The sequence below is a fragment of the Raphanus sativus genome, chromosome 4, assembly GCF_000801105.2.
Source record: "Raphanus sativus cultivar WK10039 chromosome 4, ASM80110v3, whole genome shotgun sequence".
NCBI lineage: Eukaryota > Viridiplantae > Streptophyta > Magnoliopsida > Brassicales > Brassicaceae > Raphanus > Raphanus sativus.
This window is the reverse complement of record NC_079514.1, coordinates 41,931,130-42,204,088: the sequence shown is the minus strand read 5'-3', so window position 1 is coordinate 42,204,088 and position 272,959 is coordinate 41,931,130. Positions and strand designations below refer to the sequence as shown.

The following is a 272,959-nucleotide window of genomic DNA, read 5'->3' as shown; positions in this document are numbered from 1 at the left end:
GAGAAAGAGATACAAAGTGCAAAATAAGAGAAAAAGAAACGTATCATACTATACTGTAATTTAAAATAGAGTATAATATGATAAATTGAGAGAGAGAGAAACCCTAAATCTAAACTCAAATCATATAGTATAGGTAAAGACAAATAAACAAACACAAATTCATATACTAAACCCAAATATAAAATTCTAAATCCAAATCATATACCCTAAACCTAAACCCTGAACTATAAACCCTAAATCCAAACTATGAACCCTAAACCCAAACCATATACCCTAAACCCAAACCATATACCCTAAACCCAAACCCTAATCTTAAACCCTAAACCCTAAACCCAAACTTTTATCCATTACGTGACTATACTATACATATTATGGTATGGAATACTCGACACACCCACAAAATTTGTATATATGAAATTCTTTAAAGTTTCTTTAGAGATAGAGATGATGAGTGGCAACAGTGTTAGAGAACAAAACAGTGTAACTGATTAAGTAGTGAATAAGAAGAATTATGAGGCAGAGAAGGAGATGTAAATTACAAAAGAAGAGAAAAGAAAATTTATCATACTATACTGTAATTTAAAATAGTATAGAATATATGACGTATGATATGGGGATATAGATTATGAAGAAAATTAGAGCAGTTTAACCAATTGGGAGGGTCAAAGTTAATATGATAGTTTGAATATGGAATACTCGACACAACCACATAAACTTTTATTTTTAATATGTACACAGTGTCTAACCAATTGAGAGGGTCAAAGTTAACATAACAACTTGAGAATGTCACCATAAATGTATGTGTTATGACACGAAGGAAAGCTTCTGTGAGAGTTGCGTGCACGGGGAGGAGGAGGAGTGGAGATGATGTAAGAGGAAGAGGAAAAAGAGGAGGAGGAGTGGAGATGATGTTATAGTACATTGTGTTGTACTATTCTATATTTATCAAATGGAATAGTACAACACAACATTTACTGTTCATCTTCTCCATTAGTTCTTACGCATCCTCTGTTTTTAATCCACATATATCAAAGTATTAAAAATGTAAACCCAAACAAATATATGAAGAAACGTGATCAAACATAGTTATTGGATCAGATGATTACACATCATGCGAAGTATCACTTTCCAAGAATTTCATAAAGCTTATAAATGATCATCAGACAAAAGAAAGAGAATAAAGATCATTCTGGAAAAAAATAGTTTCAGAAGAACAAGATGAAGTGATGAACGATGGAAGTGAGAGTGAAATTGAAATAGTAGAATGAAGGGTATTTTTTGTCTTTATACATATTATACAAACAATATCATAACCAAGAAGTTGTTATGGTTATAAACTTTTTTTTTTTGTTGCTATGTGTATGCAATGCAATTTCCCATTCTTTAATATATATAGATTTCAATAATATCCTTTTTTCCTTTCTGTTGTATTTTTGTTTTGTTTTTCAAAGGAGTTGACAAAAAATGAAGGGACTGGAAGTGGGGACCCAAAGGAGTGCCACGTGGCCACCATGCCCGATAGATATGCATGTGGATCTTTATGAGCAAGTAGTAGATTAGATCCTCTTTTGTACGAACCACTTTACTATCTCTTATTACTTGAGAGTATCTATCTGATCTCGATCTCAACCATCGCCGATACATTAAAGTTACAGTCTGTATATATATTATAGATATCATCATCGGGTTTGTATGTATAGAGAGGAGAGAGGGGCACATGGGGATGGGACTTTGAAAGATGGAGATTTTCATGTGAGCACATGTGCTCTCTTCACTCATTTTCCTTCTCTTTGGGCTTTCTGTGGGTCCCTTGTTCTTATGCACATGTCGTAGATCGGCTCATGCTCCTTCTTATCTACACGCGCGTGATGTCTCTTTTCTTAATATTTCTCGTCCGTACTGCCCTGCGTTGTTACTACAACTTACTAGTATGATTTTAATACTCAACTTAACCCGCTTGTATTAACAGCAGATATCCAATACAATACTAAAGTTATTGCTTAGTCATTACTAAATAATAATTTCCAGCCTCTCAATAAAAAAAAGTACCACATCTCACATGAAACAAATAAAATCCAATTTAGATGTGAGCATGATCTACTTAAGTGAGTGACATATCCACTACAGTCTGACCAGTCGACATGGCGCGTGGTAAAACCAAATCTCTTTTGCAAGATCCAAATCTATGTAACCCACCCAAGTAAGAAAAAATAAACCTACAATCCGAAACACGAGGATAATAAAATACTATAAAAACATACATCTGGACCCAGCTCTTTGATGACAATATTAACCATTTCTCCTTACTAAAATACTACATTTTTAAAAAATAAAAATCGAGTTTCAGTTTACAGTCTTTTTAGACAAACCAAACCGAAATTTGTATCTAACCAAAACATTGTACCGAATAAGCCAAAACAATGTAACAAGGGGCGTAAGAAATTAAGCCAAACGGCCCAAACCACTATAGTTTTGTTGAATCAACTATAAGTTGGAATATTATTATGAGTGATAGTTAAAAAAAATTGTCGATTTTGAAAAAAATTGATGAATTAAAATACACATATTTTCCTTCTAAACTTAACTCGTTTATTTATTACTTAAAACAATAAATTCATGATAACCAAAGTATAGTGTGGAATTGAACCGGCCAAAAAAATTTACATCCACTAAATCCATAAACACACATATATATACACACATGCGCTTTCCTTACTTATTCATTATTCTCTCAAACATATACACAATCATCTCTCTCTCTCTCTCTCTCTCTCTCTCTCTCTCTCTCTCAAAATGGAGAAAACTCTAGCAACTCCCGACAACGCTAGATCTCTTTCACCGTCATCTTCAGCCACCGTGAATTCACGAGCAGGTGGTTTCGAACGAAGAACCAAACGGAGATTGTCAAAGACTAAGGCAAGCGTGTGTGTCTCCAGCCAAGAAGAAGATGATGAAGAAGAGGTAAAAGAAAAGATTGAGGCGTTGCAAAGGATTATTCCCGGAGGAACGGCGCTTGGTGTGGACGCGCTCTTCGAAGAGACAGCTGGTTACATAATGTCTCTACAATGTCAGATCAAAACCATTAAAGTCCTCACTTCATTTCTCCAACGCTTAGATAAACAAGATATGAAGTTCGGAGGTTGAAGATGTTGATGATGACACCAAAGATTGTTCTTCTCTTTCTTTTGATTAAGAAAAAGTATGTTTTTATTTAGTTTTATTTTTAACTCTTTTTTAATATGGCTTTTAGCTTTGATAAAAGGGGAAAGAGATCTCAGCATTTTTCTCTTCGAAATCTTTTTCTTTAGCAAGCATCAAAGTTCTTATTTATCTAAGCCTGTTCGTAGACTCGTAGTCATGCCTCATGAGAAGTGTTGATTGCGATATACTACTATGTAGTATATAACTATATATTAACGAAAATTACTATTAATGTAGCCTGTAGGGATTATAATAGTAATATAACTTAACACTTAGCGAGTTAGCGGGATGACGTAAAAATTACTTGAGACTTAGTTGGATGACGTCAAAAATTACTTGAGATTTAGTTGTATGCCATATAGAAATTAAATTAAATCACGAGGTAGCACACTAGCACTTGCATTTGAGATTTGGCATTAATGATATTGAGCAAGTTAACGTTACGTGGCCCATTGTTTAAAAATCTGTGTGAGCTCACTTCACATGCTATACAACAAAGATTTCAAGGTTGGTTGAATCAATATATATTAAAGCTTACGATACACACATTGGATTTGAGATCCATGGTCTAGTTGTGCAAGATTTGAGCTCATGTTTATAGTCATTGTACACATACATTGTTCTATAGTCCTGTAAGGCTATAACTTTTTGTAAGATAATAATATGCCTAAAAACAAGTTTTATTCCACACATATAGCCGGAAGCTATTACTTTTCTTACCAACTTAATTATCCAAATTACAATAAAAAAGTACTTGGATTTTCGACTTATATATGAGCAGGTCAAAATTAAGTGTTTAGTAATCAAGAATTTGAAAAGAAACTACTCATCTAGCTAGCATTAAATGAAGTTATAAATACTAGTGTAACCATAGTTAAAACTCTTAAAGACACTTGAATCATGGATATTTAAAGTAAGTTGTAATCAAGTTGTAATAAATCATAAACGACAAAATAATTTGTAAATCATTAGTGTTAGTCCTTCGCTAGAAAAGCTCATTGATGCAGTATCTGTTTATTACTACTATACACATCCTACATGGCTTACAAGGCTACAAGAGTGAGACCCGATACAATTTGCCTTAGCTATATTCTTATTTCGGCTTTATTTTTCTGGGCATGGGCCTATAAACCCGCAAAGGCTTCTATAGTCTCAATTGTTACTTTTCTATCCAGTAACGTGGTACATTTTAAATGTTGCATACATACATACATGCTAAGGCATAGTTATTTCTCTGTTGTGTGACTCCTTGGAAGAGATTTTGATTGGCAATCCGAGGGACGGAAATGGGAGAGGATCCATGGTGATTATCTCATCTAGATGGACCGATGACCAAGCGTAACATGTCACAACGAAAATGCAAGAGAACAAGAATACTGGCTTTGGCTAGTTGGTGACCTACAAAGCTTGGTCTTGTATTCAAAAACTAATTGGATCTTGAAATATTTCAGGATTGTATTGAGTTCCATAGTTGTCCAACGTATCTGCAAACCATTAGATATGTTATTAGTATTTCTTTAAAGGATCTAGAGAGATGCATGAGGTACATGTCTCGCATTCCAGCCTTTAGGAATTTTGAATCCTCCCGTACAAACACTCAAAGACTATAGTAAACGTGAGAGCTTTTGCTGAGCGGTGTAAGCTAATCTCTTTTTTGCCTAGAGCCATTCGGTTTCAAGATGAAGAATATTCGTTTAGTTATTCAAATGATGCAATTAACTCAAGATGGAGGAGTTTAATTAGCTGCAGAAGAGTAGCAGCCGAAAGAACTGATGATGATGATGGTTGAAATTGACATTGACAACAACTATTATCCAACGTTATGATGGTTGTAAATCATCATCAAAGGCATTGTTCTATATATGATTGGTTAGCGAACCCAATTTAATGACATATATTATTATATACAACTTTCGCATATAGGTAGGCGCACACATATAGTATTTGTTTGTGACTTTGTGTGGGCATATGCTATGTGTATATTTGGTAGTTAAGACTTTGATTCTTTGAATGGTCGAGGCTTTTAATTTAGTGCATTTGGTTGGTCGGATCACTTTGAACGCCTAAAATGAAACTTGTTCTAACCATTAGTAGAAAGCAACTAACGCTTCCTATCAAATTTAATTCGCCATTTATCATTTTGATGGATCACACCGCTTTAACCACATCAAAAGAATGGAAAGCAGCCCAATCTACCCTCCCTACCCCATCAGTTAAACCGCCATTCCAACCAAGCAGAGGTGATTTTGAATTTACCTGTAGATCCGATGCGGCTTGGAAGAAAGAGATCAGCTCCGGCGGTCTGGCGTGGAGTTTCTACAACTCATCTGGAGTGAGAATCAACTCACATAGTGAATATGTGGCGTTTGTGATTTCGTCCCTAGTGGCAGAGGGACTAGCAATACGTGTGGCGATAGAGCATGTAATTGCTCTGTAGCTGAAGACGGTGGTCTTCGAGTCGTACTCTCTTCAATTGGTGTCAGCGATTGTGGATGGATCAAGTTACTCTGAGATTCATGGAATCCTCTCTGATATTCGTCTCCTATCTATCTCGTTTGTTTCTGTATCTTTTCGATTTAGCTCCAGAGGAAACCTTAAGTTTGAGGACTCGTTGGCTAAACAAACTCTATAAGACTCTGTTTTATTCCCGGTTTAACCAAACCAAATGAATAAAATTTCTAGTGTTAAAAAAAAAAAAACATATCTATTTTTTTGCCAGAAATTTACAATATATTATACATTACTAGTGTGTGGAAGCCTGAGGTAGGAGAAGAAGATAGGTAGTATATATAAACATATTTTCATATATACATTACATGTGCCATGTGTGTAAAGGCTAAAAGCCTGATAGTATTGAATTGATATACTAAGTAACATACTTTCAACCGTTACATCTCGACTCTTGTTATATTCTCAAAAACCAGTATAATAAGTTGGTTTTGGAAAATGGAAATGAGGGTTTCGTTTCTTTTCAAAGTTGCAAATAAAATGTCATACCGTAACAACTAACAAGGGATATTTGAATATTCACGTGGTGTATAGTGTCTACATGGTTAAAGGACACTAATCAGGAGGAACTTGTACTAGCAAAATTTGATCGTAATCCATGTGCTTTAATCAAAATATGCCGGATCCGACAAATGTTTGGGGTCATTAATTAGGACATTTTCTTGGGGATTTAGCTCGTAAATTCAATGCAGTCCTGAAAAGAAGAGCATTTGATTTAACCAATTAAGTGTTGAAATAAATATATGCGTTATATTGGACAGCTAGTGTTTTTTTATAAAAAAATAATATATATATGCGTTATAGATATTGAATTTTAATATGTATTATACTAGTTCATTCGTAAGAAAAGATAATTTTTATATCAAATGGCATTAGTGGGAAAACAGTTTATCGTTTAGAAAACTTAGTGTTAGAAAATTAAAATAAAATATCAGTTTTAACAAATTATTCACATTGCAACAGTATAAAAAAATTCAGAAGCAAGAGGAGCAAATCCAGAGAAGAAATACAGTAAGAGAAGTGAATTATTTTGTGATGCATCAACTAGTTATAATACTCATCAGACCCACCTTAACCTACCATACTATTACTACTTTTATTTATCTATTTCTTTTTATTTTTTCATATGTTTTCTAATCTCTAATCAAAGATTCATCTCCTCTTATTTCTTCTTTGTGGGTCCTCTTCCCCCTCTGCATCTCCACATGCTAGCCTAGCTGTATCTACTGTTTACCACTCTTATTGTTACCCAAACTTAAATGCCACTTGAATGCAAACTATATATTTAGGTGAAAACCAGTAATATGCTAATTAAAACTTGAAAAACCACTATCTATTTTAGCAACGATTACTATCTAATCTTGGTTTTACTGTCCAACATAAAAAATCAAGAACAGAAATAAATGTAGTTTGACTTCTCTTTTAACGTCAAGTGACTACTAATTTAAGTATCTCCTTAGCTAATCTTAGAGAAGCACAAACACAAAAGGGTCTACTTTAAGTCTACCTAGATTCTTGATTTGAGGCTTGCCTTACATTTTAAGCACTCACAAGAGTGGAAACTTACTTGGATTAATCAGCTTCACGTGATATAAGAGCTACCTTGCATTTTTACAAAAATGTCCTGTAAACATTAGTAACGTACTGATCGAGCTAATGAAAAGAAACGTAAATAGAAATACGGATAGCGAGATAAGTCATTCATATGGGAGACAGCTTCTCATACGCGTCCATACCTTTGCATGAAATATTAGTATATTAAATCTTCATAATTTGTTTTGTGCAGAATTTTAGCGTTATTGTAATCACCGTATTAAATGGGAGTGTAAATGCACCAGTAACATATCAACTAACCACACACTCCTCCACCTGTTTGTATTTACTTCCAAACTTCGAAAATACCCTTTGCTTCCTTCTATTTATAAACCCTAGTTTCCAGTTCCATTCTACCACCAAGGACCATACAACACAACACCATTTGCAAACAACTTCTGCTTTCTCTCACTGAGTTTTTGAAATGAGAGGGATGAAGAGTCTAACTATTTGGGCTCTCTTTGCTGCTTTACTCTCACAGCAGCTGTTTGCTTCCGTTACTTCCATAAGGTTCGAAGATGAGAAGACATACTACTCTCCTCCCTCTGGTAAGAAGAAAAAACATACACCTCGTCCCAAATTCCCAATCTTGCTATGTTACAAGAATCTTGATTTTAGCATCTTTATTTGACTCTTTCTTTTTGCTTGACGTGACATACAGGACACGGCGGTTACACTCCCACTCCTAACTGTGGAAGTCCACCTTACGACCCAACTCCTTCAACTCCATCTCACACTCCAACTCCTTCGACTCCATCTCACACTCCAACCCCACACACACCAACTCACCACACGCCTCCTTGTAACTGTGGGACTCCACCTCACGACCCTTCCACACCTTCTCACCCTTCTACACCATCACATCCTTCGACGCCTTCACACCCTTCAACGCCTCCTTCGGGTGGATATTACTCTCCACCAAGTACTCCAGTCGTTGTGACTCCACCAACACCCATTGTTGTAGGAAGCCCACCAACTCCTATTATTGACCCTGGCACTCCTGGAACTCCTTTCGTTCCTGCTCCTTTTCCACCAATCACTGGAACATGCGAGTAAGTAACAAATATTCCTCTTTCTAACACATTACACTACGCTATATAGTGGTTTCACACCTTTATTATTTTGTGCAGTTACTGGAGAAACCACCCTACACTCATATGGGGTCTTCTTGGCTGGTGGGGAACCGTTGGTGGAGCGTTTGGTACAGTCAGTACTTCCAGTAGCATTCCAGGCTTTGATCCTCACATGAACCTTCTTCAGGCACTTTCCAATACCCGCACCGATGCTATTGGATCTCTCTACCGTGAAGGCACAGCGTCTTGGTTAAACTCCATGGTCAGCAACAAGTTCCCTTTCACAACCTCTCAAGTCAGAGACCACTTTGTGGCAGGACTTTCCTCAACCAAGGCAGCAACAAAGCAGGCTCATACCTTCAAGCTTGCTAATGAAGGTCGTCTAAAGCCTAGAAACTAGAAACAAGAGAGTTTCTCATTTATCACAGTCGTTTGTTGGTTTGCATTAAAACAATCTTGATTAATTATCCTATGCAGTGTGTGTGCTCATTAGAGTTTTAGAGTGTCCTATAGCTTCTAGTAATATTTATGATGGATACTCCTTTTATATTTGTTGTTTTAAAATTTTCTTGATCTTAATAATAGTAGTACTATTTATTAGTTCCCCTGTTTCTCAACTACAGTTCAAGAGCTAATAAGAAATGCAAATAAAACTAAACAAGAACCTAGAAATAGGACCATGAAAATTTATATCAAAAGAGACTTGACGGAAACAGATTCAACATACTTCATACTTATCATACATAGACCAAGGTAAAATGTCTCAGATTGACATGCCTACAGAGCAACACAATGTCATAACTGCTCCATTAAAATTTTCGTGAGCATTTTTTATAGTCAGGCCTAAGTAATGTGTCTCACAACTTGATGAATTTCCAGAAAAAGACAAGTCCATGAGAGAGAGATAAAGACCAAACATTGAGATATACTAGCATTAAAGAAGGGGAAGTACAGTACATGAGAGGAGTGGTGTGTTGTGGTGTTACTGTAATAAACGCGTGGAGTAAATATTGCAAGATATGGTCTCCCTGCATTCAAATTTCAAACCCCAAGTTCTACCAACCAATGGATAAATATCTTTTGTAACGACCCTATAGAGCTACTAATGTCAGAATTGCTTTAACTATGTTTGAGTTAATGTTCATGGTTATGAGGAGACATCATGTTTAGGAATACCATTATACCTCTATCCCAAGGCTCTTCTTTTTCTTGCTCTATAATCTTTATGAATGGTGCTAACTCATTGATAATCTCAATATAACCCATATCATGAAAACAGAGAATAATGCTCTGTAACCATCTGAAAATGATAGTACTAAATAAAGTGGTAAGTGTAATAATAACCTGCAAAACGGAATTATGCATTGAAAAAATAGACATTGGTATCACTATCACAGTAAGAGTGATCTTTCCACATTGACTATTGCTCGTAAGTGCATACTTGCATCCACAAGTTCAACGTTATTATATCAGATTTGATGCATTAGTTTATTTCACCAGAAGCAGTGAATTCAAAACTTATGTGGAATACTATATAAAGATTTTGGTACATGACCTGATAGCTACTCTGCTCATATGCAATTACAACTCAAAAATAGATTTGTTATAGTTTCTTGCTCTGTATTTATGTATCTTCCAGAATTTTTCCCTTTGGTGGTAAATGGGATGCTTTGAATGATAGATTCTTAAGCTTGAATTGATCAGCAGCATGTTGAATTGCTGAAGAGTGCTCACTAAGTCATTTCGTATCGCCTTGATAGAAAAATACCATACTTTAAACCTAATTAATCACATCCTGCTGCATTGAGAGAGCCAACATTATTATGGGGAACAATCTCAGCTGATTAAGACAGACGCCAAAACAACATGTAAGCAACAAACGACATAGGCTTTTGCCCATTTGACTTCTGGTAAGACATGTAGCTCCTTTGATCGCTCTGTTTCAGTAAGAGTTAGGTCTTGGTTTACTATATAAATCATGTTGAGTTTTAGGCATTGAATGTAATAACTCTTGCAGCATCAGTTTCTCATGTCAAACTTCTTTACCTTCATCGCTAAACTTTAGCTTTCAGGTACAACTTTTGATATTTATCCTCACTAACTATGAGACTTTTCTGAGTCTCATTTGCACAAACAGAGTCTCATATACTACATAATACTCATCCAAGGTACTACCATTGTGGCAGCCAGAAGCTTCTACCACCAGCTATAACTGCTCGCCGTCAAAACACCTTACACACCCTCTTGTCTCTTCCTGACATGTCGCTTCCTGATTCAATAAAGTAACTTAACAAAACACTCAAATCCACAAACCGTTTTGCGTTTCAGTGGCCTTGTCTAGATATTAGTAATCATGAGGTACTAAAGTGCATTACATATACATAATCAAGATATATTTAAGTAACTAGGTCCTTCTCAAATCTTCACCAGTCTTTATTTATAAGTTGTAAGCCGTAAGGGTAACATGAATAAATATACATATGCATAAGATCCATCTCAGAAGAGCGGAGAGAAACTTATGTAAATTAGACATAATTAAACAAGTTGGAGAGGTGGTTGGTTTTGGTCGGAGGAGTTCTGATTTGGTTCAAGGAGGTTAACCGGAATATAATCCCGGTTATACTGCTCCGACTGATGATAAGATGACTCGTAAACCGTCCCTTGATGTATCACACTCGGTTCCTGCTGTTGTACCGCTCTTTCACTAATCTGCAGATATATATATATATATATAAAACTTGCTCATCAAGAGATGACATACTGGTATTAAAAAAAAAATCAAGAAGTGTATATATATAATATATACATGCAAGACCTTGGATCGGAGATACATGTTATCGTATCGTTTTGAAGCTCGATTTCCTTCATGAAAAAAGTGAAAGAGAAGATTGTTATATAAAGTAGGGTTAGGTTACGTGTTGAGGAAGGTATGTTTTACCATTTTTTGCATGTACTCTATCTCTGCAACTAACATCTCGTGCTGGGGGGAAGAACAAAACGTAACGGGCAAGAATCAGACCAAGTCTTGAAGGTAATGATAAACCGAAGCATATATAAGAAATTTAAAGAAACTATTAACCTTCTTGGAGCGGGCACGGCTGATGCCTTTCTCAAGCCTACCTTCGAGGTTCTTGAGTTCCTTGAGGTTCAAGGAACCAAGAGATTCACCAAGAATGTGTCTATTCAGATTCTGAATGTCCCGTATCTGTCTCCTAAGCTTAGACGACTCTTGCTGATAGTACTGTTCGATCCATTATTTAAACAAGGGATCAAGAAAAGTCAGAACAGTAAAGAAGATGTAGCTAGGCTAGGTGATAATTAAGTAATGCAGCTTACCTGAGTATTAGCTTCTGTGACTGACGGAGGATTAACGGCGTCGGAGCAAGCTTTCTTGTACCTTTCGATCGTTCCTCTCACACTATTTTTCGTGCCATTTCACAAACATCCACAGAGTAAAATATTTAGACTTTAACCATCAGCCTAATCATAATTCTACAACCGGTGAAAATAAAATTTATATGATAAATTTAGCAATACAACATGTGTATATGAATGTAGTTAATATGAGGTGATTGTTGTTTTTACCAAGAAAGTGAAATTCATAATTCCTTATAAAATTGGAGGAAAAAACTAGATATCTTTGTATATTTACTTTTTCATTTTCACCATTTTTTCACTCTGTGATGATGAACAGCTCAGAAATGTCAACACAATAAAGCATGAGGAAGTTTGAAAATAAGGAAGAGAGTTTTACATACAATTTATAGCTACACGTTTTAAAATAGAAACCTAGTAATTACAATTTCCTGCATATATATACCTAATGGGGTCCTCTTTTGATAGTCAGATTAGTTGGGTATTAGATTAGAAGTACTTAAAAAAAAATAGAAGTACTTTTACAAGACTGTCAAGTCACGCACACATTTACTTAGGGCTGGGCAAAAAATCCGAACCCGAAAAACCGAACCGAACCCGATCCGAAAAAGTTCTGAACCGAAATTGATTAAATATCCGAACGGGTTCAAAATTTCGGTATTTAAAGAACCAAAACCGAACCCGATCCGAACCGAAATATTTAGGGTACCCGAAATAAATTTATATACTTAAATATATACATTATTTTTATATATAATGTATATTAAAAATATTAAAAATATATAAGATACCTTTAAGTTTTCCAAAATACTCGGAAAATATATGCAAATAGTCAAAAGTAAATGTTTAAAATAGCTAAAGTATACTGAAAACACCAAAATAGTTAAATATCTATTGATTATTTATCCAAATATTCAAAGAAAACTAATTTATATGTTAAATTAAGGTATTTTGACATATATGTTATGAAAATTTATATGTAATATATTATCTTTTTTATAGATTTTGAAAATTTAAAGTATATAATGAATTTTGAAAATTTAAAACATTTTAAATGGGTTATCCGAACCCGAACCGAACCCACAAAGATCCGAACCGAACCCGAACCGAAATTTAGAAATATCCGAATAGGGCTGAAATCTTTGACCCCGAAAATCCAAAACCCGAATGGACTGAACCGAAACCCGAATGGGTACCCGAACGCCCAACCCTACATTTACTAAATATGGATTCTCTAGAGGTTGTTGAAAAATGAAAATATTCTTTAGTTGTTGTGAAATTCACATTGTAACTGCAAAATTTCTTGTTAAATCTTAGGTCCATAATATGAGACTTAACTTTAAGAGTATTAGATAATAGTCATACCTCAACTTATAGTATTAATTGACCAAATCACCAAAACATAGCACCATAATAGATTTATAACAGAATAAATCCCCAACTCATCTATTAGAAATATCATCAACTTAAAAATTACAAATATCTACATTATTAGTTGTAAAAGTTATACTCATATCCTCAAGTTATATATATTGTTAATAAACCGAAAATTAGCACCATTCCCTTGTTAACATTGTAACATATTTCTAAAACAAACAAAATGTTGAAAAGAAGATGAGCTGTTAATAGCTGGAAATTTTGAGAGAAAAAAAAACTTTGAGAGAAATGGAAATGACAAGTCCCCAACTTGGAGTGGGTAAAGATAATATTCACAAGTCAAATTTTCTGTTTAATTATTTTTTGTTTCTTGATCGATGATTAATTAGTGACGCAGCAACAAGCTTTGTCCCCGAAATATTTCTTGATTTACCAGATCAAAATGAAGAAAATTGTAGAGAAGTGTCAGAAGACATACACCCTAGGCTCCCCCTAGTGTATCGATTTTTAAGGAATCTACTTAGCTTTATAGTCTCCATATATAACATATAGTATAATATCTCAAGAACCCTACGTTTTCATACTATGATGGAAACCTAATGATCAATCTGCAGAAATAAACTTGATGGGTCATGAGTCATCGATATTATCGAAATCTGTTGTAGAAACTGACATTCTTAGGTAGATATCTAGTAAAAAAAAACAGACTGGTACAAGGTATGGGGATGCTAACTAAATATCAAAGACACTGGTACAAGGTATGGGGATGCTAACTAAATATCAAAGAACATTAGATCCTCACAGCTTTTCACAGATCCTCAAAACTAGGGTTCCTAATACAAACCCTAATTTCAGTTCACACATATAAATCAAGATTGAGTCTCAGAAGCTCAAGAACAAAAAAAGAACAAGAGAGAGAAACCAAAAAGATTGATGAGAATCCACACAAAAATTTCAAGGATCTGAAGAAGTTAGTAGATGTATCTTACCTGCTGTTAGCGTACTCGTAGAGACGACCGCGAGTGGAGAAGACAACAAGAGCTACCTCAGCGTCACACAAGACAGAGAGCTCATAAGCTTTCTTGAGCAAACCATTGCGTCTTTTGCAGAAAGTGACTTGACGATTAGTAGTGTTCTCTATCCTCTTAATCTCTATCTTCCCTCTCCCTATCTTCTTGATGCTCTCTGCTACTTCATTACTCGCACCACCCTCCATTAAATCAACCCTATAGTTTTCATAATAAACAAAGCATAATCAAACACTACTCACAAGAGATCATAGAGAGAGATCAAATCATATTGCACTAGTATAGCTACTATCCAAGTTCTAAAAAATTTAATGGATAAATCAAGAACCTTTGATTACCAAAAATGGCTTTTAAAGAATTAAATGAAAAAAACTAATTTAATTTGGCCAATCCAAGATTCAGGGTTGAATGAGGAAAAGAGGAAGAACCTTTAATTACAAAAACTTGGATCTTTAGGTTAATTTAGTGTGCATCGTTCTAATAGTTATACATGTGATCATAAAAAAGAAGAGAAGTAGAAAGTGACAAGAGAATATGAAATCTAAGAGAATTAATTCTCAGTTAAGTGGTATTGAATTAATAAGAATAGTGTCTTTAGCCAAGAAAAAAATAATTCTCTTAGATTTCATTTGATATTTTGTACTATTTAATTCAAATCAGTTAATTTGAAAACTGATGTGAATTAAAGAGTATAAAATATCAAATCAAGAAAAGAAGAAAAAAGAAGAAGATTAGTTGGGTTTGGATAGTGTACAAAAAAAAAATAGTTGGGTTTGGATTGGGTGAGAGAATGCATTGAAGGAGGACCGTCCGTTTTTTTCTTTCAAGTTTAGGGAAAAAAGAAAGGTATGGGCTCTGTTTCTCATCAGAATCAACTTTTGGAAATTCTCCTTTTTCGGTAATTTTTTTTTCTTTTTATTGCTTTATGATTACCTGTAATTACATAACTATTTATTCTTATTTTCTGAATTGTTTGTATATTTCAATTGAAACAAAACTAACCCTTTGATAAAAGAAAAATTCAAAAAACAAAACTAACCCAACTGATATGATAAGAATTTGCGTGTTTATTTTTGTGGTATATGATAACATGAAGTGTTACAACTTATATTTATCTATCTAGTGAGTCAATAAATGATATTTTTTGTTTAATTGTTCTTATATGCGACCACATAATTAAGGAAGATGAAACTAATCAAGTACACGAGAGCACTAGAGCCCAAAGAGGATTACTTATCATATGTATAGTCATTATCCATAATTTCATAGATTTGCATAAATAATATTAGTTGCAAAATGCAACTAACTCTTTTGAGTTTTGCCCACACCTCATCATTTTCCTTGGTACTTACTTTCTATTCAGTTTTTCTTCACGAGCAACAACATCTACAAACAGGCATTCATGGCAAATTAAGTTTTAAATTGTGCAGTTGAAAAAAAAAGTTTTAAATTGTGCAAAAGCATTTCAAGAAGGAGATTGAGCGTTGGTAGGGTTGTCTTTGATACACTTTCATTGTAAACTTTCTTAATATGCTATGAAATTCTCGTTCCTTGAGAGTTTGCGTCAAACAACAAAATTTCATATTATGTGATTATTTACTAGCTCGTTTATTTATCAAATATAAAAGTACTTTTGTGAAGAAAATATATATTTATGTAAGAAAGATAGATGATATAAATGTTACTTTGACTAGCTCGGTGACAAACAAAAATACTGTCAAACAAAACGATAATTAGTGAACTTTAAATAATGTAATGAAAAACAAGTCTATGTCCATCTATGCATGGGAAGAAAGAGAGATTATATAAGACTCCAGACTAGACAAGATAATTACCCAAATTTCACAAAGTCGCAGACGAAATGATGATTATCGAATTGTGTAATTCGTCCAATATCAGTAATTAATGCTCTTGATGACTAATTCATGTCCACCAAGAAAAGAATCTCGTTTAGAAAATACTTGGATATGATAAATGTAATTTAAAGTGTGATATACTAAACCCAAGACTTTAGATTTCCCTGTTACCCAAAATTACTCAAATTATGATTTTTTTTTCTTGGAGCATGAAGAAGTAGGTTCATGAAACGTAACACAGGTTCATGAAACCTATCAATGGACTAGAGATTCTTTACCTGACTTCTTACATTTACTCACACAAAGATTCTTGCTTGAACAAATCGAACTTTTGTGCGTATATTAGTATATATCCAACGTCATAGTGCTAAAGACGTTTGTTCAAAGAGATAAACAAGAAGAAAAGATCTTTAAAGAAGAGATTTCGTAAAAAGCTCAAAAATGAGTGTCATTATTGTGATTGCAAAACGTTTTGATGCTCTAATTGGGTAGGTTTTTATTCAAACCTTTCTCTCATAAGATATCAAAAACGAGATTGAATTTACAAGTTTTTTTTAATTCTTCATGTTCTTGGTGCATGCAGGCCTGGAGTAATGCTTCTCTATCCTTTGTAAGTAAAATAAAAAATTTTGAACGTTTAATTATGGTTTGTATCTATATAATTAATTAACTTAATGAATGTGTAGGTATGCATCGTTACGAGCAATAGAGAGTCCAACAATGTTAGATGATCAACAATGGCTTACATATTGGATCATTTACTCCTTAATTACAATATTCGAGCTATCCGTTTGGAGAATCCTTGCCTGGTAATAATAATGATATACGAATTCATACATTATATAAAAATTAGATTATTAATCTTTTTTTTTGGCATTTTGCAGGCTACCATTTTGGCCATACTTAAAGCTTTTGTTCTGTATGTGGTTGGTGTTACCAATGTTCAGTGGTGCAGCTTACATCTACTCCAATTTTGTGAGAAAATACGTTAAGATTGGAATGAATGTTGGAGGAGGAATGAATTATACGGATGAACAGAGAAGAGTTTTACAGATGATGAGTCTTGATGCTAGAAAATCGGTTCAAGATTATGTTGACCGGTTTGGATGGGATTCTGTTGAGAAAGCAATCAAAGCGGTATTTAGTACCTGGTTCTCTATTTTTATTCATTTTATATAATCCAATACAAATACAAATTTTCGATTTTAACTTTATTACTTCTGTACGTTTTATCTTAGGCTGAAAGAGAAACAAAGAAGCACTGAGATTGAAGACTGTGAATCAAGAAAAAATTGCACTTTGCTTTCTTGTTTTTCAGCGTGTTGGTATATTTGTGTATAGATTGTGTAGAGAAAATACTTCAATGGAAAAAAAATATTTGTGTCCTTTCAATATGAGAAAAGATACTATGAAATTGTTTAGTTAGTTTATATAGTTTCGAATAAAATTAATAAATTTTGAGCAAAACAAAAACAAAATACCGAACTGAATGATGCTAAAAAAATATAGGTATTTAGCCGATTTAAAAATTAAAACTAAGAAGGAAAATTCTATAAATATCAATATAAATCCAAATTGGAAGGCTATAGACGTATTATGGTGGAAAGTGATAGTAAAAAAACTATTGATATCTTAACAGACAAGACACTGTATTTCTCGGGCTATAATTGGATCAGAGACATCAAATGGTGGAGTAGAAGATTTGAAGATGTTAAGTTTTCTTGGGTCTCAAGGGATACAAACAAAGCTGCAGATAAACTTGCAAAAGTTAATCTTCCTAGTAGTGGTTTTATTTTTCATAATTATGTACCACAGACGATTACAAATCTTCTTCATGAAGATTATGTTAACTCTTCTATATGATTAATAAGAATGAAGTTATAAAAAAAAAAAAATCAATATAAATCCAAAATTATTTTCTGGAAAATTAAACCAATCTAAACCCAATCCAAATATCCAAAACTAGGCCCAAAATATAACAGCCTTATACGGCCCACGACGATGATACATGTATATATGACCGTATAATTTTTTTTTCTTTCGTTTCCATATATAATTTTTAAAAAATATTTTTGGTCATACGTCATCTCTTGGTCTTAAATATTTTTACTGGTAAATTAGTTAATAATTATTTTTTTTTCCAAAAACCCCTTCTCTCGTAGTAGATTCAAAGCTCCATAAAACTCTTTTGACCACCAATCTAGGGTTCCTCGCTCGCTACCTTCTCTCAAACCTCTTCCGCTGTCGCCAAGTCTGAGCCTTTCTCAGGTAAATCTACCTTATTTGTTAGTTCCGACAGAAAAAAAAAACACATCTTTACATGTTGTCCTGTTTTGCTCTGTATCTTTATCTCGGTTGTAATAGATCTTCCATTGAGTTTGTCTTGTAAGTGAAACAAACCTCTTCGTGTTGGGATGTTAAAAAAAAAACACGATGCTGAACATGAAAGCTCGCAGCTTTATTTTCTTCTTATCTGGATTTTGTGTGAAATGAGTTCGAATCTCGTTACATGTCTAAAACTCTGTAATAAAGATTTGAACTTTATTTAGGTAGAGAGTATGATTGCAATCTTCAAAGTTCTCAAAGTATCTCCCTTTGTTAGGTAGAAATTAAATTGAATTTTGAGTAGCTGATTGTGATTGTGATTATTGTTCAGCATGCAAAGCTGCTTGTGCATGACAAGATATAATCTTTACTTATTCTCCATTTTTTTTTTTCTTCTTCAATCAGTTCAGGCTTCACTGGTTGATAACTAAGACGCCAAGGTCGAGTAAGAGATAAAGGTTGTTCTGATAACATGGAGACTAAGAATGAGAACTCTGATGTTTCCCGGGCCGAGGAGATGAAGAATCAGGCCAACGAAGCTTTTAAAGGTTTTAGTACTTTTGCTATAGAACTCAATACTATAGAAGCAGCCTCTCTGAACATTGCTAGTTGCTTACAGGTCACAAGTTCTCTCATGCGATTGATCTGTACACAAAAGCTATAGAACTCAACGGCAACAACGCTGTGTACTGGGCAAACCGGGCGTTTGCTCACACAAAGCTGGAGGAATATGGCAGTGCCATACAGGATGCATCAAAGGCCATTGAAATTGATCCAAAATACTCCAAGGTACCATCATTTTGTGACGATATTCTCTGCTTGATTCTTATGATCACTTAACGCTGATTATATAACTGAATCACAGGGCTATTACAGACGTGGTGCTGCTTATCTCGCCATGGGGAAGTTTAAGGATGCCTTGAAGGACTTCCAACAGGTTATTGTTTATAGAACAAGCTTCGTTCTATTTAAGCTTATTGTTTAGTTCTTGTCCTGCTTAATCTGGGTGAGTTGATGTTTTGGTGTGATCAAGTGATAAGAGAATGCTGACATGGATCTGCTATTTAGGTGAAAAGGATTTGTCCTAATGACCCTGACGCGGCAAGAAAGCTAAGAGAATGTGAGAAAGCAGTGATGAAATTGAAATTTGAAGAAGCAATCTCTGCACCTGTTTCTGAAAGGCGCTCCGTTGCTGAGTCCATTGACTACCACACAATAGGTATTCTCTCCATCTTGATTTTTTTTTTCTGTTTGACTTATTATAGCTTTGCATTTTGCTCTGTCTCCCGTCCTTGGATGACATGCCTTTTGATTTTCAGTAGTTTGACAAATGGTTGAGTGTATAGCTTTAGACTAGTAATCAATCTTCTCCCTATTGTCAACATAATAGGGAACAAACCCAGATCATCATCATCTTTCTTGCCCACCAAAACGGCTTTAGCAGCAGTTGTTGCAGCAGTGATGGTGGTGGCTTTCCGAGGATTTGCCACAACTGAGATACTCATGGTGTTGGTTTCGGTGGTATTAGGAACATATTGGTGGGGTAGCTTCAGTGGTAGTGGTAGTAGTGTCTTTTTCCCTGGTTTAAAAAATCCTCATCCTTAGGATCAATGTGAATCTTGCTTCATTCATGCATATCAAAGCCTGGATGTGTTTCCTTTCTTGGATTGAAATAGTTGAATTTATTTTGATCAAGAGGATTGGAGTATATAAATAGATTTAAGTTGGCTTGCCTCTCTTTTGCTAGATTTCATTTGATTATAGATTTTTTATCACTCTACTGATGTTCTTCTTTTCAATTTCATTTGTAGAGGTTGAGCCACAGTACTCTGGTGCTAGAATTGAAGGAGAGGAAGTTACCTTGGAGTTTGTGAAGCAGATGATGGAGGACTTCAAGAACCAGAAAACATTGCATAAACGGTAGGGTATTTTTTTGGCGTGGAGTTTAAACTTAATTAAGACACTGTTCATATGTTCATAGTCTTCCTGCATAATCTCTGTAGGTATGCTTACCAGATTGTCTTAAAGACGAGGCAAATCTTGCAAGCACTGCCTTCTCTGGTTGATATCAGTGTACCTAACGGCAAGCATTTCACAGTCTGCGGTGATGTTCATGGCCAGGTACACTTTGGATTCACCCACCCTCACATAATTTATTTCTCTCATATGATCTGAGAGCTTTGACAATCTTCAGTTCTCTTGATAATACATATTTGAAATTGCAATAAATAGCTGCACATAGTAACTGATTTCATTGTGGTTCTGTCATGTTTCATGGTCTCTGTCGAGTGCTGTATTGGTTGTGCCTTTGACACTTTATTTTGTTTTTGTAGTTTTATGATCTCTTGAATATATTTGAGCTTAATGGCCTCCCTTCGGAGGAGAATCCCTACCTGTTCAATGGTGACTTCGTGGATAGAGGATCCTTTTCAGTTGAGATCATCCTCACCCTGTTTGCTTTCAAATGCATGGCTCCTTCATGTAAGTTCTTTTGACTGCGCTCAGTTTTTGTTAATATTAGTTCTTCAATGTTCAAGTTTATAACTACTTTTGTTTAATTTGCAGCCATATATCTTGCGAGAGGGAATCATGAGAGCAAGAGCATGAACAAGATATATGGTTTCGAGGGTGAGGTTCGGTCCAAGTTGAGTGAGAAATTCGTGGATCTCTTTGCCGAGGTGTTCTGTTATCTACCGTTGGCTCATGTTATAAACGAGAAGATATTTGTTGTCCATGGAGGCCTCTTCAGTGTTGATGGCGTGAAACTCTCAGACATTAGAGCAATTGACCGATTCTGCGAGCCTCCTGAAGAAGGTTTGTTTCACCATTACAAATAAAAATCTTTGGTAAGGTCTTATCTAATCTTGTTGAATGTATATTCAGGATTGATGTGTGAGCTGTTGTGGAGTGATCCTCAACCACTCCCTGGAAGAGGTCCAAGCAAGCGAGGAGTTGGTTTGTCGTTTGGTGGTGATGTAACGAAGAGGTTTTTGGAAGACAACAATCTAGGTCAGCGTGTTTTCCTGTTGTATATGGTGTTTGCTAATTGATTCTTGTATTGACTAATGTTTTTTTTTAAATGTGGAAGATTTGGTGGTCCGTTCACATGAAGTAAAGGATGAAGGATACGAGGTTGATCATGATGGTAAGCTCATCACTGTCTTCTCTGCGCCAAACTACTGTGACCAGGTAAACTCACAAGCTCTCCTTTTCAGTTTTTGAAACAACATCAGATTCTTACTTTAACATGAATCTATATTGTATTCGTTGCAGATGGGTAACAAGGGAGCATACATTCGCTTTGAAGCTCCAGATATGAAGCCAAACATTGTTACATTCTCAGCAGTGGTGAGTTTGGTTATTAGCTTTTGCATTACTGTTCTTTTGTTTTAGACTCATTAGAAAAGTATTCTGATATTTTTATGATTTCACAGCCTCACCCGGATGTGAAGCCAATGGCATATGCGAACAATTTTATGAGGATGTTCAACTAACTAAACAGAAAGCTTCTTCAACGGATATGCTAAGCCTAAAGACTCAAAAGACCAAAAGTGTTTCAGAAAACATAACTATATAAGGGTTTTATTTTTTGCTTTTCTATTATCTTTTGCAGTTTTTTTTTTTCATGTTGGTCCAAAACAGAGGAGCACATGATAACTAATAGGTACAGTATCCAGATTTGATCGGTTTTCTTCTTTTTTGGTAAAGATGTTCCCTCTTTCTCTAAAGCTTTATCCAGTGACTTTTGTCCCTTTTGTCTTGTGTTGTAAGATGGGGTTAATGGATCATTCTTATTTTTAGATGGCATGCTTGTGATTATTATATAAACAAAAGAGGGACCAAATGACTCTGTACAAACATTTTTTCTTGAATCAAGAATGCAAAATCAAAGAGGGTGGTTCCATCAAGATTCTGGTTGAAGTAGAATTTGATTCACATTTTAAGACAAAAACATCAAATAAAGACAGGATTTCAAAACAGTGTAAACGTGAGTAATTTAACATACAGTCAAAAGATAAAGCTATTAACACTATTGTTTTGACCTTCCCCACAAAAGCTGTTGGAGATTAAATATATCTCTGTGAGAAGATACCTGCAGATTCTCATACGATTCCTCCATGAATTTTGCAGGGAATTTGACAAAAAACATGAGATTTGTTTATCAATCAAACTGCTACTGAATGACAGAGTTACAAGCCCTCTTTTACAGATAGATAAACATACACCATTTGATGGTATGAGGAATCGGCATCCAGTGTAACTATGGTTTATATAATAGTTCAAGAAAATGTAAAGAATCAAAAGGAGATAGAATGGGAAATGGTGTCAAATCGAAAAGCACTGATGAGATGATGACTGAGAGGTCCAGGAAAGTATTATTTAGATAAAGAAAAACAATGTCTCACAAAAAAAAAGTGTTACAAAAAAAAGATAAAAAAAACAATAACAAAAATAATTAGATTTTTAATTTTAGTTTCTTGAAGCTTAACAAGTTTGACAAGCTTAAGGGAAGAATAAATGTGAAAGAAGTGTTTAGATTAACATGATGATGTTGGTAATGGTAGGTGAGGCAAATAATATAGATATAGGAGTTTATATATTATTCATTATCTTATCAGTAAACTTTATAATCTAATTTGTGAATAGTCATTTTTATTTTCATTAACTAACCAATCAAAAAATGACACAAACATAAAGGTCTATATCAAGGTAATACAAGCCTGGTATCATTGGATATTGGAAACCACCGTGTTAGCCCACAGTTTCAGATGATTTTCAGATCATTATAATAATTTATTTTCATATATTTTCACAATATAAAAAAAATTTTACAACTTTTTCTAAATTTAATAAATCTGTCTAATTTTAAAAATCTACAAACTCTATATAAATTTAACTTCCATTAATATACCCTTAAAATTGAGTGAACAGTCAAGAAACTATTGCTGGTGACTGCAATTTTTTTTATGATGTGCTGTCATTTTTAATCCTCTCATCAGATTCAAACTTTTAAGTTTTGTAAGTTCAAAAATTTTAAAATCATTTGACAAAAAGTCTGATTAGATCAGTATTCTTAGGCATAGTTTTATATTTCATATGTGATTTATATCATGTCTACTTTGGGATGATGACTAGAAATTCATATCAACAAGATTTCATTATAGGATGAACTTGTATATGGGTATTTCACCCACTTTTGGATCACATTCATTTTGGTTTTGTGTTGATAGACGTGTGCTAGTGCTGTAGACTTATACTGTCAATTTTGTATACATTTTAATTGAAATTTGGACAGTATTGTCATTTTGAAAAAAATAGTCTAATAGGACATGAAATATATGAGATTAGTCTAATAAGATATAGTTATCATTTTTTTTTGTCTAAAAAAACAATTTTCCCAATTTTATTTAAGATGTGAATAAATAACTTGTGCTCGCAAGCGTTTGATTTAAAGTACTTAATAGTTGGTTTGATTGGTGCAAGTACTTGATTTCAAAAGATAAAATAAAAGACGAAACTGAGTATCAAGTATATAAATGCATAGCACTACTGATGAACAATTTCAGCTTTTGTGTATATGTGTCATTCGTTTAAAAAAAAAAAACTAGTTTGCATTTTTATTTCAGTAGAAATGTGGACAAACAAAATGGACGAGTTGTATGCAAAGATCTAAAATAAAATAAGATTGTTGTGTGTGGTTCCGTTTTGTATAAGTTATAGACATTTATTTATCATAAAATATCATATATAACAAAACATCATCATTAATTATGTTGACTTGGGCCTGGGCCTGGGCCAATAGAGCGAAATTACATATTTAAGGGAGGAGTAGCCAAAGGAAGAAGAACAATAGCCGAAACCTAATTGCCGACGACCATGATGCCGAACCTGAGATCTTTGGTTGCGAAGGTAAATCTCGAGAATCGATCAGATTGCGATGTATAATTTTGTGTGTTTGTTTTGTGCGTGATCTATATTCTGATTTCGACCGAATTAATGTTCACAGGCTTACCGCGTTCGTCAAGGACGTGCTTTCTGTTCCTCCTCCGCATCCTCCTCAGCTCCTAATCCTATCGGCGACAAAGGTTACCCCTCTCTCCCTGATTGAAAATATTATCAAATTCTCGAGCCGTCTATTTGTATTGTGATATATGCCTCTGATTTTTCTTTCAGGAAAAGGATTGAACTTTACGCCATTCTTGGATGTTACTAGTACTATTGCCGTCTGGTCTACTGTTGGATATGTGCTTCAATTTGGTTGGGGTAATAAAAGTTGGATTTTTTTTGGTATTTTCCTGCTGAAAAAAACAGCATGTTACATTCGTGTTTTTTTTTTATATCTCAGAAATGTCGAAGATCTTAAAGATCAAGCGAAATTCGGACATTGACACGGAAAAATATGAAATTGAGATGGAACGTTTTCGTGAGCAACTGGTATGAATCTATCCTCTGCTGTTTGATTATTTTTTTGGTTTTTTCAAGTTCAAAGCCTAACACATCTGTTTGTGTTTTTTTTTGCCTGTTTCATGCATTCAGCTCCGTCGCATCAGTGAATGAAATGTATTTATTTGCAATATCTTACTTGTTTGTCTGGTGTTTGTAATTTCCGACTTTGTTAACACTAAAATAAATGATTGCTTTTTGAATTCGCATGGCGAGTTGTTTCTAAGCTTAGTCTGTTTATGAGATACTTTTTTTTTTAATCTTATATCGCAATTCAGAACACAATGTTGATTTGATTCCAGTTGTAGCGAGAAAAGTAAAGCGAGAGTATAAACAAAAAGGCCACAATATTGGCGTCGCTTTTACACACGACGTCTCCGTTTTAACAGTCAGAGTAGACACATGTTAGACCGAACCAAACCTAATCAAATCGAATTTCACAGTAAACCAAACCCAAAAACAAAGGGGCAGGAGACGAGTCATGCGGAAAACTTTCTGTTTCAAACAAAAGGAGTCACTTTGGGTGGTTGTGGCGAACTCTGGGGATTGAGCAGTTTCAAATGTTGGTTAAGAGTTTGTCTAGCAGTGGTTTAAATGTTAGTTCCAGCCGTAATTTAAATTTGACGAGTTGGAAACGAGAAAGAGAGGAATTGTTGCTTACCCCTTTATGTCTCATGATTACCACTCATGTCTCATGAGACAAAACTCAGTTGTGGAAAAGAAGCATCAACGTATTCTCAATGTGGCTAGAGCTGTTATGTTTCAAATCAAAGGTATCTTTGTCATATTGGGGTGAACATGTTTTGACGTCTGTGCTTTTCATAAACAGAACATCATATTCGTTGTTGTTTAACAAAACGCTCAATGAGATTATGTTGTGGATCAACATCTCCAAAGCAAATATATAAATTTGAAGCAAAGCCAAGAGCTTTTGTGTGGGGTAACCCTGCGGACACAAAGAACGCAGCATGTATAATTTAATTGTCATAGGGTTCGTGAGAAGTTGGATAGAGATTTGTTGAAATCGATTTAAATTTATACAAAGAATCAGTTAACATCGTCTGAAGTTCCATATGAGTCTCATTAAAAAATTTGCCTCATCTCGACGGAAACTATTAGATAAATTATATTGATTAAAAGTTTGGTCATCAATGATTTTAAATGTTGGTAACAACCAACTATTTAATATCTTGAAAATACTCTATAACATGATCGCTACACATGTAAATTATATATTTAGTATTGTGACATGTGTTAATATATTTCATAATTAAAAATATATATAATAAAATAATAACAAAAACAAATTATGTTAAAAAGTTATTGTTAATATTATTAATGGTTCTTCAAAGTTGATTGTGGCATATGTTAATTTATCTCATAATTGAAAATATATATAACAAAATAATAACAAAAACAAATTCTGTTAAAAAAAATAATTGTTAATATTGTTAACAGTAATTTTTCTATTTTGAGATCTTAAAAAAAAAAGATAATTGCAAAATATTATTTGATAGTAATATTCCTTCTAATATGTTAAAAAAATTATTAATACTATTAATAGTAAATTTTCAATTTAAAAATTCTGAAAAAGATAATTTCAAAAGATTATTTGAAAGTAATTTTCCTTCTAATATTGTTTACATGTGTTTAAATATATATAATGATTATAAATATATATACTTAGATGACAAAAATGAAATTTGATTTTTTTTAAAAAAAATATTTAATAGTAATTTTGTTTAGAATTTTCCCTTTTCAAATTCATAAACAAAAAAAATTTGAAAATAATTTATTTAATATATTTTTTTTATCAATGATCTGAATGAAAACATAACTAGAAAAACTTATATTGAGCTTGGTTCTTTAAAGTTGCAAATTAACATGATTGTTACACATGACAGTTATATATTTAAATTGTGATATGTGTTAAACTTTCGCATAATTATATATAAATGTACTACGACAATGTTAAATCATTTTAGTTAAAAATTAAATAAAAATTATATTTAATAGTGATTTTCTATTTCTAAAATCTTTAACAAAGTATAGTTCGATACTAATTTTCCTTTTAATAATTTTCATGTGTTAGAACATCTAATGATTAAAATATACATACTAAGAAAATAAATAAAAAAATCGAAAAAACAATAGTTTCAAAATTATTTAATAGTGAAAATAAACTTTATAAATGATTTAATAGTGGCTGACAAAAAGATTTAATAGTGATATTTTTACAAAATCCTAAAGAAAGAATATTTGTAAAGTAAATTATTTAATATTAAGTTTCCTTTTATACAACCCTAAATCAAATAAATTGTGAAAGATTAATTGATGGTAATTTTTCTCTAAATTTTTTGACATGTGTTAAAATATATAACGATTAATGATTAATTTTTCTCTAATTTACTAATTAATAGTTATTGATGTATTGTTCGGTCCTCTTCTCTAGATTCTCTTGAACCTTCTGATGGAGCTCCTTGACATAAGCAGCTTTAGGTTCCCGAGTAAGACTGATAACTTTAGCTGGAGGTAAGGGTTTAAAATCTAAAGGGGTTTTCGGATTGAATCCATAAGCAGCTTCAAAAGGTGACATCTTGGTAGTTGAGTGTTGAGCTCGGTTGTATGCAAACTCTATGAAGTCCATCCAGTTCTTCATGTTCTTTGAAATGGTGGTTCTAAGCAGCGTAGAGGAGTGTCCTATTGACAACTTCAGTATGTCCATCAATTTGGGGATGAAAAGTAGTAGAGAAGAGAAGCTTTGTCCCTAGCTTCTTCCAAAAGTGGCTGAGGAACTTGGTGTTTCGGGTCAGTTTCAATGGTCCTTGGTACCCCATGTAAGCGCACAACCTCTTTAAAGAACAAGTGAGCTGTTTTGGACGCATCATTCACCTTGGTACATGGTATGAGGTGTGTCATCTTGGAGAACATGTCCACCACAACAAAGATTGAATCTTTGGTAAGCCTAGTACAATGTCCACCCAAAGATAGATATCAAAGGCTCACAAAACTTGTGAATAAACAAATCTTAAGTTAGAGGATAGATATCAAGATGATGATGGGTCGAAGAGCACCACAAAGGCTGCAGATGATTTGTCAAAAAAAAAAAAAAAAAAAAAAAAAACTTATATACTACTTAAAACTATGTAATTATTAAAATAGAAATACTAGTCAAAATTTATAAGAGAAAACATACAATTGTTACTAAAATAAGTCACCGATATACATGGGAAAAAAAAAACCAAAAACTAAAGTGAAATATTTTTTTTTTATTTTTTTTTATGTGTTCTTAAAATCAAAACATCAAATAAAACTCATATAACGCACGGATCAAAATCTAGTAAATTAATAATTGATAAATCAGTAAATACGAAAAATAATTATTTTTAAAAGAATATGAACTAGTCAGTGTAAAATATGACATAACTTGATAAGACGACAATATATCGAAAAATATTAAATAGATATATGGTCTAACTAAAATCATATATTAAAGTTTTATATAAACATAAAAAAAAAAAAAAAAAACATTTTGTTGTTGTATATCTTTATTCAGAATAAATCTAATAAGCATATGGATATTGTTTCAGTTACTCAGTGACACTCTCCGACTAAACCGGAGGGTCTTAAAAACATTTCCAATAAAGTCAAAACCCTAACTACGCATTCTTGGAAAGAATCAAAGACAGAGAGAGAAGATGACGGAGAAGCCAGATGATGAAGGGAAGAAGGCGAACGCAGAAGGAGGAACACAGGGAGAGGGAGGATCGAAGATGACGGAGGTGAAGAAGCCAGATGATGAAGGGAAGAAGACGAACGCAGCACAGGGAGAGGGAGGATCGAAGATGACGGAGGTGAAGAAGCCAGATGATGAAGGGAACGCAGAAGGAGGACCGAAGATGACGGAGGCGAAGAAGCCAGATGATGAAGGGAACGCAGAAGGAGGAACACAGGAAGAGGGAGAGAGCATTCAAAAAGCCGTACGATTGATCTTCACAGCTAGGTTCGATCAGATTTTCCGATACATTGGACACAAACTTCCAGCCACTCAAACTTACCTTCAAGGCACATCCAACCTCTTAGATCGCTCCGTAACCAAGACCACTACCACTTTTGCCGGACGGAGAGTGGTGCCTCCCAGGGTTGTCACAGGAAACAAAGGCGCTTCTATGAGATTAGGGGCTTATGCAGGTTCTGTTGCTGCGTGGTTTGTATGTCGTCATGCAAAGGACATTGTTGTACATTTCTTTGGAAGCCATAAGAAGAAGAAGGAAAAACAGTTGCTAGAAAAACAAAGGGCAGAGTATGAGATGGAGAAGTCTGCGCGCAGAGCAGAGAAAGAAGAAACCATGTCAGCTTTGGTCAATGATGTTACAGTACTTCAACGTGAGGTGAAAGAGCTGAATGAGTGGAAAGTGGGTGTTGTAAGAGCTTTTTCATCATCTCATCGTTCGTTGATCAACAGAAACACTCTCACTACTGGTCAAATCGCAAATGAGGAGATTAGGAAAGCCAGGAATTACTTTGCTCAGAGGCGTTTCTAATAAATACTAGGTATGTGTGTGTTGTGTTGACATCTTGCTTCAAACAAGTTGAATCTTTTGGTATTATAATATGCCTCCTTATGTGTGCAGTTTACATTTTATCAAGACAAACTACTGACACTTGGCTGCTGATAAGAGATGAGGGAGGAAAGGTGTTTTTTTAGTAACAGTATGTTTGCAACTCTAGCATGTGTAGACATCTGTCTTTTCAAAACTTTGAATCTTTTCGGTTTATTATAATGTTTGATGTGCAGACATCTGCCTTGAAAATCTTGAACCTTTTTAGTTATTATAAGTTCTTCTATCTGTCTTGCCCTCCACTTGTTTGGTTTGGATTGGATTGGTCATTTTGACACTTACCATAAGAACTAACTTTTATGGTTTTGAACTGGGACAAATCAACGGAGACCTTATAATAATCTCTAAGTGTTCCCCAATACCAAACAAGAGTGAAAAGATAGGTTATCAGTGATTTGATTACTTAAAATATGTATTCTGTGTAGATTGAGGAGAGCTTGCCAAATTATTCGAATGCTAGGACTGGTTGTTAACAATAAATATTTCGTGGATGTGGGGAACTCTAGCAAGCTACATTATATCAGCTATATTTTTTTTTTTATACTTAAGATATGGTACTCTTTCACTATAAACTATACGTATAAATAATGGTTCTTTTATATTTGACGCGCAACTATTGCTAGTTAGTAGGAAGGGAGACTTTAAGAAGTAACTACTCAGGAGAAGTGTGTGAAAATGAGTTAAATACACAGAGAAATAAATGGTCCTTCGATAGAAATAAGTCATGTGCTTGAAAATATGTAATGTCAAGCCATACTTAAATATATAAAAACCTTAGCAAAAGCTTAGTAAATGATGTATGTGGACTGTGGTTGTTCTGTGCTAAAGAGTGTATGTCAATGGTATATATTGTGTGATCTTTTGTTGCATTTGTTATGTTATTGTCGTTGTTTTGTGTTTTTCATTAGTATGTTTATTTTGATAAAACCCCATTAGCCAGCGAAAAAGTTAGTGACACTGGTCGTATGTTAGAAACCCGAGCTAATAATAAAACTATGGAAATCTAAATTATTAAAACTAAAGTACACCCTGATTTTTCCATAATAATTACCATTAGTTGTCACTGACTTAAACTATTCGATGCCAAAATGTATAACAAGATGCCGATTTTTGGAGGAGCAGTTATGAATGTCTTTTTTCAAAAAAATGTTTTCACTACTACTGTGTATTTATCTTCTCTTTTTTAACCATAACTAGTGTGTATTTATCTATTATAAAAATTCATACTAGGTTCATTTCATCTATGAAATCTATTATGGTTATTTACATTAATCTTTTAAATAAATTAAATTTTAAAATCTTAGTAATTATAATGATATTGATAATAAAACAATTTCACTGTAAATTCAAATTTACTTTTAGTTATAACAAAAAATATGTTAAGAAAAAAATCAAAACCTTACTAAAAGTTTTAAATATATACTTTAAATTAATGCACTGATTAATTTTGTAATTAGTAATATAATATTATTATAAATTAATGTTAAATACATTTTTATTATAAAAAATATGTTGAGAAAAATATGAAAATATTACTAAAAAATCAATTTTTCAATAAATAATGCAGTAGTAAAGTATTAAAAAAAAATCAAAAGTCATATTATTTTCCAAGCTCTAAACAGTTGTGTATTTATCCAAATTCTCTTGAACAAATATACAATTTTGAAAATATGTTTCAACTCCAATGGTAATATTCAAAACCAGTTTGTTCTTCTCAATTCCTTGCATGGTCTCAACACGTGGAAAACACCTCAGGTACTGCAACTCCCAATCTGCAGGTAGAACATATGTTATGCAAACATTTAACATAACATTTATTTATTCGACTTTTCGTTAAGACGGTACGTGAGCATGTAGGCTAGTGCAAGAATTTGAAGGGAAATGTGAGTTACCTGGTTTTGTATGAGACTTGCTACGGACCTGCTTGAGGTTAAAGACTCAGAGCCTTGCAGGAAACGTATTTGGCCAACATCTGAAACATACAAAGATTATTTTTATGTATCAGTTAATTGCTAATATAACGGATTGGTGGGTTTAGACTTGAAAAGGGACTAAATAGAAAAGTCTACCGGGGACGGGGAAGAATCCGTGGATGTTCCAACCAGGGTGGTACACTGTCAGTAATGAATTCACCACTCTTCTTCACGCAACATGAATCCCAGAAGTGGAGGAGACAACCAAATTTTTAACTGCAAAGTCCCACCAAGGCGGAAAATAATCATCCAAGGTAGCGGCAGAGCAGCAGATTCAGCATAAATGAGAGATGACGACGTGGACACTCTAATTGGAGAGAAAACTCTCCCATTGTATTTTTTTTTTTTTTTTAACTCTAAAATTGTATTTATAAATAAATAGAAACACTCAGGATTGTCCCCACAAACCTAAACAGTCTTCAAACCAAAAGGAAGCGTCAAAACAAAACAGAGTAAAAGAAAACACCCAAAGAAATAAGAAAGAAACAGAGCCTAAAACTCTGTAACTACCACTGAAGATATATCAGAAGGAAGATCATAAGATTGCTCACACATCATGCAAACAGTTTCGTTCCTGATCAAACAACCCACGCAGCCACAAAGGATCACCTTCCTTGAGCCACATATGATTGAAACCGATGTTCCATAGTAACACTCCTTGCTATTTTAAAAGCTGGTATGTTGTTAACTCTCCCATTGTATTATAGGTTGGGATTTTTGCTCTAATAAAAAAATTGAGATTACTGCAGTCAAATAAAATGCTTCACCGTTCCAAATTGAGAAATTTTTTTTTCTAGAGCAAGACGTTTTGTTAACAAATAACAAGTCGATAAAATATAAGGAAGAATCAGAATTTGGGTTAGTAAGAGTTTGAAGTTGATCCATTTAAAACAAGAAAAAGAAGGTCGTTATGTTTAGAAAAAAAAAAAAAACCGTCATCATCTCAATTATGTTGACTTGGGCCTGGGCCAGAGCCCATAGAACGATATTAGATGTTTACGGGAAGAGTAGCGACAGGAACATTATGAACAATAGCCGAAACCTAATTGCCGACGACCATGATGCCGAACCTGAGATCTTTGGTTGCGAAGGTAAATCTCGAGAATCGATCAGATTGCGATGTATAATTTTGTGTGTTTGTTTTGTGCGTGATCTATATTCTGATTTCGACCGAATTAATGTTCACAGGCTTACCGCGTTCGTCAAGGACGTGCTTTCTGTTCCTCCTCCGCATCCTCCTCAGCTCCTAATCCTATCGGCGACAAAGGTTACCCCTCTCTCCCTGATTGAAAATATTATCAAATTCTCGAGCCGTCTATTTGTATTGTGATATATGCCTCTGATTTTTCTTTCAGGAAAAGGATTGAACTTTACGCCATTCTTGGATGTTACTAGTACTATTGCCGTCTGGTCTACTGTTGGATATGTGCTTCAATTTGGTTGGGGTAATAAAAGTTGGATTTTTTTTGGTATTTTCCTGCTGAAAAAAACAGCATGTTACATTCGTGTTTTTTTTTTATATCTCAGAAATGTCGAAGATCTTAAAGATCAAGCGAAATTCGGACATTGACACGGAAAAATATGAAATTGAGATGGAACGTTTTCGTGAGCAACTGGTATGAATCTATCCTCTGCTGTTTGATTATTTTTTTGGTTTTTTCAAGTTCAAAGCCTAACACATCTGTTTGTGTTTTTTTTTGCCTGTTTCATGCATTCAGCTCCGTAAGCTCCGCGGATTATCCGAGGAATGACTTGGGAGATGAAATGTATTATTAGTTGCAATGCTGTGAGCTGAATTATCCATGGTTTTGTTGTTGTATTTATAGTTGGTGCTTTACTTGTTTGTCTGGCGTTTGTAATTTCCGACTTTGTTAACACACTAAAATAAATGATTGCTTTTCGAATTCGCATAGCGAGTTGTTTCGAAGCTTAGTCTGTTTATACTGTAATAGTATATCGGATTATGAGATACTTTTTTGTTTTTTTTTTTATCGTAAATCGCAATTCAGAACACAATGTTGATTTGATTCCAATTGTAGCGAGAAAAGTAAAGCGAGAGTATGTTGATCAAAAAAAAAAAAAAAAATTGATCAAAAAAAAAAAAAAAAGTAAAAAGTAAAGCGAGAGTATAAACAAAAAGGCCACAATATTGGCATCGCTTTTACACACGACGTCGCCGTTTTAACAGTCAGAGTAGACACATGTTAGACCGAACCAAACCTAATCAAATCGAATTTCACAGTAAACCAAACCCAAAAACAAAGGGGCAGGAGACAGAGTCATGCGGAAAACTTTCTGTTTCAAACAAAAGGAGTCACTTTGGGTGGTTGTGGCGAACTCTGGGGAGTCAAAAAAAAATTGCATGCTCATGTTCTAATATATTTCAAAAGATGTACGGATCATAAAATGCTCCAATTAATAATCAAATAAAATAAAAACCTTACATAATTTTCATTTTATTTAGTTACAGTTTTTGCATATTAGATATAAAATTAATAGCTCATGCTAACAATAAAAATAAATAAATTCACTGTTTATAAGTAAAACTAAGTCTGGAAATAGTCTTATATCTAAAAAGAAAATTATTTTACAATGGAAATTGTTTCAAATATAGAGATTTAATTTATTTCAAAATAAAATAAAATACCTTACATAATTTTCATTTTATTTAGTTACAGATTTTTCATATTAGATATAAAATTAATAACTCGTGCTAACAGTAAAAATAATTAAATTCACTGTTCATAAGTAAAACTAAATGTGAAAATAATTACGTGCCTTTTAAATCAGAACTCCAATATTTTAAAAATCAGACTTGGACAATGAACCGGACAACTTTCCGAGTCATTCGGTTATAAGGTCGACTTCGGGTGAACCATAAATTAATTAATTAATTTTATATAATATATTATATATTGAAAATATATGATACATTTTATGTTTTTTAATATCTGAAAATACAAAAGTTTAGCTATTTTATTTTCATTTCACATACAAAATATCAATAAAATATTTAAAATATTTAATTTTATTTTGTAACAATAAATTTCAAAAATTCTAGACTTGAAATCCATAAGTATTTAAATGTCTAATGTGAGTAATAAAACATAAATTTCTTATTTAGAAAAAAAATATTATTTTAATAAATTAATTAAAAATCTATAAAAAATCGATTGGATCAACCGCAATAGGTATATAGGTTTTTGATGATTTTCACGGGTTTTATCGGAATTTTAAATAAGGGTTTTTTTTCTTCTGAAATCCAAACCGAACTACAAATTGGATCACCGGATTTACCGGTTCGACCGCAAATACAAATTAGGTTTCAAAACACTGTAGATGTCCATTAGTAAAGAAACTTCAAAGTATTTATGTAAGTACTCCAAATAATTTTATAATTCCTCACATTATTTATATATCAATTAAACTAATTATATTTTGTATTTTTTGAACTAGATGTTATGGTTAACCAGTGTCGTCAAAATATTTTTAACCGGTTTTGATGGTTTAATTCAAATCTGATTATGACCTCAATTTAGATTTGGTTAACTAAGAGTCAAGATTGGTCCGATATGGCTAATTAGCTTTGCTTCATTTTTCAAAATATTGTTTAAATTAATATTTTTATATTATTTTCGAATCTAATTTCGTGAAAGAATAAATTCCGCGTTTTCAGAGCGCGAGTCAAATTCTAGTTGTTATTAATCTTGTGCATCACGAAAGAACGAAGCATGTATAAATTAATTGTCGCACGGTTCGTGAGATGTTTTTTTTTTTGATAAAATTGGTTCGTGAGATGTTGGATAGAGATTTGTTGAAATCAATTTAAACTTGTACAAAGAATCAGTTAACATCGTCTGAAGTAGGCCTGGGTATTTTACCCGGATCCAAAGATCCGACCCGAAAAACTCCGTCCGGGTAAGAACCGATCGGATGAAATTACCCTATCGGGTCTTGTTGCAGAGGACGCGTGGATCTTGGATCCGAACCGATCCGAACCCGAAATCCGATGGGTATCCAAATTAATTATGTAAGTTAAATACAATGTATTGAAGGGGAGTCGAAGACGAGACTAGGAGACAACGAATTGTTGTTATATCTCGCATAGTTAAATATAAAAACACAAATTTTGAAATTACCCTATTGGATCCTAAACTTCTAGACATGAAAGATCCGAACCCGATCCGCACCCGATCCGATGACCCAGCATTCGGCCTTGGTCTGAAGTTCAATAAGAAATATAAATAAAAAAAAATTATATGTAACAAACGTCATCATTAATTATGTTGACTTGGGCCTGGGCCAGAGCCCATAGAACGAAATTAGATATTTAAGGGAAGAGTAGCGAAAGGAACATCGTGAAGAATAGAAGAAACCTAATTGCCGACGACCATGATGCTGAACCTGAGATCTTTGATTGCGAAGGTAAATCTCGAGAATCAATCAGATTGCGATGTATAATTTTGTGTGTGCGTGATCTATCTTCTCTGATTTTGACCGAATTAATAATGTTAACAGGCTTACCGCGTTCGTCAAGGACGTGCTTTCTGTTCCTCCTCCGCATCCTCCTCAGCTCCCAATTCTATCGGTGACGAAGGTCACCCCACTTTCCCTCTTTCTCCCAGTGAATGAATTGAATTAGGTGTTGCATTGACCTAAGTTCTTTTGCTATTATGATTGTAGGAGGAAATTCTATTGTCAGGTATCTCGTAAGTCGAGGTGTGATAATGCTAGCGGGATTCGGCGCAGGTAAGGAGCGAGAGAGAGAGAGAGAGAGATTTTGTACTCTTTACCTACGTCTCGAATTAGATTACTTATCCTGTTTCTTTTTTGGTATCAAAGGTAGTTACAAGTCGGAAGAGAGAGTCGCCAAATATGAGGAGACGATAAAAGCGGTAAACAACCAAAAACTCTACGCATATATAGTGAGTGTTTTAAATCCTCTCATGCATGCCAATCATCTTTTGTGTTTTCAGATTGACAATGAGGCTTGGGATATCTTGGCGCAGCAGCAAGCGCTGTTGACCAAGGACTTTTCAAAAAAATCCTAGTTATCTTATGGTCATCGTTCGTGGAGGTGCACCAAAAACAAAGCCAAGCTTCTATTTTAGGTTCCATAGTTTGTCTCTCTTTATGTGTCACTTTATGTCTGGTGGTTCATGTTAACAGAGTTTGCTTATGCGCATGGATTTCTTCTCTCTCTAGTGATATTTTGGGTCTCTATATATACTTCCGTCTCCCTCATTGTAATTCTCTGTCTGGTTCATGTAAAAGAGTCTTGTTTATGCGCATCAGGATTGATTTTTTACCCTGTCAGGTGGATTAAAACAACAATAAGACAAAATATTTGTTCGTCTGGTTCCGAATCAGGACCAATCCCTAGCAAAAAACCAACTTTTATGTTGGCAAATATGGTTTTGGCTTCCTGATGTCGAGGCCATGTATAGCCCAATTACTACTTTAAAAAAATCCCCCCTCATTCGTTATTTCCCAATTGCATCTCACACGAAGAACCAACCTTAGGCAATCAAATCAGTCGCAAGTTTTTCTCTACTCTTTGCCAGATTCCCAAAATGTTCGAATTTAAAATGTATAGTTCTCTTCACTTTTTTTTTTTAACTAAAATAACTATTTACATTTATATATCTATAAACAAGGGTAAAATGATCTTTTGCCTTGAATGAAAAAATTATTTATAATTTTTTTTGTTTAACGAAGGTAAACACGAATTATGGTACAATAAATACGGTAAAAGTAGAAATAAATGGGATGCCACGAAGATGCATGCATAGAAAACCTGATCGGAAGAACTCACCTCTCAACAGAGTTCAAGCGAGTCACTAAGAGAAGTTCACATAATCAGTTGTTGTGTTGTCATCAGGAATTAGATTATCCTGTAAGACTATCACTTAAGTTCAATAATTTCCACTGAATGAGTTCTTACTAGAATAAGTTCCAGGCAACACATGAAACTTACCTGCTCGCAAAGGATTGGTCTTCATGCCATTCTTGGGTACTGTTAGTAGTATTGTCGTCTGGTTTGTTACTCGATATGCCGTTCAAGTTGGTGTGGGTAATAAAAGTTGAATTTATTTTGGCATTTTCCTAGTGAAAAGACAACATGTTACATTCGTGTTTCGGCTGCTTACATATCTCAGAAATGTCGAGGATATTAAAAATCAAGCAAAATTCGGATATGAAATCGAGAGAGAACGTTTTTGTGAGGAATTGGTATGAATATATCCGCAGCTCTTAGCCTTTTTTTTCCCTTTAGTTTTGTTTTTTTCAAGTTCAAAACCTAACGCCTATCTGTGTTTTGTTTCCTATTTCATGCATTCAGCGCCGTAGCCACCGTTGATTCTCCGAGGAATGACTTGCGCGATGAAATGTATTTATTTTCAATGCCGTGAACTGAAATATCTATGGTTGTGTTGTTGTATTTATATATAGTAATGTCCAGGGTAAAGATAGTTCCTTCCACTGCATAGATAACACATACAAGTATTTACACAAATATATATGCCACACTATTACCAGGTACAGTACAGATTACTTAACGTTTGAAAGTTCTTTTTTTTTTTGAACAACCGATATTAATATTAAAAGGAAAAGAGAAGCAAAGAGTTTAAGCCCATGAGCTCTACAAGATGAAAGACGAAGATGAAGAGATAGAACTACAGCGGGCCTTAAGGGTCTGTTTCGAAAGTAAATCAGCCTCCCTGTTCTGTGAACGGGGGATGAACTGAACGGAGATAGAAGAAAACAGGAGAGACAGAGACTCGATTTCTTGGAGAACACCGTAGATCTCTTTGATCTGTTTCTTTGTGACGATAGCTCGAGTGAGCGTTTGGCAATCCGTGAAGAATCTGATGGTGGTGATCTCTTCTTCTAAGGCTCTCTCCATACCGCGCCGGAGGGCTAGCGCCTCAGCCATAAGAGGGGATGACACCGCTTCCATGGTCTGCATGTCGGGGATAGGGCCAATTGAAGGATCTGTGGTGATCAAACTCGCTAGTCCTGCCCTTAGAGCTTTCCCATCCCACGCTGCGTCGACAAAGCACGAGGCGGTTCGATGAGTGTCGTCGCGATTTGGGATTCGGATTCTGGTAGCTGGGATTTGTCTTGGCTCTTTGATCTTATACACTTGTGCTTGGTCCCATTCTAGAGCTGAAGAAACACTTTTTGTTGCTGTATCTCTAGGGCTGGAGGTTCTGTCTTCGAAGATTAGCCGATTTCGAGCATTCCATAGCTGCCAGCAGACCCATGGGGTGATTGGGACTCGCACTCCTGTAGGGGGGAGACAGATAGTGTTCCTGTTATGGATTAAGAGATCCTTGAAATCACCAAGATCAGCTAGGTGAGCTGAGTGATTGATGGGGAGAAGACTCCAAACTTCCTTCGCGTATGGGCATTGCCAGAAGACATGTATCGTTGTCTCCACTGCCTTGCATCTTGGGCACAACGCTGCCGCGTTCATTCCTCTTCTTTGTAGTTCCGATCCAACGGGTAAGGCACCTTGAATTATAGACCAAAGGAACAACTTGAGTTTTGGGGATGATTTAAGAGCCCAAATGTCTTTGATCCAGCTGAAATTTTGATCAGGGGTCCCCGTGGCTACTTGAACTTGGTGGGGAGACAACTGGGAGACCACCTTTGAGTTGTAGCCAGATCTTGTGGAGTACTCTCCTGACTTGAGTGGTAGCCAGATATGGATATCCGCTGCTCCTTTTCTACTAGGTTGTAGGCTCTGGATCTGTCGAGAGAAGTCAGGTAGGATACTATCAATCCTCCTTGTATTCCATTTTAGATCGTCAGTTAGGAGGTCCGATACTCTTAGATCCAAGTTTGCTTCGTGAATCGGACCAAACGGCTTTACTTGTGAGTCAAGGGAGATCCAAGGATCTTTCCATACTCTTGTACTCTGACCATTGCCGATTGCTTTTCCCAGATTATCCTTCAGGAGGTCTCTTCCATGGAGGATGCTTCTCCAACCGTGGGAGCATACGGAGGGGACTTGGGCGTCGAGGAAGCTCTTCTTGTGGCAATACTTGCCTTTCAGAACTCGGGCTAGAAGGCAGCTCGGTGAGGTAAGAATTCTCCATGCCACTTTAGCTAGAAGCGCTTGATTAAATAATTGGATGTCTCTCAAACCCAGCCCTCCTGAGGATTTGGGTTTTGTGAGTTTTGGCCACGCCACCCAACACATTTTCTTTTTTCCTGTCGAATTGTCCCACCAAAAGCGAGTGAGTGTTGATTGTATTCTATTGCAGAGACTCACTGGAAGTAAAAAACAGGACATCGAGTAGGTGGGGATTGCTGTGAGCACAGCCTTGAGCATAGTGAGTTTCCCAGCTCGTGAGAGGAAGCGTGTTGACCAGTTGGAAACTCTCTGACGGATCCTGTCTACAATAGAGGTAAACAAGTCCTTCTTCCTTCTCCCAAAGTGTTCTGGGAGGCCTAGATATTTGCCTACCCCCCCCCCCTCCTCCTTTTGAATTCCTAGGATCTCCTTTGCTGAGTCTTTTGTTTCTTGTGGCGTCTTAACTGAAAACGTTATCGAGGATTTAGCAATATTGACTTTCTGCCCACTGGCTTCCTCATACTCTTGTAGGATCCCTTGGAGAGCGCGACAGCATTCTGGTGATGAGTTGCAGAACATTATGGTGTCATCTGCGAATAGAAGATGATTGACTCTAGGACTGCCACGAGCTACTCGGAGGCCTCTCAGTGAGCCATCTAGCTCCGCTTTTCTGCACAAACCCGACAGCACTTCCCCGCAGAGGATGAATAGGTAAGGAGAAATAGGATCCCCCTGTCTGATTCCCCTAGATGGCTTTACGGAACCGTAGACTGAGTCATTAATTAGGAAAGAATAGGAAACAGAAGTAATGCACTGCATCACCCAATTAATCCACTTGTGATGAAAACCCATTTGTGTCATGACTTGTGAAACAAAGTCCCATTCCACTCTGTCATATGCTTTTGACATATCCATTTTTACCGCCATAGAGCACTGTTTCTTTGCTTGCGATGTCTTTAGGAATTGCAGGACTTCATGAGTTATTAAAACATTATCTGTTATTGCTCTTCCAGGGATGAAGGCCGATTGATTTTCGGAGATAATCGAGTTGAGCACAGGCTTCAGACGGAGGGAGAGGAGCTTAGAGATCACCTTATAGTAAACGTTACACAGCGCTATCGGTCTGTACTCTTCCACTCTTTTTGCACCATGTGTCTTGGGGATTAGCCTAATGTGTGTTTCGTTTAACGTAGGTGACATGATTCCGGTTGCAAAGAAGTGTTGGATTTCAGAGACAACTGAGGCTCCTATGACGTCCCAGTTCGACTGGAAGAAGCTGGCAGAAAACCCATCAGGTCCAGGAGCCTTATCAGCGTGGATGTCAAAGAGTGCATCTTTGATCTCTGATGGCGTTGGATCCTTAGTGAGTTTTTCGTTCCAATCCGAAGAGATGCAAGGTTTAATAGCTTTGTCGAGAATTGAGCTAATAGAACCTCTGTGACTGGCAGTGAAGAGTGCCTCATAGTAGGAGCATACAAGTTTCGAGATCTGCAGTTCTTCATAAAAGGGTACACCATCTTTGTTTTCCAACACTGTGAGCCTGTTTTTCGCTTTCCTTGCTTTTGTCACTGCATGGAAGTAGCCAGAGTTTGAATCCCCTAGGGTCAACCATAGTTGCCTGCTACGCTGTTTCCAATAGGCTTCCTCAGCTAGGTAGGCTTGAAGTAGATTCTTGTTTAGATCTTGAATTTTGTCTTCATTAGGATCGTCACAAGACATTTGAGATTCTAGTTCTTCTCGAAGATCCTCTATCTTTTTCTTACTATTCTCATAGAACATCTTGCTCCACTTGCAGATAGCTCGGCGACACAAAGCCAGTCTTGCTTCCACTCCAAGGTAAGAGCAATTTTGCCAGATTTCAGATACTAACGATTTGACTTCCTGATTGTCCTTGAGGCGCCTATCATATCTGAACAAGTTATGTCCTTTCCGTTTTGTGGTATCCAGATAGGAGATGATAGGACGATGGTCTGAGCCCTCATAGTTGAGATACTGACAACGGCAGGATGGGAAGAGTTCGGTCCAATCCGGGTTGCTCAGGGAGCGGTCCAGACGGCATCTGACTAAGTGGCTTCCCCGTTTGCCTCTCCATGAGAAAGCGTTACCGGAGTGCTTGAGGTCAAATTAATTATTCTCCGAGAGAAAGGATCTGAACGCTCCAAAGGTACCTTCTGCTCTAATAGGGCCTCCTTTTTTCTCGCTGTTGTCTATTAGTTCATTAAAGTCCCCTGTAAGGAACCATGGACCTGTAGGCTCGGGGTGAAGGTTAGATAGCGTTTGCCAGACAGCATTTCTCTTTGTGTGATCCGGTTCACCGTAGACAAATGTAGAGAAGAACACTTTCCCTTTAGAAGAGATCCTAGTATCAATGTAGTTTTGGGAAGAAGAGAGGACCTCTACTTCCACATCTTTCTTCCAGCTTAGGACTAGACCTCCTCCTCCAGGGGAGTGTGGGGGAACGAAGTAGTTATTTTCTTCTTGAAGCCAAGTGAGCTCTTTTCTAATGTTTTCCTCCGTATTTTTTGACTCCAACAGGAAGATGATATCTGGAGCTTTCTTTCTGCGGAGCTCTTTGAGGCGCTGGACTGTTTGGGGGTTCCCCAACCCACAACAGTTCCAGCTGAGTAAGACTAAGGAGCCGGGGGAGGACGTGACCGAAAATCCTGCTTCTTTTTGGATCCCACAGCAGGGTTTCTTGTCGGTACCGTAGGTGTCTTTCTCGAAGGTCCTCTAACTTCTGATGTTTGCTTAGTGGTAGTCTGTTTGGGGGATGACGCCTGACCTGTATGCCTCTGCTTCTTCATTGCAGGGATTAGACAAATTGCAGGGTTGATTCCTGATAAGGTTGCTACTCCATCCGTACTTCCTCCAGCAGTCTCTGAGGCTGATCCCACAGACTGTTTTGTGGATAAACCGTGATGGTTCTTGCTTGCATTGCACGGAGAGCGTTGGAGCTGGGATAGCTTCCTCTTCTTTGAGCTAGCTCCTCTGAGGATGTTAGGGGTTTGTCTTGGAGACCTCGCTCTTGGTAGTTTCGGTTCTTTTGATTTTACCTTACTCTGGAAGCTTTGTAAAGTCTCCTCATCGTCTGCTATCACCACTAACTCTTGGGTATTCTCATTTGCAGTTCTTTGAGTTTCGACGGGGACTATAAGGGATCTTAGTCTTGCTGGTCCTGTCTCTTTTGAAAGAGCAGTATGACTGGTGGATGGCTCTATGACCGTGTAGTGGAATTCAGAAGCGCGGGGAGGCGGTGGGGGAGTGATTTCCACATCTGACGGTTGCATGGCTGCATCAAAGTCTATTCCTGGAGGGCTGACTGATTTGATTCCAAGTTCCCAGGGTGATAAAGGACGTCTCTGCTCCTCTGTTGCCGCCAGGATGGAGTTGGCTGTTTTATCCATCAAACCCTCAGCATCTCCAGTGAGAACTCGCAGGCGTCTGGCAGCTGCTTCCACTGGATCAGCGCATCTAAGATACTGCTGTGTAACTTCCTGCAGCTCCTGCATTATTTGGTCTTTTTAGGGTCGGATCGGGGACTGTATCTGAGCTGAACTCCCGCTTTGGAAGCTAGCAGTTCCTTCGTTACTCATGAAACCTGCAGCAGCTACTTCTGTCTGTCCTCGCTTGTCCGAAGCCATTACTCTTAAGCGACGAGCTGTCGCTTCCGTGGGGTCTGAGCAACTTAGGTACATGTTAGTTGCTCTGTGTAGCTCTTGGATGAGATGGTCCTCTCCCTCTGTAACTACCGTTAGTTGTCGGCCTTGGGTTTTCATGGTTTGCTGTGCAGGGGGCAGAGAGGTGCCTACGTTTGCGTCCTCATTGTGAGAGATAGAGCGAGTTAAAGATGGTTTTTCTCTCCATTCACTCATGCCTCTTTGGGGGAATGGGTGATTTCTTTGAAGTCTTCCTTCTCTAATAGGGGCCCTTTCTGTAGTGTAAGGAGGGGAGTTGTAGGCTTGGGTCTCTGGGACCGCTGATTGGGGATTACATCTCCAGTTTGAAGAATCAGCTCGGGGTCGTTGCTCTCTTTTTACTGCTGGAGGGGCTCTAGGTTGCAAAGCCCCAACTCTGGGTCCAAAACTGTTTCCATGGCGGTCAACCCTTTCTTGGAAAGGTTCCTGCTGAGTCGATGCTTTTCCTGCTATGGGTTTGCCTTCCTGTTGGTAAGTGGTGTCTCTGTAGAGTAGATCACTGGTTGTTTGTCTGCTGCTTCTGTAGGAGGCGTTATGCTCTAGCTTTGGAGTCTTCTCCTGAGTCTGTAGTTGGTGTCCATTTGACTCTATGTCTTGATGTTTTTCTCTCAGATAAGCAGGACAGTCTTCTCGTAGGTGAGACAGGGAGCCGCACTTTGAGCAGTGGTTTTCCAACTTCTCGTACTCCAGGGAGATGATGCTCTCCTCTCCTGAATCGTACTCTACTATAGCTTCCTTGACTAGGGGTTTGAGACCATCGAGAAGCACCTTCACTCTGGCCGTAGACTTAGTAAGCTCATGGCCAAGGAGAGTACCCAGATCTTTCCCTATGTTGCAGACCATTTCATCAATCCAGAAGTGGAGAGGGAGCCCTTTGATGCGGATCCAGAAGGGGATTTGTGACGGGAATGACGCCGAGATTATCGGTTCCCAGCGCTGGATTATAACCATCCAGTAAGCGAAGTGGTAGGGTCTGTTGTCAAGGACACGTTTTAGGTCCTCCTCCTTCTCAAATCTGAACTGAAAGCATCCATTGCCCAGATCTGAGCCTGTAATCCTTCCTTGTAGGTGCCATTTGCGGGGTAGAGACGGTAGAAGAGCCCAAATTCTTTGCTCCTGAGGATTAGTAACCCTTCCTATGAGAGTAAGAGCGTTTTCTTTGATAAGGGCAGAGTTATCAACATAGGGAGCCTTGATGCGTCTGATGTGGTTTCCTTTGTCTTCAGCCATCAGACCCTTGCCTTTTTCCGATGAGGAGAAACGTCTAAGCATGGTTCCGACTGTTTGATGGGTATTGAGGGAGGGGAAATCGACTTGAATAGTGGAACTGTGCTCAGATTGGTGAGGGGAGGTATGAGAAATGTTGCTAGATGCGGAGGAATCAGTAAGATCAGGCGTAGCAAGCTGAAGAGATGAGGCAAAGAGTTCTTGGAGGGTGCTACTTCTAGAAAAGAAATAAGGTTTCCAAGATGGTGACAAGAAGAAACCAAAGGAAACTTTCTAATTCCGGTAGTTTGTTGAGTAGTCGCTATCACTTCTTTGTCCGTTGGAGAACTTGCTTCCTTGCATCGGGGAGAGTGCCTGGGAGAGTCCTGTCGATCCCACTCCAAAAGATGTATTTAACGTTTGAAAGTTCTTTAATCAGGTTTACATACGTTGCCCAAAAAAAAATCAGGTTTACATGCAAACACTTTTTAACTAAAAATCCCTCTAAGTATTATACATCAAAAGGAATGCCAAAAAAACAAAAACAAAAAATTCTATGGGGCTGAAGGTTGTTCTTTCGTATATTTTGAGAGTTAAGCTATATGATTACAAGTACGTATGATTTTGTCTGGGTTGTTATTCAAACTAGGGATGATTAAACAAAGTATCTAAAGAGAGAAAACAAATTGAAATACTAAATAGAAAATACTTAAAATTGAGTGAACAGTCAAGAAACTGCTGCGGTCGGGTGATTGCAATTTTTATATGGTGTGTTGTCATCAAATAATCCTCTCACACTGAATTCAAACTTCTAAATTTTATAAGTTTCAAAATTAAAATCACTTGAGAATCATTGATTAGATCAATGCTCTTAAGCCTAGTTTATATTTGATATGTGATTTATATCATATCTATTTTGGGATGATGACTTGTAAATGGGTCATTCCAACCACCTTTGGATCGACTTCATTTTGGTTTGTGTTAAGAGGACGTGTGCTCGTAATGTAGACAACTAGACATATGGTGTCAATATTGTATAAATTTTCGTATAGAGACCATTAATAACTAACACATGGTTAGAGGCAGAGGGAGAGAGAGTACATGAATAACCTGAGAGATTCAAGGAGCATATGTCCCTCAAAATAGGTTCAAACAAAAGTGTTTGAATGAATAAAGAAGAAACATATGTGTAATGCCCTTACAAAACCATCAAGTACTCTTTTTACTTGGTGACTTCTCTTTTCTTTTCACATTGATCAAGACTCTGCTGGACAAATGGCTACTGAAGAGATGAGGAAAGGGAGAAATTATGCGTTTTTAATAGTAAGTTTGCAGCTATGTGAACAGAAATCCTGACTGTTGCATATCCACAAAGTCCATATTCAAATCATACCGCTATTAAACTCACGGCGTCGATTTTTAACAATACATATAAACCGAATCGAACCGTAACTCTAATCGAACCACAAAATTAATCAATTCAAAATCAAATCGTATGTTACAGTAAACCAAACCGGAAACCAAATGGCCAGTAGCTTACTCATTTGCGCTTTAAAGATTAGGGGAAAGTCTCTGTTTCAGACGAAAGGAATCAATTTTTGTAATGGACGCATTGGGTGGTTGCGGCGGCGCTAACGGTTTCTGGGGATGGAACGGCTTCAATCAACGGAGGAAGAAGAAGAACAACTCTTCCGGCGATAGACGCAATCAAAGGAACTCTGGATCTTCCGATTCCGTCGACGTGAGCAGAGACTCCAGTGGCTATCGTTTTCCGTTAAAGCAAGCTGTGACGGCCGGTGCGCTCACTTTCACCGGTGACACGATTGCTCAGTTGTCTGGGAGGTGGAAGAAGAGAGCCGCCGCTCTTAAACAATCGTCTTCTGATAAACCAGACGAGGTTTGTTCTTGTTCTCTACTTTGATTTTAATGAGTGAAGATGAATGAATCTCTTACTGAACTAAAACTGGTTGTTTTTGAGGATGTTTGGTTAGTGAGCAGTGACAGTATCTTGTAACAAAAGCACTGTTCTTTTTTTTTTTTGCTAAACCAGTTTCTTCCATTGTTTTGTCTAAAAGATGTCATGAAGGAAACTGAATCATCAGAGAACCAAACTTTATGTTGGTGAAGATGTTTGGTTAGTGAGTAGTTACATTATCTTGTAATAAAGTTTTGTTCTTTTCGTTAAAACGAGTTTCTTACATTTTTGAAACTGGTTTTATCTGAAGATGTTATGATTTAATCTTGTCTCTACTTTGATTTTAATGATAACTCAAGTGAATAAGTGATGCCGAATCTTTGAAGAACCAATGTTTGGTTAGTGAGTCTAGTGACAGTATTGTCTGAAGATATTATGATTGAATCTTGTCTCTACGTGGTACCTAGAGTTAAGCAATCTGTACATAACCGAACTGTATGTTGTTGAGGATGTTATGATTAGTGAGTAGTTAGTGACACTATCTTGTAATAAAGTGTTCGTGTTTGGAGAAGATATTTGCTCTTTTTACTTACATTGTTGAAACTTGCCACTTGTCTAAAGATTTTGTATGATTGTATCTGTCACCTTAGGAGGAACTGTGGAACATTTTCTCAGAACATGACTGGGTTCGTGCACTGAGGATGAGTAGTTATGGGTTTCTCTTGTACGGTCCTGGTTCTTATGCATGGTATCAGTACCTTGACCGTTCTTTGCCAAAACCAACCGCGACCAATATTGTGCTTAAGGTAACCACTGTCTCTAGCCTTGTGTTTAAACTCTTTACTTAAAACATGTTTTGTGCTCGAATTTACCGATCTCTCTGTTAGGTTGTGCTTAACCAAGTGATCCTCGGTCCATCTGTGATCGCTGTTATATTCGCTTGGAACAACTTGTGGCTGGGAAAGATCTCTGAGCTTGGAAACAAGTATCAGAAAGATGCTCTTCCAACGCTCCTTTATGGTAATATATACCAGTTTAAAACAGAGTTACACTTTCACCATTTGTGCATATGTTTATAGTTGTTGGCATTCTTTTGCAGGGTTGCGCTTCTGGGTTCCTGTTAGCATACTTAACTTTTGGTATGTCTCTTTCTCTTCTCTCATTTTTCATCTTGGCATTCTACGTTAGAGATCTGATGAAAGTTGAAATATTTACAGGGTAGTGCCGCTTCAAGCTCGTGTAGCTTTCATGTCAATGGGTTCTGTGTTTTGGAACTTCTACTTGTCTTCAACTTTGAGCAATTAGATAGATACCACAAATATTCATCTTCAGCCTCACGGACTGATGATAATATCAGAGTTTCCAATGCTTAAGTAAGCCAATCTTGCTGCTCCTTCTCTACTGTTCAAACGTCATCGTTTCAATAGAAATCTGACAGTCTTACATATGATTTGCTTTGAACTTAGATGGCAGGTGAAGCAGGAACTCTTCAAGAAGCCCTTTAAAACATCTATCAAGTTTCTCTTACGTGTTTCTATGGTTTTCTAGAGAAATACAGTAAAATATATTGGGAATCAATTATCTCTTTTGTAGTAATTATTGCTTATTTTGAAGAAAAAATATCTAAATAATACTGTTATTGAAGGATAATTAAGCATTTGTTAGATTTATGTATTTTTAATAGATCAGATATCCCTATATACTAAAGCACAAGTCGCATGTCCACTAAAATATTGACATATGGAATTGTTTTACAAAAACAAATGAAAAAAGTCGACTGGTTTCTTTTTCCATCTCCTATTTTCCTGCAATTCTAACTACCCAATTTCTTTTTTAATGTTAACATCCCACGTTTTATAATCAAACTGTTTTTTTCTCTCAGCGTCTCAATAAAGAACTTCTCGAACAGTTTGTTTCTATCTTTTCTTCGAGCAAATTTCTTTTTTTGAGTAAAGAACTGTTTTTACCTCTTAAACGATCATTATTGTAAAGAACTTCTCAAACTTTTTATTGCTCTTCCTTTTAGTATATAGGGATTCTCACATTCAGTTTCCTTAAACTCAACTATATTTATCAGCAACGAAGGTAACAAAGTCCTTTTCTATTTCTTTTATCTACAAGTTGATTTCGTAAAATGGAGAAAATGAAACACTTCAAATTTAGTATTTACATTTGTTGCAAACAAGAAATCAGGAATCCACTCATTAGTTTGCATAAATAATTTTAAATAACGACAGAAAAGCAGTATTAGTTTTTCAAGTTTTTTTTTGTTGATGAAATGAGAATATTATTAATAAACAAAAAAAATCAATTATTTCCCCTGTTCATCTAAGAAATACTTTAAAATTAGTATTGGCATTCGCTGCAAAATATATTTTCTCTTCAAAGCTCGATTCCATGTTTGCTACTTTAATAACAGTTAAGGAAAACAAAAGAAATGAAAAAATAGGAAAAAAATGTAGCCGATTAAAAAATATACAGACATTTTTAGGAATTTAGAGATGAACGTGTTTGTAAAAAATGGAAAAGAAAATTCTCAAATGTGATTATTGTAGAACTTAAGCATTATCTACAAATATTGCAATACATATTAATATCTAACAATCAATTTTGCTACAAATCATACTATTTTAACATAATAATTTTTTTCCCGTACGTAGTACGGGGTAGTATACTAGTACATCACAAAAGACTTGAAATTCATCTTTATTTTCTTATTATAGCATGCAATATACCTAAACTTGTAACAATAAAGTAACTCTCAATGAACTAATACAACAATGGCGAACGGAGATGTTCATGTGGAAATATATGTAAGTTGTAATTAATTATACCTCTTTGACCAATAGTATTTTAGATAAATAAAATTATTTATAAAATCAATGCAGTTTGCAATTAATTTTCAACTGAAAGTTAGTATAATTTACATTGGAATTGTAAAGTGACACTCTTTGTGTAACAAGAAAATAAGCTCAAAGTGACACTTATTATGAAACAGAGGGAGTATATGACTTGTGCTTGCAAGGGTTTGATTGAAACTTGAAAGTACTTAATACTTGATTCGATTGTTGCAAGTACTTGATTTAAAAAAAAAAAAGACAGGAACTGAGTATCAAGTATAAATGCTTAGCCCTACTGACAACCAATTTCATATGAAAGCTTTTGTGTATATGTCATTCGGGTTTTTATTTCAGTAGAAATGTGGAAAAAAATGGACGAGTTTCATGCAAAGATGTAAATAAAATAAGATAAATGGAAATATAAAAAAAAAGTCAAAATTGTTGTGTATAAGAAGTTGTAGAAATTGATTTATGATAAAATATCAAATGCAACAAACATCATCATAATTATGTTAAATTAGGCCAGAGCCCATAGAGCGAAATTTACATATTTAAAGGGCTGAATAAAGACAGGAAGAAGAACAATAGCCGAAACCTAATTGCCCTTGTCCCCCACGCGACCATGACGCCGAACCTGAGATCTTTGGTTGCGAAGGTAAATCTCGAGAATCAATCAAACTGCGATGTTTAATTTTGTTTGTGCGCGATCTATCTTCTGATTTTGACCAAAATTATGTTCACAAGGCTTACCGTGTTCGTCAAGGACGTACTTTCTCTTCCTCCTCCTCCGCAGCTCCTAATCCTATCCGCGACAAAGGTTACTTCATCCCATCCTTGGATACCCTTTCTTATATTACCGGCTGGGTTTGTACTGGATATGTGGCTCACTTTTGTTGGGGTAATGAAAAGTTGAATTTTATTTTTGGTATTTTCCTAGCGAAGATGTTTACATTCGTCTTTTTTGCTATCTCAGATCTTTTAAGGATCTTCAAAATCTATCAGGATACGGAACAGCGTACGCAACAATATAAAATCGAGGCTGAACGTTTTCTTGACGAATTGGTATGAATCTATCCTCTGCTATTTTACTCTTTTTTTTTTCAAGTTCAAACGTAACGCCTATCTGTGTTTTTTTTCCCCTGTTTCATGCATTCAGAGTCGTAGCCGCCGTTGATTCTCCGGGGAATGAAATGTATCTATTTGCAATACGAGTGAACTGAATTATCTATGGTTGTGTTGTTGGATTTTTAGTTGTTGCCCTACTTGTTTGTTTGGCGTTAATAATTTCCGACTTTGTTATAACTAAAATAAATAAACGATTGCGAGTTAAGTCTTTAGAATTGATCGGATTATAAGATACTCTTATCGTATTTCAGAACAAAATAGCGACAACAATTAAAGCGAAAGTCCTACAAAATTGCTCAAGATTAAAACAGATTAAGACAATATTGGCCCATCAAGCACTGTTTGCAGACCGAACCAAACCAAATCAAAGTTAAATCAACAACACCACTCCAGCTAGTACGAGACGTGCCAAGGAAAATGCAAAAATCCAAACGTAGACTTCCGAGTATTTTGGCATGAACCCTAATCAGCATCAACAAAAGCTTGAATTTGCAATTCATACTTGGAAGAGTAAAACAGACTTTGACCAACAGTACATTCATATAGTGAAGAATCATGAGGACAGCTTTCAAATGACTCTCACGAGGTGCAGAGAAAAACTGACTGAGCTCTTTGACTGCAAAATTGATATCGGGAGTCACGAGGGAATTTTGGAGATACTTGAGACGTCCGATGAGGCGACAAGCTTCTGCATCGATCAACAAACTCACCACCAGTTTCACTAGATAACTTTACAGCTGGATCCATAGAAGGTTTGCATCCACGAAGACATGTCTCATCAAGAAGATCCAGAGCATATTTTCGTTGACAGACATGAATACATTCAGCAGATCTTGCATTTTCCAGACCAAGAAAAGTACTTCATGAACCAAGATCACGCAACTTGCAGAAAAATTCCAACTGAGTCTTGAGAAGATCTACTTCAAAATCATTGTTGCTTACAATGATGATGTCATCGACGTAGATAATCACACATAGAAACACAAAATCCGAAAGCTTAAGGAAGTCTGAATGCGTCTGAATAAAACCTAGACCAGTGAGCGTAGTAGAGAACTTCAAAAAAAACAGCTGTCTAGACGCATGTTTAAGGCCATATAGTGATTTGTGAAGTTTACACACAACATTCGGAGGCATAACGTCCCCATATTGGTAGCATAACATGGAGGAAACTTCATGTAGATCTTTTCATCTAGGTCACCATTTGGAAAAGCATTAAATATGTCCAACTGATAAAGAGAGAAGCAATGAATAGCAGCAAGAGCAAGTACAAGCTTAACAATAGTGAGTTTTCACAACCGGAGAAAATGTGTCATGGTAATCAATTCCTTCATGTTGTGTATAATCATTTGCCACCAAGCGAGCTTAATACCTCTCGATAGAACCATCAACATTAAACTTGACTACGAAAACCCACTTACATCCAATTGGTGTTTTATCAAGAGGAGAAGTATATATAGACCAAGTACCAGTTCCTTCAGGCCCAGCTCCAAGTTTTTATGGACCCTGTTTAAACTGTAAAAATGGACCCTTATTTAACGTGTACTTTTCATATTTTACTACAATAATATTAATAATCTGAACAATTTTGGACATTTAATTATGAAGTAAATATGTAACAAAAAGATTGGACCCTGTGATGCGGCACTTTCAGCACATGCCAAGAGCCGGCACTGAGTCCCTTCAAGGGTAGTATTTTATCATCCGTCAAATCATCCCAAACCACCAGTTTCTTTGCTTCAGCGTAAGTTATGGGTTCTTTATCTTTGTCAATCTTCTCTATTAAAAGATGAGTACTATTTTTATCTACCTTAAAAAAGTCATAATAGGACCTTTTAATCTTCTCTGTTAAAAGATGAGTACTATTTTTAGTTATGTAATATGACATAATAGTCAATAACAATATTAATAATAAATCAATTTTAACTCTAAATTTTAATTTTATTTTTAGTTATAAAAAAATCTGTTGAGAAAATATAACAAAATCCTACTAAACTTTTTAAAAAATTTATATTAAATAATACAGTAATTAATTTCGTAATTAATAGTACAATATTAATTATATTAATTAATTTTTATTATAGACAAAAAATTCTATGCTAATTTTTTTTATAAATTTGTAATCATAGTCTGTAGTATATTAAAATAGAAGTATTATATAAATAAAATATGAAAATATTATATTAAATTAGTGAATTAACCTATTTAATTAAAAAATATTTTCATTTAAATAAATTATCATTTGCCATTAAACGGATTAAAATTTGATTACTATGTAATACTTTTATACCAAAATAAAGTTATTAAGATATGTTGAAATTTTTTTTTCTACAGCTACAATTTTCTTCAAAAATCATATGTTGAAGAATATTCTTAATTTTATTATTTCAAATTGTATATTAATTGTACCAAACTCAAAAATGTAATAACATTTATTAGAAAGGTAAAATACATAGAATAAGTCACTAATATATTAATAAAATAAAAATAAACTTAAACAATAAGATTTAATAGTTATAAAGTACATAACACTAAAATGTAAATCATATATTATAAATTTTACGATAATATCAAAGTTTATAAAATGAAAAAAATATCTGCACAAAAGTGCGGGTTAAACTCTAGTAGCTACTTAAAAGGAAAAGTAAAGCGGAGAAACTTTACCTTAAGCAAGAAATGATGAAATTTCTTTGGTCTAAGTCTTGACTTGTGCTTACAAGTAGGGTCGGGCACATTATCCGGTACCCGAACCCGTATTCAAATCCAATCCGGAAAACTCGAACCGAAATCCGAACCGAGATGGCAAGATACGAGAACGGATATTGAATTAGGAGAAATTGGATAACCAATCCTGAAAGGGTAAATATCCTAATCCGAATGTATATCCGAAGATAACCGAACATATGTATCATTAACTCTATATTTATAGTTTACTTCTTTAATTTTATTCAAAATATTTATATTGATTATACACATGGTTCAAAATTAAATAATATACATATAGTTACAAGAAAAACAAAAATTTTACTCATTTAAAATGCTTAAAATGCATGTCAAAACTTTTGTTTCATGAATCAACAAAAATTACATCTAAATTTTTAAAGCAATAATCAAATTAGCGTCTTTTATTTTTTTGAAAAAATTATCTTCAAATCATTTAATTTATTAAAAATAAAATATCAGTTAAGTAGAAGTTATATTTTTAAATACAAAAAAAACTTGAGAAATGAAAATTTTAGTTCTTTTCAAAATCTAAATATTCGAAAACCCGATCCGAAATAACCGAATACGAACTAAAAATACCCGAAGCCGATCTGAAGTACAAAAATTCTCGAACAAGTTCTATACTCCTACACAGAAATACCCGAAAATCTGAAATACCCAATTCGACCCCGAATAGGTATATGAACGTTTTACCCCTACTTACAAGCGTTTGATTGTTGCAAGTATTTGATTTTAGAAAATAAAAGACAAAAATAAAAGATGAAACTGAGTATAAATGCCTAGCCCTACTGATAAATTTAAAAAAAAAATAAAGTCAAAATTGTTGTGTATAAGTTGTAGAAATCGATTTATGATAAAATATCATATGCAACAAACATATAATGTTGAATTGGGCCAGGGCCAAGGCCAAGGCCAAGGCCAGAGCTCATAGAGAGAAATCTACATATTTAAAGGGCTGAATAGAGACAGGAAGAAGAACAATAGCCGAAACCTAATTGCCTTGTCCCCCACGCGACCATGACGCCGAACCTGAGATCTTTGGTTGCTAAGGTAAATCTCGATAATCAATCAAATTGCGATGTTTAATTTTGTTTGTGCGCGATCTATCTTCTGATCTTGACCAAATTTATTTACAAGGCTCACCGCGTTCGTCAAGGACGTACTTTCTCTTCTTCCTCCTCCTCCTCCTCCTCCTCCTCAGCTCCCAATCCTATCGACAACAAAGGTTACTTACCCTTCTTTCTCTCTATCTCTCCCCCAGTGAATTGGTTGTTTCATTTGGAGGGAAGACCTAAGTTTTTTGATTTATGATTGTAGGAGGAAGAAGTTCTATTGTCTCTAATTTCGTAAGTCGATGTTTGTTAGTGATGTCGGGATTCGGCATAGGTAAGGGGAGAGAGAGAGAGAGAGAGAGAGAGAGAGAGAGAGAGAGAGAGTTTATACTATTTACTTACGCCTCGAATTAGATTTAGTTATCCTGTTTTCTTTTTTCTTGTATCAAAGGTTCTTACATGGAGGGAGATGACACCGACAAATTTGAGGAGAAGATGAAAGCGGTAAACAAACAGAAAAAAAAACACTAGTCCATCCAGATATGCATATCATATAGTGTTTTAAATCCTCTCACGCATGCATGCCATCGTCTTTTTTTGTTTTCAGAAACAGAAAGATGCTTTGGATGCCTTGGCCAAGGAGCGAGAGCAGCGGTTTGGGTTTGACCAAAACAAAACCAGGGTTCTATAGTTTGTCTCACTTTTATTTGTCACTCTATGTCTTGTTCATGTAAGAGAGTTTGCTATGCGCATAGTTTCCATGGATTTGTTTTCTCTCTACTGATGTTTTGGGTCTATATATATATATATATATATATAGTTCTGTCTCCCTCATTGTAATTTTATGTCTGGTTCATGTAAGAGAGTCCGTTTGTTTATGCGCATCAAGACTTGTTTTCTCACGCACCACAATGATGACCTGTCAGGTGAATTTAAACAATAATAAGACAAAATAAAAAAAAAATTTTAAGATAGATACAAATACTAATTCTAAGAATCAAAAAATTCACTTGAAAATTTGTGAGTTATCAATCATTATCGGTGGTATGAACAAAAATAGATAAAAAAAAAAAACTAAATTCATCGTCTTTGGCATCTGTACCATCTCAGGATTCAGAATTCACGTAACTGATTCATTGAAAAACCTTTTACTTTAAGAAATTAATCTGTCGGGTCTGATTTCAAATCACGTCCACCCCCTAGTGAAAATCCAAAAACAAAAACCAACCCCAAGTCGGCTGGCAAATATGAAGTTTGGCTTCCTGAAGACGAGTATTCCATTTCAACACCGTGGTATATAAAGACTGTTTCCAATTGCATCTCACACGACGAACCAACCTTAGGCAATCAATCAGTCGCAAGTTTTTCTCTACTCATCAGCAAATGATGCCAGATTCCTAGGAGAAGCTGCTTGATTCCTGCTACTACCTTCACCTTGACGTGCAACCGCTTGCCCAAGCCAATCGTTAATGGATGGCAGGCAGGCAAACACTCAGCCGCATCAAACTTCTTCATATTCTATGCCTCCCAATAAGCAAGTAACCGAGCTTTTCTACAACAGCAGCATGATATATTAAACAAGAGAAAAATAAAACTTAAGCTCAGAAAACTAAAGAAAAAATGCATCACTTTTAAGAGGCATTGAATTGGAACAACCTACCTAGTCAACACAAATCCTGTTGCATATCCAGAAGTCCATATCCACATCATATCGCTACTATGCTCACGACGGCGTTTTTAAAACAGTACATATCCGTAACTCTAATCGAACAACAAAATTAATCAATTCAAAATCAAATCGTACGTTATATGTCGGGAGATGACACCGACAAATTTGAGGAGGAGATGAAAGCGGTAAACAAATTAACAAAAAAAAAAATACTATCCAGATATGCATAGCATATAGTGTTTTAAATCCTCTCACGCATTCTCTTTTGTGTTTTCAGCTTGAGAAAGATGCTTGGGATACCTTGGCGAAGAAACGAGAGCAGTTGTACCTGGACATGTCCAAATCCTAATTTATCCCATGGTCAATTGTGGAGGGGCACCAAAACAAAACCGGGCTTCTATTTTAGGTTCCATAGTTTATCTCCCTTCCCTTTTATTTGTCACTTTATGTCTGGTTAATGTAAGAGAGTTTGCTTATGCGCATAGTTTCCATGGATTTGTTTTCTCTCTACTGATGTTTAGGGTCTATATATATATATATATATATATCCGTCTCCCTCATTTGTAATTTTATGTCTGGTTCATGTAAGAGAGTATGTTTATGCGCATCAGGATTTGTTTTCTCACGCACACATGACCTGTCAGATGAATTTAAACAACAATAAGACAAAAGATCTGTTGGTCTGGTTCCAAATCAGGAACCACCCCTAGTGAAAATCTGAAAACAAAAACCAACACCAAGTCGGGCTCCTTATGTTGTGGCAAATATGAAGTTTGGCTTTCTGATGTTGAGGACATCTTTAGCCCAATGACAGTCTTCATATGATTTGCTTTGAATATAAATGGAAGGTGGCTCAGTCATCTCATCTCTTCAAGTGATCAGTGCAAAGAGACACATCATTAGCCTTAGCATTAATCTAGTTTACTAGATTAGTCCTATTATGTTCTACAAGCTTTTTTAATCTTTTTTGCGACTTGTACAACCAAATTAGCTTCTTGAAGCTTTTTGGATTTCAAGTTTCACCACTTGTAATCTATTTCATTACCAGTTAATGATATTAACATTCTTAACAAAAAAAAAATATAAATGGAAGGTGAAGCAGGAACTCTTAAAGAAGCCCTTTAAAACCACTATCAAGTTTCTTACATTTCTATGGTTTTTAAGAGAAATACAGAAAAAAAAATTGGGAAGAATGATCTCTTTTGTGGTAATTATTTATAGCTTATTTTATTGAAAAAATCTAAATAATATTTGTTATCGAAGGATAATGAAGCATTTTTATGTTTATGTAATTTTAATAGATCAGATATACATCAAAAAAGAGTTGAAATCCATATTTTTCTCTTTTTAAAGCATACAATACATGAATTAAAAACTCTGCAATATCTCTCCATGAATTAATACAACAATGGCGAATGGAGATGTTGGTATGGAAGAGCTTATGCCCTTCAAAAAACGTCGTTCTCTTCGTGTCGTCGTGGAGCTGCCCGTAAACGTTAAGGAAAAGATAGTGGAGATGGGGGGCACACAAGAGACGCTGATAACCAAGAGGACGTTGACTACAACGGACGTGGATAAAGGTCAGTCACATTTATCTATACCCATGAGTAGTCTTCTGACACATAGTTTCATGACGTCTGATGAAAAGGAGAAGATAGAAAATCGAGTAAAAGGGGATAAAGAAGGAGGTTTAACAGTGGAAGTTATCGATCCTAAGTTAAAAGTATGGGAGCTGAAGTTGAGAAGTAATATGAAGAAGACTAGTTCGTTGTATTTGTTGGCGTATCAATGGAACCATGTGGTCAAACATAATGATTTTAAACAAGGTGATGAGCTGCAGCTTTGGTCTTTTAGGTCTCAGCAAAAGCTATGCCTTGCGCTTGTCTTGCTTCAAGGAGAAGAAAGGTTATGAATTAGGCCCTATTCCTTAATTTTTTTTGGAGAATGTCTTTGAAGGTGTGTTTGTTTTTTTTCAGCTAAATTATTTTGAAACTAAACTAGGGCTTTCAGATTCTTTAGTGTTTTGATTCTTATTAGGTTTGCAAAGCCTTTTTATTAGCTAATATGTTTGGTTAGTTTTGTTTGAATGATCGATTGTTGTGATAATTTAAACTCTTTTATTATTAAACTTAAAATATAAACATTACCAAATTGTGTATCTATCTTTATAGTTTTTATATACTTTTTTGAAAAGTAACATGAATAGTTTTTTAAAAAAAGTTGGAAGGCTTGGATCATGTTTTCGTTTAGTACAATAGTTTATGGTCTTTACGTTGCTAATATTATTCACAAAACAATATCTGATGATAGATATGTTGTTTCTTGTAAGGATAACGACTATGAAGTATGAACCGAGTCGAGTATTACATATACTACGACTAATCAACAACTCTTGATTCTGTTTGGTTTTGTGGTTGAGATTTAAAATGAAGGTCACAGAGGTTGGTCACTTTTTAGGTATGAGATTGAAATGTCTTACCACATGTTAAATATGAACAAAGTGGCCAACTATTATAAAATTATAATGTGTTTGCTTGTTTATTCACACCTCTTTTATTCACGCTCCCCTTCCGCGTCACACACGTCTAAAGATATTCGAACATTCGAAAAGCCAAGATGAAAATATATGCATATAAAATACATAATTGAAATAATATATTACATACTTTAATTTGAATTAGATCATAGACTTTCAAAGTGGAGGCTAAGGAGGATCAAATGAGAATCTATTAATCAATGACCAAATTGAAATTGTGTAATAGATAAAGACAAATTACATATTTAACAAAAAACTAATGATGTAAATGTTTGACTTTTCAGGTCATTAGGTGCACTGTTAGTAGTGTGATAAGTGTGTCGACAAGGGAAGGCCCACACGTAATTATATGGAAGCTTAAATACCTAACACTCCTCATCTCCTCCAAATACACCAAAGAAGTTTTAAAAGAAAAACCTAAACAAACAAAAATAAATGGCTGGAGAGGAGTTCTTGAAACTGTTCGAGCACAACTGGTCGGAGAGACTGATCTTCAAGAAAGACAAAGACCCTTTGAAACTCAACGAAGAAGTTGGAGAGAAAATGGAAGATAAAGAAGATGAAGCTGTGAAGAATATTCTTGTGAAGAGGGCTATGAGTGATGAGACGATGATGATGATGACGAGTTCTGTTTCATCATCAGAAGGTTTCTTCTCATCTCCTAGATCGGTCTTAGCCGTTAAAGCATCGCAGACGAAGCTCCAGACGATTCTCTCCGGGAAAGAAGTCAACGAGTTCTCAACTGCGGAAAGAGACAGAGTACTTTCTGAAAAGTCAGAGAAGGAAGAACAGAGGAAGAAGAAGCAGAACGATGTAAGAAGAAGAACTAGAAAGGGGAAGAGTATGTCGGATTTGGAGTTCGAGGAGCTTAAAGGGTTTCTTGATCTTGGTTTTGTCTTCTCCGAGGAAGACCAAAGAGATTCAGAGCTGGTCTCGATTCTTCCTGGATTGCAAAGGTTAGTGAAGAAAGATGGTGGAGTAGGGGATGTAACAGAGGAAGAAGACATAAGCAACATAAACAGACCGTATTTGTCGGAAGCATGGGATCATTGCGGAGGGAGAAAAGGGAAGAGGCATATAACGCCGGCGATAAAGTGGAAAGTTGCAGCTGCGCCGGAGGTGAAAGAAGTTGAGTTGAAAGATCATTTGAAACAGTGGGCTCATGCGGTGGCTTCCACTATCAGATGATGCTAATAACAAAAAAGCTTGTATTCTCAATATGCTGTACTTTGACCATTGGGTATCTGTCAGCTTTTGATTGGTTACTTACACTGAGAATAAAGATGACAATTTACAAATTAGATTATAAGGTTTAGTAATAAAATAATGGAGGAATGGAGATTGGTCCATCATTTTCTAAGAGCATCATTAATCCCGGGTTCTTAAAGTGAATTTTCTATCGGAACCCACCCTAAGAATTCTAAATTAATCATGATCTAAGTTGTGCTGAATCGTAACTACTGGAGTGAGATGTCTCTTCACGAGATAAAGTTATGCCATAAATCAATCAACAGACGGCCAAATAAATTTATCTTTTCATAAACAAGAAAGTGAGAGATTTGATCGTCTTGACATCTCCAATTAATCATCAAGCATGATCTTCTCCTCCCAAATTGACTAGACTACACCAGTATTTAGCTCTCTAGTTACTGTGTTCTAAGTCCAATTGGTAGCATTAATGGATGCTAAAGAAGCAGTCAGCCGTCTCCTAGATGATATTTCTGGGGGGCATTCTGTCTTTGGTTATGTTCTACTCAAGTTAAAGACCATTGTGGGAGCGCATCCCTTTTCTTTGTTTTATAATCTCTCAAATAACAAAGATAAAAGGAAGACCTTCTATTAAAATTCATAAAATTATTTAAAAATTCATAATTAGCATGATATTATTCGTTCTAAATTCTACCACTTTGTTAGGCTTCTGCTTCTAGCTCTACGTCATTTTCGTTTTGTAATGGGCCTCTCTGTGTAGCCCATTACAAGATATAAAACAGAAGCTTATTTGAATGTTGGTTGGTGGGTCGAGAAAAATAGAGGTATGTCCAAGACTGGAGGATGGTGATGGGGGTTATAGGCCGCTTTATATATGGTCGTCAAGTTTGACTAATTATCTTTGATTTTGTTTGATGATTTTTCTTGTTCTCTTTTGTATGGTTGTAAATGACATGGAAGTTTGTGAATTGTGAGACAGACTACAATATTTGCTATTAATATTCCCTAACCTTTATTAATCACGGAATATCTTATATGGTCCACATCTACAGGTGCATTATGACATGTTTTTTAGTTTTTCTTAGTATATTACATGTAAAGTTTCACCCAAAAAGAAACTCTTTTTTGGGGTAAAAACTTGTTATAAGATTTGAAAGTAACTTTACGAATTTGGTTGATTTTTCTTCACTTCTGCATAATTGAGATTCGAGATTGACATCTAAATTTGTAAATATTATCTCTTTTTTTGGTCAAACTGTAAATATTATCTTTATTTGGTTGATTTTTCTACTCTTCTGCATGATTGAGATTTGAGATTGACTTGTAAGTCTATGAATCGTAAAAGATATTTTTTGTTTTGTTTTTTCTTGGTATAAATGAATTGCGGAAAATACAATGGTCTTTGGAGTATATGCGCCAAAAATATTCCCACACCTTTTAATTCATCAATAATCTTACATTGGATGGATATTTATATGTAGGTCATCCATGCAATCATGATCACCATCCACCACCACTTATTAAAGTTAAGTGTTATCGTTTTATAACCCACAATAGTAGCTTACTATCTTATCACACAAACCATTTCACTCCAATGGCTACAACAACACCACCATGGGAAGAGCTCTTAGGCTCCAAGAACTGGGACACTCTCCTAGACCCACTAGACCAATCACTTCGCCAGCTCATCCTCCGTTGCGGCGACTTTTGCCAAGCCACCTACGACGCTTTCGTCAACGACCAAAACTCCAAGTACTGCGGAGCCAGCCGTTACGGCAAGTCTTCCTTCTTCGACAAGGTCATGCTCGAGTCAGCTTCTGACTACACGGTCACGAGCTTCCTCTACGCCACGGCTCGTGTCTCTCTCCCCGAAGGTTTGCTTCTCCGCTCGCAGTCACGAGACTCTTGGGACCGTGAGTCTAACTGGTTCGGTTACATCGCTGTGACGTCTGACGAACGTACCAAGGCTTTGGGACGCCGTGAGATCTACGTGGCTCTTAGAGGGACGAGTAGGAACTATGAGTGGATTAATGTTTTGGGAGCTAGGCCTACTTCAGCTGACCCGCTGCTGACCGGACCGGAACAGAACGGTTCTGGTTCTAAGGTAACTGAAGCTGTTAGTACTTATGGTAGCGACAGTGAAGACGAAGAAGGGTGTAAGGTGATGCTCGGCTGGCTCACAATCTACACTTCTGATCACTCAGAATCGAAGTTCACTAAGATAAGTCTACGGCTACAGTTGTTAACTAGGATCAAGGAGCTTCTGTTGAAGTATAAGGACGAGAAGCCGAGCATTGTGTTGACTGGACATAGCTTGGGAGCCACTGAGGCTGTCCTCGCAGCCTATGACATAGCTGAGAACGCTTCCGGTGATGATGTTCCGGTCACTGGGATCGTATTTGGCTGTCCACAAGTGGGGAACAGGGAGTTCAAGGACGAAGTAACGCGTCACAAGAACTTGAAGATCCTTCATGTGAGGAACACGATTGATCTCTTGACTCGATATCCAGGAGGACTCTTGGGGTATGTTGATATAGGAACCAACTTTGTGATTGATACAAAGAAGTCACCTTACCTGAAGGATTCAAGGAATCCAGGGGACTGGCACAATCTTCAGGTGAGAGATTCTTTCACTTTCAACTACAAATACAGAGTAGTATAAGAAGAGTTTAATTTAAAATGATTTGGGCCTCGCTTTAGGATATGTATAGCATTCCGGCCCAAAAATTCTAGACATTAAGAAAAAAGGTAACATATGGTTTTTGTTTTTTCATATGTGTGCAGGCAATGCTCCATGTGGTTGCAGGATGGAATGGTAAGAAAGGAGAGTTTAAGCTGATGGTGAAGAGAAGTATTGCACTAGTGAACAAGTCATGTGAGTTCTTGAAAGATGAGTGTTTAGTTCCAGGTTCTTGGTGGGTAGAGAAGAACAAAGGAATGATCAAGGATGAAAATGGTGAATGGGTCATTGCTGCAGTTGAAGAAGAACCTGAACCTGAATTCTAAGGTGGATTTGTTTATGTATCATGTTAATCTACAATAAAAGAAGCTCTTGTGTGTGTGTTGAGAAAAGAACCTAAGTTATTTTTATATTTGATATGTGTTATGAAAAAAGTGTTTCATCTACCAGACATTCAAACGTTTTTATCTTTCTTACATGGAAGCATTGATTGTTGTTGCTATATGGTAGAGAATACAAACAAAACACATGTGACAATAATATGTTTCTAACTCAAACTTGTAGAATGCAGCCAAAACACATGTAACAATAATATGTTTCCTCCTCAAAACATCAAACAAACAACATGAGTAGTCACTGGTTGTGTTCAAAAAAAAAAAGAGTAGTCACTGGTTTGATTCTTCGAGATATCAGAGACTTATGGTGTGTTGCACTCTTAATGTCACTATTATTGCTGCATAAGGATGATTGATGATCTTGTCATGAAACAGGAAATCTATCTAGCAATTCAATACATGTTTCATGAACTGGGTCAAGATACTATTTGGTATGTTAAAGCTCTAGTGAATAGAAGTGATATCACTCAAGCTCTAAGCCTTGAAAACAGAAGAAGACCCATCATCCGTGAAGGACAGCTGGTTTATTCCAAAGGAATGCATCAGACGAAGCCAAAGTAACTTTGGAAACATGGTGAAAATTTTTTTGACTAAATTTGACAAATTAATTTAATGTAATCATTTTTAAGAAACAGAACAACTAAAGCATATATATAAGGATATTATTATTAACTGACACGTAGATTTCTTATCTATTAAGTGACAAATTAAATTAATATAATTATTCTAAGAACAAAATTTACAAATGGTAATAACAGAACAATTTGATTATATAAAGAAATTAATAATGTCAATATATATAAATTAAATAACTTTTATCTAATTTTTTTGAATTTGTTATTAATATAAGCTAATAAATTAGACCAAAAACTGAAAACACTTATTGGAGTATATTGAACAATATATTACTGAAAACACTTATTGGAGTATATTGAACAATATATTTTTCTAAGTATAATTAGAACAAACATATGTAAAGTGTAAAAATAGATTACTAGACATTTAATAAAATTCTTCTTAAGATGTCCTCTTTTAGTATATCAAAGAATAATAACAAAGTAAAGAAAGAACAAATTTTATCTTTCTATTTTCGTAAAATTAAAATAGAAAATGTATATCTTTAAGAGATTTCATTTTAAGTATACTTAGAAAACTGATAAGCATACTTAAAATACTAACAGGTATAGTAATTGGATTTTCTCAATAATACTTTATTTACTATATAAATGGAAGAAGCATATATTTAACTTTTGACTGATCAAAGATGTATATCTTAGCTTTTGATTGATCAAAAAATCGTCAACTATATCCGTCTCTCTCTCTCTCTTTTCTTGCAGTGCGATCGAGCTGTTTTTTTTTGGTTGAAGAAAGTTAAAATAATTCAAGCTGTATTTGATCGACCTGTATTTCGTTGCACGCATTTTTGGGCTGTCAGAGGTTTATTTAGGATGTCATCGAACTTGTAAACTACTTGCAGTGAGTTTTTTGATTATTTGATTTCGAGGTGTAAGTGTTTATTTTAATATAAGCATTTGATGATAAAAAATGTATTTTTATTGGTTTAAAGTTTGATGGTACTTTGAGTTAGGACTAGTCCTGAGTTGAAAGCTTGCACTTGGGGGCATTGTATATTGCATCACTCTTTTCAAACTGCTAATATAAGTTGGAAACATGCAGTTTTGTGAATTATTTCACCAAGGGCTTTAATGGGATCTAACTGCTGCAAATGTGACCGAGGAGCCGCGGAAGGATCCAAAATAACGTAAGAGTGACAAATTCTTTTTCTTTTTTTTTTGCTAAAGGAGTGACAGATTCTTTCACGTTAATTTTTATTTTTGTCTGCTTTTGTTTTTGATTTTCATATCTAAACTCCATCAGTGTAAATTGTTGGAAGCCAATTTTCAGAATTCTTGAATATGTAAAATCCATTTACTAGTTACACATTTGATATAAATAAATAAAATAAATGCAACTAATTTGTAACGGGAATGTGTAGATAACAAAATGGAAGCACTCAAAACGACGCCTCTTTTTCTTTCGTTTCAACATATTTTTTTTTTATTTTTTTATTTTTTATTTTTTTGATAACCGTGGGGGTTCCCAGGCAGTAAGCCCAGACTAATCCCCACGAGGCCTTTCATCCGGGCACGCACGGTTACAGGCGGGAAGGTGGCCAATTCAACATTTCCTTAATCATAATTATCTTTTTTGCATATGCAGGTTAGACGACCTCCTTAAGGACCAAGCCATAGGTATTAGAAGTTTAATTCTCTTCTTTTTTTGCCTGAGTGAGCCATATGGTTTAAAGAGAAGCTTATGTGATTCTAGTCCTGAGAGAGATGACAATGCAAGAGACAAGAAATGAAAATATGAGAGAGACGGGAACAGAGGATACAAAAACTGATGATGTACCATCAGAATCAGAATCTCCAAGTCCAACTTTGAGGCCCTTAGAAGTTTTGCAGGAACCCAGTTTAGTTTCTGCTGGATTACATGAAAAAAGTTCTAGTAGTGAAGAATTGCAAAGAAATATTGTTAGAGATGGGTTGCCATGTTATAGAGCATCAAATATTCTTTGGAGTACTGGGTCATTTTCTGAACCGATCCCAAATGGTTTCTACTCTGTAATCCTGGTAAGCTGTCTCTAGCTCGATATTGTTCTTGTCTAATAACTTGCTTGTCAAGAATCATTCCATTAACTTGATTGTGTTTTTGGATCTATAACAGGATGATAGATTTAACCTTTTTGAAAGGATTCCTACATTGGAGGAACTTCATGCTCTGGGTGATGAAGGTCTAAAAGCTGATGTGATTATTGTAGATTTGGACAAAGATAAGAAGATTGAAAGGCTAATGAACTTGGCCATTGTTGAAGCACAATCAAATCCAGCTAAAACTATTACGATCATTGGTAATCTGGTAAGAAATAAAAAAATGTGTAATATAATTGCTACATTTTTGTTTAATCTCAATATAAAAAGTGCTATTTTACTAGTTAGAAAACAAACGTTTAAGCGAATGTTTACTAGTACTGATTAATCTTGCTAGTTAAAATATTTTCTTCTTTTGGCAGGCGGTAGATTTTTATAAACTATCAGCTTTAAGAAGTCCTTCAGTAACTGCAGAGTCATCTGAAAGTCATGGTTTCCCACTACTAGGACAGATCAGTCATGGTTCTTGCCATGCTCGAGCCATCTTGTTTAAAGTTCTAGCTGATGCTATTAGCATTAAAAGTAAGCTGAAGCTTGTGAAGGTAAGTATAATGTATAGCAGTGTGATCACTGCATTAATCCATTTTGCAAATGTTCATGGATTGGTTCTGAGAACTTTGAATTTTTTTTTTTGTTTATTTTTTCTTTTTGCATCAGGGTTGTTCCAGTGATCAATGTTGTCCTAGTGATTTGAATTCTTCTGCTAGTGTCGACTCATATAACCATATGTCTGTTGTGGTTATCCTCAATACCATGGAAATGCTAGTGGACTTAAAGCAATGCCCTGTTAAGCTTATTCCCATGTCAAGCAATGTGTCTCCTCTTTCAGTTGCTGAGAAATGCTCTTCTCATTCACCATTGGAGCCAAATAGCCCCATGTACGGTTATATAGACCATGCAAGGTAAGTGATAAGTACAAGAAGGGGTGGTCCTGGGCATCTGTTTGATGTGTTTATATATGGTATTATAGGTCAGTGGGAGATGTAAATGAATTCTTGAAGCAGAGACTCTTCTCAAAAGAGCAAGATGATAATGACAGCACTGAGAGCCGTGATATCCGTATCTGGAATGAAGTACTAGAATCTCCAATGTTCCAGAACAAGCCTTTGTTACCAAATGAAGAATGCATCATAGATTTCTCCACTTTGAAACTGCGGACTCGTATTGGAATAGGTAAGACTTGGATATGGGATCTGTTAGCACTTTGAAATCAAGCAAAACTCACTCTTGAACTTTGTTGGCCTCTACTACCTTCAAGGTTGTTTTGCAGAGGTCTTCCGTGGTACATGGAATGAAACAGAAGTTGCGGTCAAGATCTTTACTGATCAAGGAGTCACAGTTGAGAACATAAAAGATTTCTGCAATGAGATATTCATTCTTAGGTATTTTTTTTATCCTTTTAGTCTTTATTTGTTGTCTAAACTTGTCTTCTGACCTCTATATTTCTTCTTGTCTTCTCTTCTGTGCAGCCGTATTCAACATCCTAATGGTAATCATCATCATCTTCTTTTTTTTTGTTTGCCTTTGATTACTTATTCAAAAGTAACAAAGGCATATATGGACTTTGTTGTAGTTATCATGTTTCATGGAGTATGCATAAAGCCTCCTCAGTTAGCACTGGTCACAGAGTATGTGGATAAAGGGTCCTTGTATCATTTGCTCCATTGGACTGACGAAATCAAGAACTTAAGCTGGCGAGAGAAGATAAATATATTGCATGACATTTGCAGGTATCACCAACTTCTAATATTAAAAAAACTTAGAAACATTGATCATTCTTGTAATCATATGAATCTCAATGTGTGTTTCAAGGGGCTTAATGTGCATGCATGGGATGGGGATAGTCCACAGAGATCTAAAGAGTGCGAACTGTTTGCTGAGCAATGATTGGACAGTCAAGTTATGTGACTTTGGTCTCTCAATAATGATGCAAGGCACAACGGTGAATGACGCTGTACCTGCAGGAACACCAGAGTGGGTTGCTCCTGAAGTTATCCGCAATGAGCCCTTCTCCGAAAAATGCGATATCTATAGCTTTGGTGTGATCATGTGGGAGCTATGCACTCTATCCAAGCCATGGGAAGGAGTCCCAAAACAGAAGGTATGTTGGGTTGAACAATAACAACACTTGTTAATTAAAACAACTCAACTAATCTAAATTTTGTTTTCAGGTGGTTAGAACCGTTGCAAACGAGGGAGCTCGGCTAGATATACCTGAAGGACCATTAACCAAGCTTATAGAAGGTTTATGTGACTCCTCAAAAAACTAAGCGTTGTTTCTCTTAGAACCCTTAATAAACATAAGCTTATGTAAGTAGTCTTTGTCTTGTTGTGTAGATTGTTGGTCAGAAGAACCAGAGCAAAGACCAAGCTGTCCAGAGATACTGACCTATCTAGAAGTCTCTTCCCTGAGTCTGTAATATCTTCTTGTTCTTTGTCTGAATAAAATGTCTTATAATATTTGCTTCTGTGTTCACTGACTTTTAATATAAAAACTTAAAAATCATTAATCATTGCAATTTGCAAATGTATACATCCATCTTTGATCTTTTCTTTTACAAAACATACATAACACTCAAAGTACAACTTCAGACTATTTCTTTGAAGTTAATACATAACTCACTGTTTAGTGTATCAGTCAATGATGATGCGGCTGTTCAACTGATCCTCAAATCTACTACAAGAACCAACTCTCATCTCTGTGCTCATATCATTCTCAGGAGCTGGATAATAGTCTTCTCTGAGCTGCACATCTCTCAAGTTTGGTATTCTCAACAAAAAGTTCATGAAATGCTCATGAGCTGTTCCATGAATAAAAAGCTTCCTCAGAGTTAAGCATTCTTGTAACAAACCGGCACCAGGAAGAGAAAGACTCCTCTGGTTAACATCTCTATCCTGCGGTGGCCAGTAATCTAGCTCGCTCAAGCTCAAGTTTCCTATCCCAGTCAAGAAGAATCTCTCCCACAAGCTCAGATCCATCTGCATAGGCGGCGCCGTCAAGGCGAAACCGATAGTGTCACCGCAGTCTAGTTGCATCTTTGAGAGCTTTGGATAGAGAGCTAGACAGCTTAAGCCTAGCTCTGGCTCAGAAGGCCTGCGTCTACCTCTGCAGTCACCTTCTATCTTGATCCTAATCTCTTCCAAGTTAGGACAATCATCCAGTCCTGTCAGAGGTAATGGTGTTAGAAACTCACCAACACTGATCCATAAAGACAGATACTCAAGTTTCTCCCACACTCTGTCTTCAGAACAGAACCCATTCACATCCTCTGATGAATACTTGCACCTCTTCTGACTCCTCTCATAATCATCACCATCATCATCATCATCATCATCATCATCATTAGTCTCACTTGTTTCCACCCTTTCTCCACCTTCCTCCTCTGAACCAGACCAAACACAATCAATATGCAGCTTCTTGATCCTATCACAGATCGGCTCAACGGCCTTTATAGAAGCTGTCGCATCTAGATTCTTACAGCAAGAGATTCTAACATCAGTCAATGTCTTCCTAAGCAGTGTAACCATTGTTCTAAGCCCATTCACCGTCACATTCTCACACCCTTGAATCTCAAACTTACTCAGCTTACAACATCCTTTCCCTATAGTTATCAAACCCATATCACCCAAATCAACAGAGTTTTTAACCGACAACGACAACAACCCTCCACATAACGCCACACCGTCAAACTTCCCCCACTCTACCGCTGAGCAAACCCCTTGGAACTGTCCTAGCTTCAAAGCTCTCAGCTTCTTGCATTTAGTGTTCAACGCTTCTAATGCTACACCGCTAAGCTTCACGTTCTTACCAACGTCAAGCACGAGCTCCTCTAGATGCGGTAGAGCTGTGAAAACCTCCATCAGCGTCGCTGCCGTGACAGCTGCATCTCCTACTTCACTACCTACAAGTACATAACCAAATAAAACATAGCTACAATTTAAAATATATATATAAATAAATCAAACTCTATAAATTTTTTAAAAAAAAATTATTAAAAACTTATTAAAGTATTTATAAACTCTAAAATTAAGAAAAAAAATTACATAAATAAAAATCTCTAAATTTATTTAACTTTTTTATTAAGTTCAAATTTATGTTACCTGGAACAGTTCTAGGACTTGCCAGCGATGCTGTGTCAACCATGTGGAGGAGTGTGAGCTTAGGACAGTTGGTAGACACGGCGGAGAGAGTCTCGTCACCGACGAACTCGAAGTATCTCGGATCAAACGTGCACGCCACACGGAAGTCTCTGAGATTAGGACAAGCTTTAGTGATATCAACGATCTCGCTAGACTTGTATCCCTCCGTGAAAGAAGCCGTTAATATATCCAAGCGAGTGAGCCTCGCCGCCACGTCAGCATAGCGGTGTAGAACGGGAGGCAAGTCTTCCGTCCAGTGGTAGAAGGCGGAGAGATCCAAAGACTCGAGGAGACCACAGTGCTCGAAGATGGGGACGAAGTCGCCGCCGAGAGGGATCTGAGAGGGTCTCTGGTGCCATCGGATGAGCTTGACGTGGCGGATCCTCGGCCACTGAGGGAGGAGAAGCTCGAGGGAGGTCGGGGAGCGGGAGTAGACGGCGAGGGTGGTGATGGAAGGGAAGCAGATGTGGAGGCGGAGAGCGAGGAGGTGGTGGTGATCGACGGGGAGAGAGGTGAGGAGAGAGTGGCCCCACGGGGAGAGGAGAGAGAGGTCGAGGTGGGAGATGGAACGGAAACAGCCGGGGAGGAGGTGGAGGTCACGCGCGTTGCCGCGGAGAGTGAGGTGGGAGCGGGTGGATCTCTCGAGGGCGAGGAACTTGTGGGAGACGAGGGAGAGGGAGTTGCGGGCTCGCGAGTCGGTGACGAGGGAGGAGATGGTGGATAAGATGACGTCAGGGAGGTCGCAGAGAGTTGTGGAAGCCATGAGATGTGTTTTAGTTGTGATGAGTTCGAGATTTAGACAAGAAGTAGAAGAAGAGAGTTGTGTTTGGGAGGAGAGAGAGAGATAGAGAGAGAGACACGTGATGCTGACATAGTGACTTTCCTCTCTCTCTCTCTCTCTTAGTTTTTTTTTTTGTTTTTATAATAAATGTCTCTTTGGTGTGTGTTACGGGCAAAGGATCTTAAAATAGATAATTCTATTTTCTTTTGCTTTTTTGCTTTTTTATTTTTATTTTTGGTATTCCACTGGGTGTTTGATGTGTACTTTGTTCTATTATGATATTAGTCTTTGTTTCATGCATAGTGGATTTTGATGGAAGTCGAAAATTACATACAGATCGAGAAGAAAAAGATATGAAAATGAAAATTGATTTAACAATAATTGAGTGTACTGTTCAAATTCATATACTAAATAACAAAAAATTTAGGATCATGTGATTGATTTGATTATTATTATAAAACTGGGTGTTTGGATAACAAAGATAAGATAGTCCAGTCTTATTTTGTTCTGACTACCTAGGGATGAAGAAAGGATCTCATAATAATATATTGCCTTAAATAGTAGATAATGGATTGTATCAATCAAAAGTTTGTATGGCACATTTTAAAATGTCTTGAAGAGTAAAGAGTGTTTGTATCATGCGCACTATGTTATCCGGAGAAACCTTAACCCTAGTAACATGTAATGTTCTATAAACAAAACAAAAAAAAACAAATGTATACTATTTTATTATCCGACTCGAAGATTTTGAAAATCTTGATTTTCTCGAATATATAGTAAGTACGGGTACATGTATCCACTTTAACTGTGCATATGCATCCACTCATGGTATGTGCATTGTGTCAGAACTATTTTAGCTCGTTTTAAATGTTTTACAAAGCTTATATATTTTTATGTTTGTGAAATTAATAGAATTTGAATCATTATTAACAAACAAGTTTATCAACGGCCCAATATTTGTTCCGGAACCTCTCATACATCAATCTGTCAGCAAATCAAAGTCTTTTAATGGTTGATCCAACTAAATTGCCAGCATCCAATGGTAGTCATCTAAAGTTTATATGAATATAACAAAAGTAATGTTGATCCCCTTGCATTTAAAAATTAGATCCAATTGTCATTTGGGATCTACCCTTTTCGGAATGCAATTTAAGTTGTCAATGTGAAGATATGTTGATGTTTTCGTTCTGAACAATAGATCGATAGGATATTTAACAATGTAGTATATAAGAAGTGTTGGATATTTTAAAAAACGATTTTTTGGTAAAATGATTATGGTAGAGCAAATATTTCACTGCTCGATTTTTTTTTTACAATTTAAACGAATTTTTACATATATGCATATATATGTTGCGAACTATATGATATGATAATTGAATATAAGTTCTATTTACATTTTGTTGTTTTATGATTTCAAATTCAAGTGGAGACAGGGTTAATATCTGAAAATGGTGGTGCAACAACTTTTGCATATATATTATAGTTATGGAATTGCCGAATTGGCGCCGTAACTTGACTATTGTTCTAAAGCATCACAAAGATATAGATATATATATCATCAAAGTGTAAGAGTCAAAATCAGCCTATCTCTTTCTATCCCCTAATGTTCCCACTTGAATTGGATATTTTTTTTCTCTAAAGAACAACCTGCCTTTATCCCTCATAGGTGCATGTATCTAACGTGTATTTACTTTCCTCGAGAATCATACTAAACCTCCTTTGCCTCTACACCTCTTGTTTTGTTTGCTTATAAATATGTGTTGTGGGAAGAAGGAGGAAAATTAAATTTTTACCAAACTATTTGAAAAGTTAATTACATGGAAAAAGTCTAGTAAAATACACGTAATTAAGTTGAACTCGTTTCCCGTTATAAAGAAAAAAATGGTGATCTGAGAATGGAGAATTGATTCGGTTGAAAATATCGCATATGTATGAATAGACTAATTTATCAGTACCAAAGAGGTTTTAATGTTGCCAACGTAGACAGAATTTTCAGAGGAAACGATGCAGAACCAGTATAAACGGGGCATCAGCTTGGTTTACGAGACAGATCAAATAGTAAAATAACCGGTTAACGAGAATTTACAGAGGAAACAATGTCGATCGCTGACTGAGACGAATTTATCTTTTAATTGAAAGCCCTTTTTACAAAAAAAATATTGAAACGTTTTCTAATAAAATTTTAAAGTTTAATGGATTACTCAATGTGCATAATCACGAAAGCAACAGTGAGTAAGTGGATTGCAACTAAAATTGATTTTCGTTTCTCTCTTTTTGCTTTAGAAAGTAAGCAAATTAAGATTTGTAGGGCACGCATTATCTCTTGCCTACTCATCTTGCCGGTCAATAAAAACACATACACACATACACATACCTTTTTTTTTTTTTTTTTGAAAAGAACATACACATACTTGTGATTACACATGCGTCGACATATAAACACGACTAGGTTTTATGTATTAGATATAAATCCACTGACATATACCACGCTCTTGTGCTACATGGTTATTAATTGGCTGAGCTAAATTGTGTACCCGTGTACAGTGTACTATAAAGTTAATGCAATATTATATTTATCTTTAAAAATAAATAAGTGATAACTCGAAGATAATGGTATTTTGGATTTAATAGGGAAACAAACGCTTAACAACTTTTTCCCTTTGCAAAATACAAATCATAAAAATGTTAATTCGGAAAAAATCATTGTTGAGACTAACAACAGTGCAAGTCGGAGAAACCATAAACTATAAAATTTAAAATAAATCACTTTTGTCACAAAAAGTTGTTCACACAATGCAAGTCGGAAAAACCATAAACTATAAGTTTAAAACAAATCACTTTTTCAGAATCTCATACAGTAATACCTGGTAAAACAAACTCGCAGGATATCATTATAGTAATTAGCCATTATTTCTATAGAATACTTAAATTACCTTTTAATTAGCACGCATGAAATCATGATGACAATGGACAAACGTGGAAAAATGGGTGGTAAAATACTCCATCAGACTATATACGAAAACACGTGAACGTGATGTATATCCCAATCATATTACGCGAAGTTATATGTCCTCCTACAAGATTTATACTATTTCTTAGGCATATTCTTGTTTTTTACAAAGAAAAACAATTCGGTAAAGATAGTACTATAATTAAAAGTGGTATAATGCCTTGTCGAGATCATTAAGATAGGGATTTGATATGTCTACACTGCCGTTATTTAACTAAATCATCAAAAAAATAAATTTGATAAAACATCTAATTATAAGCTAACAAGATGCTGATGTTACAACGGTGTTATTTTCATGTCATATTTGTGCTTCTTTATAATCACATTTTAAACTGATATTAGAAAGAAAATAATGTTTTACTTCTCAAAACAACATACATATTTTAAAAACTAACAACAGCCATGATTGTAATCCAAACACATTGTTAAATTTAAAACGTTTGCTACGAGATGAACTAAGACTAGATATAGAAAAAGGAAGACCGAAGAAGGATGTATCATTTGTGGAGAAAGAGATCACATTTCTGAGAATGATGACTTGATGAGGATCTACTATTAATAACTATTATACTATTACTATATATATACGTGCACAAAAAAACCTATTACTATATACATCTAAGTTCTATCCCAGAAAAGAAGATATGAATAAGGGATTATATAGTATATATTTTCAGTTTGTAATAAAACGATAAGAAGATGTTTTCTTTGTTCACCTTTTTCTTTTAGACTTTGGAGTCGAAAGTAATCCACAGCTAATAATACCTACATATCATATCAATGATATCATTGATGGAAATTAACATAAAGACCGAATCAATAGTGATTTCATAAAGCTAAAACTTTTAAATCAACTTATTTGTACGTAAACTTATTGGGCTAATACGCGTTCATCTCATGTGGAAATACGTTTTCACCGATTTGAGATTTTGTTCGCTCTTGTTTTTCTTTCTTCTTTTTGTAAAATTGTTCACTCTTGTTAACAAGACGAAACAACTACGCAAAAAAAAAGAGTATTCACAAATAAAAAGGGCGTTATATTTTTCAATTAGAAAACATAATTCAGTTAAAATTACTAGGAACCAAATGAAAGAAAAAAGAAAAGAAAAGTAAATCGTATTTAACTCATATGTATTGTGCCTGAAAAAGTAGACAAATTAGGTGGAAGCTATGGTGGGCCTAGGCCCGGGTTTTGAATTTAATGATCGAAAGAAAATAATATTAATAATTAAAAAAGCAAATAATGAGGATTGGAAAGAAAAAACAAGCGGTGAAAAATGAGAGTGCCGTGTAGTTGCATGGGTCTTCTTGCCTTATACAAAGAGAGAGACGGAGATGAGAAACGGTTTTCTTCTAGATGCACTAAAAGATCTTTTTTTGTTGTTTAACCTTTTATCTTAATTCTTAAGTTTGGATCTTTGTGTCAAAAAAAAAATGAGAGTGCCGTGGAAGTGGATAAGTGGTGACGTGAAGTGAAGTGGAGGTTTTGTTTCCCTAACTAGTCATTTCCCTTCAAAGTACACACATCATGTCTCAGTCTCACGACGTTGCCTTGCATGTAGTTTTGCTTTTCAAATCTCTCATCAATCTATCTATTGATAACCTCGACGTCTTTGCAACGATGCAGTTTTTTTTTTCAGAAACTTCACGTGTCTCTTGTGGGCTCGACCCGAGTCTAATGCAACGGCTCTGGTTCCTTAATGAAACGCCATCATTTAATGCTTCCAACGATTATTCAGCTGCTGTGAATTTTCGGCTTAGTTTGAGAACAGAAAAGAATCCAAATAAATTTTAATTTGGTTAGTTGAATCTAGCTCATCAGATTAGGTCATGACATTGACAGGTGACTTGCGAGGAGCTGGAAATTTCACAAACAAATAGGCTTAAGCAACGGGAGAGAGTTTATGGCCCTGTTTTGAAGTTATTCTTATTAGGCCCATGAAGATTTTATGTCAACAACATCTTTAACTATTCCTCCTCTTATATGATTTCTAAAATTTACAGCCCATATCAGAACCTTTTATTCTTATCATAAGCTTTCGTACTCATCCCCTAGACTATATTTGAGAAGTGATTTTGCCACATGTTTTCTCTACAATCATTCTCACAAAAATAATATGACATGGCTACTAAAATTAATGATATGTCTTATAAATTAATATGACATGGACAATTTTTGACACATGTCTTCTCTACAATCATTCTCACAAAAATAATATGACATGATTACTAAAATTAATGACATGTCTTATAGATTAATATGACATGGACAATTATACTTAATGTTAATTTATATTTTTGGTAAACTTTTTAAAATATAGTAATAATTCATATATTACATTTATTTTCGATTTATATTTTTGGACTTTTTTAAAATATGGTAATAACTCATAAATCATCATTAAAATAAATATATTCAATTATGACATTTCAAATTTCGAAATATCATTTAAATTAAAAATATTTCAAAAATATATACATATTTTTAGAAAATTACAAAAATTAAATCATAAAATCAAATTAAATTGTAAAATCATTAATTTCTTATATATATCTACAGATTTTATAAATATTTTTTAATTTTAATTTTTGACTATTATGAAATTTTCATCCCCTAGACTATATTTGAGAAATGAGTTTGCCACATGTCTTCTACAATCATTTTCACAAAAATAATATGACATGACTACTAAAATTGATGACATGTCTTATAGATTAATATGACATGGACAATTATATTTAATGTTAATTTATATTTTTGGTAAACATTTTAAATATGGTAATAACTCATGTATTACATTTGTTGTCGATTTATATTTTTGGATTTTTTAAAAATATGGTAATAACTCATAAATCATCATTAAAATAAATATATTCAAATATGGGATTTCAAATTTTGAAATATGATTTAAATTAAAAATATTTCAAAAATATATACATATTTTTAGAAAATTATTAAAATTAAATCATAAAATCAAATTAAATCGTAAAATCATTAGTTTCTTTCTTATATATACATCTACAGATTTTATAAATATTGTTTAATTTTAACTTTGACAATTATGCAATTTTACATATTTATTTAATATATTTAATTAAAATAAATAGATAGAAAAATCTACCTAAGATTATAATTTTTAAATATATACATGCACGTTATTAAATATATTTCAAAATAAACAAAATTGTTTTTTGTTAATTTTAATGTTCAGTTAAATCAAATTTATATTAAAATATAAATTAAAAAGAAAATTTATAATATTAATAAAAATTAAATATAATTTATATTTATCTGTTAGAAAATATTTTAAAATTTTTTTACTGCACATGGTGCAGGAAAACACCTAGTACATACATAGACATAGTCAGATCAAATATTCCTCCTCTAATGATTTCTGAATTTTACATACCTTAGCAAAACCTTTTATGCTCCTTTGCATGGGCTCTTCTCGGTTGTTGATGATAACAATGAATTAATAAACCAAGTGGATTTACACAATATACTTGGCAATTAGAAAATGGAAAAGCATTATTCAGAGGACAAACATGCGATGATCGGTGACCAGCTGCAATCCAGCATGATCAGCACTGTGCAAGAAGTACGATTGACGAGGCGAATCTTGTTGACGACGCGGTAAGCTACGATCATTTGAGCGACATAGTGAATAAGTTTATCGAAATCAAAGACGAAATCCTTAGAAAGATGTAGAAAAACAAACGAAACGAATCCGGAACGGAGAACGAAACAGAAAGCAATGAACGAGTGTGATAGGAGAATCTGAATAATGGTGTGGAAAACGTGAAGGAGAAGAAGCTGCGAAAGCGAAGCACTTGTGATCACGAAGAATCTCTTTGCTCTGATACTATATTAACACACAGAGAGTGAAAATATGAAATGAATAATCTAATTAGTTTGTTCTCTGTACAATAGCTAGCTCCTTTATATGCATGTCAAATAATATAACTGCCAACTGACTCCTATAGTTTGTTATTTACAAGTATGTATATATATCATAATAATTTGTACTGCCCTCCAGTTTTGGTTTTGTTAAGAATTTTTCTACCATTTTTTGTTTTGTTTAATAACTTGCCCTACTAAGATTGTAGCATTGTGTTTTTTTGGGGATAATGAATACAAATTAATGGTACATGGTGTTTTGGTATTTCTGTTAAAATACAATTTTAAAATAAGGTGTTTTTCTTATCTTCATTGGACTTAATTGCATCACCAACAATACATAATCAAGCTAAAATGTTGGACTTGCGTAAGACAAAGAAGTACGCAGACATAGAAGTACAAAACAAATCTGTCTTAAGTATATAATCTATACACTTATACAGAATGAACTTACTAAGAGAATATAGCTGATGAAAATACATAACCGATCGATAGCTACGGAAGTGAAAGGAGTGGGTGAAGATCCAAAGATATGTTGAAGATAACATTCCAGTTTGACTTCTTGATCATCAGTAGCAAGTAGATTTGAGGCCTCTTTTACCTTTGATCCATCTCTGAGATGTTATTGATCCTGGCAGTCTCAATTATATCAGCACTATTCACTAATTAATTGTCGGAATTTAATGTGATCAGCTTAGCTAGATATTCAGATGCATGAAAGACTAATATTAATGCAACTTTTATATTATAACTATGCTAGATCATGCTTCTTTGTGCTATAAAAATAAAAGTTAAATCTGAATATAAATCATATTTTTATGCCAAATGATTCAAGATGTTTTTTTTTAACTTTTGATTTGTGTGTGATATATCACATATGTTATATATTGTATCATAGAACAAAATCCATAAAGCTTTGCGGGGACAAACAAACTTTCAAGCTTTTCCAAAGCTAATGGTGACAAAGATCCTAAAGGAAGACTCATAAAGATAATTGAAGCAAAGTATATATTTATATTCCCTACGGTTGAAATTATATCTCAGATCAAAGAGTGAAAAACGATTCAGGTGAATTCAAAGAGAAAATTACTGTCCCAGGAAATCTAATATATTATTTAATCTCAAAAAATACAAAATGCCCAAACTAATATATCTAAATCCAAGCTCTAAAAATCTGAGATCCTAATTACAATTGTTCAATTGAATATGTTGCAGATTTGGTTGGATTGTATATATTGAGATAACTTTCCCTAAGATCACACATAGCAATAATTAAAAGCTTGATTACCAATAAAATATTATATGTGTATAAACTTCTATTCTGAGATAACCTTATTAACTTTAAGAACAATCATGGAATATGAATTATTAATCGATTTATATAGGTTATAAAATGAGGGGAAAAGTTTCAATCAATTTCTTTCTTGATCATCAATGGGGAACAAAATCTACACGAATCTTTAAAGAGAAGCATTCTAAGAGCCAATCATTACTTTCTTGAATAAACAACAGTAGCAAAAATGTGGGTATACCCCCTTTCTTTCTCTCTCTGTCTCCACACACGGAGATATGTGTGTGGGGTTGATGAAGAAAGCATCCATCTTTGGATAGTCAAATGTTTTAATTTCCACAGACTGAGTACAAAATGTGATGCATTTTCAAACTTAGGTTTTCAAAATCTAATGAATCATTGATTCAAAGATATTTGATCGGTAGAAACTAGAAAACCAGTTGTCCTTACCATTCCAAAACTAAAATATACTTTCACTGAAAAGGCATGATCAAAAATAAGTCATCTAAAAACAATTCTACATCCATTCAAAACCTAAGATCTAATCTCAACCCGTCCCTTATCGGAACCCAACATCAATAATATATATCAGAGTTTTCTCAAAAATAAAAAAATTCGACCTACTTATCTAATTAGGGTTTTGATATACAGACCATTCTACAATATAAACATATATATATATATATGTTACTAGTTCGTGAAACCACACTTTCATAAGTACTTATTACAAAGATCAAGAAACAAGATCTTTGTATATCTGTAAATGAATCCGAAGGCACATATTCAATCAAATAAAAGCATAATTTTTTTTACTAAAATAATAATAGCATAGTTAATGGAGAAATATATTACCATAAAGTCTTTCAAGAGAAGTTGAAGGAGGAGGATGAGGGAGAAGAAGAGTCGTCTCTTCCACCACTCATCTCCGTCGTTGGCTTCTTCTTCTGTTTCTTCTTGTAAGGAATCCCTCTAGCCTTAGCCTGACACTCCCTAACCTCCCTCAAATAAACCCTTATTGCTCCACTAGCGAAAGGGTTTGTTTCCGGAGATCCACCGTTCTCCTCGTAAGCCGCTCTCAGCCGTCCGATCAAAGCGTCGAGACTTCCCCAAGCTTGTCTGAGAGGGCACGTGCAAGGAGCTGGTGGCTCAGGCTGGCCGTAGAACATACAGCCAAACACGTGCACCTTTGTCTTACCGAACTGGTCTAAGTACCTGAGGAAATCAAGCACGTGGTTGCAGCTGCAGTGAGACATCGGCACGGGCGGTCTCTGGTTCTTCAAGTACTGTCCGAAAGTGTTCCAGTCGCGTCTCTTCTGTGACTCGTAACGGCTTGGTGTCACCGGTGGCTCTGATCCTGATGATTCCGTGAAGCTCTTTCCTCTATCTCTAGGAGATGACATGATATATGATCTTGTTGAGTATAGAGAGAGAGAGAGAGAGAGACAGAGAGAGAGAGAGAGAGATGTTAAGGGATCGTATTGTGTTTTAATATGGATCTGATGAAGTAGGTAATAAGAAAAATGAAAGGTTGAGTGAGTGTGATGAGAGGGTGAAAGTAATAGTAGTAATGAAGAATAATGTATTGTTGACGTTAGAGGACATGTTAAGGGCCCGTTCCAAACTTTGCTGTTTTTCTTCATCTCTCTCATACATTTGTCTGTATTTTCTCCCTATTTTTCTCTTCCCCAACGAATTATTAACGAATAATCAATTCATGGTAACATAGCTACGAAATATTTACCATGAATTTCAGGATTAGAGTTTGGGTTCTTTCATTAGCATTTTAGTCATTTCGTCTATTGTATACGTTTTTTTAAATGGCAACTTGCTCTAGAATCAACTTTTTTTGTTGTTGATAGAGAGCGATGTTGTTTATTCAATATGCCTTGTAGGGCTCACTCTTTTCTGTTGCCATCAAATTGAAATAGGTTTTGGAAATTTAGATTTTCCTTCATAAATACTTTTTTGTTTTTCGATATAAATTGTATTTAATACTTTCAAATACATTAGATTTTTATGCTTTTAAATTAATTATCTGTATAATCATGTTACCATATTAGATTTCGAATTATAGCACACCAATATTATAAATAAAAACACTAAGTTACTCTTTTGATAATTCATCTTTGACTCTTCGTATAGTCATACAATTTGAATTTTAAGAATAACTAGAGCTTGACCCGTGCGCCCGCACGGGTTGTTATTTTCATTTTTATATAAATGAATATTATTTAAATGTTTATTGGTTTATATTTTAAATATTTATTATATTTTAAATATTTTATAAATACAACAATTAAATAGTTTACGTGCTGTTGAAAGTAGTGACTCGTATCCGTTACTAAATTTTTGACGAAACATTGATCTATTGATATGTTTGAATAATATTTCTTTTAACATGAAATTATTTTTCAAATGTAATAAGAATTTAAATATTTTGATCAGATATAGACAATACGGTGAGATTTAAATACGTTAGGAAACAAATATCTGGTTATAAGCATTAAACATTGTTTCACGAAGATATTTAAATTTTCTTGTCGAAAATAATTAATAGTAACTGAAATGATTAAACGTATATGTTTGAAAATTTTGAAATATAATCTTAGGTGGGATTATATTATATTAAAATTAATATTCACTTACAAATATTTCATATTGTTCTATAAGTTGTTTAAAGATATTCAAATCTTAGCATATATAAATTTTATTTTTAAAATAATTAATGGTAAGTTAAACATATATTTTAGGAATATTCATAATTATGTCTAATATCGAATTTAAACTTGATTTTTGTTCAAAATAATTAATGGTAACATTATCCGAGTTTAATATAATTAAAATTGATTTTAAATTTGAATATCCATAAAATTAGCTAATTTGTTTAAGGAAATATATTAAATACGAAAATTAAGTTAAATTTGATCTATGAAATAGTTTAATAAAAAAAATGATTCTTTAAAATATGTTTATTTAATTACTTCAGTGGCATGTCACTGTAAATAAGTTGGAAAACTTAAAGATATTTTATATTTGTACTTCTTTTTTAATAATATAAATATATGTTTCCAAACAAATTTTTTTTTAAAACTGATATCCATGTTTTCAAATAATTTTTTTTTAAAAAGTTGATATTCATGTTTTCAAACAAACTCGATTTGTATTTTAGTTTTAATAATATAGATATTCTTTTTATAATTAAATAGTTTAGAAAAAGAGGATATTCAAAATATTTATAATACTATAATCGATTTAGTTCCAACTAAATCGGTATCTCCAATACTGTTATTCAAGAAAATTGAATTCATTCAAAAAATTTGATATATTTTATTATTTTTTATCTCGAGCCTAGTATATAGGAAATAAATATCCTAATTGCTCATTTAAGAATATTTATTGTATTCGAAAGATTTATATCGTTTTTGATACGGTGATTGCCTAAAAATCAGGCTCAATTATAGACAGCTGGTTATAGAATATTGTCAGTATATACAAACCAATGTATGGGATCCGGTTTCATTTGCTTTTTATTTATAAATTACATACTCCCTCTGTTTTTTAAAGATGTATGTTTTGGAGTTTTCACACATATTAAGAAAACACATTAATCATGCATTGTTTTTAGAAAATATCAAATTTCAATGCATTTTAACCAATAGTCTTTCAATAAATTCAATTAATTTTATTGAAAATTGCAATTTTTATATAGAAAACATAAAAAATACATCTTTTTGATACAAATATTTTTTCCAGAACATCCATCTTTTAAAAACAGAGGGAGTATTAATATTCTAAAATGCGAATGTTGAGACATGATATATAAAAAATTTAGATACTGAAAACTGTATATGCTATTATATACACAAAACTGGATACAATTTCATAATTAGATGTACTATATTTAAACACATATTCTATGGGTTGGTTTGGATTTAGTATATTACATGAAAACAATTTTTTTGATAGAGATGATTTAATATTTTTTAACATCGATAACTAATTTTATGCACACGACTTTGCATTAAATGAGGATTATTCTATCACATTAGGGAGAAATTGGAATATATGACTATAGTGGTACATTAAACCGAGAATTATTTATGGTTATATTCAAGAATTATTTTGGGTAGATCAATCAATCGAATTAGGTTGGTTATGTAATAATGGTGCTAAATGACAAAAATATCAGTGGCATTGGTTGGTAATTATTTAGGAAAATTGAGGGTTAAGTACTAAATGTACTTCGGTTTTAATAGATTAGATAAATGAACTTTCTAATAAGTTCCATAAATAATTCCAAATAAGTGAAATTTTGATCACCAGAAACATAATTGGTATTTATAATAAGTGTAAATTATTACCAAACATAACTTAACAAATACTCCCTCTGTTTTAAATATAAGTCAAAAATATTGTTTCAAATTATATGATATTTTTAATTTTTATATAAAATATATTAGTAGTTAATGTTATATGACCAATAATATATACATTATATTTTGTTACTGGTTGAATTTTAGTTAGATAAACAATTAATGATGTATTTGTTTAAAATATAAAAATTAATTAGTTTTTAATCTATGTACAGAATCCTTAAACTATTTATATTAAAAATGGAGGGAATAAGAGGAACTTGTTCTCGTTTTTTTTTGAAGGTTCAGTTTTGTCGCAGAGGTCAATATCAATGTCAATACGAATTTGTCATTTAATGCCTAAAACTACTCTCTAATTAGGGTTCTTGTTCTTTTCTCCGAAATACATTGCATTCACAATAATTTTCTCTAAAATCCAATTAAATCCTAATTTAACGATAGATTAAGACACTAGTCCTTGCATGTTTATAATGATATGCAATATTATAATAATATTAAAATACAGTTGATCAAGATAGGTAAAGTAGAGGGAGCACCTATGTCTCTTATTGGTTCATGAAGACTAGGTAATAGGTTGTGACTCACTAACCATTATATTTTACCTATCTTTTTCTTAATTCGAGATATCTTCTTCTTTTAAATTGATTAGACTATGTGACTAAGTTACATACTGTATCTTTTAGAATAGTCCATCAAATTAATCATTATCTATAATTGAAAACTAACATACTTATTTTATTTTTTAAACACTTAGTGATTTACTAGCATTAAGTTCTTAATAGTGGTACGTACAACTGGTGTTGACCAAAAAAAAGTGGTACGCACAACTGGATCTGAATAATTCATACCAAATTTTAATTTGGTTCAGTCTGTTTGAACCCCGATCTCTTAAAATCAAATAAGCTAAGATCTGATAAATTACTATTAAGTACTTGTTTATGTTTATGTAAATTTAAAAAAAAATATCTGACAAATTACTTGTTTATGTAATCATTGTTTATGGTAAGGATGATTTTAACATTCTGAGTTGTAATGATTTGGAAGTAAGAAAATATGAGATTTCATTTAACTGATGTCAAGGAAGAAAACTCGAGATCATCGGTTCCTCAAATTTATGCGCCCATTTCAGAACTTCACATTCACAAGTAAATTGAAAACCCTTTGCCCTTATAAAAATACGTCATATAATCAATTTATTTAATAGTATTTTAAAAAGACTCGTCTAAGAACGGAAACATATCATGCATGTACAGATTTAAAAGCTATATATAGCTAAACACTTTTGTGTTAAAAAAAAAAGAGCTAAACACTTTGAGAGTCAATGTTGAGAAAAAATAATTCCAGTGACACACTAACACATGTTGTAAGTTGTAATACTCTATGTATACACAAGTCTTTTTATGAAATTCTAAGTATTATTCTCTATGGTATATATAGCGTAGCCGGCATAGTTTTTAAGGTATATAGCGGGTATATAGTCTAACACATTATTCTCCGTTTGTCCATCAATAATGAATTGACGTTCTTTAACTCTAGATAACTAAAGGAAACTAAAATACTTAATTACCATGCCATCGACGGAAGGGGAAGAGAAGCGGGAAGCGAAAAAAAAGAGAGAGCATGTGATATGAGACTTGGGTTGGCATATATTACATAATTATTTATCAATCTGTCAAATTTAACTGTTTAGGATAAGTATATTTCAGTATTGTTTTCAGCTTTTAGCATGCATTCGTTCTTCCGAATAAATCTAATTAATTGTTTTTTCCACCCCATATTTGTGGTCGGTTTAAAGACATAATCCATATATTGTTAAATCGTTTGTATCGATCTTAATTATTATCTTCATATTTTTGGTTAATCAACTTCGTATGTAGATTAGTAGATTTTGTGATCTTTTAAAACTTAGCAACAGTACTATCTTGTGGAATGATTTGCTGAGAACAAAGCTTTCCAGATTTTACCAGAAAAAAAGAAGTCGTGCTCTATACTTTCTTAACAGGTACGTATATGTGTGTGTGTGTGCAGTGTGTTAACATACAAGAAATGGGTCAATGAAGAATGGCCTGATATTTCCATTTATGTTGTGGATGTAAATCAACATTTTATAAGGTAAAAAACATAAACAGTTTCTCTGCTACCTCGAGAAAAATTTAGAAGATCATATGAAAAAGAAAGAAAGATGCCAAGTTTAAAAAGGTATATGTAAAGGTACACTGTGCGTCTACAGTAATTAAACAAATACATAGATTGGTACTGTTTAAGATTCCATTACATCTTTCTAAAAATCTGTATAAGAAATTAGTGGCATCAACATTGCCTGACGTTTTCTAGGGTTTTATCACTTTTGAATTGAAATTTTTGGTTGTCATCTAGTGACAGTGTACGGTTCTTTCAATGGTTGCTTTAAACGTAGTTCTCTTATTTTTAAAGTGCCGCTGTTTCCATTTGTACGGTGTGTTTGCAGAGATGTTTTCTTCTCCATCGAATGTCTAAGTAAATGTCCAATTGACGATACTAATAAAACTACTAGATTACGAACTCCATCGAATGTCTAAGTAAATGTCCAAATTACTTTGTACATATAATATACAATATACAGTACAGAGAAAATAACTAGAAAATGCAACAAACATTTATGTTTTTTTTTTGCTAAAGAACAAACATTTATGTTGTTTTGTCATAAACTCATTACTACATATTCATGTTGTGTGTTGTATGACAGCGCAATACCACACTACTACTAAACAGTTGAAACAGGTACCTAATAGTTTTGGTTTCCAATTTACATGAAAAATCACAAAGAAAGTTATCAACCATGTTCTGGTCAGTGTCTTGAGTTTTGTCTTCGATCAATATGACAACCTATATTACTATATGTGGAGCACCACTTGGTTTGGAAAAGTTACATTGATAGACGCAAAAAGAACCCTAAAAATAGATGATATATCTTAAATCATGTTCAAAGAAGAAACAATGGGCAAGAAACATCTTCACGCATGAGCTGCCAAAAATGCCACAGTCTCGAAGGCACACTTATGCACTAGTCGTTTGCCCCCACAAATCTTTTCTCTGCTTCTCTTTTTGTTGATAGTGATTCCACCCACCCCCATTTGTTTCATTATTGTATCTTCCCCTTTTTGTCAAATTATCACTCTAACCGGAATCAATTTCGTTTTTAGATTCGGTTAAGAAGTTTTAAACTGGTTTGATGTACTATACTACTATACGTTCACATGATAGCAGGTGTTTAGTTTGTGCTCCGATGATTGAAAGTTAGGGGGTTGCATGGGTGCGCGTTTTTTAAATAAGTGGAAGACAAAAATTAAAGTTTATTCGTTTTCTGCAATATACATGTTGACTACACATTCATCGAGTCTATGTCACGAAAAGAAAGACAAAAAAAAATCTAGACTGCAACGGTTTATTGACACCACAATGACAAATAATTGTATACTTTAACCGATTATAAATGATCATTCGGTATATTTAAGGAGGAATTGCTATCTTTTTTTATCACGAAAACTTATATTAATTTAAATGTCAAACGGATTTAAACGATTACAATCGGAGATAATTTCAACGATTAGACAACAAACGAAAAATATAACAATAAAAACGATAGATGTGTTATTAGAGCGAAGATACCCATAGAGATGATTCATCTAATTAGACCCAAAAACTAATATTAGAAAGAACATACTAAAATCGGGATATAAACCAACAACGGAGGATTCTAAACAAAACAGCAGGTTTGAAAACGGTTGGGGGACGGCAACACTGATGATGACAGACTTTCCTTTACTTCAGATAAAATCTATGTAACTGATAGGAATATTGAAGAATGATCTCGTCCCGGTTTCTCGATGGAACTCTGTCGAAAGCTATTGACAGGTAAGAGCAGTTGAATGACTCCAGGACCTAATAATATTTAAGGAGGAATTGCTAACTTAAGATAATTGTGGCCTAATTGTACGTTTTTAGATCCAAAGATTGCATTCAGCAAACTCTACAAATAATGAATATAAAATCATTATACAACATAAATTTATTATTAATAAGTAATGAAAATCGAAAATTTTGATAACTTTTCTTCATAACTCAAAATTATCATTGAGTTTTTTTTTCTTTTTTTTTTTTGGATAAACGTGTTTTTTTTCTAAAGAATAGAAATGTAGGGTGAGCCTGAGGGAAAAAAAAAAAAGCTCATGTTACTAGTTGCTAAAAAGGCTCATGTTACATTTTCTTATACGGGCCCGATACACCTCAACATTTTCTTATTCTACTTAACCCAATCAGCTTTCAATATTGGGCTTAGTTGGGTGCAATTTACATGGGTTAACCCGACATAAGACTGGCCTGTCTCACTCGGGATTTACTGGGCCTTAATTTAACATCCGTCTCGTATACTGACAATAAATGTTTTTTTTTGCTTTCATCATAACTTTTTATTTTTACTCGTATCTATACTTCCCATTTGTCACTAGTCACAAAAGTAATCACACGTGAGACTCGTTTGTGTGATGCTTATTTCTTTGTCATCTTCTATCGTCATTTTAATTTCCAGACTACTAGTAGATTGAGGTCAAATTATACTTCCAATTACAGTTTTTATTAAAGAATCGTGCTTTTTGAAAGATGTGGTAGGTTTAGGGCCAATTAACGTGATTTTTTTAACCACAATTAACGTGATTTTTTTTATAATACCTATGGAAACAATTAATCTGCGTGTAACTTTTCTGAAATATATCCTTTGCAAATTAAGGTCTTTCACTTTTAGGAAGCTTCGTGCCAATAGACCTCTACGTATCTCTATCTCTCTCGTTAACTTGGACCACTCGAGATCGAGTATTGGAGCAGAGACACGGTTGCTCTGACCTTTTGGGCTTGTCATAGGACGTTTTATTTGGTCGGTACAATCATAACCTCTAAGAATATCATTTTAGTCACACTTTTATTTTCTCCTTTTGGCATATGCATGTGTGATGTGAATGTTGAATTATAATCTTAAAGAGCATACACGTTACAACTATATATTAGCTAACTAAATGCGAACTCGTGTGAGTAAGTTACTATAGCGTAATTTATATTTTGATATTCAACTTCATGTATATCATGGTTAGTCGTAGAAAAGATCATAATAGCATGGTGGAAGGTTAAGTTAGTTACTAAAAAAAACATGGTGGAAGGCAGTTTTATCATATATACACACACGGTATTTTTAGTATGCACCTCGGTTTATGTTTTGATACATAATTATGCGAAGAATATCCGTATAACAGGCGGCATATATTCCCAGTTTCCCACCACTATCTCAAATTTCATTTTCTGATACAAAGTTATGCTTTTATTCATTTAATACTAAGCCATACTCCATCTGTTTCATATTAAATGTTAATTTTACATTTTTTTGTTACACAAAAATATAATTTTACGATTTCAATATATTTATATATACTTTTCATTCAATATTAATTGTAAATTATTTTTAGTTAGATAAATGACATTAGCAAAAATAAATGCACTTAATCAGATTTTTTTAATATGTGTTGAAAATATTTAATTAATATTCTTTTTGAAACAGAAAGAATATATTATAATAATGTCACTAATGATTTCATGAATACTAGTAATCTTTGATGAATATTATGATGCTACCACTGACGAAAATGAAATCGTAGAACATAAAACATGTGGTTTGAAATCATCTAGAAGATGTGATTGATCATGCAAAATAATATATGCGCGCGTAAGTACGAATCTTCTTGATACGGATATTGTTGTTGTCTCTCAGTTTATAAACTATCACTTACAATATATACAATGTGAGAGAGTGACAAAAGAGCAAACTATATATATAGAAGTGGCTTTTTATAGTGGATAGAGTTAAATTATAGAACTAAATGAGAGCAAATTTCTCTGACCTGGATATATACACCTCATGTTAACGATAGAAACTTGGATATTGGTCTACTGATTCTGTTTGTTTCTTTCGTCCGACTCTTGAGGGAATTTAAAGGTTATATTTGCATTGCCCTTTCACATTTTCTAAAGCTCAAAACCTCCTACAATAATAGTTTGATGCATGTTTACTTGATTATACAATCATATATATTGCACGCCTCATAAAAACGAAAAAAAAAGTTGAACATAGGAAATCAATAAAAAAAATATTCAAAAATCTTTTTTTTCTGGAGTAAAAATATTCAAAATTCTATTAGACAAATTTGACATAGATGGTTGTATTCGAATTTTACTGAATTCCACATCTCTATGTATACTTCCAAATCAATTACTAAATATAATTTAATTTGTAATAATTTTATTTCTTTTGAGTGATTTTAAATTAAAGTATTATTTGTTTTCAACAAATTTAGAATGATGGATACATTTCGTAAAACAAATTAATTCAAGGGAAGGGTCTTATGATTTAAAATTTGATACGATAACGTCGTTGATAAAATAATATGATAAGGCTTTTATATGATTCTATTTATATCCTTTGGAATCTTTGGTTGCCTATTTGTTCTTAGATTCGAGAATCAAATAAATGAAAAAATATGGGTTAAAAAACTATATGATAAGGACCGTAATAGATGTGGTACGCCTATAGTCAAAGGTCCAAAATAGCTGTGGTATATTTCTAGCTCCTTCCACAATTCGTGGGGGAATTATCTTCTTTTCACTATACCTTTGTTTTCCAAAACTCATTACTAACAATAGTGTTACTCTGAATGCCTTTTTAATCTCCTTAATTTACTTACTTTTATAACTCAAAATAAAAATGTTTTCTCACATAGCTACACTTTTTCATCTGTTTTTTTCTTTTTTTTAATCAAATTTTTTTTTGCTTTTTAAATCAATTTTTTTTCTCGCATAGGTAAAATGTTTTTCTGTTCATCTTACAAGTATAAATTAAAGCAAGAGAAAAAAAAAACTATTCAAGGTTTCCTTTTAAATATGAAGCAATTGAGCATATCCTTTGGCATAATTCCATAGCTGCCCGTAATCAGTGATTATGAACTTTCATTTTTTCTTAGATGCTTTCGTACGAAAGGTTAAGATAAAAGAAAACATAAAGACAATAGAACATGTTATAGTTTCGTGATATATTAAAAGAAGCCAAAACAAGAAAAAAGTCGAATGGGTGACTCTTATGAGTCCACTCTAAAGTTATCATGACCGTACCATGCAGTTTGGTCCCGTTCTTAATTTCGTAATGACGGTCGACGTACGTTATTCAAAATTTGTATTTTTTTCTTACGGCCATTTTCATATAAATGAAAAAGGTCAAAATAGCATAGAGATGATGATGTTAAAAATTCACCTCAAACACTATTTATAACTGAAAAAGAAACTAGGTCCATCTTAACCCACTTAATCATAGAGATAAGAAAACGCAAAGACGTGTCAGTTAGCATGCCACATCTTGCGAGTTGCGACGTGAAGGTGAAGAGGAGAAAGAACTAGCAATGTAATCGATGCCCGAATTATCATACTCTTTGTGTTTCTTATTTTTTTTGGGTCAAATTAGACTTCACAATTTGTCGAGATTTCTAACTAATTTAATTTAATTGTTTATTTTTCCTAATGAATAGATCGAATTTTAGTTCAGATTTAACTTGCATAAAAAACTAGATATGTCTTGCATGATTTGAAGAGAGAAAGAAAAAGCTATGTAAAAGGTTGATTATCAAGTTAAATCCAGACTAAAATTCGACTCTACGGACCACAACAAAAAGGGGTTAGAAGTGATAAAATCTGGTCTACAAATTTAGTTATGGTCGAATGAGTTAAACACTATGCTTTAAAATTGTGCTAGATATTTAGATCATAAAATGTGTATAAAAATGGTAAAAAAGGTTATTTTATGAAACATTGTAACCGAAAAAAGAGTACTGTATATGGTTGTGAAAATATTATTATCTGCTGGAAAAACATTGTATGAAATTAAATAGATTCTCCACACGAAAAAAAAGAAGAGAAAAAAGTTTCGGCTATAAATACGGTACAAACTACACATCGAGTGGACTAGCTTTCCTCTACTGAGATTTTTCTAAGGCTTCGAACTCTTTTAGAAAACCAAAAAAAGAAAGCTGAAACTTCATCACATGTCTCTTCTCTTTCCATTGTCTTCCTCGTGAAAGAAACTTCTCGATCTTTTTTTTCTTCTCCTTCTCAAAACTTCCACGGGATACTCCCAACTCTACTACGCCACTCGTTTTGCCTTTCTTGTATTTTTTAATTTCCTCATTATCCTTAATTAATTAAAAAACCGAATCTTTTTTTTTTTAATTCGAAGTGTTTCACTTCCAGCATTATAGGATTATTCACTCCTGAATTTTCGCCGATTGTATCAATCTAGAAACATCCGGGGGGATTAAAGGGGTTTCTTTATTAGGTTTGATATTAAAAAGGTGTGATAGAGAGAGAGGGAGAGAGATAACACCATCAACAATGGCTACTGGAAGTTTGAAGAAGATGGGTTCCATCGATGCTCAGCTCAGGCTTATTGCTCCTGCTAAAGTCTCTGAAGACGACAAGCTCGTCGAGTACGATGCTCTCTTGCTGGATCGGTTTCTCGACATCCTCCAGGACTTGCATGGCGAAGATGTCAGAGAATTCGTACGTTTTCCCTTTTCTTTTTCTCAGCTTGTTTACTACAAAACAGAGCATAGAGTTTTGTCTTAAAAATCTGAACTTTGAGATACATTTAGGTTTATTCATCAAAAATCACAACATAAGTTTGTTGTTTCTCCTAATCCCAAAAGTTCAAACTTTTCTAGTTAAATTAGACAAATCAGACACACTCTGCATCACACAAACTGAGCTAAAGTCAGTGTACGGCATAGTTATGTCTTAAAAATCTGAACTTTGATATATTTATTCAGCTTTGCTTATCAAAATCATGATATGGGTAGTGGGTTTGGTGTTTCTCCTTAAATTATCCCGAAAGTTCAAACCTTTCGTTAGTTACATCAGGCAGGTCAGACACACAGAGTTTTGTCTTAAAAATCTAAACTTTGAGATACATTTAGGTTTGTTCATCAAAATCATGATGTGGGGATTGTGGTTTCACCTTAAACTATCCCAAAAATTCAAATCTTTTCTAGTTAAATCGACTGATCATACACACTCTGCATAAGACACTCTGAGTTTTGTCTTAAAAGTCCGAAACTTTGAGATACATTTTAGGTTTGTTCATGTGGGTTTGTTGTTTATCCTCAACCTATTCCAAAAATTCAAATCTTTTTTGGTGAAACATGGCAGATCAGTTATCAGACACAATGAGTTTGATTATACTTAACGTTCTGAATCAGACAATGTTTTGTGTGTGTTTTGTGTAAAGGTTCAAGAATGCTACGAGGTTGCTGCTGATTACGACGGGAACCGCAACACTGCTAAGCTAGAGGAGCTTGGAAACATGCTGACAAGTTTGGACCCAGGAGACTCGATCGTTGTCACAAAGTCATTCTCCAACATGCTTAGCTTGGCTAACCTTGCCGAGGAAGTCCAGATTGCGTACAGGCGCAGGATCAAGAAGCTTAAGAAAGGAGATTTCGCTGATGAGGCCTCTGCAACAACGGAATCTGATATTGAAGAGACTCTCAAGAGGCTGTTGCAGCTCAACAAGACCCCCGAGGAGGTGTTTGATGCTCTCAAAAACCAGACCGTTGACTTGGTCTTAACTGCTCATCCTACTCAATCCGTTCGCCGCTCTTTGCTCCAAAAGTTCGGAAGGATTCGTGATTGTTTGACGCAGTTGTATGCGAAGGACATTACTCCTGATGATAAACAAGAACTCGATGAAGCTCTTCAGCGAGAGGTATACATACACACACAAACGAAGAAACTCTTTTTTTTTTATTACATGAAAATATTTTACTAAAACACTCTGTTCTTGTTGGCACCAGATTCAAGCTGCGTTTAGGACTGATGAGATCAGAAGAACGCCACCTACACCACAAGATGAGATGAGAGCAGGGATGAGCTACTTCCACGAGACGATCTGGAAAGGAGTTCCTAAATTCCTGAGACGTGTTGACACTGCTTTGAAGAACATTGGAATCAACGAGCGTGTTCCTTACAATGCTCCTCTCATTCAATTCTCTTCTTGGATGGGTGGAGACCGTGATGGTACTATACTACCTACACTCTTATTTACTTATGTACACCCTCTTGAACCATGATTAATAAGTATTAAACATGTCTTAAATCTCTCCAGGAAACCCTCGAGTAACTCCTGAAGTTACAAGAGATGTATGCTTACTAGCAAGAATGATGGCTGCTAATCTCTACTTCTCCCAGATTGAAGATCTTATGTTCGAGGTAAAGTAACGTCACAGCTTCCTTAGTTTCTTTGGATGATGTTAATATGTTAGGTTTATTTGCAGATGTCCATGTGGCGTTGCAATGAGGAACTTCGTGTACGTGCAGAAGTTCAAAGGTGTGCCAAAAGAGATGCAAAACACTATATAGGTCTGTGTGTAGTAGTAACCTTCTTCTCTCAAGCTTTCTTCTAACGGTTTGTTATTATAGTATATATGTTTGATATGTGTTCTGTTTTTTTTTTTGTAGAGTTTTGGAAACAGATCCCTTCTAATGAGCCATACAGAGCTATTCTCGGAGATGTTAGAGACAAACTTTACAACACACGTGAGCGTGCGCGTCAGCTCTTGTCTAGCGGAGTCTCAGACATTCCTGAAGACTCGGTGTTCACTAGCATAGACCAGTTCTTGGAGCCGCTCGAGCTTTGTTACAGGTCGCTATGTGACTGCGGAGACAGACCTATAGCTGATGGAAGCCTGCTGGATTTCTTGCGCCAAGTGTCTACCTTTGGACTCGCCCTTGTGAAGCTCGACATCCGCCAAGAATCCGACCGTCACACCGATGTTTTAGACGCGATCACGCAGCATCTAGGCATCGGTTCTTACAAAGAATGGTCAGAGGATAAAAGACAGGAGTGGCTCTTATCCGAGCTGAGTGGGAAACGCCCTCTTTTCGGACCTGATCTTCCCAAAACCGAAGAGATCGCTGACGTGTTGGACACGTTCAAGGTCATCTCCGAGCTTCCTGGCGATAGTTTCGGCGCTTACATCATCTCCATGGCTACCGCTCCGTCAGATGTACTAGCTGTCGAGCTCTTACAACGTGAATGCGGGATCATTCACCCCCTTAGAGTCGTTCCCTTGTTCGAGAAGCTAGCTGATTTAGAGAACGCTCCTGCTTCCGTGGCGCGTCTCTTCTCGATAGAATGGTACAGGAGCCGAATCAACGGCAAGCAAGAAGTCATGATAGGTTACTCAGACTCAGGCAAAGACGCTGGACGTTTATCCGCCGCGTGGCAGCTGTACAAGACGCAAGAGGAGCTAGTGAAGGTTGCGAAAGAGTACGGTGTGAAGCTGACGATGTTTCACGGGAGAGGTGGGACTGTCGGGAGAGGAGGCGGACCGACGCATCTCGCTATCTTATCTCAGCCTCCGGATACCATTCACGGGCAGCTGAGGGTGACGGTTCAAGGGGAAGTGATTGAGCAGAGTTTCGGAGAAGAGCATTTGTGTTTCAGGACGCTTCAGCGTTTCACTGCTGCTACGCTCGAGCATGGGATGCATCCGCCTGTTTCTCCCAAACCTGAGTGGCGTGTACTCATGGATGAGATGGCTGTGATTGCTACTGAAGAGTACCGTTCTGTTGTCTTCAAGGAGCCTCGTTTCGTTGAGTACTTCCGTCTGGTAAGTTCTTTAACCTAACTTACTTGCTGCCTAGGCCTGTTCTGTTTTTTTTTTGTCTGAACCGGACTAACCAAACCGAAGTTAAGTCAGTTCGGTTATTTCAGTTAGGAGTCAGTAGGTTTAAAAAAAAACAATTTTGTTTCGGTCGGGCAATCGGTTACTTCGGTTTTCTTTAAAATAATAATTTAATCATATACTATAATAATCGAACTAACCAAAATTAACTAAATTTATCGAACATTTTAATAAAATTAAACCAAAATCTAACTGAAATTAAAAATTCAGGTAGGATTTTCAAAAACCGAACCGAACTTTACTTCGAGTTAGTTCGGTGATTTATGTAAACCGAACTAACCGAATAACCCGAACTACCTGAACATGCCTACACTTGTCCTTACTTTTGTCTGTTAAGTTCGTTAACCAACTCTACATGTGTCACAGGCAACACCTGAGCTGGAGTATGGAAGGATGAACATAGGAAGCAGACCATCAAAGCGAAAACCAAGCGGAGGCATCGAATCTCTACGTGCAATCCCATGGATCTTTGCCTGGACTCAGACGAGGTTTCACTTGCCTGTGTGGCTAGGCTTCGGAGCTGCATTCAAACGCGTGATCCAGAAGGACGCCAAGAATCTCAACATGCTCAAAGAGATGTACAACCAGTGGCCTTTCTTCCGTGTCACAATCGATCTAGTAGAAATGGTTTTCGCCAAAGGAGACCCTGGGATCGCTGCTCTTTACGACCGTCTCCTCGTCTCTGAAGAGCTTCAGCCCTTTGGTGAACAGCTTCGTGTTAACTACCAAGAGACCAGACGACTCCTCCTCCAGGTACAATAACTTAGATCATGTTCAGACAAGTTCTTGGTTCGGTTTTATGAATTTTTTTTCTTCTTGACTAGGTGGCTGGTCATAAAGACATTCTTGAAGGTGATCCTTACTTAAGGCAAAGGCTGCAGCTGCGTGACCCATACATCACGACGTTGAACGTGTGCCAAGCCTATACTCTCAAGCAGATACGTGACCCGAGCTTCCACGTCAAAGTTAGGCCACACTTGTCTAAAGACTACATGGAGTCTAGCAAACCAGCTGCTGAGCTAGTGAAGCTGAACCCTAAGAGTGAGTACGCGCCTGGACTTGAAGACACTGTTATCCTCACCATGAAGGGTATAGCCGCCGGTATGCAGAATACCGGTTAAGGAATCTTAAGTAAAACCGGCTCTGTACCATTCCCTAAAAATCTTATCTCTGCTATGTAATATTATTTCTACGATGTGATAAATCTCTCTGAATCCTACTTATGCTTTTCTTATGAATATGATAATGGTTATTTCTTGTTAATGTTATTGCTTTTATGTTTTTTTTTTTTTTTTTCTATTAGAGGGTGAAAGAACTTAATGAGAGGCTAAACGGATATTAACGAAAGGATAACTAAGGTTTTAATATGAACTAGATTTTGACCCGCCCTTCAATAGATTTTGACCCGCCCTTTGAAGGGCGGGTATATTTTTTGTTTTAATCTTTTTTTGAAAAATTATTTGTTTGTATTTGATTTATTTTATAATCATATTTGTGTTTGTTACTAATTTAATTTGATATAATAGTCTTTTAAATAAATGAAATATATAGATGGATCCAATATGTCATATTTATTGGGTTTTTAACCAAAGATTTAAACATAAATAATTTTATGTTAAATTTAGATACTTGTTCATGTATTACAAAATTTATATGTAATTTGTTCTTTTTTTATTTTTAATTTAAAATTTATATATTTTAGTTTATAGAATTTTATATGATTTAAACGGATAGTCAAACCCAAACTAAAACCCATAAAATATGAATTGAAACAAAAATTTGAATTCTGAATAGACTTAAACCAAAATCTCATCATATAATTAAACTTCTTAATTTATTAATAATAAATATTAAAATATCAACAACTTAAAATATTTGTGTTCAAATATTAATAACATAAACAATTTTTCGACCCACACTTGAAAGCACCATATATTTTATGATGCAAAATTTCATTAATAATTTTACAAAAATTATGTAAATTCGTAAAGATTTTGTCTATTTTGAAACAGGAAAATTCGGATATGTTTTCAAATCTATAGATCTAGTGATTCAATATGTAATCCGGTTTGGATTTCAAGAGATATTCATCAACTAAAATTTTGATAAAACCCACAAAAACCGTTAAAACCAGAGGGTGCATGTTGAACCTATAGGTGATTGATATAATTCAATTTTATTTAAATTGTTATTTTTTTATAAATTTAAAATTTAATTTCAATGTTTTAATTAGATATTTAGATAATTAGTAATTGATAAAAGTCATGTCCAACATAAGTATTTTTATCTCCTATTGGTATAGGTGAACATATGAACATGACCTATTGACCTATACCAAACATAACAAAACTTATACCCGCGGATCTTAAAACATGAACATGACCTATTGATATAGGTGTGGTCCAACTATTTAATAAAATAGATTAAAAACTATTAACTATTTAAAAGAAATATTATACAAAAAACACAGATACGATTAAAACACACAAATATAAATTTTATTTTTAAATATAAAACAAAAAATATACCCGCCCTTTTAAGAGCGGATAAGAATCTAGTTGTATTTGAATTATATAGCGTAACTCTAATTTGTTGTAGAAAATGTTTAAATTATATTTTATGTGAAATGAAATATAAATAATTTAAATTTTTTAAAATTTCTAAATTTTTAAAAATTACTTTTTAATACTGATATATATATAAACTATATTATTAAATTAGAAAAATGACCTATTAATAGTCCAGCTATTTTATAAAATTATTAAAACTTTTTACTAATCAGTTAAGAAAAATATTCTACACAAATATGATTACAAAGAAAAACACAAATATGATTAAAAAGATACAAATATAAAAATTGAATTTCTAGAAAATGTAAAACAAAAAATATACTCACTCTTTGAAATGTTGATCAGAATCTAAATTGTATTATATTATTTTAATTAAACCACAGTTCATTTCCATTAATTTTTATAGTGAACATAATATTTATTAATGTAAAGTATCAATATTATTGTTTCCAAATGATATAATTTTTATTTATTGAACTACGTAAGGTTGTCCATAGTTTGTAATAAGTAGTGAACCACTAATATTTTGGAATTAAAGGGTGACTTTACAAAATATGCATACATCTTAGAAGCATTATAAAATTATTTTATGAATAATAATAATTACTGGAACTAAATTTATTCTGATGGATCTCAAAAGAAAAAAATAACTGCATATTACGTAACATATAGGTGGAAGTTACAGATTTAGGAAATCAACGTGGAAGTTACAATTTTTTTTAATAAAGGTACTTACATAATATATCTAGATAATTATTTAGATGCATTATATTTTATGTTGGACATAACCTTTAATCAATTGGACATGTTGAAAAATTAATAGAATAGATAACAACTTTTACTACTACAGTATTTTTAGACTAGTAACATCATAGGGCTTTATAAAATCGGATTTTTTTTTAGATTTTAACGACAATCTTCAATACAAGTACAATCAATATGTTTTCGCCGTGAGGCGTTTCAATATTTTTACAACGGTTAGAATAATAAATTTTATTGATCCACATCCACTAAATGCAAATTAATTGAAGATAATATTAATTTTAATCCTAACGGCTAATATTTTTATGGGTTCTGTGAGGCAACGGGCATATTTTTGTGTATAAATAGAAGGAAAGTAAAGCAGTGAAAGACACAAGTAGAGAGTTGAGAAAGACAGATGCTTTGAAGAAAACGGTTCCTATACAAACAGAGTCTTCTATCTGATTTTCATGCACAGAAACACAACGCAACGACCTTTGTCTGATTATGCTCTCTCACCCGACGACGATCATTGGCGGAGATGAGTAGCGTGTCTATGGTTCGGTTCGGTTTCATCTCGCGATGTTATTGGCGGGCGTCATCACCTTCGTTTCTCTTCATTGGAAACTTGATTGGCAACGTATGAAATTCTTTACTAACCATAAGCTTCTTGAATTCTTTTTTTATTTTTTTGAAGATTGGCTTAGCTTCTTGAATTCTTCTTAAACAGAAACCAAACGGTTTTGTACCATTCCCTAAAATCTATCTATTTCTGCTGTGTAATGTTATTTCTACGATGTGATAGATCTCTCTGAATACTCCGTATGCTTTCTTATGAATTTGATATAAATAATTTCTTGTTAGTGTTATTTGCTGTATGTTTTTGTTTTTTTCTTATTACTTAAGGGTAAAAAACTAAATGACTAACAAGAATGGCTAATCAGTTGTTAAAAAAGTGATAACTAAGGTTTTTATGTGAAGAACAACTTTTTTCTACTCCAATATTCTTATTAGACTTTAGTAATATCATAGGATTTTTAAAATAGGATTTTTTAAAGATTTAAACCAGAAACCTAAATACAACTACGATAGAATGAAATATGTTTTCACCGTGACGTTTTTCAACATTTTTACAGTGGGTAAAAATAGTAAATTATTTTGGTCCACTAAAAGCAAATTCAATAATTAATAATATTTATTTTAGTCCAACGGCTAGTATTTATTAGGAATGTTGCAAAAGAAAAAGAAATATAACTAAGGTTTTACGGGAAGAACAACTTTTCTCTACTCCAAAATTGTTAGACTAGTAACATCGTAGGCTTTTAAAAATCGATTTTAACGAGAAACTTATATACAAATACGATGAGTGAAATATGTTTTCACCGTGAGGTGTTTCAACAATTTCACAATAGGAAAAACTAATAAATTATTTTGGTCAACTAAAAGCAAATTCAATAAAAATAATAATATTTATGTTAGTCGAACGGCTAGTATTTATTGGGAGTGTTGCAAAAAAGGAAATTGAAGTTATATTTATATTTGTTATTAGACTTTAGTAACATCATAGGCTTTTAAAAATCTATTTTAACTATGAGTGAAATATGTTTTCACCGTGAGGTGTTGGGGTGTTTTTTTTTTTTTTTTTGAAACCGGTGTTGGGAGTGTTGCAAAAAAGGAAATTGAAGTTCTATTTACATTTGTTATCGGAGCACACAAATCAATGATTTCATTTCCTTTCTTCTTCTTCTGATTATTTCTCCAGTTACTTGCGGCAGAAAAAGATGTAGCCGGAGATGTAGTGCTTCAGTTGCTAGAGAAGAGCTCGTACGGGCTCAATGTTGTGTACAGCAGTGTAGAGTCTGAAGACTAACTTCGTCGAGATTAGAGAGGTTCTTGAAAAGGAGACAATTCCCATGGAAACAGAACTACATGGGTACGCTTCTCTCTTCTAGAATTTTGTTTTAAAATCTGAACAGAACGTTTTTTTTGTCAAAGCATTGTTTTCACTTTTCACTACAAATGTTTTTAAAATAAACTTATAAACTTTTAGAGGGGAAATTCTTTATTATTTGATTGATAATGAAAACTTATGTGTAATTTGTGAAGACAATTAGAAAGTACATCCTGTCATTGATCGTTAGAGATTGTATGTCTCTTTTATGTTGACACTTTGATCATTTAGTTTCATAATCAAACTCGCAATAAACAATTTTCCCTCGTTTTTTTTTGTAACTTAAAATCAATGCTTCCTGCCTAAGTTCTTTCTTTACTTGCTTTTTTGTTTTTATTTTCATTTGATTCTTTTGCTTGTATTATTTCTTGTGCTTTTTGCTTTTCATATTGGTGGAGGGGATGAGAAGTCTGCTAGTGGGAAAGATGAAACATCAACCATCTTCCATAGGCGTCTTTAACCATAAATGGAGGGCTTTGGTCTGAAGTTCTAACTATTGCTCTACTTTCTTACCGTTTGTCATGGAGGGCTTTGATCTGGGGGTTCTAGCAATGTAGCCAAAATTTAAGCTTCAAAACAGTATTAAAGAAAAAGAGAAAATGAAAAATGAACGAAAACTTGTTGAATAAAAACATGATTAATAGGGATTACTCTTAAGGGCTTTGATCTGGGGTCTAGCAATGTAGCCAAAATTTAAGCTCTAAAACAATATTAAAAAAAGAGAAAGAAAAATGAACGAAAAACTTGTTGAATAAAAAAAAATTTACACTACGAAACAGTTTCAAGTTTTTAATTACAAGATGAAGCACTTATTGCTACTGAGGCAGTTTTTCTTAACAGCTTCCTTTTTTGTCCTAACTAGCTGGTTATCATATAACATAGAGCGCTAACCCTTTGTTTAACTAAATCTAGTGTTTTAGCGGGAACAGCTCTCCACCACTCATTTTAATTTTTTTTTGGACGGTGTAGATCTTGTCTGCTATTTTTGACATGACTTATATCTACCAATTCCTAACCATCCAATTACATCATCTGTCCCACTAACCGACGGCTCAGATTATCTGGGTTTAACCATATCACAGTTCTTTATCAACTTTTCTTATTTTCCTTATTCTAAAAAAAATTAAAACTTCAGAAAACATCATATTCTTCGGACGGTTTTCTGCTGCAAGAAATATGTTTATTCTGAGAATCAAAACCTACAAGAAGTTGTACATTGTCTGCTAAATGTCACGTTCACAGTATGTACGTATAAACAATGTCTTTTTACGTAGTGTACATGACTTCACAGTTTGCTTACCATACATGTGTATAGACCCAATGCCCATGCATACATACTGTCCATGAACCACATGTTGTACACGTCACGTACCTGGGTTTGTCTTTGTGTACAATAAAGGATCTTTACAAGTTTGTACTTCAGTGGCCATCCTCCATGGCTTATACAATGTACATGCATGTTTCTGTTCACGCATACAGTAGGGGGCGTCTAATGTACTTTAAGCCCTGCTACACACGTCCACACATTAGTTCCAATGTTCCACAACGTTAAACATGTATATTCCTGTTGGTGTCCATCTGTACAATGTAAAGCGACGTCCATCTGTACAATCGGGTTCGATTTTCATGCATTCAGTTTATACTCAGGTTCACCAATATGTACAATGAAAATACATCTCGTGTACATGTGTTTAGGGTACTCACATCGTAATGTACATTAAAAACATCCATACGTGTATACATTAGTCCCAAAGTCCAACTGCTTTTGCTTTTAAAATGGACATTACATTGTTTGTACATGTGTACAATTAATTTCGATGTCCATGTTTTCAAAGATGTCATGTACACTAATATACAATATAAAGCGACGTCCATGTGTACAATCGGGTTCGACTTTCATGCATTCAGTTTATGCCCAGGTTCACCAACATGTACAATGAACATACATCTCATGTACATGTGTTCAGGGTACTCACATCGTAATGTACATTAAGGACATCCATACGTGTATACATTAGTCCCAATGTCCAACTGCTTTTAAAATGGACATTATGTTGTTTGTACATGTGTACAATTAAGCTCGATGTCCATGTTTTCATAGATGTCACGGTTTGCATACAATACATATCCCATTTCCTTTTTAGCTAGTGTACATGTGTGCAACATGTAATAACCACAAAACGTTCAAATGTACAACCACGTTCTATACTTGTGTCTTGTAAAATGCAATGTCCATGCATACATCAATATCCATGCGCTACAAAGTATACACGGTTCAGACTTGCATCGTGAATGTGTCCATCTGTACATCACTTGAATTCTTTAATGTCCATTCGTACATCACTTTCATCGTGAATGTGTCCATCTTCTACATCGTGTTCTAGCCATCGTAAAATGCGCTCCACGGCCGCCGTTGTTTTGAATCGCTCGACGAAGAACGGAATACCTCTCCAACTTAATCTCCCAAGATATTTCTCTCTAAAAACCTTGGTTTGCGTAAACTGAAAAATAATGGTGAAACTGCAAAATTAAAAAGTCGCTGAACCGTCTCCCAAATTAAAGCGATTTAATTATGTCCCCGGGTCCACAAAATTTTCGAAATTTAAAAACAAGAAAAAAACAGTTACAAAACCAAACTAAACGAAAGGAAGAAGCTGCGCCGGTTAGGATTTAGTTAGGGGCATTTTGAGTCCTTTCACACATAAACTACCCCACACACTATAACTGCCTTATCATGTAATAAAAATACATAAACTGTCTTAGAGTGAAAATAACTCAAAAGATAAGGTACTTGTGACTTTCTCTCTATCTCCCTATTAATTGTCCAAAAAGTATTTATTACTTGTGCCGGAGAACAGTAGTCCATTCATTACGGATATTCAAATTAACAAAGATTAAGTTTGGTAAAACTTTAGATGTTCTGAAATATCACGAAACTGTAGAGTCTGATTTATTATAATAAAAGGTTAACATGGATGCATTATAGTTATTTATGATACAAATAAGAAACAAAATAACACCAAAATGTGAATACAGTATTACAATGTTAGTATTATAGTATATGTAGCACATGTATCGTTTAGCTACTACTGCTACAACAGCTCACAAATCATCAAACCCAAAATGGCTTCATCATCATCAAATATCATATCATAAGATTACCAAAACACTAATGATTTTACTCATCATAAACTTCTTTTGCTTATTTCAAATCACTTCAGCTGTGACCAACTCCAATTCATGCTCCCACCCATTTCTCAAGATTCTCGAGACATCGAAGCTCTTCATCAAGAACAAACAAGGGTTCCTTGCATCGGTCCAAGAAAGTATGAACCATGCGCTCTTGGCTCGTTCTCTCGCTTTCAACCTCACTCTTTCTCATCGAACCGCACAAGTCCACGTAGCCGATCCCATCCACGACTACCTTGGGCCACTAACACACTTGAAATGTTGTCTCGCATCACATCAAGTGACGACGATGAAGACGTTCATAGAGGAAAATGAGCAGTATCCGACGTTTGTTACTTCGTCGGAGGAGCGGAGGCTTCTAGAAGCATCGATGGAGAAACTAAAGATTGATGCGGTGGTGGCTGCAGACGGAAGTGGGACACACAAAACAGTAGGCGAAGAGTTGTTGGCTTCTTCTTTGGCGAGTAGTACAAATTACTAAAACTATTAAAAGTCTCACACAAATTTTTGTGATGAAAGTTTTAATTTCTTTTCTATAATAAGATACAATGACAATAAAATCATATGAAAACATAATTTTATTTTAGTAGGTGTTTATTTTAATATAAATATATATATATATATATAAATATATATATTGTTTAAATTAAACTATATATTAAATGAAAATATATACGTTTATTTTGAAATCTTCAATGTTTTATTAAATAATTATAAATTATTGAAACCACATTAAAAAAAATCTTGGTGTAAAATTTTGTTACACATATATGCAAATAATCATAGAATCATATGAGTAGAAACCCCGTCTAATAAATATTATATATATATATATATATATATATATATATATATATATATATATTATATATCTATGTTAATAACATTTAAATTTAATTATATATTATATACTATAGATAGGATTGTCATGTGAATGTAAGTTTCTCATAACCATAACTAACTTTTAAATTACTAAATCATGATATAAAACCGTGTTGACATAGTTTTATTGTATCCAAATAGTTAATTTCTGATTTGTCGAAACGTTACGTTCTTATGCGATAAATGATTTTTGACCTAAAATATATTTGAAAATAGAATCTGCTCATCATTAAATAAATTATTTAATTAACAAAGAGATATTTAAAGGAAAAAAAATTAATTCAGTAAAGAATATAAATTTATTTTTCAATACGATATTTCTTAAATAATTTTTACCTCCTAGTACATATAAAACCTCTTTAATTTGTGGTTCGAGTTAATTAGCACTCGGATCAAGTCCACCTTTGTGTATGAAATTTGGACTCCAAATAAAAACGATGCCGTACATAAAACCATAGTTTGCGGCAGACGCGCGCATTTGTGTATGGGCAGCAAACTTAGGCGCTTAACATTTTGAAAATTTGTAATTGACCTGGTGTGAATTTCAAATATTAACACCAACGGGAGATTCATATCATACGTGATTAGATCTAGAAAGTTAAGAATCATGCATGCATGAGCCTCAAAATGTGTAACAAATTCTTTCTTAACGAGCTTATAACAGTAATGAAACCAAATTTGAATTGACGGGTTCAAAAACTGAAACAAACAGTTCAACACATGGAACTGCCAATAACAACAGGAAACACTTGTGGCTCTACATACATATCTTTTGTTTGGGGCGTGGAAACTCAAACTAGTGACCGACCTAAAAATCTGCTTCTTTATGTTCGCCTGTTTGGAAAAACATTGCTCTTTTGATAAAACATTTTATAGTAGAATGGTTATTCAATAAAGCATTTTCTGTAGAAAATATAAAGACAATGAAGGCATTCCAGCTATTGAAAAATCCAAGAATCTAGACAATCGATTTCTGGATATATGGAGCCTTGGTTTAGCAAAAAAAAAACTAATACATTTAAGCTAAGTTTATTATTTAATTATTTGATTTAGTTGCATTGTATTTTTTTGGTACTGATGTTAAGATTTAGTTGCGTTACGTGAATAACTTAGCCATAAAATTTTATATGCTTTATATATTATTTTTACTGATTGATTCTGTTGTATCAACAGTACACAATGGGTCATAATTCATAAACTTCATATATCTGAAGGGCATGCAGAGAATTATTTGTACCTATAAAGTGTAACTTCTTGGGATGACATGTAAGTTCTGTTTTTGTCTCTAGTGTGATATCGGAAATGTTTGAGCTATGTTATAGAAACTTCCACAACTGCAGCCAAAAAGTATAGACTAAAAGTAGTTCATTAATTTTTTTATATAATGCTAAAATTAGGAATGAGAGTGGTGATTGGTAGTTAGGTAACGGAACCAGCATTATGCAGATAATTTGAATGGCTATATACATTTACTACGCTTTTATCTAAATGTCAAGTTTTACGAGCAAATTACTTTAGAGTTGAATAATAATATTGTATGAAAGCAAAACTTAGAAGTTACAAAAAAAAAGCTAACTAAAATAAGATTAGAGATTCCTGCATTTTATTTTCTGAAAACAGCATTCTTAGTTTGAAACACATTCCAGGGACTTGCGAATGAAATGTGTACAAAAAAAAACATGCTTGTGCCTATGACGGTGAACTCCACTTCTTGGTTTCATTCTCTTAAACATAAAACATTTTCCAAGCTCACCGATGTCCGAGGCTTGTCCGAACTACAATTAAAATTGTATTAGGCGAGATGAAATCTACTTAAAAGATCTAGTTATAAACTTATAAATATAAAACCAAACACGTATACCTGCGCGTCAAATAAAAATTTAAATCAGTTACAAAAAAAAAAAAAAAAAATTTAAATCAACATTGAGGATAGGTATATATATCGACTATATTGTGATAACTTAATTTTGGTTAGCACATGGCCCCGAGCCACATGGCAACGCATTCTCCATTGTATATTTAGAAAGAGCAGAATTTGATATTTTAAAAGAGCTTAAGTTGACATTTTAAATCAACTTTTAGGATAAGTAACTATCGACTAATCAAGGCCTATTACTGGTTAAGAATAAGATAGACGTACATAAAATAAGATAGACGTATATATAGAAAATACTATTATTATTATTATTATTATTATTATTATTATTATTATTATTATTATTATATACAGTGAAACTTCTATCTTATTATATAAAAACTTGGTCCTTCAAAATTACTAATTAACATGATTGTGACATTGTCAAAAAAAATTTAAGATGGTGACATGTGTCAAAATATGATATAATTCTCTTTTGTTTATTATTTAATAGAGATTTAAAAAAAAAAATTCTTTTAAAAAAGGAAATTTTCTAAAAAATTACTATTAAATAATTTTTATAATTACTTTTCACTATTAAATTAAATTTAGAATTATTTCTTCAATATTATTTTTAGTATATATATTTTGAATCATTATATATTTTAGAAAAGTAAAATTACTATTACATAGTCTTTTAAAATTCTATATTATAAAATATTTGATAGTAATTTCTTTTTTAAGAGACTTAAAAAAATAATAATTGCAAAAAGGTATTAGAAAGTTAATTCATTTTTTAAAAAATTATAATGTTTATTCTTAAACTCATTAAAGATAGAGAATTATAAAAGATAAATTCAACTTTTTTAAAAAATGTTAAACAAACGAATTGTAAAATCCCAAAATTTCAATTATTTAATAAAAAACATGGAGAAAAACTAACTTTATAATAAATAATATTCTTTTTTAAAAGCCTAATTAAAAGAAAATTGTAAAAGTACTCTTATTATTTTCTTATAAGTAACTAACTTTCTTTTCTAATAGATAATTTTATATTAAAAATTATGACCAAAAATAGCTACAAACATTTCACATCTATATTTAGGTTTAGACTTTTTCTTGGGTTCACCCCCTAGGGTGAACCTTTAGGTTCACCAACCAATAGAAATTATTATTTTAAATCTAGTATCTTTTAATTAAGAAACAAAAATAAGTTGCCAAATTATATTATGCTTTTAAAATAAATAAAAAAGATTAAATAAATAAAAATAACAATAGTTCTCAATAAAGATTATTTTAAAAAATATTTATTTATAAGATTTGAAGTTTAGTGTTTAAGATTTATAGTTTAGAATTTATCCAAATGTTTAGTGTTTTTCCAAGGGATAGGGTTTACCCAAAGATTTAGGGTTTACCCAAGAGTTTAGGGTTTACCCAAGGGTTTAGGGTTTAGGATTAGATTTTAGGGTTTAGTGTTTTGTTGACAACATGTTTAGTGTTTTTCCAAGGGTTTATAGTTTACCCAAGGGTTTAGGGTTTAGGATTAGAGTTTAGAGTTTAGTATTAGAGTTTAGGGTTTAGTGTTTTGTTGACAACATTAATTTTTTTAATTCGTTTTTATATACTATTTTTATTTATTTTAAAATTTTATTTTGAAAAATAATATTAATTTGACAAATTATTTGTTTCTTAATTAAAAGATACTAAATCTAAAATGATAAGTTTCTATTGGTTGGTGAACCTAAAGGTTCACCCTAGGGGGTGAACCCAAGAATAACTCTTAGGTTTAAGCTTCCACATATTATTTTTACAAAACACAATAGTATTTACATGAAAAGTATTACCTGAGTATTTTCTTTTAATTTCTTGATACAACTCAACATTTTATTATCATTATTACATTTTATTATAACATAACTTCCAATTTTGATGTTGTTGTTTACATCATATATTAAACAGATATTTTCTATTAAAAATAAAATAGTTGCATAAAAATCATAAGGAAAAACTAATAAAATAATTAGTTTTCCTTTTTTTAAAAAAAAAATTATAAATAAAAATGTAAAGGTAAAGTAGTCTTATTTTATTATAATTAACTAAATTTATTTTTTATTAGTTCTGTGTTAAAAAAATATAAAGCAAAAATAACTTGAAACATTTTACCTGATATGATTGCTACATGTGTCAATTACTAAAAAAATAGATTTTGAATGTGTCAATCAAAACTGACATTATGTGAAAATAACCTTTTCATAAAATCTTAAATAAAAGAGATTTCTTAAAAAAAAAAATTATTTTCTAATCTTAACCAATTAAGATTTTTTTTTCTTTTTCTTTTAAATCCTAACCGGAGAGAATTGTAAAATAATAATAGTAATTTTTAATTGAAAAATTTAACGATAAACATGATACTAACAATTATTTAATTAACAATACAAATTGAAAAAAAACATTAGTGATATTGAAAAAAATGAATTTTGAAAATGCCATCTTTTAAAAATAATTAATATTAACTGGAAATAATTATTTGATAGAAATTTTGTTGTTATAAATCCTAGATGAAATATAATTGTAAAAGATTAAGTAATATTAATTTCCTTTTCTAAAATCCTAAAAGCTGTAAAAGAATATTTGATAGTTTTTTTCCTTTTTTCTAAAATAAATCCTAAACAAAAGAAATTTGTATCATATTTCTAAGTCCTAACCAAAAGAGAATTGTAAAAAAAAATAATTTATAATATTTAAAGAGAGTATGTGATGATGAACATAATATTAAAAATTCTTTAATTAACGAAAGAAGTGTAAAAGTGGTATTGATACAAATTGTTAATAAAAGCAATTTTAAGATTATTTATTAATAACTAGAAATAATTATTTGATAGCAATTTTTTTCTCAAATTCTAAAGAGAATAAAATTTTAATAGGTTATATGACAAATTTTCCTTTTCTAAATTTTAAAAATGTAAAAGAGTATTTATTTTTTATTTAATTTATTAATTGTAATTAAATAGGAGATTTATAAAATAATTTTTTTTCTTTTTTTTTAAATCCTAGCAAAATAAACTTTTTAAGACTTATTTAATAAAGCATTAAGTTAGTACATAAGAACATGTATAATATTGTCCTTGACTCGATTGGTGTATTTGACTTTGATTTCTTTTTACCTTTCATTCAATTTCTTATTTTGGGTTGTGTTGAGTTTAAACGTTTAGGTATAGTATATTCTTTAATCCTAATTGAAAAATTTACAACATTGATCTATGAACAATGATTATAAAATACAAATATTAACTTGAACTTATGTGTGAAAAATGGTTTTAATTATAAAATAAATCTCACACAATATATGCAGAAAAATCATAAAACTATAATAAAATGATTTTTATTATGTTTTTATTAAACTAAAACATCAAACAAAACCTGTTGCAACACAACGGGCTCATATTTAGTAAATTAATAATGTTGAGATTACACTAAAACTATATATTTTTTAATTAATTTATAGAGATATTAATTTATCGAGAAACTAATTGAACCAAAAATTCAAATTAGAACTATAAAATTATATTAATTTATAGAGATTTTTAGTGTACATTAATTTATAGAATATTAATTTATAGAGGTTCTAATGTGTATAATAAGACGTGTTTGGCGCTTGCTTGAAAGAGTGCTGGTCGTTATTATTAATAAAGTTTTCTTAGTTATAAGTAATTGTGCATCCACTGATTAATCACCTGAATGCATTGCCTCCATGAGAGCGTTATAATTCCTCAGCTTTCTGGCGAAGATCTTCGCTAGCAAATGCACTAATCACTAGTTCACACAACATTGACATTGATGTTAATAAAGTTTTGACTTCTTATGATTAGAGTCCGTGTAATGTATTAAAATATTTGGTCCACGAGCAAATGATTCAGAAAGTGATATTCTATTAGCAAAAAGAAGCGAACCCACTAAACCCATGTGGTGACAATTCCGGTTTAGTTGGAGAAGAAGCTACTTTTTTAAGGTGTGAAATTTTTTCAAATTGATGAAGACTAAGACTGACATTGACATGGATGCGTTTCGTGAGCTTTCGAATCGAGCTCTTCTTCGTCTAGAAAGCAACGGTGACCAGCTGTGGGTAAACCGGTCATAAATTAACCGTTCAAAGCTAATTAAACCGGACCAGACCGGTTAAGTATGGGCCGTTGGGGTTTCCTTGTAACATGGGCCCAACCGACCATTGCTTGCATATAACAAAACTTAACTTTTTAAGTCTATTAAAAAAAAAACATTTCTTCCCAAATCCCAATACCCTATTTCCGTCTTCGTCGCCGTTTCTTCTGGAAAGAAGAAACCCTAGCACAAGCAGGTAACTCGAGAGATCTAGCCATTCAACTTTCTTCTGTGTGTGCAGTATTGTTATTTTATTAATGTCGCCGTCTTTCTCTCTCTAGGTTTGCCATGGGCTATAAGAACAATAAGAAAAAGGAGAAAAAGAAGCAGCCGGTTGAGCATGAGCAGGAGAAGCAGCCTTCTGCTGAGAAGAAAGAAGAGAAGCAGAAGCAGGTGGTTGTTGATGAGGAAGACTACATACCCATTAAAACATGTAAATTTTCAATTCCTTTTGCCTTCCTTTTGCCTTTTGTTTTATAAGACTGCTAGATTATGTTTATTGCATTGTGATTAATACTGTTTGTGTTTGATTTGTTGTTTGTCCTAAGTAACTGAGCATGGGATAGATGCACAAACTGTGAAAACACTGCAAGATGCAGACATCTGGAATACTCTCCTCCTCACAAACAACAAGAATCTTTTGTCTGGAGTCAAAGGCCTACCACATTAATCTATGTATGACCCAATCTGTGAAGCCATCCACAAAATAATGGTAAGCTTTGTTCCCACCTTAGAATGGAGTTTGAGCTTCGGATTATTTTTTTTTCTATAGCTTTTCTGATTGTTACAACGATGTGTTTTTCTTTTCAGGTTTCCCTAACCTCTGAAGTTCAACAATTCACGCAAAGGGCTGTGGCTGGTATGGAGGTCTTTTACAAAAAGAAAAAAAGATGCCTTCATCAGAAAAGTTATTCGAGCCACTCAACAGTATGTCAAAGACTGTTACACCTTCGATGAGATGGATAAGGCTTTGTCTAGTGAATTTAGCCACTCACGCGATGCAACCCAGAAAATCTTCGAATGCTTTTTTGTGGGTGAAAAGGGATCCATGGCTTACAAGCAGCTTTCATCGATACGTTCTGCACAGAGAAAAGCAAATCAGAAGGATAAACATGCTCCTCTTGAGCAGGAGGAGCTTGCTGTGAGGAAGAAGCAAGCTCTTAAGAAGGAGGAGGCTTTTACTGAGATGGAAAAGCAAACTTCTGAGAAGAAAAAGGAGGAGTTTGTTGGGAAGAAGGAGGAGTTTGTTGAGTTGGAGAAGCAAACTCCTAAGAAGAAGGAGGAGGATAACAAGGAAGATTGCATCGAAACATGTAAGTTTCTTTGTAATTGTACTGTCTGAGTTTGAAATGATATTATTATTTTCCTCGTTATTTGTTGGTGATTATACCGTCTGAGTTTGCTTGTGTTTTGTGAAAGATCATGCTGAGAATGCTTCTAAGGTGAAAGATCTTGCTGAGAATGCTTCTAAGGTGAAAGAGCAGCTTACTGTGTTGATTGAAGGTTTAAAAGTCCAAGAGGAGCTGTTTAAAGTGATAGAGAGCCATCAAGCTGAGATTGCGACAAAAGGTTATCTAGACAATTTTGAGGCTCGCATAACAGGAAACCTTAACACTGTGGCTAAAGAGGTAGCCAGTGGAGTGGCATCAGTTGTTGGGAAGATCCTAACCTCGCGTAGGAGATCCAGTGCATCGACACAAAGGGTTAGTTTTTTATGAAAGTTCTTTTTTGAATTTTAGGAAAGTTTAGTTATTTAAGTAGAAATTTTACTCAAGATTTTGTGTTTATAGGAGAGGATCATGAGAAGCTCTGCGACCAGAGCTGCTCATGTTGTTGCTACTGTTACTGGCGGTAGCACTAAACAACAAATTTCCGTTTCCATTGTAAATCGCTACTATGAAGAAGCCATCACTTTGGCTCTAGATGCCGATGAACCTACTTTAGGGTGGACATTGTATCAGCTTAAGGATCATATGAATTCACATCCGGGGGACGAGAATAAAATTCTTTCGTTATTAGGGCGGTTGGTGCCTCTGGTCACTGCAGAGGGAGGAGTGCACATTGGTGTGTTTACTCTTTGGTTCGAAGCAATGCTCGAGAAGGCCGTCCTTAAAGATCTGGTGATCACAGCGGAAGTACATGCGGCAGAAGAACATATCAGAGCGAGACATGTGCGTGAGCAGGCGCGTCTGGCTGCTGCTATTGAAGGTAAGTTTTCAGATTACCAGACTCTGTTTTGTTTTCAGTTAAAGTCTTGACTAGTGTTACAATCTATTATATAATAAGTAGATTCTGTAATATCGATCGATCTTAGGCTTGACTCGAACCGTCTGAATCCATTTCATTGGTAAACCAAAGACTTGCGATTAAAGAAACCTAATACGTCCACAATATTCTTCACATTCTTCTTAATAATCAGGTTAATGGTTGAGTCAATGTTAGAGAGAAGAGACAAATTGTTGTTGTTGTTGTTGTTGTCTAAACTTGACAAACCAATAGCGGCACGAGTACTGTAATGAATTTAAATTTGTAATTAGACAGTACAGCAAAGGCTTTGCTGCAAAGTAAGCAATCTAGTCTTGTGATCAATCAAAGTTCCATAACTTAAGGCATAGATACAGTATTTGTAATCAGACAGTACAGCAAAGGCTTTGCTGCAAAGACAGTTTATAGTTTTGTTGGTTAACTGACGTCTTTGATTACTCGGTGTAGGAGATATCGAGAAATACTTTGAGCAGTTTGGTTATGGTGATTAAAAAAGCAAGTAGCTCAGGAGGAGTTGAAGATTCATGCAAGTGGTATGTGGTAAATACTAGTTGATATATTGACACTGGTAGACAATAGCTTGCTCTGTCTGGTTTGGTGCTGTTGTGTCTCGTGCTATGATCTAAGTTCATGTGTTTGCTTGTGTTCTCTTAGTTGTTAATAGTCTAGAGCGCTCACTTGGTGTGTTCTGTAGTATGGCTGTATGATGCGAACTGTTTGAGTTCACAGTTTAAACAGTCTGTCTCTTAGTTCTCTTTAAACAGCATTGTGAAGCTTTCTCATTTGAATGTGTGACTGCACTCTCTTGTTTTTGCAGAGTGGAACTTGGAGCCTGAAAAATATATGTGATGGAGGCATGGAGTGTGGAACTTTTGTTTTTAATCTTTCATATGAATATAAATATGTAAAACTTTGTTTTTTAAATTTCAGACTTAGAATTTGAGGACAAAAATTGTGATAACTTATTTCGTATGTCTTCATGAACAAATGACCCGCGTGGTGACTAATGACTAGTTGTCGTGTTTGGGGTTGTTTTGTTCTCTCTAACCTATCAATGGTTTTTTATTAAAAGCAAAACTTTTATAACTCGAACAGAATCTTCAACTAACTTATCGTAAGTTACTTTGCTTATCAATAGCCTTTTGTTAAACGTCAATTGGATTTGACGTAGACAAAGGGATGCGCTTCCTGCAATACAAAGGCATCGCATGGTGTCTAGTTGAATCTGTTCCTTCAGTATTCGCTTACATTAATTCGTAGTTTACGTTTTGAGTGCCTGATACTAAAGAACTCAATAACTCCATTGCTGTCACATGTCATCGACCTTTAGAAACATAACAACTTCATAGCTTCAAAATCAAAAAGCTTCATTGGATTTGTAAACTAAAAAAATCACATGAAAACACAATCTGATGCAGAAAAAAGCTAGTAACATCAACCAGGTTCTTGTGTTACTAACTGTGACTTTTTCAATTGTGTTTGCAGCTGCTGAAATGACTCTGTGTCAAGTGATCAGAGGAAGTAGTCTGGTGTTCTCCGAGTAACGTCTGGCACTCCTCTCCACGGTGCTGGTTCAAACTGCACTCACAGTTATTCTCTTTTAGTTAATGACTAATTTCGTTAGCGGACAAGTCATCTGGGTTTTGAGGCAAGACCTGAATGAAAGTGTGGTTCCTGCAGTCATCAACCTCAAGAATTGAAGCCATGTACCCACAACGGCTTAGCAATAGTTTGGTGCACTGAAGATAGTTACCACCTTTTGCTCCTGTCGACGGAAAAAAATAGTATAAAGTGAGCAAAGAATCTTAAGACTCGCAAGGAACAGAGAACGGATGAGTTGAGTTATTACATGATCCCAGTTGTATCCATCCATAACAAGCTGATGGGCTCTTGCGATCAGCTTTAAGCTGTTTGAATGGTTAAACTGTTCAGATATGTCCTACGGAAACAAAATGAAAAAAAAAATTGAAAGTCATTTAGGCACCTTAATTTAAAAGGAGAGACAGAAAGAGAGATTGAGGACCGTTTTGAACTTAGTAGTTACCTGACCAAATGTATATCCAGCACCACGTGGAGAGATGCCCCAACCACAACGGTCATCAGGATCAGACCATAATAAGTCACACATGGGCCCTTCATGGGGCACTTCTTGAACTCGATCAAAGTTCCTTATGTTGTCAAGGGTTTCGATAGATGGAGACAATCCACCATGAAGGCAAAATATTTCTGACTCAGCCTGCAATGCAATAACACAATGATTTGATGATACCTAAATAATGTATAGAAACACCGTCATTTATTAGTCAGATATGTCACACATGTAACCTTCCATATATATATATAAGATATTCCATTTTTGCATATTCAAAATACTAACGTCTTGCAATTGATGTGACACTAGTACAATACAAAAGCAATGCTTTAGTTCAAAAGAATATTGCCAGCACAAGAAAAAGGCCTGAGCTGAGCATCGATATTGAGAGACTACAGGACTTAATAAGCATCATAAGAGAAAAAAAAGGTTTGAAACATGATAGGCACTAACCAAGGCTGAAGAGGTTTGTAAATATTTTCCAAACATTTGCGTTGCCATACCTACAAGAAAAGCATCAGTTGTTTAACAACTGCATTTCTAGGTAGATGTTATACGAAATATCGGCTAATGGTATGCAATTTCCTATTTGATAATTTATCTCAAGCTTTTAATAAGCTTTAAACTCGGATGTATAAGGATAGTACAGTATAAGAACAATGTTACAAGCAAGTAATCATAAGCTTGAAGGATTAATAGACACAGCTAAGACAGGGAGGAAAAAGAAGACTCACTTTCGCAGATATTCATAATAAAATTCATAGACCTGAGTGATCTGCCAGACAGAAGAAAAAAGAAGGAAAGGCTGCGTCAGATAGAAAAGTAATAATTAACAAACTAATGCGTACAAAATGTATGTTGTAGAGAAAAATGACAAATCTAGTTTGGAATGAAGAATAAGTTATGTTTTATTGAATGAATGAGCTTGGTTTATATACCAAGGTAAGTAAACCAACAATAGGAAATCAGTAAAGTTATTACGGAAAAGGAAATCATCTAAAAAAAATTATCTAAACTAAATTAGTATGATTCCTAAGTGATCTAGGAATCCTACTCCAATACCCCCCCTCAAGTTGGAGCATGAATATTGTTAATGCCTAATTAGGGAAGAAATGCATCAAACTCCTTACGACCTAAAGCCTTCGTAAGTATATCCGCAAGCTGATCATGAGTTGATACATAATTCGTCTGAGTCGTTCCTTTTGCAATCTCATCACGGACAAATTGACAAATGATGCCCATGTGTTTAGTTTTTTCATGGAGAACTGGATTTGCACTAATATGTAAGGCAGATTTATTATCGCAACAAATCGTCATTGGCGCTGCATGATCAATGCCGAGCTCAGACAAGAGTCCTTTGAGCCAGATTAGTTCTTTAGTAATAGCACGCATTGCCCGAAACTCAGCTTCAGTGGACGACAGAGACACAGCGTCTTGTTTCTTAGTCTTCCACGTGATAGGAGAAGACCCACACTGAATAATCCAACCAGACAATGAACGATGAGTAGTACGACAAGCTCCCCAGTCGGCATCACACCAACTTGTGATAGTAAATGTTGTTTCAGCCCGAAAGAGAACACCTTGTCCAATGGTCCCTTTGAGATACCGTACGACTTTTACTGCTGCTAGCCAATGCTCCTGACGCGGACGTTGCATAAATTGTGAAAGGATATGGACAGAATATGCCAAGTCTGGACGGGTAGCAAGAAGATAGATGAGTCGTCCCACAAGTCGACGGAACCGTTCTGGATCTGCGAGCAACTCTCCCTCTATTTTACCCAATCTATGATTCTGATCCATTGGTGATCCTGCTGGTTTACACCCAAGAAGACCACATTCTGTGATGATATCTAATGTGTACTTACGTTGACATAAGTAAATTCCTTGACTGCTTCGAGCAACTTCTAAGCCAAGGAAATACTTAAGTTTGCCAAGATCCTTCATGTGGAAACACGTCGATAGATATGCTTTGAAGGAATTGATTGCAGTATTCGAATCTCCAGAAATAACCAGATCATCAACGTACACAAGGATACGCAAAGTAGTATTGTTTCTTGAATACACAAACAAGGAGGAATCGGAATAGGTTTGTGTAAATCCATACTTTAGTAATGCGTCGACTAGCTTTGCGAACCAGCATCTGGGAGCCTGTTTGAGGCCGTAGAGAGATTTACGAAGCCGGCAAACACGTGTGTCATTTGGTTTAGAGAATCCCAGAGGCATCTTAATATAAACTTTGTCTTGAAGATCTCCATGAAGAAACGCATTATGCACGTCCATCTGGTGTATTTCATGATTCTTCTTAGCAGCAAAATCAAGAAACATCCGAACAGCCGTCATCTTAGCCACTAGTGAGAATGTCTCTGTGTAATCGAGTCCCTCTTTTTGGTTGTTACCGAGGACAACCAGACGAGACTTATACCGTTCAATAGTCCCATCTGCGCGTAGCTTAATAGTATAGACCCATTTAGTGCCAAGCGCCTTCTTGTTTGGTGGTAATTCTTCAAGATCCCACGTATGTTGTCGTTCAAGAGCTCCAATTTCTGAACGCATCGAATCGCGCCATACTTTGTGTTTCATAGCTTCACGAAAGCTCTTTGGTTCCAGTGTCGTTGTTAATGTTATAAGATAACTGCAATGCTCAGATGACAGCCGGTTATATGTTAGATAATCAGATAAAGGAAACGAAGAACCTGAGGATAGCTGAGGTATGGAGGACGGGAGAGAAGGAGTGAGAGTCGGGATTGCCGTAACAGAGTTGATGACGTAGTCACGATAGCGAGTAGAAGGAATCTTCGTTCGTTGACCACGACCCAATATTTCTGGATTTGTTTCTGTTTGTTCTGTTGCAAGACCAGTGTCTAACTCTGTTTCTGTTTCTTCATTCTCTGTTTCAAGTGGTGTGTGCTCTGTTTCTGTCGTAATTGGATGCTCTGTTTCTGGTGTAATATTTTCTTCAGTATCTGATGAGGATAATGCCACTGGCGGCCCTTTATCAATCGATGATTCTGATTCCTTATCAGTATATGGAAATATATTCTCCTGAAACGTGACATCCCTGGAGATGAACACAACTTTCTGTTCTAGATCATATAATTTCCAGCCTTTAGTACCGGAAGGATATCCTAGTAGGATGCACTTGCGGCTTCGTGAAGCGAATTTATCTCCTTTAGTATTTTTATTGCGAGCATAAGCAAGACACCCGAGAACCCTGAGATGAGATATTGATGGTGGCTCGCCGTGGAGTACTTCAAACGGGGTTTTATTATTGTGTAATGGAGATGGTGTGCGATTGATCAGATGGGCTGCTGTTAACACACACTCGCCCCAAAATTCTATGGGTAGATTGGCTTCAAACCTCAATGCTCGTGAGATGTTAAGAATACGTCTATGCTTGCGTTCTGCTCTCCCGTTTTGTTGTGGCGTTGAAACACAGGAAGTCTCATGTCGAATACCTTGTTCATTGAAGTATCTTGTGAGACACATAAACTCTGTCCCATTATCACTTCGCAGTGTTTTAATCTTCTTCGAGTATTGTCTCTCGACCATCGCCATAAAATCTTTAAGTTGTTGAGCGACTAGTGTTTTCTCAGGTAGCAAATATAGCCACACAGGCTCGGGAATGATCGTCAAGAATTGTCAGAAAATAGCGAGAACCACAGAAAGTTGTAGTCCTATATGGTCCCCAAAGATTCACAGTGTATCAAATCAAAAATTTTTTTTGCATTATGAGAACTATCAGGAAAATCTAGTTTCGAATGAAGAATAAGTTATGTTTTATTGAATGAATGAGCTTGGTTTATATACCAAGGTAAGTAAAACAACAATAGGAAATCAGTAAAGCTATTACGGAAAAGGAAATCATCTAAAAACCTTATCTAAACTGAATTAGTATGATTCCTAAGTGATCTAGGAATTCTACTCCAATAAAAAACAAACTTTGTAAGAATTTTTTTGTTTGCCAACCAAGATCTCAACGATGGAAAAAGGTCAGGGGAGACGATGTTGTATAGTATTTAACCTCAGAAGGCGAATATTTAAGTGGAATCAGAGTAATAAGATTAACTTTACCTGACGACTTTCATGGTTTCCTCTAAGAATGGTGATTCGCTGAGAATATCGGATCTTCAAAGCGACTAACAGCTGGAAAGAGGATCAAAAGGAGAAACAGAATCAACATACTTCATATTCCGACCAGGGTTTGATACTACTGTACTTTTAATTCTTAAATAGGAGAAAAAGGAAATCTGCATATACAGTACTATATATACTCCTCGACCGTATCGTAACAGTGTCAACAGAATAATAGCCACGGTCAACATAATCTCCCATATTATGTGGTTTGTATTTGATCCTGGTCAATATTGAAAGTGAGAGAGCATACAGCTAAGAGTAGAAACTAAATAGTGCTTCAACCGTTTTTTTTTGTTAATCAGATGTCCTTCACACTTGCTTGCAGTCAAAAGCATACAAATCAAACAAGGAAGAAAGGAAACTCAAAATTAGCCATGCCCACCTCTATTACCTAGACCACCTTTGCAACGATTGCGACTATCTTCACCTTGTCTTCATTTTTGTACATTTTTTTTTTTGGTCAAAGAAAAAAAAAATTTAAATGCAATGTGGAAATCAATAGCAATGAAATTTCTGAATAGACGGATCCACTATCTTCGACAGATTGTTGACATTATTGACCCTCGATGTCTTTTTTTTTCTATACATCAAATTTTTTTAACTCTAAAATTTCATTTATCACGTTTTTTTGCTGACAAACGAATATGTAATCAGTGAAAACACTAAAACACACCATAAAAATCAAATAAACCAAAACATATAATAAAACGGATCAGTTTTGACTAGAAGTCGAAATAAAATTGATTAAAACACAACTCATTTAATATTGACTGCAAAAAGTGAAGAATAGTAAACATAATGTCATATGATTAAAGATAACAAATCATTATTCTATCTCTTGACTACGTCTACACTTTTTAGTGTGTCAAGAATCAAATGATTTTCAGGTTATTGGTTCATCGATTCAAGAACTTCAAGTGATATGCAGAAATTATCTAACGACCCTACTGATAATCTGCTGGAGGTCATACTGCTCAGTCATGATCATGTGCATAGTGGAGTCGCATGGAGAGTTTAAAAGAACCACTCACTATTTTTTTTTCTATATCTTTGTGAAACCTCCTTTTGTATATAAAACTATTATACAATTCTACTTTCATGAGTTCTTCCTGGGCCTATGCACTAATTATCTTCTCTAGTTTCTCAACACGTCTCATTGTAATAATATTCAATGTTTTTTTAATTTTATTTATATACTATTCAATTTGATCCACCGATATTCATTTCTAATCAACATAATCTAGAAAAAGTAGAAGAAATTTTCCATAATCACCGGCGAAAAGATGATGATGAGAAGTTGTGTAGATACCTTTTTGTTGTCTCCACATGTATTCACACTCTTGCATCATATGAATTAAGAAAGTTACATATATAATATATCTGCCAAATGATTTAAAAATAGAAATTTTAATCAGGCACGAACATATACCACATTTTTTGTTCATTATTCCAGTGATTAATGCAACAATTATTACGAATATATCACCGAATTTTTAACAGTACTTGGAGAATATACAGTTCTTAAAACGGTATAAACTCAAAGTTGGTCCCATCTGTATTGTATATACACGTACGTATAAAACGGTGTAGAGTCAAAGTGGCTCTCAAGAACTAAATTTCAAGAAGTTATATTTCCTTTTTTCTTTCTTTTGTATCCTTTACCTACATGTATGTACATGTTAATTTCAAGAAGTTATATTTTACACTCTCAATATGTACATGTAAGTTTTATTTTGTCTGACGGTAAACTTTTGACGTAAAAAAAATATAACACATACCTCGTACCAATTTAAAACACTATTATTAAACGATTAAGGACATATTCCCTCTGTTTTTTAAAGATAGATGTTTTAGAAAAATAAATTGTTTCACAAAGATGTATTTTTTATGTTTTCTATACAAAAATTGCAAATTTCAATAAAATTGATTGAATTTATTGAAAGACTATTGGTTAAAATGCATTGGAATTTGATAATTTCTAAAAATGATGTATAGTTAATGTGTTTTCTTAATATGTGTGAAAACACCAAAACATACATCTTTAAAAAACAGAGGGAGTATAAAGGATCTTGTTTCTTGTTTCCCCTTTCCCATGTGACGTGAACAATCAATCTTTTCACTCTCTATCTTTCTCTCTTTTGGGGTTTGGACTATTATATAACAAGACAGTCCAAGACACCTACCTCTTACCACACCGATCCCTCACTAGAAAACACATAGAATCTCACTCTCAGATCGAAGAAACTGGGAGAAAATGAGGTTCTCTTCCCAAGAAAACCCTTCTCTCTTCTTCTTCTTTTTCCTATGTCTCTCCACAGTCTCTGCTTACACCAACTCAAGCAACAACGGTGATGAAGCAGTAAGAAGAGAGCTACGTTCTGGGAGATGCAACTGGTTTAGAGGGAATTGGGTTTATGACGTAAAGTATCCACTTTACGATCCTTATAAATGTCCGTTCATAGATCCACAGTTTAACTGCAAGAAGTACGGTCGTCCCGACAATCTTTACCTTAAGTATCGATGGCAACCATCCTCTTGCTCTCTCCCCAGGTACTACACTCTTCTTATCTTCTTACATTCTTTAGTTCTCCGTTTTGGTTTTGATTCATTCTTATATGTCAGATTCAATGGGTTGTATTTCTTGAGAAAGATGAGAGGGAAGAAGATAATGTTAGTTGGAGATTCACTAAGCACAAACATGTGGCAGTCTCTTGCTTGTCTAATTCACTCTTGGGTTCCTAAAACTCGTTACACTCTTCTTCGACAAAAGGGTCTCGTTTCCCTCACCTTTGAGGTTTGTTTATCTTTTCTTCTAATTACTCATTTAGGAAAACACTTATTCCATCTAGGATAAATTAATTGATGTATTAATTTTCTTCTTAACGCTCACTTAAGATAAAGTCAATGAAGAAAAGTGAAATGAAATAAAGTTTCTCTTTCTCTGTCTCTTATCTTTTCTGATTTTGTTTTTTGTTTCTTTTTTTATTTGATATAAATATGATGCTTTGTTATATTTATTTATTCATTCTGGTTATTAAAAATACTATTAGGTCAAGAGAATGATTAGAGCATTTTAAAGAATTTGATTTAATGGCCTATTTAGAAAAAAAAAATTACGGAATATCATGTCATGTTATATGATTCATGAGCCACACAAAAGATACATTCGATTTTTTTCTACGATACATTAGATATATTTTTTCCTGAAAACTACATTCGATATTTTTTTAAGTATTTTTAGCACATGGGAGAAAATATCACCTTCTTTACATATATAATTAAGTGGTTGACAGACGCCTTATATACAGTTTTATCTCGTTTAACAAAATACAAACGATAATACAATAAAGTCGAAAAGGTATATCGTATATTTTATTTAGTGAAAGATGATTAGAATAATTGGTACGGACGCAGGAATATAGAGTGACGTTGAAGCTATACAGAACACAGTTCTTAGTAGATTTAGATTCTGAGAAAGTTGGGAGAGTGCTTAAGCTGGATTCTATTAAACAAGGCAGAATGTGGAGAGGCATGGACGTCTTGGTTTTCAACAGTTGGCATTGGTGGACCCATACCGGTCACATCCAGCCGTACACTTAATATCTTTTGCACTGCTTGTATCTTTTGAGTTTTTTTTCTTTAACTCATTTGATGATGTGTACTTGTGTGTTTGTGTGGACCAGGTGGGATTACATGGAAGATGGGCATAGATTATACAAAGACATGAACAGGCTGGTCGCTTACTACAAAGGTATGACCACTTGGTCTCGATGGGTTAACGCTTTTGTCGATCCGTCTAAGACCAGAGTCTTCTTCAATGGCGTTTCTCCTACTCACTACGAGTAAGTAAACAAAAACAAACAAACTCATTTCTTCCTTTAATCTTGTTGCTTTTGGAAATGAAGTGCACCAATACAGTATACCTTCTAGGATTATCAAAATTTAGTTTTGGTAGATAACTTTTTAATGGGAAAATGAATATCAGATTTGACAATGTATTAATATGGATCTAATTAATTATAATTTATTTATTCAGTACTAAACAAACTCTAGAACTAGTATTCAATCGTGTTTTATCTTCCAGTTTTTTTTTTTTTTTTTTTTTTTCATATTTGATTCGCTTTTGTGCACAACAAATCTAATCCCTATTAATTGTTCTATTAACTGGTTTAGCTTTACAAAGGTCTTGTGATGTTGAATTCACCAAGTGGGTAGTTTATGTTAATGCTAAACATTTGCTAACCTTGATATCAATTTGATACCATACATCATTATCTAGGTCATTGTGGTTAATTATGCTATTTTAAAACATTACCTAGGCATTAATACATTTTGTTAGCAGGGGTAAGGATTGGGGAGAACCAATGAAGACATGTAAAAGTCAAACACAGCCATTCTACGGGAGGAAGTATCCAGGAGGGATACCAATGGCTTGGGTAGTTTTAGCCAAAGTGATGATGAGATTGAAGAAACCGGTCCATTGGCTCGACATAACCGGTCTATCTCAGCTTCGTAAAGATGCTCACCCTTCTGCTTTCAGTGGGAACCATCCCGGTAACGACTGTAGCCATTGGTGTCTTCCTGGTTTACCTGATACTTGGAACATACTCTTTTACTCTAAACTTTTCTCTTGAAATCTCTCTTCCTTTATACAAATGTCTAAGTTACTGAATAACTATCTATATATTTTTAGTTAATCTTGTATTGTGGCCTTTGATTCTTGAATAAAACAACGTTTTAGATACCAACGTGACCATGCACAACAAGAGAACTATGTGAAATGTAACAAAAGAGAGTGAAATGCTCTCAACAGGGATTTAGCAATGAGCTACATATATTATTGGGCCTAAACGAATCAAATGGGCCTACTTGAAAACTAAAAGAGCTTAGTTTTCGTAGTTGGAAACTTGGAACCGACTGATCTGAAGAGTTGAGATAAAATGAACCGGTAAGGCAAGACGGCAAGAAGCTCAGTAACATCACCACGTGTTAGAGTACGGAACGACACGTGTGGAAAACCGAGATGATTGGCTTAGTAAAACATTAAAGTTGATCTCTTCAGACAAGCTGAGTCATTATACCTTCTTACACGTTTGCAGTAGCCTGCTCAACACGTCACACACCGCCCATAATATTTTCTCTTAGGTTTTAAGTAGTTCTTGTATTATAAAAGCAAGAAAGATAAAAGCTCCATAAGAATCATCCGAGATACAAAAGAAAAAGAACAAAACATTCACAATCTTGAAGTAATTACAATGGCGTCAGAGCAAGCAAGAAGAGAGAACGTGGTGAAGGAGAGGGAAGTTAAAGTGGAGAAAGACAGAGTCCCGAAGATGACGAGTCATTTCGAGTCAATGGCCGAGAAAGGCAAAGACTCCGACACACAGAAGCAGCAGCAGCAGGAGACAACAACACACTTTGTGTCGCTCTCGGACAAAGGAAGAAACGAAGGAGAGGGCGAGACCAAGATGAAGAGGACTCAGATGCCTCAAACCGTTGGGAAGTTCGTTGTGCATAGTGGTGAGAAAGAAGGGACGGGGAAGAAGGAGGAGCAAGAGAGGGCGTCGTCACTAGAGGATGTTCAAGGGTTTAGAGCTAATGCTCAGCAGAAGTCGATGGATACGGTAAGAGCAGCAGAGGAGAGGTACAACAAGGCTAAGGAGAGTTTGAGCCATGGTGGACAAGGAGGACAAGTAGTGGAGGGAAGAGGTCGGGAGAGTGGTGTCCATGTTACTCACTTTGGGACAGAGAAAGGAGGAAACTTGCAAGGCACGGCAAGTGAGAAGACTCAAAGAGCTTCTGATTACGCTAGGGAGAAGGCAAGGGAAGCTGGACACGTGGGGGCTCTGAAAGGGCAAGAGGCTAAAGAACAAGCTGCAAGAGCTAAAAACACTGCGGCTGAGAAAGCACAAAGAGCTTCTCAGTATGCAACTGAGAAAGCAAAAGAAACAGCAAACATGACAGCTGAACAGGCTGCAAGAGCTAAAGACACGGCGGCAGAGAAGGCTAAGTATGCAGCTGAGAAAGGAAGAGAAACGGGCAACACAGCGGCTGAACAAGCTGCAAGAGCCAAAGACATAGCTCTACAGAAAGCTGTTGAAGCCAAGGACATTGCGGCCGAGAAAGCTCAGAGAGCTTCTCAGTATGTGTCTGAGACGGGAAGCACAGCAGCTGAAAAGGCTGCAAGAGCAAAAGACTTTGCTCTTCAGAAAGCTATTGAAGCTAAGGACGTTGCGGCTGAGAAAGCTCAGAGAGCTTCTCAGTATGTAACCGAGAAAGGGAAGGACACTGGGAACGTTGCTGCTCAGAAAGGACAAGAAGCCAAAGAACAGACGGTTTCAGTGACGACAAAAGCCAAAGACTATACAGTTCAGAAGGCTGGTGAAGCGGTGGAAATGAGTAAAGAAGCGGCAGAGTATGCAAAGGAGACGGCGGTGGAAGGAGGCAAAGGAGCTGCACATTACGCTGGAGTGGCGGCTGAGAAAGCGGCTGCGGTTGGGTGGACTGCAGCGTATTTCACAACGGAGAAAGTGGTGCAAGGGACCAAAGCGGTTGCGGGTACTGTGGAACAGGCGGTTGGTTACACAGGTCATAAGGCGGCAGAGGTGGGTTCCAAGGCGGTGGACTTGACTAAGGAGAAAGCTGCAGTAGCTGCTGATACTGTGGTTGGGTACACAGCTAGGAAGAAAGAGGAAGCTCAACACAAAAACCAACAACAGCACCAGGTACTTCACAACTTGAACTAGACCCATTTGAGTATCATTATGTTGTTACTTGTGGCTTAAGCAACTTTGTTTAGTATCATTGTGTTGTTACTTGTGGCTTAAGCAACTTTGTTTTTGGGTTTGTTTTGAGGGAGGTGAGGAAGAGAAGGGACCAGGTTATGTCACGGAACCAAGGAGAGGGTTTGAGGAGGAGTACAGAGGGAGTACCGAGGAAGATGTCTTTGGGTATGGAACAAAAGGGATCTCCGGAGAAGGGAGGAGAGACACCAGGGAGGAGTACGGAAGAGGAAGGGAGAGTGAGGAAGATGTGTTCGGATATGGAACACAAGGAGGAGTCACCAGAGATGTTGGAGAGGAGGAGCTATACGAAGGAGGAGGGAGGAGAAACGAGAGATATGTTGAAGAGGGAGGAGTGCTTGGGGCTATTGGCGAGACTATAGCTGAAATTGCAAAGAACACTAAGAACATAGTTATTGGTGATACTCCTCCTGAGAGGACACATGAGGGTGGAACTACTGGTTATATGGGACAGGAACATGGACGTCGTTGATAAGTAAAAAGGGAAACATGTTCTGTTTTGTGTTTTTGCTTCTGTCTAAAAAGGGTTTTTGTATGTAAATAAACAAGAAGCTCTGTTTCTGTTAAAAAACCCTTCAAAGTATGTAATGGTTTGGTGAACCAATCTCATCTCTACTAATCCTTTGCCTACTCTTTATGTACCTGAGAATCACCTTAACAAACTTAGAGGTCTATATCTAGAACACACCAGTAGAACAAGAGCATCAATTAACTTCACCTTCAAGACATGTTTCAGATCAAGAACATGATAAAATAGACAAAACTGTGAAACTGTCATATGCTTTGGAGACTCCCTAAGATAAGACTAGAAAGATCAAAAACACCTAAACAGCAACCTTAGTTATATATTCATCCATCTCATAGGGTGTAAAGGGGCAATACATACTCTCTCTTTGGGAATGTAGAAAGACAAAATAAATAGTCAAAAGTTATATAAACCAAACTCAAAACAAAAAAAAAAACATTAAGCGCTTTAGTCCCAAGCACTTGGAGTTTCACCGCCATATCCACCACTTGGAGCTCCGTATCCACCGCCATAGCCTCCTCCTCCACCACCATAGTAATTGCTACCACCACCACCACCGCCTCCTCCTCCTCTACTGTATCCACCGCCATAGCCTCCTTCCCTTCTAAAGTCACGGCCACCAAACCGACCACCAGACCGCTTGTTCTTACCACCACCAAAGGAGGAACGCGAAGCATACCGTGAGAGCCACGCGGGGACTTCCTGGTTAGCTTCTTGCATCAGCTCAGAGAGGGATCTTGCCATCGATGTGTTGCCGTCGTTGAAGAAGGCGGTCGCTAGTCCTGATTTGCCAGCACGTCCTGTTCGTCCAATACGGTGGACGTAGTCATCGATGTCGTTTGGTAGATCGAAGTTCACAACGTGAGCCACGTGGGGAATGTCGAGACCACGCGCTGCTACGTCTGTTGCCACCAGAATCGGTGTTCTCCCGCTCTTGAAGGACTTCAGTGCCACTTCTCTTTCCTACAATCCATAAACAACAACACAATTAACTCAGTAAATCTAACCAATAGATAACAAATTAGCTTTCAGATCAATTTAACAAACCTGCTGTGATCTGTCACCGTGAATGGAGGTTGCTGGAAACCCATTGATGCACAGCCAATTTTCCAGAGAGTCGGCTCCTCTCTTTGTCTCAACAAACACTAAGGTCAGGGCTTGCTGTAGTTATGGAAGAGAATACAAATCATCAGAAGAGTGATAACGCATGCCATACACGACGAGCATAACAAAAGAGGAGTGACATTTTTACCTTGCCATGGGTGCCATTCTCTCTCTGAGCATGAAGCAGGTCCATGAGATGACTTCTCTTGTCAGAATCAAGTACAAACTCAACCCTTTGGACAATTAAGTCGGTACTTGAACCTACTCTACCCACAGCCAAAAATATATAGTTTGCTAGGAAGTCGGCTGCGAGTCTCTGCACAAGAAACAAATATGCTAATTTTTCTCAGATTTGCAAATGAATATGCACACAAGAAACAGAAGTATCAAATCTAATCAATCTAAAGCTCTCCATCACAGATAATTTGCAAGGAAGAAGTATATAAACTTAAATATGTATTTAGGAGCAAAGAAACAGTCATCAGAAAGTGAAAAGGTTCCCACACAATGATATTTTAACCAACAAGAAGGTGAGACAAGTAAACCAAACCTGAATCTCTCTTGGAAAAGTAGCACTGAACAACAGCGTCTGTCTAACACCACGCGGAGGCATGTCCATTTCCTCGACAATCTTTCTGATCTGTGGCTCAAAACCCATGTCCAGCATCCTATCGGCCTCATCAAGAGCTAAAAACCTAATCATCTGCATAGAGACTCTAGCTCTTTCCAGCAAATCATTTAGTCGACCAGGAGTTGCCACTAGTATATCGACTCCCCTCTCTAGTTCCCGTAGCTGCACAAAATAAAAGACACCATATCAACTAAAACAGACTAAAACATACAGTAATGTAAAATCTCCCAAAACTTCTGCATATAATAATAATATATTAATTAATCCTTTTCAAGTCCAAAACATGCCAACTCCAAAACCAATACAATAAGTCTAAGAGAGTGCTCATAACATAAGCAGAAACTAAGAAAAAAACAAAAACCTATTTACCTGCAGGTTAATAGGTGTTCCTCCATAAGCAACAACAACCTTCACACCAGTTTGGTAAGCGAACTTCTTAGCCTCATCATGTATCTGCCAAAACATACACATAAAGAGATATGAGAAGAGACTAACTAGAATCTAGCCACTGGGAAGAGAACACCAAACCTGACTAGCCAACTCCCTCGTCGGCGAGAGAATAACCGCAAGAGGATAAACCGTCCTCGAGCCACGTGGCCTCTGCACTACATGCTGATCCTTCATAATCCCACTAATTATCGGAAAACAAAACGCAGCCGTCTTCCCAGACCCCGTCTGAGCACACGCCATCAGATCCCTCCCGGCAAGCAATATAGGAATCGCGTGCCTCTGCACGGGCGTCGGCTTCACGTACTTGCACCTCTTGATGTTCAGGTTCAGAGCCTCCCCTAGATCAATCTCCGCGAACGTGTTGACACCAGGAGGCACGTTATCACCGCTAGTCTCAACCGGGATATCTTCATACGCATCGAAGTTGATCCCCGTGGCACCGTCCTGCTCGGTAAACGCAGGCTCGGGGTCGGCGTCAGCGTTCTCAAAGGGGTTGACTTCACGCTCCCTACGGTTGTCCCACCCTCCACTCCTGTTGTTCCAGCCACCACCACCAGCAGTTCCTCTTGGACGGCCTGCATCAGCCCTGTAACCACCACCACTACCACTAGGAGCCCAACGAGAGGCAGAAGGTGGACCGTTATAGCCACCGGCACGATCATTAGCTGGTGAGGGAGCAGGAACAGGGTCGGAACTGGAGGAAGATGGTTGCTTGTTCCTTAGATGTGGAGGAACGTAAGCAGGTCGTGAAGGTTTAGTAGACCCAGAGGAGGCAGTGTTGTTGTTCTCTGAGTCAGCCACATCAGCCCATGATGCACTCATAATTTTCAAACACAAACAAAGTAGTTTCAAATCTTCAAAGGTTGTTTCTTTTATCAAAAAATCTGCAAAATCACGAGATGGGTTCAACGGATTAATAGCTGAGAAACCATAAAGGAAGAGACTTTGTGAGAATAAGAACAATCCAACGAGGATAAAAGTACGAAAAGGGAATAATGAACAAACACTAATGCCAAAGGAATCACGCAAACACAGAGAGAGAAGAGAGAACAATCTTCACAACCGAATTATAAAAACTCTAACCTCAGGAACTGGTCAAGAGAATCTAAGAAACGAATCAAATCAAGGGGTAGAGAAAAACCCTAAATTTTTTACCTTTTGGATCGGACTCGATAGAGAGATACGTCTTTGAGAGAGAGCAGAGCGATAGAATCAATAAGGAGAGGAGAAAAGAGAGGTGGAGAGATATTTTTTTTAGTTTAGTTTTATGTTCTGTCTGTTGCTTCCTTTTTAGAGATTGCGTGCCGTTTTATTAATCCTTGTTTTTTTTTTAGTTTGCGTGTCGGTTTTGCGGTGTCGTACTAGATTGTATGTCGGCTACTTACTATTGACTTTAATTTTGAAAGACTTCTAACATTTGTTGAATTGAAATGAGAAAAGTTTTTATTAAAACATGTGGACAAAACCAACATATGATATAATGGGGTTGATTGGGAAAGGGGATATAAAATATTTGGACATCTATTTTTTTATTTTTAAAGTAAGATGCTTTAGTTTTTTAAAAAAAAACTCTACAGTCAAAAAATTAGAAAAGGAAATATGTTAACTTGATTGGGAAAGGATATAAGAGATTTGAACAACTATTTAACTATTTTTAAAGTAAGATGCTTTAGTTTTAATTATTTTTAAAGTAAGATGCTTTAGTGTTAAAATAAAACAAAAGCACAGTCAAAAATTAAAAACATGTTAACTTCCAAAAACAAATTTTATTTACTGATTTTAAAATAAACCTACAGAAAAAAATTAAGAACCAATAGCCTATTTTATAAATAAAAAACAATACTCATTTTTCTGCATTCCCCATAATATTTAGAATGTGATTTATAAAATAGATAAAAAAAACAGTGACAGTAACACATCAATGCAGTATGATGTAGAAATTGAGTAAACCCTTTAACAAAAAAAAAAGATGTAGAAATTGAGTACTTTAATTAATATACATAATGGCCAGAGTTATAAGTGATTCATACATAATATCTTTTAAAAATTCATAATATTATTTGTGGATATTATATTTTTATCTATAATTTTATATTTTTGTTCTTGAAAATAATATTTTATACTTAATTATGTTTTTTTAAAATAAATAGTTATAAAAATTACAAATACTTTACCTTATGACTATGTACAATCAGTTTGAGATTAATAAGATGAAGTTTTATGAAAAATAATTATTCAAAGTAAATGGCGCCATCACTTGCCAACTAACTTCTACTCTTTACTCCATTGTGGCCAAAGTATCTGCCAGCGATGGTGATGAGCATATTAGCCATGATGATAACTTGTTCATCTTCAACCTCTAACGCACGAACACTCGCACACACTTCCTCACAAGAGCCCTGAGACAAGCACAAGTATCACCATCCAAAGGAGTGTCCACTGATGCACATAATGCCACCACCCATTTGCAGTCACTGCTCTCTAACCCTCTCTTCTTCTCAACCAAACATATACGCTTTCTCAGCCTTGATACCTTCTTTGGTGCCAACATATTCTCAAGAGGAAGAAAAGAAGTCTACTTTTGAGTTTCATTGTGATTTGGTTTAAGTAACAAAAAATGAACTAAGGCCAGAGAAAGAATTAGCTTTTGAAAGTTTTGAATTTTATTGAAAATGTATGAACTTTGAGCCAAAGAACCTCACGATATTCCATTCCCTTTTACAATCTGGACTAAAGAATCTATATACAGAAAGAATGACTTGAGTTATTCATACGGTCTATAGTCTAAACATTGTCTTAGAAAAGTGAAAACTGGTGACCAAAGGACTTTGACAGGTTTCTTCAGGCCACGGCTCAATGTACAAAGATATTCACACGGTTTCGTCTTGGTAAAGCGGATACAGGACCTGTAGAAAAGAAACCAAAAGGCTAGAGAAGATTAAATACACTGAACTGGTTTATACTTGGGAACAACCACTGGTGAAAGAGTTAGTCGCTGACACTAAACACCAATGGCAGCAGATAAGATGATAAAAAGAAAAGTAAGTAGAGAGGGTTACCGAGAATATACCTATGACACTCTCCCTCATGTTAGATTTAGCAGTCTTCTGATTCTTCAATCCAACTAGACCTTCGTACTCATTCACCAGCTCAGGCAGCAGCCTAGCGTACACGTCACTCCACAGCTTCTTCTGATTCGCAGGGTGTGCATACCTCATCGACTTCATCTGGTTTATAGAGTACACTATCCTCAACTCATTCCCACTGGTTGATGCATTCCCCTTATCTTGCTGCTGCTGCTGCTTCCCACCGTTGTGTTTCTTATGCTTTCTTGGAGCATCCTTAGGATGATGATCTTTAACAACTTTCTTGGTGCAGAAAGGAACAACATTGAGCAACGCAGTGTCATCAACAAGATCGATATTCACGGATCTCCCAACAAAAGCGTTGTCCTTCACTCTCACTCTCTCCATCTTCTGATGCTGCTGCTCTTTAGTATCCACATCGTTCTTCCTCAACAATCTTCTCTTCTCAACGGACGCATCAGCCTCAACAGATCCAGCCTCAGAGACCTTTGCAGCAGACGTCTCCTTGAACCGTTGCAGCTCCTCACCGATCCCATCGTCTTGAAGAAGCGGAGAGGTGGTAGTTTCAGGAACAGAGAAGACTCCATGGCAATCAACGTCCATCGCCTCGGGTTCTTTGGAGAGAGAAGCTTCTTCAGCAGAATCAGAACGGATGGTTTCTTCATCTTCCTCAAGAACAGAAGCCAAAGGGGGAGGCTTTACTTCCTTCTTTGAGCTCATCATCTCTCCAACAGAGTCCTTCTTCTTCTCTAGTGGCGGCAAAGAAACGACCTTTAGCGAGTCCTGCGAAAACCCATTTCTCGAGGTTTGTGGGTCCTTAGCAAGACGTTCGTCGGAATCAGATCTCGTCGTCGTCATCACGGGAGAGAGAAAGAGAGAGCGCAAAACCCTTTAGTGAAAGAAGATGAATAGTCCAAGGAAGGAGCCAAAGCCTCTGTTCTCGAATCAGTTAAATAGAGCCTGAAACCGGTTTGATCAAACCGTTAAAATTGCGGGAAACGCCTATAACCGGTTTTATGATTAGCCTACCACTAACGATTTTTTCTAATAAAGGGGGTATTATGGTAAATAACAGCTCGTAGCCTGCTACAAAAGCCTTGTCCTCTTCTCGAATCAGTTGTTAAATAGAGCTGAAACCGGTTTGATCAAACCGTAAAAGCTGCACCCGGTTTTATGATTAGCCTACCGGTAACGACCTATTTTAATAAAGGGAGTATTATGGTAAAATATCAGATAAAACAACTCGAAGTCTACTACAAAAGCTTTGTTCTCGAATCAGTTAAATAGAGCTGAAACCGGTTTGATCAAACCGTTAAAATTGCGGGAAGGTTTTATGATTAGCCTACCGGTAACGATTTTTTTTTAATAAAGGGGGGTATTACGGTAATCTCTAGAAAACAGCTCGAAGTTCTACAAAAGACCACTCGCTGCTCTTCTCACGCGCCATCCCCAAACTCGATCTTCTTCTTTCACTGCGCACACAAAGCGAGAGACGAAGAAGAAGAGAGAGAGAGAAACAAAAGTGGAGGAAAGGAAAGCGTAGAAATTTAGGGTTTCGTGGATCGGACGAAGAGGGAAGGAAGGAAATAAGGAAACGTAGAATGGGCGCGAATTCGATACCGACGGAGGCAACGATTGATCTAGATGAGCAGATCTCGCAGCTCATGCAGTGCAAGCCCCTCTCCGAGCAACAGGTGAACCGCCACTTGCTCCCTTATAGATGATTGGTTTTTCCTTTTGCCCCTTGGACAAAAGTTTTATACTTTTTTTGTTGTTATCGATGATTGGATCTGTTTTTTTTTTCTTCTCTGTTTGAGCTTATTATCGGATTCGATTAGGAGAGTTTCGAATTGTATCAAAGTAAAGACCTTTCCGTAAAAAATGTTACATCTTGACGTAAGTGTGTAAGTTCTGACGGATGTTCATTTTCACCTTTGCTTCTATGGTTTGATGATCGGTTTTGGCTGCATTGGATTCTAGTAGTTAGCCACTTCTAAGCTCTTGGTTTTATGTAGATGGGTAAGATTGTTTTTAGCATCATTTAGCTTCATCACTGGCTTTGAAATTAGGGGAAAACGAACAGAAACGTGAAAGGGAAAGCCTTCTTACTTGTGTAAGAGCAATTGCAACTCAATAAACAACCTTTTAGTAGCTCATATCAGCCAAAAAAAAAAACTGATCATGCTTGCAACGGTTTTTACTTCTGTGATTGGTTTTCCTGTTTGCTGCATTTGCCGATAAGATTTCTCTAAGTATACATTTTCAAGTCATGTGTTTATTAGTGATTATTATTGGTGACCATGTATCTCTTTTGGAAGTTCAAGAGTTGAATATTCATATGCAGCCTTTGTTTTGTTCTCTTTTAGGTTAGATCATTATGCGAGAAAGCCAAGGAGATCTTAATGGATGAAAGCAACGTTCAGGTTAGTTCTTTTGTCTTTGCATCTCTTTGTGGTTGACTACATCTCTCACTCACCTCTCTTGGCTTGGCGATTTATATTTTCAATGTAGGAGACTGTGCTACTTAGCCATAAAATTCATTCGTTTTTGCTCTTTCTTTTACATGCAGCCTGTGAAAAGCCCTGTGACAATCTGCGGTGATATTCATGGACAGTTCCATGATCTTGCTGAGCTTTTCCGTATTGGGGGAATGGTAACGACATTTATAATAAAAACTTTTACTGAGATGCTAGTTTTGTCTATGTTCATCATAGCTTACGAGTATTCGTTTTTCCTCTCTTTTTGCAGTGCCCTGATACCAACTACCTGTTTATGGGAGATTATGTTGATCGTGGTTATTATTCTGTTGAAACTGTTACGGTACGAGGACTTCTTTTTTCACACCCACCTTAAGAGCAGTATTGTTTGTTCCGAAATATGAAGTATGTGTTTCATACTCTTTCTCCTTTTTTTTTTAATCTTCTTTCCAGCTGTTAGTCGCCTTGAAGATGCGATATCCTCAACGAATCACCATTCTTAGAGGAAACCATGAAAGTCGTCAGGTAAAGTAACTCTTTGTGATCTTGTTACTCTGTAACATACATTGTGTGCGAACTAGTTTGGTGGTCAGTTTTTTTCTATCTGACGCAGCATTTCCTTCTTTTTCTTCTGTTTGGCAGATCACTCAGGTCTATGGATTTTATGATGAATGTTTGCGAAAGTGAGTCTTCTTTTTCCTCCCTGTCTTAGCTTTGTGTATTAATCCTTATTAATCCTTCAAGCTTATGATTACTTACTTGCTTGTAACTGAAGCTTATATGCACCTCTACCTAGGTTTGCATTTGATTATTTGGGTTGTAGATTATGCCCCCTTGTTTGACAGAATGTTGCTTTTCTTGCAGGTATGGCAACGCAAATGTTTGGAAGATCTTTACAGACCTCTTCGATTATTTCCCACTGACAGCCTTGGTTAGTTCCATGTCATGTTTCAAACCATTTTTCCTCTTATGATGTTTGGTGCTTACACGCTTATTAAGTCTCTCAATATCCAATGCTCAGTCCTTTTCTCTTGTGCTAGAAATATTCTTTTGAACTAAAGCAGCATTTCTTTTGTATTGTCATTTGTCCTAGTGTCACATCAATTGCAAGACACTATTTTGAATAATGCAAAAACTGGAAGATCTTATATATATATGGAAGGTTACATGTGTGACATGTTAGTACATTATTAATCAAATCATTATGTTATTGTATTGCAGGTTGAGTCAGAAATATTCTGCCTCCATGGGGGATTGTCTCCATCTATCGAGACACTTGACAACATAAGGAACTTTGATCGAGTTCAAGAAGTGCCCCATGAAGGGCCCATGTGTGACTTATTATGGTCTGATCCTGATGACCGTTGTGGTTGGGGCATCTCTCCACGTGGTGCTGGATATACATTTGGTCAGGTAACTCTACTAAGTTCAAAAAACGGTCCTCAATCCCTCTTTCTGTCTCTCCTTTTAAATTAAGGTGCCTAAATGACTTTCAACTTTTTTTTTCATTTTGTTTCCATAGGACATATCTGAACAGTTTAACCACTCAAACAGCTTAAAGCTGATCGCAAGAGCCCATCAGCTTGTTATGGATGGATACAACTGGGCTCATGTAATAACTCAACTCATCCGTTCTCTGTTCCTTGCGAGTCTTAAGATTCTTTGCTCACTTTTTTTAATTCCGTCGACAGGAGCAAAAGGTGGTAACTATCTTCAGTGCACCAAACTATTGTTACCGTTGTGGGAACATGGCTTCAATTCTTGAGGTTGATGACTGCATGAACCACAGCTTCATTCAGGTGTTGCCTCAAAACCCATGTCCTCTCTGCTCTAACGAAATTAGTTGTAGAAGAAAAGAAAAACTAACTTGAGTTAAAAAAAAAAAAAACTGTGAGTGCAGTTTGAACCCGCACCGAGGAGAGGAGAACCAGACGTTACTCGAAGAACACCAGATTACTTCCTCTGATCACTGGACACAGAGTGATCTCAGCAGCTGCAGCCACAACTGAAAAGTCACAGTTGGTAACTCAAGTATCTGGTTTCTGTGCAGCTTGTTAAGGTTGCTGGCGAAGAAGGCCCTCTCTGATCTTCCTCTATACCCAAGAAAAAAGAGGTCAATGGGTGACTCTACGTTACCCATCATGCATGCACATTGTTTGGTTGATGTTATTAGATTATTTTTTCTTCTTTCTGCATCAGATTGTGTTTTCATGTGAGAAATCTTTTTAATTTTATTTATTGTAATTCTTCACCTAAATATCATGCACTATTTTTTAGTTTACAAATCTAATGATTGATTGCAAAATGTTTAGTTGTTTTATCTGTAACAACCGTGGAGATATTTGAATCCATTAGATTAGCCACTCAAAACGTAAACAACAAGTTAATGTAAGGGACTACTGAAGGAACAGATTCAACTAGAGACCATGCAATGCCTTTGTATTGCGAATCTCATCCCGTTGTCTTTACATCAAAAGAACTATGGTCTGACTGTTAGCCGAAGGCTATGGATAAGCAGAATAACTTACTATATAAGTTAGGTGGAGATTCTGTTTTAGAGTTTTAAATGTTTTGTTTTAATAAAGACCATTGATAGGTTAGAGAAAAAAAACAAAACCCCAAAGACCACTGATAAGAACATAAACATGACGTGTTTCACGCTCAACAAGACAATAACATATAACAAATGTGCATAAATAAAAGAGTCTCACAAGGATTAAAGGATAATCGGAGTATGACTGTTTTTGTCGTCATGAACAGATCTTCTCATATAGAATATTCGAAATATTGTGAGCCTCGCAAACTCGACTAGTCGTAGACAGCGTGTTTTTAGCTGGTTTGAGTCTGCATGGATTGTGTGCGGTCCACTCCACGATCTGTTTATATATTAAAAATTATTAATACTGCAAGTATATATTTTATATAAGTTTAGGTTTCACATTTTTACAACATTAAATATATTTTTGAATTAGCCTTTTTTACAACATTAAGTATATTTTTGAATTAATATGTAAATATAGTTTTCTTCACTTCGTAACTTCGTAAGTTGTTTTGTTTCTAAAGCTTGATATATGACAGCAATTGAGTTATTGAATTCACTAGATCAGCCCACTCGTGTGGTTCAAAATCATCCTTTCTTAATATGTCATACAATACAAACCTTCTTTTGTCTTACTATTCCTAATGCAGCGCCGTTGATGGTTATGTGGTACCCATTAGCATAGATGGAGCTAACTGCACAAAACCATATAATATTTGGTAAGAAGTTATTCTGGATAAGATACCGTTTTTGCCCTGAGATAATGATGAAGTCATCTATGGTCTCATTGACGGTTAGCCAAAGGCTTGATAAGCAAAATAACTTACTATATAAGTTAGGTGCAGATTCTGTTGGAGTTATAAAAGTTATGCTTTTAATAAAAGACCATTGATAAGTTAGAGAGAATAAACAAAAACAAAGCCAAAGACGACAAGACAACATAGTCATCAAATTAACTAATTAAGTACATAAACATGACGTGTTTCACACTCAACACAATTATATGACACTGAAGATAACGTGCATAAATAAAAGGGTCTACTTAAGGCTTAAAGGATAATGGGAGTATATATGACTATTTATGTCGTCACGAACGGATTAAGATCTTTTCATATATAGAATATTCGAAAATTTGTGAGCCTCGCAAAACTCGACTTGTCGTATACAGCGGGTTTTTGCTGGTCTGAGTCTGCATGGATTGTGTGTGTGCGGTCCACTCCACGATCTATTCATATATTAAAAGTTATTAATACTACAAGTATATATTTAAATTTACGTAATTTTTTATATATCGTATCTCTGTATTTAGGTCTCCCATTTTTTTTACAGCATTAACTAAATATCATCATCACCTTATAAAAAAAATCAAGTGAAACACGTCAAACTTTTTTTTTTGGCTAACTACACATTTAATTCTACTACATTGCACTTTCTAAATTCTAGTGGGTTTTTCAATAGGGACAAATCTTGTACTAAAAAATAAAATAAAATTTTCACATTTTCCATACTTAAATGTTTATATATGGCCTCGTGAGGGAAAAAAATCTTTATATCGCCCCCATAATTCTCCATTTCCTTGTATATGTTTTGATTATTTGACCGATCACAAACTTGTACAGCTGTATTATATTATGTGTCCATACACTTCATAACTTACAGAAGATAGACACTGTCCTCAATCTATTAGGAATCATATCTCCTAACAATAATAATATATAAAATATATTCTCTTCAACAGTTACATTTCTTATATTTTTCTTCTTCTTTGTTTGCTACTTCTCAGTTTCACAATTAAATTAAATTGTAAAAATATTTAGTCAACACGTATGATAATATTAACAGTAAGCATCACATTATTTTCAGTCAAAAAAATTTGGAATCATATAGTTATCAAACAAAAAAAAAATATTAGGAATCATATGAACTATAGTGCATCCACGTCGATATATCCAAAGTTGGATTTCTTTTTCACAATAATAACATGTTGCTACTCACTTGTTAAAAAGTAAAGTGGAGCCCACGAATATTGCTTTGTCATCTCGTGCTTGGACTCTAGCCACAATCCAAAATCAAAACTCTATAAAAAAAAAGTAATCAAAAAAATTGAATCATCAGTTTGTTTCTTCCTCCCACCACCACGGGAAAAGGTTAAGGTACGATCACACAGCAACTGATACCTAACCGAAACTCAGATCCGGCTAAGAGAAGCATTTCGAACTTCGGAACTTGAACTCGAGCGGTGGAGAAGGGAGGGAGATCACGCCGACGGATAGAGATAGGTTTTGCTGTATGTCATTGGATTGCGTTGAGACTTACTTTGGTGGATTTGGTGAACTCGTGAACCCTATTCAATGGCCTCAGCTTCGAAAACGACGACGGTTTGTGCTCCGTCTCCGAAACTCGTCGGAAGCTCCGAGAGTGAGGATCGGGGAGCTTCGAAGGCTGCTTTGGAATCCCTGATGCGTCCCGTCGATTCGCTTCCTGATACGGCCAAGAAGCCTGCTAACAAAGGTATATAGATCAAACTCTCGTAGAGTGAATAACTATTTAGAATCTTACGATCTGCCTTCGGATTCATTCGCTTGCGGTTGATACTGATAGTTGATCGTTGATCGTTGTTCACTGTTATGATCTTAGATCGCGATTTGTTTTGAGGACTGAGTTCTTCTTGTTCACTGTAACTGTTCTTGACGGTTGGATTGATACTGATGATGATCGTTGGCCATTGTTCATTGTTCTGATCTTAGATCGCGATTTGTTTGATTACTGAAGTTCTTCTTGTTCACCGTAACTGTTGTTGACGGTTACTGATGGTGATCGTGGATCATTGTTCTGATCTTGGATCGAGACTTGTTTAAGTGACTTGTGTTATTCTTGTTCACTGGAGTTTGTTGATGATGGTTGGTTAGGTTACTCATGATCTCTTTGAAATTGATATATGCTGTGATCACTATTTGTACCAATGCAGGAATCCCTGTCATGCCGAGGACGGAAACAAAGCACCCCTTGGATCCTCTATCTGCTGCAGAAATATCAGTCGCCGTGGCTACTGTTCGCGCCGCTGGTGCTAACCCTGAGGTGCGGAGACTTTGTTCTTTTTCATCAGAAAGGATTTATTATGATCTGAATACAGTTCTTGAATCAAATGTAGCATGATGCAGAAGATATGGTCGTTGATACCATTGGTTTTTCTTTGGCAGGTTAGGGATAGCATGCGGTTTATTGAGGTGGCGTCTGTGGAACCAGAGAAGCATGTTGTAGCGTTGGCAGATGCTTACTTTTTCCCTCCGTTCCAGCCATCACTACTTCCGAGAACTAAAGCTGGACCTGTGATCCCTATGAGGCTTCCTCCGAGGCGAGCAAAACTTGTTGTGTACAACAAGAAGTCTAACGAGACGAGTGTGTGGATTGTTGAGTTGTCTGAGGTTCATGCTGTCACTCGTGGTGGGCACCACAGGGGAAGAGTAGTTTCCTCGGAAGTTATACCTGATGTTCAGCCGCCAATGGTATGTTTTTCAGAAATCTAATCTCGAAGTTAATTTAGATGCTACTCTTGTTCATGAGTTTCTCAGTTTCAACTTTCAAGTCTTGTGATTTTTTAGGATGCGGCTGAATATGCTGAATGTGAAGCCATTGTCAAAGACTTCCCTCCATTCATTGAGGCGATGAAGAGGAGAGGTATTGATGACATGGATCTAGTCATGGTTGATCCCTGGTATGATAATTACTTCCTGTTAACTTTACTGATAGTTGTCAACTAAGGTGTAGTTTTTGTCCCCTGAGCCTGCCTCTGAACTTATTTTGCAGGTGTGTGGGTTATCATAGTGAAGCTGACGCTCCTAGTCGTAGGCTTGCGAAACCTCTTATATACTGTCGAACTGATAGTGATTCCCCTATGGAAAATGGCTATGCTCGTCCAGTTGAGGGCATTTATGTACTTGTAGACATGCAAAACATGGTGGTGATCGAGTTTGAAGACCGTAAGTTTGTGCCACTTCCCCCACCTGACCCATTGAGGAATTATACACCAGGTGAGAGTAGAGGAGGTGTTGATAGAAGTGATGTTAAGCCTCTCCAGATTATTCAACCTGAAGGTCCAAGCTTCCGCGTAAGGGGTTACTTTGTCGAGTGGCAGAAGGTAGTTTTCCAGTATTAGCCTAATTGAAACCAGGTGATTATGCTTAAGGTTACTTCTAAGTTGTCTCAACATTTTCTTTACAGTGGAACTTTCGTATTGGGTTCACTCCCAGGGAAGGTTTAGTCATACATTCGGTAGCGTATGTTGATGGCAGTAGAGGTCGAAGGCCTGTTGCACACAGGCTAAGTTTTGTGGAGATGGTTGTGCCTTATGGTGATCCGAATGAGCCACATTACAGGAAAAATGCTTTTGATGCAGGGGAGGATGGTCTTGGAAAAAACGCACATTCGCTCAAGAAGGTTTGAATTCAGTTTTATGTGTTCTCATTATCAAATCAGATCTCGGTTTGTGTGTAACAATTTGGTTTTATAGGGGTGCGACTGTCTGGGAACTATTAAGTACTTCGATGCCCATTTCACAAATTTCACTGGAGGAGTTGAAACGATTGAGAACTGTGTATGCTTGCATGAAGAGGACCATGGGATCTTGTGGAAACATCAGGACTGGAGAACAGGATTAGCTGAAGTGCGAAGATCGAGGAGGCTAACTGTCTCCTTTTTATGTACCGTTGCTAACTACGAGTACGGATTTTACTGGCACTTCTACCAGGTTAGTGGAAAACATGATTGATCACTCTAGAGTAAAGCAGAAGTAAGTCATCTTTGCATCTAAATTTCTATAAAAATGCAATGATATGTCTCTGCATGAGAATAAATCTTGACTAGAACGGCAGCTCAGAATTGTTTAAGCTTTAACACTCTGCTTGTGACTATTCACATTGATTTACAATGCAGAACTGTCCATCCTAGTTTCCTTTGTTTGATGATGTGTATGTTGTTTCATCTTTCTCAATACTTGAAGACCAATCTCATTTTATGTCTGGAATGTCTTACTGTAGGATGGGAAAATCGAAGCTGAAGTAAAACTTACTGGTATCCTCAGTTTAGGAGCGCTGCAGCCAGGAGAAACTCGAAAGTACGGTACTACTATTGCCCCTGGGTTGTACGCACCGGTCCACCAACATTTCTTTATCGCTCGTATGGATATGTCTGTTGACTGTAAACCTGGTGAAGCTTTTAATCAGGTACCTTCACTTTGCTGCTTACTTACACATACGGACATTTTCTTGTCGGGTTCGACGAATGGCATTGTTAGCATATAGTCCCTGAAAAAACCTGTCGTCAAGTGAATTTTACGACTTAGTCAACTGAGTGCAATATTATCTGTAGGTAGTTGAGGTAAACGCCAGAGTTGACGAGCCCGGTGAGAACAATATCCACAACAATGCGTTTTATGCGGAAGAGAAGTTACTTAGATCTGAGGCAGAGGCGATGCGTGACTGTGACCCTTTTAGTGCTCGGCATTGGATTGTAAGCCATCTGTACCTTGCACGATCTCGTCCACTACTCATAGTCTACCTCTCATCCGAAAGCATCAATATACACAAGAACAAGAGTTTTTCTTGTTTCTAACTCGTTGTAATATGCTGTCAGGTACGGAACACAAGGACAGTAAACAGGACGGGGCAATTAACGGGATACAAACTTGTTCCGGGCTCAAACTGTTTGCCATTAGCTCGACCCGAGGCCAAGTTTCTAAGAAGAGCAGCGTTCCTGAAGCATAATCTTTGGGTTACCCGTTATGACCCTGAAGAGAAGTTTCCAGGGGGAGAGTTCCCAAACCAAAACCCACGTTCTGGTGAAGGTCTCGCTACATGGGTGAAACAGAACCGTTCCTTGGAAGAATCTGACGTCGTGCTTTGGTATGCATCCTTCTTCTCACATTAAACTACTACTAGTTACCAAAAAAAATTGTTTGATATTAATGTGGAATTTTTGGTTTCACAGGTATGTATTTGGGATCATACATGTTCCTAGACTTGAAGATTGGCCAGTTATGCCAGTTGAACATATTGGTTTCACACTGATGGTAAGTCAAAATCTTTATCTGGAACTTTCAAAAGGAAGGCGAACATTGGTTAAAATGTTTTGGGTTTTGGCAGCCACATGGATTTTTCAACTGCTCACCAGCCGTGGATGTTCCACCGAATCCAGCATGCGAACTGGAGACCAAGGACAGTGAGGTCAAAGAGGTCGTAGCACCCAAGCCTGGTTTACTTTCAAAGCTTTGAACATGATAAGACGTTTTTATAAGTTGGAGACACTGCTGTTGCTTTATTCATTTTCGGATTGGAACCGTTGTATTTGGTGTGTGTTTGTTGAAAACTAAAAACACATTTGTTCTTTGCTTTTCTCAAACATTATCGTTTTTATGTCAATAACAAATGTCATTACTAATCAATAATCATTAGCTATGTCGTTTAAAAAAAATTAAGATAGTAATACCGAATATGTAAACAGTTGACTATTATGAGAGGGATAATCAATTTTGGCCTAATTAAATACTGGTTTAAATTAATAAGATTTTTCTTTTCAAGGGTTATCTATCGATTAAACGTTTGTCCGAGATCGAAATACCGAAACATACCAAACTGAAAAAAAATAAAAAGCAAAACTGAAATTTAGAATTTCATAAATATCCAAACAAATTATCTATTTAATTTGAACTGAATCGAAAACCAAATGAGTATCTAAATTTTTAAAATACTGTTGTATATCAATTAATTATATTTAGTTTTCAAATAATAAATTAATATTTTAAAACAATATTTATAAACTAAAAGCAGAACTATCCTGCTTACTTTTAATCTCTAATTACCCAATATTTCAGTCGCAAAACCTAAATTCCCAGATATTTTCTTCAAAAAAACGAATTATACATAAAATTTATCTAAATTAACCAAAATTATCCGAAAAACCAAAACTGGATCACAATCAAAGTAAACCGAAACCAAACAGATTTTATATTTCGAGAACTAAAAAGTTGAATAAACTGAATCGAAACCGAAATGCCCTCGTTACATTAATAGATACTATTGTTTACTGATTTTCCTATAAAAGTTAAATTATATATAAATTAATATATATTAGTTTAATAAAAAATGCATAGACGAGTTTTATTTTTATAGTATATATGTATATCTTTTTTTTTTTTGAAAAATGTATATATGTATATCTTGTTACAAAAAAAAAGGTATATACGTATATCTTTTACACTTTTTTTTTGGTTTTGCTTCCGAGCTAGGGCTTTCAGAATTTGTTTCCTTTTCTTTCTTTATTTTGATTCCTATATAAACAGAGAATGTGAAAGTCTTAAACATAGTTTCTGAAAAAAAAACATCTTTTCTCCAAATAACAAAATCTACTAAAGTAATATGTGGAATCAAAAGCCTAGCTTCAGGTTTGAGATAGATAACTTCTCGGAAAAGAAAGATCGCATACTATCTCAGACATTCGTGGCTGGCGGATACGAATGGTTAAAATCAGCACTTAAAGCTAGATTTGTTGAACCCTCATTATATGATCGAAAATTGATGTCTACGTTTAATTTTTATTTCAAATTCTTTCAGGCTTCTTGACGCTTATCCCAAGGGACGTAATCTTGCTGATGATCACTTTTCTTTGTATCTGCACGTTGCAAATTCTACTATGCTACCTAGTGAGTGGAAAAGGAATGTTAGTTTTTACTTCGCTCTGTTGAATCAATCCGACAAAGAGCTCTGCAGATCTCACAGTAATGAATTATTTCCTTCCATGTTTGATTCTTTTTTTCTCAACTGTCATTAGCAATGTTTGAAGAACCACTAGCCAGTAATTATACTCTTTCTTGAGGATTAGACTAGGCTCCTAACCACCGCCAAGATCAATTTGTTAAAAATCGTTTCGGTTAAGAACACTGGTCATTAGTGATTTGAATTTACAAACGAATAGCTATAATATATGTGGAAAGAAAGTAAAGGAGTTACAATCTAGTGTAGATTTCAAAGCAGCATATAGGGAGAAACCAAGACTCTCTTGGATGTATGAATGTCTGCTGAGAAAGTAGGGAAGAATAGTTTATTTTGTAGGTTGATAGTAAACCAGGAGGAACGGGTGGTATTTAGAAACTTTGAATTATTTCTACACCCATGTTGAATCTTCAAGAAGCAGAAATTATATACATAATCATGTGGTTGATGAAGAAACTTTGCCTTTATTATTTGTTTTTTTCCTAACAGTTGTATGCAAAGTGCTTGATGTTAAGACACCATCCTGGGGCTTCTCAAAGCTATTTCCTCTTAGCAAGCTTCAGGAGAACAGTGTTTTGGAGAAAGACAGACTAATCATTGAGGTCTACATTAATTTGATTGAAGCTTATGATGGAGAAAGAGGATATGTATCAGAGAAGCAGGAGACTGTGGATATCAACGGTTTTAAGCTTCTTGCTTCTCAGGTCACTCTAGTGAGGAAGATATTCGCAGAGCACCCAGACATTGCAGTAGGTTTCAAATCAAAGAACCAAGTGCTGAAGACAGCATACATGAATGTCCTCATTGGCCTCATCAATACACTAAACAAGCCTTCACATAACCACTCAGAGACTGAGCTAACCAAAGCTGACAGCGAGTTGAGTGAGCTGGAAGAAGTGGGTTTCAAGCTTGACTGGTTAAAGTCAAAGCTTGAGGAAGTTATATTGGAGAGGAAGAAAGCAGATGTTTATGGTAATAAGGTCATACAGCTTGAGGAACGTGTGAAGAATATTGAGCAGATGGAAAATCAGATGAAGAGAAAGATTGTTGAGTGTTTCTTGGAGAGGAAGAAAGCGAAAGATGATGGGTCTCGGGTCCAAACACTCGAGGAACGGGTCAAGAACCTTGAGGCGGTGGACTCCAGCTTCAGGATGGATTGTCTGAAATCGAAATTTGGGGATGTTTCCTTGGAGAAGAAGCAATTAGATGACGCTGATGGGTCTAGGGTTCAACAACTTGAGGAAAACCTCAAGAATCTTGAGGGGATTGTGTCTGATCTCAAAGTGAAACTGGACGAGGGGAAGGAGAAATCCTCTTGTGATGGATTTTTGCTGGTAGACGACGACGAGGTGGCTTGATATAGATATCAAGTTGTTAGCTCATTTAGAAGATCAACTATAGTGCTATGAGTTCCTTTGTTTTAGTGTTTTTCTTGCTTTCTGAATCCTAATAATCTAGAGACTCGGCTTTATGATAAAAATATATTAGCTATATTGATGGTTTCATTGTCTTTTGTATCTTCGTCACCTTTTTAGACGTTTTAGGTCAAATCATGTTTTGGGTCAATCTTCTTTTTACTTCAAACTATAACTTTTTTTTTTTTTAAAGGTAGCTACGAGAGCATTCGGCTCATATATGCCAAAGCGGCGGCCGCACATGGTAAAGAAGAACATATTTGTCTTTTGACGCTCATAGTAAAAAACTAACACCATCACTTGATATCATCTTACTATGTTTCCGGTCAACTCCTATGCTAATGAACGATCTTTCTTATTCGAGAAATATAAATGAAGATTCAAGACCCAATCTATCTTATTAAAACAGAAACATTCTTTTGGACCTAACATTTATTTTGTAAGTTTTTAAATTAAATACACCTTTATACTTTATAGTTAAACATACATTAAATCACTAATGTTCATTTCTTTATATTACTATCCATGTTTCCAAACAATATACTTATTTCTTTATACTACTATCAATGTTTCCAAACAATATACTTATTTCTTTATAGTACTATCAATGTTTCCAAACAATATATTTTTATACTACTATCAATGTTTCCAAATAATACAATAATTAATCTTAGTTATTTTATATCTATCATTTTCTCTTTAAAATTTTGTAGAAACGTCATAATTTCATAAATTGCAAAATAGTGAACTTTAAAATTTCGATTATAAGATTACAAATTATGAAACTATTACAATTTAAATCTAATTAGATTACATATCGGTCATCCATCAGTTGAATCGGTTAGTCTCGGGTTTTAGTGATTTTTTAATATGAATATTTTAAAAACATAAATTAAATTGTCAGATCTCCGGATTAACCGGTATAATCACAATCGGGTTGAATTTAAAAATACTGATTTAAATGCAAAAATATTTTAAATACACACTCTTTAAAAATTACCAAAATATTTGTCAAATCTATCTTATTAAAACAGAAACATTCTTTTGGACCTAACATTTATTTTGTAAGTTTTTAAATTAAATACACCTTTATACTTTATAGTTAAACATACATTAAATCACTAATGTTCATTTCTTTATATTACTATCCATGTTTCCAAACAATATACTTATTTCTTTATACTACTATCAATGTTTCCAAACAATATACTTATTTCTTTATAGTACTATCAATGTTTCCAAACAATATATTTTTATACTACTATCAATGTTTCCAAATAATACAATAATTAATCTTAGTTATTTTATATCTATCATTTTCTCTTTAAAATTTTGTAGAAACGTCATAATTTCATAAATTGCAAAATAGTGAACTTTAAAATTTCGATTATAAGATTACAAATTATGAAACTATTACAATTTAAATCTAATTAGATTACATATCGGTCATCCATCAGTTGAATCGGTTAGTCTCGGGTTTTAGTGATTTTTTAATATGAATATTTTAAAAACATAAATTAAATTGTCAGATCTCCGGATTAACCGGTATAATCACAATCGGGTTGAATTTAAAAATACTGATTTAAATGCAAAAATATTTTAAATACACACTCTTTAAAAATTACCAAAATATTTGTCAAATTATTAGTGAAATTTTTCATCGTAAAATATCCCGCGCTTCAAAAGCGCGGGTCAAAATCTAGTGTTAGATAAAACTAAAAAGAGACTATTTTGAATAGTTAATAAATGTTAGATAAAACTAAAAAGAGACTATTATGGAGAATTGATCTAGGTTTATTCCTAGTTATGGCCAATTTTTTTTTTATATTTATCATTATTTTATAGAAGATTTCTGAAATTTTTTTTTTTTTTTTTTTGTCACTTAGAAGATTTCTGAAATATCCACGGAATATAGTGACATAAATTGAAAATTCTTACGAAATATTTTGTAGGTTTCGTTTGACCTAGGATTTATTTTTCCATCCTATATATATTATTGTCGTGCCTCACTTCAAAGCACTATAAACCCTAAAACCGAGACAGCATTTTTTGAGGAGATGGAGAAGGAATCTGAGAAGGCTTTCAGTTGGAAGATAGACAACTTTTCCGAAAAGAACGGTGAAATACGGTCGGATCCTTTCACAAGCGGCGGCTGCGAATGGTAAAACGACAAGAGACTAATTACAAAACCCTTAGCTTTCTTACACGACTCGTCTAGATAGATAGATGTCTTTTGATTTTAGAGCTGATAAAAAAGAGGTTTTATATATTAGGCGTCTTTTTGTTCACCCAAAGGGAAAGTTGGTGGATGATCACTTGTCCATCTTCCTGCACGCTGTGAATCCTGTATCATTGCTACCTGGATGGAGAAGACGAGCTAGTTATCGCTTGGTTTTGTTGAATCAATCTGGCAAAGAGCTACAGAGAACAGCTGGTATTGATATGATCATTTCTTCCGTTATGTTTCTGAACCTTTGGTGTGATTATACATGATGACTGGATTTAAGATTCCAAGGGCCTAAAACATTTTTTTTAAATTATAATTTTTTTTCATAATTTAGGGACTTTTTATCTATGTAAAATCCTTCCAAAAATTGTGGGGCCTAAGGTTAATATTTCATCCGGCTGTCCCTAAATTCATATATGTTATTTTTCTTTCTGTATTTACAGAAGAACGCAGATTGTTCTGTGCTGAGGTCGAAGGCTGGGGTAGTCACAGAATGTTGCCTCTTACCAAGCTTCAGGAAGAAGAGTTTCTAGAGGACAACAAACTTATCGTTGAAGTCTACATTAAAGTAGTTAAAGTTGTCAATGAAGGAAATCTAACTGGGAATGAGATGGTAGATTATAGTGGTTTCCATGTTCTTAATAGACAGGTAAGTCAGTGAGTTTCATTTTGGTGTACCCACTTAAAAGAGACAGTCTGGACTTTGGATCTTGCTACCATGATTACACGTTTTTATCATTGGCAGGTTGTTTCAGTTACCAAGATTTTCGTACAGCATCCAGACGTTGCAGTAGATATCAAATCAAGTATCAAAGAGGTGAAGACAGCCTACATGAATATTCTCCTCGGCCTCATCAAGACACTAGACAAGGATCCTCAGAGCTTGTCTGAGACTGAGCTAACAAACGCTGAAAGCGAGTTGAGCGAGCTAACAGAAGCTGGCTTTAAGCTGGATTGGTTGAAACCGAAGCTTGAGGAGGTTTCCTTGAAGAGGAAGGAAGCTGCTTCTTCTCCTAGAGTTTCTCCGTTTGAGTGCATAGATTTTTTGGTAAGGAGATTCTTTTTCTCTTGCTTTTCATGACACTAACTGCGTTTTTCTAGTGAAAGTTTGGGGAGTGTCTGAAATCATTGTTTTAGTTCTTAATCATATCATCACTTTCTTTCAAACAAGTTTGAATCCATGGTTTTTTTTTCTTTCATTCTTTGCGTGTTGTCATCGCTTACTCCTTGTTTGATTGTGTCCCAAGATGGGGATCCCACGTATGACCCCTTTTATTACTAGCATAAATGTTACTGATCTCTATTCTCCATCCTACGGTCCAAAACTCCATAGATTCTTTTATAAAGGAGATTCTTTCTCTCTTACTTCTCGATCTCAAAACATTAACTTGGTTTTATACTCTAAATCTGATGAGGTTTGAATTTACAAAAAAGTATGGTTTATGTGTTCTGACCTCAAGAACGTGTAATTAAAATCACATAAAGCATATACTGTATGGGGAAATTCTCTGGTTCACTTCTCATCACTTTCCCTCCAATCACATAAAGAACTGAACCACAATCGAAGTAGACCCAGAAAAATTCTTGGACATTAGCTGTTTTTTTAACTTTGTTATCAAAACCAAAGTAAAAACCAAAATAACAAAACCAAAACCGAAAGGATTTTATATTTAGAGATCTAAAATGTTGAATTAACCGAATCGAACACTAGCCAGTAATCATACTCTTTCTCAGCAGACATTCATACATCCAACTGTCATTAGCAATGTTCCAAAAAACACTAGCCAGTAATCATACTCTTTCTCGAGGATTAGCCTATGCTCCTAACCACCGTCTAGATCAATTTGTCAAAAAAACGTTTCGGTTAAGATCAATTGGCTAGGCACCCAGTAGATCGATTTTTAGAACACTGGTCATTAGTGATTTGAATTTATAAACGAATATGAACTAGACAAATGCTATAAGATGTGTGGAAAGAAAGAAAGGTGTTACAATTTAGTGTAGATTTCAAAGCAGAATATAGGGAGAAACCAAGACTCTCTTGGGTTGTATGAATGTCTCCTGAGAAAATAGGAAGAAGGTTTATTTTCGTAGATTGATGGTAAACCAAGAGTCAGAATATGTGGTATTTAAAAAACAGAATTATTTCTACGCTCATGTTTGAATCTTCAAGAAGCAGAAACTATATCCATAATCACGTCGTTGATGAAGAATTTTGTCTTGATTTTTTGTTTTTTGTTTTGTTTTGTTCTAACAGTTGTACGACGGAATATGCTTGATGTTTCGTTTGAATCAAAGCTATTTCGTCTTAGGAAGCTTCACGAGAACGGTGTTTCGGAGAAAGACAGACTAATCATTGAGGTCTACATTAATTTGAATGAAGCTGTTGACGGAGAAAGCGGAGATGTATCAAAGAAGGAGGAGACTGTGGATATCAACGGTTTTAAGGTTCTTGCTTCTCAGACATAGCAGTAGGTTTGAAAACAAAGAACCAAGTGCTGAAGACAGCATACATGAATGTCCTCATTGATCTCATCAATACACTAAATAAGCCACATAACCACTCAGAGACTCAGCTGACCGAAGCTGACAGCGAGTTGAGTGTGCTGGAAGAAGTGGGTTTCAAGCTTGACTGGCTAAAGTCAAAGCTTGAGGGAGTTATCTTGGAGAGGAAGCCAAAGCTTGAGGGAATTATCTTGGAGAGGAAGAAAGCAGATAACTATGGTAATAAGGTCATACAGCTTGAGGAACGTGTGAAGAATATTGAGCAGATGGAAAAGAAGAGAAAGATTGTTGAGTGTTTCTTGGAGAGGAAGAAAGCAAAAGATGATGGGTCTCGGGTCCAAACACTCGAGGAACGGGTCAAGACCCTTGAGGAGGTGGACTCCAGCTTCAGGATGGATTGTCTGAAGTCGAAGTTTGGGGATGTTTCCTTGGAGAATAAGAAGGTAGATGATGCTGATGGGTCTAGGATTAAGCAACTGGAGGAAAACGTCAAGAATCTTGAGGGGATTGTGTCTGATCTCAAAGTGAAACTGGACGAGGGGAAGGAAAAATCCTCTTGTGATGGATTTTTGCTGGTAGACCACAACGAGGTACCTTGATATAGATATCAAGTTGTTAGTTCACTTAGAAGACTCTACTATGGTGCTATAAGTTCTTTTGTTTTAGTGTTTTTCTTGCTTTCTGAATCCTAATAATCTAGAGACTCGGCTTTATGATAAAAAGATATTAGCTATATTGATGGTTTTATTATCTTTTGTATCTTCGTCACCTTTTCAGATGTTTTAGGTCAATCATGTTTTGGGTCATTCGCCTTAATTAAGCAGCTCGATAATTCGTCACCTTTACTATGTTTCTGGTCACCTGTTATGCTAATGAACGATCTTTCTTATTTTATTCAAGAAATATAATGAAGATTCAAGACTCCTCCAACAAAACTTATCGAATCGTTGTTACATTAAAAAGAGCAGTATGACTAGTTTTGTCCTATGTAATTTGATTGCATCTCTTCTTCAGCCTCTAGAGTCTCTCTCCCACCAGACCAACCCCTTATACTATCGACTTCCATTAGTTTGGTAAGTGAAAGACATAATTAAAATAAAACAATTGGAATTTAGTATTCCATGACATTTATTAATGTCCAATGAAAGGGACAGCCTGAGATCTATGATTGATCTTAAATAAAAACCAGGAAAACAATAAATAATAAATCATAAGATATACTAAGAACTATTAAACCCAACTAAAGATCATAGTATAATTAGCTCTCCGCTTTCAACTTGATCTCAGCTTTGAGATTACACATCATCAGCTCAAGATTCTTCAACTGTTTTCCAAGTTCTAGAGCCTGGGCTTCATAACCAGATAGTTTCTTCCTCTCCACGGAAACCTTCTCAAGCTTTTCCCTCAACCATTCGAGCTTAAAACCAGCTTGTGTCAGATCAAGCAAACCCTTGGAAACGTTACTTAGCTCATTTTCCGTGATCTTCTCAAGAGGATTGTTATAAAGTGTCTCGTAGATTCTGAGGAGAATGTTAATGTATGCTGTCTTAAGCTGTGGATCTTGTGGATAGATATACAATGCTGTTTCCGGATGAGTTTCAAAAATAATGTCTGCTGACTTGACTTGAGAATCAAGAACTTGGAATCCATTGACACACACAGTCTTGTGCTTCTTTTCAGGTAAGACATGTGTATCTAGTATACCTAGAATATTATATACATCAACGTAGACTTCAATTTTAAGTTTGTCGTTCACAAGAAACCTTTCCTCTTGAAGTTTGGTAAGAGGCAAGGCCTTTTTAAAACCCCGGTTTGGCTTTCTCTCGTTGAACATGTGAGAAGTTGCTGTCCATAGAGACAAACAAAAACAATAAACATCATTTCCATATATGTATGTAATTTACTATATATATATGTACGTAATTTCTGGAGAAAACCGGTTAATTTGATACTTCTCTCATGATAATTGTGATTTATGAGATTAAAAGATAGTTTTTTTATCACCTAGACGTTCGGACTTGGCGACATTGGATTGGTTCACGATAACAAAGCGAAACCCGGCATGTCTCCACCATCCTTGAGACATTGAGGGAGAATTTGCAACATCTAGATACATAGACATGTGTGTGTAAATACCGTTTCCCTTGGGATATACGGTAACATACCTAGAAAAAAAAATCAAACAAAACTATACATGGTCAAAACCTTAAAACGTATATTTAGAATATAAATCAACATTAATTCTATTTTTTACCAGTTGCAGGAGTAGCTTCTAAACAGATTCGACCGTATTGGAGCATTCCTTTGGGAGAAGTTGTTTATCTCCATAGTATAACTTGGTGTTTGCGTCGACATGTCTTCAAATCGCTTGTTGACTTTAAGGGTTTTGGTTTATTGATTCATGCGTAAGCCAAATCTTCTTTAATATATATAGGAGAGGTGAAACTAAATTGCGAATTTTGATGGAACTAGATAACTTTAAAATAATTGAGATTATATTTTCTTTAATATCCTTTGTTAAAATATATAAAGTTATCATAATTTAGTTAATGAAACATATAATTTAATATAATATATATATACGAGAGGTGGAACTAGATACTTTAAAATAAATAAAATTATATTTTCTTAAGTATCTTTTTGTTAAAATATTTAAACTTATCATAATATACTTAACTGACGTTATGTATTTATGAAAATCTGCTGTTTTCAAAAAAAAAAAAGATAATGAAAAAAGATATTTGGAGTTAGCTTAATTAGGAACAACGTGGTGATAAATATAAACACATAATATAAGTGGAACCATATATATGTTTGTAGTTCCTTCCTCCAAGAAAGTATCAAGCCCTAAATTAAGAGAGAGCTTCTGAAAGCCATGGCGATCCACAATGAGAAGATGACTTACTCTTTCGAGATAGACAACTTCTCCCAAAGGAATACTGTATTTGCGACTCCTATATTCTCAACCGGATCCTGCAACTGGTAAAAAAAACAAGAATTAAGCCTATAGCTTTAGATACTTTCTACACATGTCACTGACTAATTTAAACTAACTTTTGTTTGTTTTATTTTTTCTAGGTATGTTTACGTATATCCCAAGGGAGATGAATTTAGTAAAAACATGTGTCTGTGGCTAACAGTTCCAGATCCTTTCTTACGGCCTTTGTATTGGTCGAGAGAGACATTCTTTCGCTTCGTCGTTGTCAACCCATCCAACGTTAACAGCTCGCGAAGTTTCAGTAATTTGTCTTTTTAAAACCCTTTTTTTTACTTCCGCTAACATGAAAAGATAATATTTTTTTTTTTGGAAAACTTTTCAATATGATTTCTTAATTTTATTTTTGTTCATGTCTCCATATATCTACAGTTAATACTGGCCACGTCTTTAACAAGGGACTGCCAACCTGTGGTTTTAGAACGGACTTGAGTCTTTCCGAACTTCAAGAGGGAAAATTTCTTGTGAACGACAAACTCAAAATTGAAGTCTACATAGGTACTATCTATGCTCATGGTGGACTAGATCCCGATGTGTTACCCGAAAAGAAGAAGGAGACCGTGTGTGTCAATGGCTTCCAAGTTCTTGATTCGCAAGTAAAATCAGCAAAGTGGATTTTTGAGACTTACCCGGAAACAGCATTGTATATTCAACCACAAGATCCACAGCTTAAGACAGCCTACATGAACATTCTCCTCAGAATCTACGAGACACTTTATAACAGTCCTCTTGAGAAGCTCACGGAAAGTGAGCTAAGTAACGTTTCCAAGGGTTTGCTTGATCTGGCACAAGCTGGTTTTAAGCTGGAATGGTTGAGGGAAAAGCTTGAGAAGGTTTCTGAGGAGAGGAAGAAACTCTCTGGTTACGAAGCTCAAGCTTGGGAACTTGAGAAACAGTTGAAGAATCTTGAGCTTATGATGTGTAATCTCAAAGCTGAGATCAAGTTGAAAGCCGAGAATTAATCATATTATGATATTTGTTTAGGTGTTTCTAGTTTTCATTATATCTTATGATTCATTCTTTATTGTTTCCCAGGCTTCGATTTAGATCAATTATAGCTTTTTCATATATTTTGATGTCTAGAAATCAAATGTTTTTCAGTACAAGATTCGGTTTTTAAATTGTCCTTGTTAACTATTTCTCAAAAGATAAGAGATTCAAACCTTAAGTTCCGTTTCGATCAATAAAGCACCACGGAAAGCAATTCTTGTTAAAGGTTTAGAATAAAATTAGCAGAAGATGAAGCAAATATGTGAACCAAGATTTAAAGAATATCTAGCAAATGGCTATACGAAGTTGTGTAACTTTTGAGTAACTGTCTGTCTAAAAGTTATACGAACATCTATCTTGTGACAATTTCTATTACACTAACATTATATCTGGTTTGATAGACCTTGGGAGTCTGTCTGACTATGTGCTATCGTAAGTTTTTTTTTTCTTACCATTTTTGGGGATTCTGGAGAATGATTATTTACTTATATATTTACCTGTTAATATTGGGCCAAGAAAAGGCTCAATATAGCACACAACTATTTAGAAACTCGACTGAAAAGTCTGGATGACGGTGGATCTCACTAAATTCGACTTGCCCGGCATAGGGGTTAGTTAACGTCACGCAACTACAATCTTGCTAGGCCCTTTTTTCTTAATAAACGTTATCGGCTATCCGATCAACTTCATGCAAAACACACTTACTAATATTGAAAGCCAAAAGGACTAGCTATCAAAGTGTATTACACGAATTTGAATATCTTCTAATTAATTAAGGACTAGCTATCACATTTCTTAAGTTCCTTTTCGATCAATAAAATAGGTGTTCCAGTACCTTTTTCATAGGAAAACCATTGGTTACCTTAAAACTAACTTAATTTATTGCATTATGTTAACCAAACCATTTCCTTATATTGAGGTTTAGACTTTGAATTTTTGCCTCTCATTCAAACTAAAGTACACTAACCCAACTATTTTCATATAAGCAAGCAATTTTAAACTAAACCCTTTAATTAATTATATATTTAGTTGATCTGAAACTCATTTATTTGAGAGAGAATAGTTATTTCCCATTTATAAACCAACAACATCACTTTCACCTTCTATCTTGTCTATCAATTACAAACTCAATTTTCAACTAGTAACTTGTGTATTTTATAACTATATATGTAGATATTTTTTTGCTAAATTCACAAGTTACTAGTTGATAATTATATGTAGATATTGATTGTGCATATATATATATATATATATATAGAGAGAGAGAGAGAGAGAGAGAGAAAAAGAGAGAGAGAGAGAGAGAGAAGGGACACTGGGAATAATAAATATGCCCATCAGAGAAAAAAGTCGTTTCTCTTTCTATGCGACTCCAAGGCGATTAGGGTTTGTTCACCTTAGTCTGCCGCCGTCGGTGTGGCCTCTCGCCCACCGGTGAGAACCTCTTCTTTCTCCCTCCTCTTCCTTTCTTCCATGGTTTCGATGCTGCTCCTTCAGGGTTCAGAGTCACTGTTGCTCCTCCCCCCACCTCCTGAGCCGCCGCCGTTTGTTTTTCTTCTAGATCTACTCACTGGGGTCTCTGCTCCCGACCCTCCTGATCCTCCCGACGCTTCTGAAACTCTCGCACTGGATCTGTCCTCTTTTCCCTGCCACTGTTTCACCTTAGCAGCTGCGAGGTCTCCTCTTCATTCTACAACAACATCTGACTCAGCCTGTTTGTTGATTGTTTTTCTTGGAGTGAACCTTGTCAAGCCTCTGCTTCTTCCTACCAATGGTTATAGGTTTCAGATCTATAGTTTCATATGGGGAAAAATTCGTTTTTTCTTCCTGTTAAGCATAACTTGGAAAGGTATGACCTTTGTGACCTCTCTTGATGTTTCTATTTGGGATGGAACATACCTTAGATTCGGATTCCTTGTCCTCCGTATAAGAAACCATTCACGACCATTACCTCAGTATGAGGATCTTATGCTTCTTGTCAGTCATTGTTTTTCTCATTATGAAGCTGTTAGGCACTTGTTTTGCCTTCACTTACCTCAGTATGAGGCTCACTTACCTCAGCATGAGGTTGTTGTTCGAAATCTCTTTTTGCGATCATCACAATATATTTGTATGTTGGTAGTCTTCTCTGATGTTTCAGGTCTACAACTCAAAAAGATTAGAGATGGAGTTAAAGAAGTCAACCTTGGCTTCGTATTTTCAGACTTGTTTGTCTGGCAGTGGTGGTTCTTTCAACTCTACACCCTATTATGGTTGCAGGTTTCCTCACAATTCGAAGGCTCATTAAGATGGTGCTTGATCACCTCTGTAGCCAAGTTCCTTGCTGCCTTCTATGCATTTATTGCTGCAGCATGTTCGGGTATCAGTTCACTGCGTGTGTTCTCCAATTCCCGTGGCTTCATCTCACTCAGCACTCATTGTGTTTCACTTTTAAGTTGCTTGTGTGTTATGTTTGCTTTTATCTATGTTTGTGTTATCCGGTTTGCTTTTGATGCAGCGGTTTCTTTAGCTATTGTGGTTGTATTATTGTTTCTGTTGAACAATTCCTCTCTTGATGGAGTGTATGTTTTATTAATGAAAGTTGGTCTGAAGAGAGAGAGAGAGAGAGAGAGAGAGAGAGAGAGAGAGAGAGAGAGAGAGAGAGAGAGAGAGAGAGAGGAGGAGAGAGAGAGAGAGAGAGAGAGAGAGAGAGAGAGAGAGAGAGAGAGAGAGAGAGAGAGAGAGAGAGAGAGAGAGAGAGAGAGAGAGAGAGAGAGCATGCATTATACTTTATACTATATATATGCAACATTTAGTTCGGGTGCATATATCATGTTAAGGTTGGTTTAAGTTGATGAAAACAAATATATATATATATATATATATATAAGGTAGCAATAAACTATATGTTTTGTTTTCATTTTTTGGCATGAAATAAATCTGTTTAAGCTTATTTTTTAATTGCAACTCATCTAACTTCTTAATGGGGTTGAAATTCATTAAATATTTTTATAAAAATTGTAGGATATTCAAACCTCAAAAAAATTAAGGAGAATTGTTTGGATACATTTTCACCGAAACACACAGACCATTTTAGTTTACAAAAAAAAAACACATAGACCATTTAATATGCAATTATTGTTTCAGACCAACAGATTATTTGATACTCATAGACATATCAAATATAGGGAGGAGAAGCAAGTGTACCTAACAGCACTGAGAGCCCATCGACAGTATATAGGCCTAGATCCGTACTTGCACGCAAAACATCAAACGAATCCACTAATAGGAACATAATGTTTTGTTGTTATGAATTTGATTGGTAGAGACTGTGGCATTTGAAATTTTGCTTTAAAATATAGTATACCGTAAGTTTTTATGTTGTAGGTGTAGATTTTATTGATGTAAATTTATATCAATAATTTTAAAGCACTAAATATAAAGCTCTAAAAAATGATTTGCAAAACCAATACATTTTCTATTTTAACTTTAGAGCTGTAACATTAAACTATTATTTTTTTAAATATGATTGGTAAATAAAAATGGCTGTAACAAGAAAATAAGCTGTGGAAAATATTCAAAGCCCTTACCAATCACCCTCACCCCCTATATGTTGAGTATATTTTTTTATCATAATCTTAGACCATCTCCATCGCGGGCTTATTTGAGCTCCTTAGTTCAATCTCTTAGGTGGGTTGGATTAAAAAACAATTTAAAGTTATTGGGCTGGGTAGAGGTGCCCCTTAATTAGGAGTTTTAAGAGGCAATCCTTAGTGACGTGGCACGTCCTGTGCGTCTCGTTAACCCAAAAAAAAAAAAATTCATTTACGCGAGAGAGAGAAAAAGAAAACCACCGAAGGCGATTTTTGGCGATTCGAAATCGAAAGCTTTTCTTAGGTAAATCGATAGGAAAATCATATATTGGAGTTGTTTAGGGTTCGATTTAGTGATTACTCGTTGTTCCTTGATGTTTTCGTCTCAGTTGTGTTCGATTGTGGGTTTAAAATCGATTTTGGGATCAATTTGAAATTAGGGTTTTCGTCTGGGTTCGAAGCCGATTTGGGATACGAGTTTTGATTCGGATTTGGGGGTTTCTTCTTCGTTTGTGGTTGTACTCGAGATGGTTTCCAAATCGATTTATGGTTGGTTTTCAAAATAGGGTTTTCTTGAATCGATATATGGTATTGGTTACTTCTTGTTACTGATGCGAGTAATTGTTTTTGACACTATTAGAGGTTAGGTCATGGATCCTAGTGAAGAGATGAGAGCTATGAAGGCGCAGAAGGACCACTACGATTCCCTGCATTTTGTAACCGACTCGATGCAAGGAATTCAAGAACGCTGTGTTTGTGGGCAACGCTTAGTGCGCGAGAGAGCTCCAGCAGAAGTCTATGACTACCTACCAGGGAAGAGGTTCTTCACTTGCAAGGAGTACAAAGTAAGTGAACTGACTTTCTTGGTTCTTGATACATTTTTTGTGTCTGTCTAGTGGGTTCTTGATACATTTTATATTTGTGTAGGATGATGGGATGCATTACAGGCAGCCCTGGGTGTGTGCAGTCGAGGAAGAGATAGGGTTCTTGAAAACAAGGGTGGAAAAAAGTGAGGAGCATAAATCGCTGGTGATAAAGCTGGAAGTCGAGAATCTGGTGTTGAAGGTGAGCTGCCTTCTATATTTTCTTTATTATTTAGGTTATGTTTATGCCTTCAATTCGCTGTATAATATTTTTAACATTTGCAGGCAGAGGTGGAGAAGCTCATAGAACGAGTGTCTGAGCTTGAGAGGTGGAGAAGCTCATAAGCCGAGTGTCTGATGAGCTTGAGTATGGCAGCTCACAAGGTAACTTCGAGTTCATTTCAAACTTTAAAGTAGGTTGAGTGTCTTGTGAAAAATAGGATAGCTTGAGTGTCATTTATTTTAATTGTTTCTGAAAAAATTAATGAAAAACTTCCTAACTGTATTGAGTTGATTGGTCTTTAAAATTAATTAAAGTATCTAGCTTGTTTAAATGTGAACTATCCTAGAGTGGTGGTTAGAATTAGGTTAGATAGTAAATACATCATTAAACCAAGAACACTACTTTAAAACCACCATAAAACACACGCTTACCACAGCCACAGAAAGTAACCAAAACCCACAAACTTAGAAAATGGCATCGTATCCTACAGGGTATGTTAGCCTATTAACAAGCCAAATCGGTGAATTTAGCACTCCAGGGTTTGAGAACCTCTCAGGTTCTCAATCCATAGACCTCGACTCAGCTGATCTTCCAGCTTTTAGCAGCCAGTCCTCAGAGGCACCCACTGTCAAAGAGAGGAGGAAATGGTCTCCGAAGGAGGATGTTATTCTCATAAGCGCTTGGCTCAACACTAGCAAGGATCCAATCGTTGGGAATGAGCAAAAGTTGGGAACTTTTTGCTCAAGGATCCTCCAGTACTACAACTCAAGTGTTCAACATGCTGGGTTTTCCCCTAGGGAGCTAGGTCAGTGCAAGCAAAGGTGGGGGAGGCTTAATGACTTAACCTGCAAATTCTGTGGTTGCTATGATGCGGCATTGAGGGGCCAAGGAAGCGGTGAGAATGAGAATGATGTGATGAAGAGAGCACTCGACTTTTTCTTCAGTGACCATGGTGTTAAGTTCACTATGGAGCATGCTTGGAGAGAGCTAAGGCATGACCAGAAATGGTGCTCTTTGGCTAAGCCTGGCAATCTTGCTACACCGAAGCGGAAGACTGGTGAAGGCGAAGAGGAGGTCCCTGGTGCTAGGCCTCCGGGTATCAAGGCTGCTAAAGCGGCTAAGAAAAAGAAAGGTGTTCAAGAGGAGTCTAAACACATAGAGATAAAAAGTGTGCTGGAGATGAAAGACAAACTGAACAAGCAGAAGTTAGCCTATGGTTGTGCGGGTGACATGGTGGACGAATATCTCCGCATGGGTGAGTCCACTGCCTTATTGTGTTTGGAAAAATTTACTCAAGGAATCATTGATTTATATGGAGAGAAGTATCTACGAAAACCCACACCTGAAGATCTTCAACGACTACTTGATATCGGAGAGGTACGCGGTTTCCCGGGGATGATAGGAAGCATTGACTGTATGCATTGGGAGTGGAAAAATTGTCCACACTCTTGGAAAGGTCTATATACACGTGGTGCAGGAAAGCCAACTATTGTTCTAGAGGCGGTAGCTTCACAAGACCTTTGGATATGGCACGCGTTTTTTGGACCACCAGGTACCTTAAACGATATTAACGTCCTTGATCGGTCTCCGGTTTTTGATGACATAATCTATGGTCGAGCTCCAAGACTTAAGTTCACCGTCAACGGTCACACCTACCATAGGGCCTACTACCTCACCGACGGTATATATCCAAAGTGGCCTACCTTTATCCAATCCATCTCTCTTCCTCAAGGTCCTGAGGCGAAGTTATTTGCCGAACGTCAAGAAAGCGCCAGAAAAGATGTCGAGCGTGCATTTGGAGTCTTGCAAGCTCGTTTTGCAATTGTTAGAAACCCGGCGCTTCTTTGGGACAAGGAGAAAATCAGCAACATTATCAGAGCATGTATCATACTACACAATATGATAGTAGAAGACGAACGAGATGGATACACTTATGAATACGATACAAATATGTGGTTAGAAGGAGAAATAAGCAGAAGTTCAGAGGTAGATTTATCGTTCTCTACCGACATGCCTACGAATCTCGGTAATATAATTCCCACTCGGGAGGATCTTCGCGACCAAAGCATACATGAACGTTTGAAGACCGATTTAATTGCAAATATATTTGCAAAATTTGGAAACCAATAATCCTAATAAGTGTATGATCCTAATTATTGTATGTTTGATATTTGTTTTTTCAATAATCATAATTTTATTTTTCATAATTTATAATATTATTTTATTCCAATGAGTTGCAAAAAAAAAAAAAAATTTCATAAGAACCTCATTTTGAGATTCACCAATGGACTTACAAATGCTTCAAACTCCTTGACTTTTGATTAATAATTAATTAATTTAATTCTGGAAAATTGCTTAGAACCTCATTAAATAGGTTCAGCAATGGAGTTGCTCTTATGTATCTTTATAATCTGAATATTTCCACATATGCTGATATACATGGTTCAATACTTCAGAAATATATTTTTCTATTATAATTTATAATTTAGAATATATTGTCTACACTTGTGTGTAGATTTAATTATAGAGTATAAAACAAAAATCACCTTAAGAAATCAGCCAAATTCCATATACGTGTGACGGGCCACATTGTCCGGGTGACCATTGTCATGCTAGAACATGTCAGCATCATTTTCAGTATCTTATGATTTTTTCTTAACTAATACTCCCTCGGTTTCATATTATATGTCGTTCTAACCTTATGCACACAAATTAAAAAAACATTTAATTTTACATATTTCCAAAATAAAAATACTATTACCAATACACCTAACCATGTATCAACCAATAGAAAAATAGAAAAGAGAATATTGTCAATAAATTTTGCATTGAAAACCGAAAACGACACTTATTTTGAAACAAAAAATTTTCTCTAAAACGACATATAATTTAAAACCGAGGGAGTATTCAAATAACATACATTTAAATCTTAATTAAATACAGATGAGTTAATAGTGTTTGTTCTTCTCCATATCTATTCAACATATAATCATTAAATTTACTCACAAAAATAAATAAACAGATAAAAAAGTTAAGTCCTTTCGTTACATCAAGATGCCTCGTTACTCTTAACGTTACATACCGATCACCAGAATAAACGTAAAATTTGAAAATATGTGTACAGCTCAATTAGAGTGTGACACAAACAATTTTTTATTTTCAGTTAAAATCTTTTAGGATCGCATATCAACCAATCTATTACAATATGTTTCAAATTAATATTTTCTCGTATTATATGGATCGACAACCCTGACCCACCCATTTAAAAGTTGAATATATTTCACATTCAATACATGTTTTCCGCTGTCTCTACTGTATTTGTTGGCTCATTCCGCAAAACATATATGTTAACTTGCTCATTGATTAATGAAGACGTTAACCAGTCTTAGTTAGTCGGGTTTTTTTTTTTTGCCAAAACGTTAGTCGGGTTGCTTGATAATGAATTGCGTTTGTAGGGTAAAACAGTTATTTCCTTAGATGTTCAATGGTAATTGATTTTAATTTTGTTCTGATTTTTAGAAGGTAAGATGATTATTTTAATCGAAGTTCAGTGGTATTTAAATTTTTCATTTCGGTTTTAATTTTTATTCTTTAGAAATATACCAAATTACAACTGAACTCTTTAGTTTAATTTCGTAAGATATCAGGTATATTATACTTTTGTTTAGCAAACCATGCGTTAGGTTTTTTTTTCTTGTTAATGTTTCAGTCAAGTTTGCATTGCCCCATCCCTATTATATGTACTAGAGAAAACATTATGTCAAAAGTATTGTTTTTGTATAGTATATTCAGAATTAATAAGACATAGCTAGATTAACTACAAATTCAAGATTCTGTTTAAAGAAAATGATAGGAGTTTTAGGTGGTAGAAGGCTGTTGATATTTGAATTCTCCAACATTAATCTAGATAAACTACGGCAAGATGATTGATCAAGAAAATTAATATAATACGACTCATACTATATTAGTGGTTGGTTTTGTGTATAGCTTCTTCCTTTTGTACTAGCTATAGTTAAGCTTTTCTTGCACATCAATTAAATATCATTGGAACTTCAAATTTTATCATCTATGCATCATAATTGAAATTTATCATTTTATCATTGTAGTTTTTCTACTTTCCCCAATCCTAATCGATTATAAATTTTACTAAAATAGTTCTAATGAACAAGACAGGTGTAGGCCACTAAATAGACAATGTGATATCATATGATATTATTATATGAAACCCACCCACCTTTATCTTCGTCTTTATAAAACTTCCCCGAAGCTAGTGCTCTCCATTCTTAAAGCTAATTGAGGTCAATTATAACCATCATTCATCGAAAGACCATGACTGGCTCTGGCTCTCCTTGTGGAGCTTGCAAGTTCTTAAGAAGGAAATGTATATATGGATGTGTGTTTGCCCCATATTTTTGTCATGATCAAGGAGCATCTCATTTTGCAGCCATTCACCAAGTGTTTGGAGCCAGCAATGCTTCAAAATTGCTCTCTCAACTTCCCATGGAAGATCGGTGTGAAGCTGCCATTACAATCTATTATGAAGCTCAAGCTCGCCTCCAAGACCCCATCTATGGTTGCGTTTCTCATATATTTTCCCTCCAACAACAAGTAAATATAACTTCCACAATAAACCCCATCTTTATGGATATAACAAAAATGTGAATGTCATATGGTGAGCATATATGCATATTCTGGACTTATTAATCATTAGTGGTGTTTGGTATTTGTGTGTAGGTTGTGAATTTGCAATCCCAACTAGAGATTCTAAAGCAACAAGCAACACAAAGCATGATGGCTTCTGATACCCCATCCATAGAAGACCCTAGTTACTATCGTGATACTAAGCTTCAACAATCTCTAGATCTCCATCGTCATCATAATAATCATCATCAAGACAGAAGTTCGGAGACAGAGTTCAACTCCGATCTTAAAGATATAGTGACGTCTTACTCTGAATTAGATCAACACTTGAAAACTTTTAATCAGCATCATAATGACGCAAGGATATTCTATCAGCGGGTTTCGGGTACATCTCGTATTCGTGATGATTTTGGTGAAGATGTGATTGAACATATCTTGCATATTAATTAATATATTTTTGTAACTTATATCAAGTTTATAAATTAATATGAATAAAATGTTTTTAATTTATATCAAGTTTATAAATTAATATGAATCAAGTCGTCAAACATGTTACTGGGAATCAACAAAGGTAATTCCCCAAGCCGCCCAACTTACGTCGTTGGGAAAATCTGTTTTGGCTTTGTAGATTGATTACTCTTCCTTTTTCTTTTTTTTTGGAACGAAAAAACTAAGAATTGGCAACAAATAAAATACTATTAAACAAATCCTAATCTACTTGTATATGTTGTAAGATGTATGGATCTTGTACTTGTGGGCTTTCACCTCTTTATAAAAACAGATGGCAAAAGAAAAAACAGAAAGCAATTTTAAACTATTATTTCCAATCTGACTGAATCTTTTCTCACTAACTGTTATATGCCACGTTAGGAATTTGGTGTCAATGTTTAAACACATTTATGTGAAAACACGAAGATAGACCAATCTGAAAAAGGAACTAGTGTTTTGTGACATTATCTCACACTATATAGAAGTATTTTAAATCGAATAGGGCCGTTTAAAAAGTGCATTGGGCTTTACCAATAGTGGGCCTACAACGCACAGATTATAAAAAAAATGCAAAAAAGTAATTCAATAATCGCGGCTTGAGGTGGGCCGCGCGAGCAAATATCATAAAGCAGGCCACACGTGTAATATTTCAACGGTCAAACACTTTGAATGTACTTAACCACAGGGCCCACGTGCGTTAACTCTTGCCGTTTTAGTCTATTTCTTCAATTTCTAAAGAATGTATATATTGAAGAAGATGACAACAGTTCGTGTTTATTGCCTGTCAATTGACACGTCACTGAACTAAAATATACGCACTACAATAATGAAGTTACTTTGTTTTTTTGAAAAATACTTTTTATTTCACAAAATATACTAACATGCCCTCTGACCTTTTAAATGTATTTCCGAAATATATTGGCTTGTATATATGAATTTGTTAGCATATAATATACGTTACTTGATGGAAGTCTACGTGGTGTTGTGACATCATATGCTTTGACTCCTCTTTTGATATGTTCTGTACAGTATAATAAATTTGGTCTTTGGTAATGGGCTCGAAGAGTTCGGATATTGTTTAATAAACATACACATGCATAAACGGCTTGACAAAGAATAGGCATCGCCGTACGTATTGTTGTTCATTAATCATAACTCACAACTAGTCACAACCGTAATTAATACCTTTTGATAAGAAACTTGGTTTGGAAAAAGCACCATGCCTCACCCAAGTTAGATCATATCATTCTTTAAGATATCTTAAGATAGACGAGAATGTATTATATATCTACTGATTAGCTTTCGCAATGATCTATGTACATATGTTCAAAAAAAAAAGGATCTATGTACATTTAATTGTTGTCAACTCATGCAAAACTAATTGATTTTGATGTTTATATGAAAACCTGTTTATCGTGAATGTATTATAGGATGTTACACTGTCCAAATTTCCAATCTTTATTATACGTGTCGGGTATCCAAATTTTGATAATGATTACGTAATCAACCAATAAAGTTAGACATTTACTTAACATGCCAAATGGTAACCAAAAGATAGATTCTCGAATTTCAAATTGTTAACAAATAATGTCAGATTAATATACCAGGTGATGTATTGATTAGGTGCTTAATTTAACTTATTTTACTTCTACTCCATCCGTTTCAATATATATAATATTTTAAATATTTTTGTTGTTTCATAACAAATAACGTTTTACACATTTAGATAAATTTATTTTTATCAAAAACTGTATAAATAATTTTATTTTTAGTATCTATATTTATAATTAGAGAAATTATATTAAATTTATATTTTAATGTTACTTATATATATATATATGCAATGATGCAAAATATCAATCTAATATAAAACGGATGAAGTATTAAATAAGTTGTTTACAATGCATTAATTAGTTTCTCTCGAGATTACAAACCACAAAGTCCTTTCTCAAAAGACTAACAGAGAACTTGTGACTTTAGATGTGGACAACAACCGAAGCTTCTTGGTGGAGAATTGGGTCTGAATTAGATGAGACTGATTAGAGTTGGCCAAGCAAAAACTGATTAAAGATAACTAATTGAATTTAGTTTAGAAGATTGCATGCAATTTAGGGGACATTTTGTCTAATATTGCCACTACAACTTGTATGGGGGATTGGTCCTATTATACTAGACGCTGCTTAGTTAATGTTAGGTAAACATGTTTGTTAAATGTAATATTAGTGCGTGGTCCATTCATAAATTTATAAATGAAATGATTTTAATGATTTGCTTCTCTGACAGACAATCATAACATTCATCCCTCCTATGTTCTTCAAAATGTTCTTTAGGAGATTTGTTTTATCAACAGTATTATTTCTTTTTTATTTATTCATTGCTTATAAAATTAATTTTGTATACAGAAAATAAAGTTGACTTTTGTCATATTTTTTACTTTTTAGACTTTAGACCATATGCCTTTTAGGCTTCATAGAGATGCTAAAATGAATTGTTAGTTGACTTCTAATACAACCACATACGCAGATCAATTCATAGAGATATAAGATATGTATTTAGGTTTCAACTGCCCACGATACGACACCCTCAACTTACATTCTTGTATATTCAAATACTTTGTGATTTTGTTGAACATTTATACTTTATTGTTGTTAAAGAAGGTGAACATTTATACGCTAGTTAAAATCTGTTTTATATCCGCGCAGAATATTGACATATACTAAAATTCCTAACGAGAAAAAAAAACTACCAATATATAATGAAATTGTACTAATAATTTATGGAAAATAGTTTTCTATAAGTGTCATGTAAGTTATGGTAATTTAGAGAATCAAAGTCAACCCCTTGGATGGCGCGCACACGTCTACAGTCACAATGTTTGTAAGTTATGGTAATTTAGAGAATCCTCGTTAGAAAACGCATACTTGGTGATGAATCTCTGCCTACATAGAACAAGAGAGCATTTATATTACTGACCTGAAACCCCGTACTATGATCTTATCTAAACTCGTATAACAATGTCAATAGCTTAGTGTTGAGTGCAGGGGTTGAGTGGACAGTCCTCAATCAGTTAAATCTTTTGAACTCGATTTATTTTGGAGGCTATATATAAAAAGCTTATGATAATCTCAGACATGCAATCATCGTGCGTGAGAGTGAATTTCGCATTATCAATAGAAACATCTAATATTGATCGACAAACGCAACCACTGACCTACAGTCAATTCTATTGGTTTTACGCTTAGAAATTTTTATACATTCTTGATGTAACCAAATCATGTTTATTGATGATAGCATATGTGAACATCCAATGTTTTTGTTATCTTTTTGTTTCTTGTCAAAAGAAAGAAAAACATATCATATCTTGGCCTTCTGTCTACATAAAAGTTAGCAACATATAATCTTAATTCTTCATCATTCTAAGAGCCAAAGCCTGAAGCTCACCTAAATCACTATTACAATAACTCACTGATCTTTTTTTGTTAGGATATCCTTCGTGAAACCCTAACCCACTGTGACAGTAAACGCCACCTCCAGTTTGCTGAGTCTCTCGGAAGTTAGCTGTAGTAGTGACGTCACTGCTGGTGTTGCTGAAAGTTTCTTCGAGCGAGCTCTGTGGCGAGACCGGATTGTTAGGGTTTACGTGACCGTAGTAATTAGGTTGATGATTATGGCTATATGGTGTTGAGTATGCGCTGACAAAAGGAGAGCCAGTAGTTTGCTGCCACGTCGTGAATTGGTTATTACTTTCCGAGCTGTTTCTTAGATCCCCGGCTGCTGACGTCTGGTGGCCGGAGATCTGTGCCTTCATTTGCAGGACTTGTGCTTGCAAGTAAGCCACCTATGTATAAACGAATCAAAAGCTAACTGTTAATCAAGATCGGTTCATTTTACAAGAATAATAAATGAGTCATAAGAGATATGCATATCTATTTAAGCTTTTCATTAATAGCAACAAGCTAAAGTTAAACATGCAAGTCGAAAATGCCAAACGCAAGAAAGAAGAAACGCCATGGCATTTTTTTTATTTGCTGTAACGTTTTCCTCTAAACTAATTAAATAATTAAAATCCCAAACGGTTATGAATTCTATTGTATTCTCCTCAAGATTTTCTTGGAAGTTTGACTACATGCACTTATCTCGTACCAATCAACGATCATATAAATACTCATAGTGACTATAGAAATTGATGGATTAATAGTAATTAATTGCTCAATCAATTTTACCTGTTGTTGGAGGGCGAAAATGTGAGAGACACAGCCATACACAGGATCATGAAGACGAGCCTGAGCTTCGTAGGCGATGGTGACAACAGCTTCACATCGATCATGGATTGGAACATTGAGCAAGAGCTTAGAGACGTTGCTAGCTCCAAACACCTTGTGAATAGCTGCGAATCTTGCTGCTCCTTGCTCCGATGAGAAGTAAGGTGCGAATATACAATCCGATGCACACTTACGCCTTAGGAACTTGCACGCACCGCAGGGTGAACCTGTCCCTGTCGCTGTACTGTTGCCGGAAGTTGCCATCTACGAGAGGTGATGATTTTTTTAAAGAGATGCTGAAAAGATTGGAACAAGTGATGATTTTAGACTTGGGATCGTCAGAGATGTGCACGAGCGAACTAGGAAAGGGTGATGGAGGAAAAAGAAAAAGAAATGCAATGATGATGGTGAAGTTTGGTGTCTTCGGGTGGATTTTTATAAAAGGAACATTGTGATGAGAGAGATAGCTTTTTTTGGGCCGACTTATTTTATATGTTCGCTAATGATCATTTACAATCACATATACGTAGTACTTTAATTAGTTTTTTTTGTCCACCATATTGTATCATCTTTGTATATATGTAAAAAGCTTTATTTCTCCATCACCAGAGTTTGAATCATACTGTATCATTTAGAAATTGTATTATATGATATGACAGTGTAAATATGTAATATTTAATCATTCTTTCTGGCTTCACAGTTTCACACCATATAGGCATATACATTACTTAATATAACATATAATCTAATTATCCAGAAATGATTGTGTTCAATATACGTAGCAGAAGTATGTAATAATAATTTGCAAATTGCGTTTGAGACCCTCTTTCAAGTTTCAACTCAAACAAACCTATACATGCTTCATAGTCTTATAGCTTTAAACTAACACTAGGAAAACATATAAAATCAAATCTCTCGAGCTATTAATTTTAACTATAGATCATTCTTAAGAAAAAATGAGAAGTGTTTTTTTCCACATAAATAAATTTGTATACAAATAGAAGCCAACTAAAATAGTTAGAATTGTATATATAATACTGTATGATATAAGTGTTCATATTAGCTATTTATAACATTTTAAATCTTTCTAAATTTTGATTCATCCGCATTGTATCATATAATCACTCGTAGCATTAGCTTAGAAAAAAGTTGCTGGTAATTTTAACTAACCCACACTTGAGTATTACTTGTAAAATTCCGTGTCTCAACCATTATTGGTTTAAAAGTTTGAAACTAAAAAAAAACACTAAAGATTTATCTGTACGATATGTAAAAATCTTGAATATGATAATTCAGGGAACCCAAATTAAGACAGTAAGATACAGTATATATACATCCAAATGTACAAGGAGAATTGCCTTGTCTTTGACAATTCACATTTAGTGAAATTATATTTTTACAAATATAAAGACTGCAATTAATGTCCTAAAATTTTCGAGTGTGCCAAAGGGTACTGTGAATGGGGTAGACAATGGAGGGTCACATGTTGGATACGAGGGAGACAACCAATAATGGAGATTGCAACATGAAACTTCTATTCTACTAAAATTTAATTTTCTAAAATAAATTATTGATATGATTTTAATTAGTCCAACTTCTCTTCCTTTTCATTCGTGGATTTTTACAAAAACATATCCATATTCTTAGTAATGGGGTAGTCTTATGTCTTCCATCACTTTTTCTTGTATTATTTTATTCGTTTGTTTTTTGGAGTTTCATCAAAGCAAACTCAATTAGTTAATTATTTTGTTCCACCTTTCTTTCTTTAATCTCTTTAATTGAAAGGAGAAGAAAAGTTATTTATAAGTTCTTCCGCCGAACGCCGGACATTGGAACTGCTGCTGTTTGTCGTGACGTGAGGGACCGGATAAACCGGCAAATGCCGATGAAGTGTACCGACAAATGCTAATGCCATGAATGTATTTGGAGGTCATTTTATGCAGGATAATTGTTAAGTATGTAATACTAAACTATTTAATATCCCTTTGTGATAAAACAAAACACTATAAAGCTCTTAAATTTGATTGATTGTGCTGGATCTGCTTAGGTGGCTTAGGAATATTCGTTACATGGAGTGAGTGTATAGCTGGTACAGACTAGGATTCAAATCACCTGAGGAGATTGTCAGAAATTTAATAATGAAATATGCCAAAAGAATTTGATATAATGTACTTACGGATTTGGTACACGAGAGGGAGATCGTGTGATTGCAACTCGGATAGTGTCTGCATGTGACTTTCACTTAACACTCGTGTTCCTAAAATTACTTTAATGTGGCTATAGTTGGTAGTTTTGTTATTGTAAATCTTTTTTACCTGAAGATATAAGATTCACTTTGGGAGATTTCTCCATCACGCAGCGCCTGGCTTGAGGAAACATGTGTATCTTTGTGTTCAACACTTGCATGCACTTCCCATCTGAGTTTTACGGTTCTCAAAATTTAAAATAAAATAAAATTGTTTGTGTAATTTACTGTTACAAAATTCAGTTTGAAATTTTAGTTTCCAATAACTAAATATGGGTTGTACGCAGAAATCTCGGTAAAGAAATTATAAGAATAATTGAAATCAAGCATATCATATTCAAAGCCCCCATGTTAATGTATCCTCTTCTTTTTGAACAACAGCATGTTAATGTATTCTCTTGCAATAAGATATTGCCCCTTAGCATGAACAAAATAGTCGAGAGACTGATTGAGGACTGAAAAGAAAAATGGGCCGTTAAAGCCCAAATGGGTTGAATGGGTAGTTTAAAAATAAATGCACCAGCCGGTAATCGAACCCGGGTCTGTGCCGTGGCAGGGTACTATTCTACCACTAGACCACTGGTGCTTCGATGCTAAAGATATAATATGTTTATAATATCCTTCAAAATTATTTTATAAGTAGTACGTTCTCATTTCGTTTTGTGTTCTTTGGTCGAAGTATAAACAATTTTTTCACATTCATTTTCCAGGTTATTAGAGTATAATTATGTATGTCACACGGTTCAAGAGATCAATCAGTTCAGACAAAATAAAGAGAATCATGGGTTGGAAAGAACCGTTGAGAAGACATAACTAGAAAAGCATGTGGTTTTGTGATACTGACAGAAGTCAATGTGATTGGACACGGACAGTTAACAAATCACATAAGTTTTACAGTTTTAGACAAATAATCTCTTGGTTTGGTCTAATCGATCCTCAATATTACAAGAAGCAACAACCAAGGATTTTTATAAGAACTTTGGGGATAAATATGTAAGAAGAAAAATGTTAGGGTGCATGACGAAAAACTCTTACCTTTCACATCACTCAAACACAAACAAACTCATTGTAATTATTATTCATATAAAAGGGAAGAATCGATCGGGAAGGTAGATTAGTGAGGAAAGTGATAGATTCTAAAAATGGAAAGGTGATGATGGGGTTTGTATATTGAATTAAAATTGTTGGGGAAGATGGAAAATGTCAGATTAAATTTGTTCATGGGAAATCACAAACATCCCAAATGTATTGACCAAACATTCCATTTTCTTGTTTCCTTTTCACATCACTTGTTTTCTGATTTTGTAATCTTGTCTCCTACACTCTTTGCTCTTGATCTGCATGTACTTTGTACATTCATAATTAGTTAGTATATATATACATACATTACATATATATAGGTGACATGGAATTGTATACCGTAGCCAAAAAGCACTGATGTGTTAATCGCAAGACATGAAATGGAGCACCGTTCAACTTTACAGGTTTTACATATATAAAAGTATCAATATTTACAGGAAAAAAATCCTTTATACATGTATATTCTACTTCCAAACCCCACATCAACATGAAAGCCCTGCCTAAAACTGCATATCTACAACTCACACATGTGTATGCATATACATATACAAATGCGTATATGAGATGGAAAGGTACAACTTTGGTTGATTTAAAAGTAACATTTTTTTGGTCGATGTGTGTGGTTGAATATGACCCTAATCACTATAAACTTCAATTGTTAATGCATATTCAGATATTAGCTAGTCCGGACCTGATTACAAACTCCATTCTTAGAGCAAAAGAATGGACACAAGAATTCATGTAACTCATTTACATTATCGCAAGTGCATTCATTATTTTCTTTTTATATCAGACAATTTAACACACACACACATACCATGACATGCACGAGAGTTACTACATATACATATAATTATATATACAAAACGAAGCTTTATATGTGATGGTGAGTGTAAAAGATGAAAACATTAACTATTCATAAGTCAATTGATCATCATCAATCTTTATATGTTTCATAGTACCACTTTGTCGCATGCGTCTCTGTGTCTCATCAGACATCAACCCATCTCTATAATAGTGTGCAATCTTTATCACTTTTTCCTTTCTTAATACCCACATACACATGCAAGCCACTTTATCTTATTTTTATCTAGTTCCTACTTTACGTAATTCTACTATGCATTTATGGATTGTTATTATATATTGACTATATTTATTCTATCGTATTCATATTTTACAAATTACGCGCGTATTGGATTCTTGAAATTGGCAGATTTAGCACCAATAATAAAGTTTAAAAAAAGACAAATGTTGGTGTTTTGTTATTAATACTTTCTTATATTATGGAAAATAGGAAAAAATAACAAAATATATATTTTACAAAAATTGACTCTCATTAAGGAATGTAAACATTTTTAGCAAACCATGGAGAATTCGGAAATTAAAAATGAATTCTTGAATATGTTTTCAAAAACAACTCTTTTGTAATTGTACAAAATCCCTAGAAAGAAATTGGATCGGCTTTTTCGAACTTTGTTTATTTATTTTTTAAATCTTAAATATACTTAAAATGCACGTAATACCATAAAATTTCATTAGCCTAAATGAAATCACAATCTCTTACTCACTGCCTCAGCAATACATACATACCTTACATATAAATGATAAATCTTGTAGTTAAATTATTAATTAAAGTTATTTAAAGGCAGCCAAGTCGAAGCTCCAAATCAAGAACTTGTTTTGGATTCCTCAAATCCATCCCAAGCTCCAACCTCGTGGCTCCATGTTTCTTGTTCATCAGATCCCCACGACTTATTTCACATCTTGCAGCATGGCATGAATCTATGGCACTCTTCTCGAGCTCTCTGCTACACACATTGCTCTTGTTCTTCTCTCTTTCCACCATCAAACCTCCATAGCTAGTATTATTATCCCAAAGATCGAACCGGTCAGAAGAAAAAGAAGTCGTTTTGGGTATTTGGTTGGTTAGGGAAGGCTCAAGATGCGCTGGAGTTGCTGGAGAAGAGGAGGAGCTAAAATTAGGGTTAGAGTTGCGAACAGGTACGTGTTGGTGAGGTTCAAATAGCCAAGAAGGGATCTGTCTGAGTTTTGCTCTGTCTCTTCTGTGAACATTCATGTGGCCTCCAAGTGCTTGAGCAGATCTAAAATCTCTCCTGCAGAAGCTGCAAGTGTAGTTCTTTGGAGGCCATGGGATCAGCCCAGCTTCATAGCTATTGTAGAGATTCATGATGACTCTGTCGTTACCACTAGTGTCACCTTCTTTTTCTTCTTGGGTTTTGTTTTTGCTGCTGAAACTTGCCAGATGTGTCCTCTTCATATTCTCAAACAGAGGGTGATAGAAGCTGATGATGAATGAGGATGATACTCCCCTGCTTTATATAAACAAAAGATGTTATATAAAGAAATAAAGAATGTATGATAATTACTTCAGAAGCAAGTAATTAAGAATAAAAGTGTAGGAAAATGAAAACCGTAGATAGATAGAGACTTTGAGTTTTGAGCTTGCTGGTGAGTTAAGGAAGAGGAAGAGATGTGGAGGAGTACTTACTGTGTTATATAGAGATGGTGGCATTATCTTTTCTTGAGGTTGTCTAAAGGTGTACGGACGATCATTTATTAGGGTTTTATAGTCTGTTACATGTTTGGTCAGATATATTGGAGAATAATGAGTATAGCTATAGTCTATACTAGATTAGATTTGATGAGTGGGAAAAAAATATAAAGAAAGAAAGAGACAAAGAGGTAGATTCATGATTAAGAAACAGAGAGAGAGGAATTGAATGGAGGGTAATTTACTCATGATGCTCATGCCTGCAACGTGTCTGTTTATTACTATAATTGGAAGTTACTTGAGACCAATGTTATTGTAGTATGGGGACTCTGTGTTGCATTAATAGTTTGTGTCAATACCTTGCAGGAGATCACTTATTGACACTTCATTTTCATCATATTCCTCCAAATTTCTCTTCATTATTTTTGCACATACACACAAATATAGATAAATGCATCAACAACACATTTCCACTTCTGCTAATGAGAGAGATGGATATGAATATGATCATATTATCATAGATTACAGTGGTAGAAAGCCAAAAGTAAATCAAAGTATTAGTAGTTGATTTTGACATTGAGATGAAACTGTATACAATAAAGGAAATAAACAAGGCCTGTGTTTGCATTAACGACATAGACAATGACGTTTTGATGGCCTTAAGATTTACTGCAGCTCGTGCCTATAAACTAACAAACTTACATTTGAAATTTAACTAATAATATTAACGAACCTATCTACCATGTTAATGTCACAAAAACGAGATTTGAGTTTGGGACACAAAATTAGCAGCCCATCTCTTAGATAAATCATAGACCCTCTTTGTTCTGCCTCCAACTAGACCAGATCATAACATACACTACTATACAAATTTTCCAGTTTTCAATACATAAGTTTATTTTAGTTTGGTAAGCAAATCTTATTCGGAACAAAACATCTATTTCTCCACGGAAAAATTTTATTCTAACAAAGAAACTGTCAAATCTTGGAAGCATCGACATTATTTAGTAAACATAACGAGTTTCTGATCACACCAAATTTTAGAAAGTTTAAATGACATTAATAATTTAAAATTTGTCACATGTCAAAAGAGTTTCATAACATTAATACAATATTTTCAAATACGAAAAATTTCACATTTTCTCTCCTTTTTCTTTTCCTTTTTCTTATTTTCAAAATAAGAAGTTGTGTTAGTGTTATTAGTGTTTTGAAAATATTATGTTTTAGAAAAATTTCAAAATTATGTTTTGCTAATGCAACTCCAGGAGAGGTTCTCCCATCTCCAGGCTGCTAGGAAAGAAGGGAGGCTTGGCGATCACGCGGTTCGTGCAAAGACTCTTGGTAAAGTTGTTGGCATCCCAGTGTGTGAAGGAGCTGTTAACACAAAATGCCCATGGAACGCAGCAGGTGAGCCCCTAGAGCCGAGTTTTGCTTCTCTCTCCTTTTTAGTGCAACATTTCATTGTCTCCTGACCGTTTTGTTAATTGTTTATACATGCAGAGCTATTTCATCTTGAGCTGGTAGAGGGAGAAACAATTAGAGAATGGCTCTTCTTCGACAAGCCAAGAAGAGCATACGATAGTGGAAACCGAAAGCAAAGATCACTCCCAGATTACAGCGGAAGAGGCTGGCATGAATCAAGAAAGCAGCTGATGAAGGAGCAAGCAGGCCAGAAGAGATCTTACTATATGGATCCACAGCCTCCCGGTCTCTTCGAGTGGCATCTTTTTGAGTACCAGATCAACGAGTCAGATGTATGCGCCTTGTACAGACTAGAGCTCAAACTAACAAATGGGAAGAAGAGTCCTAAGGGAAGAGTCGCAAAAGACCCTCTAGTTGATCTGCAGAAGAAGATGGAGAAGATGGGACAGTTAACACCTGAGGGGGCTTCGGACAAACCCTCTCCTCCTACCAAAGGGCGTACGAAGGCTACCAAAGAGCGTACAAAGTCTACCAACTAGCAATCTAACTCTAGAGACTCTGGTTATTCTTGTTTTTAGATAGAAACATCACTTCCCTTAACTAAACTCTGATGAACTCAAGTTGCAAAGAGATGATACCACTAAGAAGAGTTAACAAGAAAGGCATCAACATTACTTAGCTTTGTATCAATATGTATTCTTTTGACTTACAGATAAATATTGTTCACACTACACATCAAAAAAATATATATACTCAACTTTTGTAGTACAAAAGGTAGGGTAGAATATAAACTTATGTATGATTTATATGTATTGTTTATGTGGACTCAATGTCTCTCAAGTTCCATCCACTACATGATCTTGGTCAACGCAGGAATGGTTGATCCTGTTTGAAGATCTTTCTCTAGTCAATATTCTCCTAAACGAGTCTAGTCGTGAGACCGACGAAGAGTTCAACCTAACTTCTTCCAACGACGGTGGAGTAGTCAATGGTGAGGCACCGTCCCCAATTATTCCTTCTCGTGGCTCAGGCTCAAGTCTCAGCCTTGGCTGAACTTCACTCCGACAAACAGGACAAGTAGAGCAAGTTGTGAGCCACGTGTCAACACAGTCAACATGGAAAACATGTCTACAGTTCGGCAACTCTCTCGCCGTGTCTTGCTCCTCAAACACGCTAAGACACACCGCACATTCAGTAGCGGCCGCAACGTCACTTATGGCTCCAACGGTGAAAGAGGGGAGAGAAGCGATGACTGTTGCGTGGAGGCCACGTTTTGGCGTCTGAAAAGGGTGGTGTAGTACGACTGGGAGGCCACGGAAGCTAGCTTCTCTACGGCGATGGAGAACGAATCTTGCGTAGATATAAAAAGCGAAGATAATGAAGATAACTGCTGATGATGATATGACTGCTGCGAGCATGATCATGCTGGTGGGATCGTAATGAGAAGGGTCTGGCCAGAACCAGTGGTGGTCGTTACCGTTAGGCCATGTATGATCTCTGTCGTTGGAGCTCATTGTAATGAAAGGAAGTGAACCAAAGTTCTTAATAACTTTTGATGTATTATATAAGAAACAAAGTATTCTAGCTTTTTTTTCTTATTGCAATGTCTTGTTCTTAGGTTCATACTTTAGATATAAACAGAAAAGTAGAAAATTCACTAGTGTTGACTGAACTTGGATTGTGGAAACACTGTATAGCCTATAGGCTTTTCAAGAACCAACAAAAAGTGTATATAGTTTAGATCTATTATTCAACTTTTTGGTGCTATTAATCTCCAACTTGTTCAATATTATAATCTTTATAAATTTTTTTAAGTTTGATTAAAGAATAATATTTAGGAACCAGTAATCACATATGATATCTTTGATTTTCATGCATTACAAATTAGTACATTAAGTTAAATAGAGATTGCATTCACTATTTTTTTTTAAGAATGATAAGATCATAAGACAAGTTTTATTTCTAGTCAACAAAATGAAAGATTCAGTTAAGTCTCAAGATATGACTAGAAATAATGTGAAATGTCCATGTGGCATGTTGGATTGTGGAAACATTAAAGTCTTAAGATGACTAGAAATAATGTAAAATGTCCATGTTGGATTGTGGAAACACTAAAGCCTATGGCTTTTCAAGAACCAAAAAAGGTTTATATACTTTAGACCTATTATTATTCAGCCTTGTAATTTTATCAATCCCGAATTATTCAAATATTAATCTTTAACTTTTTGATGTTTGATTCAAAAATCAATAGTTAGGAACAAGTAAACAGTAAATATGTATGACATCTTTAATATGTAAACAGTAAAAAGATTGCATCTATTTTTTTTAAAAGAAATGATAAGGCAAGTTTTTATTCTGGTCAACAAAAATGAAAATTCAGTTAAATCTCACTATATGACTAGAAACAATGTAAAATGTCCATAGTCAGGAAAACAAGAAAAATTAAAAGCTAAAAACGTGTGAGGAGATAATGTGCGGGAACCATATAGTTTGACTTGAAGAATTCTATGTAGACACGCTTTGAAAATGTATTACAAGTTCAACACATTTTCTTCTTGTTTTTCACATGTTAATCAACAATGTCTTTGTACTAATGTGCATTTCCTACGGTATCATACAAAAGATTTACACATTACAAAATAGTTTAGTAAGACAATAAAAATTATAAGGGAACATGAGTACTATTGTACATGAATTAAAGATTAACTATCGTGGTATGTGTATCTAATCGGTTCATTGTCTTTCTATGTCCAATACACGATCTTGGTCAACGCGAGAATGATCGTTCCTCCTGAACGTTGACCCGCCCCTTTTGTTATCCGATGAAGAAGCCGCCGTAAAATCCAACGCCGATGCACCGTCAACGTTAGGCCCTTCTCTTGGCTCAGGCAAAAGACTTTGACTCGGCTCGACTTCAGTACGACAAATGGGACAAGTGGAGCACGAGGCAAGCCATGTGTCAACGCATGTCACGTGGAAAACATGCTTGCAGTTCGGTAACATCCTCACCGTATCTTTCTCCTCAAAAAAGCTTAGACACACCGCACATTCCACGGCCGAGACGTCATCACCGTTGACTCCAACTACAAATGTAGGGAGAGAAGCAATGACAAGTTTGTCGAGCCCACGTATGGGTGGTTGTGACACGACAGAGAAGGAGAGGCCTTGGAAGGCGGGTCTACGGCGGTAGAGAACGAATCTTGCGTATAGATGATAAACAAAGGCGATGAGGATAATGATAGAGAAAGAAACGATGGTGACGAGTAAGATCTTGCTGCTGCTATCATAAGAAGTCGAGTTTTGCCAGAACGAACGGTCGAAATGATCCTCATCTCTGTTGTCAGAGCTCATGTTAATAACAAGTAATGAGATGATTGAAGAGCTCTTAGTTGTGTAATTAAAATGTATTTATGTTAAATTTCTGATGATTTTCTGACTTTTTTATTTTATTCTTCAAAGCATTAGAATATGTATGTGGGTGGGAAAATTTAAAAATAGGCAGAACTATATGATACTCTCATAGATCCGGGGCCCATTGTTGACTTTACTCGGATTTGTTTTTTTTATAAGCAGATTTATGAAAATTAGTTGCGGAAGCACTGTGGTCTAGTGGTCAAGGTTTAAAGGCTTCTACACCTAAATCTGGGGTTCGAATCTCAGGCGACGTAATTTCTACACCAGGAAGTCTAGGTTTCAATTCCCGGAGAAGGCGAATTATGAAGAATATTGGAAAAATGATATACATGTTAATGTATTACAAGTTGCGAGAGATTATATGTTAAATTCAAACTCTTTTTTTTTCTCATACGTTAACTTCTTGATTCCTTGGAAGAAAAGGTTACTATATTTTATCTTCAAAACATACTGTATTATTGTTACCATATTATTACCATACAAGTGTTTTTTTTTGTTGACACTTAGCCAAATTACAGTGTTTTTGATAACACCAAGTTATCAACTTCATCACTTAATTTCTCATTCAGTTCAAATCTGTTTTCAACGTTTAAATACACTATATCGTAGTACTCGTTGCAGTCTTTCCAACGTACTATTAATCTGGCCTTGAATACCACTGAATTGGCCGGAAAAGCCACATTAAAAATCGAAAAAATCACCCTTTAAAAAAAACTGTGTTCTAACAAAAACTACTTTCACTAGCAACATTGTTCCTAGAGCAAGAAATATAAAATTTTGAAAGTCTTCAAAACTGTTAATTAGAATTCCTAACCACTAGAGTTTGATGTATTAATCATGTATATAAAATAATTTTTTAGAAAAAAATAAATTTAATAGTCTAAAATTGCAATTTATGATTGCCCACTCTCATTTTTGGAGAGTGAGCACCACGTGCCCATTTCTATGATAGTAAGTTCATGGTTTCCTTTGATTTTCGACATTTTTCAAAATTCTTCGAAAAAGAGGCGCGTTCAAGTTTCATATAGAGTTAAAAGACAACTAATAAATCAAACGGCACCGTTTTTCGCTTTATGCAAATTTTAAAAACTCGACTTCTTACGATGTGTAACAAAAGCTCTCCACATTCTCACTGGAACATACTCTTTTTAAATAGCCCCCATAGAGACAACTCACAGTAACTAACACATTGCTCACAGTTTTTTACTTGTTTCCAAAATGAGACTCACTCAACTAAGCCCACACTTGACGAAGAAGCTTGTATCTTGCATTTGAGGTCGCAGAATCATTAAACTCGCACGTTTTATCGACAATAGATGTAAGAGGAGAGTCCAGCTCCTCAAGCTCCTCGTCGCTCGTGTACCCTTTCCTCTGTATCATAGACACATTCCTCGACAACTTTCCTGCAGCCTCTGCAACTTTCTCCGCTACATCCATGGTCGATGGAGGCTTGTAAGTAACAGAAGAAGCTGCATAAGGGAAGAAGCTTGCTTCTTCTTCTTCTGATTCATTGCTCTGCCATATACAACAAACAAACAATGAAGATGATTTTTCAATTTTTACTTTCTGGAATTGATTGTGTTACCTCAACAGCATTGAGTTCTTCAAGGACAGCTCCAGGTACATGATCTGGACAGAACTCATCAGGAGTGAAGTTGCATAGTACTCTCTTGATTAGTGAGAGAGTGATTGATGGACATATCTCTTCTCTAATGGAACTTTCCATAAGCATGTCTTTAGGGAGCATAAGAAGATCACTAAGTTCATTTAACAACACAAAGGCTTTACTACCACTATCACTGCCTTCACTCTCTACATGATCATCATCATCTGAGTTCATACCGAACATTTCAGTGAGGCATCTAGACCAGTTTCCAATCTGCAATGGAGAATATAATGCAATAGGATTAGTCTCTCTAAAGGCTATGAAGAAACTGAACTTTGTTTTGTTTTGTTTTTGGTTTACCGCGTTTTTGAGCTGTGCTCCTGAACCAAAGCTCAAGTCTCCAGCAGGAATAGGCAGAACTTTGGAGTCAAGAATAGGATCAGAGACTGGATCGGTTGGTATCTGATGCTCTGACTCTCGAAGAATAGCATTGAACATGGCTACATCGAATCTACCAACACACTTCTCCATGACCATTCTAGCCAGAACAGGTAAGCAGCCACACTCGTGTCCCGCACCTCTCACAGGACAAAGCCGTTGCAGAGCGTCTCCAAAAGCGTCTTTCCATAGGCTAATAGAAAAGGTTCCTTGCTTCTCGTTCGATTTAGAAGCTGATGAGCTGTTCTCAGGGGATTGCATATGAGGAGTAAAGACCTTAAAGATAAGAAAAGAAAGTGAGATGTTGTTTACATACACAAACTTATAAGAAGCTCAATCTTTTAATACCTGCCACCAAACAGACTCGACGATTCTAGAGAAGACCCAGAGCTCGACTTTCTCAAGTGCAGCAGTGAAGGTTTCAGTTTCTTGCCAATCCTCAAGAAGCTCTTGCAAACCATTCTTCCATCTCAGGTTCGTTTTCTTCCCTGAGTCACCACCATTCTCACTCCCATTAGCTTCAGAGCTCTCTGTGACACGAGACTTACCAAACGCTTTCGAAATGATCTCCCTTAGAGTTATAATGTTTGATAACCAAAACGTCAACCTAAAGAGTTAGAGAGATACCAAGAATCAAGATCCTGACAATTTTCATAACTAAATCATAGTCTTTGTTTTTTTTTACCTTGACACATCATTCCCACAAGATCTAGCTACCAAGACAAGACCAGAAACAGAGTTTCTAGCGATGGTAGCACGCTTCCCTCTAGCGAAATGCTTACAGGCGTGGATGTAGATTCTAGAGATACGCCTAGCAGGGGTATGGAGCTTGTGCGCAGAACTGGAATGGTCAGGGACAACGGAGTAAAGAGAAACCTCGAGTGCAGCGACTTCTCTAAGCTCCTCTTCAAGTCTCTCGATCCTCGTCTCGAGATGCTCGATCTTCTCTTTCAAAGAACCATCCTCAAAGTGCTCACCACTGTTCTCTGTCACATCAGGGGACTCGTTCTCGCTTCCAGCACTAAGAGCGCCGTTAGAAGCATCTTCCCAGACATCTGCAGCACTGACACCTTTAACTTCTTGTTCATCATCGTCAGCATCAGCATCATCTTTCTCTTTTCTTGCAGTTACATCATCCAAGTAACGGACATCTACCGTCTCGTAAGCCTCGGATGGATCTGATTGTGTGGTTGAGTCACTAGCTACTGTTGAAAGATTGTTAGACTCTACTACGTCCTTGTGTTTCTCTTGTTCTGACGATTTTTTCTGGCTATTAGTCTTCTGCAGCTTCTGATCTTTCCTTCCACTCTTGGTGGATCGCTTGGACTGGACATTGTTGATTGTTCTTGCCTTCATCATCAAGCTAGCTCTACCAGTGCAGACAAAAGCAACAGTTACTTTCAAGTTCCAAGTGAGAAAACAATCTAAGAAGATCTTACAGAGAAAAACTTGTGATAAGCCTCAAAAAACAATGATTTTTGAATTAAAAACACAGCTGGATATGTTCAGGTAACTGAAAACGACAGCTCATAATGGAGGAAGAAAAGGACATGATCAGACTTGCTATGTTTTGGCATTAATCTAGAGTGGAGGTCCCAGCAACTTGTTCGTAGTTGTTGTGATAGAACATGGCTGGATTCACTATATCTAAGTAGTTTTACTAGAATAATCAGATTTCAGATTTAATAGGAATGATTAAAAAGTAATCAGATTAATTGAGATCCAGAGTATCCAAGAAAACATATTAGTAAACAGAGAGCGAAACAGAGCATGAAACAGAGGACAAAGAGAAGTCAACAAGCAAAAGAAGAGAAGATTACCTACAAGAAACAGAACAGCAAAAGGAGAGAAAGACTTGTCTTCCTCTGTTTCTTTAATCTACTAAGAGTGAAGTCTCTACTCTGAGATTGGTGTTCACTGAGATTAGCTGTCTTTATCTGTAATCCATAATAAAGAAGAGCTATCTTCTCTCTCTCTCACTATGGGAGATCCGAGTGAGTGGGGGAAGTTATGGTGCATTTAAGAAAGAAGAAAAAACATGGATCCTGTACGGAAGGGACAGTGACTGTTGGTCGTGAAACTATGGAAGGTTGTGTGTGTGGCTAGACTGTTCACCGGAAATAGCCGGTCACATAACCCGAAAAAAAAGTAGCTTCTAAAATGAGTGCTCTTTTCTCTTTCGTTCAAACACATCTCACTGACTCCACCGACATCAAATAGTGTTTTCGAATTCGAATTTACAAAAGAAACCGTGTCTGACGCACAGAGAAAAATGGATAAGACGACAAAGGTTCTTCACATGGTTCTACACTGGACTCTTCTTTGCGACTCCAGTAAAAAAGACATGTGATCATGTCTTGTTTCATTGATTAAACCAAAGCCTAGATCGTGTGTCAGTGTTGATCTTACATTCATCATACTCTCGGGAGAGAGGCATACACAGAGAGAAGGAATTACTACGATAGCCCTCCCGATGTGATACTATTTAAAGACACGGCAAACAGAAAACAACAACAGTCCTAATCTCCTTCGTTTTGTTTAGTCCATCATTTATGAAAACAGAGGATGAGACAAAACTCACCAAAAACCGACACAAGCATTGAACCACTCTTAAGGAATCACAAGATTTGGGAAACATGAGTAATACTACTTGAAATGGCAGTATTAAATAGAAGGCTCATCGACCAGTAATACTACTTGAAATGACATTACTTGTAAATGATCAAGCTCCTTAATTGATACCCAATTTATCAGTTCCCCAAGCATGCAAAAAACTATCTCAAAAGCTCAAAAAGCTCAGTTCTCACGCTATTCTCAATTCTGTTTCTGCTAAAATGCTCACAATTAAATATCTATACATCCTAATATGGCACTATTACTCATTACCTAACTGTTCAAACATCCAGCAATGATGCAAAATCTAAGTAAGGCCCTGTTCGTTTCGTGAACTGGATGAGAATTCCAGACGCGGTATCTGTACGCAGTAATTGGATGCAGCAATCAGATGTCGTTCGTTCGCGATTCTGTAAATTTTAGATCATGCGTCTGGAAACTGTATCTAGATGCAGTTTTGTTTGTTTTGTATTCTGTATTTTTGAATCTGGATGAGTTTTATGTCAAATGACCAAAAACTCCTTATCTTTTCTTTTGGTCTAAACATATATATAACTATATCTAAAAGTGAAACTAACTTGTAGAAAAAAAAATATTTAACTACAAATAAAATCGAGATAAATAAAAATGAACATTAAATTCAATTTTTAATTTTTTTTAAAAAAAAGAAAATTAAATTTTCATATATTAACCTGTAAAAAGTTTTGTTTAACTACATATAAAATAGACATAAATAAAAATAAATATCAAATTCAATTTTTCATGATTTATAACATTATAAAGTAACAATAATAAATACTAAAGTCTATTTTCATGTTTTACAACAATAATAACATCAAACTCAAATGACTTTTACACAAAATATTTAACTAAGTCTCGGAAAATTTGATTCTCGGATTTGGCAGGAAAAACTCGATTTTCGGATTTTGGCAGGAAAATCCGATTTTTCGGTTTTGGCGGGAAAACTCGGTTTTCCAGTTTTGGCGGGAAAACTCAATTTTTTGGTTTTGGCGGGAAAACTCGGTTTTCGGGTTTTTGGCCGGAAATTCGGTTTTCGGGTTTTGGCGGGAAAACTCGATTTTCAGATTTTGGCCGAAAAACTCGATTTTCCGGTTTTGGCTGAAAAACTCGATTTTCTGATTTTTGTGGGAAAATTTGGTTTTCGGGTTTTGGCCGGAAAACTCGGTTTTCGGGTTTTGGCCGAAAACTCAGTTTTCGAGTTTTGGCCGAAAACTCGGTTTTCGGATTTTGGCCTAGAAACTCGATTTTCCGGTTTTGGCCGAAAAACTCGATTTTCTAATTTTGGTGGGAAATTCGGTTTTCGGGTTTTGGAGTGAAAACTTAGTTTTTGAGTTATGGCGGGAAAATTCATTTTTCGGATTTTGGCGGGAAAACTTGGTTTTTCGGTTTTGGCGGGAAAACTTGGTTTTTCGGTTTTGGCGGGAAAACTCGATTTTCGGTTATGGCGGGAAAACTCATTTTTTTGTTTTAGCGGGAAAACACAATTTTTTGGTTTTGGCGGGAAAACTCGGTTTTCGGGTTTTGGCCGAAAAACTCGGTTTTCCGATTTTGACGAAAAAACTTGATTTTCCGATTTGGGTGGAAAAAAAATCGATTTTCCGATTTTGGCGGAAAAACTTGATTTTCCGGTTTTGGCCGAAAACTCGGTTTTCCAGTTTTGGTCGAAAAACTCGGTTTTCGGATTTTGGCGGGAAAACTCGTTTTCCGGTTTTGGCCGGAAAATTCATTTTTCCAATTTTGGCGGGAAAACTCGGTTTTCGGTTTTGGTGGAAAAACTCGGTTTTTGGTTTTTCAGTTTTGGGGGAAAATTCAGTTATTTGAGAGAGAGAGATTTGCTTTGACGGGGAGAAAAAAAATTAGGTTTAAAAATTAGGTAAAACTTTATAATTCATAGGATAAATTAAGGGTATTATTGACTTTTAACACTTTTGGATGAGTTTACTGTTTCTGGAAACGTTTGAAAACTGCATCCAGAAATCCTGAAAAATCTGGATGAGTTATGAAAATACATCTGGATGCTGCGTCCAACTTAACCTCCTATTTCGCATCAAACGAACATCGGTCCGCGTCTGCATCTGGATGCCGTATCCAGATCACGAAACGAACAGGGCTAAATACCATAACTGAAGATACTGAAATCTAGTGTTCTGAATCTAACAAAAGCTGATATGACATGAGAGCTCTACTCCAAACCACTATCAAATTGTTCAATCATCAAGCACTAAAGCAACGAGCAGTAAAATCTTAGTGTAATGAAATCCCGTGTTCTGAAAATCTAACAAAAGGCTGATGTCATGAGAACTCTACCCCAACCGTTATCAAACTATTCAAGGATCCAACACTGATGCAATGACCAGTAAAACCCTAGTAAAAAACCATAACCAAAGATACAGAAAACTAGTGTTCTGAGTTTAACAAAAGCTGAAGCAACGAGAACTATACTCCAACCATTATCAAACTACACAAACATCAAACACTGATGCAATGAGCAGTACAAGCCTAACAAATACCAAAACCGAAACCAAAACTAACAAGACAACGGCTGATGCTATGACCACTTTTAAACACACCAAACTCATTATGAACGGTGCGCAGAGCTATAATAATCATACACCATAACAAAAATGTACACTACTGAACCATTCCTTGAAGTTATCTCATGTCTACCCAACAGAGAGCCATTCCTTCACCTAGTGAAAGCTATACTACCAGCCTCTGACTACAACAACAAATGACAAGTTTAATCAACAAAGAACCATTCCTTCACCTAGTAACAGCTAATAGTAACAGCCTCCGACGACAACAACAAATGACAAGTAGAAATATGGATGTAAACTGGCTATGAATCGAATCATTAGAGAAAGAACATTAAAAAAAAGGGAAACAAATTTCAGATGTTGATCAACAACTAGTAAACCAAAAGTGACCAAGTTTTAAACTTGTAACGTTAACTGCGTCATAAACAGTTTTTAAAGAACACTTATTTCATCATCAAACACCATTCATTATCAACAAACAAAAAAACAAAAAGACACCGATTCAAAGTTCCAATCGATGTAGCTCAAACATTCGATGGCTCTCAATCGGACGAATCTCCAGCGGACGACGCGAGCCTCTCCATCTCGAGTCGCTCCAGGGCCTTCTGATGGGCCCAAGTCTCGATCGAGAGATCAGGCTTCGCGTTGAGTCCCACGCCGAGGATGACGATCGTGAGGAAGCTCGTGATGTAGCAAGGGAGCTCCCAATCCTCCCATTTCCTCGACTGCCCCGGCGGCGGCGGAGTGCGGTTCATGAAGAAGCCCTTGGGACGCTCCTCGTGGCCCGGCGTCGCCCATCGGCTCGCGCCGGCGGATGTGGATCCGGATCTGGAGGAGAAGATCCGGTTTCGTAGGGTCTTGGCTGCGACGGTTAAGGGCTGCGTCGACGGCATCGCTGTGTGGTGTGGCGGAAGATCGGATGATGTTAAAGCGGAAAGTGAAGAAATATACCAATTTCGGTTTATTTCTTGTTTCGATTTTGGTTTATTTTCCGGTCTAATAGATTTAAAAACCAAATTGATAGATAAATCTTTTTGTATGTTCGGTAAATGAGAGGCTAATCAGTCGTCCTTTTCTCAATTTTCATTTTGGTTGTAAAACCGGTTTTGCCAGTACGGTTCCAATTTAATTTAACCGAAACGAATAGGTCACACTAGTCGGTTAAGGATTATAGGCTCGTACTCTTATACGACGTCGTCGTCTTGCCATAGAATTCTTTTAACTTACACATCAGAGTTGAGATTAGACGAATACCAAACCAAGGCTCGGTTTAATTGGAAAAATTACCCGATTCGGCTTACTGTTTGGTTTATTTTCCTGTCTAACGGATTAGAACCCAAATTGAAAATCTTTTCTATGTTCGGTATGGTATAATATGAGAGGAAGGCTCCGATCTCGACTGTAAGCGAAAGAAATGAAATGAGTAGGGTTGGGCGTTCGGGTACCCATTCGGGTTTCGGTTCAGTCCATTCGGGTTTCGGGTTTTCGGGGTCAAAGATTTCAGCTCCATTAGGATATTTCTAAATTTCGGTTCGGGTTCGGTTCGGGTTCGGATAACCTATTTAAATTATTTTCAAATTTTCAAAATTCATTATATATTTTAAATTTTCAAAATCTATAAGAAAGATAATATATCACATATAAATTTTCATAACATATATGTCAAAATACCTTAATTTAAGATATAAATTGGTTTTCTTTGAATATTTGGATAAAGAATCAATAGATATTTAACTATTTTGGTGTTTTCAGTATACTTTAGCTATTTTAAACATTTACTTTTGACTAATTGCATATATTTTCCGAATATTCTGGAAAACTCAAAGGTATCTTATATATTTTTAATATTTTTAATATACATTATATATAAAATAATGTATATATTTATGTATATAAATTTATTTCGGATACATTCGAATACCCAAAATATTTCGGTTCGGATCGGGTTCGGTTTCGGTTCTTTAAATACCGAAATTTTGAACCCGTTCGGATATTTAATCAATTTCGGTTCGGGTTCGGTGCTACTTTTTCGGATCGGGTTAGGTTCGGTTTTTCGGGTTCGGATTTAATCAAATGAGTATCCCACAGATTTGTTAGTGGTCAGTCAGCTATATACCAATTTCGGTTTAATTGGGAGTTTACCCGGTTCGTTATTGCTTGATTTCAGTTTTTTTTTTGTTTATTTTCCGGTCTATATTAAATTTAAAGACCAAATTGGAAAACTTTTCTCAGTGTTTGGTAAATGAGAGGTTATTCAATCATATATCCTTTTCTCAGTTTGCGTTTTGGTTACAGTTTGGTTCTAAAATCAGTTTTGCCAGTACGGTTAAAATTTATTTCGGATTTAGAAACATTTCCAAAATTTGGTTTTGTACTTACTTAAACCTTAAAAGTACCAAGTAAAGATCCAGAAAAATAAAGACATAAATAATCAAAATTCAAAATTATATTTTAGCCTTTTCCATGGCTTTATATCCTATGCAATCCAACGATCCTAGTTACAATACGCAGACAAAATTTAAAACATGTAACAAGTTCAGTTAATACACTTTTAGCAGCAAAAAAAAATTCAATTAATACACTAACAGTTTATGCAATTTAAGAACCATAAGAAACCAAAAAAAAGAAAAAGAGAGGCAAATCCCAAAACTATATACATAAAATATATATATATATATATATATATATATATATATATATACTTTTTTATACTTTCAAACTATAAACATGCGCTAAAGAAATTCAATTGTTTTGATCATGACTACTTGACTCTACGTTGCTACAATGCAACCAGAAAAGAATATAACCTTCCAGAAAAGAATATAACCTTCTTCTTCAATGTTGATCGTCTTTCGGTGCTATGTCTCGTTGCATCACCACACTCTGAATCTCTCGTATAACGAGTGACCGCCGAGATTCAACCGTCCTACGGGTCAGTTTGGAATTGAGCAACAACTACCTCACCGGAAAAGTACCTCAGGTGGGTTCTCTGTTTGAACCAAGGACCGAGCGCATTCACTGGAAACTCTCATCTCTGTGGATTCCCATTGCAGACACGGTGTCAAGAACTCGAGATCCCTAACCTCGTTGCTGCGAAAAAGGAAGGCACTCAAGAACTCCAGAACCAAACCCTAGCGTGACCAGCAAGGAAGAAGGAAAGGAGAAACAGACCACCCGTTCGGTTGATCTCAGGAGATTTGGTTTTCATCGGAGATGTTTCTGTATCCGTATGGATGATCCGGAAAAAAAAAAAAAACAGAGCTCATCCGTGAACAGAACAGAGACGAAGACGGTGGTCTCAGAATTTGACGGAGAAGCGGAGGACGTGGGAAAAAGAAGATGAAGAGCACGAACGAAACTGCTAAAAGAACTGGTCCCAGGCTGTGAAAAGGTTTGTCTTTAGATTATCGAGACCTTTTAATCAGTAATTAGATCTTCATTTGTGCTCAAACGACAAAACGTTTCTTTATTAGACGAAATTAAAGACCAAGCTTACTAGTTTGGTAATATCTCACAGGTTATATAACTAGTAAGTAATACGAATGTGATTGTGTCATTGTTGAACCTTTCTAATTAATTCTTAAAGTGTATTCGTTGAGCTCGAATCTCTTACTCAATAAGTGAAGATAATAATGGGTTTACGATGTGGGAATATGCTTAGCTGGATTGTGTTTTCTTAAGGTTTTTGGTAAAGTGGAGAGATTTTGGTATCAACTCTAATAAGTTTGGTATCTTTATCAAGCAGAAAGAGGGTGTGGGAGTGTGCTATAGTCAGCTATCTTTGTTAAAAATAAATGGAACAGAGATTAAGGGTATTTTATAAAAAAAAAAAAAATGGTATGAAGTAGTATTTTGATTTCAGGTTTGATTTCTTCAATACTAACCAAAAGTGAAAGGGTACCTGTTGTTATTCATACTTCGTGCAAGCTTCAGCTAAGCGGCAAGAACGGACCCTAGCTTCGTTCGCGTCTTCAGCTTCCTTCGCGTCTTCAGCTTCCTGCTTCGCCTTTTCAGCTTCCTGCTTCGCCTCTTCAGCTTTCTTTCTCTTGGCAGAAGACACCTCAGCATACTTTGCGTACGCTTCACCTCCAGCGACGTCACCGGTCCCGGAAACAATGGCCTCGTATAGACCTCTAACATGTCAGCATCCAAGTCAAACTTCTGGGTAATGTGAGCTTGAAGCTCTGCCAGGCTGTAGCAGCGTGCTACACAGAATCCAAGTGCATCACAAATTTTTTCAAACGTTGCATCCCCTGCGTTCGCCTTCTTAAGCTCATCAACCATCAGCATCGCCTCTCTTATAAAATCAACTGCTTCCTTCTGCAGTGACTTAGAAGTGTCCTTTCCTCCTGTTGGCTCCATTTCCTAATGTCAGAAAAGATAACAGTTATTGACATATCAAACCACCATTAAAATCAAAAACAAGAGGAGAACAACACGTTGTTGACATGTAACCAACCAAACAATTATTCCACACACAGATGCATACCTTACTCGAAGCTCCTGCTTCCTTGGGAAGTGACTTAGCAGTGCCCTCTCCTCCTGTTTCCTGTTTCTCCATCTCCTAAAAAGATAACAGTTTTGATATCAAACCATCATCAAAATCAAAAGCAGAGGAAAACAACACGTTGTTGACATGTAACCAAGCCAGTAAACAGTCCACACACAAATGCATACCTTATTCAAAGCTCCTGCTTCCTTCTGCACTGACTTAGCACTTTCCTCTCCTCCTGTTTCCTGTTTCTCCATCTGCTAATGTCAGAAAAGATAACAGTTTTGATATGAGAACTCTCTAATCCACAACCAGGAATCTTTTTACATATCAACAATACTCAATCACTTATTCATGCGTGTATAAGGAATCTCAACGTTAATCTTATAAACATAATCTACAGAGAATCCGAGATCCACACACGCATACTACCACCGAAGATTCATCTTCGAGAAGCTCTAACTCTCTCTAACACCAAAGGATTTCAAAAAGCTCACAAAATCAAACTTCAACAGAGTCATCAAACCACAGTATACATTCTAGATCGGAACAAAAGCATAAATGAAATCGAAATTCTGAGATCTAAACACACACACACGCATACCGAAGCGATTCGCGTCGTTCAAACTCTCAAACACCGAATGATTTCAAAATTCTCACAAAATCAAGCCTCAACAGAATCAACAGTATACATTCTAGATCGGAATAAAATCATAAACGAAATCGAAATTCTGAGATCTAAACACACACACGCATACCGAATCGATTCGCGTCGTCGTTCCAACACTCAAACACCGAAGGATTTCAATAATCTCACAAAATCAAACCTCAACAGAATCGCCAAACCACAGTAGCGATTATAGATATGAATAAATCCTAAACGCAAGCTAAATTCCGGTGATCTACACACACATACACACGCTGCGAGAAGCTCGAGCAACACTAACACTCAAAAATTCAAAACTAGTCAACCTAATCACAGGATCTACTCACAATCTGAAGAAAACCATAAAAGTACCTTCGGTAGAGCCTGCGATTCAAAAAGATCAAGAGAATCTGCAGAACTTTCAGTCCGTTTCTTCTCCCTTCGTCGTCACTCGTCACCTTGGCGGGGACTCTAAACGAAAAAGGTGAGTGATTTTGATTTTTGATATTTTTTTGCCGTTTTACTTAAATCTATTCTTAAATTCTATATGGGCCTTGTTAATGGGCCTTCCAAATAGATATTTTTTAGTATACTCTCGGCGGTAACTTATCATACAAGATTCTAAATACTGTCACTTTCTCACGTTCGTTTACCAAATTCATTTTTTTGTGCCAAGCTCACTTTTACTTTTTTTTCGCTTTTATAATTCTGAATTTATCCCCTTTCTTAATATATGTGAACATAATTTACAGGTTGACAAAATCGATAAAATATATATGCGTGCTATTCTACTGAAGTATACACTTTGATTTTTATTTTCTTTCAACACTTTAGATCAAAATTTGCATATATAATTATATTTGACGTGGCAAGATCTGAATACACGAGACGATACTAGAAACTAGAAAGTAAACACCACATACGAGAACGGGCCTTGTGGTCAAGTGGCAGTGGACGGGCCTGGGACGCCAACACGTTTCAGGTTCGATCCTCCTGCTATGCGAAACTAAGTCACATTGTTCTGTTCACCTAACGCGGATATGGGTCCATGCTTTAGGACCCATTTGAATGCCCAGGAGAAGGAGTCCATCCGCGGGCTTGCGACTCCCCCGGGGGTTAGGTCTGGTTCCAATAGTGACCCGGGTTTAACCCTTTTAGTTTCAAAAAAAAAAAAACACCACATACGATACGATACGATTCTCTGAGAGAGAATAAGAAAGACGGAAGTTAGGTGAAGTCTTCGGTTCCTCATCGTGTACGTGAGCACACTGGAACTTAACCCGGACGTATTGCTTGTAAACTAAACCGGATTTGATAATTGGCATTCGGTCCGGTTACAATCGAATTATCGAAATCTCGATGATTTGAAAGGGCAGTATCCGATCCCTGGGTATTTGCTCTTGTTATTTGCTGTAATTTCTTCATGGGGAAATCGATTTCGATTTGAAACGAATGATCGGTTCTTGTTTGATTTCATGTGATTGTTTAGATCGGCTGCTGTATGGAGACTCTATGCTCCGGCTTTGATTATAGTTTTCGGGTTGTGTGATTTGAATTTAGCTGCTGTTGAGATGGATTTGGTTGCTAGCTGCAAGGTATTAGCTCGATATGTTTGCTTGATACTGAATAATTTGAAAATGCTTGAGCAGAGCTTTTGTTGTAGTAGTAATTGACCTGAAGATTGATTTGCTATGCTACTGAGTAGAAACTGGTGCTTTTAAAAAGTCTATTTTGGTTATATGAATTGTTATTTGTTTATTGATGATGCCATGGTGAGTTGATGATGATGAAACAGTAAGCCGAATCGAGCTCAACGAATACACTTTAAGAATTAATTAGAAAGGTTCAACAATGACACAATCACATTCGTATTACTTACTAGTTATATAACCTGTGAGATATTACCAAACTAGTAAGCTTGGTCTTTAATTTCGTCTAATAAAGAAACGTTTTGTCGTTTGAGCACAAATGAAGATCTAATTACTGATTAAAAGGTCTCGATAATCTAAAGACAAACCTTTTCACAGCCTGGGACCAGTTCTTTTAGCAGTTTCGTTCGTGCTCTTCATCTTCTTTTTCCCACGTCCTCCGCTTCTCCGTCAAATTCTGAGACCACCGTCTTCGTCTCTGTTCTGTTCACGGATGAGCTCTGTTTTTTTTTTTTTTTCCGGATCATCCATACGGATACAGAAACATCTCCGATGAAAACCAAATCTCCTGAGATCAACCGAACGGGTGGTCTGTTTCTCCTTTCCTTCTTCCTTGCTGGTCACGCTAGGGTTTGGTTCTGGAGTTCTTGAGTGCCTTCCTTTTTCGCAGCAACGAGGTTAGGGATCTCGAGTTCTTGACACCGTGTCTGCAATGGGAATCCACAGAGATGAGAGTTTCCAGTGAATGCGCTCGGTCCTTGGTTCAAACAGAGAACCCACCTGAGGTACTTTTCCGGTGAGGTAGTTGTTGCTCAATTCCAAACTGACCCGTAGGACGGTTGAATCTCGGCGGTCACTCGTTATACGAGAGATTCAGAGTGTGGTGATGCAACGAGACATAGCACCGAAAGACGATCAACATTGAAGAAGAAGATTATATTCTTTTCTGGAAGGTTATATTCTTTTCTGGTTGCATTGTAGCAACGTAGAGTCAAGTAGTCATGATCAAAACAATTGAAACGCCCGCATCTTCACCTCTGTCTCCTCCCCCGTTCAGACACTTCACCGTCAGCTCGACAGGCTTCTTAGAGACTGCATCCTCTCCATCCCAGCTCGTTCGCAGGCTGGTCAGTCTCTGTTTCAGTTCTATTTCTACTGCTATCGTCCTCCTTGAGTTTTGTTTCTAGTTGGGTTATTCTTGTTTCTTTGTTTGTTTCTTTATGTTTGCCTCTTTCTTTGTAATAAATTGCTTGCAACATTTGAAAAAACAAAAAAAAATGGTATAAATTTTAACATTTTATTGAAAAAAAAAACAATTGAATTTCTTTAGCGCATGTTTATAGTAATTAGATCTCTTGTCTGCATTACGCGCGGATCGTCTCTTATAAATTTGTTTTTAGTTATAAGTTAATTTTTATCAAAAATTTAATTTTACAAAATAATTTCTAAATTTAGCTTTCTACTATTATAAATTAGTTGAGTAAAAAGAACAAAACTGCACTCATCTGTTTTTTCTTTAATTTTGTTTTAGGAATGTAATCTATGAAAAAAATTATATTATTATTTATAGGCACTTTAGAAATAGGTAAATTTTGTAGACCAAATGTCTAATTAATGTTTTCAGTACTTTTATTTTGTTAAACATTTTAATTTAATTATCTAATTTATTATAGTGCATAACATTTTTACATATTTTGACGTGCTTTCAGCGTGAATGTGTGGAACAATATCAGGAGGAAAAAAAAATAAGATATGTTCGTCAATGGTTTTGTCTGGAAATTGGTATATTTAAGATTTTGTTTTGTTCCTTCGGTGGAATTGATGTATATATAGATACTTGTTAATTGTAATGTAATTACATGTGTCTATGTTCTTGTGAATCAATCTTTTATTGCAACTCACAGAAAAATTTATCTCCCAAACTAATCATAAAGTCTATAAAAAGCTACGGTACGATACTGCCATGAAGTAATAAAAATATTTGTCTTTCCAATATGAAGACAATATGGGCGACATGAACATAGCAGCAGCTTAAGTTTCAGAGCCCTGATTCAATCAGGTAGTCACCAAACCTCTTTACAACCATATTATCACAGAAGATACCAAAGGTTGGGTGGTCTTTTTGATTGTAACACCACCAGATCCCTACAACGTAAACCAAGATATAACACTGATTCATTAAAAACAACTGCCTTGAAACAAAAAGGCAAAAGTTTTATACCAAAAAAGCAAGAAACTCATCAGAACCAGTCATGTTATCTTCTTCCCTCGAATGACAGCATCTGACTCATTGGATTACTATGTACTTTGTGCCACCGATGCATAATTTCGACGGAGAAAACGTCAGGCTGACCTAGAATCCTTCCAATACTGGTGCACAAACACCGAGCGGTTGTAGTATCAAATTCTTTTGGAAGCACAAGTATTCACTCTTTGGTGTTAGCTTAACACGGAGGGGGTGTTTAAACTCTGCAACCTGCACATACCTGCAACAAAGAAAAATAGAAGAGAATGGTCAATATTAGGAACAATGAATGATAAGCATTTGTTTCTTTAGAGAAAAAAAAATATGTGCAACTCTTAAGAGATAAGGTGATGGAGGTAAGAAATAAACTGACAGTGGCGTTAGCAAATCAAGTAATGAAACAGATTTGCATCTAGAGTTTGAATACTGTCCACGTTTTTACAAATAGTCCACCAATCAGCCTCCTCTTTGCTTCGTTAGCTTTTAGCTGGAGAATGTCTGCATGTTCTTGCTCCAGCCTCACAATTCTCTCTTGCTCTGCCTCTCTACTTTCTTTAGCTTTCTATAGCAAGCTTCAGTGACATGGTAAAGACACCGTTTCGACTAATCAGAATAATATTCATAAATATAAAAAATACAATACACTTACTATTATTAATATTAAGATGTTGATTAAAAGTGGGTACCTCGTGGGTCTAACTTACCTTCTTGATTTGATTGCTCACTGTTGTAAGGAGTACCAGGCGCAGGACAGATGTACATCAGCCTTGACTTTAGAGAATTAGCAAACGAAGCCTTCTCCTTAGCAACTTCAAGAAACCAAAATCAACACAATCAGGAAAAAAAAGTCTTCCTTTCTTCTTGAGTTGTTAAACTAAGTTATTTATCTCCGACCTGAAGCTTGGTCTGGTCAGAATTTGAGGCATCAATGACCTCAACCTTTCCATTGATCCGAACATGCTCCCAGGTATCCTAGAAATACCAACATATCTTTAAAAAAATAACCACTGCCGTCAAATAAAAGTGTGATATGTAATGTAATCCAAACCATTGCTCACCTGGGAGAATGGAAACTGCTCAAGCTCTTGAATCTGCAACGAAATGCAGAAAATCACAACACGAAACAGAGCCAAACTCAACTAAAAAAAATGCCAACACAATCTAAAAATGCCTAATGCCTTACGACTACAAAGATCGGTGTTGGTTTAATCATGTCACCCTTCTCTTCAAATCCCCTAAACCAAACAGCACATCACTGAAAAATTAATTCACTACACAACCGATCAAAACGCGGAAACAGAGCTGAAACTAACACAATTATATCACCTGAATACGACGTGCGATTTAAAGGGCGTCCACTAACACCAATCATACAGAGGATAAATTTCATGAAGTGGATACCAGTTCTTGCCCTGTAGCTCGACAAACTCGAACCCCAAGAGCTTGAAGCCCGAGGGAATAAAATCCAGTAGATATATGAGCTGGTAAGTAAATGATAATCCTGCACAGCGTAGCACAGATCATCCCAGATAAGTTAACTACAAATAGATGTCAATTCTGATTGTTATGATTTCAATTCTGAACTGTAAAATGTGTAAAGAAGATGTCAGAAACAGATAGAGAAGAGTCATACAGTTAACCATAAACGAAAAAGACGTCTGACAACATATGTCGTCGTCGAAAAAGACGTCTGACAACATTAGATAGATATTTGTGTCGTAATTAGTGAAAGCCCATTAACTAAAAAGACATATGGAAAACCTAAAAGCCTAGTAAGAATCTGTTATTTATTAAGTTCGTGTGTTTTATTCCCTTTTCTTTAGTTACAGAACGAGATCTGCCGTCTCCAATTGTAATCGATTTAGATCTCGGACCTTCTCCATGGATAAGACGGAGAGCTTAATCATAGATGATGATGTGGTACCTTTGCCCCCGGCAAACAAGGATTCAAAGCCCCTTAACAGCAATGCACTCAGAGAAGTCATTGCTATGATTGCTGCTCGTGGGGAGTTGCGTTCGAAGGATGAAGGTACTAAAGTGTTGGTGCAGCACCATTCGCCAGCCGGAGATGATGGTAGCAAGCCTAGTGTCTAATCGTGGGCCTATTAGATCGAATAACAAAAACCAGATTTGGTTTTTTTTTTCTTTCTTCTTTATTTTCGAAGTTTTCTTATTTCATAAAAATAATGTAACTCTCCAGTTTCCGGTTTGAACCGTTTGATTTCTTCGTACAGAAAATTAAACCAGCCCATAATCTTTAACCGACTGATTATGTATCGGTTAAAATAAATTAGAACCGTACTGACAGAACCGATTTTAAAACCAACCGAAATGAAAATTGAGAAGGGACGACTGAATATTAAATAGTAACAAATCCGTAGATTCCCATTTCGTCACTTTCGCTCACATCATCAGAAGATCGGAGCCACACTCTTATGTCTCCAATAAAAATTTTTCTCTCTTCTAATTTTCTCAGGATTTTCTCTTCATCTTTGAAAATTGTTTATTATGTAATAAGTCTTCATGTTTAACACCACTTATTGCTTGTTCAGTTTCTTTTTTTTCTTGACTATATTTTAACAGAATATGTGTAATTTCTTGAAACAATATGACAGGAGCAAATGGAGAAGAGCGCAGAAAGTTTCAGGAAGGAGATGATTAATGAAATGAAGAAGGAGAAGCCAAAGGATTCAGAGCTCTAGAAGATTTTTGATGCCTTTGGCTTCTGTGTACGTACAACGTTTCTACACACTGTCTGAAAGGAGATCGCATATGAAAGATTGTGGCTTTCATAAGAGGTCTATACTATGCACTTGAGAGATGCAATATAAATATCACATTGGAAATTAGACCGAAAAGTTTAATATATAGAAAAATGTTCAATTCTAATTAGTACGAACTCTTTTGAAAATAAAACCAAAAATAAATCTATACCGGTCAATCCTTAAAATTCAAAGTAAATAAAATATCGTACTAATCAGATAATAAAAAGTTTGGACATGAACTCATCACACATCCAACAACATTTGTGTCCCGTACCGGAGATATCTCGAGAGGCCAAGCATTTACGACATAATGTGAGTTGGAGAGGATCCGTGAAGCTAGGGTTCTTACCGGATATGGTGTTGGAGGTTCTATATCACCGTAGAGTGAAAAGCAGCCAAAAGGAAAAAAGAAAAAAAAAATATCAACATAGGTTCTCTCTTCATATTCTTGTATTAGATAATAACGCGTCTGTTACTACAACTATACCAGAAAGACGTATGATTACTGTGTGAAACCTTGATTGGAAATCTTACTAATAAAATGAAAGTTTTGATTTTATATCAAATCATAATATTCCGATGAAAAATTAAATAAACAATATAAAGAAAACAAATAATCAGTAAATATACAATATAAGAAGTAGAAATATTACATTAAACATCTATTGCAATATTATCACTTGATATAAAAACAAAAAAAATAACATAAGTAAATATACAATAAAAATAAATAAAAATAAGTAAATATACAATTAAGAAATGAAAAAAAAATGTTAAACATCTATGTGAAAAATGTATAGTAAAATAAATATTAGCTATATATACAATATGAGAAATAAATAATATTATGTTAAGGATTTATCGTAATATTATAATATGTAAATATACAATATAAAAAACTAAGTAAATATACAATATAAGAAATAAAAATATAACATCAAACATCTAAGGTAATATTCTCATTTGATATAAAAGCAAAAATGAGAATAAGTAAATATAAAATATAAGAAAAAAATAAGCGATAAACAATAAAAAATATCTATCTGAAAAAATTATAATAAAATAAATAAATATACAATATAAGAAATAAAATATTAAATTAAACATCTATTATAATATTAGAATAAGAAAATAAATCATATCAATAAAAGAAATAGAATAATACATTAAACATCTATCTGAAAAAGTATAATAAAATAAATAATAAATAAATACACAATATAATAAATTGAAATATTACATTAAACATTTATCGTAATATTACAATATGATATAAAACAAAATAATAAGAATATGTAATTATACAATATAAGAAAAAATAAAAATAAATAAATATACAATACAAGAAATAGAAAAATTAAATTATACATCTATCTAAGATAAATAATAAGTAAATATACAATATAACAAATATATAGTAAAATAAATAATAAGTAAATATACAATATAACAAATATAATATTATATGATACATTTATCCTAATATTAGAATAAGTAAATATACAATATAATAAAAACTAAGCATTAAGTAAATATATAATATAAAAAATGGAAATATTACATTAAACATCTACATAATATTATCATTTGATATAAAACAAATAGAATAAATAAATGTACAACACAGGAAAAAATAATCAATAAGTAAATATGCAATATCAGGAATGGAAAAATAAATAAAAAAATTATCTAGAAATGTACGATAAAATAAACAGCAAGTAAATATAGAATATAAGAAATAAGAATATTACATTAAACATCTATCGTAATATTATAATAAAATAAATAATAAGTATATATACAATATAAAAAATAGAAGTATTAAATTAAATATTTATCGTAATATTACCACTGATATAAAAAATATTAGAATAAGTATATATACAATATAAGAAATAAAAAAACCACTTTAAACATCTATCTGAATAATAGATAGTTTTAAATTTTTGTTATTTCAAAATATTTTTATAAGTAAATATATAATATAGAAATAAATAAATTCCAAGTTAAATCACATACAGTATTATTATACACAAAACATTTTTCATGTATTATTATATGTTGCTTTGTACCAGTTTATATTTTACGGGTTTACAAATTCCAAGTTAAGCCCTTTTGTGTCCCAAATCACAATATTTTGAATTGTAGACTTACATTTTCAAATAAAATGTTTACAAATTCCAAGTTAAGCCCGTTTGTGTAATCTCTATGTTAGTTCTTTAGATTTGTTTGTGGTCGAGTTATTTTGCATGAGCGTTAGTTTTGAATAACACCAACAATTTTATTTTCACTAGAGAATCAAAAGATAAATATTTGAGGGGGACATATTAAAAATAAAAATTTAATTAATCAATAAATATTATTATTTTATATATGAAGGATATATATGTAAAATAAAATATTAGAATGATTTTTAATATAATTCAAGGAATAAAAGAAGATGAATCCAATTCTCTCTTTGTCTAAGAGTACAAAATGTTAAATACAAATAATTGAAACCAACTATGCTACAAAAAATTTAATATTAATCAAATAGATTTTTTAAAAGCTGATAAAATAGATTTATTTCTAGATTTTTGTGGGGTATCTGCCCCCTTCCCAGAGATAACTTAGATCCGGCATGAATATGACTTATGAATATATAGTATGAGTTGTCAAAATGAGTTAGCTTAATTCAGTTTATATTGAGTTTGAGACTTTCACGAACCAGTTCAGTTTGGTTCGTTAATTATATGTGTTTTAATATGTAAATCCAAATTCAGATCATTATCTAGATAATGAGTAGGCTAATTCGTGATCACATATAAAAATAAAAAAAATTAAAGTAATTAATAATTAATTTTAGAATAATTTTATAATATGATTTAAAATTTAAATATTAAAAATCCAAAAATGTTAATATTACATTTTGCATAAAACCAACCTAATAATATATTAAATCAAGCTAAATCAGCTATCCAAAAATATATGAGATGGTTCATCTTTATCTATTTCACATAAGAGTTTTGAGATGATTTATCTTTAAGCTCTTTATCAATATCAATATTTTATATTTTAATTTTGGAAGATAAATATGATTTGTATAGAAACTATATTTTTTTACATAATAAATATAAAAGTCATTTATCTATATTTATAAAATATAAAAACGATAAAACTCACGAATTAACTCATATTCATTAAAAATCGTTCACATATCTTATGATCTAATCTAAACTCGGATCATTGAATTCATTTCTTAAAAGAAAAAACTTAAAAGTTAGAGTTTCTATTCATGACAGGTTGAGAAGATCCAATTCATGAACTATAACTCATTTTGACACATGCTAGTAATCTGAAACTGATGTCAAGGAATTCATAACTAGAGTCACAATGGCAATGTTTCTAGTAGATAATATGTTTGACCTTTTTCGTTAACGTCGGCCCAAGCACAATGTATGAATCTAGCTGCATTAAACGGGAACTCTTGATTCTTCAGACTAGTTAATTACGAAAGGACCCGTAGAGTGGCATCTTGCAAATGCATGTTCCCCTGGTGACTTTTGTCGGTTGGTTAAGAAATTGATCTGACACAATCAATTATCGTCTATCAGTCTCTTCCTTCCTTTAATTTGAATAAAATCTAAAACGTCAGCACATGTACTTATATAAAAACGTCACCCTTCGTGATAAGATAACCACTCGGGCTCGATTAGTTTCAATTTTTATCTAACATGTGCTTATGTTTTTAAAGTACTGAACTGATATAGTATAGTAAGGTAGTTATAGGTTCAGTAGGACTGTACAATTGTTTCATGGCTCAAGATGTTCTACATGTGTTAAGATTCTATACATTTAAGATAACTAATGGCAAACACAAAACAAGAGGGATAACTTGTAAAAAAACAAATATTTATTCAGATAGATTGCTTACTATACACTATTGTCCATTGATAATTTGATACAGATGTATTATGCATCCTTTTCTGATTGTATATTCTAATCTCTTACATATTTATTCAAATCATTACAGTTTGAAGATTCGCAATCTAAAATTCAAAAATATCTCTCTAAAAGTAGTAAACTATATGCTAGACTTTTCCTTGTCTTTTTATCCTATACTGTACATCCAACGATCCTATTTATCATCGACGCGGACAAAACTTCAAACATGATCCCACTTGCATTATTCAATTAACAAACTACTAACAATTTATAAAATTAAAGAATCATAAGAAACCAAAAAGGCAAATCCCAATACCATATAATATATTTAAAACTATATAAAATTATTTAATTTCAAACCATAATCATGCGCTCAAGAAATTCAAAATCTGTGATCATGACTACTTTACTCCACGTTGCTACAATGCAAGTATGCAACCACATAAAGGAATCTAACCTTCTTCTTCACTGTTGATCCTCTTTTTCTCTGCAACTTCTCGTTGCATCACTATACGAATCAAAGAAAAACATTTTCAAGAAAATGAAGTTGCGTTGGATTCTACCACTTCTTGTTTCTTCCATCTCTCTCTGCATGAGCTTTTGTTCTTCTCTGAACTCCGACGGTTTGTCTCTTCTCGCTCTCAAATCCGCCGTCGACAACGACCCGACCAGAGTGATGAACCAGTGGTCTGAATCCGACACAACTCCCTGCCATTGGTCGGGAATCGTCTGTACAAACGGTAGAGTCACATCACTTAACCTCTTTGGAAAAAGCCTCTCCGGTTACATTCCATCAGAACTCGGTTTACTCGACACGCTTAACCGGCTCGATCTAGCTCACAACAATTTCTCCAAACCGGTACCGGTTCGTCTCTTCGAACCAACTAACCTCCGGTACATCGATCTCTCACACAACTCACTCTCCGGTCCAATCCCAGACCAAATCCGCCACTTAAAATCACTAAACCATCTCGATCTATCCTCTAACCGTCTCAACGGCTCACTTCCCGAGTCACTCGCCGAACTCGAAAGCCTCGCCGGAACACTAAACCTCTCGTTTAACCGATTCACCGGCGAGATTCCACCTTCGTACGGTCGGTTACCTCTCCACGTCACCTTGGATCTCAGCCACAACAACCTCGCCGGAAAAGTACCTCAGGTGGGTTCTCTGCTGAACCAAGGACCGATGGCATTCGCCGGAAACTCCCATCTCTGCGGCTTCCCGCTGCAGACGCCGTGTCAAGAGCTCGAGATCCCTAACCTCGTCGCTGTGAAGCCGGAAGGCACTCAAGAACTCCAGAAACCTAACCCTAGCGTGATCGGCAAGGAAGAGGGACATGAGAAGCAGACAACCGGTTCTGTAACGGTCTCATTGATATCAGGAGTTTCCGTCGTCATCGGAGCGGTTTCTCTATCGGTATGGCTGATCCGGAGAAAACAGAGCTCCGCCGTGTACAAAACAGAGACGGTGGTTAGAGAGTTTGATGAAGAAGGGCAAGAAGGTAAATTTGTAGCCTTTGACGAAGGGTTCGAGCTGGACCTTGAGGATTTGCTGAGAGCTTCGGCTTACGTGATGGGCAAGGGCAGGAGCGGGATCGTGTACAGAGTCGTGGCGGCGGAACCATCCTCCTCCTCCTCCTCTTCTGTCGTCGTCGCCGTTAGACGGCTCAGCGACGGTAACGCCACGTGGCGGTTTAAGGAGTTCGTGAACGAAGTGGAGAACATCGGTAGGATCAACCACCCTAACATTGTTAGGCTGAGAGCTTATTACTATGCAGAGGATGAGAAGCTTCTCATTACTGATTTCATTAGCAGTGGCAGCTTGTACTCTGCTTTGCATGGTAAAAAATACTAATCTTTCTTATTAAGTTTAACAACTTCAATACTAAATCTGCATTAACAAACGGTTAATTATCAGGTTTATTTGAACATAACTATTTTGTGGGAGTCTATGCTCTTTGGTCTGAAAGTGCAGAGCTTTTTTTGTTCTGTGTGACTGTGGACATTTGTGTATAGTGACTAATGTTGGCTTCTTCTCCTTGTTGTTTTACTATTTAAAGCATTACTGGTTAACATGTCTTGAACACAATTGTTGAAACTAGAGTCCATGGTTTTTGCCTGAAAGTGCAGAGATTTTAGTTTCTGTGTGTGACTGTGGTATAGTGACTACTGACTAATTTTGGATTCTTCTCCTTTGTTTAAAGCGTTCTTGGTTTACATGTGTTGAAACTTGAATCAGTAGATATAGAGGACAAGCATGGGGACTATATCTGCCAGAAAATAAAATAAAAACAGATTTGGTTCTCTAGGGAGTTCATGTAATAGATTAAGTAACGTAGTGTGGTCCTTTTTTTAATGATAAAACATTATTCGCTTAGGTATACTTATGAGAGTATTTAATGTGACCTAAATGTGATTTTCAGTATGGTACGCTGGTATGCATGTGATATGTTTGATTTTGTAATCAGATGTGTTAGATTAGGACACAAAGTTGACTTGACTGTGTGTGTTTTTGTTTTGTTTTGTAGGTGGGCCTTCGAATACACGGGCTCCACTCTCTTGGGCTGAGAGGTTACACATAGCGCAAGGGACTGCACGAGGTTTGACGTATATACATGAATACAGTTCAAGAAAGTATGTACACAGCAACCTAAAATCAAGCAAAATCCTGTTAGATGATGAGCTACTTCCTCACATCTCAGGCTTCGGTCTCACACGTCTGGTTCAGGGTTATCCCAAACTACCAGATCATTCACTGTCCACCAACAACGTGCAAAGCTTCGCGACAAGACTCCCAGCTCCCCAAGCTGCTTACCTTGCACCCGAAGCACGAGCTTCTTCTGGTTACAAACCATCTCAGAAATGCGATGTTTATTCGTTTGGTGTGATTCTGTTGGAGTTGTTGACCGGTCGTTTACCTGATGGCTCCTCCTCTGAGAACGAAGGAGAGGAACTCGTTAGTGTTGTGAGGAAGTGGCACAAGGAAGGGCGATCGTTGGCTGAGATCTTAGACCCGAAGCTTCTACAACATGAGTTAGCAGCTGATAGGCAAGCTGTCGCAGCCATTCGTGTCGCTTTGAACTGCACGGATATGGATCCAGAGATGCGTCCTAGGATGAGATCTGTGTCTGATAGTTTAGGTCGAATCAAATCGGTGTAAACCTTCATTAGATGAGTGAGCACAGAGTGATATTTTGTAGTTTTTTGTGGCAAGCTTAAATGAAGGGTTTTGGGTTTAATTTCCGGATCAAGTGTCTCTCTGTTTATCATCACATGTTACTTGTGTCTAAAGGAAGAGCATTTGGTTGTGTTGTGTTGTGTTGTGTTGTGTTGTGTCATGGGCTTCATATTCTGTATCCCCCATCTAGAATTTTGTATCACACAGTATAAGATAATGAATATTAGACCATCTTTATCGGTAAAACTTTACACGGTTCTTAGCATTTAAGGGATGAAAAATAAATAAAAAAGACATGAAAAATAGAAGGACGTTAACTAATTAAGAACTTTTCTTAATGCGTCCTTGGAAGCACGTGTCACGACACCAGAGGAAAACCAAAAGGTGTAGACTTTCTTTCGCTTTGGTCTCTCCGTCATTCTCATCGTCTCCCCTCTCTCACTTTCGATGGCGATTTCGTGAGCACCGATGTGGAGAACCAATCGAGTCCGATCTCTCTTTTAATCCGAATCCTCTCCGCCAAATCGAAACTATAGCCGGTACTCGTTCCTTCTCTGTCGATTCTCATCCTCTCCCTATCCTCTCTGTCTGTCGACGGCGATTTGTAGCAGAGAGTCCGTTCAAAGCATCTTCTCCTCATCGAATCGAAACCAGGTTTGTCTTCTTTCTCTGTTCTCCAAACATGTTTATAGATGATTGAATTGTATGGTTGGTGAGTGAAACGTGTTTATGGGTTATTGTATACTGATTAAATTGTATGGTTCTCCAAACGTATTTGACTTTGAAAGTGATTGTATACTGATTGGAGTAAAACGTGTTTATGGGTTCATTAGAGTTATAAAGCCATTTAGTAAAGCCATTAGAGTTATTCATTGTATACTGATTGAATTGTATGGTTGGTGACTGAATTGAGTAAAGCCGTTAGAGTTATAAAGCCATTTAGTAGAGTAATTCATTGTATACTGATTGTATGTGTTCATTTGGATTCATTTATTTGTTCATTAGTGTTATAAAGCCATTTAGTTGAGTAGTTTACTGGGTTCATAATTGACTTGATTTGAGTAAACAATGGACTCGTAATGCCATTAGAGTTATAAAGCCATTTATATGTTCATTTGAGTAAATAATGGGTTCGTAATTGACTTGATTTATTATTAGTAAACTGATATGTAAACTGAAAAGTATGTGTGGACATTTAAGATGAAGTGTAACTCAAAGTGTGGTTAATAGACTTAATTTGAGATGTTTATGTGTAAGCATTTTGCAATAACTATACTGATAAGTAGGTGTGGACATTTAAGATAAGAAGCTGTACTGTGTTTAGTATAGAAGTTCGAATATAAGTTTCTTGTTTGTAGTTTGGTTCTAGTTAGCATAGAAGTCTCTTGTTTGTAGTTCGCTTCAAGTTTGAATAGAAGTCTCTTGTTTGTAGTTTGGTTCTAGTTCGCATAGAAGTTATGACAGTAATAAGTTTGATTAGACCCTGGTAGTTTATGGTTACCTCTTTAAGATGGTTACTTTAATTACTTTGAACATTTTCACCTATTAAAACACAACAACCTTTCATTGTTTTACACATCTAATTCATCTTCTTTCACTCTTGTTTGATTAAAACACAACATCATTTCCTCTCTTCCCCTCTTCTTTGTCTTCTAATCGCTATGGATTCAAGGAATCCATTGAATCCATATAGTCAGTCTAGTCAGTCTCCTAGTTTAGTCGGCCTCCTTAACAGCCAGAACTTTCGTTATGAAAGTTATCAAGATAGTGATAGTGTGAACTTTGGAGCATCTGAGATCCCGCCATACAGTTCCCAACAAACCGCGACACCATTGCCCTCTAGGGAGAGAAAGAAGTGGACGCCAGCTGATGACGAGGTGATAATCAGCGCCTGGATAAACACTTCAAAGGATCCGATAGTTGGAAACTCACAAAAGTCAGGGACCTTCTGGGCTCGAGTTGGTGATTACTATGCTTCAAGTCCGCATGGTAGAGCTCAGGGTGCAGGAAGAGGTGAGCTAAATATCAAGCAGAGATGGCACAAGATTAATGATTTCACTAACAAGTTCTGTGCTGCACATGCCGCAGCAGAGAGACAGATCAGCTCTGGTCAGAGTGACCTTGATGTTCTCAAGCTGGCGCACGACATCTACTACACTAACAACAACAAGAAATTTACTCTAGAGCATGAGTGGTGTATGTTGAGGTATGAGCAGAAGTGGCGTACCCTCAACACTCCTAAACCTAGTGGTAGTTCTAAGCGTAAAGCTTGTGAGACTCCTTCCGAAAGTACAAACACCACTGCTGCTGATCATGACGTCCGCCCTGAAGGTATCAAGGCTGCAAAGGCTAGAAGGTTTGGAGGAAAAGGCAAGTCTGTGGCTGACTATGCGAGCATTTGGGAGATGAAGAAGGAGGATTTGGAGAGGAAGGAGAGATTGTCTAAGCTCGCCATACTAGACACTCTGTTAGCCAAAAAGGAACCACTAACTGAGGCTGAAGAAGTGGTGAAGGATAAGCTACTCGCCATACTGGACACTCTCTGTTAAATGAATGTATCTCTGTGTTATCTGCTTCCTAGTTTATGCTTCCTAGTTAAATGAATGTATTTCTGTTTCTAGTTTATGCTTCTGTATTTCTGTTCCCCGACTTGTACTTGTGTTCCTGCTTATTTATAAAAATGTTTTCTGTTTGCTAATAAGCTCCTTATTTGTATATAGTTAATATAGTAAGACTTCTCTCTGTATATAGTTAATAAGCTTCTTGTTTTTAATTGTTTTGCAGGTTTAATCTCAATGGGCCTACACAGTTACAGCCAGCCTTCACTCTCGGATGACTACGGTGACACTAGTGACCAAGATGAGCTTAGTCCTTGTGACCAAGAAGAGTTGATCTACGAAGAGCTTATTCGTCGTGACCAAGAAGAGCTTAGTCGTCGTGAGCAAGAAGAGCTAATCCTCCAATATGGCGAGACGGCTCGTTATCCTCCACAGCCTGAGGTGGAGTTTGGATTCCCTCAGACTTGTTACTGTGATGGCGAACCCCTTTTAGCAACATCATACACCAGAAACGACCCAGGGAGGAGATACTACACTTGCCAGAATGTTGACGATGGTGAATGCCACATCTGGAAATGGTGGGACGTCGCGGTGATGGAGGAGATGAGTGCCACAGACAAACGCATACTTCTGTTGGAAGAAAAGGTAGATAATCTGAACTTTCTCAACACCTATGATACTGACGAGAAGGTTCAGAATCTAGAGAAGTTAGTTTCTGACTTAGCGAAGAAGAAATCAAGTTTGATCGATGGGTTCGAAGTGTTTGTTGGTGTAATGCTCGTACTTTTGGTTGTAATAGGTTTGGTGATCGTGTTTAAGTGAATGCTGTTGTTGTAATCCCGCCATTTATGGCTTTGGTTGTAATAGGTTTCCCTCTGACTTGTTTATTGCTCATGATGTAATCAGACCGTATCAAGAAAGACTTGTATTGTTCTTGTTTTGTTTCACTTGTTTCCCTCAGACTTGTTATTTGCTCGTGTAACTTGTTATTGTTTATTGTTCATTGTTTTGCTTCACAAGTTATTTGATGTTAAGTCACAAGATGTTATCAAGAAAGACTAGTAAGTCACAAGATAATAAGTCACAAGTTATTTGACAAGTAAGTCACAAGATATAATAAGTCAGAAGATGTTAAGTCACAAGTCGTTTTACATGATACAAAGTATCACAAGTAGAATGAAGACAATGGAAAATCACATGATACAAAGAAGTAGTCACAAGATGTTTTACAAGTCACAAGATGTTTCACATGATACAAACTAGTATCACAAGTAGATAGAAGACAATGGAAAATCACATGATACAAAGAAGTATTCACATGATACAAACAATTATTAGAAGACCTTTTCTCCTCCCATTCGGTCTCTATAAATATGTAGCTCGTGTACATCTTTCACAATTACAAGACTGCTTCTCCTCCCTTTCACCAACTCACCTTTCACCTATATTTTGTTTTTTTAAATCAATTTGCAATGGCATCTTCTTCTCATTTTCATTACCACAAAGATCATAAAGATGATGCTATGGATTATGCTTTTGATGAATTTTTTGAGAATCCTGACATTTTTCCAGAACTAAAAGAGAGAAAAAAACGTGTTTTTATCGAGATAAATCGGGAAGACGGCCACGAGAAGCTATGGAATGATTACTTTAGCGAGAATCCAACATACACTTCCAAGTTATTCCGGCGACGGTTTCGAATGAACAAATCATTGTTCATGCGTATTGTCTATCGTCTCTCCACCGAAGCACCGTATTTTAAACCAAAAGAAGATGCAACCGGACGGGCTAGTCTATCACCCCTACAAAAATGTACGGCAGCAATTCGACAATTGGCATATGGTTGTAGCGCTGATACAGTTGATGAATATGTCCGACTTGCTGAAACGACAGCTCGGAAATGTTTGCATCATTTTACGGAGGCAATTATCACTTTGTTTGGCGATCAGTACCTACGACGTCCCACACCGGAGGATCTAGAAAGACTACTCTATATGGGAGAAGAACATGGGTTCCCAGGGATGATTGGAAGCATCGACTGTATGCATTGGCAGTGGAAGAATTGCCCGACCCCTTGGAGAGGAATGTTTGCACGAGGAACCGGAAAACCAACTATTGTTTTGGAGGCCGTAGCTTCACAGGACCTCGGGATATGGCACGCGTTTTTTGGAGCCCCATGTACTATGAACGATCTTAATATTCTTGATCGATCACCTGTTTTTGATGACATTATTTACGGAATAGCGCCAGAAGTAAATTATTATGTCAACGGAAACGAGTACAATATGGCTTATTATCTCACGGATGGTATTTTTCCGAAGTGCGCGACTTTTATTCAATCTATCAAACTACCACAAGGTGAGAAAAATTCATTATTTGCTAAAAAACAAGAAGCTGTGCGGAAAGATGTCGAGCGTGCCTTCGGAGTCCTCCAATCTAGATTTGCCGTTGTCAAAAATCCATCAAAGTTATGAGATAAAGAAAAAATGGGGAATATTATGCGAGCATGTATCATACTCCATAATATGATTGACGATCGACATATACTAACTATGACGAAAATGAATTTCAAGAAAGAGAAGATGAAGATACATTTACCGTCAAAAGAGCTCCAAATCTCGGCAGCGGCAATACAATGGATCGTCGGAGGAGTATTCTGGATAGACAAATTCATCGACAATTAAAATATGATTTGATTGAAAATATATGGGATAAATTCGGACATCTTCAAGAATAATAACTTATTATTAAGTTGTTATGAATTGAATAAATTGTGTGTTTGCTTTTATTTATGATGTTTGTAATTTTTTTTTCAACTTTTTTTTTTCAACGTTTTTTTTTTTTAAGTTTGTAATTTTTATGTTTTTAATTCTAATGTGGCTGGTTTAATTATTAACTTATCTTTTATTTCTCATTACATATTTACAATAAACAAAAACATCAAAATATTAAAAAATAACCTTAGAACTTTATGAAAGTCCCACCAATAAACCAAATTTTTCTAATTGTCTTTCCATTTATCCTAATACTGATTTAATAATATGAGGGACTCAAAATTTGTCCCACTGATAAAATGGTCTTAACGATTGGTGTTCAAAAGTAACTTTTGAACTATATAAATTAAAATGCGAATATGTACACTCTACGTGCTGCTTACCTTTGCATGATAGATATATCCTCTTTTCCCAAAACAGACCAAAGAAATGTTTATATTATAACCAAGTGGTTTATGTACTATAGATGTATTCCAATTGTTTGTTTTGATTTGATGCATAATTAAAACACTCCATGCTTTTTAGTAGATTAATACCAGTCTATACTTTGTGATTTGTTGTAAACAAACATGAGTCAGTCACGAAAACACAAAAATATACGAACATAAATAATTTACAATTTTTAGATTCTTTTTATATTATTTTAAAATTTAATATTATTTTCCTTCATCCGCTTCGGTCTAAAACATCTCCAATGGTCTAATTAATTTTCTTTCTCAAAATAACGTAAACTCAAAATAAATTTGTATTTTGTTCCAATGGTTTCTTTTATTTCCCCTCTTAAAAATAATTTTAAATATATTATGTTATTACTACTTATTATTAATTTGAAAATAATTGCTACTATTTATAAAATTTACAAATTTTACCCACCTATGATTTTATTTTAGTTAAATCTTCATTATATACATATAAGTTTTAGTTTCTTGAAAAGATACATGGGTTTTTATAAACTTATAATTATATTATGAAAGTATTAAGAATTTTTCTAAAAGTATAAACAAATACTAAGCTTTTATATATAAAACAAAGTTATATAAAATTTTAAAGTTAAATTTATAAATAAAAAATTAACATTTTTTCAAAAATAAAAGAAAACTTTTTCCAATGATGCATCATTTCTTCTCTCAAAAAAATGTACCATTGGAGAATGTTTTCTCTTATTTTTAATGATTTTTCTCAAAATGATATATTATTGGAAATGGTCTAACAAATGTAGCATTTTACTAATACATTAAGTTTTAAGATACTTTCTCAAAAAAGAATGAATACACCATCGCTCTGTAACCAAAGAAGTAGTTAACAGAACGAAGAGAGAGAAAATAATCCCACTGCATGATTGCATTTTCTTGCGCATGGAGGATCAGTCTACACATGCACACATACATGAATCAGAAATAAATTATGTGCCGATCTTTAGCGTTTACATATATAGCCAATCTTTATCGAATATAAATTTTGTCCGACCATCAAACATAATCGCACACTCACACCCCCACCGTTGGTCCTTTGTTCTAATTCGCAACAAAAAAGTATGTAGTACTTTCTTTTATAAAAAAAAGTATGTATTACTTTCTTTTATAAAATTGAAAGAAGAGGAACGAAAAAAAAAACAGCAAACAGAGATCTTTCATGGGAAAACATATCTCGCCCAAGCACGATTGATAACTTCCAAATATAGCAGCCCACTCGAGAAAACTAAATAAACAAATAGAGAAACACTTGCTTAATATAGAAGTTCCTATTAAAAAACTAATATAAAGAGGTTCCCTTTTTTAAGCCTGTTGACATTATAAAAGCCAAAGCTGGACCACGATTCCCCACTTCTACCAATGTAATAGTTTTTTTTTCGAAACATCTTTAAATAAACTTCTATATTGAAATAGAAAAAAAATAAACTGACGGGGAATCATATTATTTTAATACAAAACTGTAATTGATAAAATTTATACAACATAGAGAAAGCTAATTGGGATCTCACGTGTTCTCATCCACGGACGAGCTTTGCTTTTATAATTTTCTCCTTTTTTGTTTCTTTTCGTAAATTGATAATTTGTAGAATATTTATTTTTATCAGAGACATTTCTTCTTGTTTTATTCTGATGAATATTAATTTTCATAGTAAACTATGTGCGTTAAGAACTTCGTCTATTACCTATGCTTGAATAGTGATATCTAGGTGCATGTGCTTGTGCATACTAATTTGGCTTCTTGTTGATCAACTAAGAAACAGCTCGAAATTTTAAACTTGTGTAGCTACTCCAAGTCTCCAACTATGATCTATCTACCGAGCCCTAGACACATAAACCGTAGTCCCCATATAAAAATGAAATACGAACTCCATAGATAACAAAAACACAGCCAAAACATTGCTATATTATTACTTTTTTTATAGTCCAACAATATAGTTGATGAACATATTGAGTAAAAAGTCGAACTATTAAAGTTAAATGAAGATAAGATTTATAGATAAGGTGCGCTAAATAACAACAGCGGACGGAAACTTAGACGAGGTGCATAGTTTCACACCCTATGATGTCATTGTATCATGTTTGACCAATGAGATTTAAAGTCTTTTACTTTCCATCTGATCTTCAAACAGGTGTACCGTATGTCACGTTCATTCTAGGCGTTCTCCACCAATCCTCGTTAGACGCCACCAACTTGGCGTTCCCAACGTATCAACGTCACGATCTTGTAGAAGAAGCTGTACAGGTTCCGTGAACCCTAAGTCGGATTCGAGAAGTTACTTGCTTTTTACTGGAAAAGTAGTTGCAGTTTTGACTCTTATTTACAAACTGTACTTCCGACAACTCTTTCTATTTATAGGATGTTTTGCGTTTTAACCATTATTGAGAAGATCTAACTTCTGACTTTTCTTTTGTACTCTGATGGGACAACAATGATAGACATCTTAAACCGTAATATTCGAATGCGATAACATTTGATCCGGATCAGCACAACAAGTTGACTACCCACGAAGCAAGTCTGTGATTATCGTCTCTTTTTGTTACAAATACAATCGCATGATAACGATTTAATTATCTGGAACATGTCAATTATTTTGTTTGTATGTTAATAACTTTAGACGTATATAATTAAATCGGTGGATGACAAAGAAAAACAACAATATATATAAATTCACGAATTTTTATCTGTAGGGTATTACAACAAAGAAAACAGCAGACATTTTTTTTCTTTTTGTAAAATATAGAAAAATAATTGTCACGGGTCCACCAGTAAAAACTCGGGAATATTGATTAGGGAGGTAATTAACTTCCCTTGTAAAGTATGGATTTCAATTTAAACTCTACACTGTCTTCAACTAATACATTTTTAACTTTTCTTAATATTTTAAAGTCCCAAAAGCATTCAAAAATGTAATTTTCAAAAAGAAAACTAAAAGGCATTTCCGTGACCCAACCTCACAGGCGGCTCGAAACGACGTCTTCCTCTGTACTTTTGTTTTTTTATATTATTTTATTTCTTCAATTTTTTTTGCTATGCTTTTAGATCCGCCGCTATCTTCAGCAATTAAAGTTGGACGCAGAAACTCAGAAGAAGAAAATAAAAGACGATAAATAATAATTTATCATCTCTCTTTCTTCTCTGTTCATCACCGTTCTTCTCTTTGCTTCACAAGCTCTCTCTCTCTGTTTCTTCTTCTTCTTCTTTACAACAAATCAAGTGACACAACTAGAACCATACGAGAGGAGGGAAAGAAAAGATTAAATTCGTGTTATCCAGATAAAAAAGTTAGACGTTGAAGACTCTGTTTCCTCAACTCTGTTCTTCCTAAACGTTACGAAACAGAGCTCTATTAGCTAAAAGACAAGACAGAGAAAGTAAGTTCGTGGCTTTAATGGATTCAAACACTCACAATCATCTCTACGACTCGAATCACATACCTTCTTCCGGTTCCGGTCTTCTTCGCTTCCGATCAGCTCCAAGCTCTGTTCTCGCCGCTTTCGTAGACGAGGACAACAACAAGAGTGGACTCGGCGGCTCCTCCGACAGGCTCCTTTCAAGATTCGCCAGCTCTAACGGGTCGAATGAATTCGAGGCTAAGTCTCCTGTTTCGTTAACGAACACCTCTGTTTCATACGCCGCCTCTCTTCCTCCTCCTCCGCAGCAGCAGCAGCCTGAGCCGTCGGGGTTTCTCGGTTTGCCGCCGCATTATCCGAGACATAGTAAAGGGATGATGAACACGATTGGTTTGGATCAGTTTCTGAATAATCATCACACCAAACCTGTTGAATCAAGTCTTCTCCGGCAAAGCAGCTCTCCCGCCGGGATGTTCACCAACCTAACCGCTCAAAACGGTACCGTTTTACTCTGTTTTTACTTTTGAACACCCGTTTTACTCTGTTTTTACTTTTGAACACCCGTTTTACTCTGTTTCTCTCATAAAAAAAAAGTTAGGGATAATTTTTCGTCTTTTTTTAGTTTTTTTTTTAATAGAAAATTTGGAATTTTTATATCATTAAGACAAGATCTTGTCTGAATCATCAACTGGGTTAGGCCGCGGAGAAACCATAAAAGGTTGGCACTTTGTGACCCACCAAGAAACTCTCTTAATGGTTTCTACCATATTTATAGGCTATGGTTCAGTGAGGAGTTTGATGGATTACGTTGGTGAGGAAGAAGACCAAGCGAGTCCATCTAGTTCCAATGAGTTAAGACGCCATAACAGTCTCTCTTCAAGGCCACCTTCTTCTCTGGGAATGCTTTCTCAGATACCTGAAATTTCCCCTGAAAGTAGTTTTCAATATAGCCATTGGAATGATCCGGCCAGCTTCATTGATAACTTTTCCTCTCTCAAAAGAGAAACAGAGGATGATGACGGCAAATTGTTTCAGGTATACTCTGTTCTCTACTTGGTTTAATACTACCAAACCGGTTTGTTTTGGTTATTGGAAGTACTAGACATTACAAAATGGAGAGCATTGAATGATGTTTACGATTATATTATTACAGAACGGAGAGTCTGGGAATCGAATGCAGTTACTGTCGCATCATTTGAGTCTACCAAAGTCATTATCTACAGCCTCGGACATGGTTTCAGTGGATAAGTATATGCAGCTACAAGACTCTGTGCCTTGTAAGATTAGAGCCAAACGTGGTTGCGCCACACATCCTCGAAGCATTGCTGAACGGGTAATTTCAACAATGATTGCTACATGAACAAACACGTTTTGAAACTAGAAAAAAAGTCTAATACATGAAAACAAAATTCTTTTGTCACTTGTCAGGTGAGAAGAACGAAGATAAGCGAACGAATGAGAAAACTACAAGAGCTTGTTCCTAATATGGACAAGGTACGCTTTACTTGAACTTTATTGTAATGGGTACTGATCATAAACAAATCGTTTTCTATTGCATTGATCCTGGTGTTGTTCTGTTACAACAGCAAACGAACACTGCGGATATGTTGGATTTAGCTGTGGATTACATCAAAGATTTACAAAGACAGTATAAGGTAACCTACTGATCATTTTGAACAAAAAAAAATCTGAAGGACCGGTATGAGTTGAATTGATTTTAATATTTTCTGTTGGTTTACACAGATTTTAAATGAGAACAGAGCTAACTGCAAGTGTATGCACAAGGAGAAGAATTTGATTTAGCTCGCAACAAAGTGTTTGTATATAGAACTAAAGAAAGCAAGAGAGGAAGGATAAGAAAGAAACGATGTCAATGTTTGAATATTTTTGTAGCTGAAACATACCAAGTTGTCTTATGTAAGCTCCTACAAAAATGCTTATGCTTTTAACAATGCTAAGCAATAATATATGAATCCAAGCATTTTTCTTTCTTTTTTTCGCACATCTAAGTAAAGAATGCAGAATCTTGTAATCCAGATTCCTACTATAACAACAAAGAGTGCCATGATCTAATTTCCATAACGGCTTCTCTTACGACTTCACTATAGTTGAAAGCTTCATTGGGGTTATTTTACGAGATCAGATACAACAATGGCTATGTTACAAAGTCGCTAAAACTGGAAGCTGAAAGCTTCATTCTCTTACAACATGTGCTTTGTAGCTTATTGGTGAGCGTTTAAGCTTTCTTTTTTACTCTCTGAACTGAGTAGGATATGGCTGATGAATTGGGTCAGCCATTTGAAAGAACCAAAGTATATTATGAGCAGATTATTGAGATAGAGGGAATTAAGGCCTACACTCGCCTTTCATTGAAGTATTCTCAAAAAAGAAGGGAGAGACTTCTTGATCAGAAGAAGCATGTGACATCTTGATCTTTGATTTAATTTAATTACTACTGTATTTCTTAAGCAATCTAGTTTTTAATTATGGACACTTTTGATGATCTTGTTAGGCAAACCTTCAAAATGAAGAAGTCGTACTTCCAAAAAACAAACGAAGTGTCGGAGTAGCAGTGAGAAAAGAAGTCTTTTTGGCCCATTATATTAATTACAAAAAGGTGTCCTTCGCCTATTATATTAATTCATGATTGTCCGCTAACCCTAAAATTTCAATCTTGTTGTTCTCTTCCTCTAGTTGCTCAATTAACAAAAAAAAAGTTACTATCTCTCTCTCTCTCGTCCGTTTCACTCGGTTTCAAGAGAAATCTTTCTGTGCCATGGGTCCGAAGCAGAAGCCTAAGCAGAAGAATAAGCAGCCTATCGTTTATGAGGAAGATTACGTACCAATCAAAACATGTAATTATTCCTTTCAGCTTTTGTCTCGACTTGACTTTATGTGTTGATTGATTATGTTTTTTTCTTGCTAGATTTGTTTATTGCAGTTTAATTCTCTGTGTTCTGTAATTTTACTGTATCAGCTTGAGTTCTGCAAATCTTGTCATGATATATTCTTATTACTTGTTGTCCAAGTAACCAAGTACGGTCTAGACCCTAAAACTGTGAAAACGCTGGGAAATGGTGACATTTGGAACAATCTTCTCATGGAAAACAACATCACGAACAACAAGAAGCTCCTCGCTGGAATCAAAGGTTTACAAGAGACTTACTATGACAAAATCTGTGAAGCTGTTGACGATATAATGGTTAGTTTCAAAAAACGTGTTTTTGCTTCTTTTTTTTTTTGTGTTTTGTCAGAACACTGATATAACAAATGTGCTTTGTTTCAGGGTTCACTAAACTCTGAAGTTCAAGTCTTCATTCAGAAGACTCTGGTTTCACTTGAAGAGATGTACAATAAGAAAGGTGATGACATGAAACCTATTGTTCGTGCCACGTCAAAATGTGTTGAAGCTTGTTACTCATTCGATGAGATGCATGAGACTTTGTCCGCGAGATTTGGTCAGCCACTCAGAACAACCCAGAAGATGTATGACTTCTATTTTACTGGTAAAAAGGGATGTAAAGCTTACAAGCAACTTTCATTGGTGCGTGCTGCACAAAGAAGAGCAGAGAAACTCCAGAGCCAAAAGCAGCAGCTCAACCTTGACGACAAGGTTAGTCCAAAAACATATAGTAATTGAATTTATTGCATAAATAACTGAACTTCCAAACCTATACACTATTTCAGATTTATACTGAGCAGGAGCAAGCTGGAGAAAATCAAGTTCATGAGCAAGCTAGGGAAGATCGAGTTCCTGAGCAGAAGGAGCAGCAAGCTAGAGAAGATCAAGTTCCTGAGCAGAAGGAGAAAGCTGGAGAAGATCAAGTTACTGAGCAGAAGGAGCAAGCTGAACCAACTAAAGTCGAAGAACCAATTAAAGAAGAAGATGAACTTAATACTGAGCACAAGGAGCAAGTTTACAGTGAATCATCACTTCTTCCAAATTTGAAACAGGTAAGACTTGTTTATTCAATTTATAGTAAGATTTTGTATACACAATATTAGTGAGTTGTGTGAAATGTTTACAGATTAATATTGAGCAGGAGCAAGCTGGAGAAGATCAACTTCCTGAGCAGAAGGAGGAAGCTGAATCGCTTGAAGTTGAACTTCCAATTCAAGATGAAGATGAAGTTAATACTGAGCACAAGGTACAAGTTTACAGTGAATCATCAGTTCTTCCAATTTCGACACAGGTAAGACCTGTCTATTAAATTTATAATAAGTTTTTTTTGCATACGCAATATTAGTGAGTCATGTGAAATGTTTTCTTTGACAGCTTATTAACTATCTGAAGGAGATCTTGGACGCTATGACATCTCAGGAGAAGATGATGGAAGCTTTAATGGACTTGCAAACTGAGATTGCAACGAAGGATGACCTAGAAGCTTTTGAGAGAGACTTAGGGAGAAGACTTGAAGCTATTGGTGAAGACATAGCACTCCAAGTGGCAAATGAACTGGAATCTCTTCCTAGGGCATAGAGAGAGATTTAAAGCTATGCGCAGATTAAAAAAAAATTTTAAAATTTTTTTATATAAACAATTTTTCAATTTTCGTATTTAAGTTTAAATTTTATTAGTTGAGAAGTAAAACCATAATATATTTTTTCTAGTTTATTCAAGTTTACTTTTATTTTTTTATTTTATTTAAATTGTAATAATAATAATTAAAAATTATAGAGTTAGTTTATTCATATTAATTTTATTCAGTTAACTTTTATTTTAAATTAGTTCTAATAAATATATACATTAATATAAATAACATATATAAGTTGATAAATATATAGTTATAACTACACTTATTTTGATAATAAAAATATGATTCATAAATTGATGAAAAAAATAAATTCGTAATTATTATTTATATATACAATTATATTATTTTAATAGATATAGAAAAATTATAAGTATTAACATATTTCTAAAACTTACCAAAATAGATACTTGTATTATAAGTATTAACATATTTCTAAAACTTACCAAAATAGATACTTGTAGAAAAATGATATTTTTGATATAAAACTTAATAGTTATTACTATATCACGAAATTTTGCCAAAAATATGAATCCGTATATAGAAAATAGTCATTACCATATTTAAGAAATCTTACCAAAACATAAATTAATATTAAAAATTTTACATGTCATAATTAAATCGATGTCATGTCATATTTCTTTTAAGTCATGTCATCATTTTTGTTGAGAATAATTGTAATGATGACACATGTACAAACAACTTCTCAAATATAGTGTAGGGGTATATTACATATATTATTTTTAACATATTATGAAATAATAAAATAAAAAATATAATTGAATAATTGAGAACCAATTAACTGTTACATATATAATTAAACTGGTGAGAGTACATACATAAAAATAATCAATGTTATTTATTTATAATCATTTTATGGTAAATAAAATTCAAAACAATCAATTTTATCAATTTTATATGATTTATAATTAAATTTAAATGATATTAACGTAAATAATTAATAGTATATATTTAATGTAGCTATCTATTAAATGAAGTTTCTTATTCATATGATTTTATAATCATTTGTATCTTTTTATAACAGAAAATTTAAATCATTGACTAAAAAATTCAATATGAGACTTTTAATAGTTACTATTTTATTATCGTTATAAAAAAAATAAATGAAAAAATTAAACTGAAATATTAAATTTACTTGTTCACTGCAAATTTTAAATATTTATGTATTTTTATACGGTATATTTTTAATTTTAATCTATACTAAATGAGACTTACTATTCATATGGTTTATGATCATTTGTATCTTGGTTTAAAAAATAAAATCTTTGGTCATAAAATTTTTAGTGTAGGATTTTAAGAGTTTTATCAATTTCTAATCATTTTTAAAAGTTCAAAATATAACACCTGCAGAAAAATATCTAATTTTTTTATTATATGATTATTTAATTTAAAATGTAATTGTCTAATTTATTTTAATAAAAAAATAAACAAAAATCATAGATGATATACACAAATTGTTATCAAATTTTTATGATTTAAAATCACTAATTGCCACATATATTGTATATTATTATGTAATTTTATAGTTTTTATTTAAAGGAATAAGTAGTTGTTATACATCAATAATTAATTATATAATTAGTTTAATGAAAAATATAATATATGTTTAGATAAATTAATCTATTTTTAGATTCTAAAAGTCATTTTAATGATAGCACGTGTCATCATTTAAATGTTATAAACTCTCAATTAATGTATGTGGAATATTTAATTGTATTATATATCATGTGGAGCCATCATATTTTAATTCCTATGAAGTAAGAATAATAATCTTGTATGATTTTAAGATAACAGAGGCTTGCGTAGCCTCACGTATATCATCTTAAACAATTTAAAATAATTCATTATAATAAGCCATACTTGATATTAAATACAATTTCACAATTGTTGTTTGTTTGCTTTACAATGAGAATCTAATTAACAAGATTCGTCAATGAGCATAATAAATACAAAGCATAGACTTCAAAAATTTAATCCATAAACCTGCAATGGATCTAGAACTAAACACTAACCTTCTCATCATCACATCCTTTGTTTTTGCTTTTATGCTTAATGCTTTCTTCAAATGGTTCTCCAAGGAGCAGAGTTCAACGGCTGCTAGAAAGCTACCACTGAGCCCTTCAGCATTACCATTCATCGGTCACCTTCATTTGGTAGGCAAAGTGTTACCTGTATCATTCCAGAGCCTAGCTCACAAGCATGGCCCGCTCATGGAGATACGTCTTGGTGCTTCCAAGTGTGTTGTGGTCTCAAGCTCTTCGGTGGCGAGAGAGATATTCAAGGACCAAGAGCTTAATTTCTCCTCCAGACCTGAGTTTGGTTCTGCTGAGTATTTCAAGTACAGAGGGTCCAGGTTTGTCCTTGCGCAGTACGGTGATTACTGGAGGTTTATGAAGAAGCTCTGCATGACCAAGCTTCTCGCTGTTCCACAGCTTGAGAAGTTTGCTGACATTCGTGAGGAAGAGAAACTGAAGCTGGTAGAGTCTGTGGCTAAGTGTTGCAATGAAGGGTTTCCCTGTGACTTGAGTGGTCTGTTCGTGAGTTACACCAACAATATCATCTGCAGGATGGCGATGAGCACGAGGTGTTCAGGTACTGACAATGAAGCGGAGGAGATCAGGAAGCTGGTCAAGACATGTTTGGAGCTTGCGGGGAAGGTCAGCGTAGGAGATGTGTTGGGGCCATTGAGAGTGCTGGATTTTTCAGGGAACGGGAAGAAGTTAGTGGCTGTGATGGAGAAGTATGATCTGCTTGTAGAGAAGATCATGAAGGAACGTGAGACGATGGTGATGAAGACAGAAGGTATGAGAAAAGACATTTTGGATATATTGTTGGAAACTTACAGAGATCCCAGCGCTGAAATGAAGATAACGAGGAATGACATGAAGTCTTTCCTGTTGGTATGTTTCCTCTCACCTGCAACTAGGCCTAGGATTTTGAACCGAACCATACCCCCGAACTGAATGGATATTTTGATTAGTTTGGTTCGATTCAGAAAATTGCTTTGGTTATTTCGTTTTTTTTTTCCTTTTTTAAAAAAAATATATTCAAACTATACCAAAAATTCCAAACCAAACTAACTAAGCTAATCAAAATTTAAACCAAAACATACTAGCTAAATTTACTGAATTTAACCGAATTATTAAATCGAAATCAAAAGTTCCGGTAGGATTTTCAAAAACCAAACTTACCGGATATCGAACCAAAAATTTTATTTCGAAAGAATTTGGCAAGATTCATATTGAACCAAACGAACCGAATACCAAACCATCCAAATACCAAACTATCCGAACCGAATAATCCAACAATCAGAACCTGCATGCCTACCTGCAATAGTTAGAATCCAATTTTAAGTTTTGATAATTCTGATATGATATTACCGAATCTTCTTTAGGATGTTTTCATGGCGGGAACAGATACATCAGCAGCAGCAATGCAGTGGGCAATGGGGGAGCTAATAAACCATCCACAAGCGTTCAACATGTTAAGAGAAGAGATTAACACCAATGTTGGAAGCAAAAGACTAGTCAAAGAATCAGACGTACCTAACCTTCCTTACCTCCGTGCTGTCCTAAGAGAAACTTTGAGGCTCCATCCTTCAGCTCCTCTGATCATAAGAGAATGCGCAGAAGACTGCCAGGTGAACGGGTGTCTTATCAAGTCAAAAACACGCGTGCTAGTAAACGTCTATGCAATCATGCGAGATCCAGAGCTGTGGAAGGAAGCAGACAGATTCATACCCGAGAGGTTTCTAGAGAGCTCTGAAGAGAAGATAGGTGAACATCAGATGGAGTTCAAGGGGCAGAATTTTCGTTACCTTCCGTTTGGGAGTGGGAGAAGAGGATGTCCAGGAGCATCTCTCGCTATGAATGTGATGCATGCAGGTGTGGGTTCGTTGGTGCAGCGATTTGACTGGAAGAGTGTTGATGGAAAGAAGGTTGATCTGAGTCAAGGTTCTGGTTTTGCTGCTGAGATGGCTCGACCACTTGTCTGCAATCCTGTGGATTGCTTCAACACCTTCCAAGTGCATGCGTAAGGACTTATGTTACATGTTTCTGTAAGAATTCCCAAGAAGTATATGTTTAAAGAAACCACTCTGCAAATTCTGTATCATTTCAAGTTATATATTTGCTCTCGAATATGGTTCTTAAATTTCTAATAAAAAATACCTAAAGACTGTCTGTAACTATACAAGTATATAGCATAGTTCAGAACCTATGCCGCTTTAGACATAAAAGTCTACGCTATCTTCACTGATTAGACTTAGTATCACTAATTCATTCTTCTTATACTATTCTCCATCCGTGATCTCGCATATCTAGTGGGGAGGGGGGGGGGGGGGGGGTATGAGGCTGCAGTATCCTTCACGACCATACCTATGTTATTGTTTAGTAAAGAATAACACAGTAACCAACACGGGTTGGCCTAGAGACGAGTTGAGATAACAACCAATACGTTCCCCGCAGATTCGATTCGCGTTGGCCACCGGAGTTTTCACATAGTCCCCCCGGACCTCGGGAAGCCGCCGCTGCCGTAAAACCCTCCGGACCCTTAATGGTTCAGATTGTGGAGGCGGTGGTCGGTGCTAGTCGGGTTCCCACGGGAATCCGGACACCCGGATTAACAAAAAAAAAAAAAAAGAATAACACAGTTTGCAATAACCACAAATTAATTCAGTAAAGAATATAAATTTATTTTTCAATACGATATTTCTTAAATAATTTTTACCTCCTAGTATATATAAAACCTCTTTAATTTGTGGTTCGATTACCTCCTAGTATATATAAAACCTCTTTAATTTGTGGTTCGAGTTAATTAGCACTCGGATCAAGTCCACCTTTGTGTATGAAATTTGGACTCCAAATAAAAACGATGCCGTACATAAAACCACAGTTTGCGGCAGACGCGCGCATTTGTGTATGGGCAGCAAACTTAGGCGCTTAACATTTTGAAAATTTGTAATTGACCTGGTGTGAATTTCAAATATTAACACGAACAGGAGATTCATATCATACGTGATTAGATCTAGACAGTTAAGAATCATGCATGCATGAGCCTCAAAATGTGTAACAAATTCTTTCTTAACGAGCTTATAACAGTAATGAAACCAAATTTGAATTGACGGGTTCAAAAACTGAAACAAACAGTTCAACACATGGAACTGCTAATAACAACAGGAAACACTTGTGGCTCTACATACATATCTTTTGTTTGGGGCGTGGAAACTCAAACTAGTGACCGACCTAAAAATCTGCTTCTTTATGTTCGCCTGTTTGGAAAAACATTGTTCTTTTGATAAAACATTTTATAGTAGAATGGTTATTCTTTTTTTTTTTTTTTTTTTGTCAAACCAGAACTTCCATTCAAAATAAAACTCCAAATCCATATTACATAACTAAACGAGCTAGGCTTGCTCTTGCCAAAGAGTCTGCCTGAGTGTTTTCAAGACGAGGAATAAAAGAGTAGGAAATTGGACAGAAGAGAGTGGCAAGGTTCCTTATATCAGTAAGGATACCTGCAATCTCATTCATATCCCGCCCTTCACAAAGGGTAGTAACGAGGACCTGTGAGTCCGAGAAAATATGGAGGCTTGGGAGGAGTAGATCTTTCGCCTGCTTGAGAGCATTTCTTAGCGCAAGCGCTTCTGCAATAAGTGCTGATCCAACATGGGTTCTGTTTGAAGAACCCCGACATATCACAGCACCTTCTCTGTTCTTGATGATCCATCCCATACCTCCTGATCTTGAGGATTCCTGCCAAGCCCCATCAATCCAACATAAGTAAGGGCTGAGTTTCTGTGAGCTACCTGATGGAAGCTTCAACTGCAACGTCTTCTTTCCTAAATTTGCATCCTCCCAAGCTCGGGCTTCTGCTATTGCCTTTGATATGATATCTTCCACCTGATACACTTTCCCTTCAAAAACTAGCTTATTTCTTGCTGTCCACAAATTCCACAAGAACCAGGGTACAAGTGGAGATGAGATCACTCCTAAAGGGGGAAGGCCTGCTCGGTGCACTTGAGAAGAATACCAGTCTGAGAATAACAGGCTAGGAGCCTGATTTGCGGTTGGAGGTAAGAGAGGGACTTGTGACCAGAACTGGACTGCAAAAGGACAGGAGGTGAATAAATGTGAAATAGATTCCAACTCTCCACATCTTTTGCAATTCAGTGCTGATTGTATTCCTCTTATCGCTAGTAGAGAACCCACTGGAATCGCCTCTTTCAGCACTCTCCACAGGAAGTGTTGTATCTTTGGTGGTACCTTTAAATTCCACACTTCCTTTTTCCAATCAAACTGGTTCGGTTGTACCAGTTCCTCTTCAAAGAGCTTCCTATACCCTGATTTAGCTGAATAAATTCCTGATGCATCAGGTAACCAGACTTGTCTATCCCTTGGTTTCAGAGAGCTAGGGATGATTAATCGGATTTTCTCCTCATACTGAGGTAAATGCAAACGGATTTTCTCTAAATCCCAATCATTTGTCTGCGGGTTCAGTAGATCTGCCACCATCAGCTCTTGGTTGTCTAGTGTGGGTGGGCCTATTGGAGCTTCTGGCTTAGAGGAGGAGAGCCATCTGTCTGACCAGACTTTGATACTTTCTCCATTGCCCACAATAAAACCCAATCCTTTCTCCAGAACTGCTTTCCCTGCCATCACGCTTATCCAACCATGAGATGCCCCTGATTTAGCACCACTCTCCAAGAAAGAGTTATCTGGAAAATATTTTCCTTTGAGAACTCTTGACAGTAGTGAGTCCGGGTTGTGCATAATTCTCCAGCCTAATTTTGCCAAGAGAGAGTCGTTGTACTCCTCAAAGTTTTTGAAGCCTAGTCCTCCCATGGATTTTGGTAGAGCCATTGTACTCCAAGCTACCCACGCTATCTTATGCACATCTGGTGAACTGTCCCACCAAAATCGAGTCAAGATAGACTGAATTCTCTTGCAGAGAGATATTGGGATTTTGAAGCTAGACATTGAGTAGGTAGGGAGTGCCGTTAGCACTGACTGGAGCATGACGTGTTTTCCAGCACCCGACAGGAAGCGAGTAGTCCAGGACTGAGATCTCTGCCTAATCTTGTCAACCATTCCAGTAAACACATCTTTTTTCCTTCTACCAAAAGTTTCAGGGAGGCCTAAGTACTTTCCCATACCCCCTTCATTTGTGATACCCAGCGCAGACTTCACTCTTTCCTTGATGCTCTCCGGAGTTTTAGACGAGAAAGTAATGGTAGACTTAGACTGATTGATGCACTGGCCTGAGCTTAGCTCATACCTTTTCAAGATATCACTCAATGCTCGACAGTTCCTCTCGTTCGTTTTACAAAATATCATGGTGTCGTCCGCGAAGAGGAGGTGATTAACATACGGGCTTCTCTGAGAGACTTGTAATCCGAGCAGTCTTCCATTCCCTTGAGCGATTTTACACAGACCCGACAGCACCTCAGTACATAAGATAAAGAGATAGGGAGAGAGTGGGTCTCCTTGTCTTAGGCCTCGTGATGGTGTAGTCATTCCTTGCGGGGCTCCATTTATGAGGAAGGAGTACGTCACCGTAGTGACACATTCCATAATCCATCTGATGCAAATATCTCTAAACCCCAGCTTACTAAGAACCTGCTCCAAGAAGTCCCATTCAATGCGGTCGTACGCCTTGCTCATGTCCGTTTTGATGACCATGGAGCACCTTTTCACTGCTTCTGAATTCTTCAGATAATGAAGAGTCTCATGGGTGACCAGGATGTTATCTGAGATAGCTCTACCCGGAACAAACGCTGTTTGATGCTGCGAAATCAGAGATGGGAGGAACTGTTGTAAACGTTTGGTGAGCAGCTTCGCAATGATCTTGTATCTCACTGTGCAGAGGGCTATTGGTCTGTATTCCGCGGCCGTCTTAGGTGCTTCTATCTTTGGGATCAAGCACACGTGAGTCTCATTGATCCGGGGGGTCATTGTACCCGTAGTGAAGAAGCTCCGAATTTCTCGGTAAATATCTGGTCCCAACAGACTCCAGAAAGACTGGTAAAAGCTTGCAGAAAAACCATCGGCTCCCGGTGCCTTGCCTCCATTTATAGAAAAGAGGGCTTGTCGCACTTCCTCCTGGTCCGGGATTTTACATATGGAGTCATTCATCTCTTCTGTAACTCCACATGTAATTGTTTCTTCCACTGTGCTGAAATCTGATTCACCATTAGAGGAGTACAATTGCTGGTAGAACTTCTCGAACACCTTCCCTACATCTTCCTCTTCATATGTAGGTACTCCCTCCGCGTTCTCAATGGTAGTGATCTGATTTCTCGCTGTTCTGACCTTAGTAACCGCATGAAAGAAAGCACTGTTTCTGTCTCCTCCTTGCAACCATAGGATTCTGCTCCTTTGCCTCCAGAAAAGCTCTTCCTCTCTATACGCCTTGCTTAGTGCTTCCGTGAGTATCACAATCCTACCAGAGTCTGGTACTGCTGCTGATAATTCTTTTTCCAATTCCTGCTGATTGAGAATCATGGCCTTTGTGCAGATTTCTTTTTGAATTTTTGACCATTTGATGATTTCTTTCCTGCATCTCGATATCTTGATCTCAACAGTCTCCTCCGCACCCTTTTGCCAAGCTTCTTCAATTATTTTCCGAGCATCTTCATTGTCATTAAGTCGCCTATCATATCTGAACGGTCTCCTCTTTTTTACCTTCTTCGCGTCCAAATATGTCAAGAGTGGACGGTGGTCCGAGCCCTCATACCGGAGGTAATTGCAGCAGCTTGCTGGAAACATTTCAGCCCATGCCAGGTTGGCCAGAGTTCTATCAAGGCGAGATTTGATATCGTGGGTGTGTCGTCGACCTCTCCAGGAGAGCTCATCACCTGTATGCTTCACATCCCACAGTCCATTAGTCGATACGAAGCTTCTCTAAAAGGGATAAAAGATCCTTCGCATCTTGCTGGGCCTCCTTCCTTTTCACAGTTATCCAGTATGTCATTGAAGTCTCCCGTTAACGCCCAAGCAGACTCTCTTCCCTGTCCTAATGTCGAGATTTCCTCCCAAAAATCAGCTCTATTCTCTTGTTGTGGCATTCCATAGATAAAGGTTAGGTAGAACTCTTTTGACTTGTGGAGCACCTTCGTATCTATGAAATTTGGAGAGGAGCTCAGAACAGTAAGATCAACTTCATTTCTCCAAAACAGAGCAAGACCTCCACTGAGGCCAGAAGGAGAGATGAGGAGATGGTGTTTATAGTCAAGCGTTTCAATATTTGATAGAACAAAATCATCTTGATTTTTAGTTTCCATAAAATACATAATGTCCGGAGCATGAACACTTCTCAGCTCTCGGACTCTAGGAACTGTCAATTCACCTCCCAATCCTTGACAGTTCCAACTCAGTACGGCTAAGGAATCAGGTCTGGTGGACCGTGAAAATCCACCTTCCCTCTGCTTGAGCTTGGTCCCGCTACCATCCCCACTGCTGGGGTACCAGTATCCTTACTAGAAGGTAAGTCTTGTTCTCTTGATGTCTTATCAGTACAGAGCCGTTTTCGAGCTGGGGGTCTCCCTCTAGCTGCCCTTTGTTTTGTTGTGCGGGCTCCTTGAAGAGGGCTCTGGTTTCCTCGAGCTTTAACTGTCGCTGTGACTTTACCCGTAGGAGCCTTTTTTGTTGCTGGTTTGCGTTGAGTAGGTTTCTTTGTGGCAGCTCTAACTGGGTTTTTCTTTCTTGAGGCAGACGCCACTCCTAGTCGTAGTGCTGCTGGTGTTCTCTGTGGTTCTTCCACCAGCGGACTCTGATGCTCTCCATCTTCATATTGAACTTCAACATCTTGAAGTCTTGCAAGTAGGGAGCTCGATAATCATGTTGCCCTTTGCAGTTCTTCATTTGGCGGTTCAATCCTTTCAAGTGCTGAGATTCTTTCAATTGAGGGGATGATTCCTTCCTCAATCCTTTCTAGTGCAGAAACCCTTACTGCTGAGAGATTTGGTTGTTCCTCAATCCTATCAAGAGCTGAGATACGTTCTCTTGACCTGCTGTTAACTTCTACACCTTCCGGAGCATCCGGTAACATCATCTTTTCTCTAGGAGGTCTTGGGGGTGGGGTACGAGAACTCAGAGATTTTTGTCCTCCTTCGTGGTGCCTTTCCATCTCCTTACTGCGATATACTGGAGACCGTTCTCTAGAGGTTCTTCTGATTGGCGTATGATAACGCTGAGGAGGAAAACTATGTTGAGATGATAGCTCACGCTGTTGCCCTCTCTCTCTCTCCCTCTTTCTTCCTTCCAGGACTCTTCTTTCATCCACTCGTGAGAAGTTTGATCTCGATCTCTCGTTGAGGGAAGACCTTCCCCTATCTGGCTCTTGAATACGAGAGTAGATAGGGCGATGGCTGTTTATCGTGTGATCTCTTGACTCTAGTCCCCTCTCTCTTGAGTTGAATGAGGTTGACCTTCTGTGATCATGCTTGCGACGGTGGTCTTCTAGTTTCTTCAGAGTGTTGTGTTGGCTTATCCCTTGCTGAATATCTATCTTGTTGTCTTTATCCCTATTCAGAGGGCAAGTGTCTTTCTCGTGACAGAGAGAGTAACAGATGAAGCAGTGTTTCTCCAACTTCTCATACTCTAAATCAACTGTGATTATTTCGCCATCCACTTCCACAGGTATATTCATTTCCAGTTTCCTCAAGCCATCAACGAGGATACGGATTCTTCCATGCTTCACATCCTTATCGAGGATCTTACCAAGCTCCTCTCCTATCGTCGTCAGTGATAACTCAGTCCAGTAGTGTAATGGTAGCCCATGGACTCTTATCCAGAAGGCTATCATACGAGGGAAAGAGTTAGATACCACTGGTTCCCATCTTTGGAGGAGGATCATCCATCGCTTGTAGTGGTAGGGACCTTTTCTGAGTACCGATTGCAGTGCTTCTTCAGAAGTGAAGCGTATCTGGAAGAGGTCTGGACCCAATTCTCTGCCTGTCAGCTCTCCTTCCACATTCCAGTACTGGATAAGCCAGTCCACTACCCACTGTGTCTTCTGGACTGTTGGATTTGTCACACGGCCTATCAGAGTGAGCCTGTGTTCTTCTATCAGGTTCGAGTTGTCGCTTGGAGGGAGTCTCACCGGAGCTCGCCTATTCTCTCGAGAAGAGTCTGCTGCCCATTTTCCTTTTTCTGTTCTTGAGTACTTGTGCGCCATGAGTTCTGTAGGAGATGAACTCTTTAGATCTCTAACAAGTTGAAGCTTTATCTAAGCTGGGGAAGATCTTTTAACTGTCCTCAATCACGAGGTAAATATAAGATAGCTGGGACTTCTCAGGTGTCGGAGCAAAAATTCTTCATTTCGTTGTAGTTTGAAATGTAGAGGATAACTCTGGAAAATAGACACAGAGACGAAGTCTCCATGCGTGGATCTATCTCTGGACCGAAGGATTTTTTATTTGCTGGATTTTAGGTCATCGGAGGAATTTTGATGCGGCGGAGCTTCACTGGTCTACGACGGAGGAGTAAAGATGTTGCGGAGGAAATTACACCCGTGGAGAGGGAGCAGCTAGCATCGAAATCTGTGCCTGGGAGCAAATCTTCTACGCGCGTGAGATCCTCCTGACCACGTAGAATGGTTATTCAATAAAGCATTTTCTGTAGAAAATATAAAGACAATGAAGGCATTCCAGCTATTGAAAAATCCAAGAATCTAGACAATCGATTTCTGGATATATGGAGCCTTGGTTTAGCAAAAAAAAAAAAACTAATACATTTAAGCTAAGTTTATTATTTAATTATTTGATTTAGTTGCATTATATTTTTTTGGTACTGATGTTAAGATTTAGTTGCGTTACGTGAATAACTTAGCCATAAAATTTTATATGCTTTATATATTATTTTTACTGATTGATTCTGTTGTATCAACAGTACACAATGGGTCATAAACTTCATATATCTGAAGGACATGCAGAGAATTATTTGTACCTATAAAGTGTAACTTCTTGTGATGACATGTAAGTTCTGTTTTTGTCTCTAGTGTGATATCGGAAATGTTTGAGCTATGTTATAGAAACTTCCACAACTGCAGCCAAAAAGTATAGACTAAAAGTAGTTCATTAATATTTTTTTTATAATGCTAAAATTAGGAATGAGAGTGGTGATTGGTAGTTAGGTAACGGAACCAGCATTATGCAGATAATTTGAATGGCTATATACATTTACTACGCTTTTATCTAAATGTCAAGTTTTACGAGCAAATTACTTTAGAGTTGAATAATAATATTGTATGAAAGCTAAACTTAGAAGTTACAAAACAAAAAAAAAGCTAACTAAAATAAGATTAGAGATTCCTGCATTTTATTTTCTGAAAACAGCATTCTTAGTTTGAAACACATTCCAGGGACTTTTTTTTATTTTTTTGAAAAATACATTCCAGGGACTTGCGAATGAAATGTGTACAAAAAAAACATGCTTGTGCCTATGACGGTGAACTCCACTTCTTGGTTTCATTCTCTTAAACATAAAAACATTTTCCAAGCTCACCGATGTCCGAGGCTTGTCCGAACTACAATTAAAATTGTATTAGGCGAGATGAAATCTACTTAAAAGATCTAGTTATAAACTTATAAATATAAAACCAAACACGTATACCTGCGCGTCAAATAAAATTTTAAATCAACATTGAGGATAGGTATATATATCGACTATATTGTGATAACTTAATTTTGGTTAGCACATGGCCCCGAGCCACATGGCAACGCATTCTCCATTGTACATTTAGAAAGAGCAGAATTTGATATTTTAAAAGAGCTTAAGTTGACATTTTAAATCAACTTTTAGGATAAGTAACTATCGACTAATCAAGGCCTATACTGGTTAAGAATAAGATAGACGTACATAAAATAAGATAGACGTATATATAGAAAATACTATTATTATTATTATTATTATTATTATTATTATTATATATTCAGTGAAACTTCTATTTTATTATATAAAAATTTGGTTCTTCAAAATTACTAATTAACATGATTGTGACATTGTCAAAAAAATTTAAGATAGTGACATGTGTTAAAAATATGATATAATTCTCTTTTGTTTATTATTTAATAGAGATTTAAAAAAAAAGAAAATTCTTTTTAAAAAGGGAATTTTCTAAACTATTACTATTAAATAATTTTTATAATTACTTTTCACTATTAAATTAAATTTAGAATTATTTCTTCAATATTATTTTTGGTATATATATTTTGAATCATTATATATTTTAGAAAAGTAAAATTACTATTACATAGTCTTTTAAAATTCTATATTATAAAATATTTGATAGTAATTTCTTTTTTTAAAAGACTAAAAAAAAATAATTGCAAAAAGGTATTAGAAAGTTAATTCCTTTTTAAAAAATTATAATGTTTATTCTTAAACTCACTAAAGATAGAGAATTATAAAAGATAAATTCAACTTTTTAAAAAAATGTTAAACAAACGAATTGTAAAATCCCACAATTTCAATTATCTAATAAAAAACATGGAGAAAAACTAACTTTATAATAAATAATATTCCTTTTTAAAAGCCTAATTAAAAAAAAATTGTAAAAGTACTCTTATTAATTTCTTATAAGTAACTAACTTTCTTTTCTAATTGATAATTTTATATTAAAAATTATGTCCAAAATAGCTACAAACATTTCACATCTATATTTAGGTTTAAGCTTCCACATATTATTTTTACAAAACACAATAGTATTTACATGAAAAGTATTACCTGAGTATTTTTTTTTAATTTCTTGATACAACTCAACATTTTATTATCATTATTACATTTTATTATAACATAACTTCTAATTTTGATGTTGTTGTTTACATCATATATTAAACAGATATTTTTCTATTTAAAATAAAATAGTTGCATAAAAATCATAAGGAAAAACTAATAAAATAATTAGTTTTCCTTTTTTTAAAAAAAATTATAAATAAAAATGTAAAGGTAAAGTAATCTTATTTTTCTTTATAATTAACTAAATTTATTTTTATTAATTCTGTGTTAAAAAAATATAAAGCAAAAATAACTTGAAACATTTTACCTGATATAATTGGTACATGTGTCATTACTAAAAAATTAGATTTTTGAATGTGTCAATCAAAACTGACATTATGTGAAAATAATCTTTTCATAAAATCTTAAATAAAAGAGATTTCCTTAAAAAAATTCTTTTCTAATATTAACCAATTAAGATTTTTTTTCTTTTTTTTTAAATCTTAACCGGAGAGAATTGTAAAATAATAACAGTAAATTTTAATTGAAAAATTTAATGATAAACATGATACTAACAATTATTTAATTAAACAGGATCTTAAGAAAAATGAACTAGTACTAAATGAACTAGTACTAAATTTATCAAACAGGATCTTAAGAAAAATGAACTAGTACTAAATTTATACATAGGGTATAAGAAATCCATACTTTAAATGGCAAGCCTCGTTCTCTTGACATGTTAAGTTTCTTCACAACCTCTCCATAGACGTATGCTTTTTTTTTTTTTTTTCTCATGAATGGGTATATTAGCCGGAGCCACAAGTTCTTTGCCCAGTGTGGACGATGCTCGAGAACCTGAACCCACCGGCACTAGTTGGCCAGCATTAGCCTCTCTGCTCGCATCAATCATATTCGTTTAAGGTAACATTGATATTCTGCTAAGGCTCTGAAGGAAGTCACGTTTTTCTTTTCTCCAATCCTCCTGTCATTTCAGATTCACATCCAATATTTGGGAACTCAGTAGGCACATCTTTCTAATATATCAACAAGCAAAAAGAAGTGAAGTATCACAGGGATAGCCTTACCTCCAGGACTTTCATCATATAAATCATTAAAGCTTGGAACATTATCCTTTTGAGCTTCCTGTATAGCTGATACCATAGCCATTTCATGCACCTAAAGAGAGAGAGAAGAAAAAAACATCGCACATCATCACAACAATCAGTCAACGCCAAGAGAACCAATCAATAAAAGTGTAAACTTTGGTAACCAGAGAGTACCTGTTGTAGGTATTCTTCAACGCTTGTAGCCTCAGCAGGGAACACATCCTCAAATGTTGTCTTCTAAAGAGTATCAAAAGAAAGATAACAAAGTGAATAATCACATTTGAAAAGCAGGCCGCAAGCAGAGAGATGTGGAAAGCATACTAAGACTACAAGACCTTAATATACCAATAAACAGACCAAAACACGACAATAATTCATACAACAACAACTACGAAGGATATTTGTGTGACAAAATATGAAGTATGTATAACCTCAAGTATAAACAAAACTACTTATGTGTATTCTACTTTCGTATCTCTAAGCAAAAACAGCCAAATACACACACAGTTAATCGTTGAAGAAGCCTAGGCAGAGCAATAATCTTCACCTTCAACTAGAAATATTTGAGATCACGAGCTAGTTGCTCAGCATTGATTCCCTCCCAAGCGAGAAGTCTGCAAAATAACAAAGACAACAGAATCATTTCTTGCTTACTATTCCTTAGGGTTTCGGAAAAGAGAGAGATTGAGATTAACCTAGTGGCGGCAATAGATTGAGAAGGAGCTTCGTTCCTTAGGGTTTTAGCCTTTAGCTTCTTCGACAAGGCTTCCAGCTGATCTAAGTTTCTCTGATATCATCAACAAAGACACACGAATCAATGGTAACTAATCTCAATCCTGGAAAATAGGGAGCAATAGAAAGGGGAAGAAGAACCTGAAGAGGAGGAAACTGAGAGGAAGGAGCATCTTGCTCGAGAAGCTTCGACGGAGAATGGAGATTCCAGCATTTTATTTTCTGAAAACAGCATTCTTAGTTTGAAACACAGGGACTTGCGAATAAAATGTTAAATAAAATAAACATACTTGTGTCTCTAACATGTGAATGCAACCTTGAATATATAATGCAGCATATCTTCTTCCCACTGATAACATTCCCAGAGCAAGACCCGTTATTCACTCGGGAATTTCGTCGAACACCTTGCGTGCTGTGTCACATCTTTTATAGCAGCGCAAGAGCTTAACACCTAGAGCGGAGTCGCGGCGTAGGTTTTGAAGAAAGATTCTGGAGTGGACTGTTCTGAGGGTTTTGTGGTGTCCAGTCCAGTACAAGAAGTTGGAGATGACCCATGCGGTCACAATTCCGGTTTAGTTGGAGAAGAAGCGACTTTTTGGGTACGAAGACCAAGTGCGGTTAAACCGGTCATAAATTAACGATTCGAAGCTAATTCAACCGGACCAGACCACACAACTAGCTCCGTAATTGATCATCTTTCCTAACCGATTTCACAAGCGTTCCAATCAAAATACACTATGTTACGAAATGGAACCATTCTAATATTTTTTACGCTTTAGAAATAACTAGTGTTACCACATGCCAACTAATTTCACTCTCATCAAATTTACCTAGTTATAAAATTGTAATGCTTATCAACATACAAATATAAATTTTTATTTTATTACATATTTTCTAAACCTACGCAACACATAAACTTAAATACTCTTAAATGTGTGTAGCACTGTCATTATAAATCTCTTATTTAAATACTTCGCACATGTTTTCATATCTAAATTATATCTGCAAAAAAATAAAAATAATAATTATAACCCGATCAATGTAGTTAACAAACTTTAAACAATATATACATATATCTATATTATTATTTCCGAAGTGATTTTTCGAAACGAAACTCTCACGTTAGAAATTAGATCGATTAATATAGTTTATAGCATTAGTGAATTAAATATATGAATTATATACAAAAGAAAAATGAATTCTATTTATTTATATTAGATTATTATTTAAAACTAGTAATAACAATAAAAAATAATTACTGTATATATTGGTTATTTTATGAAAAGATCTTTAAATTAAAAATTAAAAACAAAAAAACAAAATAAGCTTTATCCCTCTATAAATAGATATATTATCAATTGCTTGGAATGAAAGACAATTCTAAATAAGCTTTGTCCCTCTAAAAACACCTTCGGTATTCAGGAGTACACATATATAATTTTTCTAGATAATGATGATAATCAAATTAAATGAGATTTATTTTTAATTGATGGTAATTGTATATTAGAAAGTCTAATATAATTATTTATTAAGGACAATAAGACTTTCAACACTCTAATTTTTAACGTGAGATCAAAAAATAATTCGCAAATAATAGTGTAAATATTATTGAATTTTTATATTACCAATCTTTTCAGAAATTATCACTATGAGTAATTTTAATTATCCCAAGAAATTTATTTTAAAAGATAGATTCATTTTATCTTATGTGATACTATATATATATATATATATATATATATATATATATATATATATATTAAAATAGAGTCAGTTTAATAGTACAAATAAAATATAATATAAACACATATGTACTATTTTAATATTACTAAAGTAAATATAATATAATGTAACTATGATAGTATCATTATTATTTTTATTGTTCTCATGATAATATAAATTATTAGCTAAATCACTAAAATTATTTATTAAAATTAATAATTGGTATAAAGTATGAATAACCCTAAAATTATGGAAAACCTGAAAAATCAGCAAATTCACTTCATCAATAATACTCTCTCCGTTTCGTATTGTAAGTAGTTTAAGTAAAAAGATTTGTTTCAAAATATAAATAGTTTTAACATTGTCCAATGTAACTTTTGCATTTATTGTATATTGTGTAACCAATGAAAATATATTAGCTTTTTAATAATTGGTTGAAATCATATGTTAAATGATATTTTTAAAAAAGTAATGAATTTCTTAATATTAGTGTTTTTATCTGGAATTACTTACAAATTGGAATAGAGAGAGTAGCATAGAATTGTAAGGCTAAAGCTGGATGCCCTTTTGACATCTACCAAAATTAAACCACGAATTAAAACTCTAGGCTAGGATAACTGATTTACGTAGATTTTAAAAATGAAAACTAAAATCTATCATCATTCTTTTCTTCATCAGATAACATAATTTCAAAATGAAAAGTATATAATCTGCACGTATCGCGGAAATGGACCTAATAAATTTAGATACTCTTAAATGTATGTAACACTGTCATTATAAATCTCTTAATTGAATATTTCGCACATGTTTTCATATCTAAATTATATCTGCAAAAAAAAAAAAAAATTATAGGCCGATCAATGTAGTTAACAAACTTTAAACAATATATACATAAATCTATATTATTATTTTCGAAGTGATTTTTCGAAACAAAACTCCCACGTTAGAAATTAGATCGATTAATATAGTTTATAGCATTAGTGAATTAAATATATGAATTATATACAAAATAAAAACGAATTCTATTTATTTATATTAGATAATTATTTAAAACTAGTAATAACAATAAAAAATAATTACTGTATATAGTGGTTGTTTTATGAAAAGATCTTTAAATTAAAAATTAAAAACCAAAAAAAAAACAAAAAACAAATAACTAAATGTTCATCAAGTAAAATTATTTATTTTATATGATTGAAAGGGAGAATATTGAGGGTGGGACTAATATGGATTCGTAAAAATAATTAAAAAATATACTAAAATTCTAAAAATAGTACATAAACTAAATATTTATACATACAAAAATTAAACACGAGGAGCCCAGAAATTAAAAGAGATAATAATGTCTGGTTCAGCCCAAAAAAACTCTACTCCAATTCTGCGCCGCCAAAACGCTGTGTTTTGAGACATTCAACGCCACGTGGATGCGCCTTCAGCACGTATAGAGAGGGAAATCAAACTGGTTTGACTTTCAACAATCCGGTTAAGTGGTAGATATTTTTCACCATGCCTTGATCTGACCGTTGATAAAAATTGATGGTAGTGTGACGTGGCGTGATCGCATCCATTCTCAGGAAACGCATTCGATTTCAACTTCCGTCGTCGCAATTTCAAACTCTAGAAATTTTTTTTGACAAAGCAAACTCTAGAACTTTTGAATCAACTTCTCTCTCTACCTGGATTTGAAGATAGGAAAAAGTAAGTTGATCTCTCTCTCTCTCTCTCTCTCTCTCTCTCTCTCTCTCTCTCTCTCTCCCTCTCCCTCAATCATTCTTAAGCTCAGATTGTTTTGCTGTTTGTATAGTGGATTCCGAAGCAGAGAACGCCGCCGGAGATGATGCCACTGGAGCTAAAGGTAAATCATGAGTTCCTTCCTTCCTCGTCGATATCAACAACAGTGGTAGATGTTATAGGCAATGAAGTGATTGAGCTGTGATAGGAATGGTAGATGTTATAGGCGATGAAGTGATTGAGCTGTGATAGGAACAAGTAGATGTTATAAGCCGATGAAGTGATTGAGCTCTAACACACAGTTTTCTATGTTTTTTTTCAATTCAAAAGATGCTTGGATCCAGACGTTGGGTTGCATTCTTATTGAAAACCAGAAGGTATTTTTCTTTAGCATTTTGTTGATTTTTGTTTTTCATTTTGATGATGTTGATTTGGTTTGTTGTTTGTGCCAGCTGCTTCAAGAGATCTCTTCTCAGAACTTTCTGCTAGACAAAATGGAGGAGATGCAAAAGAAAAATGTGACAAAGGCTGAGCTAAAGCAGCTAGAGAAAAAAATGATCAAGCATATCCAGAAAAACATTCAGTTGATGGTTAAAGAGCTATTTGATGCCACTGGTGAGCTCAAGGGGATGCTTCATCATGAAGAATCATCAACTCTTATCATTGCTGATGTCAAGAGACAGATAGCTGAGTTGAAGAACTCTCTTGAGGTACTTTCTTTCCATTTAATTCTAATTATTAGCATAGGAGAGTATATATTCTTATATTTCATTTAAGGTAGTAGTATAGTTATGTGTGCCTCTTAATGGATCCTTATTGATATCAATAGAATATGAGACACCTAATCAAACACGGTATCAGAGGGTATACTCTCTCCTATGCTAAAGTCTCTCTTTCTCTGTGTAATAGGATGCATGAAGAAGCAGCAAGCTGACTCTCCAGTTTAACCACAGTTACAGGTTTATCATGCCTATAAGTAAATAGTCAATAGCTACCATTCAGCAACCTTATCACCAAAAAAAAAAAAGCTTCTTTTGCGATTTATAACATGTGAAAATACTTCTTCATGCGTGTTCTAATACTAGAGACTCAAAGGAAAGATCCATTTACTTAGTTTTCTTATTGTTTTTGTTTCCTGTTTGGAAACACAAACATGGATGGGAATCTTTTAGATCTTAAACATTTTCTTCTTCCCTCTAGCGTCGCAAAGTCTTACTGAATCACCATTTGTGTCTACTCATGTGTTCCTTGCAAATTTATCTGTGGTGGAGAGCTTTGGATTGATTAGGTTTTGGTGCTTCTGTTTCTTGTGTGTTCCATACTTCTTCATATCATACATGATCAAATCTAGAAAGCTAAAAATCATGCATGCAATTTGTAAAAAAAAAAATATATATTATTTCTTAACAAGCTTATAACAGTAACTAGATTTTGACCCGCACGCCCGTGCGGGTATATATTTTTCTAAAAGATGTTATTTTTCATGTCAATATTAGAGCTGGGAAAAAAATCCGAATCTAAAAAATTGAACTGATTCCGATCCAAAAGGGAAATACAAAACCCAAACCGAAATTGATTAAATATCAAAATTTTGGTATTTAGAGAACTGAAACCGAATCCGATCCGAATCGAAATATTTCAGATATCTGAATGTATTCGAAATATATATATATATATATTATTTTTAGACTTAATGTATATAAAAACATCCAGAATATATATGGTACTTATAAGTTGGTTTAAATAATTGAATATATATATATATATAAATAGTCAAATGTAAATATCTAAAATAGTTAAAATATACTCAAATGACCAAAAATACTTAAATAGTTATTAATTCTCCATCTAAATATTTAAATCAAAAAAAATTATATGTTAAGTTCACATATTCTGATATATGCTATTCAAATTTATATGTAATATATTATTTTGTTTATGTATTTTTAGAAATTTAAAGTATATAATGAATTTAAATGGGTTATCCAAACCTGAACAAACCCGCAAAGATCCAAATCGAATCCAAACCAAAATTTAGAAATATCCAAATGGGACTGAAATTTTTGACACTGAAAACCCGAAACCCAAACAGACATAAACTAAACCAAAATAGGTACCCAAATGCCCACCCCTAATTCACAATCTATTTTTTTCCTTTAAAACACATGAAACATATAATTAATAGTATTTCATATGTACTATCATATAAATTAATCACATATATTATATTTTCAATAATCACATATATTGAAAACATTTTTTAATAATGGTTATTGGAAAATATTTTAGTAAAAATAAAATTTTAAATATATTTATATTCTAAATCAACTTTAAACTATATTTTGATTTGAAATATGTTTATAAAGTTTAAATTTTGTTTTATGATTGTTTTAGACAAATGATATTTTTAGATAATTAGATTACTTCATTCTCGTATATTTTAAAGTTGACATAAATAGATAGTTTCTCATAATATAATAGATTTATAATTTTTTAATAACATAAATTCATTTTTTTCTTTATATACTGATATTTATGTTTTCAAACAATATTATATCCTTTTATACTGATATTTATGTTTCCAAACAAACCTATCTTTTTAAACTGATATTAGTGTTTTCAAACAAACATATTTTTTTTAAACTGCTATCTAAATTTCCAAACAAACATTTTTTAAAAAATGTTATCTATGTTTCCAAACACAAACCAAACCTAATTTGTACCTTTGTTTTAATAATATAGATTCTATTTATTGTATACAACCAAAAAGGTGTTAGTCATTTGTACGTAAAAAGTGAATGATTATAAAAGCCAAAACCGGTTGATTACCTTTTTTGATCAAAACCGGTTGGTTACTTTAACCGAATGATTTAAATACATAAAGACCAAAACATGACCATATATGTAATGTACGGAGGTCATCAATATCGTAAGTTATATTTGCGTATCATGCTCAACTTGTAAGGCATCATAGTCGAAAGTGCAAATTATTCTCATAAGTCATAATTATACGTATATCATATGGATATGAAGTGCAAATATGTTTAAGTGTTAGATATGATCCAGTGACAAAAAATAAATATGATGGGCTTCAAGTCAACCATATCCAATAGCAAAGCCCTTCTCGAGATTTAATTATTTTAGGTTTAGGAGCAGTGGCATTTCCTGTAAATATTTAGAAAAAGTAATGGTTATTTTTTATTTGTACTTCAGTTTTAATAGTATAGATGAAACCAAATTTGACTTTACGGGTTCAAAAACTTAAAACGCACGAAATTGCTAATAACAACGGGAAACACTAGTGGCTCTACATGCATGATATCTTTCTGAATCTATAAGATAATACAAAAAGGTGATATGACAAGACCTAACCTGCTCAAAAAGGTGGTATTCGTAAAGGATTACATCTGCGCTCCAAAATGTCAATCTCTGGTCCATAACTCTGCTTTAGTACCTCCGGAGCCACACGTAGCAAGGACTCCCAACGAATTCGTTAAACCTCTCGCCTGCAAAGAATATACTTTGGGTTACAGAATGCTTCTGCTTCCAAGAACTCCAGCATCTTTGGCAAAGCATCCAAGATGATATGTTTAATTAAAGAAAAAATAGAGAGACCAAAATCAATCGCTTTCAAATGTGTAGTTTTCCTTTTTAATTGTTTGCTAACAAGAAGCTCTCAGGTTTAGGTCTCTATGCATTAATTTCCCCATGCTCATGGCACATCTGCAACACACCATGGAAACAAAACACATCACTCTCAGCATCTTCTAGAATCATATCCCCCTGCCTATGAGAATCACAAAAGCTCATGATCTCCAAGAATTTTGCACTTTGAGTGCCTTCCAAGCAAATGTCAAAGATCGATCAATAATGTCTTCAGAATTTAACTTCGATTGCCTTCCAAGCAATGACACAGAACAACACCATCAAAAACGGCACGAGTCTGAACAACTTCCAAGATTTATCTTAATTATTAACCAAAGCTGGAGCTATCTCCGTGTAGTGTCTTCTAGCCACAATCCTATCGGAAAGCTCCATAACCAAATGCACAGCTTATCATCCTCGTAACTCTCTTTCAGTGTGGATATGTCTGGATGATTTTAGTTTATTAGCATATGCTTCATAATCATGACAATCCAATTCGGAAGCCCAAGGTTCAATCGTCGATTCTATTCAGTCACCAGAACCTCTGAATTCAAGGAGATGAACAATGGCGCAACCATTCTTGAAGTAATACGATGATCATCGGATTCGACTATCATACTGTAAATTAATTTTGAGTTTTGTTTGAGCTATTTCAATGTTTTTTTCATACAGCGTTGATAATTCACCTTAGATCATATAATAGAGAAGCTGTTCATGTTCTCTTTTCTACATATCTTCCAATTCAATTTCTGTTGGTATTTTGCTTTCCTTTCCCACTCTTATCTTGATAAAAATAGCAAGACATTACTAACTGTCAGCTTATTAAGTTGTTGGTCTGTGTTAAACTGTGGCGCAAGAGTATGGTTATGGTTTCCAATTCTCATGTAAAATATGCTCTGAGATTTGAAAGTGGCTTCTAAATGAGTGGAATTCTACAAACGCATACCCTTAACATTTGCATAAAGACATGTAACAAAGGTATGCATGGTTCATAATTTTTTTGGGCTTTTTGGATTTAATTATCTATTTTATTTGTGGCGACTGTTTTTTTCTTTTAATTTTAAAAATCATTTAGCTGGCTGGATTGAGTTTGAATATTTAATTTCTCAAGATTTTGAATCCTCTCATATTTTACTCAATGCCGTTTTTTTGTTCAACATTTAGTTTACTAAGAAGGTCTAACACATATCATAGCCCGAAGAAGAAGCATTGCAAAGACATGGCTTTGTATAGAATCTGCTGGCGCATTTGGTTCCTAGGAACAAAAGACAAACGACTAAAAACAGAGGAAGAAGATAGAGAAACGATGGTACGTGAAAATGTGGTACTTGAGATATGTCTCGAAGGCTGGCTTGGTAAGGATAATTTTACAGCTTTTTGTTTTGTCGTTCAGTTAGTTCCCTCAAAAATACTCTAAAGCAGCTCAATATGAATCTTGGTTTTGGTTTTAGACAAAAGCATGTTGTGCTGTCTGTTCATCATCATGCTCTTTAAATAAGTCTATATATCTTTACACATTATTTTACTTGATAAATTCTTGGCGAGACAATCAGTAGAGGAGCCACAATTATCATTATTTCAATACCATGAAAGAACATGTTTATATTTCAGTTTTCACTGATGCTGTGATCTTCGTCCCGAGGAAGCCGTCATCGAGTATCAGCAGCGAATCATTGCTGGCTTCTGCTAAGAACGGACTAGCTGTGAAGATACTTAGCAAAGGCAAACAAGTACCTAATGACCCTGTCGTTGATACCCCAAACACCCGCCAAAAAGGTCTCTCTACTAACAACTTTCTTGAATTTCAAATTCATCAAACAAAAAGATCTCGATGTAGCCTCTCTGTGTTAAACTTAATAACTATGCAGGATGGGAGAGAATGGTACTGCAAATCCTATTTCTTGGTCCTTGGAATCTCTTGGAACCAAACGCAAGCTTTGCATAGATGTCACAGAAGCTGATCGTTTCTCCCATTGTCAAGACTCTGGTCTTTAGCAAAGTCCCTGAGAAGGTGAGGGACTGGATCGATGAGATAGCGAGTGAGTGGAGGTTCAAGAGGATAATACCAGCTCATTTCGAGGCTTCCGTAAACGCAGGGAGGTCAGAGTTTCTAGCTGCGTTTGGGTTTCTGGATGATCTTCTAGGTGAAAGATATGTAAACCGTCCTCCTTCCCTCTCTATTCTCTTCACTTCGCTGATGGGTAAAAGCTGCAAGCTATTTTCCTCCGGATGACATGAGAACTCTCTCTTCTCTTGATCAGTTCATTCAGTATTGTCAAAGTAATGTCTAAATGTTAATTTACAGTGGAATTTGTAAGTGACGAATAATGGCTGACGTTCTTGATTCAGCAACAATGCCTTATGTGCTAAATCATGGCAAACCTAATAAAAAACTTAACTCCAAAGGGTTAGAAAGAGACTCTCAAGGCAAGTTTCTCCGTAATCTATTACTTTTGTACTGTGGCTAAAGGAAAAAGTTGCAGGATATATATGATCTAATGGAGTCAGCACAAGAAGAGATCAAAATTCTCGGAAGCGTTGATATATCTTAAGCAGATAGTATTTACATAGATTATGTAATTGTATAGAAGTTATAGTGAAAAAACTGATGAAAAAACGGGTGGAATTGTCCACAGTCCAAACTGTTTAATGTTTTTTGGTAATTTTTTTTTTTTTTTTTGGGAAAAGTTTTTGTTAGTACCTTATTTTTGGAATCATATTTTCAGTAATGGAACGACACTGATTGAGATTCAATGATACTCATCTTAGAACAAACAGGATTGTATCACTAAATTTGAATCACATAAACAAACGATATTATTTTTAGTTACTTATTTTAAAATGAAATAAATATTCATTATGTAGAATCAATTATAATAATTAATTCTATTATTAATTAATATTACATCAGTTCACTAGAATGATATATTTTATATTAATTTGTATCACTTTGTTAAAATTGATATTATCTTCACGTACATTTTCACTAGGTGTTTTCTCTGTATTTGCAGGCTTAATAATTTTAACAAAAAATGTTATAAATAGATATATTATCAATTGCTTAGAATGAAAGACAATTCTAAATAAGCTTTGTCCCTCTAAAAACACATTCGGTATTCAGGAGTACACATATATAATTTTTCTAGATAATGATGATAATCAAATTAAATGAGATTTATTTTTAATTGATGGTAATTGTATATTAGAAAATCTAATATAATTATTTATTAAGGACAATAAGACTTTCAACACTCTAATTTTTAACGTGAGATCAAAAAAATAATTCGCAAATAATAGTGTAAATATTATTGAAATTTTATATTACCAATCTTTTCAGAAATTATCGCTATGAGTAATTTTAATTATCCCAAGAAATTTATTTTAAAGGATAGATTCATTTTATCTTATGTGATATAATATATATATATATATATATATATATATATTAAAATAGAGTCAGTTTAATAGTACAAATAAAATATATATAAACACATATGTACTATTTTAATATTACTAAAGTAAATATAATATAATGTAACTATGATAGTATCATTATTATTTTTATTGTTCTCATGATAATATAAATTATTAGCTAAATCACTAAAATTATTTATTAAAATTAATAATTGGTATAAAGTATGAATAACCCTAAAATTATGGAAAACCTGAAAAATCAGCAAATTCACTTCATCAATAATACTCTCTCCGTTTCGTATTGTAAGTAGTTTAAGTAAAAAGATTTGTTTCAAAATATAAATAGTTTTAACATTGTCCAATGTAACTTTTGCATTTATTGTATATTGTGTAACCAATGAAAATATATTAGCTTTTTAATAATTGGTTGAAATCATATGTTAAATGATATTTTTAAAAAAGTAATGAATTTCTTAATATTAGTGTTTTTATCTGGAATTACTTACAAATTTGAATAGAGAGAGTAGCATAGAATTGTAAGGCTAAAGCTGGATGCCCTTTTGACATCTACCAAAATTAAACCACGAATTAAAACTCTAGGCTAGGATAACTGATTTACGTAGATTTTAAAAATGAAAACTAAAATCTATCATCATTCTTTTCTTCATCAGATAGCATAATTTCAAAATGAAAAGTATATAATCTGCACGTATCGCGGAAATGGACCTAATAAATTTAGATACTCTTAAATGTATGTAACACTGTCATTATAAATCTCTTAATTGAATATTTCGCACATGTTTTCATATCTAAATTATATCTGCAAAAAAAAAAAAAAATTATAGGCCGATCAATGTAGTTAACAAACTTTAAACAATATATACATAAATCTATATTATTATTTTCGAAGTGATTTTTCGAAACAAAACTCCCACGTTAGAAATTAGATCGATTAATATAGTTTATAGCATTAGTGAATTAAATATATGAATTATATACAAAATAAAAACGAATTCTATTTATTTATATTAGATAATTATTTAAAACTAGTAATAACAATAAAAAATAATTACTGTATATAGTGGTTGTTTTATGAAAAGATCTTTAAATTAAAAATTAAAAACCAAAAAAAAAACAAAAAACAAATAACTAAATGTTCATCAAGTAAAATTATTTATTTTATATGATTGAAAGGGAGAATATTGAGGGTGGGACTAATATGGATTCGTAAAAATAATTAAAAAATATACTAAAATTCTAAAAATAGTACATAAACTAAATATTTATACATACAAAAATTAAACACGAGGAGCCCAGAAATTAAAAGAGATAATAATGTCTGGTTCAGCCCAAAAAAACTCTACTCCAATTCTGCGCCGCCAAAACGCTGTGTTTTGAGACATTCAACGCCACGTGGATGCGCCTTCAGCACGTATAGAGAGGGAAATCAAACTGGTTTGACTTTCAACAATCCGGTTAAGTGGTAGATATTTTTCACCATGCCTTGATCTGACCGTTGATAAAAATTGATGGTAGTGTGACGTGGCGTGATCGCATCCATTCTCAGGAAACGCATTCGATTTCAACTTCCGTCGTCGCAATTTCAAACTCTAGAAATTTTTTTTGACAAAGCAAACTCTAGAACTTTTGAATCAACTTCTCTCTCTACCTGGATTTGAAGATAGGAAAAAGTAAGTTGATCTCTCTCTCTCTCTCTCTCTCTCTCTCTCTCTCTCTCTCTCTCTCCCTCTCCCTCAATCATTCTTAAGCTCAGATTGTTTTGCTGTTTGTATAGTGGATTCCGAAGCAGAGAACGCCGCCGGAGATGATGCCACTGGAGCTAAAGGTAAATCATGAGTTCCTTCCTTCCTCGTCGATATCAACAACAGTGGTAGATGTTATAGGCAATGAAGTGATTGAGCTGTGATAGGAATGGTAGATGTTATAGGCGATGAAGTGATTGAGCTGTGATAGGAACAAGTAGATGTTATAAGCCGATGAAGTGATTGAGCTCTAACACACAGTTTTCTATGTTTTTTTTCAATTCAAAAGATGCTTGGATCCAGACGTTGGGTTGCATTCTTATTGAAAACCAGAAGGTATTTTTCTTTAGCATTTTGTTGATTTTTGTTTTTCATTTTGATGATGTTGATTTGGTTTGTTGTTTGTGCCAGCTGCTTCAAGAGATCTCTTCTCAGAACTTTCTGCTAGACAAAATGGAGGAGATGCAAAAGAAAAATGTGACAAAGGCTGAGCTAAAGCAGCTAGAGAAAAAAATGATCAAGCATATCCAGAAAAACATTCAGTTGATGGTTAAAGAGCTATTTGATGCCACTGGTGAGCTCAAGGGGATGCTTCATCATGAAGAATCATCAACTCTTATCATTGCTGATGTCAAGAGACAGATAGCTGAGTTGAAGAACTCTCTTGAGGTACTTTCTTTCCATTTAATTCTAATTATTAGCATAGGAGAGTATATATTCTTATATTTCATTTAAGGTAGTAGTATAGTTATGTGTGCCTCTTAATGGATCCTTATTGATATCAATAGAATATGAGACACCTAATCAAACACGGTATCAGAGGGTATACTCTCTCCTATGCTAAAGTCTCTCTTTCTCTGTGTAATAGGATGCATGAAGAAGCAGCAAGCTGACTCTCCAGTTTAACCACAGTTACAGGTTTATCATGCCTATAAGTAAATAGTCAATAGCTACCATTCAGCAACCTTATCACCAAAAAAAAAAAAGCTTCTTTTGCGATTTATAACATGTGAAAATACTTCTTCATGCGTGTTCTAATACTAGAGACTCAAAGGAAAGATCCATTTACTTAGTTTTCTTATTGTTTTTGTTTCCTGTTTGGAAACACAAACATGGATGGGAATCTTTTAGATCTTAAACATTTTCTTCTTCCCTCTAGCGTCGCAAAGTCTTACTGAATCACCATTTGTGTCTACTCATGTGTTCCTTGCAAATTTATCTGTGGTGGAGAGCTTTGGATTGATTAGGTTTTGGTGCTTCTGTTTCTTGTGTGTTCCATACTTCTTCATATCATACATGATCAAATCTAGAAAGCTAAAAATCATGCATGCAATTTGTAAAAAAAAAAATATATATTATTTCTTAACAAGCTTATAACAGTAATGAAACCAAATTTGACTTTACGGGTTCAAAAACTTAAAACGCACGAAATTGCTAATAACAACGGGAAACACTAGTGGCTCTACATGCATGATATCTTTCTGAATCTATAAGATAATACAAAAAGGTGATATGACAAGACCTAACCTGCTCAAAAAGGTGGTATTCGTAAAGGATTACATCTGCGCTCCAAAATGTCAATCTCTGGTCCATAACTCTGCTTTAGTACCTCCGGAGCCACACGTAGCAAGGACTCCCAACGAATTCGTTAAACCTCTCGCCTGCAAAGAATATACTTTGGGTTACAGAATGCTTCTGCTTCCAAGAACTCCAGCATCTTTGGCAAAGCATCCAAGATGATATGTTTAATTAAAGAAAAAATAGAGAGACCAAAATCAATCGCTTTCAAATGTGTAGTTTTCCTTTTTAATTGTTTGCTAACAAGAAGCTCTCAGGTTTAGGTCTCTATGCATTAATTTCCCCATGCTCATGGCACATCTGCAACACACCATGGAAACAAAACACATCACTCTCAGCATCTTCTAGAATCATATCCCCCCTGCCTATGAGAATCACAAAAGCTCATGATCTCCAAGAATTTTGCACTTTGAGTGCCTTCCAAGCAAATGTCAAAGATCAATAATGTCTTCAGAATTTAACTTCGATTGCCTTCCAAGCAATGACACAGAACAACACCATCAAAAACGGCACGAGTCTGAACAACTTCCAAGATTTATCTTAATTATTAACCAAAGCTGGAGCTATCTCCGTGTAGTGTCTTCTAGCCACAATCCTATCGGAAAGCTCCATAACCAAATGCACAGCTTTATCATCCTCGTAACTCTCTTTCAGGGTGGATATGTCTGGATGATTTTAGTTTATTAGCATACGCTTCATGATCATTACTTTCCTTTTAATGTCATCTATATCCACCGCGGTTCTCAGCTTCTTTCTTTCTTTCCTTATACTAGAACTATTGTCCTCGGCTACGCGCAGAAAATTTATAGGTGAGAGAATTTCTTCAGCCCCTTTTAGTATAGTACGTGACATGGGTAAATGGTTTTAAGTTTATTAGCATAACTAAATACAACTATTCAAAAAAAAGAAAAAAAACCAACAGCATATTGGAAATTTAATTCTAACCTATAAAAGCAAACACAAAAGAGTATGAAATCATCGGACTACGTATATTAATATTTTCTATAAAAAGTTGTTCAAGTTATGAAGTGAAAAAACGATCAATCTACATTCTATATTAATTTATTTGATGGAGTTGGGAAGGAAATTTTATAATATAAATCTTAATGGAACCGGGTATCTGATAAGATACTCATTATTTAATACAAGTCTTTTTTAAAGAATTTTAACATTGACTCATTATAAATTTTAGATAATCTATTATATTAAAACAGAATTCATGATATATTTAATAAAATGGATCCTTACTAGAAATCACAACTCATTCATTCATTAATTATATACAAAGACATATTTGTTTCTTTAATAAATTATAAATAGATATTCCTAAATTTTCTCTTAATTACATCCAAATAAAATCTTTTCAAATATATTTATTTACTATATAAATATATTAGTATTTATTTAAAATATTAATGTTATAATTCGTTTTTCACTTTACAATTATTTTAAATATTTAATTAATTTCGTAATTAATAATAATAGACTAGATGTATATTTTATTTTTTACAAAAATAAACATTTTCAAATAAACATTTTAAGTATCGAATTAATTTTGTAATTATATTAAATTCATGTACAATTTTGTATTAGTTTGTGATATAAATTTATATAATATTTTTCAATTAAATATTTGATCTCTAATAATTAAAATTTGTTAATATTTGTATCATATGATTAAAAAATATGTTATCAATATGAACAATAGGTCTACAGATACTATTTTAAAAGTGCATTCAGTTTCTATTTTAAGTGCTGTTTTAAATGTTATTAAATATAATAGATGGTTTTATTTCTTATTTCGATAATAGAAGTATATGACTGTTTCGTTTACAAAAATATAATCAAGTTTATTTTTATATAAACCATATTCATATACTATTCATTAATGTGATTTTTTGTATTTTTTTATCTTGTGCAATTTTGAAAATGCAATAGATATTATACCAATTTTTGTCATTAGCATAATTACATTTATTCAATCAAATATTTTAAATCATACAAATAATTTGATTAAGATATATGTATGATCAAAACCTAAAATACAAGTATAATTTTAAGGAAATTAATATATAAGTTAATATTAATTTGAATGGATTTTATCGTAAATATCAAAGAATGTAATATTCTAACTTGTGTTCATGTTTTAATAAGAGAGATATCACTAATAATTTGAAACAAAAATAAATAAATTATTGCATGCAAACTATAAAATTGTTATATATGAAAATGCTATAAAACTATTAATAATTTGGTAAATATTAAAATTATATATCACTAATGTAAACTAGATAGTTACTATGTATAAAAATGAAAATAATCATCTGCATGGTTGTGCGGATTTAGGATATTGTTAAGAAAGTAGAACCAAAGGACAATAAATGTTCAATTATCAACAGATGATTCTCCTCAGCCTAGCGGCTAACCCTTTATCCTTACGAAACTTGAAACTCACTAGCCTCCCGTATTCGATTCCCTACGAGACCAGACAATTTATAAAAGTATTTTCTAAGCCTTTATTCTTACGAAACCGACATACAGTCTGACACGACACCACAAAAGCGACACGCAACTTAAAAGACGAGGATTATGAGAAACGGCACGCAATCCTTTAAAAGGAAGAAATGAATGCAAGTGTTGTTGTTTTGTTTAAAAATGTTTACAGGCTTTAACGCAAAATGCATCAAGATTGCTCATCGAATGCTGATCAATTTTTAACACACAAAAAAAAAGACACACAACATTTCAATCACAAGATTCAAGAGATCATTAGATTTTTTCAAAGCTAAAATGGTAGATGCCTCATGCCTAAGGTACAAACTTGATGAGCAAATACAGTAGCTCACTGCAATTGAATACGCTTACTACGCACGATCAGTAACTAATGTATTTGTAAGAAATACAAATGAGAAAGTAGAATTATGAGAGAATAATTAGCTTTCTGTTCAATAATTATCAGATCATTCTCCTCAGCCTAGCGGCTAACCCACTAATCCTTACGGAAATTGAAACACAATTGCCACCTCTGTTCGATTACCCAAGCCCCACGGGACAAGAACTTTTTTTAATATATTTTTAATTGAATAAAGGTTAGTCAATAGCCGACATACAATCTAATACGACACCACAAAACTGACACGCAACTTAAAAAAAACGCGGAATAATTAAAAACGACACGCAATCCTTAAAATAAGAAGAAACAGAACAACAACAAAAATGGTTGTCATCAAAAAAAAAAAGTGGGTATAAGATGCTAGGAACTTTGGTATTTACTTGTTTCACCTTCTTGTCATTGTTTTGGAACTTTTCTAACTTTCTGATTACTGTTTCTTTTTGCCATTTGTGTCTGTCTACTCATGTGTTCCTTGCAAATTTATCTGTGATGGAGAACTTTAGATTGATTAGGCTTTGGTGCTTCTGTTTCTTGTGTGTTCCATACTTCTTCCTTGCAAATTAACTGCTAGATACATTTCCATCTGCGTCCATTTAAGTTCTTGTGGTTCTCTGTATGCGATGAGCGTTGGTAAATTCATGTCAGAAGACTAAAATGATAATTCTTCAATGGATGATGCTTTAGATTTTACTAGGTTTCATGATTCTGTTTCTTGTGTGCTCAAGACTGCATAATACTCGTTAGTTAGTAGAATGTTTCTGGCAGAATCTTAAATTTTTTGCATATTTTTTTATTGTCCAGAGACTAGCGGGCTGACTTTCTAGCAAATTATATATTTTTGGCTGTGGTTCAAGTACTGACTGACTTAATTGTCCAAAGGGTTGAGTTTGTCCTTGACTCTGACAAGAGAAGTCATCTCATGGACCTGCTTCATGCTCAGAGAGAGAATGGCATCCACGTAGCAAGGTAATAATGATACTCCTCTTTTTTCTTCAGCTAGTCTTGTATTCCGTCCATAACTGCAGCAAGCCCTGACTTGTGTTTGTGGAGACAAAGAGGGGAGCCTGAAATCCCCAAATGCCCAGAGCACCTGTTATACCTCTCAAGGAATGGGAAGACTCGTTACTTTCTGACTTCTCACAACTTCCCCTGGTACTTCCTCTTAACTAACTTGCATGTTACTCAGTGTTTCTCTTAATGGACAAGAAATGAATGCAAGTGTTGTGTTGTTGTTTTCTTTAGACACCTCCAACGGTAAGAAACTAAAAGTAAAAACCCATTAAAGATTCTAATGAATAATTTAGTAATTAATTTTGTGATTTGAAGAGTTTAGAACCCTTGTAAGTGTAATTAATTTTTTCATGGTCCAATGGAAGAACCTCTTTGAGATTCTTAAAAAAAAATTTATGCACAATGATGCACAAGATAAACAACATACAAGTCACACAAGAGTTAAGAATACAGAGCGATACACAAATCTTAGGATATACACACCGGTCATCAGGTTCCCCGAGCAATATCAAGACATAGCTCAGTGGTGAGCCTTCACGACGGTAACAGGGCATGCCACGTTGTTCACAACATGGTTGCTTACACTTCCCATTATCATCCTGCAAATAAGAAGGTAAGATTTTGACATACTTATTAATGTGTGTAAACCAATCTTGAGATGTTGAAGAATTGGAGAAAGAGGAGGAATCTTTTTTTTACCTCTTAAGGCCACCAAGGCCTCGGTTACCGATGACAAGGCTTGAGAGAGGGATATGTTCAACAGCTTCACAAATCTTCTCACGAGGATCTCCCCAATATATCTTCATCACCACTGTAATCTGCTCATGTTTTCACAACAAGAGTTCATCTTAATTCAACAGACACCAGATACTTGTTGTAAAAGAAAGTTCTCATTCCATATGTTATGAAAAGTTTAATGGTTTAAAGCTGCAGACGACAGGGTTTTTAGATTGTTCTTACAAACTACTAAAATTACTTTGAAGAGAGATTCATCCATCCAAAAAAAGGGAAAGAAGATAGCTTACAGATTTCTGCCTAGCGGCAGTGTTGGCAATGTCAAGGGTTTCAGCATCTGGCTTCACTCCATACTTGTTCATCACAGCCGCTTCCGAGAATTCACTCAGCGGAATCAGAGCTGAAACGTAACAACACAAAAACCAAGAGTCAACGAACAAGAAAGATCATTGTCGGAAAATTCCTTAACTCAAACCAATCGCTCGGACAATAACTAATAAGACCAGAATCAAATGTAATTGATAGATATATATAAATCAAACGATGCATGAGTAAAGTCAAGTTCCTTTCAACACAAAGATTTTTTTGCTAAATTCAAGTCAAAGGAAGGAGGCGTTCTTTAAAATTCAAAGTGAAAAGAAAACAAGAGGCGCAAAAGAAAAGAGCATTGAGCAACCGAATCGTACGGGAACCAACGGTCTCCATGCATATCGTGAGCTACGGTGATGAGTATTAGATAATCGCCATCGCGAACCACGTTGTCGATCGCAATTTCATCCAGAATCTGCCATGAAAACAAAATCCAGAATCATACCGTCGCAATTTCACGAGGAAATCAAACGCTCTCAAATCAAACGAACATCTATGGAAGCGATCTTATACAAATACTGGAAATCGAAGAGGGGAGGGGATGAAGACTTACCAAGAAGGAGCTGGAGATCAGAAGCCAGAGAGAAGATGGAGGGATTGGGATTGGAGGAGGAAGAGAGAAATTGTTTCCGTCAAAAACATCGAGGAAGAGAGAGAGAGACTCAAGGGAAAATTGATTATCCAATACCAAAGTGACACATAATAAGGGGTTCCAACCAAACACCGGTTCTATTGATTTAGCTCATTTTTGATTTATTTATTTTTTGTCTTTTTTTGTAAAACCCCTTATTAAACCCCTCCAATGGAGGTAGTCTTGCAGGCTTTAACGCAAAATGCATCAAGTCATGGGCATAATAATCTTTAGTGCTATTCCAATCTAAACTGGAGCTAAACAAAAAATTATTTAGGATGACTCTAAATGAAATTTAGATTAGAATATATCTATAACAATAAAGTTGGATTTTCTCACTTCTCATATGTCTAAAATTGGACATGTGGCACATCATTAAATTCTACTTTCGAAATTATTCCTCATGTCATGATATTTAACTCTTCTTTTTCGTGTACGAAATCTCCATTGGCTATGTTTCATTTACGTTCAAAGATTGTTCTCTGTTTGGGATCTTTTGCATTCTTTTTGTTCAGGCCCAATAGATATAAGATTTTGTTTTATCATTTAAGCCACATCAACGAGGAGAGCTTCCTTTCTCTTCGGATATGCTGGCTCCGTCGAGCTCTCTGTAACGGCTTAGGATTTCATTATGTGCTTCTTAAATATGTGTGTTTATGTGGGTTATCCCACTCGTCCCACTCTCGAGCATTGAATCGAGTTCTTCATCTTCCAAGGTTAGGACGGAAGTTGTCTTCTAAATTTGCTAGATCCCAGCGATGAACAACTCTGGGTTTGTCTAGCACGAGCTCCGAGTTGCCGGGTCTGTAGTCCAACTCATATACGCCTAATTATTTTCTCATCCTATATTAGTTGTTGACGTTCAAGGTTCAGTGTATGTTATTGTTATTTTGACAGACATCGTTGGTGAGGTACCGGCATCAAAACCATCTACAACGAAGAAACTCAGACCATTCAACGAAAGATGTTAAAAATCTTAATCGGCAGGTATGTAAGACCAGTACATAAACTAATGTGTTCCAAACTAGCTCTCAGTTAATCTTTTAAGAACCAAAATTGTTTAGAGGAATGGTACAAACGTGTATATATTGTTTTAGGAGCAATTCTTCATTATAAAATCAAAAGAGGTAACAACTCGATCCTGTAAGTTGTTTTCTACCAAGGATCATGCTGCAAAATACATATCCACAAGTGATTTAGTCCTTATAGTTTTTTTTGAATTGTTAGTCCTTATACTTTAACAAATCTAAATGTTTCTCTTACAGTTCTCTGATTCCTTGCATAACATATGCTCAGTTTTCTTTGTGTGTATGTAGCTATACTTATTCTCAGTTCAGCGAAGTGGACAGAGACGAGAATCAGTTCAGAACGATAGCTACTGTACTCGACAATGGAACTGATCAGGTTCCTCTATAGTTTTAAATCCATTATTGAGAAAGTCCTTCTCAGATCATTAATTGATGTGTTTGTAAACCTGCAGATTACTAATCTATTTTAAATTGATTAGGCTAATATGGACTAAACTCCTGAATGGTTTAGTTGATTTCACCGGAGAAACTTGCAGGTTATACACTTTTGCTAGATTCTTCCGTTGACTTTCTTTGAGAATTAATCAATACTCTATGCAGAAACAAATGCTTAAGTTTCTTCGACTTCAGCTGCCGTGTTCAAACGTTTGCTTAAGCTGAATGGTTATGTTTGGTCTCCTCCTCGATCTCTTCCCAACCAGTAAGTGTTTCAAACTGCAACAGCAGATTGATATTAAAGTTACAAAACGAATTATCTAATGTTTTGTTTAATATTTACATCTCACAACTTTTGTTCTTCTCTGGATCTTGCACCAAAAGGGTCTCTTTGATCCATTATACGATTAGTACGAACATCATTTTGATTCAGACCATCATCATAGATTAATACACACGAGAGAAAACGCCATAAACTACCACCACCATCATCGGTCCTCACCACCATCACCAACTTCGTCATGGTGTCAAAACGCATAATCATCATCTTAGGACACACCAGATACACATAGAACATCATCATCATCATGGGCAGTAGTACCAGTACGAATATGTTTTGAAGAAGCTTGATCGTCCTGACCACACAACGAGTCTCAGTATTACCAACAACATCATCGAGGCCATAGAGATGACAAGCAGAAGCAGCGTAGGCGAGGAGGCAAACGTGGGATCGTCGTGCCACGTGATCAGCATGTGGGAAGAAACATATTGTGTATGGTAACTATTTGGATCTAACTATCAAAAACCCATAGGTAACTTTTCGAAATGAAGAAAGCCTTGAGCGTTTTTACCTTCACAAAAAATCACTATGGAATCATCTCCCCATCCAAAGATCAGGTTTCGAGATGTGTACACTTTTAAAAACGTTTTTTTTGGTTAAACCTGTACACTTTTGAAACATTTTTTTTTGGTTAAACCGTAAATTCCATTGACAATATGATCTCTAAAAAAGAGGAATAAAATCTTATATCTTACGAAAATAAACAATATTTTATCCCACGTTTCACAAAATAATAATTTTTATTAAAACTTTTGTTTTGTAGCACTCATGAGCAAACCTCTTAGGTTTAGTACAAAATGTAATTCAAGCAAGTGACGAAGTTTGTTTACTTCATCTTACAAACTTTATTATTGTTCTAATATCTTTTTATTACTAAGATTTTGCAATGCTTTGTCACTTAATTTTAGACTTAATCAACATTATTTTATGAAAACCACTAGAGAAGAAGTGCTATAATAGATATTTGAATATAAAAAAAACTCCAGACATGTATCTCTGTTCTACGGTTTCTTAAACTGAAATACTTCAATTTGTTTCTTAATTCATACTTATGAGCATGATTTTAGACATCCAGTAAAAGTTAAAAAAAACAAAGAAATACCTTACTCCAAATTTATATAGTAGTCTTATAGATATGACTAAATTATAACGCTAAAACTTATAAAACACTATACAAATCTTTAATATGATTCCCTTATTTTTTAGTTTTTTTATTGAATTTTTTTCTCTCAGTTTCAATTACTTTCTTATACAACTTAAGGATTTAAAATACACAACACTAAATTAGATAGGTTCCTTTAGGAATAAAAGAAATATCTGATGGATCTAAATTTTATAGTTCACAACTTCTTAATTTCGAGAAATTATGATCTAACATGGGCTGGGTATCAATTTAATAGGTACTAACTAGATTATGACCCGTCCTTCGAAAAGCGGATATATTTTTGTTTTATATTTTTGTAGAAATTTAATTTGTATATGTGTGTATTTTTCTATAATCATATTTATGTTTTTGTAACATATTTGTGTAAAATATTTTTTTATTGATTAATAAAGAGTTTTTATAATTGTATTGAATTTGTGATGTTGCATAACTATCTACTTGTGTCATAGTCATTTCATATATTAATTTTGCTTTATTCTTAAACAGTTATATTTATTTTTTAAATAACAACATAATTTTGTTTAGTAACTAAATAGTAATTAAATAGATAAAATTTTATGTTTTTCATTTAAATATATTTATATATGTTACAGACTAATTGGTGTGATACCATGTATATAAACATTTTTTATTCATCTTGGCTCTATAACATCCGGTATACATATATTTATTAAATATATCAAGTAACTCTTTATTAAACATATATACACTTTGTTGTTTGATACATGAAGACTTAATAGGCTAATAATAGCTAATGAATTATACAGAAACAATATTGGCTTGACGATCTTAAGTAATAAATGTAAGCTCATCCGCATTAATATCAAACGGTTATATTGGAAATTATTAACGAAAGTATAGCGATCACTAAGCACATTATATATCCACGATCAAAAGAAAATGTATCATATTAACTGTAATAGGCGAAGCAAACGTTTACGTACATTTGGTTTTATCTTTAAATAAAAAATGATAATAATTGAATCATACATACATCAATTGACATGTTCCAAATTTAATAGTATTGATTTTAAATGATCAGCATTACCGCCCACCAAAGATGATTCATGTTATACACATAGATTCACATCTCTAATGGAGATATTTTTCTAGCCAAATCATTTTTGCAAAACAATTACGAGGATGTCAGTTCTTACAACAAATAAATCAATACCAAAAAAAAATCAATAACATAAATATGAAACAATCCGCGCGAAGCGTGGCCACACTATTAGTTATTAACTAAAAGTGTACAACAAAACATTGATATGTTTAAACTGTTGTGAATGAAAATGTAAAAAGTAGTAAATTTTGGATATATTTAAATCCCAATTTGCAACAGACCACTAAAAGCAAATCCAGATTTTAAAGATATATGTAATTTCAATAAGAATAATAACAAACTGACAAAGGTTCTTGCATAAAAATGTAAATATTTATTTTCTTAGTTTCTATCAGTTTTTTTTTATATTTGTTAGCGAGAACAAAAAAAATCATAGCTTCGCAAGGGACCGCACATTTTTTTTGGGTGTAAATGTTAAAATTCATAGCAAGACTTTTCTTTTACATTGTTTGTGGAGATCCACTTATTACAGCAAGAAGATAATAAAAGAACAGAGCAAGCAATTACAAAGGGAAGTAAAAACAACTATGGCACAGGCGGTGGCAGGCGGAAGTAGACTTGAAGAGGAGATGGCGTTGAGGGCGAAGATGGAGGGATGGAGATGAGACGATCACGCGTAAGGCGATCAACACGCGCAAAGACCCCTGCTTCAGAGGAAGACCACACATTTGTTTACTCTTGTTTTTTTATTGGGAGTAAAATATAAATAGATTTTTTAATTTCATTTTAATTACTTTCTGTACATAATAGCTTTCATCTATAAATTGATAAACTTCTATCAAAATCACATTGCAACTTTGATATTTTGTTCTACTAATGCGTTGATCTTTTTCAACAAAGAAAAATCAAAGAATGAAATGAAGTAAATAAACAGAAAAAAAAAACTTAGATACTAAAAGATGAAGACTAAAAAGATAAAGCAATTGCACGTAAGAAACCTCAGACCTGGTTAGCGAACAATGCATTGACTCGAAAAGCCCTTTACGAACAAATTACGATCAGTAACGAATGCACTTGTACGAATACAAATGAGAAAGTAGAATCAGTGGTAATAAATTTTCACGTTTTCAATATTGACAGATGGTTCTCTTCAGCCTAGCGGCTAACCCACTATGCTTACAATTATTGAAATACGCTTGCCTCCCTAGATCGATTACCCATGGGTCCAGACATTATTTTTTTTTAGTTGAATAAAGGTTAGTAAGTAACCGACATACAGTCTAATACGACACCACAAAACCGACACGCAACTTTTAAAAAACGGCACGCAGTTCTTAAAAAAGGAAGAAACACAACAACAAAAAAGGTTGTGATAAAAAAAAAACAGTGGGTATGAGATGCTAGGAACTTTGGTATTTACTTGTTTCACCTTCTTGTCATTGTTTTGGAACTTTTCTAACTTTCTGATTACTGTTTCTTTGCCATTTGTGTCTGTCTACTCATGTGTTCCTTGCAAATTTATTTGTGATGGAGAGCTTTAGATTGATTAGGTTTTGATGCTTCTGTTTCTTCTGTGTTCCATACTTCTTCCTTGCAAATTAACTGCTATACATTTCCATCTGCGTCCATTTAAGTTCTTGTGGTTCTCTGTATGCTATGAGCGTTGGTAAATAATTCATGTCAGAAGACTAAAATGATAATTCTTCAATGGATGATGCTTTAGATTTTACTAGGTTTCATGATTCTGTTTCTTGTGTGCTCAAGACTGCATAATACTCGTTAGTTAGTAGAATGTTTCTGGCAGAATCTTAATTTTTTTGCATATTTGTTTCTTTTTGTGCAATGTAAAGTATAATAGAATAGATATATTGTTGTGTTATGATTAATATGAGAATACAAAAGGTATATATATATATATTGTCTACATTAAAATAATGATAATTTTTCTAAACACTTAAGTAAATATGCTAAGAATATATTAAGATTAACTTGTTCTTAAAGTCTTTTCTATTAGTTTTGAGGGTCTTCATGGACTTCACAATCTTGGTCCGTAAGATACATATTTTCTAGCCCGACATATCTCTAATATGCAGAGACTCGCGGGCTGACTTCCTAGCTAATTATATATTTTTTGGACGTGGTTCAAGTACTGACTTAATTGTCCAAAGGGTTGAGTTTGTCCTTGACTCTGACAAGAGATGTCATCTCATGGACCTGCTTCATGCTCAGAGCGAGAGAATGGCATCCAAGTAGCAAGGTAATAATGATACTCCTCTTTTTTCATATTTTGGCATTTGTTGTCATACTTCTGACGATTGTATATTGGTATTCTGTTTCATAACTGCAGCAAGCCCTGACCTTAGTGTTTGTGGACTCTTTGGAAAATTGGCTGTGCATCAATGGGTTCCCATCAACCTCCATTCACGGTAACAGATCACAGCAGGTTTGTTATATAGATTTGAATCTGACGAGTCAGTTATACATGTTCTCTCTCGGTTTTCTATCTTCATTTTTAAGGTGGGAAGCTATGCGTGTTCCAAATGTAAAAGTAGCCAAGATAGATGGAAGCAAGTACACAACTAAAGCTATGCGTGTTCCAAATGTGTTTACATGCCACAAATTTACCTCAAATCCCCAAATGCCAAGAGCACCTGTTACCTCTCAAGGAATGGGAAGACTCGTTACTTTCTGACTTCTCACAACTCGCCTGGTACTTCCTCTTAACTTAACTTGCATGTTACTCAGTGTTTCTCTTAATGGACAAGAAATTAATGCAAGTGTTGTTGTTTGTTTTCTTTACAGGCTTTAACGAAAAATGCATCAAGGCAGTTTATAGAAGATTTGCTGATGAGAGATTGTTTGAGGTGAGTTTGGTTAATCAGAAAGTAGAAGAACTCAAGAGTGGGGTGAACAGAGACGTTTTATTAGAGTCGGAATAACGAGGGTACAAGAGTAAGAAAGCCGGCTAGTCGATGCTCGGTGAGCTCCTAGCCGGAAGTACAAGAGAGCGGCGAGATACAAAGAGAATCAAAGAAACCCTAATCTAGCCGCAAGTCTGTCTGTCTATGTGGTGATACCTTTCTTTCCTGTCCTCAACTCCTTATATAGTCTCCTAGGTCGGTTGGTTTTGACCTAATTCGTCCCCTTCGTTATGGGCCTTTTGGCTTAAAGGCCCAGTCGAGATGACTGCTCGGCCCGAGCCGCCTGATCGTTTCCGTCGGCTTCTCGTCCTTCAGCTGTAGAGGTCACGAGCCGAGTCACGGCTCGTCAGAAGCCATCCCCGAGCCAGTCATCCTTTGAATAGTAGTAATGGGCCTCCTATTCGCTGGGCCTTGTGGATGGTGACAATCCATCCCCAACAGTAAGTCCCCCCCTAGTTCGTTGTCGAGCAGCTGGTCGCAGCGAATTAATTAGTTAGGGCTCGAAGAATAGGAGGTTTGATAGTCGGTTCCTTTGATTTAACCGAGGAGCCGCCGGCGGAAAGAGCTCCGGATGTTCACAAACGAACAACCGACCTATCGTAGGCTCGATGCCTCAGATGAACTCCTCTAAACCGATGAATCGATTGTGCCGGTTTTGATGTGACAGCGAACCATCACCGGTTTTCGATCGAGAAGCCGAAACGTCGCTAGGGTTTTGGTCGGGAATCCGAAAGGTCGCGTCTGAGTGTGACGCGCGAGCCCGCCGACAGGCCCAATTAGGCCCGCTTAGGGCTAATGATGGCACCTCGTGGGAGGCGCCTCCACTCTCTCTATAAATAAGAGGTCTCTCTCGAGATCTCTCTCATTCTTCTCTCAGTTTATCAGGTACTTTCTCTCTCTACTCCTTATCTCTCTAGCTTTTGCTCTCTGTTTTAGTTCCTCTACTCGATATGTCGACGAGCAAACAACTTTCTCGAGAACAAAAGGGAAAGATGATATCGAGCACCACTGGTCCCGATAGCGATCTGGAGAGGGTTCGCGGATCCGGCGATAGTGTAGAGGAGGCTCATCGCGAGGCGATGATGGATACCGAGAACATGACCCGAGAGCAGCGTATGCTCGTCTCGGTAGCGATGGTTCAATCTCGCGCAGACGATGACGGAGGCGATGGCTCTCCCGACGACGGGATGACTCCCTACTGCTTCTACCCGGGAAATATTTTCGAGGAGCAGCGCCGACTCGATCCGTCGCGAGCTCGTCCCCCTGTAGTTGAAGGGCAAGACTGGAGGAACGTTTTACCGACGCGATCCACATTCGAGTCGGTGACGAAGCTGCTGAAGAGAGGCAAGGCGACCGGGGTTACATTCATAATCCCGTCAGAGACCCAAAGGCCGTGGTCCCCCCCGAAGGGATATCAGTGCGTATACGAGTCGTACTTCGAAAAGGACACGAAACTATGGTTTCCGATTCCTCGACTCGTCACCGCCTACACGATGCGCCGAGGAGTCGCTTTGAGCCAATTCTTGAATGGCGCTTGGCGTCTAGCAGTTGCGCTGATGGTGATTGGGGCGGAAGCTGGCGCTGCTCTCAGCGTCCGAGCATTTGAGGAGCTGGTCTCGGTGAAGATTAATCGAGGCCTGTTATCACTGAAGATACGCCCGAACTATAATGTGGTAACGGGCTATCCGACCAAGACGAACGATTGGCAGCGATCGTACTTCTATGTTAAGTCCGATCGCTCGGCTTTCGAGGAGCCGCTGAAGACCGGTTACCGTGTTCTTTGGAACAATGAATTTGGTATTGAATGTTCTTTAATCTTTTACTGTTTCAGATTCCTGACCATCTCTTTTTCTCTTGTTTTGACAGTTCCTCACTCGAATACCGCGGAGTACGAGGAAGATTTCTTGGAGAGTGCTCGGGTTATCGCGTCCCAGAAACAGGATTTTTGGGAGAACTTCTCGTACAAGAGGATTCGTAGGTCGATTGGTCGGATCAAGCAGCGTAAGTTTCTCTTTCTCTTCTTTTGCTCGGTTTCCTCAAGGATCCTAAGTCGCTTTCTTTTGTCTTTGCAGAGGTTTGGCGTTCGGACACCGTTCCTCTCATCACCAAAAAGTCGAAGAGAATCAACTTGTTCACCAAAGCCGAGCAGATTGAAATTAACCGAGCCAGAGCTATGAGGGAACTGCCGGATCTAAGTTTGGTGGTTGGGAAGCAACTCGGGTTCGTGGAACCGGACCAAAGCTCTAACGCAAACTCCTCTGATCCCGGGGAGCCGAGGGCGACTGAGTCGGACGGGGCTCAGCTCGTGAGAAAGTCGGGGAGCAAGAGGAAGGAGAGGGGAGGCGTTTCTTCCGAGGAGAAGCAAGCCGAGGAGACTTCCACCGGTGGGGGCGCCGGATCGGAGAAGAAGCGGGCGCGCAAGGATCCCGTTGAGGTTCGGCCTTCCTCTGTGGAGAGAGGTGAGCTCCAGGCCTTGGAGCCTAGCAACAATTCTCGAGACGACGTTCTCCCGGATCCGTCTCTCGATGGTGGTCTTCAGGGGACTTCTTCTAAGGTGAAGAAGAAGTCGAAAAAGAATAATAAGAAGAGTGCCGGCGAACCCTCGGGGCACGAGATAGCGCCCAATACGGAGAAGGAAACCGTGGAGGCTCCGACTACTGCCGTTTCCCTCCCAAAGGCGGCGGTTCGTGAAGATGCCCGGGGATCGAAAAGGTCCTCTCCGAAGGCTCAGGAGGGTAAGGCTGTGCCGAAGAACCTGCAGGGGTTTTGCCCGGATAAAGTGGACTTCATTTTCAAGCGGGACACTCCTCTCGTTTGTAACGAGAGAGATTGCGCTCGTTTCGTCCGCCAAGTCCGGGGAAGTAGGGAGCATCTCCCACTCGTCAAGGACTTAGTTTTCCAAAACGAGTACACCGCTGCTGCCGGTTCCTCGGTTAAGGTAAGTATAGTTTCTGCATCGCATTCGTTTCTCGTCTTTCTTCTCACTTGGTCGTCCTATCCCAACTCTTTCTTTGATGTGTTGCAGAGCCAAGGTGACTGGAACGAGGTCGTCCGCATATACGACAAGGAGCTGAAGAGGACCTATGGTGTGATTGATAGGCAACGGCGCAACACCAAGGAGGCGACTGTCGCCTTAGAGGTCATGCTCAAGAAGAAGGACGAAGCGGTTATTGCAGAAGCGGCCATGAGGGATGAGCTCTTCCAGAAAGAGGCGGCTATGAACAAGGAGCTGAAGCGAGCCCGGGAGTTGGTTAAAGCGCTCGAGAAAGAGAAAACCAAGCTGGAAAACGAGAAGAAGACCCTCGAGGAGGAGAAGGCGGCTGCTGCCTTAGAGCATTCCAAGGAGATGGATCGTCTCCGAGAATCGCGCCGCTATGAGGTTACTCACGAACGGATCCGAGTAATGGCGGCGATGCATGGGAAAGCCGCCGCTCGCTTCCAGAGGATCCAGGATCGGGAGTCCCGTCGTGATAACTTTGAGGATGCGAGATGCATGCTCGGCCAGGCTCGGGGGATGAGACGTTGCCTCGAAGGGATGAAAGCGGCAGGTAAAAACATCTCTCAGGGAGATATTGATATCTACGCCGGGCAAGAGAGGCATTATGATGCGGAGGTGAAGCGTTTGATCGTAGATGATCTTCTCGAGAAGGACCTTTCTTTATCTCCTCTCGTGCTTGAGTCGAGGTTCGTTATCCAGGAGATGATGGATAAAATCGACAAATTTGGGTCGAACATGGACTTGCTCGACTCCGAGGCCGCCAAGGCGCTTCGCACTCCCCTCAGAGCACCAGGGGATCGATCCGAAGAGCCGTCAAAGAGCCTTCTCGACACCGTTCAGTCGCCAGCTCGCCCTGATGCTGTCCTCCCGGGTCAAGAAGTTGCCCTTAAGGACCCTTCCGTGGCTGAGGAGACGAACAAGTCAGCTCCCGACGAACCGATCTCCAACACGCCGGTCAATATCTCCGACTCGCCGTCATTCGAGGATGCGGATTCTGGCGCGAGTGAAGGACATCTCGAGGGGGCGGACTCTGGCGCGAGCGAAGAACATCCCGAGGAGGATCTTCCTGCCTTGGATTAGTATCTGATGTTTGTTGTATCTGACTTTTGGCGCTTGTGCCTTTTAAACTATTTCTTTTTTTCGGCTAAGGCCTTTTGTTGTATGAACTACTGCCTTGCTTTTTCTTCAGACCTTTTATGAATTTTTATTATATATTTCAGTAAGTCGTTTCCACTTAGAAATATGTAAATCGTTTTTGTTTTTAACCGAGAAAGGATTCGAGCGGCTACTCGCGTTTGCCAGCGAGTTCCCACTTTTTCAGATAGAACAGGAAATTAGAGGCGGTTGCTCGTTCGAATCTTCTTTATTCAACTAAACTTTTACAAGTGGTTGATCAAGTGATTACAAAGAGAATCTCTAATCGTTCTATTGAATTACCGAGAAAAAGGTTCCGAGACGCATTGCAGTAACCGAGAGAACTGTTGGTCGGCCAAACCGTCGTTCTTCGGTTAGACTTGGTCTAGAATTTCCATCGGGTAGCCGGTCAATGCGTGACGCACAGGTGACGCAAGGCTCTTATTCCCTTCGACTGACGTCTGATCAAGACCCAGTCGATTGATTTTGGGCGAGTGCTCGTACGCCGCTTGAAAAAGGGGTTGGCATCGTTTACTAGAAAGTGACTGTTCGTCATTCTTTCGTGAAAAAGTTTGGACTTTGTTTTGGTTGGGGCTGGACCCTGTGAAGGGATGCCTACGTACCTCGGATGAGGATCAAGCCTTTCGTAGTTCGTTTGACCGAGTGAAAGTGGCTGTAGTAGCGCATTCACTCGGACGAGTAGAAGTGACGGTTAGGTGCATCTACTCGGTTTTTTTTTTTTTTTTTTTTTTTTTTTTTTTTTTTTTTTTTTTTTTTTTTTTTTTTTTTTTTGCGAACAGTGACCTGTTGGTCATTCGCTCGGAGAAAAAGATGAGACGAATCTATTGGTAGAAGAGGCGAAGATGCATAGAGTTCCAGGCTCGTGGAACTGCCTCTCCGCGGGAAGTCTCGAGTCGGTAGACGCCTGGTCGAACGACTCGGGTGATCTTGTAAGGTCCTTCCCAATTGGTCCCTAGCTTGCCAGCGTTGAGCTCCTTTGTGTTGTCGAAGACTTTTCGGAGGACGAGATCGCCGAGCTCGAGAGGGCGCGCTTTTACCTTCTTATTATAGTAGCTCTCGATCTGGTTCTGGTAATTTTGGATCCGAAGAAGCGCTTGATCTCGTTTTTCCTCGAGTTCATCGAGGGCATCGAGGAGCATATCTTGATTAAGCTCGACGAACTGCGGCATCTTGGCTCGCCGAAGGCTTGTCACGTTAACTTCGGCGGGGGCCATTGCTTCCATCCCGTAAGCAAGAGAGAAAGGGGTGGATTTGGTCGCACCGCGAGGAGTCGTTCGGTGCGACCAGAGGACGCCGTCCAGCTCGTCGGCCCAATGGCCTTTCTTTAGGTCGAGTCGCTTCTTGATACCATCGATGATAATCTTGTTGGAAGATTCCGCCTGTCCGTTTCCTTGCGGGTAACGAGGAGTCGAAGGGCTTAGACGGATATTCCACTTGTTGCAGAACTCTTTGAAGTTTCCGGACATGAACTGAGAGCCATTGTCCGTTATGATCTCGTACGGCAAACCGTGACGGCAAATGATGTTCTTCCAGACGAAGGTGCGGACTTCCTTGTCCGTTACCTGAGAGAACGCTTCGGCTTCAATCCATTTGGTGAAGTAATCAGTGAGGACCAGGATGAAACGACGTTGGCGCGAGTTCGGCATTGGCCCGATGATGTCCATCCCCCACCTCATGAACGGATAAGGGGCAGCAGATGTCCGCAACAGCTCAGTGGGACTGTGGATGCTCGGAGCGTGACGCTGGCATTTGTCGCACCGACGAGCGTATGCCTCGCAGTCAGTGTTCATAGACGGCCAAAAGAATCCCAAGCTTCGAACCTTAAGGGCGAGTGCTCGGCCTCCCGAGTGGTTTCCTCCTGCTCCGTCGTGAGTTTCAGCCATTACTCGGTGTACTTCATCGCCCTGGATGCACTTTAAGAGAACCTTATTCGCGGTCACTCGGTGGAGTTCGTCGTTCATGACGACGTAATGGGCGCTGCGTCTCTTCAGGCGTCTCGCTGCCCACTTATCGTTCGGCAGTCTTTCTCGTACGAGATAATCTAGGAACTCGGCTCGCCAATCGACTGGGGTATCGTCACGATCGGTCATCTCGGTGTCGGCTTGATCCGGCATCTCAGTTTCGGTTTGATCGGTGGTGGATCGTCGAGTTGTCGCAAAGATTGGGGTGATGGGAGAGCTGTCGTCGGAGGAAGAATCGATGCTCGGTCGATCGATCCGCTGTATGGGTATCGTCCTTTTGACCTGATCGTGGAGTTTGCTCCCGAGTGCGGCTAAGGCATCGGCGCAAACGTTCTCTCCGCGAGGAACCTTGGTGAGTTCGAAGAAATCGAATTCCCTAGCGAGCTCCTGAACCACTCGGAGATACGCATCCATTCTATCATTGCGAGCATCGTAGTCGCCGCTAAACTGGCTAGCGACGAGCTGCGAGTCGCAATAAGCACTCAAGCGTTTGGCTTTGACGGCTCGGGCGAGACGAAGACCGGCGATCAACGATTCATATTCTGCCTCGTTGTTAGAGGCCGGGAAGCCGAAGCTGAAAGACTGGCGGATGAGTTCTCCTGTTGGCGATTGAAGCTGGACTCCAGCACCGGATCCTTTGCTCGTCGATGATCCGTCGACATGAAGAATCCAATTGGGACTCGGGACATCGAGGTCTTGTGCAAGATCTGGCGTGAGCTCGACAAGGAAGTCGGCGAGGACTTGAGATTTGGCGGCTGTTCGACATTTGTACGTAATGTCGAGTTCACTCAGTTCGATTGCCCACTTGGTCAGCCGGCCGGCTCTGTTGGGATTTTGCAGGACGGTGCGGAGCGGTTGGTCGGTCAGAACTTCGATAGAGTGTGACTGGAAGTAGGGTCGTAATTTCCTCGCGGAGTCGACGACGGCCAGAGCCAGCTTCTCAAGGGTTGGGTATCTGGTCTCCGGGCCGGTCATGCGTCTGCTAGTGTAAAAAATCGGACGCTGCTCGCCACGGTCCTCCTTGATCAAGACACTGCTGACGGCTGCCGAGGAGACAGCGATATAGAGAGACAAAACGTCTCCTACGTCTGGCTTGGCCAAGACGGGAGGAGTCGTTAGGTATTGCTTGAGTTGGACGAACGCGTCCTCGCATTTATCATCCCAGATGAACTTCTTGTTCCCTCGGAGGAGATCATAGAAGGGAAGACATTTGTCGGTAGATCGGGAGATAAAGCGATTAAGGGCGGCGATGCGTCCTGTTAGTCTCTGAACTTCGCGGCAGTTTCTCGGACTGGGGAGGTTCAGGACTGCTGAGATCTGTTTCGGGTTAGCCTCTATTCCTCGTTGCGTGACGATGTAACCAAGGAATTCGCCCGAGGAGACGCCAAACGTGCACTTTGCGGGATTCAACTTCATCCCGTACTTGTTTAAGATGGCGAAGCATTCCTTCAGGTGAGTTAGGTGGTCGTCGGCTCGGAGCGATTTGACGAGCATGTCGTCGATATAGACTTCCATTGTCTTCCCAAGCTGCTCGGCGAACATTCGGTTGACAAGCCGCTGGTAGGTTGCTCCAGCATTTTTTAATCCGAATGGCATCACCTTATAGCAGTAGGTTCCCCGATCGGTGATAAAAGCAGTTTTCTCCCGGTCGTCTGGGTGCATCAGGATCTGGTTATAGCCCGAGAAGGCGTCCATGAACGTCAACATCTCGTTACCGGCCGTCGATTCGACTAAGCGATCGATGCTAGGCAACGGGTAGCTGTCCTTAGGACATGCTTTGTTGAGGTCGGTAAAGTCGACGCAGACGCGCCATTTACCGTTCTTCTTCTTGACGACCACCGGGTTGGCTAGCCATTCCGGGTAACGAACTTCAGTGATTGAACCGGCACCGAGTAAACGCTCGACTTCCTCTGCGACTGCTTTGGATCGCTCTGGTCCCAACTTTCTTCTTTTCTGCCGGATGGGTTTGAAGTTGGGATCAACATTGAGTTCGTGGGTTGTGATAGCCGGGTCGATTCCCTTCATATCAGACATCGTCCAGGCGAACGTGGACAGGTTTTGCTTAAGGAACTCGAGGATCTTCTGCTGCATTTCGTCGGGTAGAAATGCGCCTACTCGGACTGATTTGCTCGGATCCGACTCGTCGACTGGTACCTCGAGCACCTCCTCCTTTTGCGGGCAGACTTTGCTCGTGGGAGGAGAGACCGAGTTGACGAGTGATTGGGAGCGCTGAATTTTAACCGTGGCGATCAGGAGATCTCGCGCGGCTTGCTGATCACCCTTCAGGGTTTTGATCGATCCGTCTGATCCTGGGAACTTAACACACTGATGATACGTTGATGCGATTGCTCGCATTGAGTGCAGCCATGGGGTGCCGAGTATAACGTGGTAAGGGGCTTTGGAGCCGACCACAGAAAATTTGACCGTCCGAGTGACTCCGCATGCGTGAACCGAGAGGCGGATCGTGCCTGCGATCACTTCTGACGAGCCGTTGAATCCTGTCAGGGTCCGAGTAGAAGGCTTGACGTCGTTGAGGTCAATTCCCATCTTCACGAGAGTTTCGCGAAAGATGATATCGACCGAACTCCCGGTATCGATAAGTACTTTTGTGACGTCGTACTTGTCGACGCCGAGCACGACGAGCAAAGGATCGTTGTGAGGGAGGTGCACGCCGAGTGTATCGTCAGACGAAAAGGTAATCGGCTGATCGTCTACTTGCTTCTGGGGCCACCGTTGGGAAGTAGTAGCTTGCCTTCGGTGGTCTTTGACTGCTCTAACTGAATCGCCGCAGGGAGGTGATCCACCCATAATGACGTTTATCCGGGGACGAGTTTGTGCTCGCTTGGCGCGGAGCACATCGCGAAGGTCGCTACTTGTTTCGGCAGTATCTCTTTTCTTGCGGTTAAGGGTTGTCCGCAGGTCGCCGATCTTCGCGATGAGTTTGTCTCGCAAATCGCAGTTCGGCTTGTCGGCGGGCTGCCTTTGGGAGGAGTCTTGTGCCGAAGCTTTCGCGGCGCGATTCGAGTCGATCTGTCGGCGGAGATCAGAAGAGACTGGCGTTTCCTCGGTAGTGGATCGAGACTTTTGCTCGAGGAAGGACCGAAGATCCATAGTGTCGTCTGGGGTCTCCATACCGTCGTCCTCGTCCGACGAGGATCCTGGTTCGTTCCTTCCTTGAGGCTGGGCGCGGATCACTTCAATGCGCTGGCGATTGGCAGGCTGATCGTCGTCCGCCGAGTCGTCGTCATCATCGGTTTCCCGGGTGGCCTTCTCAGCGTCCTTCGACTGTTTGTCGTTTTTACGGTTTTTGCCTTGCGATTTGCGCTGAGCTTTCTTGTCTTTGTTTCTGCTCCAGCTGTTTTCTCCTTTTGGTTTGGGTTTTGGCGGCTGGATCTTGTAGTCTCCGCTTTCGATCGAGGAGAGGAACTGGGCGTAGAGAGATTTGCACTCGGTCGTGTCGTGTCCCTTCACGTCGTGATACTTGCAATGCTTCGTGAGATCGATGGGAGTTCTGGTCGGTCCCGGGGCCGAATCGACTTTAGCCACGACACCAGCACTAGGGGTACTGGGGGACGCATCTGGAGAGTCGGTCTCTCGCTGATAAACATTCCACTTTTTATCGTGCATGACCATGGTTGAGACAGGAGCGTTGTTCTCGTCCACGACGTAGAGGAGACCTCCTTTTTTGCCGCCGTTATCAGCTGGCGCGTGCTGGCGTGGCTCTGGCCGAGCTCCCGCACTTTTGGCTGCAACCGGCTTGGCAGCGTTCTGCTTCCGAATTATTGCCTTGGTGTCTTCTTCCATTCGGATAAAATTGTGAGACCGGGCAATAGCATCGGGGAGCGAAGTCGTAGGGTTGGAATACAGGTCCTTACGAAACTTCGAGTTGACGAGGAGAGTGTTCATCAAAGCGTCGATAGCGATGTGATCGGGGACGTCGACTCGGGAAACGATCGTCTTGAACTTTTCCATGTAGTCCTTAAGGCTTTGGTCTTTTGTTTGCGCCATATTCCACAGGCTGGAAGCGGTTGCTGCTCGCTTGGTAAACATGATGTAAGTCTTGAGGAAAACGGCTGATAGGTCGCGGAAACTGCGAATCGAGTTCTCGCTGAGCTGTGAGAACCAGGTTAGCGCTTGCTCGTTGAGTGTTTCGACGAAGAGCTGACAGTATCCTGCGTCCTTCTCTTCGTCGGAAAGGCGAGCTCTGGCCATAGCTATGTTGAAGGCTGTCAGGTGTTCGACGGGGTCGCCTCCGGGTTTGTACTCGGGAAGACGGAGCTTTTCTATCTTGCGGAGCTGGACCCTGGTTAGCTCGCTAGCGAAGGGCGAGCGCGAAGTAGAGGCGATGACGCTGTCGATCTGAGGGGCTGCGCTCGTCGCTTGGTGAATCTGCGAGCTCATTTGCTGAAGGCTGAGTTTGAGCTCGGCGATCTCGCGAATCGTCGTCGGATCTGCTGTCGTCGGAGTAGGGTACACGGCAGGAGGTCCGTTAGGGTCGGATTCGTCTACGGCGCGGTCTTCCGCCGGCGTTGGAGGGAAAAGATGCCGGCAGACGGGTTGGGAACGGTTCGTCGGTCCAGCGGGAGCAGTGAGGGCAGCCACGAGGGCGGCGAGCTGCTCATTCGTCGTTTTCTGGACTTCTTCTTGATGCGCGAGACGAGCCATCACGGAGCTCATGAAGTCCGACGAGAGAAGAGGGGGAGGAGGCGGAGGCGTAAGCTCGGTCGCTTCGCCGGAAGAGCCGGGGTTCGAGTCACCAATCGTCATATCAGGCTAAGAAACGTTACTCTGATCGGCCCCACGGTGGGCGCCAATTGTTTGAGGTGAGTTTGGTTAATCAGAAAGTAGAAGAACTCAAGAGTGGGGTGAACAGAGACGTTTTATTAGAGTCGGAATAACGAGGGTACAAGAGTAAGAAAGCCGGCTAGTCGATGCTCGGTGAGCTCCTAGCCGGAAGTACAAGAGAGCGGCGAGATACAAAGAGAATCAAAGAAACCCTAATCTAGCCGCAAGTCTGTCTGTCTATGTGGTGATACCTTTCTTTCCTGTCCTCAACTCCTTATATAGTCTCCTAGGTCGGTTGGTTTTGACCTAATTCGTCCCCTTCGTTATGGGCCTTTTGGCTTAAAGGCCCAGTCGAGATGACTGCTCGGCCCGAGCCGCCTGATCGTTTCCGTCGGCTTCTCGTCCTTCAGCTGTAGAGGTCACGAGCCGAGTCACGGCTCGTCAGAAGCCATCCCCGAGCCAGTCATCCTTTGAATAGTAGTAATGGGCCTCCTATTCGCTGGGCCTTGTGGATGGTGACAATCCATCCCCAACAGAGATGTTAAATAAAAGCTTCTCCACATAGTTCTAGATGAGTCAATTTGGTGGGTTGGTTTCAGACATACGAGGAATGGTCTAGGTTCAAGGCTGAAAAAGCGTATATGTTTGGTTGAGAAGGAGATCGGGTCAGAGTGGAGTGACTGCAAATGGGTGGTAGCATTATGTGCATCACTCAGTGGATACTCCTCTGGATGGTGATACTTGCGCTTGTCTCAGGGCTTTTCTGTGCGAGTCTTCGTGCGTTAGAGGTTGAAGATGAACAAGTCATCACCACGGCTAATATGCTCATCACCATTGCAGGCAGATACTTTGGCCATATGGAATAAAAGAGAAGTTAGTTTGACAGGTGATGCTCTTTACGGTTTACAATGAATCATTGCCATGAGAACAAAATTTATAACTAATTTCTTGTTTTAAAACATGATTTAATATATATACATACATATATAATTATATACAAAATGTTGTTTCAACAACAAAAATATAAAATTATATGTGTATTTATAATATCCATAAGTAAATAATTATATATTATATTTTATAAAAAAAAAAATTGTAATCATTGTTTTATAAAAAATAATCTCCACAACTTGTGCTTATATTTTTTTTTTAACGTCTGAACTTTATTATCTTGAAAACGACATGAAGTAGTCATTGTTTAATTCTGCCGATACAAATCTAGGAATATAATATGTTAATCACATATAAAGAATTGTTTGTGCTTGAAAGAGTATAAAAGAAAAGGTGTGATTATTGAACATTCAGTCAGGCAGTATAGCGCATATATATATATTGTCACGTATGGTGGTGGTTACTAATAAGAGAGAAAAGTGTCATTTCTTATATAAGAGAAGAATTACGATTGCATCGGTATATAACAATAATGTAAGAAGCGTTTAAGCCACCGTAAGGGAACAAACGTGATAAAAAGAGGTTTTAGATTCCTTTGTCCATCGAAGGGAATCATAAAGGATTAAGGGCCAAAGAGAGGAGAAAATCAAATTAATGAATTGATTCAAACAAACCAAGGAAAGCATGGATGAAGATTAGTAGTATCTTTTTCTTCTCTAGAAAATATTAGAGTTGAATAAATCTAGCTAAATCTAGATTATGGTCTGGA

General features: G+C 35.7%; 49 protein-coding genes, 3 long non-coding RNA genes, 1 other non-coding gene and 4 pseudogenes across 69 annotated transcripts; 37 read left to right on the top strand and 20 right to left on the bottom strand.

The window, feature by feature from the left end:
• Positions 1-2,718: 2,718 nt before the first annotated feature.
• Positions 2,719-3,297, top strand: LOC108854351 (transcription factor PAR1). The gene has a single exon (XM_018627890.2). It carries the CDS (start codon positions 2,794-2,796, stop codon positions 3,142-3,144), a length of 351 nt encoding a protein of 116 aa, XP_018483392.2. The 5' UTR covers positions 2,719-2,793; the 3' UTR covers positions 3,145-3,297.
• Positions 3,298-7,647: 4,350 nt separating this feature from the next.
• On the top strand, positions 7,648-8,975 carry LOC108854345 (protodermal factor 1). Its single transcript, XM_018627885.2, has 3 exons — positions 7,648-7,850; positions 7,964-8,354; positions 8,433-8,975. The coding sequence occupies exons 1-3, from the start codon at positions 7,727-7,729 to the stop codon at positions 8,773-8,775; spliced, it is 858 nt and encodes a 285-aa protein (XP_018483387.1). The 5' UTR covers positions 7,648-7,726; the 3' UTR covers positions 8,776-8,975.
• A 1,788-nt stretch (positions 8,976-10,763) lies between these two features.
• LOC108854348 (agamous-like MADS-box protein AGL5) lies at positions 10,764-14,789 on the bottom strand (annotated as a pseudogene).
• A 1,601-nt stretch (positions 14,790-16,390) lies between these two features.
• LOC108854349 (HVA22-like protein f) lies at positions 16,391-17,396 on the top strand. The gene is made up of 5 exons (XM_018627889.2): positions 16,391-16,499; positions 16,595-16,621; positions 16,698-16,820; positions 16,896-17,148; positions 17,250-17,396. Exons 1-5 carry the CDS (start codon positions 16,453-16,455, stop codon positions 17,274-17,276), a joined length of 477 nt encoding a protein of 158 aa, XP_018483391.1. The 5' UTR covers positions 16,391-16,452; the 3' UTR covers positions 17,277-17,396.
• Positions 17,397-18,122: 726 nt separating this feature from the next.
• LOC108854344 (serine/threonine-protein phosphatase 5) lies at positions 18,123-22,136 on the top strand. Of its 6 annotated transcripts, none has more exons than XM_018627881.2 (14): positions 18,123-18,279; positions 18,742-18,884; positions 18,956-19,125; positions 19,202-19,273; positions 19,405-19,555; positions 19,727-19,894; positions 20,148-20,256; positions 20,340-20,457; positions 20,670-20,817; positions 20,902-21,150; positions 21,220-21,345; positions 21,425-21,525; positions 21,610-21,684; positions 21,771-22,136. In XM_018627881.2, exons 2-14 carry the CDS (start codon positions 18,809-18,811, stop codon positions 21,828-21,830), a joined length of 1,623 nt encoding a protein of 540 aa, XP_018483383.1. In that variant the 5' UTR covers positions 18,123-18,279; positions 18,742-18,808; the 3' UTR covers positions 21,831-22,136. The 6 variants fall into 6 exon arrangements, with proteins under 6 accessions (XP_018483383.1, XP_018483382.1, XP_018483380.1 ...); XM_018627880.2 differs by having other exon boundaries at positions 19,727-19,897; XM_018627878.2 differs by having other exon boundaries at positions 19,727-19,900.
• A 1,957-nt stretch (positions 22,137-24,093) lies between these two features.
• Positions 24,094-25,040, top strand: LOC108854352 (uncharacterized). The gene is made up of 5 exons (XM_018627891.2): positions 24,094-24,246; positions 24,344-24,422; positions 24,511-24,600; positions 24,683-24,771; positions 24,874-25,040. Exons 1-5 carry the CDS (start codon positions 24,214-24,216, stop codon positions 24,892-24,894), a joined length of 312 nt encoding a protein of 103 aa, XP_018483393.1. The 5' UTR covers positions 24,094-24,213; the 3' UTR covers positions 24,895-25,040.
• Positions 25,041-28,420: 3,380 nt separating this feature from the next.
• Positions 28,421-29,630, top strand: LOC108854346 (uncharacterized). Its single transcript, XM_018627886.2, has 2 exons — positions 28,421-29,334; positions 29,415-29,630. The coding sequence occupies exon 1, from the start codon at positions 28,479-28,481 to the stop codon at positions 29,322-29,324; it is 846 nt and encodes a 281-aa protein (XP_018483388.1). The 5' UTR covers positions 28,421-28,478; the 3' UTR covers positions 29,325-29,334; positions 29,415-29,630.
• A 1,349-nt stretch (positions 29,631-30,979) lies between these two features.
• LOC108853610 (uncharacterized) lies at positions 30,980-32,192 on the bottom strand. Its single transcript, XR_001949746.2, has 3 exons — positions 31,472-32,192; positions 31,295-31,374; positions 30,980-31,174 (listed from the first exon to the last, which is right to left on the bottom strand). It is a non-coding gene; the product is annotated as an uncharacterized LOC108853610 (long non-coding RNA).
• Positions 32,193-32,348: 156 nt separating this feature from the next.
• Positions 32,349-33,281, top strand: LOC108851764 (uncharacterized). The gene is made up of 5 exons (XM_018625230.2): positions 32,349-32,466; positions 32,564-32,642; positions 32,731-32,820; positions 32,903-32,991; positions 33,094-33,281. Exons 1-5 carry the CDS (start codon positions 32,434-32,436, stop codon positions 33,124-33,126), a joined length of 324 nt encoding a protein of 107 aa, XP_018480732.1. The 5' UTR covers positions 32,349-32,433; the 3' UTR covers positions 33,127-33,281.
• Positions 33,282-35,657: 2,376 nt separating this feature from the next.
• Positions 35,658-36,686, top strand: LOC108849759 (uncharacterized). The gene is made up of 5 exons (XM_018623361.2): positions 35,658-35,800; positions 35,894-35,972; positions 36,059-36,124; positions 36,218-36,270; positions 36,352-36,686. Exons 1-5 carry the CDS (start codon positions 35,768-35,770, stop codon positions 36,424-36,426), a joined length of 306 nt encoding a protein of 101 aa, XP_018478863.1. The 5' UTR covers positions 35,658-35,767; the 3' UTR covers positions 36,427-36,686.
• A 1,329-nt stretch (positions 36,687-38,015) lies between these two features.
• LOC130511363 (uncharacterized) lies at positions 38,016-42,964 on the bottom strand. Its single transcript, XM_057008312.1, has 3 exons — positions 42,106-42,964; positions 41,624-42,040; positions 38,016-41,539 (listed from the first exon to the last, which is right to left on the bottom strand). The coding sequence occupies exons 1-3, from the start codon at positions 42,962-42,964 to the stop codon at positions 38,016-38,018; spliced, it is 4,800 nt and encodes a 1,599-aa protein (XP_056864292.1).
• Positions 42,965-45,919: 2,955 nt separating this feature from the next.
• Positions 45,920-47,959, top strand: LOC108851465 (protein SYM1). The gene is made up of 6 exons (XM_018624902.2): positions 45,920-46,253; positions 46,922-47,077; positions 47,159-47,291; positions 47,371-47,410; positions 47,489-47,644; positions 47,738-47,959. Exons 1-5 carry the CDS (start codon positions 45,960-45,962, stop codon positions 47,574-47,576), a joined length of 711 nt encoding a protein of 236 aa, XP_018480404.1. The 5' UTR covers positions 45,920-45,959; the 3' UTR covers positions 47,577-47,644; positions 47,738-47,959.
• Positions 47,960-53,856: 5,897 nt separating this feature from the next.
• On the top strand, positions 53,857-54,838 carry LOC108853330 (uncharacterized). Of its 2 annotated transcripts, XM_057007350.1 has the most exons (5): positions 53,859-54,007; positions 54,095-54,182; positions 54,275-54,343; positions 54,461-54,513; positions 54,617-54,838. In XM_057007350.1, the coding sequence occupies exons 1-5, from the start codon at positions 53,975-53,977 to the stop codon at positions 54,698-54,700; spliced, it is 327 nt and encodes a 108-aa protein (XP_056863330.1). In that variant the 5' UTR covers positions 53,859-53,974; the 3' UTR covers positions 54,701-54,838. The 2 variants fall into 2 exon arrangements, with proteins under 2 accessions (XP_056863331.1, XP_056863330.1); XM_057007351.1 differs by lacking the exon at positions 54,275-54,343 and having other exon boundaries at positions 53,857-54,007.
• Positions 54,839-57,086: 2,248 nt separating this feature from the next.
• On the top strand, positions 57,087-57,590 carry LOC108851048 (B3 domain-containing protein At3g25182-like). Its single transcript, XM_018624479.1, has one exon. The coding sequence runs from the start codon at positions 57,087-57,089 to the stop codon at positions 57,588-57,590; it is 504 nt and encodes a 167-aa protein (XP_018479981.1).
• A 1,004-nt stretch (positions 57,591-58,594) lies between these two features.
• Positions 58,595-59,515, top strand: LOC108855016 (uncharacterized). Its single transcript, XM_018628702.2, has one exon. The coding sequence runs from the start codon at positions 58,650-58,652 to the stop codon at positions 59,400-59,402; it is 753 nt and encodes a 250-aa protein (XP_018484204.1). The 5' UTR covers positions 58,595-58,649; the 3' UTR covers positions 59,403-59,515.
• Positions 59,516-60,943: 1,428 nt separating this feature from the next.
• Positions 60,944-62,556, top strand: LOC108855015 (phospholipase A1-IIdelta). The gene is made up of 2 exons (XM_018628701.2): positions 60,944-62,040; positions 62,208-62,556. Exons 1-2 carry the CDS (start codon positions 61,018-61,020, stop codon positions 62,427-62,429), a joined length of 1,245 nt encoding a protein of 414 aa, XP_018484203.2. The 5' UTR covers positions 60,944-61,017; the 3' UTR covers positions 62,430-62,556.
• Positions 62,557-63,840: 1,284 nt separating this feature from the next.
• LOC108851047 (serine/threonine-protein kinase CTR1-like) lies at positions 63,841-67,736 on the top strand. The gene is made up of 13 exons (XM_057008971.1): positions 63,841-64,260; positions 64,719-64,750; positions 64,827-65,131; positions 65,226-65,417; positions 65,572-65,751; positions 65,867-66,111; positions 66,180-66,382; positions 66,468-66,591; positions 66,679-66,698; positions 66,783-66,939; positions 67,022-67,310; positions 67,381-67,453; positions 67,547-67,736. Exons 1-13 carry the CDS (start codon positions 64,205-64,207, stop codon positions 67,627-67,629), a joined length of 1,959 nt encoding a protein of 652 aa, XP_056864951.1. The 5' UTR covers positions 63,841-64,204; the 3' UTR covers positions 67,630-67,736.
• LOC108855215 (F-box protein MAX2) lies at positions 67,699-70,278 on the bottom strand. The gene is made up of 2 exons (XM_018628979.2): positions 69,311-70,278; positions 67,699-69,111 (listed from the first exon to the last, which is right to left on the bottom strand). The coding sequence occupies exons 1-2, from the start codon at positions 70,110-70,112 to the stop codon at positions 67,844-67,846; spliced, it is 2,070 nt and encodes a 689-aa protein (XP_018484481.1). The 5' UTR covers positions 70,113-70,278; the 3' UTR covers positions 67,699-67,843.
• A 7,042-nt stretch (positions 70,279-77,320) lies between these two features.
• LOC108848471 (protein LIGHT-DEPENDENT SHORT HYPOCOTYLS 10) lies at positions 77,321-79,826 on the bottom strand. Its single transcript, XM_018621843.2, has 2 exons — positions 79,182-79,826; positions 77,321-77,669 (listed from the first exon to the last, which is right to left on the bottom strand). The coding sequence occupies exon 1, from the start codon at positions 79,727-79,729 to the stop codon at positions 79,193-79,195; it is 537 nt and encodes a 178-aa protein (XP_018477345.1). The 5' UTR covers positions 79,730-79,826; the 3' UTR covers positions 77,321-77,669; positions 79,182-79,192.
• Positions 79,827-90,731: 10,905 nt separating this feature from the next.
• Positions 90,732-95,772, top strand: LOC108854419 (phosphoenolpyruvate carboxylase 2). Its single transcript, XM_018627971.2, has 8 exons — positions 90,732-91,327; positions 92,052-92,528; positions 92,617-92,839; positions 92,928-93,031; positions 93,097-93,181; positions 93,281-94,434; positions 94,876-95,262; positions 95,334-95,772. The coding sequence occupies exons 1-8, from the start codon at positions 91,160-91,162 to the stop codon at positions 95,628-95,630; spliced, it is 2,895 nt and encodes a 964-aa protein (XP_018483473.1). The 5' UTR covers positions 90,732-91,159; the 3' UTR covers positions 95,631-95,772.
• A 14,164-nt stretch (positions 95,773-109,936) lies between these two features.
• On the top strand, positions 109,937-113,152 carry LOC108851744 (uncharacterized). Its single transcript, XM_018625209.2, has 8 exons — positions 109,937-110,051; positions 110,137-110,288; positions 110,404-110,567; positions 110,666-111,168; positions 111,275-111,558; positions 111,646-112,063; positions 112,568-112,653; positions 112,938-113,152. Exons 4-7 carry the CDS (start codon positions 110,814-110,816, stop codon positions 112,609-112,611), a joined length of 1,101 nt encoding a protein of 366 aa, XP_018480711.1. The 5' UTR covers positions 109,937-110,051; positions 110,137-110,288; positions 110,404-110,567; positions 110,666-110,813; the 3' UTR covers positions 112,612-112,653; positions 112,938-113,152.
• Positions 113,153-113,263: 111 nt separating this feature from the next.
• LOC108852223 (serine/threonine-protein phosphatase PP2A-3 catalytic subunit-like) lies at positions 113,264-118,748 on the bottom strand (annotated as a pseudogene).
• A 1,778-nt stretch (positions 118,749-120,526) lies between these two features.
• LOC108853833 (protein trichome birefringence-like 39) lies at positions 120,527-123,094 on the top strand. The gene is made up of 5 exons (XM_018627278.2): positions 120,527-120,896; positions 120,969-121,140; positions 121,761-121,936; positions 122,030-122,188; positions 122,689-123,094. The coding sequence occupies exons 1-5, from the start codon at positions 120,601-120,603 to the stop codon at positions 122,978-122,980; spliced, it is 1,095 nt and encodes a 364-aa protein (XP_018482780.1). The 5' UTR covers positions 120,527-120,600; the 3' UTR covers positions 122,981-123,094.
• Positions 123,095-123,534: 440 nt separating this feature from the next.
• On the top strand, positions 123,535-125,770 carry LOC108853439 (seed biotin-containing protein SBP65). The gene is made up of 2 exons (XM_018626850.2): positions 123,535-125,071; positions 125,202-125,770. Exons 1-2 carry the CDS (start codon positions 123,602-123,604, stop codon positions 125,619-125,621), a joined length of 1,890 nt encoding a protein of 629 aa, XP_018482352.1. The 5' UTR covers positions 123,535-123,601; the 3' UTR covers positions 125,622-125,770.
• Positions 125,771-125,974: 204 nt separating this feature from the next.
• LOC108854541 (DEAD-box ATP-dependent RNA helicase 37) lies at positions 125,975-129,156 on the bottom strand. The gene is made up of 7 exons (XM_018628134.2): positions 129,016-129,156; positions 127,939-128,744; positions 127,780-127,863; positions 127,330-127,572; positions 126,928-127,095; positions 126,723-126,836; positions 125,975-126,638 (listed from the first exon to the last, which is right to left on the bottom strand). Exons 2-7 carry the CDS (start codon positions 128,680-128,682, stop codon positions 126,123-126,125), a joined length of 1,869 nt encoding a protein of 622 aa, XP_018483636.1. The 5' UTR covers positions 128,683-128,744; positions 129,016-129,156; the 3' UTR covers positions 125,975-126,122.
• Positions 129,157-130,124: 968 nt separating this feature from the next.
• Positions 130,125-131,964, bottom strand: LOC108838533 (uncharacterized; annotated as a pseudogene).
• A 415-nt stretch (positions 131,965-132,379) lies between these two features.
• On the top strand, positions 132,380-135,728 carry LOC108853834 (serine/threonine-protein phosphatase PP2A-3 catalytic subunit-like). Its single transcript, XM_018627279.2, has 11 exons — positions 132,380-132,640; positions 133,313-133,369; positions 133,516-133,599; positions 133,695-133,766; positions 133,877-133,948; positions 134,066-134,106; positions 134,288-134,354; positions 134,645-134,836; positions 134,946-135,035; positions 135,115-135,222; positions 135,324-135,728. Exons 1-11 carry the CDS (start codon positions 132,548-132,550, stop codon positions 135,387-135,389), a joined length of 942 nt encoding a protein of 313 aa, XP_018482781.1. The 5' UTR covers positions 132,380-132,547; the 3' UTR covers positions 135,390-135,728.
• Positions 135,729-138,062: 2,334 nt separating this feature from the next.
• LOC108855658 (amine oxidase [copper-containing] zeta, peroxisomal) lies at positions 138,063-142,414 on the top strand. Its single transcript, XM_018629527.2, has 12 exons — positions 138,063-138,473; positions 138,931-139,040; positions 139,163-139,468; positions 139,565-139,677; positions 139,770-140,100; positions 140,184-140,399; positions 140,473-140,709; positions 140,999-141,184; positions 141,330-141,470; positions 141,594-141,862; positions 141,948-142,029; positions 142,103-142,414. The coding sequence occupies exons 1-12, from the start codon at positions 138,314-138,316 to the stop codon at positions 142,229-142,231; spliced, it is 2,280 nt and encodes a 759-aa protein (XP_018485029.1). The 5' UTR covers positions 138,063-138,313; the 3' UTR covers positions 142,232-142,414.
• Positions 142,415-143,252: 838 nt separating this feature from the next.
• On the top strand, positions 143,253-145,231 carry LOC108853831 (MATH domain and coiled-coil domain-containing protein At2g42480). Its single transcript, XM_018627275.2, has 3 exons — positions 143,253-143,475; positions 143,570-143,733; positions 144,218-145,231. The coding sequence occupies exons 1-3, from the start codon at positions 143,375-143,377 to the stop codon at positions 145,084-145,086; spliced, it is 1,134 nt and encodes a 377-aa protein (XP_018482777.1). The 5' UTR covers positions 143,253-143,374; the 3' UTR covers positions 145,087-145,231.
• A 1,875-nt stretch (positions 145,232-147,106) lies between these two features.
• Positions 147,107-148,572, top strand: LOC108853837 (MATH domain and coiled-coil domain-containing protein At2g42460-like). Its single transcript, XM_018627282.2, has 4 exons — positions 147,107-147,304; positions 147,417-147,577; positions 147,814-148,019; positions 148,116-148,572. The coding sequence occupies exons 1-4, from the start codon at positions 147,201-147,203 to the stop codon at positions 148,449-148,451; spliced, it is 807 nt and encodes a 268-aa protein (XP_018482784.1). The 5' UTR covers positions 147,107-147,200; the 3' UTR covers positions 148,452-148,572.
• A 1,069-nt stretch (positions 148,573-149,641) lies between these two features.
• LOC108851042 (MATH domain and coiled-coil domain-containing protein At2g42480-like) lies at positions 149,642-150,474 on the top strand (annotated as a pseudogene).
• A 497-nt stretch (positions 150,475-150,971) lies between these two features.
• On the bottom strand, positions 150,972-152,286 carry LOC108853836 (MATH domain and coiled-coil domain-containing protein At2g42465-like). Its single transcript, XM_018627281.2, has 3 exons — positions 152,130-152,286; positions 151,880-152,040; positions 150,972-151,720 (listed from the first exon to the last, which is right to left on the bottom strand). Exons 1-3 carry the CDS (start codon positions 152,228-152,230, stop codon positions 151,134-151,136), a joined length of 849 nt encoding a protein of 282 aa, XP_018482783.1. The 5' UTR covers positions 152,231-152,286; the 3' UTR covers positions 150,972-151,133.
• Positions 152,287-152,686: 400 nt separating this feature from the next.
• LOC108853326 (MATH domain and coiled-coil domain-containing protein At2g42465-like) lies at positions 152,687-153,940 on the top strand. Its single transcript, XM_018626751.2, has 3 exons — positions 152,687-152,857; positions 152,954-153,114; positions 153,243-153,940. Exons 1-3 carry the CDS (start codon positions 152,751-152,753, stop codon positions 153,830-153,832), a joined length of 858 nt encoding a protein of 285 aa, XP_018482253.1. The 5' UTR covers positions 152,687-152,750; the 3' UTR covers positions 153,833-153,940.
• Positions 153,941-155,227: 1,287 nt separating this feature from the next.
• On the top strand, positions 155,228-157,178 carry LOC108851041 (putative transmembrane protein At3g54730). Its single transcript, XM_057008311.1, has 2 exons — positions 155,228-156,469; positions 157,163-157,178. Exons 1-2 carry the CDS (start codon positions 155,331-155,333, stop codon positions 157,176-157,178), a joined length of 1,155 nt encoding a protein of 384 aa, XP_056864291.1. The 5' UTR covers positions 155,228-155,330.
• A 5,611-nt stretch (positions 157,179-162,789) lies between these two features.
• On the top strand, positions 162,790-163,666 carry LOC108852538 (LOB domain-containing protein 17-like). The gene is given in 3 exon segments (XM_018626043.2): positions 162,790-163,123; positions 163,250-163,511; positions 163,514-163,666. Coding segments are annotated over 3 exon segments (588 nt in total). The 5' UTR covers positions 162,790-162,844; the 3' UTR covers positions 163,561-163,666.
• Positions 163,667-166,986: 3,320 nt separating this feature from the next.
• Positions 166,987-168,313, bottom strand: LOC108853190 (LOB domain-containing protein 16). Its single transcript, XM_018626637.2, has 2 exons — positions 167,869-168,313; positions 166,987-167,483 (listed from the first exon to the last, which is right to left on the bottom strand). Exons 1-2 carry the CDS (start codon positions 168,169-168,171, stop codon positions 167,046-167,048), a joined length of 741 nt encoding a protein of 246 aa, XP_018482139.1. The 5' UTR covers positions 168,172-168,313; the 3' UTR covers positions 166,987-167,045.
• A 4,391-nt stretch (positions 168,314-172,704) lies between these two features.
• On the bottom strand, positions 172,705-173,700 carry LOC108854897 (zinc finger protein 11). 2 transcript variants are annotated; one of them, XM_018628578.2, is made up of 2 exons: positions 173,682-173,700; positions 172,705-173,562 (listed from the first exon to the last, which is right to left on the bottom strand). In XM_018628578.2, exon 2 carries the CDS (start codon positions 173,508-173,510, stop codon positions 172,872-172,874), a length of 639 nt encoding a protein of 212 aa, XP_018484080.1. In that variant the 5' UTR covers positions 173,511-173,562; positions 173,682-173,700; the 3' UTR covers positions 172,705-172,871. The 2 variants fall into 2 exon arrangements, with proteins under 2 accessions (XP_018484080.1, XP_056863497.1); XM_057007517.1 differs by having other exon boundaries at positions 173,665-173,698.
• Positions 173,701-174,997: 1,297 nt separating this feature from the next.
• On the top strand, positions 174,998-175,768 carry LOC108851040 (transcription factor VOZ2-like). Its single transcript, XM_018624475.2, has 2 exons — positions 174,998-175,151; positions 175,245-175,768. Exons 1-2 carry the CDS (start codon positions 174,998-175,000, stop codon positions 175,703-175,705), a joined length of 615 nt encoding a protein of 204 aa, XP_018479977.1. The 3' UTR covers positions 175,706-175,768.
• Positions 175,769-175,844: 76 nt separating this feature from the next.
• Positions 175,845-176,744, bottom strand: LOC108854896 (E3 ubiquitin-protein ligase ATL41-like). The gene has a single exon (XM_018628577.2). It carries the CDS (start codon positions 176,678-176,680, stop codon positions 176,003-176,005), a length of 678 nt encoding a protein of 225 aa, XP_018484079.1. The 5' UTR covers positions 176,681-176,744; the 3' UTR covers positions 175,845-176,002.
• A 916-nt stretch (positions 176,745-177,660) lies between these two features.
• LOC108854895 (RING-H2 finger protein ATL40-like) lies at positions 177,661-178,820 on the bottom strand. The gene has a single exon (XM_018628575.2). It carries the CDS (start codon positions 178,515-178,517, stop codon positions 177,900-177,902), a length of 618 nt encoding a protein of 205 aa, XP_018484077.1. The 5' UTR covers positions 178,518-178,820; the 3' UTR covers positions 177,661-177,899.
• Positions 178,821-179,625: 805 nt separating this feature from the next.
• Positions 179,626-182,756, bottom strand: LOC108854894 (uncharacterized). 2 transcript variants are annotated; one of them, XM_018628574.2, is made up of 6 exons: positions 182,449-182,756; positions 181,310-181,993; positions 180,973-181,231; positions 180,547-180,900; positions 180,166-180,459; positions 179,626-180,095 (listed from the first exon to the last, which is right to left on the bottom strand). In XM_018628574.2, exons 2-6 carry the CDS (start codon positions 181,981-181,983, stop codon positions 179,814-179,816), a joined length of 1,863 nt encoding a protein of 620 aa, XP_018484076.1. In that variant the 5' UTR covers positions 181,984-181,993; positions 182,449-182,756; the 3' UTR covers positions 179,626-179,813. The 2 variants fall into 2 exon arrangements, with proteins under 2 accessions (XP_018484076.1, XP_018484075.1); XM_018628573.2 differs by having other exon boundaries at positions 182,445-182,755.
• A 3,414-nt stretch (positions 182,757-186,170) lies between these two features.
• LOC108849786 (uncharacterized) lies at positions 186,171-186,771 on the bottom strand. The gene has a single exon (XM_018623389.2). It carries the CDS (start codon positions 186,686-186,688, stop codon positions 186,338-186,340), a length of 351 nt encoding a protein of 116 aa, XP_018478891.1. The 5' UTR covers positions 186,689-186,771; the 3' UTR covers positions 186,171-186,337.
• Positions 186,772-189,589: 2,818 nt separating this feature from the next.
• Positions 189,590-191,417, bottom strand: LOC108851039 (uncharacterized). The gene is made up of 4 exons (XM_018624474.2): positions 191,306-191,417; positions 190,473-190,544; positions 190,285-190,359; positions 189,590-190,160 (listed from the first exon to the last, which is right to left on the bottom strand). Exons 2-4 carry the CDS (start codon positions 190,542-190,544, stop codon positions 189,729-189,731), a joined length of 579 nt encoding a protein of 192 aa, XP_018479976.2. The 5' UTR covers positions 191,306-191,417; the 3' UTR covers positions 189,590-189,728.
• A 448-nt stretch (positions 191,418-191,865) lies between these two features.
• LOC130510505 (uncharacterized) lies at positions 191,866-192,691 on the top strand. The gene is made up of 2 exons (XR_008944177.1): positions 191,866-192,323; positions 192,423-192,691. It is a non-coding gene; the product is annotated as an uncharacterized LOC130510505 (long non-coding RNA).
• A 1,860-nt stretch (positions 192,692-194,551) lies between these two features.
• Positions 194,552-196,990, bottom strand: LOC108849427 (uncharacterized). 4 transcript variants are annotated; one of them, XR_008944147.1, is made up of 8 exons: positions 196,154-196,990; positions 196,011-196,062; positions 195,886-195,918; positions 195,722-195,799; positions 195,532-195,636; positions 195,201-195,399; positions 194,804-195,068; positions 194,552-194,727 (listed from the first exon to the last, which is right to left on the bottom strand). It is a non-coding gene; the product is annotated as an uncharacterized LOC108849427 (transcript). The 4 variants fall into 4 exon arrangements; XR_008944146.1 differs by having other exon boundaries at positions 194,552-195,068; positions 196,154-196,328; positions 196,461-196,990; XR_001949188.2 differs by having other exon boundaries at positions 194,552-195,068.
• Positions 196,991-201,874: 4,884 nt separating this feature from the next.
• LOC108848593 (receptor protein kinase-like protein ZAR1) lies at positions 201,875-204,824 on the top strand. Its single transcript, XM_018621989.2, has 2 exons — positions 201,875-203,357; positions 204,045-204,824. Exons 1-2 carry the CDS (start codon positions 202,058-202,060, stop codon positions 204,674-204,676), a joined length of 1,932 nt encoding a protein of 643 aa, XP_018477491.1. The 5' UTR covers positions 201,875-202,057; the 3' UTR covers positions 204,677-204,824.
• A 3,900-nt stretch (positions 204,825-208,724) lies between these two features.
• On the top strand, positions 208,725-209,726 carry LOC108851038 (uncharacterized). The gene has a single exon (XM_018624473.1). The coding sequence runs from the start codon at positions 208,725-208,727 to the stop codon at positions 209,724-209,726; it is 1,002 nt and encodes a 333-aa protein (XP_018479975.1).
• A 3,886-nt stretch (positions 209,727-213,612) lies between these two features.
• LOC108851319 (transcription factor bHLH130) lies at positions 213,613-215,843 on the top strand. The gene is made up of 6 exons (XM_018624728.2): positions 213,613-214,348; positions 214,626-214,885; positions 215,004-215,183; positions 215,279-215,344; positions 215,437-215,505; positions 215,594-215,843. Exons 1-6 carry the CDS (start codon positions 213,889-213,891, stop codon positions 215,651-215,653), a joined length of 1,095 nt encoding a protein of 364 aa, XP_018480230.1. The 5' UTR covers positions 213,613-213,888; the 3' UTR covers positions 215,654-215,843.
• Positions 215,844-216,484: 641 nt separating this feature from the next.
• On the top strand, positions 216,485-218,372 carry LOC130510769 (uncharacterized). Of its 4 annotated transcripts, none has more exons than XM_057007388.1 (6): positions 216,485-216,705; positions 216,880-217,052; positions 217,137-217,463; positions 217,553-217,804; positions 217,879-218,043; positions 218,127-218,372. In XM_057007388.1, the coding sequence occupies exons 1-6, from the start codon at positions 216,627-216,629 to the stop codon at positions 218,328-218,330; spliced, it is 1,200 nt and encodes a 399-aa protein (XP_056863368.1). In that variant the 5' UTR covers positions 216,485-216,626; the 3' UTR covers positions 218,331-218,372. The 4 variants fall into 4 exon arrangements, with proteins under 4 accessions (XP_056863368.1, XP_056863367.1, XP_056863369.1 ...); XM_057007387.1 differs by having other exon boundaries at positions 216,486-216,705; positions 217,538-217,804; positions 217,894-218,043; positions 218,127-218,371; XM_057007389.1 differs by having other exon boundaries at positions 216,486-216,705; positions 217,538-217,804; positions 217,879-217,998; positions 218,127-218,371.
• Positions 218,373-220,389: 2,017 nt separating this feature from the next.
• LOC108851015 (3,9-dihydroxypterocarpan 6A-monooxygenase) lies at positions 220,390-222,501 on the top strand. Its single transcript, XM_018624450.2, has 2 exons — positions 220,390-221,303; positions 221,798-222,501. The coding sequence occupies exons 1-2, from the start codon at positions 220,392-220,394 to the stop codon at positions 222,437-222,439; spliced, it is 1,554 nt and encodes a 517-aa protein (XP_018479952.1). The 5' UTR covers positions 220,390-220,391; the 3' UTR covers positions 222,440-222,501.
• Positions 222,502-223,790: 1,289 nt separating this feature from the next.
• On the bottom strand, positions 223,791-227,269 carry LOC130511362 (uncharacterized). The gene has a single exon (XM_057008310.1). It carries the CDS (start codon positions 227,166-227,168, stop codon positions 223,791-223,793), a length of 3,378 nt encoding a protein of 1,125 aa, XP_056864290.1. The 5' UTR covers positions 227,169-227,269.
• A 3,429-nt stretch (positions 227,270-230,698) lies between these two features.
• LOC108852862 (uncharacterized) lies at positions 230,699-234,654 on the bottom strand. 3 transcript variants are annotated; one of them, XR_008944327.1, is made up of 8 exons: positions 234,247-234,653; positions 234,098-234,178; positions 233,920-234,011; positions 233,772-233,838; positions 233,399-233,461; positions 233,204-233,294; positions 232,827-233,100; positions 230,699-230,928 (listed from the first exon to the last, which is right to left on the bottom strand). It is a non-coding gene; the product is annotated as an uncharacterized LOC108852862 (long non-coding RNA). The 3 variants fall into 3 exon arrangements; XR_008944328.1 differs by lacking the exon at positions 230,699-230,928 and having other exon boundaries at positions 232,636-233,100; positions 234,273-234,654; XR_001949616.2 differs by lacking the exon at positions 230,699-230,928 and having other exon boundaries at positions 232,636-233,100.
• Positions 234,655-237,301: 2,647 nt separating this feature from the next.
• LOC130510498 (uncharacterized) lies at positions 237,302-238,604 on the top strand. Its single transcript, XM_057006863.1, has 5 exons — positions 237,302-237,376; positions 237,483-237,533; positions 237,740-237,786; positions 237,862-238,119; positions 238,319-238,604. Coding segments are annotated over exons 1-5 (366 nt in total). The 5' UTR covers positions 237,302-237,375; the 3' UTR covers positions 238,328-238,604.
• Positions 238,605-241,415: 2,811 nt separating this feature from the next.
• On the top strand, positions 241,416-243,386 carry LOC108852393 (uncharacterized). Its single transcript, XM_018625891.2, has 4 exons — positions 241,416-242,032; positions 242,219-242,409; positions 242,666-242,830; positions 242,923-243,386. Exons 2-4 carry the CDS (start codon positions 242,274-242,276, stop codon positions 242,997-242,999), a joined length of 378 nt encoding a protein of 125 aa, XP_018481393.1. The 5' UTR covers positions 241,416-242,032; positions 242,219-242,273; the 3' UTR covers positions 243,000-243,386.
• Positions 243,387-246,084: 2,698 nt separating this feature from the next.
• Positions 246,085-247,385, top strand: LOC108852325 (uncharacterized). Its single transcript, XM_018625823.2, has 5 exons — positions 246,085-246,159; positions 246,264-246,314; positions 246,521-246,567; positions 246,643-246,900; positions 247,100-247,385. Coding segments are annotated over exons 1-5 (366 nt in total). The 5' UTR covers positions 246,085-246,158; the 3' UTR covers positions 247,109-247,385.
• A 4,643-nt stretch (positions 247,386-252,028) lies between these two features.
• On the bottom strand, positions 252,029-253,519 carry LOC108853657 (uncharacterized). The gene is made up of 5 exons (XM_018627070.2): positions 253,371-253,519; positions 253,135-253,232; positions 252,739-252,848; positions 252,413-252,531; positions 252,029-252,312 (listed from the first exon to the last, which is right to left on the bottom strand). The coding sequence occupies exons 2-5, from the start codon at positions 253,151-253,153 to the stop codon at positions 252,234-252,236; spliced, it is 327 nt and encodes a 108-aa protein (XP_018482572.1). The 5' UTR covers positions 253,154-253,232; positions 253,371-253,519; the 3' UTR covers positions 252,029-252,233.
• Positions 253,520-261,392: 7,873 nt separating this feature from the next.
• LOC130511361 (meiosis-specific protein ASY2-like) lies at positions 261,393-265,311 on the top strand. The gene is made up of 2 exons (XM_057008309.1): positions 261,393-262,401; positions 262,473-265,311. Exons 1-2 carry the CDS (start codon positions 261,393-261,395, stop codon positions 264,476-264,478), a joined length of 3,015 nt encoding a protein of 1,004 aa, XP_056864289.1. The 3' UTR covers positions 264,479-265,311.
• The last annotated feature ends 7,648 nt before the right edge of the window (positions 265,312-272,959 follow it).

What these genes read in the sequence shown, in the direction of transcription:
- LOC108854351 (XM_018627890.2), top strand. Translation starts at nt 2,794, where the DNA reads ATGGAGAAAACTCTAGCAACTCCCGACAACGCTAGATCTCTTTCACCG.
- LOC108854345 (XM_018627885.2), top strand. Translation starts at nt 7,727, where the DNA reads ATGAGAGGGATGAAGAGTCTAACTATTTGGGCTCTCTTTGCTGCTTTA. An exon ending in ATACTACTCTCCTCCCTCTG is followed by an intron (nt 7,851 to 7,963) that starts GTAAGAAGAAAA and finishes CGTGACATACAG; the next exon opens with GACACGGCGGTTACACTCCC. An exon ending in CCAATCACTGGAACATGCGA is followed by an intron (nt 8,355 to 8,432) that starts GTAAGTAACAAA and finishes TATTTTGTGCAG; the next exon opens with TTACTGGAGAAACCACCCTA.
- LOC108854349 (XM_018627889.2), top strand. Translation starts at nt 16,453, where the DNA reads ATGAGTGTCATTATTGTGATTGCAAAACGTTTTGATGCTCTAATTGG. An exon ending in CGTTTTGATGCTCTAATTGG is followed by an intron (nt 16,500 to 16,594) that starts GTAGGTTTTTAT and finishes TGGTGCATGCAG; the next exon opens with GCCTGGAGTAATGCTTCTCT. An exon ending in GTAATGCTTCTCTATCCTTT is followed by an intron (nt 16,622 to 16,697) that starts GTAAGTAAAATA and finishes ATGAATGTGTAG; the next exon opens with GTATGCATCGTTACGAGCAA.
- LOC108854344 (XM_018627878.2), top strand. Translation starts at nt 18,809, where the DNA reads ATGGAGACTAAGAATGAGAACTCTGATGTTTCCCGGGCCGAGGAGATG. An exon ending in GCGGTGATGTTCATGGCCAG is followed by an intron (nt 20,458 to 20,669) that starts GTACACTTTGGA and finishes TTGTTTTTGTAG; the next exon opens with TTTTATGATCTCTTGAATAT. An exon ending in CTGCGAGCCTCCTGAAGAAG is followed by an intron (nt 21,151 to 21,219) that starts GTTTGTTTCACC and finishes ATGTATATTCAG; the next exon opens with GATTGATGTGTGAGCTGTTG.
- LOC108854352 (XM_018627891.2), top strand. Translation starts at nt 24,214, where the DNA reads ATGATGCCGAACCTGAGATCTTTGGTTGCGAAG. An exon ending in TAATCCTATCGGCGACAAAG is followed by an intron (nt 24,423 to 24,510) that starts GTTACCCCTCTC and finishes TTTTTCTTTCAG; the next exon opens with GAAAAGGATTGAACTTTACG. An exon ending in AACGTTTTCGTGAGCAACTG is followed by an intron (nt 24,772 to 24,873) that starts GTATGAATCTAT and finishes TCATGCATTCAG; the next exon opens with CTCCGTCGCATCAGTGAATG.
- LOC108854346 (XM_018627886.2), top strand. Translation starts at nt 28,479, where the DNA reads ATGACGGAGAAGCCAGATGATGAAGGGAAGAAGGCGAACGCAGAAGGA.
- LOC108851764 (XM_018625230.2), top strand. Translation starts at nt 32,434, where the DNA reads ATGATGCCGAACCTGAGATCTTTGGTTGCGAAG. An exon ending in TGAGATCTTTGGTTGCGAAG is followed by an intron (nt 32,467 to 32,563) that starts GTAAATCTCGAG and finishes TAATGTTCACAG; the next exon opens with GCTTACCGCGTTCGTCAAGG. An exon ending in AACGTTTTCGTGAGCAACTG is followed by an intron (nt 32,992 to 33,093) that starts GTATGAATCTAT and finishes TCATGCATTCAG; the next exon opens with CTCCGTAAGCTCCGCGGATT.
- LOC108849759 (XM_018623361.2), top strand. Translation starts at nt 35,768, where the DNA reads ATGATGCTGAACCTGAGATCTTTGATTGCGAAG. An exon ending in TGAGATCTTTGATTGCGAAG is followed by an intron (nt 35,801 to 35,893) that starts GTAAATCTCGAG and finishes TAATGTTAACAG; the next exon opens with GCTTACCGCGTTCGTCAAGG. An exon ending in GCTAGCGGGATTCGGCGCAG is followed by an intron (nt 36,125 to 36,217) that starts GTAAGGAGCGAG and finishes TTGGTATCAAAG; the next exon opens with GTAGTTACAAGTCGGAAGAG.
- LOC130511363 (XM_057008312.1), bottom strand. Translation starts at nt 42,964, where the DNA reads ATGCAGGAGCTGCAGGAAGTTACACAGCAGTATCTTAGATGCGCTGAT. An exon ending in GAAGCAGGATTTTCGGTCAC is followed by an intron (nt 42,041 to 42,105) that starts GTCCTCCCCCGG and finishes ACCCCCAAACAG; the next exon opens with TCCAGCGCCTCAAAGAGCTC. An exon ending in AGGCCCTATTAGAGCAGAAG is followed by an intron (nt 41,540 to 41,623) that starts GTACCTTTGGAG and finishes TCTCATGGAGAG; the next exon opens with GCAAACGGGGAAGCCACTTA.
- LOC108851465 (XM_018624902.2), top strand. Translation starts at nt 45,960, where the DNA reads ATGGACGCATTGGGTGGTTGCGGCGGCGCTAACGGTTTCTGGGGATGG. An exon ending in CGACCAATATTGTGCTTAAG is followed by an intron (nt 47,078 to 47,158) that starts GTAACCACTGTC and finishes TCTCTCTGTTAG; the next exon opens with GTTGTGCTTAACCAAGTGAT. An exon ending in TCTTCCAACGCTCCTTTATG is followed by an intron (nt 47,292 to 47,370) that starts GTAATATATACC and finishes ATTCTTTTGCAG; the next exon opens with GGTTGCGCTTCTGGGTTCCT.
- LOC108853330 (XM_057007350.1), top strand. Translation starts at nt 53,975, where the DNA reads ATGACGCCGAACCTGAGATCTTTGGTTGCTAAG. An exon ending in GATGTCGGGATTCGGCATAG is followed by an intron (nt 54,344 to 54,460) that starts GTAAGGGGAGAG and finishes CTTGTATCAAAG; the next exon opens with GTTCTTACATGGAGGGAGAT. An exon ending in TTGAGGAGAAGATGAAAGCG is followed by an intron (nt 54,514 to 54,616) that starts GTAAACAAACAG and finishes TTTTGTTTTCAG; the next exon opens with AAACAGAAAGATGCTTTGGA.
- LOC108851048 (XM_018624479.1), top strand. Translation starts at nt 57,087, where the DNA reads ATGGCGAATGGAGATGTTGGTATGGAAGAGCTTATGCCCTTCAAAAAA.
- LOC108855016 (XM_018628702.2), top strand. Translation starts at nt 58,650, where the DNA reads ATGGCTGGAGAGGAGTTCTTGAAACTGTTCGAGCACAACTGGTCGGAG.
- LOC108855015 (XM_018628701.2), top strand. Translation starts at nt 61,018, where the DNA reads ATGGCTACAACAACACCACCATGGGAAGAGCTCTTAGGCTCCAAGAAC. An exon ending in GGGACTGGCACAATCTTCAG is followed by an intron (nt 62,041 to 62,207) that starts GTGAGAGATTCT and finishes ATATGTGTGCAG; the next exon opens with GCAATGCTCCATGTGGTTGC.
- LOC108851047 (XM_057008971.1), top strand. Translation starts at nt 64,205, where the DNA reads ATGGGATCTAACTGCTGCAAATGTGACCGAGGAGCCGCGGAAGGATCC. An exon ending in GCGGAAGGATCCAAAATAAC is followed by an intron (nt 64,261 to 64,718) that starts GTAAGAGTGACA and finishes TTGCATATGCAG; the next exon opens with GTTAGACGACCTCCTTAAGG. An exon ending in ATTAACCAAGCTTATAGAAG is followed by an intron (nt 67,454 to 67,546) that starts GTTTATGTGACT and finishes CTTGTTGTGTAG; the next exon opens with ATTGTTGGTCAGAAGAACCA.
- LOC108855215 (XM_018628979.2), bottom strand. Translation starts at nt 70,112, where the DNA reads ATGGCTTCCACAACTCTCTGCGACCTCCCTGACGTCATCTTATCCACC. An exon ending in AAGTCCTAGAACTGTTCCAG is followed by an intron (nt 69,112 to 69,310) that starts GTAACATAAATT and finishes ATGTACTTGTAG; the next exon opens with GTAGTGAAGTAGGAGATGCA.
- LOC108848471 (XM_018621843.2), bottom strand. Translation starts at nt 79,729, where the DNA reads ATGTCATCTCCTAGAGATAGAGGAAAGAGCTTCACGGAATCATCAGGA.
- LOC108854419 (XM_018627971.2), top strand. Translation starts at nt 91,160, where the DNA reads ATGGCTACTGGAAGTTTGAAGAAGATGGGTTCCATCGATGCTCAGCTC. An exon ending in GCGAAGATGTCAGAGAATTC is followed by an intron (nt 91,328 to 92,051) that starts GTACGTTTTCCC and finishes TTTTGTGTAAAG; the next exon opens with GTTCAAGAATGCTACGAGGT. An exon ending in AGATGCAAAACACTATATAG is followed by an intron (nt 93,182 to 93,280) that starts GTCTGTGTGTAG and finishes TTTTTTTTGTAG; the next exon opens with AGTTTTGGAAACAGATCCCT.
- LOC108851744 (XM_018625209.2), top strand. Translation starts at nt 110,814, where the DNA reads ATGGATAAGGCTTTGTCTAGTGAATTTAGCCACTCACGCGATGCAACC. An exon ending in CCAGTGCATCGACACAAAGG is followed by an intron (nt 111,559 to 111,645) that starts GTTAGTTTTTTA and finishes TTGTGTTTATAG; the next exon opens with GAGAGGATCATGAGAAGCTC. An exon ending in TCTGGCTGCTGCTATTGAAG is followed by an intron (nt 112,064 to 112,567) that starts GTAAGTTTTCAG and finishes TACTCGGTGTAG; the next exon opens with GAGATATCGAGAAATACTTT.
- LOC108853833 (XM_018627278.2), top strand. Translation starts at nt 120,601, where the DNA reads ATGAGGTTCTCTTCCCAAGAAAACCCTTCTCTCTTCTTCTTCTTTTTC. An exon ending in TCGTTTCCCTCACCTTTGAG is followed by an intron (nt 121,141 to 121,760) that starts GTTTGTTTATCT and finishes GTACGGACGCAG; the next exon opens with GAATATAGAGTGACGTTGAA. An exon ending in GTTTCTCCTACTCACTACGA is followed by an intron (nt 122,189 to 122,688) that starts GTAAGTAAACAA and finishes TTTTGTTAGCAG; the next exon opens with GGGTAAGGATTGGGGAGAAC.
- LOC108853439 (XM_018626850.2), top strand. Translation starts at nt 123,602, where the DNA reads ATGGCGTCAGAGCAAGCAAGAAGAGAGAACGTGGTGAAGGAGAGGGAA. An exon ending in AAAACCAACAACAGCACCAG is followed by an intron (nt 125,072 to 125,201) that starts GTACTTCACAAC and finishes GTTTGTTTTGAG; the next exon opens with GGAGGTGAGGAAGAGAAGGG.
- LOC108854541 (XM_018628134.2), bottom strand. Translation starts at nt 128,682, where the DNA reads ATGAGTGCATCATGGGCTGATGTGGCTGACTCAGAGAACAACAACACT. An exon ending in GAACACCTATTAACCTGCAG is followed by an intron (nt 127,573 to 127,779) that starts GTAAATAGGTTT and finishes TATTTTGTGCAG; the next exon opens with CTACGGGAACTAGAGAGGGG. An exon ending in ACGGTGACAGATCACAGCAG is followed by an intron (nt 126,639 to 126,722) that starts GTTTGTTAAATT and finishes TATGGATTGTAG; the next exon opens with GAAAGAGAAGTGGCACTGAA.
- LOC108853834 (XM_018627279.2), top strand. Translation starts at nt 132,548, where the DNA reads ATGGGCGCGAATTCGATACCGACGGAGGCAACGATTGATCTAGATGAG. An exon ending in GAAACCATGAAAGTCGTCAG is followed by an intron (nt 133,949 to 134,065) that starts GTAAAGTAACTC and finishes TCTGTTTGGCAG; the next exon opens with ATCACTCAGGTCTATGGATT. An exon ending in TGAACCACAGCTTCATTCAG is followed by an intron (nt 135,223 to 135,323) that starts GTGTTGCCTCAA and finishes CTGTGAGTGCAG; the next exon opens with TTTGAACCCGCACCGAGGAG.
- LOC108855658 (XM_018629527.2), top strand. Translation starts at nt 138,314, where the DNA reads ATGGCCTCAGCTTCGAAAACGACGACGGTTTGTGCTCCGTCTCCGAAA. An exon ending in CTGATGTTCAGCCGCCAATG is followed by an intron (nt 139,469 to 139,564) that starts GTATGTTTTTCA and finishes GTGATTTTTTAG; the next exon opens with GATGCGGCTGAATATGCTGA. An exon ending in TTAGTGCTCGGCATTGGATT is followed by an intron (nt 141,471 to 141,593) that starts GTAAGCCATCTG and finishes ATATGCTGTCAG; the next exon opens with GTACGGAACACAAGGACAGT.
- LOC108853831 (XM_018627275.2), top strand. Translation starts at nt 143,375, where the DNA reads ATGTGGAATCAAAAGCCTAGCTTCAGGTTTGAGATAGATAACTTCTCG. An exon ending in GTGGCTGGCGGATACGAATG is followed by an intron (nt 143,476 to 143,569) that starts GTTAAAATCAGC and finishes AAATTCTTTCAG; the next exon opens with GCTTCTTGACGCTTATCCCA. An exon ending in AGAGCTCTGCAGATCTCACA is followed by an intron (nt 143,734 to 144,217) that starts GTAATGAATTAT and finishes TTTTCCTAACAG; the next exon opens with TTGTATGCAAAGTGCTTGAT.
- LOC108853837 (XM_018627282.2), top strand. Translation starts at nt 147,201, where the DNA reads ATGGAGAAGGAATCTGAGAAGGCTTTCAGTTGGAAGATAGACAACTTT. An exon ending in ACAAGCGGCGGCTGCGAATG is followed by an intron (nt 147,305 to 147,416) that starts GTAAAACGACAA and finishes TTTATATATTAG; the next exon opens with GCGTCTTTTTGTTCACCCAA. An exon ending in TCCATGTTCTTAATAGACAG is followed by an intron (nt 148,020 to 148,115) that starts GTAAGTCAGTGA and finishes TATCATTGGCAG; the next exon opens with GTTGTTTCAGTTACCAAGAT.
- LOC108853836 (XM_018627281.2), bottom strand. Translation starts at nt 152,230, where the DNA reads ATGTCGACGCAAACACCAAGTTATACTATGGAGATAAACAACTTCTCC. An exon ending in AGAAGCTACTCCTGCAACTG is followed by an intron (nt 152,041 to 152,129) that starts GTAAAAAATAGA and finishes TTTTTTTTCTAG; the next exon opens with GTATGTTACCGTATATCCCA. An exon ending in CGCCAAGTCCGAACGTCTAG is followed by an intron (nt 151,721 to 151,879) that starts GTGATAAAAAAA and finishes CTCTATGGACAG; the next exon opens with CAACTTCTCACATGTTCAAC.
- LOC108853326 (XM_018626751.2), top strand. Translation starts at nt 152,751, where the DNA reads ATGGCGATCCACAATGAGAAGATGACTTACTCTTTCGAGATAGACAAC. An exon ending in TCAACCGGATCCTGCAACTG is followed by an intron (nt 152,858 to 152,953) that starts GTAAAAAAAACA and finishes TATTTTTTCTAG; the next exon opens with GTATGTTTACGTATATCCCA. An exon ending in TAACAGCTCGCGAAGTTTCA is followed by an intron (nt 153,115 to 153,242) that starts GTAATTTGTCTT and finishes ATATATCTACAG; the next exon opens with TTAATACTGGCCACGTCTTT.
- LOC108851041 (XM_057008311.1), top strand. Translation starts at nt 155,331, where the DNA reads ATGGTTTCGATGCTGCTCCTTCAGGGTTCAGAGTCACTGTTGCTCCTC.
- LOC108853190 (XM_018626637.2), bottom strand. Translation starts at nt 168,171, where the DNA reads ATGGCAACTTCCGGCAACAGTACAGCGACAGGGACAGGTTCACCCTGC. An exon ending in TTTTCGCCCTCCAACAACAG is followed by an intron (nt 167,484 to 167,868) that starts GTAAAATTGATT and finishes GTTTATACATAG; the next exon opens with GTGGCTTACTTGCAAGCACA.
- LOC108854897 (XM_018628578.2), bottom strand. Translation starts at nt 173,510, where the DNA reads ATGAAGAGGACACATCTGGCAAGTTTCAGCAGCAAAAACAAAACCCAA.
- LOC108851040 (XM_018624475.2), top strand. Translation starts at nt 174,998, where the DNA reads ATGCAACTCCAGGAGAGGTTCTCCCATCTCCAGGCTGCTAGGAAAGAA. An exon ending in ATGCCCATGGAACGCAGCAG is followed by an intron (nt 175,152 to 175,244) that starts GTGAGCCCCTAG and finishes TTATACATGCAG; the next exon opens with AGCTATTTCATCTTGAGCTG.
- LOC108854896 (XM_018628577.2), bottom strand. Translation starts at nt 176,680, where the DNA reads ATGAGCTCCAACGACAGAGATCATACATGGCCTAACGGTAACGACCAC.
- LOC108854895 (XM_018628575.2), bottom strand. Translation starts at nt 178,517, where the DNA reads ATGAGCTCTGACAACAGAGATGAGGATCATTTCGACCGTTCGTTCTGG.
- LOC108854894 (XM_018628574.2), bottom strand. Translation starts at nt 181,983, where the DNA reads ATGATGAAGGCAAGAACAATCAACAATGTCCAGTCCAAGCGATCCACC. An exon ending in TGTGGGAATGATGTGTCAAG is followed by an intron (nt 181,232 to 181,309) that starts GTAAAAAAAAAC and finishes CTAACTCTTTAG; the next exon opens with GTTGACGTTTTGGTTATCAA. An exon ending in AAGAACTCAATGCTGTTGAG is followed by an intron (nt 180,096 to 180,165) that starts GTAACACAATCA and finishes TGTATATGGCAG; the next exon opens with AGCAATGAATCAGAAGAAGA.
- LOC108849786 (XM_018623389.2), bottom strand. Translation starts at nt 186,688, where the DNA reads ATGCCGTCGACGCAGCCCTTAACCGTCGCAGCCAAGACCCTACGAAAC.
- LOC108851039 (XM_018624474.2), bottom strand. Translation starts at nt 190,544, where the DNA reads ATGGAGAAACAGGAAACAGGAGGAGAGGAAAGTGCTAAGTCAGTGCAG. An exon ending in AAGCAGGAGCTTTGAATAAG is followed by an intron (nt 190,360 to 190,472) that starts GTATGCATTTGT and finishes TTATCTTTTTAG; the next exon opens with GAGATGGAGAAACAGGAAAC. An exon ending in AAGCAGGAGCTTCGAGTAAG is followed by an intron (nt 190,161 to 190,284) that starts GTATGCATCTGT and finishes TTCTGACATTAG; the next exon opens with GAAATGGAGCCAACAGGAGG.
- LOC108848593 (XM_018621989.2), top strand. Translation starts at nt 202,058, where the DNA reads ATGAAGTTGCGTTGGATTCTACCACTTCTTGTTTCTTCCATCTCTCTC. An exon ending in CTTGTACTCTGCTTTGCATG is followed by an intron (nt 203,358 to 204,044) that starts GTAAAAAATACT and finishes TTTGTTTTGTAG; the next exon opens with GTGGGCCTTCGAATACACGG.
- LOC108851038 (XM_018624473.1), top strand. Translation starts at nt 208,725, where the DNA reads ATGGCATCTTCTTCTCATTTTCATTACCACAAAGATCATAAAGATGAT.
- LOC108851319 (XM_018624728.2), top strand. Translation starts at nt 213,889, where the DNA reads ATGGATTCAAACACTCACAATCATCTCTACGACTCGAATCACATACCT. An exon ending in TTGTTCCTAATATGGACAAG is followed by an intron (nt 215,345 to 215,436) that starts GTACGCTTTACT and finishes CTGTTACAACAG; the next exon opens with CAAACGAACACTGCGGATAT. An exon ending in ATTTACAAAGACAGTATAAG is followed by an intron (nt 215,506 to 215,593) that starts GTAACCTACTGA and finishes TGGTTTACACAG; the next exon opens with ATTTTAAATGAGAACAGAGC.
- LOC130510769 (XM_057007386.1), top strand. Translation starts at nt 216,627, where the DNA reads ATGGGTCCGAAGCAGAAGCCTAAGCAGAAGAATAAGCAGCCTATCGTT. An exon ending in TTACGTACCAATCAAAACAT is followed by an intron (nt 216,706 to 216,879) that starts GTAATTATTCCT and finishes TTGTTGTCCAAG; the next exon opens with TAACCAAGTACGGTCTAGAC. An exon ending in AGCTCAACCTTGACGACAAG is followed by an intron (nt 217,464 to 217,537) that starts GTTAGTCCAAAA and finishes ACACTATTTCAG; the next exon opens with ATTTATACTGAGCAGGAGCA.
- LOC108851015 (XM_018624450.2), top strand. Translation starts at nt 220,392, where the DNA reads ATGGATCTAGAACTAAACACTAACCTTCTCATCATCACATCCTTTGTT. An exon ending in ACATGAAGTCTTTCCTGTTG is followed by an intron (nt 221,304 to 221,797) that starts GTATGTTTCCTC and finishes AATCTTCTTTAG; the next exon opens with GATGTTTTCATGGCGGGAAC.
- LOC130511362 (XM_057008310.1), bottom strand. Translation starts at nt 227,168, where the DNA reads ATGTTTCCAGCAAGCTGCTGCAATTACCTCCGGTATGAGGGCTCGGAC.
- LOC130510498 (XM_057006863.1), top strand. An exon ending in TGATGCCACTGGAGCTAAAG is followed by an intron (nt 237,534 to 237,739) that starts GTAAATCATGAG and finishes TCAATTCAAAAG; the next exon opens with ATGCTTGGATCCAGACGTTG. An exon ending in TTCTTATTGAAAACCAGAAG is followed by an intron (nt 237,787 to 237,861) that starts GTATTTTTCTTT and finishes TGTTTGTGCCAG; the next exon opens with CTGCTTCAAGAGATCTCTTC.
- LOC108852393 (XM_018625891.2), top strand. Translation starts at nt 242,274, where the DNA reads ATGGCTTTGTATAGAATCTGCTGGCGCATTTGGTTCCTAGGAACAAAA. An exon ending in ATGTCTCGAAGGCTGGCTTG is followed by an intron (nt 242,410 to 242,665) that starts GTAAGGATAATT and finishes TTTATATTTCAG; the next exon opens with TTTTCACTGATGCTGTGATC. An exon ending in CCCAAACACCCGCCAAAAAG is followed by an intron (nt 242,831 to 242,922) that starts GTCTCTCTACTA and finishes ATAACTATGCAG; the next exon opens with GATGGGAGAGAATGGTACTG.
- LOC108852325 (XM_018625823.2), top strand. An exon ending in TGATGCCACTGGAGCTAAAG is followed by an intron (nt 246,315 to 246,520) that starts GTAAATCATGAG and finishes TCAATTCAAAAG; the next exon opens with ATGCTTGGATCCAGACGTTG. An exon ending in TTCTTATTGAAAACCAGAAG is followed by an intron (nt 246,568 to 246,642) that starts GTATTTTTCTTT and finishes TGTTTGTGCCAG; the next exon opens with CTGCTTCAAGAGATCTCTTC.
- LOC108853657 (XM_018627070.2), bottom strand. An exon ending in CTGCCGCTAGGCAGAAATCT is followed by an intron (nt 252,532 to 252,738) that starts GTAAGCTATCTT and finishes AAACATGAGCAG; the next exon opens with ATTACAGTGGTGATGAAGAT. An exon ending in GGCCTTGGTGGCCTTAAGAG is followed by an intron (nt 252,313 to 252,412) that starts GTAAAAAAAAGA and finishes TCTTATTTGCAG; the next exon opens with GATGATAATGGGAAGTGTAA.
- LOC130511361 (XM_057008309.1), top strand. Translation starts at nt 261,393, where the DNA reads ATGATATCGAGCACCACTGGTCCCGATAGCGATCTGGAGAGGGTTCGC. An exon ending in GATTGGTCGGATCAAGCAGC is followed by an intron (nt 262,402 to 262,472) that starts GTAAGTTTCTCT and finishes TTGTCTTTGCAG; the next exon opens with AGGTTTGGCGTTCGGACACC.